At 34.8% G+C, this 255,178-nt stretch overlaps 5 protein-coding genes, 1 long non-coding RNA gene and 1 pseudogene across 15 annotated transcripts; 3 read left to right on the top strand and 4 right to left on the bottom strand.

The window, feature by feature from the left end:
* Positions 1 to 27,002: 27,002 nt before the first annotated feature.
* On the top strand, positions 27,003 to 27,371 carry LOC113004465 (annotated as a pseudogene).
* Positions 27,372 to 39,267: 11,896 nt separating this feature from the next.
* LOC105203446 (coiled-coil and C2 domain-containing protein 1-like) lies at positions 39,268 to 144,394 on the bottom strand. Of its 3 annotated transcripts, none has more exons than XM_026139868.2 (12): positions 144,168 to 144,394; positions 143,384 to 143,534; positions 126,452 to 126,564; positions 111,622 to 111,979; positions 97,183 to 97,548; positions 87,263 to 87,595; positions 79,269 to 79,630; positions 78,972 to 79,147; positions 78,222 to 78,488; positions 59,001 to 59,039; positions 58,534 to 58,624; positions 39,268 to 39,491 (listed from the first exon to the last, which is right to left on the bottom strand). In XM_026139868.2, the coding sequence occupies exons 1-12, from the start codon at positions 144,222 to 144,224 to the stop codon at positions 39,372 to 39,374; spliced, it is 2,433 nt and encodes an 810-aa protein (XP_025995653.1). In that variant the 5' UTR covers positions 144,225 to 144,394; the 3' UTR covers positions 39,268 to 39,371. The 3 variants fall into 3 exon arrangements, with proteins under 3 accessions (XP_025995653.1, XP_025995655.1, XP_025995654.1); XM_026139870.2 differs by having other exon boundaries at positions 144,146 to 144,393; XM_026139869.2 differs by lacking the exon at positions 59,001 to 59,039.
* Positions 144,395 to 146,719: 2,325 nt separating this feature from the next.
* LOC105201264 (V-type proton ATPase subunit d) lies at positions 146,720 to 157,100 on the top strand. Its single transcript, XM_011169218.3, has 6 exons — positions 146,720 to 146,967; positions 147,357 to 147,707; positions 149,933 to 150,090; positions 150,372 to 150,548; positions 155,848 to 155,925; positions 156,062 to 157,100. Exons 1-6 carry the CDS (start codon positions 146,847 to 146,849, stop codon positions 156,221 to 156,223), a joined length of 1,047 nt encoding a protein of 348 aa, XP_011167520.1. The 5' UTR covers positions 146,720 to 146,846; the 3' UTR covers positions 156,224 to 157,100.
* A 2,351-nt stretch (positions 157,101 to 159,451) lies between these two features.
* Positions 159,452 to 181,461, bottom strand: LOC105206596 (probable tRNA(His) guanylyltransferase). Its single transcript, XM_026139871.2, has 3 exons — positions 180,835 to 181,461; positions 167,103 to 167,347; positions 159,452 to 159,973 (listed from the first exon to the last, which is right to left on the bottom strand). Exons 1-3 carry the CDS (start codon positions 181,187 to 181,189, stop codon positions 159,602 to 159,604), a joined length of 972 nt encoding a protein of 323 aa, XP_025995656.1. The 5' UTR covers positions 181,190 to 181,461; the 3' UTR covers positions 159,452 to 159,601.
* Positions 181,462 to 186,561: 5,100 nt separating this feature from the next.
* Positions 186,562 to 239,965, top strand: LOC105205121 (DNA-directed RNA polymerase I subunit RPA1). Of its 8 annotated transcripts, none has more exons than XM_011174417.3 (6): positions 186,562 to 186,788; positions 190,780 to 190,987; positions 206,162 to 210,486; positions 215,491 to 215,646; positions 215,727 to 216,030; positions 230,164 to 230,461. In XM_011174417.3, the coding sequence occupies exons 2-6, from the start codon at positions 190,807 to 190,809 to the stop codon at positions 230,277 to 230,279; spliced, it is 5,082 nt and encodes a 1,693-aa protein (XP_011172719.1). In that variant the 5' UTR covers positions 186,562 to 186,788; positions 190,780 to 190,806; the 3' UTR covers positions 230,280 to 230,461. The 8 variants fall into 8 exon arrangements, with proteins under 8 accessions (XP_011172719.1, XP_039302188.1, XP_039302189.1 ...); XM_039446254.1 differs by having other exon boundaries at positions 186,756 to 186,779; XM_039446255.1 differs by lacking the exons at positions 186,562 to 186,788; positions 230,164 to 230,461 and adding exons at positions 186,795 to 186,984; positions 216,567 to 217,856.
* On the bottom strand, positions 221,139 to 222,999 carry LOC120357020. Its single transcript, XR_005574205.1, has 2 exons — positions 221,632 to 222,999; positions 221,139 to 221,270 (listed from the first exon to the last, which is right to left on the bottom strand). It is a non-coding gene; the product is annotated as an uncharacterized LOC120357020 (long non-coding RNA).
* On the bottom strand, positions 230,301 to 248,975 carry LOC105205120 (thioredoxin-2). Its single transcript, XM_026139873.2, has 4 exons — positions 248,753 to 248,975; positions 239,370 to 239,486; positions 231,090 to 231,203; positions 230,301 to 230,622 (listed from the first exon to the last, which is right to left on the bottom strand). The coding sequence occupies exons 1-4, from the start codon at positions 248,789 to 248,791 to the stop codon at positions 230,560 to 230,562; spliced, it is 333 nt and encodes a 110-aa protein (XP_025995658.1). The 5' UTR covers positions 248,792 to 248,975; the 3' UTR covers positions 230,301 to 230,559.
* Positions 248,976 to 255,178: the final 6,203 nt, after the last annotated feature.

The following is a 255,178-nucleotide window of genomic DNA, read 5'->3' as shown; positions in this document are numbered from 1 at the left end:
CCGGCATTCGACGGCCCTTGTCCTGGCCGTTCGTCCGCCTTGGCCTGTCCCTCGGCTGCGCCAATTGCGAGCCTCTTTTGCGTGGCGCATATCTGCCACCACGTCGAGTCTCGTCCTTCTCTCCGCCGTCGGTTTTCCGTGCGCCGGCCCTGGACGATCGCCTTCTCCTTGTCCTGCTGCTGCCCATCCTCCTCGCCGCTGCTGGTCCTTAGGCGACGTTTGTCGAGGTGCCCGCGGATACATGAAATAAGCCGCGAATAAATAAATGAAATCAATACGCGCCGCAGTCCCGCCGGAGATTTCGCTCTCTCGCTGAGTGCCCGACCCGGTCTTACGCGCCTCCTTGCGCTATGCTCAGGCGGAGGACGAAGTGGCGAGGCAGATAAAACTGCCACGTCACAACCCCCCCATGCCAAGCGGGACCGTGCCGGTCTAGATGCCCCTCTGCAGCCACGAGCTACCGAGGAAGGCGCCTCAGAGCGACCGAAATCTCCAGCATGTCGGCTGTGATATCATCAAAAAAAAACAGACGGCACAACACCAAAAAAAAGTCTTACCGATTCGCACAGAAACGAAAATCGTTAACCTACCCAAACGGTCCAGATGACCATACCAAACAACAAAAAAAAATCGTAACTGTTAGGACGCGGCCAGGGAGACATGGTCATCCCCTGGCTGTTCGCTCTTTCATCTCGCGGTCCCGCCGCTTCCGGTCCCGGACGATCGGCTCCAACGCGCTCCTAAGTCTAGCGTGCGCTTTCGCGTCGGCGACCGGATGGGATATGGGGAACGGAGACGGAGCAGGGCGCATTTACACCAAAACCAAAGACAGTAACGTATACCAAATAGGCGTTTATTAGTGGTTCCCTCACCAATCGACAGAAAAAGGAAACAAAAAAAACAACCGAAACAAAAAGAAATAACACCCTCTGGGGTACGGGCGGCCGATAGCCGTGGCAAGAGAATGGGAGGGGTCGGTCTGGCTTTCCCCCAAACACCAAAAGAAATAAACGATAAGTCCGGGGCTACGACATCCTACGGAGTCCCCCGCTTGGGCTCCCCCGGGGCCCCCCCACTATACCGGGGCGCTTCCTGCCCGTCGTGGCTCCCGTCCGGCCGTATCGGACCCTGGGCCAGCCACCCCTCGCGGCAGCGGGGACACTCGTTGACGCCGGTCCCCGGACGTCCGCACCGGAAGCAATATCGGCGGCCCCGCGGTCTCGGGCACCGCCACGCAAAATGGTCGAGGGCGTCGCAGTTCCAGCACCTCTCCCGGTCTGGACTCGGCGCCCTCCGATGCGCCTCGGCGTCCCTCAGTCCGGCGTCCGGACTCCGCGGCGTCGGGCGCGCAACCTCCCGCAGCCGCACAGGCGCACCTGCAGGCCGACGTTGCGCCGGTAAGGGTCGGTGCTGGTGCCGACGTCCCTCCGGCTCGGCCCCACTTGCAGGCCGATATCCCTGTGGCGTGGGTCCACCTGCAGTCCCACGTCGCGCTGCTGGGGCTCGACCTGGACCCCGATATCGCGTGGTGGCAGCAGTTGCCGCACCACGATACCACACGGCGTCGGACGCCGCCTGCGCTCCTCCACATAACGGGCCAGGTCCTCCCAAAATCCCGGGTGATGGCGGGAGATCCATTCGAACAGCTGGGCCCACCGCCACTCGAAGTCCGCGTCCGCCTGCGCGTCCATCCTCCTAGGCATCCAAAGGCTCATGGTATGGCTTGAGGTCTTTCACGTGGACCTTGCCAACTATCCCACCCGTTAGATCAGCCAACTCGTAGACCACTGGTGAGAGAATTCTTCGAACAATGAACGGGCCATGGAACTTCTTGGCCAGCTTCGCTGAGAAGTGTTGTGCGGCGGCCGATAACACGTGGTACCTCTTGAGTACCTGTTCGCCTATATTAAATGTGACTTCACGCCTGTGCCGATTATAATACTTAGATTGCCGCTCTTGCGCGGCTTCCAAGTTTTCCGCGACCCACTCCCGTAACGCGCCCATCTTCCCCATATGTTCGCGCCACTCGACGGGGTTCGCTTCCTCTATCTCGACACCGACGTCGTCCTGTTCGCGATGCAAGCCGACCGGTAGCGGTTCTCGGCCGTAATTAAGAAAGGCGGGAGTAGCTTGTAGAGACGTATGGTGTGCGGAATTGTACGCGAATCGAAACTCATGAATGTGGACGTCCCACTCGCGGTGATCTCGCTCTACAAAAGCGGTGATCATGGTTTTCAAAATGCGGTTCACCCGTTCGACTGGGTTCGCCTGCGGGTGATAAGGCGGCACTGTCGTATGATAGATCCCATACTGTTCCGACATCGCGCGCAAATCCCGATTTATGAACTCTGTCCCGTTGTCAGTTAGTAATACGCGCTGCGCGCCCCAACGAAATATCACCATCTCCTCGATCGCCTCTCTAATCCGTCGACCGGTAGCCTTACGAAGTGGGCAGCACTCTATCCACTTCGTAAATAAATCCTGCATTACGAGTAAGTATGCGTGACCGGACTTACTCGTCGGCAACGGTCCCATAATGTCCGCGGCAACCACCGTCCACGGCGACTCTATCACGCGCTGCCCCATCAATCCGGCCGGTACGTCTTGTTCAACCTTGACCCTCTGACATACGCCGCAATGTTTAACGTAATTTGCGATATCCCTTAGCATGCGCGGCCAATGGTACCGTGTCGCGATACGCTGGTACGTTTTTTCTACCCCCAAGTGACCGGCATGCGGTGGATCGTGATTTTCCCGAATGACGGCGCGGCGCGATTCCCGAGGCAACACACGCTTCCATCTATCTCGATCTTCCACGACCTCCGACATCGAGCGCGCTTTTCTAAAGTACATCTCGCCGTTAAATATTCGCCATTCTGGGTAACGTCGCGGGTGACGTGCTATCTCCTCGACCTTCGAGTTGTACCACGCGTCATTCGTCACGACCGCAGCGCAAAAATCCGTTTCTTCGTCTTCGTATAATCTCGAAAGTGCATCCGGCACGTGGTGCATCGCACCCTTTCTATGTTCGATCACGTAATCATATTCGAGGAGCTCGAGTGCCCACCGCGCTAGACGACCAGTCGGGTTTTTTAAATTGTGTAGCCACCGGAGGCTACTATGGTCCGTTATAATTGTAAACCGATATCCTTCTAGATAGGGACGAAACTTTTTGACAGCCCACACGATAGCCAGACATTCCAATTCCGTGGTGGAATATTTTCTTTCCGCGTCCGATAACGCGCGGCTTGCGTAGGCAATTACATGTTCCGCGTCCCCGTTTTTCTGCGCCAATACCGCGCCTAATCCTACTGAACTTGCATCTGTTTGCAGCAAAAATGGTAAATCGAAATCCGGACACGATAGCGTGGGTGGGGTGGTCAAACAGAATTTAATTGACTCAAAAGCTTGCTTTTGAGTCTCCCCCCACACCCAAGAGCGATTCTTCTTCAAAAGACTCGTAAGCGGTTCCATCCGCGTCGCGCATTGCGGTATAAATCGCCTATACCAGGACGCCATTCCGATGAAACGACGCAATTGTTTAACGTTTCGCGGCGGAGGATACTGAACGATAGCGGCGGTCTTATCTGGATCGACCGTTAACCCTTCGCTTTGCACGAGAAAGCCCAGGTACTTTACTTGAGATCGACAGAATTTACTTTTCTCCGGGTTAATCGTGAGCCCCGCGTCTCTAATACGCGCAAATACTTTGCCCAACCACGTAAGATGTTCTTCAAAAGTCCGCGTCACGACAACGATATCGTCGAGATACGCAAAGGCGTGCGGTTCCATCTCCGGACCTATTAAACGATCTAAAAGCCTCTGAAACGTTGCGGGCGCTCCCGTTAGGCCATACGGCATCCGCGTAAATTGAAAAAGTCCCTTACCCGGTACCGTAAACGCGGTGTACTCTTTACTATCGTTCTCTAACGGAATCTGTAAGTAAGCTTGGCTAAGGTCGATGGTCGAAATGTAACCGGCCGGTCGAAGTTTATCCAAAATTGCGTTCATATATGGTAAGGGGTACGCGTCTTTCTTCGATACTTCGTTTAACCGGCGAAAATCTAAACAAAAGCGGTACGTGTTGTTCGGTTTCTTAATCATGACGATGGGCGTCGACCATGCGCTATTCGAGGGCTCGATAATACCGGACTCAAGCATCGAATCGACCTCCGCATAGATCGCTTCTTGTACCCTAGGCGACACGGGATAATAACGCTGTTTAATGGGCGCGTGCCCGCCGACATCTATACGGTGTTCCGTCAGCGACGTCGCTCCGAGTTTCGCGGGCACCCCCGGTATCTCCGACGCCAAAAATTCCGATAACCGCGCGCTCTCCCCGACCGATAGCTCTTTCAGGCCGCCTGGCTGCGCCGTATCGGCGCGGACGGTTGGCGTCTCCCCCTCGCTTGAAGAGGGTCCAACGATATCGGTCGCTTCTTCAGGCGCCGAATCTCGCGAGCTCCCCTCTCGATCGGTGGGGTCCCCTTTCGTCCCCCGTTCCGGCACAGAGTCTCCGCGCGCGAGCGCGGCCGAGAGCGAACTCGTGGTTTCAATTTCCAGGGGATATTGTCGCGTGATATCATCCGCGAATCCCCACGTACCTCCCGCAAAATTAACCACGATACCGAAAGCTGTCAAAAAATCCATACCTAATATACACGGTAACGCTAACGTTCGCAACGCGTACGCGCTCAAAGTGCGCGTGCGATTCTCAATCTCCAGGGGCACTTCTACCTCCCCCCTCACCCGCGTCGTCTGACTGGTCGCAGTCGTCACGCGGCGGTCCCTAGCCCGACGAAACCGATATCCCAAAGATTGCACTAACTCAATAGCGGCCGGACCTAAAAACGTACGACTCGACCCGGAATCCAATAGAGCGCGAATCTCATTACCCGATATTTTGACACGAACAAAGGAGAGGCATGATTCCCTCGCCCCGAACGAATTACAAACGAAATCGGCGCGTACCGGTATCACTACATTATTGGGGGATGCATTGCCAGGAGTCGCGTTTCCCCCCTTCTCCGACTCCCTTAGGCGTTTCCCGCACAGTCTGGGCACGTACGCAACGTCACTCCCGCCTTGCCGCACCGATAGCAATGAGTGCGCGGAGCGGATTTACAGTCACGCGCAAAGTGGCCCGTCTGATCGCAATTCCAGCATTTGCCGGGATTGCTACGGTGCACACTTGTAGACAGGGTGGCGGTCGAAGGACCCGCCACGGCGGTGGTCGACGGCGCGGTTGTCGCAGCGTCGCTGCGAGCCTTCGCCTTTTTCCCCCTCCCCGCGCGCGGCGCTCCCTCATTCTCACCTAAACCCGATATCTCTAATGCCGCGAGAGTGTCATTCAATGTTCCGCCGCGTCCCCCCTCCTTTGAAGGACGATAGGCTAGATCGGGAAATAATGATCGCTCCGGCGGCGGAGGTGCTCGATAACTTAAGGCTGCCCGACAACAACTTTCCGCTCGCGCCGCCAATAACTCGAGAGAATCTAAATCGGTGACCGAATCGCGCGGCACCATGGTCTGCAAGCGCGGCAACATGTGGCGGTGTGCGTAACCGATTTTCTCTTCCTCACCCCACGGGGGTGAGAGACGGTCGAAAAGCGCATTTAGACACGTTAAGTAGTCCACGACTGTTTCGCGCTCGCCCTGGGTACGCCGCATAATTTCATCCCGCAAGGCGAACTGGAAGTCGGGATCCCCGAATCGCGCACGCCACGCCGCCTTGAACGTAACCCACGTCGTTAACTTCGTGCGCTTAGCACGGAACCAGTGAAGCGCGACACCCGATAGAAAGAACGGTAGGCATCGCAAGATGTCGGTATCCTCGACCGGTATCAACTCGCGACCCTCCTCAATTCGCAACAGAAAAGTTTCCGCGTCTTCCCCTCGCGCGCCGGAAAACTTTAGATTCCAACGCCGCATGATGTTGTAAGCGGCGGCCGCGTCACTCGATCCCGGTGGTCGACGTCCCCCGCCTCCCCCGGACGCGTGAACGCTCGCCAGCGGCCTCATCGCGGCCTCGAAGGGACTGTCTGGTCGCGGTACCCCCTCCTCGGGGAGATTCAAATGCCCGTAATCCGGTAACCCTTGCGCGCCGTCCGCACCACCGAACGATTCGCCTACCCGCGTCGTCCGCATGTGGCGCAATAATCTTAACGCGAGCGCGGATTGAGAACCCTCGATTGAGAGCCCCTGCTCTTCCAGCGCGGCAATTAATTGTTCGAGGGTGGCGGTAAAAACCCACTCGTCGTCGTACTTAGTTAGTCGAACTCATGTTCGAGCGATGTTGTCCCCCCCCGCACGACCGACTGTTTTCCACACGCGCAATTGTACGACGATATCTCACGAAAACGATAACGAAAGCCGACGCGAAAATAAGCGGTCACTCAAAGCGTATTCTAAAATTCCAAAATATTTGCGACACTCGAACGCGCAAACACGGCACGACACTTCGACAGCACGCCCTCCCCCTAAATTCCTCGGCGTGTTTACCTCGACGCCAAGCACTATAATCGGCACTGAGCAGCAAATTCCACCGTCGCGAAATAATATTCGCAAATATTCACCGATCAAACAAGACGGACTGCTTATGGTCTTGCTTGCCGATATCAAGTCACAAAATCGCAAATAATAATGTCAATCGCGAATTCTCAAAATCGCAACTCACAGCTTGAGAAGCAACATTCACACGCAAGAATCAAGACGATACCAAAAGCGAACAAAAATTAATTACAAAAGACGGTTAATATGGTCTCGAGAAATTTTGATATTATTCGTCAATGGTTAGCGGTGTCAAACAATTGAAAGCTGAAATTGGCTTGCAATAGGTTATCAAAATTCCAGCGAGAACCGGAAAGCAAAAAAAAACTCAGGCAGGACGCACACAACACTTACTCAGGAAAAACAAAAAAATTTACTCACACTCAACATAGAATCTCTCGCCGGCCCGAAATTCCTCCGATAACACGCAGAAAAAAAACGTTTAGTTGCTACGCTCGTGTCTCCCGAAGACCGTAGAAAGAAATTTGTACTGGCGCGCCCCACGTTGGGCGCCAAATTTTGTCACGCACTTTTCGGACGCCGGAGAGCAACGGCGAAGTGCGCGATCAAACAAGGTAGCGGAGACGCTACACAAAGCGCGCGCGAGAGCGACGAGAATACCGACAGCTAGATTCCAACCAGATCGCGAAATTGGGCGCCAGACGCGATTACGCCGGTCGCGTCGCCGGGTTCACTTTTCCACGCTAAACGCCAATTCGTATCACGCGATAACTCGTTATACAAAAGCGGAATCGTCGCTCGCACGCGGCCAGCTAGCTCCTCTAACCGGTAGAGGGGCGGGGTAGCGGAGACAGGGACGAAGCGGCTCTCTTACTGGAGAAGACGGGTAGGCGAGAAATTAAGCACGATCAGGCCGATATAACAGAGAGAAATAACATGTATTGTAGCATAGGACGGAGACAGAGTAGAATCAAACGCAACGAAATCATCAGTCGACGCAAGCAAAGAACGGAAAAGATAAAGAGAGTTACCGAAAACGAATAAGCGGAACGCGAAAAGGTTCTTAAATACTACAATGCTCACGCTAGCGGCGCGAACCACGACGGTTGGTCCCGCGCGGAACGAGACAGCCAATCACGCGCGCTCGGAACAGCGCGGCGAGAACATACTCGGCGAACTTTCGCTAACGGACCGCAATTAATTCAAACGCAATGCGATCCAAGATACCCGGTGACGGCAATGCCGTCGTCGCGGTCACAATGCACAATTCTCGCGAAGACGCGCGACACGACAACGCACCGATAACGCGGACGGTCGTGTGATCACGGCCGTAACACGACTCGCGCACGTGCGCGAGGGCTTTGCGGCTTCCCGGGAAGCCGGTCGTCCGCGTGCTTCTACGGCGGGACAGCCAACGTACACGCGGCAGCCGACAGCTGGGTGCCTCTACAAGGTCTCACGCTTGAGGTGGAGAGCCGACCAAACACCAAGAAGCAAGGTGCGTTCAATCGCCACGCGGCGGACGCACTCGCACACGAACCTAATGGCTCCACCTCAGAACGCGAGCCGGTCGACACCGACAGCTCGTGGCTTTACACGAAGGTTAGAGGGTCACCTCGACTTCCGCACGGTCCTCCTTCGGGTCCTCGGGTGTCCTCAACTCGCTCGCCAAGGCCGGGCACTCCTTCCGATAGCGGACAGGCCGATAGCTGACCGATATCTCGCACTCGCTCGCTCGTTTCCACACACGCTCAGTTCGCCGGGTCGCACGCAAAAGCCAAGAGGATCGCGCTCGATGCGCGATCGATGAGCGCTACCCCTCCTACAGGGTGCGCGATATCCTTGCGCCTAGCGGCGCGGCCTATCAGCGGCCGCCCTTATCTAGCCGTGACGTCACGGCAGCGCAGTGTCGGGTCTCCGCAGGTGTCGTGCGGTCCCCGTCGGCATCCGACATCCTCGTCGTTCTCGTCGTCCCTGCGGACGACATCCGCAGAATTTTCCCAGCGACTCTTCGCCGCTACACTCCTTGATGGACAGCCGGCATTCGACGGCCCTTGTCCTGGCCGTTCGTCCGCCTTGGCCTGTCCCTCGGCTACGCCAATTGCGAGCCTCTTTTGCGTGGCGCATATCTGCCACCACGTCGAGTCTCGTCCTTCTCTCCGCCGTCGGTTTTCCGTGCGCCGGCCCTGGACGATCGCCTTCTCCTTGTCCTGCTGCTGCCCATCCTCCTCGCCGCTGCTGGTCCTTAGGCGACGTTTGTCGAGGTGCCCGCGGATACATGAAATAAGCCGCGAATAAATAAATGAAATCAATACGCGCCGCAGTCCCGCCGGAGATTTCGCTCTCTCGCTGAGTGCCCGACCCGGTCTTACGCGCCTCCTTGCGCTATGCTCAGGCGGAGGACGAAGTGGCGAGGCAGATAAAACTGCCACGTCACAATATATATATATATATATATATATATATATATATATATATATATATGTTACGTATTTTTCTGACGCCGAAGAGCAACGGCGAAATACGCAACCAAACAAAGGAGTTACTCGCGAAACACGCGCGGGAGCAACGAACGAACCGAGAAACACCGAATGTTCACACCGAGTCACGAAATTGGGCGCCAGACGCGATTATATCGGTCACGCCGGGTACATTCTCTAACGCCAAACGCGGAGTTACCCCACGCGATAATTCGTCAGGCCGAAACGCGAAATCGTCGCTCGCACGCGGCCAGCTAGCTCCTCTAACCGGTAGAGGAACGGAGTAGCGGAGACGGGGACGAAGCGGCTCTCTTACGGAAGGAGACGGGTAGGCGAAAAATTGAGTAAAATCAGGCCGATATAACAAGCAGACTATAATATATTGTGATGGAAAACAGGAATGACATACAGCCAAAAATTAAGCAAACGCAAAAAAAAGGGAGACAAAAAAAAGAACACAGCAACCGAAATAGATAGGCGGTTGACGGAAACATAGACGGAATGCTAGAATCAATTTAACGCTTGCAACAATTGCGCTCAACGCAAGAACGGTGGTCGGTCGCACGCGGAACACGACAGCCAATCACGCGCGCCCTGAACAGCGCGGCAAGAGCCGAAAGCCGAGCCTTCGCTAGGCGAACCACGCAATTCCGAGACAAAAGCACGCACAGTACAAAGATTCGCGCCGGCGACAACGCAGTCGCCGGAACCGCACTACAAAATTAATACAACACGCGCGCTACAACAACGCACCGATAGTTCGGGCGGCCGTGCGATCACGGCCGTAACACGACTCGCGCACGTGCGCGAGGGCTTTGCGGCTTCCCAGGAGCCGGTCGTTCGCGAGCTTCTACGGCGGGACGGCTCAAACACGCGCGACAGCCGACAGCCTCGACGAGGTCTCGGGCTTGAGGTGGAGAGCCAGCCAAACACCAAAAAGCAAGGCGCGTTCAATCGCCACGCGGCGGACGCACTCGCACACTAACCTAATGGCTCCACCTCAGAGCGCGAGCCAGTCGACACCGGCAGCTCGTGGCCTTACACAGCAGTTAGACGGGTCACCTCGACTCCAGCACAGTCCTCCTCCGGGTCTCTAGGGTCCTCGTGGATTCTCCACACGCTCCGACGAAGCTCGCCAAGGCCAGGCACTCTCTCCGATAGCGGACACGCCGATAGCCACGGTTCGCCTTCCGGCACACGCACGCAGTCGAACGGGTCGCACGCAAAAACCGAGAGGATCGCGCTCGATGCGCGATCGATGAGCGCTACCCCTCTCACAGGGTGCGCGATATCCTTGGGCCTAGCGGCCCGCCTATCAGCGGGCGCCCTTATCTAGCCGTGACGTCATGGCAGCGCAGGGTCGGGTCTCCGCAGGTGTTGTGTGGTCCCCGTCGGCATCCGACATCCTTGTCGCTCTCGTCGTCCCCGCGGACGACAGCAGCCGAATTTTCCGGCAACGATTCTTCGCCGCTGCCTCCTCGATGGACAGCCGGCATTCGACGGCCCTCGTCCTGGCCGTTCGTCCGCCCCAGCCTGTCCCTCAGCTGAGCCACTTGCGAGCCTCTTTTGCGTGGCGCTTATCTGTCGCCACGTCTTGTCTCGTCCTCCTCTCCGTCGGCGGTCTCCGGTGCGCCGGCCCTGGACGATCGCCTTCTCTCTTTTCTTGTCGCTGTCCATCTCCCTCGCCGCTGCCAGTCCTCAGGCGACGTTTGCCGAGGTGCCCGCGGTTACATGAAATAAGCCACGAATGAGTGAATAAAATAATACGCTACGCAGTCCCGCCGGAGATTTAGTTCTCTCGCTGAGTGCCCGACCCGGTCATACGCGCCTCCTTGCGCTACGCTTAGGCGGAGGACGAAGTGGCGAGGCAGATAAAACTGCCACGTCACAATATATATGTGTGTGTATATATATATATATATATATATATATATATATATATATAGGGTATCCCAGAAAGCTCGCATCCCATTTTAAAAGCGGATTCTTTGGAAAATTCTAAGAAAAAATCCTAATACGAAAATATCGAGGGTATAATGGTTTTCAAATTATTCGCGATTAAAATTTACGAATCACTGAGCTGACATTGCGTGCGCTCAGGCATGATGACATGACAAAGATACCACAAGGATACCTCTTGACATTGAGGTTATCATATAAATACGCAATGACATTTATATTAAGAAATTACTACTATAGAAAACATATTTGTACAATACATATACACAATTAATGTTTTCGACAAAATATCAATTTAATAACAAGATGTTACGATAGCCGTTGGGTCAGCTGTCAAAATAAGTTCATTACCATGTTCCTATGATAAGAACTTTTATGGTAACATACAATTAATGAAAAATGGATCTAAAAGATGTAATATTAAATGTGCCAATTATAAATGCATTAAAAAATGCTGAAATAGCAGAATAACGAAGGTGAATATTCCAAATTAGGAATGGTTCTTTTGAATTGCCTAATAATCAATTTATTACGTTGTTTCGTTTGAGTAAAGCCGCAGTAAGTTACGTATCAATCTTGTTGTACCTCCTCAAACAAGGATCTCTGCAATTGATTCAACAACTAAAGTATTTATTTTAAAATTCATAGCATAGTATTGTTACGTTCAAGCTCCACGATTCTTTTCCTTCACTCATATTGTCGGTAGAAAGTCTCGGGATGGCTCGATGCGTTTGGTACAAAACTCGTGTAGGCTCTCGCACTAAATTCGCAACTGAAAGCCTACAACGGGTACCGTCCAGCAAACGCAGCAAAAAGTGGGATATGAGAAGCTGTCATATCAGATGCCAGGGTAAAGTAAACACTTCTCATTCGCACACGCTCGCGACTTTGAAGATCGACGCGTTGCCGGCGAGTGTCGGCACAAGGTCTTGGAATTCGCAAAAGCCCTATGCAAAAACTTCGCACCGGCTAGCGAAGGAAGTGAGGCCTCAATGTGACAGGTAGTCACGCAGACTGTCATATTGAATCAAACACTTCTCACTCGCAGAATCATAAATTTGGCGATCGACATGCTCCATCCGAGAATTAGTCTTGCCCCCAAGACCACATATATGGAAGTCGTGACCCAAATATCCTACTCCCATCCCTTGATGACACCGACACCTTTTGACCAATCAAAATGTGATTAGATAAACTGAAAAGATCCTGATTGGACTTCGCCGAGCTGATGGGAGATCAAAAAGTTTTGATTCACCCACGCCTTTTGATATAAAAAGGGCTGCACAGAGCCCGGAGCATGACTTGCTGCTCATTTTTTCTAAGTGTCAGTTTTGGTACACCACCTAGTGGTCGTGGTCACCTTACGAGAATTTTGGCGAATATCAAAAGGCCAAGTCCGATCATCTGTGCCTATCTGGTACCAATAAGACCATCTCCTAAGACCGACTCAATCGAAAAGTAAATGACCAAATTATCTAAGCGGCATTCAAGCCCATCCCCCCTTCTCTCTTTCTTATCTTATGTGATTTAATTAACTACCCTCCTCTTTCTTTTCCCCTTTAACCCTTTTCGGGTCTGATCGAGCTTTGGTGTCGATCCGACTCAAGGGATTCCACTTCCCTTCCCCTTTTTTTAACAACTTGATCACATTCATTATTTAATCCAATTAAAACTCGTTTCCCCTCCCTCACTCACGGGTAGTTACATGAAAATTTTTATCTATTTATTTCTTAAGTAGAGAGAGAAAGAGAGAAACAGTAGCTTTGTCTTAGAACGTCGTCAAAATTAAACCGCGTTAATTATAGTGAAAGGTCAGCGAGGTCCACATAAACACGAATCTCCGATCGCCGCAAAGCGTCAACGCAATCACCGGAACACGCGAATTCGCAGCCAACCTGTCTATCGGCTCCGACTAATTACAAATTCAGCTTCTTCTCCCTCTCCCTCTCTTTGTCCTTCCGAACCTTCACCTGTACAATCTACTTCTCCTCCCTCTCTCTCTCTCTCCTTCTTACTCCCCTGTATCCCACCTTCGTTTGAGTCCTGTACCATCTCCTGGATCATTTGGTTCAGGCAAAATCCCCTATTTCGACTCCCTTGAAGGGCCTTTTAAGCGCTGTCAACAACCGAATCCTTCCCCCACCAATTTTCCTCTCACACCTTTCCCTGTCGATTTCTTTTATCGGAATCCCGATTCCCTGATCCCGAAGACCGCCGGACGATCCCTACTCCCCTCCCCTAGATTTTCCTTCCGAAGCGCCTTCATTTCCTTCCGCTACTCCCGAAGAAGCGGATAATTTTGTGAATAATCTCGATCTTCAAATACTCGTCGAAATAGCCAAGATATTTGAGTCGTTTGAACTTGAACCATGGCTATCTTATACCACACACTCACACATACACTCAAACACGTAATTTTTATAAAGTTTAGTTAATGAACAAATTTCAATATAATCAAGTAGAATTTAAGTTTTTATTATTAAATGTTTCTTTATATGTAAATGTCTAATTTACCGTTAAACTTTATTCAATCACCCATAGCTATTAGGATAGAAATGTTAAATTTTTACTAACCGATTTATATTACTTCATAAGCATTGTAATTAATTTGTTTTTATTTTCTTACTATACTACAATAAAATGTAATTCTTATCTTTAATCATTCTACTTAATTTACTTTAACTACCTCCGATCCCTCGCTCTTAAAAGGGGATAGCACTAGGTCCAATCCCGTGTAAAAGCGATTCGATTCGCTTACACAAAATAAGGACCAGACGAACGTACGAATTCGACTAAGCGTCATAGAGTCACACTGTGACACTGACTTTTAAATCAAGCTCACTTGCTACGTTCGACTCGACGCACACGCCCTATAACATGTGTGCTCGAGACCAACGGTTCGTTCCGTCCTACACCAAGCCTCTCCATAGTCTCTCGTAATATAAATTAACGTTGAGACTTACTCGAGGACTCAGGACGTAACAGTATATTTAATATACAGGGTGCGAGAAAAGTTCCGGGACGGCGAAATATCTCGAAAACTAAGCATTTTAGGAAAAAGTGTTTCAGACAAAAGTTGTAGGGTTTAAAAAGATCTATTTACTGATCTTATCACTTTGACCTTGGATGGCGTCGCCAAGGTCAGATCGAAATTACATTAACTTGTTTAAATGGAACACCTAACTTTTTATTGCATATTCTTGTAGCTTATCTCGAGACCTTTCCAAAACATTACAAGAAAGTTTATTTTCGTTGAGTACTTTCCGAGTTGTGAGGCTTGAAAGCTACAGTGTACTGTAGTGTGGGTCCAGCCAGTTAAGGCAAGAGTGGCGTTTGGGTCCGGCCAGTTAAGGCAAGTGTGGCGTGTGTCCGGCCAGTTAAGGCAAGTGTGGCGTGTGTCCGGCCAGTTAAGACAAGTGTGGCGTGTGTCCGGCCAGTTAAGGCAAGAGTGGCTGGACCCACACTACAGTACACTGTAGCTTTCAAGCCTCACAACTCGGAAAGTACTCAACGAAAATAAACTTTCTTGTAATGTTTTGGAAAGGTCTCGAGATAAGCTACAAGAATATGCAATAAAAAGTTAGGTGTTCCATTTAAAAAAGTTAATGTAATTTCGATCTGACCTTGGCGACGCCATCCAAGGTCAAACTGATAAGATCAGTAAATAGATCTTTTTAAACCCTACAACTTTTGTCTGAAACACTTTTTCCTAAAATGCTTAGTTTTCGAGATATTTCGCCGTCCCGGAACTTTTCTCGTACCCTGTATATAAATATAAATAACAAATAAACAGCTATTTTTATACAGGTTATGACAGCATTGAGATTTTTCGCGAGTGGTTCCTATCAAATGGGTATAAGAAAAAAATATTTATATGGCTGTCAGTCAATCCACAGTTTCCCGTTGCATTCATAAAGTAATAAATGCAATATCAAGACAAGAAATTATAAGCCAATGAATCAAATTTCCTTCTACTTTTGCAAAATGGAATGAACTGCAAACACAGTAAGAATACAATTTTTCTATAGCATGTAAATAAATATAAAATCTTCTATATAATTGTTTGTAAATTTCTATATAATTGTTTGTAAACTTTTATATACACTATATATAAATATTACATTAATATTTTTTTTATTTCAGATTCTATAGATTTTATTTTTCTAGCACAATAGAATGTATCAATTGCACCCATATTGCTATTTTTCCTCCAACAGGTAATAATAATCCTGAACGTATATATGTAAACAGGAAGAACTATCACTCAATTAATACTCAACTAGTAATAATAAAATTATAATACTTATTATATGTATTTAGATCCGTATTCAGCGCTTATAAAGGTATTAGTTATGTTTTTCTCATTCTATCGTTATTCGTTATCTGTAAAAAAAGAATACAATGATAAAAAAACTCTAATAACTTTATACAACTTTCTTATAAATACGTGCCTTAATATATATTTAATAAAACTACTTCAGTTTTTTAAATCTTATAAATGTACAGTTATACATTGCATTTTATTACAGACCTGTGATTGGCGTCTAAAAATTGTGAGTATAAACGCGCGTTACCCTGGTAATACTCACGGTTCATATATTTGGAATAATTTAAATATCAAACATGCGATAGTCCATCTGTATAGACGATATCCAAACAGTAATTACCACTTATTAGGTGAGTATCTTACACAATTTAGTACATAGTATAAAGTATAAGAAAAATTAGATTCTGCAAAAAAACTGTAATTTAAAAAAATTACTATCTTCTAATTTAATATAAATAATGTTTTCTAAAATTAACTTTTATTTAACTTAAATTAATTTATGCAATAAAATTGAGTCTCAACGTAACTTTTTTACCTAATTAGATTTTCATTCATGTAATTCATAATGTAACTAAATTAATTTTACAAGTCATTGACTTCAATTTAATTTAATTAAAAAAGAATATTAATTTATCCATCTTTGCATGTTGCAAGGCTATGATTATAGTCTACTTAATGCTACAAACGCTTTCAAGTATTTCTTGATCAATTTGTACCAATAAGCCACAGCCTATATTGCAAATGTACAAATAAAAATATTACAAATTATAGGTGATTTATAGGTGATATAAGATATGCCTTAAGGCCATGGATGATAACTCCCATAACAGATGCAGCAAAAGATAGTCCAGAATCAACATATAATAAGAAACAAATGAGATGCCGTATGTTAAAAGAGCAATGCAATAGAGTATTCAAAAAACGTTTTAAATGTTTATTAACCCTTAAACACACCAATCCTGTAAAATATGGAAACACATTTTCGGGTCTGGGAGACTTTTTCAACTTTGAGAAGCTATAACTTTGATTACAATCTATATTTTTCTACAATTTTTTTTTTTGTTTTTAATGAAAGTTCAGAATCTCAGAAGTGTGACTGCACAATCAGCATTGCCAAAAAATAATTTATTGTGAAGTTATAAAAAAAAATCCATTAAGCAAAAATGAGAAATTGGTCAAAAATCCACTATTTCTTCAAAAAAATCATATCTTTGCAACAAAAAACTTTTAAGAACTTTCAAATACGGCGTTTTAAAGCTAAAGAGTCATACTTTTAAAATAAAATTTGGTAAAGTCATTCCTTTTAAAAAGTATAATTATGTAACATAAAGAATATGAGGTATTTTTGGGCATCTAAAAATCCACTTTTAAAAAAAAATCATATCTTTGCAACAAAAAACTTTTAAAGACTTTACAATACGGCGGTTTAAAGCTAAAGCTCATACTTTCAAAAAAAAATTATATTATTGTCATTTCTATTAAAAAATGTACTTATACAAGGCAAATATGAGGTATTTTTGATTAACTCAAGGTGTCTAAAATTGAAAATTGATGTGTTTGATAATATATTTCGAACCCTATGCAGAAATCCTTTTTTTCACGGCACTATATTATTTTAACTACAGACAGAGTAACATACGCGTACGGATCTGTTTGAATGTGTTTTGTCCAATTTTTTTACATAAGATTACTCACAAAAAAGTTTCATTTACACACTATATAGGTCTTATTGAGCCTAACAAAATTTTGCTGCCGTGCTGTCCAAATTCTAGCTGATGGTTGATCAAAAAAGTTGATCAACCATATCATTCAAAAGAGGAGATTTCAAACTTTTTTTAAATTCTGATCCAAACCTTCTATCTCATTCCACCTTCACACAGCAAGCGTTCGAAACTTCACATGGGGTCTCTCAGACCTACTTATGTGTTTAAGGGTTAAAGCATAGAGTACATTATTCTCCACCAATAGCAGCGAAAATTATAAATACATGTGCAGCATTGCACAATATATGTATCAGCGAAAATGTGCCAATGCCATTGGACTTAAATGTTGTAGATGAAGATTTTGATTTAGGAATAAATATTAATAGAAATAATATTGAAAATGGAGAAAATAATCCTGAAAGGAATATTCAAAGAATCAATCCTGATTTAGCAACTGGTAGAAGAAAACAGCGACAGATGATAAGAAATTATTTTCTTGAATAATAATTTTAAAAAACTCATGTTTCAATATATTTCTATATATATTCTATGTTTATATTTTATATAAATTTATTTAAAATTCAGTATTGTTACGTGACAATATATTCACTACACTTAAGTCCAGTTGCATGTTGTTTTAACTTTAAACGACTTAAACATGTATTTATCTTCGGCTTAAATATTATATATATAATATTTAATAATTATATTTTGTATAACAATAATATTAACAGAACGATAGGACCAAAATAAAAAATTGTTTCCAAACATTTATTTTTATAATATGATATAATAAAAGTTACATAACATACAACACATTTGCAGACTAATATTTTATTTCAAATAACAGTTTTCTTGCACTTCAATATTGTAACATAAAAATAAAATATTTTTATATTACAATATTTGATACATATTATAAAAAAATTTGTCTAGATTCTAGCAATGCATATAGTTCTCTTCAATCATTAATTTAATCATTAATTAAACTAATTAATCTTGTTACATTCACTTTAATACGCAATATCACAGTCTATCATATTTTTGTAACAATTGTTGAACCACATATTAATAATACATGTGTTTAACTAAAATATATTTAATTTAATTGATATTACGTTAGTGAGTTTTGCTTTCATAGTAATGTAACGAACATGGAGTAGGAGAATAGGAGACCAAACTCGATAGCGCGCGCGAAGCAAAAGTGTTCCTGATTTATGTACCTTATTGGGAGGAAGTACGCTAAACGGAATAACTTCTTACCAATGGTCGCCATCTTTAAAAACCTCTCACACATGCAAAATGTGATGAATCACGATCACGCATACATCGCATACACGAGATCATATACGAGATGCCAGTTGTTACTCCGATTTTGAAAGAAAATGTTGGAAAATATCATTTTTATTGCAACATTTTTAACAACAAAGTAATATTAATTGAAAACTAATCGTAAATTGTGTACATTGTGTTACAAGCTGAGTCCAATAATCGGAAATGGAAAATAGAAGTTGCGTCAAACAAGCGACAGAGAAGTTATATTATGAAAAAGTACATAATAATTATAAAATAGTATATTTGATTAGTAATTAATACGAAAACTTACATTTTAGGGATATAATGGAAAGAAATTTCACGGAAATATATATCATGCATCAGATGAAATCTTTTTCTTATGCTAAAATCACTTTCAACTTTTGTAAAACCAAAGAATTTGTCGTTTCCAGTCAAAAATCCCCAATCCGAAGAAGGCAGTTCCACTAAATTCAAGTTCTGTTGCAAATATTTAAATTTAATCCCAGATAGCACAAAATATTTATAAAATATTTACTAAATATTTATAATATTTATTTTAATATTTTATAAACATTTATCAAAACATTTAATAAATGTTTTTATGGCCGTAGATTGGACTGATCATAAATATTTATCATAAATATTTTAAAAATATTTATGATTTATGATAATTATTTGAAAATGTTCAAAATATCCGCATAAATATTATATTACACCACATAATCCCAATGAGTAAAACAATATTTCTATATTTTCAAAAACAATTTTCGCAAAAAAATTCCATTCTTAGGAATTTTTTTCGGAAATTCCAAAGCGGTCACCCATCCAAATAGCGACTAATATTTTAGAAAATATTTTAACAATATTTTTGATAAAGATCTTTATAATCTTTTTCCGTCATATATATAAAATATGTATAAAATATTTCTATAATATTTATAAAAAATATTTATGATATATATTTATTAATATTTATCATAAATATTGTGTGCTATCTGGGATTAAATTTAAATATTTGCAACAGAACTTGAATTTAGTGGAACTACCTTCTTCGGATTGGGGATTTTTGACTGGAAACGACAAATTCTTTGGTTTTACAAAAGTTGAAAGTGATTTTAGCATAAGAAAAAGAATTGCTGTCTTTCCAAATTTACATATTAATATTTATATCAATAATGAGATTAGGCCCTTTTCAAGATATATTAAAATATTGAGTATTAATAATTTAAATAAAATTTTGAAAACATTAGATACTGTTTAATTTATACACTTTTTAACTGTATATATATATTTATGGTATATATATTTATACTCCTTGTAATTGTATATATATTTTAAAGATGAAATAAGTGTGCATCCAAGGAAATTAAGGAAATTAAGGATTTTACATCGATAATTAAATTTGATAAATAAAATGGAAACGACCGAGTTATTAAAGAAAACCAATAATCAATTTCGATTTTTGAAGACTATTTGTTTATTTACTCTGATATCAAATAGTTTAATATAAGGTCTGAGATTTATATTTCAATTTGTATCAAAGTAACTTTAAGTCTTTATAATTACTTAAAGCTGTACGATAAAAGTTTATTTGATATATCTATTCAACTTTTTTGAAATGATTGTACATTTTCATTATAAGAGAATATAAACTTATTGTTAATGATTCATTAAATATCCGTTTCTATGTTTATTTCCTTTTTATTTATCACCATCATATACATTAACAGATGCATAAATTAACATAAACTTATGTAACAACATAAACTTGAGTAACAACATAAACTTAAAAAACATAGAACATTTTCACAAATTATTATTCCATGTCACTTACAGTAAAAGCTGTAAAAAGACATTTTTTGCCGAAATACCACTTTTTCTACCTTTTGTGGTACATCCTCGAATCCAACACGCCGTTTCTACGTTTGGTTTACAAATAAATAAATATTTCAATATTCGGGTAGAAACACTGAACTTTATGAAAATACATGAAAAGTCAAGTTAGGGTAACTATTACAAATAGCGCTCATCCGTAAGAAGTTATTCTTTTCAGTGACCATCCTCCCAATAGGGAACACGAAACGAGAACGTAATTGGAGTGCTGAGTTTAGCCTCCTATTCTCCTACTCCATGGTAACGAACCACCTTCCGACCTTCCCCCCCCCCTCTCCTCCCCCGGATCGTCTAATCGTCCGAACCGTCCGGCCAAACATCCGCCGGACGGCAAAAATCGGCGCATAGCGCCTAGTAATATTACCAGAGATCGAGCGAGTGAGCGCTGACGCGCCCTTCGCATCTGTGCGCACGCGCTCTCGTTCTGTCGCCGTCCGCAGCCATGCTACGCGCGCGTGGCCCGAATCGAGAGACCCGAGATCAGGGTGGGCCGAGTCTTATGGACGAATTTGGTATAGTATTTTGGCGCCATCTAAAGATTGACACCCCAAAAATTGGAACTACGTAACCAAAATTCCAATATGGCCGCTATGTTTCTCGCAGGCATTCGCAGGACTAACCGTAACCTGACTACGACGTTCTCTGAGTGCTCTGAGTGTCTTTGAGTATATTTTATTGATCTTAATCTAGATCTAAATCTTAATCTGTCCAGGAGATTGAGGGATACCCACAGAAATTTCAAAGAAAAAGTGAGCCCTTTTTTCTATTCTGCATCTAATTAACACGTTTATTTAGAAAAAATTTGTCGTACGACATGTATAATAGCACTCTTATATACGTAGTTTAGAAAAAAAAATAATTATAGCATCAGCCATTAATATTTAAAAATTAATGATTTTAAATTCCGTTGAAGACGTACAATCAGTATAGCATTTTCTAATAATAATCAACAATAAAATTAAGAATACAGAAGCGCAATTAATCATGACATATAAACACGCATAGGTAACGGCGGTCAAATTCCATTGGTTGGGAAAACAGGACCAAACAAGACAGTTTAAAATGACTAGGACGTGTTGCGTTCCAAATTGTAAATCCGGCAAACAAGCGCCGCGTCACAAATTTCCAAAAGCTCCAATGAAGTGCCATCAATGGATACAAAGCCTAAAATTGGATTTTTTGGAAAATGTGTGTGCACAGGATTTGAATAAATACAGGGTTTGTCATAAACATTATAAATGTTGTTTACACTATCGTGTATTAAAGGATTCGGTAATTCCTGATCTTTATCCGGAAAGTAATATTGAAAGTAATGCTGTTCATGGAATAAATCTTGATGATCAACAACCATTGCAAAATATTTTTGAAGAAAATAAAATCTCGCAATCTAATACATCCCCTATAGAAAAACAAGTGCAGCATCACACAGAATTACTTAAAAAAGTAACGGAAGATGTTGAAAAAGTAACGGAAGTGCAACATCAAAGTCAACAATTGCAAAATGAATTATATACTATTACAAATGAACATGAAAACCGAATACAAAAGTTAGAAGAACAACTAAGAACACCTAAAAGAAATATTTTCCGAAGTAGACCTAACTTGCAGGAAATAACTCGCAAAAACAATCTGAGTCCCATTGCAAGAAAATTCTATGACAAGACTGTATTGTTGAAACGAAAAAATCTACGTCTAAAACGTCTTATTAATTGCCAAAATAAACGGAAAAATAAAAAAATTGACAATACATTAATACAAAATCAATGTTCAAATGTCCAACGGCAGTTTACTAGTATGCTACAAAGAAACAGTAATATTCCTCCGAAGGTACCTATTTTAAAAAGAACTTATTGATTTTATTGCAAGTTTTAATATACAGTCATGTGTGTGCAAAAGTATTAAGCATCTTATTTATTTCTTAATTTTCAAGTGATATATCTTTTAAATCTTAAATTATTTTACATTGCGATAGGCTGTTAAAAATAAAGCTGTATATACTTTTAAGTAGTTATAAATATTGACTACTTCAAAATATATACAGTTTTATTTTTGCCTGCCTCTATCACAATTTAAAATAACTAGAAATTTATAAGGTGCGTAATCGTCACTTATGTAAGACGTCTTATTTTAATAATAATGTAAAATTAGGTAGCATACTATTTACATAGGAAAACCGGCAATATTTCGCTAAAAAAAAACTATTTTTCAGAAAGAAAAACGGGAATTTTTCTGTTTTTTCTAGCGACTTAAATAAAACGGTTTTTTAAAAGTATTAATTTCTGCTAGTAACACTTAGTACGGCTCATGAGCCCGATTATTATTTATACATTCTATTCTATTCGATCTCATAAATACTTAATTTGCAGAACTACAATGTTTTGTGCATTTCATCATTTTTGTTCTAAAAAGTTGTTTTATTGTTTTGCGGTGCTTTTGTAGGCAAGAAGATATACAATTACAGAGAAAATGTTTTGCATTGATATATGTAAAAGATCGCCCTCCTGTTACAAATATCTTTACAATCACTTGTCCTGTCCAGCAATAAGCACGATAAAATCAGAATTAAGTAGTATGCCGTTAAACGCTGGATGTACCCGGATCGTAATAAAGTTTTTAAAATATACTTGTAAAAATATTGAAGACGACAGCGAAAAATACGTAGCGCTTTTATGGGACGAGATGTCACTACAACCTGCCTTATTACATAATAAAATTGAGAATAAAATCATCGGATTCGAGGATTTGGGGATGCGCAGAACGCGAAAAATGGCTGATCATGCTATCACATTTTATCTGAGATGTTTGAAAACAGGACAAAAAATGCCATTGGGCTATGGTTTTTGCGAGTGCCACAAAAACATCTCAATTAGTATGCTGCATTAAGCAATGGCTAGCTAATTTAATCATATCTGGATTTATTCCTGTTGCTACAGTATGTGATCAGGGTGCCGCAAATATTGCTGCAATAAAGTCATTGATTGCAGATAGCAATATCATTCGTGCAAAAAAGAATTTGCCTCCAAGTAAGTGTAATAATTATCCGAATATTATTTGTACTGTAATAGTATAATAAATTCAGGAAAATTTTGCAATAATAAGTTGTCGGATAATGTACAATTTCATTCATATTTTTTCAGAAATAAATAAAATAATACGTTTTTATCATTATTTATGATTTTATCATTTAAAATTAAAAGATGTAATTAAAAAATGTTGAATATTATGTAACAATTAGTAATAGTAAATATAAAAAATCTTTCAGAAAATACTTTTTTTATCAAAGGAAAAGAAATTGTACCCATCTATGATTACGTACACTTACTCAAAGCAACAAGAAATAATCTTTTGACCAAAGATTTGGATACTAATGTTAAGAATACATGTTCAGAAACAAAACACGCTTCTTGGGAAGACATCAAGACTGCATTTGAGATTGATAAAAACACTACCTTAAAATATCACCAGCTGCGAAAGATTACAGAGAAGCATATACAGCCTAGATTAATTCCTAAAATGAGAGTGAAATATGCTTCACAAGTTTTTTCAGCAACATTGGCAATTTTTTTGACATTATATTACTTTTAAGTAATGGTAAGGATAGCGATCATGTAACTTTTTCTTTAGGATGTAAAGGTAAAAAGTGAAAAATTGTGCCATTAACTTCAATGGCGAAAGATTTCATTTGTCACCTTTCCGCGCTAGGGAAAAAATTACATAATCACCACTTAACTGTTCAAGTAAAGATTCGACCATCCCGCGGTGCAAAGAACAGAAAATACAACATACCAAAATATTTTTTGGATTTTATCATTTTTATTTATTATTATAGGGGTTGTTGAAATTCAAAAAGGTACAATGAAATTGTCGTCGTCTGCAATTGCAACAAGTGAAATTTTGCATTTCTTTAATGATTTATTTGATTCGTTCAACGGAATCAAAGGACAGGTTTAGCAAAATCCATGTAAATAGTCATGTCCACTTTTTCCAAGAAGCTATTCAGAAATTAATCAAAATGCGGTTTGTTGAAAAAGAGTCTAAAAAAATTATAAAGAAGAATGCTCCAAAATGTTTAACAAATTGGGTATGGACCATCAGAGGTACCATACAAATATGGGACATTTAACAAAAAAAATAATTTTCAATCTTTGAATTTAAAATATTTAAATCAAGATGCTGTGGAAAATTTCTTCAGTCAAATAAGAAGCAATGGTTCAAACAAAAATCCCAGTCGTTCTCAATTTGAAGGAGCCTTTAAATCTTTACTTATATCAAATTTAACATCGAAACATTCCGTTGGAGCAAATTGTCAAAACGACGAGGGAACCTCGTTTGCTCTGTCCCAATTTTGGAATCACAATAAAAATGACTCGAATGAAATAAATTCAGAGGAAGAAGGAAGTGAACATGCGGAGGCTGCTAAACCACCAACAACAAGAACTGAGATCATATTAAGTGGAACAAAAATTATTAATTATGTACGCAATAGCAAAACAGTTGTTGAGTGCAAAGAATGCATTCAAATTTTAGAACATTCGGAAACATTGCAATTTGTACAAGGTGTCTCTGAATTTTTAGAAAAAATTATTATAAATATATGTCACGAGTCAAAAATTGCTCAAAAATTAATACAGATTTTGGAAGAAAAGTGTCCACCAATTCTTTCTAAATGCACACACGCAGAAACAATACTTTGCCATGTATTAGGAGTACAAATTGAAAACCGCCATTTTCCAGTAGATGGCGCCAGCGGTAAATGCTGGCGCCAAACGTTAGATCAAAAATTTTAAATATAAGGTTGGGCATCTGGCAACAATTCCTTATCATTGCAGTTGTGAATTTTTATCGGCGTTATATATTTTTTTGTGATCGAAAATGTCGAAATTTGTGCCCAATAAGCGTCATTTGCGGGAAGTTTTGCTTTTTGTCTTCAATTCGAAAAAATCTGCGGCTGAGGCGCGTCGAATGATTGTAAAAACTTATGGTGAGGCTTCCATTAGTGAAAGAACGTGTCGAGAATGGCTCCAACGCTTCAAAAGTGGTGATTTCGGCGTAGAAGATAAGGAGCGTCCCGGACAGGTGAAAAAGTTTGAAGACGCACAATTGGAAACATTACTGAATGAAGATTCATCTCAAACGCAACAGGAGCTTGCAGATTCATTGGGCGTGACTCAACAAGCTATTTCACATCGTTTGAAAACCATGGGAATGATCCAAAAGCATGGACACTGGATGCCATACGAATTAAAACCGAGAGACGTCGAACGACGTTTTTTCGCGTGCGAACAGCTGCTCCAACGGCAAAAACGGAAGGGTTTTCTGCATCGTATTGTAACCGGCGATGAAAAGTGGATCCATTATGATAATCCAAAGCGAAAAAAATCGTGGGGCTACCGCGGCCATGCATCAACATCGACGGCCAAGCCAAACATCCATGGCTCGAAGCTCATGCTGTGTATTTGGTGGGACCAGCTCGGCGTGATTTATTATGAGCTGTTGCAACCGGGTGAAACCATCACAGGAGCTCGCTACCGAACACAACTAATACGTTTGAGCCGAGCATTGCAGGAAAAACGGCTACAATACGAGCAAAGACACGAAAAAGTGATATTGCTGCACGACAACGCTCGGCCACATGTTGCTCAGGTCGTTAAAACCTATCTGGAAACATTGAAATGGGACGTCTTACCTCATCCGCCGTATTCTCCTGACATCGCCCCTTTAGATTACCACTTGTTCCGATCAATGGCGCATGGCCTGGCTGAGCAGCACTTCCATTATTACGAAGAGGCCAAAAACTGGGTCGATTCGTGGATCGCCGCAAAAGACGAGCAGTTTTTTCGACGCGGGATTCGTATGCTGCCCGAAAGGTGGGAGAAAGTATAGTGGCCAGCGATGGACAATACTTTCAAGAATAAGTATGTAACCATTTTTCAACAATCAATCCTCAAATTTTGACAAAAAACGGCGGTTTTCAATTTGTACTCCTAATAATTGCCCAGGATTTCTTAAAAGCTTTCTGTACACTAATAAATGGAATTTTATTCCGCAAAATTGACATTGAATCGGACAATTATGTATATCACTTAGCAAAAAGAATGTCGCAAAAATACTCAAAAAAAGAAAGCGAAAGAAAATTTGTTTAATATAACAATATGTATTATCGTGACAAACTCTTATTAACGATGGAGAAATGTAAATTTAAATTGTATTTTGACTCATGTAAAATGTATGCACGACTGATGAAAGACACGTAAGTCCGAAACGTTCTACTAATAACTCCAAGAGGAGAATAAATATTTATATTTTTTTGACAACTGTATTTGCTTGTCTTCCCGCCTTTAGAAATTTAAATATATATTGATTCAACCAGGTAATTTATCAAATTTTATGTTACATTTATTGATAATGGCTGCGTTCAACACAAAAAGCAGCTGTTGTAAAATTCTGTAATATGATTGGTTTGTGTATTTAGATCCGGCAAAAAACCTAACCAATTGTATCAAAGAATTTTACAACAGTTACAATGTTAATTTGCTGCTGAACGCAACCAATGTTTATTGACAATATTATTTAAAATTGTTTTTCTTTTTCAGATACATGTTACTTTTGTAAAAACTTTCAAAGCTTATACATAGTTTTTATCGTTTTATCTTTTATCTTTTTTTTATATTGCAAAATGGTTTTGAATATGCCAGTACTCTAAAGACGCTTTACTCAGGATACGCCCTAGCATGGCAAGTATGTATTAAACTTAAAAATGATATTACAGTGAAGAAAACAGCTATTAAATAAAATTACTTATAGCGTTGCAGAATGTGGAAGGTGTGATATTGCATATTCCTATGCTCGGCCATGTAGTTGGCCCAAGTATGATGAAATCGATTAGGGAGGCTGTAAGCAAGTTGCTAAAACTCGTGAATAGCAACGACATAGTGTTGCTTCTGGATTCGCGTGAGACGAGGGCAAGATGGTTGACACGACCCTGTTGTGCGCCGCAACGAATAAAATAGCTATCAATGCCGCTTTAGGTTATGATTTGTATACGGTACAACGATACGGGACGCACGATACTCTTTCCGATTCCGTTTCGCCGAATTTGACAGTGCAGAATCCTGCAGGGCACGATCTCCGATGTTACTTTTGCAACAATGTAACGTAAAATATGTACCCCTATGTAATGTGAGTACATATTTTATTTTAACATCTCATTCTCGAAAAGATTTATAACAAAAATCAACTTGCAAGTTAATTTTTTTAAAAAATAGGTTTCAGTCTTGTAATCGCAATTTGTATTTTAATTTTAATCGCAAAGTGATACAACACTCGATCAACAATGCACTGTAATGCCCATTTCCACCAATGAGATTAACTTTGATCTCAGTTTAACTTACTCCGTATCTTTTTCCATTTATTAGAACTAAAGACAGATAAAGAATAAGTTAAACTGAGATTAATGTCAATCTGCATAGGTGGAAATAGGCATAAGTCGACTGGGTTTGTCGCAAATTGCCACGGGTTTGGCAGTCGAATTACTCGTTGCAGCAACGCAACATTCTCAAGGGTAAGCTGAATTCAAATATAAGCTGGAAATATAAAAGATTAGGGATAATATAATTTTAATAACATTTAATTTATTTTTACCTACATATCTATTGTAAAATCTGGTTTAATGTAATATTCTTATTTTCAGTATTTCAGCTACAGCAATTATAAGTAACGATAGAGACATTTGTCGAGAGGATGTCGATAATCCGTTAATAGGATTATTAGGTGGTGTACCGCATAGGATATGGGGCTCGCTTTGAAGCCACGAAATAAAACTGACTGTCACGCATACATTCCCATTTTGTACAACTTGCTCAACGCCTTTGATCGACAGCGCGATTTTGCTTTTGTGCTCGACGCTTGCAATACGCCAAATTCTAAAGAAAGTATCAAGACTCGAAGAAGTATTGAAAAAACCTGATCTGGATAAGATATGTAATAAGGTATAAAAGCAAGGAAGTGCATTAGCATCTAAAGTACTTTTTAAATCATTTCTAAATGTTCCTTTATATTTTTGTATAATATTTAAATTTATTTATAGTCTGCTGTGGCGCTTCAAGCGATACGTGATTTATATTCAGGAGTCACTACAGTCATACTTGATAATCTTGTAGCTGAAACTGCAGTTACAATGGCAACTAATCATCTTGACTCTGCTACATTAGATGCAAGAATGGATGTGTGTAACCTACACAAGGAAACCAAGAAGAGTTTCAGTGGTACAGCATTTTGCATTTAATTATTTAAGTCGGTTTCTATGTCATAAAATTATTAGATTATTAAAGTTTAATTAACATTAGATTTGGAATTAGAATTTAATATATTCTTGTACTTTACTGAGGTCATGCATGATTTATATTATGCCAAAAATTCTATCAAATCATACTTCTGTAATCAGCGAACATTATTATAATATTATTAAGAATAACGCGGAGAGACTAGATTCTGTTATAATATACGATCGAGACTTTGGTTATAATTATATTCATTTTAAAACGCTCGAAATAAGCTATCTGCTAAAAATTAATGGCAAGATGGTTGGGAGGCCTCAACATATGTTAATGAGAGTAGCTATTGGTATTCACGAAAACGACAAAGCTATAGAAACGTACAATTATTTATCTGAACGATATTTTAAGCATGCTCTACCAACACTATTTAACACTTGTACTACATTTGATATAAATAAAATATAAGAAATAATTAAAATGGTGTACTTTTATTTAAAAAATTATTCTTAAGAATATTAAAAATTAATAAAGATCGGAACCATTTAGCTATATTTAGCAAAGACAAAAACCAGAAAAGGTATCGACAGAATGCCGTTTTTATCGACAGATTGCTATTTAGTTCAGAATTTTGGGGTTGTCAATCTTTAGATGGCGTTCAAAACACTGTACAATTTTTTCACACGGGAGTCGACTCAGCCTGCCCGAGATCGAGTGGCGGGGATGCTGCCTCCGGACCATGGTGGAAGTAACATGGTGTGTGCAGTTTGCAAGCATCTCTCTCTAATTCTTTGCCCTCTCGCTTGTTTTCTGACCGTTCAGACCCCAGGTGTACCAATCTTATTTAACTCCACAAAGTTGTTACAACTGAATATAGTTGTCTTCGTTGCACGCATATCATGTTGTATTCTCTCGGTCTTTTTTTATCGCATACGTGAATATCGTACGAGAGCCTCGAACAGAAGGAAGAGTGTGATTTGCATGTAAGTAATATTTTTTAATATTTTACAATAATTGAAGAAGTTTGTTCATATATTAACATAAATTAAACTGGAAAGGCTTCAAATAAAATTACATAAAATGCAATAAAATGACTCTTTGAAGGTCTCTTTCAATATATAAAAAGAAAAAACAAATACAAAAATTTAATTTTAAAGAATTCTCAGTTAATTATCTACCAAATTAGTTCGATCCGCCATAAGGCCGCGAACTGCACTATATATAGTGCTTTTCCTAGATCGCTCCGTTTGAAAAGTCGCGATTTTTTTACTCAATCCGCATAAAATGCCGCGAGTAATGTATAAAATTCTTAAGATCGTTCCGCTTGAAAAGCCGCGATCGTTTTACTCGATCTGCACAAAATGCCGCGAGTAAATGTAAAATTGATATTTTACAAACTTTGATTAATTTTTGTGGAAGTTTGACTTGTATAGGTTGCTCATCTACCACGAAAGTCGATGCAGTCTTGTTGAGATAATAACACTCTAAAGGAAGCAGGATCAGTCTTTCTTTAAAAATTTTCGCAAATCATTGACTAAGTCACCAAAAGTTGGTCTATGTTTATTTTTTGTTGCAAAAATTATGTTTTTGTTGCGGAAATAATTTTTTCATTTTTTTATTTTTTCTCCTTTCATCATTTTTTAAGTATTGCTTCTTATTTATTTTACAATGCACCGACGCACCATCTTCACTAAATTTCACATAAAATCTCTCGAATTACGTACGTCTTTCGAAATCACGCGTCCTACAAACGGTACAAACTGCAATTCTTTCAGAGAAAAGGACACAACGAACATATAGCAGAGTGGGACAAAGATGCAATCATAACAGTTGTAGTAACCTGATATTATCAAACATTTAATTTTTCGAAGTTGGTACACCTGGGGTCTGAGCGGTATCCGAAGCGAAAAAGGGGCGTGGTTTGCGGATTTTGCACACACCATGTAATACTTCCACCATGCTCCGGACCGTTCCGCCAAAACACGCCGCACATCCCCTCACGTCAATCCTCGGGTATATAAGGCGGCACACGCCGGCCGAAAACGGCTTTGTCCGCTTCTGGCCGGTCCGCCGTACAGAAGCCACCCAGGTTGAGGAAGAGATCGAGCGCCTCGGTTTCTGTCAAGACACTTGACTCTCAACCGCTCCCGATACCGTTCCAAATCCACTTCCTTACTCGCCGCAACGGGCTCAAGCAAACTTGGGTCCAGTCAAGACACTTGACGCAGGGCAATCCTTCCAGCATCCCGAATCCGGCGCTACCACGCGTAAGGAACTACAGTGCTGCGTGTCTCCACCAAGCGCACTTGACGTGAGGTAGTGCCACCTGGCGATTGCAGCAAGCGGTATTAACCGCCTCGCGATGGGCCGCGCGAAACCGAGAACAAACCCACGGATCCGTGTACGCGTCGCGCCCCGGCATACCGCACCACGGGCCGCGCCTCGCACACTTTTTCACGGCCAGCAATAACAAAGCCGCCCGAGTTTCAAGAAAAGAGCTCGACGCCGTTCTGAGAAACGCGTCTCGTGATACAGGTGGTTGTGTGGATATACTTGTAAATAGATTTCCGTATTTAGTCCACAATTATAATGTCACGTCCATCCGCGCGCTGAGATTTACTATTATAAGATCCGCTTTAATTCTCGTCCGGTTTCATTTTCTGTGTTATCGCAATTACGTTACCGACGCTATTCCGCACTATTATACTTGTGTTCATTTCACTACGATAATTACTGCATCTAATAAATACTCTTCTCTTTTGTAAACACCAAAACAAAGTCTAATTCCTTTGGCGACCCTTCGCGCCCTCGTTTCCGTGCCGATCACCACCCGTGCGCGAAGTGTGGTCGTTACAGTAATTTAAAAAAAAAGTTACTAAAAAAGCATCAAATACAACAACATACATACAGTGTACTATGTTTCGCTCGTGTATTCATAAACTTAAGTGTGAAAAACAGGCCAATGACGAGCAGTAATTTTAGTTGTTAAAAATTAAATTACATATATTTTCTCAATTAACATTCAAAATAAATAACGCGGGACTAGTTTCTGCCTTACTAAGGCCTTCTTCAGCCGCTAAATACAAAATATTCTGATGTTGACAAATTAATTACATATTAATTCAAATATTACATGAGTTAACTAAATGTTCTAACTTTCGGAGTCAAAGTTTATACATAAAACCGCCTTTCACGTCCTGTGTTGTTATCTTGTGTTATTACTGCGTATTTGGTTCCATTCTTCGTGGAGATCTTTATTTATTGTATCTAGCTGTCATCGTGTGTGTCTATATCAAATTAGAACATCTTCAAAATATTTTATTTAATATAAAGAACAATGCTTGCAATTTTCAAATGCATATTTATTATGTATGTTGGGAACATGTTTAATATACATAATATGTTAGATATTACGAATCATCCCAAATATGTCCTGCGGATGTCCTACAAACGTCATATTGCAGTTATGATAAATCAGGATATCTTTCGGACGTCCTTGGAACGTCCTATGGACGAGATACTGGGACATTACAAGGACTTTTGTGGACATGTATCAGACGTCCGGGGACGTCCATGTGTTGTGTGGGAAATGATGTCCGTAAGTGCATTCGATGCTGAGATATAAATTATGCATGTATTTTTCAGCCCGATTTATGTCATAAAAAAATTCAGATACGTTGTTGTCGTCGTCGTCGTCACCGATGTTTTTTGTAGTGAAAAAATAAAATTTTGACAATATAATTAACAATGTTTTACTGTAATAACATATTTTATATATATTTTTATAAGTACATAGATACACTTATTAGATCTGGTTTGCGTCCTTTGCGGTGCTCGTCCTGCCGTCCAATCACTGTCGAACATTGAATGATCGGAATAATAGAGCGCTCGCCGTGCTCGCGTTGTCTTATAGTGTTGTCGCTTTTCAACCACATACACCTAAGGACTTTGATTCTGTCCATGGGGAAATTTTCTAAACTGAGAAGTCACCACTTTCTACATACTCGCCGTTCATGATTAATGAAACCACTAGAGCTTATTGGTCGTTACGTTAATCATGAACTGTAAGTGTGTAGAAAGATAGCGATTTTTCAGTTTAGAAAATTTCCCCATGGACAGAATCAACCCAAGCAGAACAATAAGTCAAAATGACATCAAAGTGATTCACAATTGTGTCAAAACGACATCAAAATGAATTGTAATTGATTGAAAAGTGACTTTTAATGATCATTGTGCAGTCACTTTGACATCATTTTGATGTCGTGATGACTCCCTGTTTTGTTTGGGAAAGTCCTTGGGTATACTGACTGATTTGATCTGTAGATTATGAATGCCTTTTTTTATAGAAAAACATGTGTACGTGGTTGGTACGCATAGCCGTTGTATATTCATAATAATCATCATAATTTGTTCGAGATGACGGTGATTCGCGCACATGCGCTTATAACGCATGGCAGCGCTCTTCCCGCTCACGCGGAGGACCGCTGCTCGCAAACGGGAAAGCTATGTGCTGTTGCCAAGTGGCAAAATCAATATTCGGCAAATAATAACAGCGAGCCTTCTCGAGAGATCTACAAAAATCAACAACCATCATCTATTTACCGAATTCCTGCTTGGATCTTTCGAGAAGGATCGTTGTCTATATAAGGCACAAATATCAAGCGCACTCCGTAGCCGTTTTGCGAGATAATTTGGAGCTTACGAATAATCGACGCGTACTCGGACTTATATTAGAATACATCTCTCAGGACTAAGATTTCGGCATACGTCTCTCGGATTAAGATTTTGACTATCGATCACGACGTTGTAGATTCGCGCTATTTGAACTTAAAGGAGTGTAGTAAATTATAATAACTTTATTCTATAATTATTAATCGCTTTATTCGTGTAGTCGTCCTTTTAGTTTTCCCGCCTCTCCTTATCACCGCCTCTCACTCACTTTGCTCCACTCTCGCGCACCATTAACTAGTCCTTCGAGCCGGATCCTCTTGTTGCCGGTGCCGGTGTTCGAGTGAGTGCAGTGACGGTGACGTGGTACGAGAATCCTGCAAGTAGTGCCCATCAGTAAGGAACAGTAAAAATGAGTCATCTGTGGGAGAATCCCGTGCAGGCACAGCACGACTTGTTCAGGCTACTTTTGCGATCTTACGAAAATATGAAAAAGACAGGAGAAGCGAATATAACGTTCAGGCTATTGGAAGCCCACCTCCAGATGTTGGAAGGTTATTAAAGTAAATTCGTGAAACGTCATGAGCAGTTGCTCATAGAGTACGGAGACGATCTCGAAGAGCACGAATATGTGACGAAGGACTTGATGCTCAAGGCCGATATTTTGTACTACATACAAAAGGGCAAATATCTGGACGACATACGAGCAATAATTGGTCCGGGCAATGCGGCAGTCGCCGCGTCCGCTACTGCCGTCGCAGCAGCTGCTCCCGCCGTCGCAGTCGCGACTTCCGTCGCTACAAAGTTACCTCGCATCTCCATACCTCAGTTTTCTGGACGGTATGAAGACTTGCCAGCCTTTCGCGACCTCTTCACTTCTCTTGTGGTGCGTAACCCATCCACCACGTCGGTGGAGAAGCTGCACTACTTGAAGACAAGCCTAAAAGGGGAAGCAGAACAAGTGACTCGATAACTACCGACAACGGACGCTAACTTTGAACGTACCTGGTGTGCCTTGGTCGATCACTATGAGAACAGGAGACTCCTGATGCGGTCCTACATCTTCAGGCTGTTGTCACTGACAAAGATAAAAGGTGAGTCTGTTGCCGAGTTACGCAAAATTTATCACTACGTGCAGACTACCTTTGGAGGGGAATGATCGACCCTTAGCGCGGAGTGACGATCTTTGCGTATAATTAATTACTGAACTTCTCGACACAGTATCGCAGGGCGAGTGGAAGACGCAACTCAACCGGACGACGGAACCACCATCTCTCGATGAATTGCTCGTTTTCGTTAGTCAACGGATGCGTACACACGAGTCACTTGCACGCGCAAAAAACGAGGCTAGCACGTCCAAGGCTAGCTCGAGTTCTGCCCGATCGAAGGCCGCGTTGCAAGTCCGTAAGCAGGAAAGTCAGCAAGGCCGCTGCTTTCTCTGTAATACCCAGATAGCCAAATGATTGCAAATTGTCGGCAACTTGCCACAAATATCGTTCATAAGTTGTCAGCAAAACAACAGAAGGGGGTATCCTCTTTTCAGTATGTTTTTGTCAGTAACAATTTTCAAAATATAATAATAGCAAGTTTCCAACAATCTATTGGCAATAGACTTTAAACTCAGTTTTCAGCAACTTGCTGGCTACTGGCGCGCAACACGTCAGGAATCCTTAAAATCTAATGGGTAGGAAACAAGTGTTGCTGTTAGGTTGCCCTCAGATTGCAGACAATGCAAGAAACTTGTAGAAAATCCGTCGGCAATCTGATGACAACAATTTTCAGCAATTTGTGAACAACTGACGTGCAACATATTGTGTTTTTAAATTGCCATCATGTTATAAACAACAGGTAAAAAGATTTTTAATCCTTTTCATATCTCTTCTATAAATACCATATAGATCTTGTTACAAAATCTGTGTCATATCAAGACTTATGTTCAACAGATAGAGCAGATCGGTGAGCGCTTAATGAGTTAAGAGCAAAACTATGTTCCAAAACTCATCAAAAAGTGTTGCAACCTTTTACCTCATGACTGTATACACGCACACCGACGGAATCGGTATCCCTCCGCGTGCGACACGCGGCTTCTACACATATACGCGAAGCGCCCACATACATACGTACTAGTCTTCCCCTTCCATGCTATTAGTGTGGCTGATAAAAGTCGAAAATGCATTGCTGACACTGGGCCATTTTGAATTTTCACTAGTTTTATGAAACACACAACGATAAATGATGTACATTCATAATAAGAGTAAAAAAATAGATTAGGCGATGCATGCGCAAGTATGCTTCGCTTCAGTTGGTCGCTTAGGTACTGGCGTTTACGTGCACTTCTCTCACTCAATAATAATGCACATCATTGTCAACTAAATGCTGAAAACTTTTCAGCAATTATTATTATAGTAGAGTTGCTATTCGGTTGCCGACATGTTGCTCACAACTTATGAATAAAAGTAATACTCGCATGTTTCTGTTAACTTTATATTACCATTCGGTTGCTGACACATTGCTCACAACTCATGAATGATAATCGTTGTTCACATATTGCTATCAGATTGCTATAAACATTGGTTGCAACAATTATTCTACCGTTGTTTGACAATAAAACTCAGCATATTAATACTGAATTAACAAAAACATTTTTGTTTCATTAAATTATAGGCAACATAATAGCAATTGACGAGCAACTTAATTTCTGCAATTATTTGATTTAGATTGAGTATTCACATTTGGCTATCTGGGTAGTGAACATTACGTGCAACAATGCGAGAAGTATTTCGAGAAGTCGGTGGTGGAGCGCAAGTAGTACGTGGAGGCAAATAATTTGTGCGTGAACTGCCTCGGAAAGCATAAGTTATCAAAATGCCCGTCGCAAAAACGTGCTTGTCGTGCAATGATCATCACCCCTCTGCATGACGCCTTCGTTGCCGTCGCGGCGATCACGGTGCACGCCACGACACCGAAACCGACGGCCACGCTGATAATGATCGCGCGCGTCCGCATAACCGACCCTCACGGCGTCGATCACTTTGCGCGAGCTCTGATCGATCCTGGGGCGAAGTCCTCGCTGGTGATGGAGTCGCTGGCGCAGCGACTCCGGTTGCCCCGTTCACATACTTCCGTAGCGGTGTTTGGAATCGGTGGAGTTCAGGCGAGTGTTGCACGCGGGCAGGTTGACTTGTACATCTCGCCTCGCCAGAAGGGCTCCCCAATTGTCGTATCGGCAATGATCTTTCCTCGCTTGCCGCTCTACGAGAGCGATATGCGGGCAAACGTTTCCGGTTGGCCTCATCTCGAGGGCCTAACGCTCACGGATCCGGACTTCCTGAAGGGGGACCCAGTGGACATCCTCTTGAGCGCAAACGTATACGCCGCCATCCTTCAGACCGGGTTGCGGAGAGGCGGATCTGGTCAGCCTGCGGCGCAGCGGACATCATTGGGCTGGCTTCTTGTGGGGCCCGTCGGCGCGACGAAGACTCCTTCGTGTGCCCTAGCCTTGCAGTGTCGTGTTGAGGACGACCTCACTTCTTTGGTGAGCGGGTTCTGGTAGCAGGAGGAACTGCCTGTGGAACCAGCGCCTCTCACCCCGTCCGACAAGGAGTGTGAAGACCTGTTCCGTCGCTCGCACCGCCGACAAGACAATGGGCGCTACGTCGTGCGCTTCCCAGTGGTTAACCCGCTCTTTGACTTGATTACTATGAAGCGCGCTGCCTTGCGCGCTCTTACAAGGATGGAGAAGAGGTTCAGTCGAGATGACCGACTGCGCGAGCTGTACTTCGACTTCATGCGGACGTACGAGGAACTCGGACGCCGCAACGGGAACCCGAGTGAACTATTTACCTCATCATAGTGTACTGCGTGAAGCCAGCTCAACCACTAAGCTGCGCGTATTCAAAGGCTCCACGATGGTTTCCTCTGGAGATTCGCTAAATCGGAGCCTTCTCGTGGGCCCGAATCTGTTGCCTCCGCTCGCCGACGTCCTACTACGCTGGCGATTGCATCGCTACGTCCTGGCCACAGGTAGAGAAGATATATCGCCAAATTCTGGTCCACCCAAAAGACCAGGACCTCCAGCGCATCCTTTAGCGGTATAGCATCCGGGATGAAGAGGCGGAGTTCCGCCTGAACACCGTGACATACGGTTTAGCGTGCGCGCTGTTCCTGGCCATGCGCACTCTCCTCCAGCTGGCCGACAATGAAACGGACAACTATCCGCTGGCTGCTCGTGCTTTGCGCGAAGACGTCTACATGGACAATGTCTTGACAGGCGTCTCGAGCCTGGAAGAGGCGCTCGAGCTACGACGACAGTTGACTGATATGTGCATGGCGGGTGGCTTTCCCCTGCGCAAGTGGTCAGCTAACGAGACGAGAGTCTTGCAGGACATTCCGACGGAAAACCACATGCAGCAGGCGCTGCGAGACTGGGGACCGCACGAGACGCACGGGACCTTGGGCTTGCGGTGGCATCCCGCCATTGACGCATTTTCATTCGCCATCCCGGCGATCTCTTTGACCGAGGTAACGAAGAGGTCGATACTATCCTTCACAGCCCGACTGTTTGATCCTCTAGATTGGCTGGCGCCGGCTGTGATGCGAGCCAAGATCGCCTTTCAGTCGATTTGGCTGATGAGTCTCGGCTGGAATGAGCCCCTCGACGATGCGGAGAGACGATTGTGGCGCGAGTACGAGGCTGAGCTTCCCCGTCTACAGAGTGTGCAAGTTCCGCGACGACTGGACGTCTGTTTGTCGAGCGGCAACGCGGAGTTCCATGACTTTGCCGACGCCTCTGAACGCGCTTATACCGCTGTCATCTACTTGCGGACTCCGGTGCTTCCTGGAGAACCTGCCTTAAATAATTTATCTATAATTTATAGATATTCGCGACACAATTAAATAATCCATTGTAAATGCGTTTTAATCTCCGATCGCTGTAAAAATTATCGCAACGGGAAAAATGTCTACTTCAACTGTGCTCTTTTCATTAGTAAAATATTAAATATTTTATTTGTGCTTACCTTCATTACAATACCTATCGTCACAAACACTCCGTTGTTGACTATATCTTTTCGCTTATTTATTATTATCTGTGAATAAGGAAAACAGCTTACAAAGTATATTTTCTTATTGACAAATAACAATTTTATTTTTTCAAAATAATACTTATCTGACTAAAGGCTTCCATCCGCTTTCTTTTAATTAAATTTAGAGTAAAAATTTAGTAAGCCTGACTTTATTATCAAATATTCCTTTGAAATATTTCGGAGAAGTGACCGATCAAAACTGAGATTACAGAGGCTAACTGTCAAAACACTACTAACACTACGATACATTCGTGATCGTTGACGCAGCGTCTGGTCATGAACGTAAAAATAACTAAGAAAAAAACGTGGCGCCTAAAATCGAACCCCAGTCATTAATGCAACGCACTGTACGTGTACAAATTTCGCTTAGCGCACGTAAATGCAAACAGAGCAGTAAATGTATGCAACAGTAGTTGATAGGTCTTTTCGCAGATGGCAAAATAATCGAAAAATAAAGACAAATCTATGCGTTGGACAAAGAGCGATAGCCTAGTCTCCCTCAAAAAATAATCTGCAGTGCCAGCATCGAGAAAGTTCTTCGGTTACTGTAGCATCTTCTTAAAAGTTTTTTGTTACAAAGATATGATTTTTTAAAAGAAAAGTGTATTTTTGAACATTTTTCATTTTTGTTTAATAACTTTTCCTTTATATCATTACAATAAATCATTTTTCGGCAATGTTGATTATGCAGTCATATTTCTGAGATTCTGAACTTTCACTTAAAAAAAAGAATGCTGAAACATATTGATTGGAACCAAAGTTATAACCTCTCAAAAGTGTCTTTCAGACAAGAAAATGTGTTTACGTATTTTACAGGATCGGTTTAAGGATTAATTGGTGTGAAAGAACATTTTCTTTTACAAAATGGTCAAAGTTTTTATCCGTTTATATTGTTAAATATAAATTAAGTACAAGTTGTATATAATTCATCTATTATAATTTGATACGAATCATAACAAGGATATTATATTTTTAAAATTTGCATCACTATCTTTATGTGGATATATATATATATGTCTATACATTAGTTTTTATCTTTATTTACGAGTATGTATAAAGCTAGAAATATATTATATATAATACTAAAAAATAATATTTTATTTTCGACGTGTTTACAAGAATTCATAATATAACCGACAGCAGAGTATAAATTTTCGCTGTAATTTGATAAATCGAGAATTATTGATCAATAATCAGCCATTTGTCCGTGATACTTTCAATTTGCTTAAAAAGTATTGGATTCCTGAGACGGACTTTCACCTCCAATTTCCCTCCAATTGCCTTTCTGCCATCCATAAGCTGAAATACATGTCATGATAAGTTCTTTCAATTTTATTTTTGTTTATACACACAAAAAAATTAAATGATCATTTCAAAAACAACGTAAGTCAATTTGTCGATATTGAGATATTAAAGGATTCAAAATCAGAGGAGGTAGATACACAATTTCCTTCAATAATCACATTATTAAGCATTATTTTTCTACAAAACTGACACTCGTGAAAAAACACCATAAATCAATAATTATATTGTTTCTTATATTATATTCTGCACTCGTCAACAAAAAATAGGGAACACTTTCCAGACACCAAAAATTAGGCTATTTTTAAATGGCTGTAGCTCGGCGAAAAATCATCACAAGTAAAAAATAAAAAAAGCATTTTGAAGCTTGAAGTTTCAACTTTAACGCTGAATCGACTGATTTTTAAAGTTCTTTTAACTTTTTTGTCTTATGCAGTAAAAAAAGCACACCTTGTTTTGTTCCTTACAATTTCGTATATTTGACACTTTGCAGCTAGACAAAAGAATTTTTTTCGAACAATTCAAACAAAGCTTTATAAACTACAATATTTTGCCTACAGAATACTTTTTTTTAAATTTCTCTACGTTTTTTTTTTACCAAGTTACGCAACTTTGAAGCTAAACCTGCATTTTTTTACAAATGATATCCGTATTCCGTGAAAAATCATCGTAAAAAAAATGAAAAAAGCATTTTAAAGTTGTAGTTTATGAAGCTTTGTTTGAATTGTTTGAAAAAAATTCTTTTGTCAAGCTGCAAAATGTTAAACGTACGAAATTTTAAGGAACAAAACAAGGTGTGCTTTCTTTACTGTATAAGACAAGGAAGTTAAAAGAACTTTAAAAATCTGTCGATTCAGCGTTAAGATTGAAACTTCAAGCTTCAAAATGCTTTTTCTCATTTTTTATTAATGATGATTTTTCGCCGAGCTACAGCCGTTTGAAAATAGCCTAATTCTCGTGAAAGTGTTCCCTATTTTTTGTTGACCAGTGTATAAGAACACATTAAATAATAAATCAATAACAGGTTAAATACGAAGTGATGAAAATGTCAAACATAAGGTTAGCAGATGTTAGAGCGATTATTCTGCTAAATAATAATTTTTAATTTTTACAATTTTCAACTTATTTGAACTGCGTGCCGTATATTCATCGAAAACTTAAAACTGTCATAATGCCGGAATATGTGATATTATTTGTTAAATTTCAGCTCCCACATTTTATTTCATACGCTAATTCAGCTTTTATATTTAAGTCACGCGGTTCTTTTCTTATGTAGCGAGACTAACATTTGTAATCGGGAATGCCCGTATGGCGGCGCTTGCTGTATGCAACCAAACGCGGCTGGCATGTCTCTCGCTCTCTCCCCGCCTGGATCGCCATCGCTAGAGACGTGCGCTATGTTTTCTCTCGTCATCGTCATTGTAAAGATCGTCGTGTTATCAATAAATCCATAAGGTCAACACATCACAAGGAAGGATTCATTCACCTCGACGGCCGAGGCCGCCAAGGGGGGTGCGTCTCCCGCGGGCGGGGTCCCAGTAGATGGGCCCCCGGCTGCGGGGGATGCTCGGCTGCCGGGGTCCACCTCGGACTCTTCGGAGTCCGGGGAGGAGCCCCCGCCGCCCAAATCGCGCGCGGTCGAGGAGGCCGGCGCGCTCGACGGAGCTAGCGTGTCGAGTCACGCTTCCGGGGATAACCTCCCCGTGGCCCGGGTGGTTCTGTCCCCCCTCCCCCCCCAACTCCCGCAGAGGGAGCGGAGGGGGAGTAAGGCCACGAGGGAGGCGAGGCCCAAGGGAGGCGCGCCCAGTGCGCCCTCCCCGGGGCCGCCCGTCCTCGGCAAGGGGAAGCGGCGTTAAGTGCCGTTCCTCGGGTGCCCGTCCCTAGCTGCCCCTAGCGCTCGGGGGATGCGACGGGATGGGGCCCAGGCCGATGGGGCCCGACACTAGGCGGGATGTTCTCTCCCCTGGTGTCCGGCCCGGCCACGCGAGCGCCGTGGACGGGAGGTGGTGGGGCGGGCGGCGGCGACCGCTCGTCCCTGGGCGTGGAGCTCGCACCGGCGATATGTCGGGAGCGGCCCCATGGCCCTAAATGGGCGCGGGGGTGCGTGATGCCTCGCTCCGCATCCCCGGGGTCGGGCTAGGCCCTACTGGCTGACGTATCTCGGCTGGGCCAGCAAAGCCCGACTCCCAACCCGACAAACTGGCGCGTCGGGGAGCTTCATGCTCCGATCCCCAGTGGAGGGACGTTGGCGTATGTCTACAAACCCGGTCCCTCCACGCAACGGGGCGAGATGGGCTCGGTGGGTTTTTAGTGGGTAGGCGGGCCGGGCCTCGCCAACTTTCTGCCGCGCAAGCGGTCTGTGCCGGCGAGGGGTACCGCGTCCCGAGTCCCACACTCCCGTGGTCTAGCCAACCCGGGGTACTATGAGTATTTTCCCCCCGTAAAAAAAAAAAAAAAAAAAAGGATTCATTCACCACCACTGAAATTCTCAATATTAATGCTTCAAAAATATTTATAAAATCTCCCCTTCGCGGGAAAAACTATAAATAATTTCTATTTAATAGAAAACTTCGAACAATATACATAAAAACACAATATAAATTGTGGGTTAGCTTATGGTATTAGAAGGTTCCACAAATAAATGAACGTTATATGTTCACGTGTTCTTTAATAGAATAGCTCTTTGTTACAGATGTGTTTTGTGTAAGTGTGATCTTTCTCTTTGGTAGTGGCTTAGGCGGCGCCCGAAGGCGTCTAAAAAAGTCGGTCAGTTGCCGAATAAATTGCGTATTAATTTATCCTTCTTCCTCTTCTTTTTCTCTCGCTTTTCTGCGGGGAGAGATCGCCCTGGCGTGGTAGGACGCGGAGAACGCGGCGATGAAGCGACCGGGACGACGACGTCGCTTCTGGGCCTCGGCGGAGTGCTCGTGGCAGGCGTAGGGGACGTCTGGATACCGCTGGACGTAGTCGAAGCGGGTGGAGACGTTTGTGTCCCTTGATTCCTCGTCACGGTGCACCGGCGTCGGGGATCGTCTTGCCGTGGTAGCTCTACTCCCACTAGCTTCCAGGGAAAGAACGCTACGCCTTGGTCGGGTATAGGAGCACCCTGGCACCCGTCAAGACAGATGCACCCCGGACAGTCCGGGTGCGGGTAAGGACCGGGACGGTCCCGTCGAAGACGTCGACGAGGCAGTTTGGCGTGCCACGAAGCTCTTCGACCAAAAAACTGAAAGCCCTGGAGGGAGCGCACCTCGTGTTACACCGAGAGAGAAGGCCCGTGCAGGAGCGCACCTCGGGTTATACCAAGGGAGAGGGCCCGGAAAGGAGCGCACCTCTGGGTACACCAAGAGAGAGGGCCCGTGCAGGAGCGCACCTCGGGTTATACCAAGGGAGAGGGCCCGGAAAGGAGCGCACCTCTGGGTACACCAAGAAGGAGGGCCCGTAAAGGAGCGCACCTCAGGTGACGATTCTCGAGATCGAAGGGCCCAAAAGGAGCTCAGCCTCGATCGGAGGATGCGTGCTTGACGGGTCGCGTATTATATGCGCTCGGTGGATGCATTTGACTCCCGAGAAAGCGGCCGCCTAGCGGCGGCGCCTGAACTAGCGCCGGCGCTCACGCCCACGCTGGCGCCCGCGGCTTGCCTGCGCGCTCGCGCGCGCGCGTATGTTGGTGGCGGATTTTGGTTCGCCACATAAATAAAATGCCTTATCGATCATAATTAAATCTTACAATTAATGCTATATTTATTGTATGATTTTATATACCTTTTCAAATTCACGAAACTGCACTTCAAATAAACTTTTGGTCTTAAAGCACAGTTTTGACAAGAGAAATTCGTCAGCAATGAATCACCGATTTTTAAAAAATTTTATGAGTGTGTAGTATTCACTCAAACCTTTACTGTAGTAAAGCTGTAAAATGCAGAAATTAGACATTCTCGAGGAAATGATGGTTAAATATTGCCAGCACCTATAGTACCGTTATAGAAGAACGATTATCGAGTCAGCGGCGTAGCGGGCAGCGTTAAGACGTTGATTGCTATGCTCGGAGTTTCAAGTTCGTTCCCCGCGGATAAGACCTGTTTTCATTTAAATTTTATTTTTTAAATTGTTACATATAATTTTTGAACCGTTTTTAATTATTTAATATAAAAAAATGTTATTTTTTTTTAATCAAGAAATGTAAAAATGCTCATTATTAAGGCGGCATATATACTTAGAAAGATCAAAAAAATTGATTTTTTTTATTATTACATATTTATAATGTGTAATATTTCGAAAATGTCTAGTAAAAATTTCACGTCAAAATTCCAAAAAATAACAAAGTTATAGCTGTGATAGTACTTTGGCGCGCCGCTGAGATAGTGTGATTGGACCACGGCCTATCCCTTCGGTTTCGTGTCCAATACCTCAGTAAAGATGCATTATTGGAGCGCTGTGTTGATGGCTATACTCAGAACAGCAATAAAAGTTTAAACAATATAATTTGGAAAATACCCGGGAAAAAAGAATTATATCTGTCGAGATATGATTATATTTGGTTTATCAGATCTGGCCAGATATGCAAATTGTCTCTATCTGACCAGATCTGAAAGATCTAGCCAGATACAATCAGATATAACCAGATATAATTATTTACAGAATTCAGATCTACTAACAAGGGGAGCACCAGAGATTGTCCCCTCCGATTTCGTTGAACTTTATATATGTTATAAACCTATCCTTCTACTAATTCATCCTAAAGTAATAAGATCCGCCTCTCAAGCATTCGCGAGAAAAACGCGTTTAAAGATTTACGTGTGCGTAATGTACCGTGTAGTAAAAACAGATTGACATCTAAGCAGCGTAGCCTAGTCGGTAAGGCGCCTGACTACAATGCTGCATATTACTGGTTCGAATCTTACTTTTTTCATTTTTTTTTTTTTTAATTTCCTTGCAACGTACTATTGTGTGTGGTGTATGTTTTTAAATATTTAGCCTATAAAATAACTGTTTTAATTATACAATTAATTATATTTCAGAAATTATAAAATTCATCTATTTATTAATGTTTTTAAGGTTTTGTGAGTATTAGTTAGCAGATTTTCTGCTACTAATAAACTCTTGCAATAAATAAGAGCGTTTGTTAGGTTATTTTTCATTACTTCATTTTCATTCGGCGGAGATTCCGGGCTTGAAATATTTTCTTCTGCACTGGAACTTGTTGGTTCTTGCATTTTTATAAATGATATATTCGCACTGCAATTTACACACGGTATACTCTGAACGCTAGCTACTGCTCGAATGAACCCAACGGTCTCAAAACCGTTTAAACGACCTTATAGTGTTACAAAGAAAACAAGTTCTCAGGTAGCGTGCGTATAACTACACAGATATCCTTGCCAAAAGGAACCGCCTGTGTAGCCGAAATTCGTTGCGATAAGAAGAAAAATCGTGGCAAAAATAATTTGAAATTTGTTTAATTGAATAGAAAATAAATTTCAACATATAATTAATAATATTTTATTAACACATTCTAAAATTATATAATAAAATCATATTATTTTTTATTCACAAAACCTTAAAAACATTAATAAATAGATGAATTTTATAATTTCTGAAATATAATTAATTGTATAATTAAAACAGTTATTTTATAGGCTAAATATTTAAAAACACCACACACAATAGTACGTTGCAAGGAAATTAAAAAAAAAAATGAAAAAAGTAAGATTCGAACCAGTAATATGCAGCATTGTAGTCAGGCGCCTTACCGACTAGGCTACGCTGCTTAGGTGTCAATCTGTTCTTACTACACGGTACATTACGCACACATAAATCTTTAAACACGTTTTTCTCGCGAATGCTTGAGAGGCGGGTCCTATTACTTTAGGATGAATTAGTGGGAGGATAGGTTTATAACATATATAAAGTTCAACGAAATCGGAGAGGACAATGTCTGGTGCTCCCCTTGTAAGATCTAATTAAAAACAAAGGAATAAATTATGAAGGAATGTTATAAGGAATTCCTGCCAAAAATGTTCAATTAAAACCAATTTAAAAAAAAAGTAATCCAAATCAATCGAGATTTCTGCACCAAAAATACGGTATTAAACTCGATTAAAAATAAGATCGAAACCCAGATAGATTTATTAAGACAGAATACATTAATGTAAACGTAATAAATGTTTAGTTTAAAATAAAGATATTTCTTGTATCCTTTTCGTTAAAAAAGATTAAAAAAAAGATTATATTTGAATTAAACATTTAATTTATGTACAAAATTAAATAATAATACAAATTGTTATTTACATGTAAAAATATAAAATTTTATGTAGAACAGCGCTCCACACACACACGTCACGTTTAGAAAAGAATAAGAGCGAGTATTCGCGTCTCGAGGTTACAAACAGCTCCTAAAAGTTTCACTGAAGTATGAGCTGCGGAGTCGGCCGCGGTGGCGCTTAGATATAACGCCTGTGGCCGCACTCGACTCACAAGAAGATTCCTCGCGACGTGGCCACCTAGCGGTAGCGCCAGCACTCTTTTGTTAAATTCATTTCAATCCAAAATTACAGGATTTCATAAATTATTAGGTTGTTCAGAAAGTAATTCCCTTTTTTTTTGAAAATGAAAGACGATTTTTTTATAGTGAATAAATATTTTATTAAATTATATATTGTCCATTCTAGTCCAATACCTTTTGCCATCTCTCTGGCAGTAGCATGATTCAACGCTCATAAAATTTTTGTTCTTTGCTGGCAAAAAACTGATCCAGATGATTTTTTACTTTCTCATTCAAAGTCAAGGTTTTACCATCTAAAAAATTTTGTAGAGACCGGAACAAATAATAATCAGAAGGTGCCAGATCTAGAGAATATGGTGACAGTATATCCCATCCAAGCTGTAAAAGCTTTTGACGAGTTACCAAACTTGTATGAGGTCTCGCATTATCTTGATGGAACACTACACCTTTTCTATTAATCAATTCTGGCCTTTTCTGTTTAAGTGAATCATTGACTTTGTCCAGCTGATGACAGTACACTTCAGAATTGATCATTGTGTTGTCCGGTAGAAGCTCAAAAAAAAAACGATTTCTTTGAAATCTCATCAAACAGATAGCATCACCTTTTTGATAAATATCGGCTTTCAAAGTGCTTTGAGCCGGTTCATCTTTTCTACTTCATGATCTCTTTCGTTTAACATTGTTGTAAACAACTCATTTCTCGTCCCCAGTAATGATGCGCTTCAAAAATGGATCATTTTTTTACGTTTGAGAAGCAAATCACAAACGTCAACGTGACGGCACAGATTTCTTTCCGTAAGAACATGAAAAACCCATATGTCAAACTTTGAGATTAAACTTAGGCGTTTCAAATGATCATGAACGGTTGAATTCGATAAACCTAACCTCTCAGCAATCTCATGAGTTGTTATTTGCATCAATTAATGCCTTTATTGTGTTTTTATCAGCTTTAACTGGCCTTCCAGAACGTGGTGCATCTTCAATATCAAAATTGCCGGATCAAAATTTTGCAAACCAGTTTTGGCACTGGTGTCCTGTCAATACATCTTTTTCATACACGGATAATTTTTTCTTGCTTAAACAACATTTTTACCTTTTCAATAGTAAAAAAGTAAAATATGCCTAAAATGCTGCTTTTTATTTTCCATATTTGATAGGGCACCAAACAAAAACTACTGCGTGGAATCAATCGAACTTTTTCACAAGCAAGCCTTGCTATATCAACTGTCAAAATATATAATGATTATGCGGCTTAAGTGTGAAGTTGCCCTCTGTTAAGAAAAAACAACTTACTTTCCAAACAACCCAATACAATTAAATCGAATTTTAATGCGATGTGACACGCTGAGACGCTGACAATTCTTGTGTGCCATTTTTAAATAGAGATATTTTGGTGACAACACTATAAATCACGTTAACAAATTTGTAAAATGTACAAAAGCTATGCTTTTTTGGCAATTAATAAACAACCATCAAAAAAAAGTTTTCACACAATTTTACAAATTAGTTAAAACCCTGATAACCAAATGACCGTAATCAGATGACATTTTGCTGTCACTTATTCCGCATTCAATTTCATTAAACTAGAACCAAGGTGTTTCCACAAACTATCCATTGTTCTGACGTCATTAAAGTCTTCATTTAAATTCAGCAAATTGCCAGCAAATTGTTATCATGCGTGCACTACATTCAACTAATGTGTTTGATATCAAAATGTCAGCAAGTCATCAACATACGTGATATCTACACATAAAGCTTTGTTGTCGGCAATTTGATTACTACCCTAGTAGTAATTTTCTGCAAAACTGCAGTAAATCTTGCAGCAGATTCTTGAAAGATTCTGCCAACCAGACGATCTGCTTCCTCATTATACTCAATTCTTCTGAAAGATTCTGCAGTCAAATTCTTGCAAGAAATTTGTATATATCTGCTGCAATATTTGCAAAATTCTTTCAGCGGAATATTAATATAATATCAAGATACTTCCCTGCCAAAAATGTGCAATTAAAACCGATTTAAAAAAATGTAATCCGGAATCGATCGGGATTTCTGTACCAAAAATATAAAATTTTATGTGGAACAGTGTTTCATACACACGTCATGTTTTAAAAAAAATAAGAGCGAGTTTTCGTCTCGATGTTACAACATGTAGCTCCTAAAAGCTCACTGAAGTATGAACCATGGTATGAATTGAGGAGTCGGTCGCGGTGGCGCCTACATATAACGCCTGTGGCCGCACTTGACTCACGAGAAATTCCCCGCGGCGTGGCTGCCTAGTGGTGGCGCCAGCACTTGCTTGTTCGCGTCTTGTGTGGGGTTTTGCACACAGCGGGACCGAATATTGTCATGTCACCAAATTGTCGATAATAAGCTGCAATTTAGAATCTTTAACAATATTCACCAAATATTCTACTTCTTGTAAACTTTTAATATCATACGTGCCATCATTTTGTTGACATATTGCTGTCATTATGACATATACGAATGCAAGCTCATGACAAGCCGACAGTTTGCTATCAACATGATATGTTATTATTAATAAACGTTTGCTCTTAACATTTCATTAACTGATGTTATGTTTTTGCTCTCCTGTTGCTGACTCAGTTTCACATTAAATGCTGTAGCCAACAAATTGCCTGCAAATTCACAACAATACATGCAATGCATTAATTTGCCCGATGTGCTGAATTTAGCTTGGTTATCTGGGAATGATTTACAATATTATGTTATCAATATAGCTTTTTATTTAAAAATGGCACGCAAGAATTCTCAGCGTATCATTTCTCGCTACTAATATCAGAATTCCTAAACTTCAGATCTATTTATAATATTTCGAGATATGCATATCTGACCATGGTCAGATGTAAAGTATTTTGGGTCGCATTTGTTTAATATAATTATATCTAAAGATCTGACAATATCTATGATTGATTTTCAGTGATACTGCAGTCATCTGGACTGTTTCGCTAAAATCAAATGATAGATATTGTCAGATCTGAACAGATATATCAAATCTGGGTTATTCCCGAAAATATAGAATCACAGATATTATCAGATCTGAACAGATATGTCACATCTGGGATATTCCAAAAAAATTGAATCGCAGATATTATCAGATCTGAAAAGATATGATCCGATTGAAACCATTAAAGAGTATAATATATGCCACATATGGTTATATATTGACATATATGATTGATCTGCGTAGGTATGAAAAGTCATATCTGACAAGGAAAGTGCGTGAAGTATTAATTGCGAATGGATATAAATTATATATTATTAGAAAAGTGTTACCGAGTAGAGTTTAGCTATGCAATATTTCGCTTGAATGACGCCTCTAGAGCGCGCTGTGCGCAATAGAAGTTAAAGTTATATAGCATTTTATACAAGTCCGACAACGTTAAAATATCTCAAAAATGTCAATTATAGCGAAAAATATGTAAAAAACAAAGTAGAACTTAAAAAGTTTGCCTAATGATAACAAAAGTTGACTTTGGATGAAGTTTCCAAATTCATATAAAGATCAAGTTGCCAGGTAAAAGTGCATAACAGGGGAGCAGCCTCTGACGACCTTGACCTTGACATATGTTATCAAGGAGAAGGTCCTGGTCAACTTTTCTTTATAAATTAATCGACGCTCTCGTACAGTTTTCGAGATATACTTGGTGAAAGAAAAAAAACAGTTTTTCTTAATTATTTCAGAAAATATTTATTTTACAAAAAAATGTATTAGATAAAAAATGAAGCTTACAAAAAACTCTACAAATAAGGTTCTATACATATTTTATCTAACTTCAATACTTTAGTCGTAAGAAAATTGTTTTAAAATAAGTTTTTCTTTAGTAAAATTTTGAAAAAGCTACAGCAGCTAAAAATTAAATAAACGCGCAATTTTCCTATGTATTTTTGGCTCCTGAAAACAAATTTCTTATTTAAATTTGGCGATCGGCCATATTTCAATCGTCATCTTGAAAATACTAAAAAAATTACATACACACACACACACACACACACGCGCGCGCGCGCGCAATGAGGGAAGGGATAAGGGAGTCGGTCTACAGCACCCACCCCGTCGGTAAGGGACCTCGCTTTACAACCTATCTCCGATTACTTTTACGAACGTTACCATTATTATTATCATTTTTTTCTTTTTCTTTTTCTTCTCTTTTGCTTTTAAAATGATATAAACACGATTTATGTTTTATTAAATAGAGCATTAAACATAGTAATTTTTGTAAAATGCGCGGATGAAAAGCGATTTGGAGTCAAAAAATACCGCAGAAGTGACGAGCCATGGAATTCGCCTCCACGTGCAGGCGTGAACACACATGCACATGCTAATGCCGACAAATACTTGTTAAATTTGAGGATTTATAATTCAAAAAGTTCTCATCGAAAAAATGTTTGCAACCAGTGTTTTAAAAACGTTTCAACATTAGTAAAAATAATCTGCAAAGAAATAGAGAGATTAATTTAAAAAATTCAACTGGATCCTTATATGAATTTGGAAACTTCATACAAAATCACCTTTTGTTATCATTAAGCAAACTTTTTAAGCTCTACTTTGTTTCTTACATATTTTTAGCTATAATTGATCATTTTCGAGATATTTTAACGTTTTCGGACTTTTATAAGACGCTATATAACTTTAACTTCTATTGCGCACAGCGCCTTCTAGAGGCGCCATTCAAGCGAAATATTGCACAACTAAGCTCTACTCGGTAAGACCTTTCTAACAATGTATAATTTGTACCCATTCGCGATTAACACTTCGCGCACTTCCCTTGTGAGTATATCTAATCCAAAATGTAATTTGATCTGCTGAGATATAATTTGATCCGGTCAGATCTAATTTTTTTTCCCGGGTAGCCTCAAAAACAGCGGTGCTACTACAATATAAATTGCTACTTGCATATTCAACGGTATAACTTCAATATTATATATTAGTTAATTAAATTTTCTATGCTCGTATTGTAAACATATTAAATAAATTTAAGGCCGAGAAACGAGCAATAACGGTTGTCACATATAAAATATTTATTCCGTTACAAAGTCAGTGGGACGTCGTTTCGGACTTACTTGTCCTTCTTCAGCCGTGTACAAGTTATTTACATGATTTCGGATCGATACAAATTAGATTCCTCCGTATTGAGTGTATGTCCGGATGTTACAATCTGTCCGTCATTTTTACAATGTTAACATGATGCAGATGTTCCGTAACGCTAAGTCACTGGTGAGACGACGTTTCGTAAATGCGTGTCTCTGTGTGCAAATTTTAGTGTCAACCAGTACCATGATAATAACTTGGTCAGACTACAAAGGTAAAAATAAATAATGATAATTTAGACACAAGTAAGTCCGAAACGTCCCATTGACTTTGTAACGGAATAAATATTTTATATGTGACAACCGTTATTGCTCGTTTCTCGGCCTTAAATTTATTTAATATTAAATATTAGCATTATGGGCATTTCTCTCGGACCAATATACTGCGCGCGAAGATGATCGCCGTATAGCGCACGCCGAGGTACGCATGCAAGAACAAATAAAAGAAGCGCGAATACGTCGTCGACAACCAAATTTAGACGATATGTACATCGCATCTATTGCAGAGAACTTGTATTATGGGCCTGGAATTGACGACTCTGTGTAAGTTAAAAAAATTTTATGTTTTATTAATAAAACTATACGAGGTGTGTTCAAAAAGTATCGCGAATTTTGTGTTTTTTCAAAAATCATTTATTTATTCATGAATATCTATTTTGTCCCCTTCAAAGTAATCCCCATGAGATATTATACACTTGTGCCAACGGTTTTTCCAATCTTCGAAGCACTTCAAAAAATCATTTTTTTTTATCTTGTTCAGCTCCTCCTTCGATGCCGTCTTTATCTCGTCAAGCGTAGCGTAACGTCGTCCTTTCATGGGCCTCTTCAGTTTAGGGAACAAGAAAAAGTCACAGGGGGCCAGATCTGGGGAATACGGTGGCTGCGGCATCATTAGTGTGTTGTTTTTGGCCAAAAAGTCGCGCACAAGCAACGATGTGTGAGCAGGGGCGTTATCGTGGTGCAAAAGCCAATTTTTGTTCTTCCACAAATCCGGGCGTTTCTGGCGGATTGCTTCGCGCAAATTGCGCATAACTTGCAGGTAATATTCCTTATTGACCGTTCTACCCTGTGGCAAGAACTCATGATGCACCACGCCCCTGCAATCGAAGAAAACTGTCAGCAAAACTTTCACATTCGACCGAACTTGGCGCGCTTTTTTCGGTCTTGGTTCGTGCGGCAGCTTCCATTGAGATGATTGAGCTTTGGTTTCCACGTCATAACCATAAACCCACGATTCGTCACCAGTTATGACCCTCTGGAGCAAATTTGGGTCGTCGCGGACAGAGTCCAACATCTCATTAGCAATGTTCATGCGATGCTGTTTTTGGTCGCAATTGAGCAATTTTGGTACGAATTTCGCGGCGACCCGTCTCATGCCCAAATCATTGATAAAAATCGAATGGCACGAGCCAATCGATATGTTTAGGTCCTCAGCAACTTCTCTAACGGTGATTCGACGATTGGCCAATACCATTTTCTCCACTTCATTAATTTTTTCGTCTGTTGTTGAAGTGCTCGGGCGTCCGGCACGCTCTTCGTCGTTCACATCTTCTCGGCCTTCTGAGAACATTTTGTACCACCGATAAACGTTGCTTCGGTCCAAGGTAGCTTCTCCGTATGCCACAGTCAACATTCGGAATGCATCCGCGCACTTAATTTCGTTTTTCACACAAAATTTGATACAGGTTCTTTGATCCATTTTTTTGAATAGGTAAAAATCGAAGACGATCCAAAACACGTGCAAGCAAAGCAGCTGTCAACAATTAAGTGAACATTCAAAATGGCCGAGCTTGTCGGCATAAGTGAGAGACATGAGTACCAACATAACGCCACAAAAAGATCGAAATTCGAATATACGTAACCCGCGAAAATTCAAAATTCGCGATACTTTTTGAACACACCTCGTATATTGAAACGCGTTTTTTTCGAATTCAAACACGTTTTTCTCGAAACGACATTTTTCAAACTGGTACCAGAAACATCTCGACAACCACTCAACCAATTTGCTTGAAATTTATAGTGGCTATTCTACACATAATTATCTATCGCGTAAGGGTTCCTTTTTAGACCTCATAAATTTTTGGGGGAGAGGGAGCAAGAAAACGAATAAATTTTGTCTTAAAAATCGCAACGTTAAATTTAAAAGCCTGCCTTATTGTCAAAAATTGATATTTTTGAAATCGGCTACAATACGCCAAAGATATATTTTATTATATATATTATATATTTTAACATTCCATAAACATTTTTTTGTTTTAGTTGATTTTTGGCGAAAGTATATCTGGTACCGTTTTGGGAGATTTTTTCAAGGCTGCCTCTTTACAACATTATATCTCCGACATTTTGCGCAATTTTTTAATAAAAAAAATTATGAAGTTTCATCGCAATGTATATTTTTAACTAAAAAAAATCCCAATTCGGTAACTCCAACAGTTTCCAAAAAAAAAATTCCAAGAAATTACATTTTTTGGCCTCCTAGGTGTATATGTCCCCTTAATTAAATGAAAATTTCTCATAAATGCAAAAATATATTTGCAATAAAATTTTACAATTTATAGAAACGCTTATTTTGACGTTGTTGAAACAACAGTCATTGTAAATTTTTATTGCAAATATATTTTTCTGGTTATAAGAAATTTTAGTTTAATTAATAATAGAAGAGCATTTTAAATTCCTTGATATAAAAAAATAATATTTTATATTAAATAATTAAAAACGGGTTTAAAAATTATATACAACAATTTAAAAATATAAGATTTAAATGAAATAAAGTTTTATCTGTGGAAATCAAACATGGGACCCCGATAAGCGTAGCAGTCAACGTCCTAACGCCGCACATTACGCCGCTGACTCGACAATCGTTATTCTGTAACGGAACTATAGGAGCCGGAAATATTTAATTATCATTTTTTCGAGAATACCTAATTTCTGCAACTTACGGTTTTACTACAGTAAAGGGTTGAGTGAATACTACACACCCATAAAATTTTATTAAAATCGGTGACCCATTGCTGGCGTGTTTCCCTTGTAAGTTGAACAAGAAATAATAATATCACGTTAATAAATTAAAAGCCAATTTAGTAATAAATGATACTAACAAACATTTAAAAGATGTAAGAATCCCTTCCCCCTAAAAAACTGTGAAGAATTTATTACGAAAAATAATATCTCACAAGGAAACACAGGGAAGTGTCCGCCTCAGATTAAAACGAGTTTTTAATATGTTGTAGTACAGATAAAAATAAGGGACACGTATTTTTTTATACGTGCCCATACGCACTTTAAGGGGGTGAAACACCCCTTTGAAGAAAATCGGTTTTTTTTCTTTCGAAGCGTATGCCGTCGAAACTATAAGAGATAGAAAAAAATGTTTCCAATGAGAGTTGAATGGCTCGAAGAGTAATTTATAACAGCGTGAAAAAAAAATTTTTTTTAATTTTTTTTAATACTTTGCCCCACCACTTACCTATTTTTTTTCAAAATTTTTATTTTTTTTATAAGCAAAATAAAGCTTATTTTATTACGAATTCAACGGTATATGATAAAGTTACGATACAACATTCCCATTTTCCAAAAATAATTAAAAACCTCTCTATACGCACGGTACGCGCACCCGTCCGCGCGTTCGTGCGCTACGGAAGTGACTCCCTCCGATTTCGACGTGCCTTTAATATGTTGTACAGATTAAAATAAGGGACGTATTTTTTACACGTGTCCTAATACACTTCTAAGGGTGAAACTCCTTTGAAGAAAATCGGGTTTTTTCTTTCGAAGCGTGTACCGTCAAAACTATAAGAGATAAAGAAAAATGTTCTCTATGAAAGTTGAATGCATGTTTTTCTCGCATAAGATGACAAAAACATTTCGAGGACAGTCTGTGTCTAACATGAAAACGCAGACATTGAGAAAAACATTTACTACAAAATAAAACGACACTACACTAAAGAATAACAACAATTACGGTGTTGTAAGACATTAATTTCTTGTTTAGAAAATAATATATAATTAATATAAGTTAAACATTTATTTACTAGTCTACATGATTTGACTAGAATATTTGTTCTTTTCAACATTTTATAAATAAGGAGACTTGGACAAAAAATTATTACTCACACATTCCATACCTTCACTATCTAACGCCAGCTCATCAACTAACAACAAGAGAAGTAACATAAAACTAATTAAAAAATTAGTTAGAAATTTCATCTTTTATACTGCATTTATACAATTCAATTAAAGATGTCTGTTAAGTTAGCGCCCTCACCACAAAAAATCGAAACGCCATCTATGCCAAAATTAAGTGCATTTTATGTGCTAATTATGTACCCAATTTGAAATTTTTGTGCTCAAGCAGTTTAGCAGGAAAATGAGATTGAAGGTGGGGGTGCCAGCTTAACGTTAAGCCAGCACCCACTCATATAAATAATTAATAAAATAAAAAAATAAATACACTAGAATTAAGTGCTTTTTATGTGCTTTTCAACGATATATAAATAAATGTTCGTACTCAATCTCTTCGACCAGAAAATCGTCCAGAAAGTACAAATACACATTAATGAAACAAGAGTAAAGTACCAGAAAGAAAGCAATTCTGAAATTGATTATAGACTTAAAATATTCTCCTATTTATGTGCTTTCGAAATATGCAAGGATTTTTGTGCTTCAACCCCTTGATCGAAAAACCGACCCTGAAGTGAGCACCCCACCGTTCAGCTACGAGAGTAAACTACCAGAAAGAAAGCAATTCTGAAATTGATTGTAGGCTTAAAATATTCTCCTATTTATGTGCTTTCGAAATATGCAAGACAGGATTTTTGTGCTCAATTTCAGAATTGCTTTCTTTCTGGTACTTTACTCTTGTTCCATCGAGTGTTCCATTAATGTGTATTTGTACATTCTGGACGATTTTCTGGTCAAAGAGATTGAGTACGAACATTTATTTATATATCGTTGAAAAGCACATAAAAAGCACTTAATTGTAGTGTATTTATTTTTTTATTTTATTAATTATTTATATGAGTGGGCGCTGGCTTAACGTTAAGCTGGCACCTCCACTTTCAATCTCATTTTCCTGCTAAACTGCTCAAGCACAAAAATTTCAAATTGGGTACATAATTAGCACATAAAAAGCACTTAATTTTGGCATAGGTAACGTTTCGATTTTTTGTGGTGGGGGTGCTAACTTAACAGACATCAATTAAAGTGTTTATTAAATTCCATTAGTGTAGAAATATGCATAACCACGCAACTGGTGCGTGCACTTTGGGTCATTTCCTATCTTGAAATAGAATGTTTACGTCTCGGCAGTATTGACATGTATAGATTCAAGAGTTACGTATGTAAGGAAATGACCCAAAGTGCACGCGCCAGTAGCGTGGTTATGCATATTTCTACACTAATCGAATTTAATAAACACATTAATTGAATTGCATAAATGCAGTGTAAAAGATGAAATTTCTAACTATTTTTTTAATTAGTTTTATGTTACTTCTCTTGTTATTAGTTGATGAGCTGGCGTTAGATAGTGAAGGTATGGAATGTGTGAGTAATAATTTTTTGTCCAAGTCTCCTTATTTATAAAATGTTGAAGAGAACAAATATTCTAGTCAAATCAGTAGACTAGTAAATAAATGTTTAACTTATATTAATTACATATTATTTTCTAAACAAGAAATTAATGTCTTACAACACCGTAATTGTTGTTATTCTTTAGTGTAGTGTCGTTTTATTTTGTAGTAAATGTTTTCCTCAATGTCTGCGTTTTCATGTTAGACACAGACTGTCCTCGAAATGTTTTTGTCATCTTATGCGAGAAAAACATGCATTCAACTTTCATAGAGAACATTTTTCTTTATCTCTTATAGTTTCGACGATACACGCTTCGAAAGAAAAAACCCGATTTTCTTCAAAGGGGTGTTTCACCCTTAGAAGTGTATTAGGACACGTGTAAAAAATACGTGTCCCTTATTTTAATCTGTACAACATATTAAAGGCACGTCAAAATTGGAGGGAGTCACTTCCGTAGCGCACGAACGCGCGGACGGGTGCGCGTACCGTGCGTATAGAGGTTTTTAATTATTTTTGGAAAATGGGAATGTTGTATCGTAACTTTATCATATACCGTTGAATTCGTAATAAAATAAGCTTTATTTTGCTTATAAAAAAAATAAAAATTTTGAAAAAAAATAGGTAAGTGGTGGGGGAAAGTATTTAAAAAAATTTTTTTTTTATTTTTTTTCCGCTGTTATAAATTACTCTTCGAGCCATTCAACTTTCATTTGAAACATTTTTTTCTATCTCTTATAGTTTCGACGGCATACGCTTCGAAAGAAAAAAACCGATTTTCTTCAAAGGAGTGTTTCACCCCCTTAAAGTGTGTATGGGCACGTATAAAAAAATACGTGTCCCTTATTTTTATCTGTACTACAACATATTAAAAACTCGTTTTAATCTGAGGCGGACACTTCCCTGTGTTTCCTTGTTAGCCAAAAGTCGAACTTAAGACCTCCCGATTTTTCCGGGACGGGTGTTTTAGTAATTCGATCACTGAGGTATATAACGATATTGCTTGCAACAACCAATTTTAAGACCGAATATTTATTCGGCGTGCAGTTTTGTGAACTTGAAAAGATATATAATATCACACATTAAATATCAGAACTAATTGTAAGATCTAGTTTTAATTAATAAGGCATTTCGTTTATAATGTATAAATTTATTGCAATAAAATAACACCTCTGCCAGAATTCAAACCTGGATCTCTCAACAATTCCATAAAGGTATATATCTTGGGATGTCGAATTGGTAGGATGCCCTGGTTATCGCAATAAAATTATTTACAATTTTTCCGGGAAGAAAGATTTTATAAACGCTTCTGAAGCATTAATATTATATATTCCGACTTCATGACTTTGTTTCAAGTCCGACAAATGTGCAAGATACAGTTCGAATAAGTAGGAGATTGTAAAAATTAAAAATTATTATTCAACACTAAGAACTGCTATGACTGATAAAGGTCTGCTAGCCTTATGTTTGACAATAATGAATCAGTTTAATATACTGGAATTCAATATTATTCAGTTTTTTTTATGAATTGCGTGTTTTTCAACAATATAATTAAATATTTTTCTTATGATATAATCTATTATTTTTAAAAAATGCACAGAAAAATCTATTGTTACCTTTATAAAATTTCCTAACTTTATAAAAAACAAAATTAATATACTTCTTAGAAGTAGATTTTAAAAGTAATACATTCCACTCACTTGATGTATAATAAATTATTTTTTTTATATTTTTAATTGTTTTAACACTGCAATTATAAATAGATGCAGACGGTTTTCTAAATTCTTCAAAAATAAGATCTTTCTACTTATGTCGTTTTCTAAATAATCGGTTCAAATATGAAAAAATCAATCATATAATTACTGGAAAGGAATCATGTAGAATGCATTGAGACTCTAGAGGTTGTAACTTGATCATTACTGTACCAAGCAGGCTGTCACTTCGAAAGAAACCTCTGTAACATAAAAAAAAATATAAATATATAAAAACACATTATCAAAAGTATTGTTTTGTTTAGAAACTAAAGCATGAAGTATACGTTGTTACAAATTGTTCGCGTGTAACCACTAAATTTATAATATGCGTCATCTAGTATGACAAATAATAAATAAATATATGTATACATGTATATGTACACGCAAGCACGCATGCACGCACGTATGCAAAATCTCTATCAGTACTGTAATAATATTCACAATATTTTTCTATAAACCTTTTTCTTACAGAAAAATAAAAGATAGTATATGTATGACGTCAAAATATGCATTATATTTAAAAGCATCAAAATCTTTCTGTGCATGTAACTTCATAGAAATGTAGGAATATCATACCTGGGATGAGTGCAACACAGGATGGGATTCAGCGAGCATCTGCAAACAACGTTCTACTTTTCGAATATAACATTTTCATTACACAGGTTTTTAATATTTTATCACATGAAAACGTATACTGCATTGGACAAAAGTTTAGAAACGCTTACGATTTTTTCACATCAAAAAGTTTAAGTATATCAGTAAAAAAACATCGTAAAGAAAAAATGCATTTTGAAGAAAAACAATACAACTTTAAACTTTCAATTTATCTACAATATTTAAAATGCATTTCATTATTGTAATATTAAAATAATATCTTCATAATATAAAACAAGATGAAAACGAACAAAAATATTAATGTTGTAAGGTACTTGAGCCGAATAAGGCCCAGTACTAAATAAGGCCCACTTTTAAATTTACCATTTAAAAACCCGCTTCATGTTTGAAATATATGCTTAAAAGATATGTCATAAGAAGTAGATAAAAACTGAATAGGAAATACCAGTGGCAACACGTTTATTCAGTGCAACGAAAGCTTGTAACAAAGTGGGTAAATTAGTTGTTTTTATAAAAATGTGTTGTAAATTTAATAAATATACATTATTTTATGGTTTATTACAACATATTATAATATTATTCAATTTTCTAATTATAGAAAAAAACAAATATGTATATCAATTTTTTGGAATAAATATACCTTTCATAAATAATGTATTAATAAATAAGGCCCACTTGTACATTTATTGTTATAGCCATTGTCATTTATTTATTACGTATGTGACTAGCAACAGAGAATAACGATTTTCAATGATACTAACTTTCCATAAGCTTCCATAACTTTGCACTAAAATAGCCAAAGTTTCTTAAAGTTAAAGTATTAATTATAGACAAAATTAAAAATAATTGTGATGTTTTACTAGTAAAATAGATTTTAAAGGATTTCGTATGTGATTAATAATCATTTTAACACTGAGTTGAAAAATAATATTTAATTCCTTTGTTATTTTCAATTTATTTTTAGTTCAAGCCTTATTAAAAGCACAAGAATTTAATAAGGCCCAATGTCAGAGTTTAAAAACATTTTTTTTCGTTTACTTAAAAATGTTTTATATAAAAAATAATTTTATTTTGGCGAGTGGTTGAAATAAACATTTTATTCTCATTTAGTTGATTTCAATATCTTTGTAAATTAAATTTATAAAAAATAAAATAAATTAGGTGAGCCTTAGTCGGCTCGGATACCTTATAACTCTCGCGATAATATTAAACTTTATATATAGTATAAAACTTTATTTTTAATAAAATGCTTTTAACTCTGAAACTAAAAAATTTGCGAAAAAAAAAGAGAAACAGTATTAATTATAACATGCATAATTTGCATAAACTTTTCAAAACTTAAAAAAATTTTTTTAATACCTCATTTTCCATAAAATGCAATAAAATCTCAAACATTTCCAAATTTATGAACTAAACGAGTGCAAATAATTGAAAGTTTTGATTAGTTCAAAAATTTCGAATCGATCATGTATTTGACTGTTTCACTTATATTTCCCACGAGAATAATCTTGTATCAATGCGTACCAATTCTTATGATTGTTTGCCAATTTTCAAAACTTTTCTATTGTTTCTTAATCTTATAAATTACAATATTAAAAAATTTATGTACCAACAGACACGTTATCTTCATAAATTTTCCTAAAAAAATTTCTATGAATAAGAATGAATTTTAGTGCCAAACAATACGCAACTCGCAAATGAAACAATGCGCAATACAATTGAATTTTTGTAGAATTTTATAAAAATACGTAAAAATTCGCTCATAAAAAAACCTTTGCTAATTTTAGGACACTCTGTATACATATACAGGGTGTTCATTAATAGTTATACCCACTGCCATGCAATTTATATAATAGTCCTTATAAGTGCAGTCGTAAATAAGTCATCTCTTATGGTAAAACGTGGGGACAACCATTAACGAACACCCTGTATATATATACATATACACACTAGGGTGGTCCAATCAAACCGACTATTTTTTTCTTTATGTGCTTTACCGGAAATTGAAAGTATATGTTGCAAAAGTAAATTTTGTTTTTTGTTCAGATATTTAAAAAATGTTTTAGAGGTCGCTGTAATCGTTTAAACATGAAAATCGACATAACATATTTTAATTTTTTTAAATCATATTGAAGCATATCTTGTTGAACTGATCAATGAGATATTGTTGCCAAGAATCAAATATATAAGCTTAAATTTTTGTAGCCAAAAATATTGACAGTAAGTCATTTATTTAATCCTTCAAAACTCGAGTTTTCATGAAAATGTACATTTAAAGGCTTAAAAAATCTATTTTGACCAATCGCAATCGAAAATCGTTTGTGGTATCAGTTTCCTTATTTAATAGAGTATATATTATGATATACAGAAACTTTAACATTTATTGATAGATAGCGCTGCTGTCATAAAATGCTTAAAAAATGCGATTTTTCTTAAACCTGGCCTTCATATCAACACCAGATTTAATTTTCGTGACAAATTTTCGTTAAAGAAAAATATTTTCATATAAAATATACTTTTATAAAAAATATATTTTATAAAAATATTTTATAAAAATATTTTTAAAAATTTTTATAGAAATATTTTTTTATAAAAACTGTTATAAAATATATTTTTCATAAAAGTATATTTTATATAAAAACATTTTTCTTTAACAAAAATTTGTTAAAAAAATTAAATCTGGTGTTGGTATAAGGGCCAAGCTTAAGAAAAATCACAATTTTTAAGCATTTTGTGACTGTTGCGCTATCTGTCAATAAATGTTAAAGTTTCCTGTATATCATAATATATTCTCCATTAAACAAGAAAACCGATATCACAAACAATTTTCAACTGCAATTAGTCAACATAGATTTTTTAAACCTTTAAATGTTCATTTTTATAAAAATGAGCAGAAGATTTGAAAAATTAAATAAATGATTTTCTGTCAGTATTTTTGGCTACAAAAATTCAAGCTTATATATTTGATTCCTGGCAAAAATATCTCAATAATCAACTCAATAAGATATGCCTCAGTGTGATTTAAAAAAATTAAAATATTATGTTACGTCAATTTTCGTGTTTAAACGACTACAGCGACCTCTAAAACATTTTTTTTTAAATCTGAACAAAAAACAAAATTTACTTTTGCAACATATACTTTCGATTTCCGGTAAAGCATATGAAGAAAAAAAAATAGTATTTTTAGACCACCCTAATATACACATATATAAAAATTGTAACTAAAAAAAACCATGAAGAGTATACCACGAGATATAGAAAGAATTCAAAAGTCCCAAGTCATTTGTGATCTAAGCTTTCTGTTCATAGTTATGCGATATTAACGTTTGCGAATCAACGCCCGTCTATAGACAGAAAGCAGGATCGGGAGAGTAGTGGCTACTCTTTGTTCCTACTTTTCGTCTATAGACGAGCGCTGATTTGCAAATTTTAATATGACAACAAACAGAAAGCTCAGACCAAAAAATGACTCGCGACTTTTCGACTTCTTGTCCTGTAGTATATTCCATATATGTTTTTTTTATTACACTATGTATACTCCATACGTTTTTTTAATTACAGTTTGGATGCTATCCAGTTACGCGACACTGTGAAACCCCCAGATAGCAAGTTTCCCGCATGTTATTATCAATTTGAAAAATTTGCGTTGTTAAATTGTCATCTTTTTTTTTGAGGAAAACGGCTTCCAATTCTGCGTAAGATATTGCCAGCAACGCTTGCCGCATATGCAACTTTATAACAAGTTACTGAAAATTTTATATTAATAAGTTCTGTACGCTATTGGTCTTCAGTTGCTTGGGAAACAGTTTCCTTCCTATTGTTTTTAGGTTATCAAGTACAAAAGGATTAACATCTTCATTATAGCAATGTAATTGCAACCAAAGGGAAATTTGTAGTAGTAAATATTTCTCTTTATGTGCCAGGAATGCATTGTTATCTGGGCCAATGAATTATTTTATCCTTGTTTATTATTGACAAACAACAAAGATAAAATAATTCATTGTGTTACAGTGTCGCCTGTGTACGTAGCTGAAAAGCACCCTGTGCGTGTGTGTGCGTGCGTGCGTGTAGGTGTGTGCGTGCGTGTAGGTGTGTGCGTGCGTGTAGGTGTGTGCGTGCGTGTAGGTGTGTGCGTGCGTGTAGGTGTGTGTGTGCGTGTAGGTGTGCGTGTGTGCGTGCGTGCGTGTGTGTGTTGTGTGTGTGTGTGTGTGTGTGTGTGTGTGTGTGTGTGTGTGTGTGTGTGTGTGTGTGTGTGTAGGTGTGTGCGTGTGCGTGTGTGTATGTGATGTAATGTATAGTCATGGAGAATAGTGAAAAGATTAGGTATAAATACAGATAGATATGAGTAGCATGGGTAGATAATGGTGTGGATGGATAAGTGTTTAAGAACTGATTGTAAACCAAGTCTCCTTCTCGGTTATTATATGTGAAATAATTAGTAAAATAATAAATTGATTATTAGTATTTCTAAAATATTACAAAGATATCATCATAATATTAAAATGTCCGCTAAAATAATTCTCAATATAATGCCATCACAATTGTATAAATGTTGTTACTGTAATATTTGTGTAATATTGTGTAAAAGTTATCAGGTTAGTTAGAAAGTCTTTTCATATTTTAAGTAGTTGACACGTCTGCATTCAAAGCAATCTACAAGAGGGCAGGAAAAACGCAATTGTTTTTAATTCATCTAACCTCGCCACACAAACTGTTGCAAACGGAGAGCGCCTGTAAAAACTATTGTGAATTTGTAATAAAATCGCAAAGTTGAATTTTTAAAGCAGCAAATTGGACCATTTTGTTGTACAAATTTAAAAGAAGCACGACAGCGTCTCATACCCATCAAAATTTGTGTAAAGCTTTCAAACAAGATGTAATTACCGTCAATTCATGCCAATTTTGGTTTGAAAAATTTTGAATTAATCCCCTATAACCATTTTTACAACTGCAAAAGTTGGTAACCAATTTTGGTCCACATACGGTCCGCATACATTGGTATTTCCGGTACTATTAGCAGATTTGTACTAAATATACTACAACCTTGTTAGCAATATGACAAATTGGCGGTGAAAAACAAGCAAATCTGTTTGACGACAAATTTATAACAAATATTAAACAAATTTGTTGTTGCAAAAATGTTAACAATTGTCACGCAAGAATGCAACATTATCCCTTTGTCAAAATATACGACAGATTGAAAATTGATAGCAGACAGATCTGTTGTATGTATGATTGACAAATTGATGGCAGATAATAAGCAAGCTTGCTATTACAAAAATGTCAGCATTTATCACAAAAGAATGCAACACTAGTTGAGTTCTGTAAAGCGCATATGCGTATGATGTAATCCTTGTTGATCACCAAAAGTTAAACAGGGATAAAATGTTACATTACGGACATCATTCTCTCTCCCTCTCTCTCCCTCCTTCTCTCCCCGGAATTCGGCCATTATTTTTTTATCAAAACAATTATGCAATGAATTCGTTTATAACAATTATAACAATTAAGAAAGCGTCATATATGTTTCTTTAGTCATTTTTCCCGGTCGATTGATGCAATCAGTTTTCCTCTACAGTTATTTTTAACAATTTGTTTATAACAATTGCAAAATTGATTTTTGTAACGTGTTCTTTACGTCAATAATGTTTTACTATGCTTTGATACTACCTCTAGTTGTTATTTTTTGACTGATCTGACCATGAGCAAGAAAAGGTTTTAATTATTTATATAGTTTATATTAGGGTCAGTCAAATGAAAAACGAGACAGACTGTATAAGCGTGGCGCGGACGTTGATAACCCCTTTCTGTGTGTTTATGGACGTGACCTCTATTGGGAATTAGGGAAGAACGGCGCGAATATTCACCGCTGTGTCATTTGTTTGTTAGACGTGTTCGAAGTGAGGTCAACGCGTCGTGTGTTAAACATCACTATGAAGGGAAAGAACAACAAAGTGTAGTGCGGTTTTTGACTGCAGAAGGGATGTCAGGAAGTGTAATTCAAGCCCAAATGTCTGCTGAGTATGACGAACACAGTATGTCACGTGCGCATATGTTTGTATGGAATAAACAAATTCGAGAAAATCACAGAAAAAGGTTACTAACGTCCGCACCATGTTCATTATACAGTCTATCTCGTTTACATTTGACTGACCCTAATATTAAAAATATCTAAGGCTAAATAATCATAGGGTTAGTAATAGTGTTCGCGCGATATTCAAGACGCAAGTTTCTTTCAGTTCAATTCAGCTTTACTTCAAATATAACTTTTTATTAACGATATCACAAGTGCACGATTTGTTCAGTGTTAGCGTGTTAGATTAGGTTATTGTTCCGAAATCTTAGGTTTGAATCCCGCCGGCGCCGACATGCGTTTTCAAAAATTTATAAAATAATGCGTAATTGTAAAAAGTGAATTAAAATGTTATATGTAAAATAGTAAATACAGATTAAGCTATAAAAATAATAAAATCTGTTAAAAAATAAATTTTTTTGTTATTCTCGGAAACATCAGATTTGATCTGTATTTGATGTCATTCTGTCAGCACGTTTGAAAACAGATTTGGTTTGCATTTGGCATCATTTTATCAACGCATTTGCTAACAGATTTGGTCTGTGTTTGATGCCATTTTGTCATCATATTGTTATCAAATTTGTTCTGGTATTGGTTTCAATTTGACTTCAGATATGTTCGTCAGATTTGATTTACATTGGACATCGTAATACGGATACAGTAGGATACGGTTTTAGTACAAAATTCTGCTGGAATTTGGTGCCAATTTGATATCCTTTTTGCGTACAAAATGTTTGCTGGGATGTCCTTAACTTGTAGGATAAGCCTAGCTCTGGTCTTCGACAAAGAGCGAATCAAAGTCAAAAAAACCCGGGTATTACAACTCGCGAATTCGAGACAAACTTCGGAGCAGCTCACGGAACTATCGTCAACAGCTTCCATTAACTTGGCTTTGTGTCAAAAGTAAACAAGTAGCTCAATGCCGCATGCATTGAGCGACAGAAACAAGCTTCTCTAAGTGACTCTAAGGGTCACATCTCTAAGTGTGTTTCGTTACTCAACCGATATCGTAACAAACCATTTTTTGATCGATTGATTACATACGGCAAAAAGTAAACCTTCTATAATAATATAGTACAGAAACAAAATCGATATAAGCCAAAAAATTCAACTCAAAGGACTTCAAAATAAAACATTTACGGGTAAGAGATTATATTAAGTATGAGGTATTGTCTACTATGAGCTCCTATCAAGAAACCAAACAATCAATACATTTAATGTCAACGGTTGAAAAGATTTCACACAAAATTCAAAGAGCTCCAGTCCCAACTTGTCGACCGTAAAGGTACCAACTGCCACTAAGATAACGCTCCCATGTGAACGCACCCACATTGAGAAAAATCGAAGAGATTAATTAGAGACTATTCGAACATACGCCATACTCTCCTAACCTAACCTAATTTAATCTCACGCCATCCGACTATCATCTTTTCAGACGCCCGGTAAAATTTTTTTAATGGGAAAAAATTCAATTCGGCGGACAAAATTCAAAGAAAATTGAAGCATTTCTTTAATTCCAGGACTAGTGTCTTCTTCAAGAACAAAATTTTTAAGTTCGGAGATCGAAAGCAGGAGGCGTCATTAAACAAAGCGGAAATTATTAAAATAAAAGCGCTTTTCGTGGAAAAACATTTTTTTTCCTTTTTACATAAAATTGTTAAGAGAAGTCTGAGATAGCTTTAGCAAATTAGATAAGCAAAAGAAAACACAGAATTGCGAGAGAGAACAAAAGCACTGTATTTATTAAATACGTTTGCAAGTGTACAAAAGCGTAATGAGATGCGATAAATAGAGGAACTTTCACACTGATCGAAATCAAGCGATTGTCTGCCCGCCAAATAGCGATAGACTGCCGCGCTCCGGAATGCGAGCAGCGAGAATCCACGATTTTAGCGGCCGGCAGCGGCGCGCGGAACCTGCTGATTGGCTCCGTTCGAAGCAGATCACACGAACATGAGCATATTTGCGCGTGATGTTTTCGTAAAGCAACGCGGCAGGCAGGAATGCTCCGAGTCAATACAGGGTGTTTCAGACCACCCGTACACCCCTTTTCTCTTCGCAGGATTAGGACCAATCAAAAATATGTTCAGACGAAAGTTGTAGGGTTTCAAAAGATCTATTCAATGATCTTATCAGTTTGACCTTGGATGGCGTCACGAAGGTCATATCGAAATCACATTAAGTTTTTTAAATGGAACACCCTATTTTTGATTCCAGAATCTAATAGCTGGTGTCAAGACTTTTCCAAAACACTATAAGAATGTTTATTTTCGTTGACTACTTTCCGAGTTGTGCGGCTTGAAAGTTACACTACCGCCAGCATCAGCATTACTCAAGATGTACCATGTGGTGGTTACTTAGTCGGATTTAATCTTGTGTGTGGGTGTGTGTATACGTGCATGCGTATGTGTATGGGGGAGGAAAAGGGGAGTCAAAGTTTTATGTACTCTGCTTTTGTTTATTAACTGGATTGATTATGTTTGATGATCAATCATGTCCAGATTGACTGTATGCATTTTCCCGTGCTTAGCATTATCCAGAATGAACGACGTGGACGTGACGAGAATTTCATCCCATTGGGGTGCTTGATTCACGTGAGTCCCCTTGCCTCTCACGTTCGGGAATGAATGAGTGTATGTTTTGTTAAGCGACTAAATGTTCAAAGTGAGCACCATTCTCTGCGATGCAAGCATCAACTCTATTTTGAAAATCATTGGTTGCTCGAAGAATTTCCTCGGCACGTAAGGATCGAATTGCTTCACTTATTCTACGAATCATATTATCCCTCGTAGTCGGACGTTCATGATAGTCCAAGTTTTTTATCCTTCCCCAGAAATAATAATCAAGGACGGTGAGATCTGGTGATCGGGGTGGATAATTGATTGGACCGTATTTGCCTATCCACTTGTCGGGGAACATAGTATTTGCCGCATCGTTGCCGCACGAGCAACTCTCGATGTATGAGACGGACATGCATCTTGTTGGAACCACATGTTCAGGCGCAATTGCAGAGGAATATTTTCTAGTAAGGCAGGAAGATCTGTCATTATCAAGGCGGAATATCTATCACCGTTTAGATTTTCGTCAAAGAAAACAGGACCTATGATTTGACTTCCAATAATTCCACACCAAACATTGACTTTCCAAATGGTTTGATGATCTACTTCTCTCAACCAGTGAGGATTATTTTGTGCCCAATAACGAGAGTTCCAAGTATTAACAGATCCATCACTTTTAAGTGTACATTCGTCAGAAAATAAAATTTTCAAGTGGAAATCAAGTGGTTGCTGTCTTATAAAGTTGCAAAATACAAGTCTCTGTCTAATATCGTTATAATTCAACGCTTGATGAACAGACATTCTGTAAGGGTGAAATTTGTTATTTTTTAGAATGCGCCAAACACTGATTTTACTAACACCAGAATCTTGTTCTCGTCGTCTTAAAGAATCATAAGGGTTCAATTCTGTCGATGCAAGAATTTCCACTGTTCTTTCATCCATAATCGGACGACGAATTTGTGTACCTTGTTATGTTGAGGCTGAACGACACCTTTAATTTTGATTCGTTTAGCCAAACGTGAAAAAACATTTCGCGAGTGAGGAGTCCGATCAGGATAACGTTCCCGCTACAATCTTTCCGCTGCAATGAATGTACCTCGACACTCACCTAAAATTAGCAGCATATCATATGCTTCTTTATTGGAATAGGACATGGCTAAATAAACCTAGACTAATAAAGAAGGTCGGATTTTTGTTGCGCGATTGATACTGATATGACGGTTATTGAAGACGTAGGTGACAAATTTGAGAGAGTTATTGTCACTCGTGTTGAGTTGAGTCACAATAGCGTTGTGGTGAATACATCTCTACTACATCCTATGCAAATAACAATATGTATAAAATCACGAGTTAGACATCGTTATGCAGAAAGCCGCGCTCGTTATTGCTCGTGTGCTACCGTTAAAGTAATAATGTAATTACATAATATTATGACATACATATGTATGTGACTATCTACGGTCGCGACAGCTAACTTTCACGATTTTTCATGATCTGTTTTTGTTGGCCCGGCTCGCGTGTTTACTTTCTTTGTGTCGGCTGCATGGCTTTCTGCGTAACGCGTGATTTTATATTGTTATTTACATGGTGTTGGCGGTAGTGTAACTTTCAAGCCGCACAACTCGGAAAGTAGTCAACGAAAATAAACTTTCTTGTAGTGTTTTGGAAAGGTCTTGACACCAGCTATTAGATTCTGGAATTAAAAATAGGGTGTTTCATTTAAAAAACTTAATGTGATTTCGATCTGACCTTGGCGACGCCATCCAAGGTCAAACTGATAAGATCATTGAATAGATCTTTTGAAACCCTACAACTTTCGTCTGAACATATTTTTGATTGGTCCTAATCCTGCGAAGAGAAAAGGGGTGTACGAGTGGTCTGAAACACCCTGTATATTCTAAATAATAATGCATGCTAAAATAGATAAAATTCCGAATTTGCTCTGAAAATACAAAAAGACTTTCTGATCAACCTAATAAAATTTTTTATATTACAAATATATTACAGTTGTGTTATTATTATATATAATTTATTTACTTTTATTTTGAAAACCAATTTTTCTTGGGACTCACCTTCAAAAAGCATCATTTTATCATCTCAATAGAACATAGCTGAGAAATCTTTTAATGTTGCATCTTTTACTCTATTTTGTGCAATTTTTTATTTACGAGAAATAAAACGCCGCTATATTCATCTGTGGCGGAGCCATGTATTATGCCATATTGTAATATTTGTATGATATTGCAATATTTCAAAATCATATATCTTAACTAGAAAGATATTCGACCGATACATGTAACATACAAATCTAAACAAGAAGGCCTTCCAGGTCGTAGCTGGATCTTGATGCTTTATATATATTCGTGTAATTTTATATACTTTCTCAGATTCGACATGGACTAACGCGCCGATATACTTACGTCATAACACAGTTATAATCGAATAAGAGTCAGTAATATCACATTTTATTAAATTAAAATTAATTTAATAATACACAATGCCACTAGCATCTAAATATTAAAATTTTCAGGGGGAAAGGGAGTTAATATTTAGATGCTATTGGCATCGTGTATTATTAAATTAATTTTAATTTAATAAAATGTGATATTACTGACCCTTATTCGATTATAACTGTGTTATGATCAAAAGTAACGGCGCGCAGTCTATGTCCACTCTGAGAAAGTATATAAAATCACACAAATATATATAAAGCATTAAGATCCAGCTACGATCGTGGAAGGCCTTCTTGTTTAGATTTGTATCATATATCTTATTATTATATAATATAATATAAATATTGTAAAAATACTACATTATGATATATTGCATTGTAATTTCTCAATACTACAATTACAATATTACATCATAATAAATCGTAAGGTAATATTTCTCTAAATTTGTATAATATATTATTATATAATTTATAATATTACTGCAGTATTATATTATAATATTACTGACATATTACATGCTATGTGGATATTCTATATTTTTAATAAAAATAAATTTTAGCAACATAACAATTATCAAGATTTACATCTATTTATCAATCCATAAATCCGAAAAGATAATTCTTAATATATTTTACCAATACATACTATTGAACATGCGTGATGGCACATGCAAAAATCAATTAATTTTAACATATAGCAAGAAAAGATTTGTATCAGATTGTTACATCCACAAAATAACGGGATTATAAAAAAATAATCGTATTTTTATATTAAATAAAATTTTGAAAAAATGCATATAATTTCCTGCTTCTGACGTCATAATTTTATACAATTTGCAATAAAAAAATATCAAGTTTATTAACAACAAATAAAACAAGATAAAAAAATGTAGTAACATTAAAGTTCTTTTACTTTGCCACACAGTTTTTAAAAAATTTTTTTTAATTTTTGAAAGATATAATATTAATATAATATTAATAATTTTTAAAAATTATTTTTTATCCTTAATTCATTATTATTTAAAAATTGATTTTCTACAATTTAAAAAATATGAATAATTTATTAATAATAAAAGAGGGTGTTAAAAGTGTTAATTTTGACAAAGCACTCCTCAATAGACCTTAAAAAATCATTGTTTGGGTTCTTAAATGACAAGAAAAAATAGTCATTTGTTCCAGAAGTGATAAAAACTTTGCAAAAATGGCTTAAATAAAGAAAAAATTAACGTTAATTAAAAACCTGCCTATACGAATATCATATCTATTTTGTAGTGTATGAGATACCGCCACCAAAGGGATGCATGGGGCTAAGCTGGGGTGCGTTCAGAATGAACGTCCGGGTGCACCCAGATGTCGTTTTATCTTTGTTGTTTACCGAATGTGAAAAACAAAGCTAGAATGATATCTGAGTCCACCTAGACGTTCATTCTGAACGCAGCTCTAAAAAAATACCACACCATCATTATATATGCAATAGAATGCATCCGCAAAAATCATCTTTATATTAGAGCGAATTTTCCTGGTGTCTCTACACTAAAAATACATGTTATTGAGAACTATCGATTTTTATTGATATTATAATCTCATACATATAGTATATACACAATAGTACTGTATTTCAAATTTTGGCCCATCTGCCAATTCAATTCCCACTTTTATTATTTTGGGAAAAAATAGTTATCATGTCTAAACATTGCTCTGAATGTGCACGATTGCTTGAAAAAAGACCACACACTGAATATCGTGAAAGTAATGATATAGTTACATATATTAATGTTACTTAAGGCTCCTGACTCCTCAGCCGAGAACTCCGCGTTGACGGTAGCGACATTTCGTCGCGGACAAAATTAGAACTAATACACGTGAAACGTGACAGATTGACGATGAAATGTTATCGTGCATGTCATTTTGTTATTATGTGTTTCATTGTGAAAACATGACTTGTCTCGTATTTATTCAAATTCGTAAAATGGACCGCGAATAAAGTTTCTTTGAATTTTATACATAAAAGTACATTTTTCACTCCTTTTAATAGCTATCCGTGTGTTTTCCTGTCTGAATAGACGTCACTTTACGTGCTTTTTACGACTATTTACTGATTGCTAGACGAAAAAAGGATAGTCGTGACCGTATTTAGAAGTGTTTTAAAGCCATTTGATTAGTCTGTTTTATCCAAATTGGCATTATTTAGAAATGGCACGTCGGACAAAATTATGTGCCCATGTGTTTTCCTGTTTCAATTGCTTCACTTTACATGCTTTTTACAACTATTTACTGATTGTTAGGCGGAAAAAGGATAGTCGTGACCGATATTTAGAAGTGTTTTAAAGTCATCTGCTTAGTTTGTTTTATCCAAATTGGCTTTATTTACAAATGGCATGTCGGACAAAATTACGTGTCATTTCACGCAATTTCTCGCTTCTGACGTCACGACTTCAATATGGCCGCGGCGAGTACTCAGGAGCCTTAAAAAAATACAAGCCAAATACATCTAGCGCTCAAATCTAGCGCTCAATTTTACTAATAACGAAGATAATTTAAATATAACTGTTCCATCTGTAAGAACCAATCTGTCTCATAAGAAATGCATGTTAAATTACAACTAACATTTGTATCACATATAACTTCCCTGGAAAAGGTTTCGGATAGGATTTTAATACAAACTTTTCCAAACTTTAACAAACAGTTGCGAACAAAATCTGTGTCCGTTTTAAACCGAGATCATCCGAATCAAATTTGTAACTCTTTTCAATCCGTTCATCAACTTCAAATTCTATTGAATCCGTAATACATTAAAAAATCAATTTCAATCTGTACATCCTTCACCATTTTAATTCGAATGAATCCAAAGCAGTCATTCACTCCTTCTTAATCATTAAGTCCAATCCGAATGAATCTGAGGCTTATTCTAATAATCTCTTTCAATCCTCAATCTATGAGTCCAATCCAAACAAATCCGAACAAGGTTTTCAATCCTTCTTAATAAATGCGGTTTTTTGAGATTCAATCCAAATAAGCCAAAATAAACTTTCAAAACTTTTTCAATCCGTGCATCTAATCCGAATGATTCAGAAACTCATCCGGAAAAACGTTCAGCCTTCTCAATCCATAAATTCAATCTAAACAAATTCGAAGCTAGTCCAGACAAAGTTTTCAATCCTTCTTAATCCGTGCAGTGTCTCGAGGTTCAATTAAAACAAATCCGACAACAATCCGAAACAAGCTTTCTAACTTTTTCAATCCGTGCTTTCAATCCAAATAATTCCAGAATATATATGATTTTATATACAGGGTGTCAGAAAAAAAGGGTCACATATTTTGATAGCAAGTAGTATTGATCAAAACAAAAAGAAAAGGTCTAATTAACATGGGTCCTAAAACTAATATCTTCAAAGATACAAGCTATTTTATTATTTGAGCTCTTTGTCATTTTCTTATTAGTCGTGTCATCTTTAAAATGTCTCCTGATATTTACATTTGCAATAGATACTACAAGTCAAACGACATTGCGTAGGCCTTAACGAATGTGAGCAGCTCTAGTAAACAAAAGAGTGTTTACTACTGTTGCTATACGAGAGTTCGTCAATACGAGATTAATCGTCTCAGTCAGCATTAAAATTTTTTGTTTTTTGTAAAAAAAGGAGTTTTTATTTTGTTATCATATGTACATACATTTAGTTTCTTTATTTCAGTTTTTTTTATAGAAGATTAATGATTACATTTTATATTAAAATAAAAATTATTTTTTTATCTCTTTTTGTTTATTTTTTATTTTTTAAAGCACCTAGAAAAAAGATATCCCCATTGTACTCCACTCTTCCCTACTCTTTTGTTCATTACATTCTAAAGATGACCCGACTAATAAGAAAATGACAAAAAGCTCGAATAACAAAATAGCTTGTATCTTTGAAGATATTAGTTTTAGGACCCATGTTAATTAGATCTTTTCTTTTTGTTTTGATCAATACTACTTGCTATCAAAATATGTGACCCTTTTTTTCTGACACCCTGAATATTGATATAAATGATATGCTTTAATTATACATGTTTTATCGATAACATATATTGACCTGATTTATCAGTTATGTATAGATATAAGCATAAAATGTTCACAGGTCTTCACAAGGGATCAGTTCGCGGCGATCATAGAACTGAAACAACGTTCACCGAAGTCACGACTTGGATGGGTGATCGCTTAGAAATTTTTCAAAAATGCTTAAATTAGGTTCCTAAAAAAAAATTCCTTTTTTGGGGAATTTTTTTCGTTGCAAAAGTTTTTTAAAATGTTGCAAAAATATTGTTTTGTTTATTAGGATTATGTAATAATATAATATTCTTATCAGGCATCCAGTTTAGATCGGATTTAATCGAACTGGAATCTTTCCGCCGACTTCAATTGACGACAGATTTAATGGGATGCTATTCCTATTTTTCATGGATTCACTTGGTATAACTTGGTATACTGACTCATTCGAGAACAGATTTAGGACTAAAATGAATCCAGACAAATTAAAATTTTCCTATCCAAATCTTTCGTAAACTTTCACCAGGGTTGGTGTTTGCTGGAATCAGATCTTGATCATCTTATTACGGAAGAGATAATTTCTTTTTCAAATAAAGGAAATATCTTATCTCAATTGATTTGCAAAAAAAATCTGAATGTTTGAAAATCAACATTCAAACGTATTCAGGTCTCTAAAATGAATTATTTCCTTGAACTTAATGATTCTCAGCTTTGTCTGTATATTTGTGGCACTTATCAAATTAAAATGGCGAAAGGTTATTACGCTGATCACATTAATGAGGTAGGTGATTTTAAATTTATACTCACGAAAGAATCTGTAAATATGGATTATGCGAAGTATTCAACATCAGTAGATTCCAAAATAACATTTTATTTAAAGCTCGATTGCGTTCTAGACAATCAAATTCTGTTAAATAATTTGTATATTTGTTTGTTGATAAAACAAAAGACGGAATTGATGCTACTTGGGCATACTTGTGAATGCAAGGTAAGTCAACGAATTGTTGGATATTGTTCTCACGTTGCAACACCTGTGCAGTTTTTTAGTAAAGCTTGATTTTAAAAGAACATCTCAATGCCTGCTCAATTCCCCGACTACTTTAATAAAGAATCATTATCATCAAATTCTGAAAGTGCAGACAAAGTATGAATTATTTTCATATTATACATTTGCACACACATGCATATATATAACATAGAGGGTTTGGAGTCATAAGATACCACAGAAGTAACAAACTGTGGATTCCAGATCTCTGCAAAGAGATCTGGACTGGTGGATTATACCTCCACGGGATGCTTCTTGCATAGTGCTAAAAGTAGTCCGCGATCTTTACATGCAATATGTACTTACAATTTTAGCTAAAATCATCAATTTCCAATTATTAACTATACATATAGTTATTTCAGACTTGAGGCTTTCGTGGCCATTGATTTCGTTAACTGAGAGGGTTTTTGGATGGATGCCACGTGCGTGTTGGGCACTTTGCCGACGTTTCGCAAACATTGCATCATCAGGGCTGAGAGCTCCGATACTGAGCTCCCTTCGGTTGTGGTGGTTTTTATGTGTCCCCGTTACGCCTGGTGGGGGTTGGGGGGGGGGGTTGATTTGATCAGCCAATCAGAGCGTTTTGATTGACCGGCCGGTCAATTAAAAAACCACTTCAAAAACTCACTGGTCTCAATGGATCTCACATCAAGAATTTTATTGATTTTGTGAACAAAATTGCAAAGATCAAAACAAAACCCAATGACATCCTGGTGAGTCTTGATGTGGTTTCATTGTTCACAAATGTCCCGATCCAGGATACGTTGGACATTATCAAAAAGTCCGACAAACTTCCGGCCTACCACTTCCCACTAATAAAACATTGCCTAACCTCGACCTACTTCCAGTTTCAAGGAGAGTTCTTTAAACAAACCTCTGCAGCAGCAATAAGATCCCCTGTTTCACCCATTATCGCGAACATTTTCATGGAACATTTCAAAGACAAAATTCTGAAGAACGCACCCCTAAAACCTTCCGATACGTAGATGACACATTTGTTATATGGAGCCACGACAAAAAAACACTCTCACCCTTCCTCGCTTTTCTCAAAGCCCAACCCCAAACATTAAGTTCACAATGGAGGTAAAACAGAGGAACCAAATTCCCTTCCTAGACGTGTTGGTTCAAAGAAACGGAGATGGTACCTTAGGCCATCGGGTTTACCAAACACACTCGCCGATATGTTCACGCAACCTCCCATCAGCATCCGTCACAAAAGAATTCAGTTATCAGTTCATTGGTATACAGAGCCCTCACAGTTTCTGAACCAACGTTCCTGGATAAGGAGTTACAACATCTTAATCAGACCTTGACTAAGGTACAACAGCAAAAACATTAATCAAATAACCAAGAGATTGAAGAACAAGATCTCCAGTCCCAACGACACCAAAACTCTGGATGAAGAAAGAGAAAGGAAAATGACGGCTGTCCTTCCGTATCTTGAAGGTACAACAGAGCGCATAGGCAGAATTTTGAGTAAGCATAACATCAGAGTAATCTTCAAACCCCAGAAGAAAATTGCTCAATTACTCCCTAACCCCAAGAAGGGGTTAGGGAGTAAGACCCATCAAAGACCAAGCCTGGAAACACCAGGTGTGTACAAGATACCTTGCGTCTGCGGAAAAGTGTACATAGAAGAAACCGGGAGAAAGATCAGTACACGGATCAAGGAACACCAGAGGTGTGCCAAATACAGCCACTTTTCGTAATCAGCCTTGGCGGAACATTGGATGAAGACTGGACATGCTGTGCAGTATGATAGTCTACCATGTTGACCCCGTCACAAGGCTACTTCACCAGAAAATATCGGGAAGGTCTGGAAATCTTAAAACATTCTAACAACCTCAACCGCGACAAAGGCCTTCAAGTAAATCCTATTTGGCATACCGTTCTTCCGGGTTTTTTAATTGACTGACCGGTCAATCAAAACGCTCTTATTGGCTGACCAAATCAACCCCCCCAACCCCTACCGGAGGCAACAGGGACATATAAAGACCACCATAACCAAAGGGAGCTCAGTATCGGAGCTCTCAGCCCTTATGATGCAAGCTGCAATGTTTGTGAAACGTCGGCAAAGTGCCCAACACGCACGTGGCATCCATCCGAAAACCCTCTCGGTTAACCATATAGTTATTGTCATTTTTTAATATATTTAAGCCATTCTAGCAATGTTTCCAACACTTCTAAGACAAATAACTATTTTTCTTGTCATTTGTGAATTTTTCAATGGTTTCTTAACAATGATTTTTTAAGGTCTATTGAGGAGTGCTTTAGGGGTCAAAATTGACACTTTTTTTAACACCCTTCTTTATTTATCATATCTGTACCGTTTTAACACCCTTCTGTATTTATCATATCTGAATTACTTGATAACTTTGTTTTTTCTATTTTTTCGGACTCAAAAAATACAAAAAAAAATAAAATGAAAATAAATTTTTTCAAAAAAAAAAATCTTTTATTTGAGCTTATTAAACCAATTAAAAAATTCTACTTTCAATGGTAGCCACATATGTTCTAATTAAAATGATAATTTCAATTCAGTGGAAGATCCGGAATTTTGGTTAGAAATGAACTGTGCATGCAATAAGGTCAAATCTATTATTATTTACATTTTCTATTTAAAAAATAAAACTATTATTATTTAAAAATGAAATTAGTATTATTTATATCTTCTATTTGAAAAATGGAAAATCAATTTTCAAACAATAATAAATAAATAACAAAGATAATTTTAAAAAAATATTTACTTTCCCAAATACATTCGTAAAATTCTTTAAAAACGTGGCAAAAGAAAAAAAACTTAAAATACCAGACTAGTAATAAATTGTAACATTAATCATGCATTATAAAATAAATACCTCCATATTTATGTTAACGCACTCAAAAATTAAAATAATCATATAAACATTTACTAAATAATCACAAAAATTTATCAACCATATAATTGTAAGTCTCTAATAATATTTCTCTCTTCCGAGTTACAATTTGAATTTACTTAAAGATTAATATTAAATATTATCATTAAATTACCCTTTTGCCCAAATTTCACATTTCAATGCATGTCGTTTGAATGCCCTCTGACACTGTCTGGACGTACGATTGATAATGCCATTCAGCAAGAACAAAGCTTGGTATTCGGGATTGGCAGAATCTTTTATCGTCACCGTTCTATCTGTGGGATGGTTATCCGATGGAAATGGAAATTCATATATTACATATGTGTCCGCTTCCCGAGAATAATTGATTCCTCTAATTATAGAAATTTCTACATCGCCATCGTTTAAATCTGTACAACTTCTGAAAAAAAAATTTCCTTCTTTAATCTTTGTAACATAAACAAAAAATTAAAAATTGTAAAATAATTTGATAGGAAAGCAGTAAGATTGAATAATTTATATATATATATATATATATATATATATATATATTATCTCCATTATAACAAAAAATACACAATTATTTAGTTCCTCGTTTTTAAAATTGTTTTAAATTCACATTTCAAAATTAAATCAATTGTGTTATTATAAGTTTTTTCATTATTTGATAAATATATATACAAAATACCATAAAAAAAGTTTTAGTCAAATTCAACAAAAATTACAATTACAATCGATAATATTGCCAATGGAAATTTCCACCGGCTGAGCACGAGGTCTAACTTAACTCAGAAAATACGATACAGCATTGAGTTGTCATGAATCGTAAATGTACTAGAGAGAGAAGTAGAAACCTAGTAGAAACCAACTCAACTTGAGTTATCGTAAACCAATGTATACTAACTGTACTATTTGATGAGTTTTCGATTCATAATGATGTTGTGGTGGTGGTAGTGAGTCACGTTTTCTAACTCTCAGCATATCCAAATCTCGCGTGTAGCTCAATGCAAGTCGTTCCCATTTATTGTATCCAGGAACATCTCCCAGTGCTTTTGAATGATCTCGTGTAGACAAACACCACTGTAAAATCATTTGCAAACGTTATATTAATAAATTGAATAATTAATAATATAATATCATATTTCTATAACACAACAGAACAACAAATAAGTTTTCCTTTTGCGCAACTTTATTTGATTACCTTAATTTGCTTAATTAATTGGGTTTCAAGATTTTTATAAATTTGATCGTCTGTTCCGTTTAAACCTTCTAGGAAATCTTCAGAAGACACCAGTACAAAATTTTCATCCTTTTGCGATGTACTAAGTTCTACTTTTTCAAGAGGCGATAATGGAATAGAAGTCATATCGACAGGCAAACCACATTTGCTAGCTTCAATTAAAGGCTGTATCCCCTTCGCCTGTCTTAGATAATCACGTGCTACATCCATGTCCCCATCTTTCTTTGCATTCAGAGCGGCTTGCTTCAACTCGCGTTGCCGTAGCTGCAATTGCATCATTTGTTTTTCTGCGCGTGATGTAAGCCTCTGATTTTGTTTCTGTCCTAATAAAAAAATGCAACACGAAAAAAATTCAATGTAAAATATAGGTTTTATATTTTAATGAAACAGAGCAATAAGTAATTTAAAAAGAAAAACATAAATTTACACAAGAACAATATATAAAATTGATTTAATTTCAAGACGACGTCTTATCTGGGCAGTATAAACTTTGTTCTAGGTAAATAATTGTAAGGATGTAATCGTTGTCGATTAATCGAGATTAATCGAGATATTAATATGTCATTAATAAGAAGTTTGAAACTAATGATGCTAGCTCCGTATTCATGCGTTTATCAATTTAATTTATCGTTGCCTGGATCTATATAAACAGATTCCGCTATAAGGCACGAAAGCATACACGCGATTTAATTTACTGAACGTTCTTTTTTTTGTAAAACAGTTTATTCAAGTTGTAATAAACATTTGTATTAAACACAAACGAAGCTGTAATTAGTAGTAAAACTTATCTATAATAAATTTAAACAATTATTGTTTTATAAGATTTTAAAATCTGTTCTATATATTTCTTTAATGTAATGCATTTTTTATAACATTTACATAAATCAATTCTTACTATTCAATACAAAAATATAAAGATATATTAAACTTGGTTAGATGGCAAGTGAAAATGTGTCCGGAAAGAACTGAATGCGTTTGTTGCGATAATAGGAAAATAAATTAAAAGCTGTGTAAGGAAAAATTAGATAGGTGAGGTGATATAGAAATAGGAAAAGTGTGAATGTATAAGGGCGTTAAGAGATAAGGTAGATAATGTTCATAAAGTAAAAGAAAAAAACAAACTTAATAGCGCGCAAGTAGAAAAAGTAGCTGACTTGATTTTAATATGTCTTTTAATTAAGAGAATTTACTAAAGGAAATAGTTTCTCATAAGTGGAAGCATGTTCATTTGTAAACCAGTAGATCTGTTCGTATTGCTTGCACTTTTTACAATCACAAGGAAAATCTCAGAAGTGTACATCGAGTTTTTCGATGCCAATTTTTTTTATTCTTGAGACAAAAAAAATATACGTTTCGCAGCGTTTATCAACATGTGGCTTTGTTTTCAAATTTATAAATTTTTTAAAAATTAGATGATGGCCTCAACGATTCGGGTTCACATTCAACGGCAATCTTTCTTTATCCTTAATAGATGTGTGTTCAGTTAGGTTTGGTATTTCTTTCAAATAATGACATTATAATACGTGAATTTTGTAATAATGCATATAAAACAGCAATGTATCAGACTTCCGCTTCTAATAGTTTTGTTGTGCCCCGGTGATGGCTCCGGGGGACGTCGATAGGTATATCGGGATCTTTTCGGCGCCTTAGGAGTTAGGACTCGTAGGAAGGGCCGCTCGGTGGTTGAAGATAAAACACTTGCTTGTTCCAACGTTAAAATAATGTATTTTCTTCAGTATTGCCCTCGTTACACTTGTAGTATGATTATATATGTCGCTCGTTTGCTTCTTCTCGGACGGCCCGGTATATATAGGTCGGCTGTTATCTCCGGATTGTGTTACAAGCTCGACGTGTAAGTCACGCACGGCGAGTAACACACCGGACAGCTGTTTGTCAAACTCTTCCGTCGCTTTCCGATTTTGTCGCGATATTTATACGGAAATTCGTCGTTTGGTTCGGCCAATCGTGTTCCTTGCGGCATGCAGCTCCCACGCTTAGCCGAAATCCGAATACTGGAAAGCGACTCAGCATTAGCTGGCGCGGCGCGATGGTGTTGCGGGCCGGAAGCCCGACAGACCATCAGCGTCTTTCGATATTTCTAGCGTATGCGGAATTCGAGTCCGCTACGCGTATGCATAGCAATAGGAATCTTAATTTCCTGTTGCTATGCGTGTAATTTCGTAGTTGTACAGGGTACAACAGTTTTAAACTAAAAAATTTTTGTGAGAAAAAGTGAAGAGTGATAGACTGAGTGAAGATGAAGAAGTGTGCGAACGAGAGAGTGGAAAATGAAGCACAGGGAAGATATAGAAGTGTAAGGCAGAAAGAATTAGGACTGAAAAAGGAGGAAAAGAGACGGGAAAAGGTTTAAAATTGAGGTTAGAAAACGAGGCAGAATGGAAACTAACTGACTGACTGACTGACTTAGCTTTATTACTATTCTAAGGACCTGTCCTCTAAGAATATATACAATAGAGAAATAACAAGATGTGAAAAATTTACAAAGAAACTTAACTTAAAATATATAACAGAACAGAACAGTGTATAAAATAATAGAAACAAAAAGAAAACAAGAAAAAAGTAGTGCAAACTTTTAACTATAACGTAATTAATAAACTTGAATAAAATATAAAACATAAAACAAAACAAAACTATATGTAATAATTAAAGAAAAATAAAATAAAAAAATAGTGCAAAAATTATAACCGTGGCATAATTGAGAAAAAAAGACAAAAATATACCAATTTAAAAAAAAACGTAATTACAGTAATCGCTACTTTGCAATAATCATTCGATCACTTAATTAAATTGTATATGAGGTTGACCCGCCACTCTCCTCCACAGATGACCAAAGAAAAGACGCCTAAATAGTTTTAGCAAATTCGCTTCCTTAACATGAGGTGGAAGAAAATTCCACCACAAGCAGCTGGTGTGAATGAATGAGTGCTGAAATGTGGAGATGCGGCAAAATGAAATAGCGAAGTCCATGGGAAAGGAGGTAAAGCAAAGGTGAGAAAGGGAACGGAGAAAGGGTTGGAATATACTGGCGAGAAAAACAGGAGAGTCTGAGTGGATGATGGTGTAAACTAGAGTGCAGATCAAAAATTTTCTCCGGTCATCGGCGGTCAGCCATCCGAAACGTTCGTAGAACGGGGACACATGCTCATCCCTACAAAGTTCAAATATGAAACAAACGCATGCGTTCATAAGGCGCTTAAGTTTTAGTTTTTGTTGACCAGTAAAATCCGTTAGCACGGCGGAGAGAGAGAGAGAGAGAGAGAGAGAGAGAGAGAGAGGAGAGGGGAGAGAAAGAGAATAACAAAAATAGTAACCGTGAAATAGATAATACATAGCGGCGAGTGAAAAGTAGTAGCGCGGAAAGTAGACACAGAGTAGTATAAAGATGATAAATTTGGCAAGGAAAACAGGGAGAGAAAGGTATGGTAGTGTAGGATAATGTAAAGAGAAAATAATAAAGAAATCGAGAAAGAAAAAAATAATAAATCTCAACAAAAGAGAGAATATTGATTCAGAGAATAGAGGAGGTAAAATGAGCGATATTTAACTGAAGTATGGAAAAAGATGAACAGATATGAAGATTGGACATATACAAGAAAGAAGAATCTAATATTGATTGTATCATGGGAAAAAGTAACAAGAAAAAAGGTTTAAAAAATGATAATAGAAGATTGTGTGGATTCAGACCACACTAATGATGTGGATAAGAGCGGAAAAAGTAAAGAGGGGGAAAAAAGAGGAGCAAGAAGATAGATTTGCTTTAGGGAGAGCAGAGAGGAATTTAAAGAAGCGCTGGGAAACTACAAATGAAAAATGATGAGATGAGACAGATGTAGAAAGAAACAAAAGAACAGATAAAAAAAATACTAGAAGGAGATAATAAGACAAAGAGGTAAGAAGTAAAAAAAGAACTAGTAGGATGAAGTATGTAAACTAGTAGAATGAAGTATGTAAAAAAAGAACTAGTAGGATGAAGTATGTAAAAAAAGAACTAGTAGGATGAAGTATGTAAAAGAGAAAAATAGAAGGACTTTGAAGAAGTGGAGAGGAAGAGAAAAGAAAGCGGACAAACGTATAGAAAAAAAAGATTATTATATAAGAAATTGTTGGAAAGTAAAAAAAAAGGAAAATGAGAAATGGAAAAGGCTGCAAAATTTAAAACGGAAAGACAGATGTAAAAGGTAGTGGAAAAGCAGAGGAAGAAAAGAAAAAGAGTGAATGAGGGAATTAAAGCTGAGAAATAAAATAATTATTTTGTAAACTTATTGGGCGGAGTGAGTGCAACACCTTAGGTGGTAAAAGAGGAAGAAAAAAAATCAAGAAAAGAGACTAATAAGAAATAAGAATAGAAAAGCATTTTTAAATTCCTTGATTTTTTAAAAATAACATTTTATATTAAATAATTAAAAACGGTTTAAAAATTATACATATATAACAATTTTTTAAATATAAGATTTAAATAAAAAATCTCATCCGCGGGGATCAAACCTGCGATTCTACGCTAGTCGCTAGTCGGCGTCCTAACGCCCTACGCTACGTCGCTAAGTTGACAATTGTTCTTCTGTAACATTTATAAATGCCGGAAATATTTAATCGTCATTTTCTCAAGAATATCTAATTTTCGCTACAAACCACTTTACTACAGTAAAGGTCTGAGTGAATACTACACGCCCATAAAATTTTATTAAAATCGATGACCCACATGTCGCGGACTCCCCTTATAAGATGGGAAAAAGTACAGGAAATATTAAAAGAATAAAGGTGATAGAGATAGATGAACTACTGGCTGAAGTCTGGAAGTATAGAGAGTAGAGGATTGGAAAATGGGTATGGAAGATATATAACAGAAATAAGAAGAAATAGATTGAAGACTGGAATAAAGAGATCATTATCTCGCAAATATGTCAATTATAAAGAAGTGAGAGAGAGAAAGAGAGAGAGAGAGAGAGAGAGAAATCATTATTTAGAAAAAGGGAGAAAGTTCCAGTGGAGGACTATAGGCAAATTTTGTTGATATCAACGTTATACAAAATGTATGCGTCGGTGCAAAAGATTAAAGGAAAAGATGAAGAAAAAAAAGATCAATTCCACAAACAGAGTTTAGACAAAGTCTGGGGATATTATAATAGAATATAATATTTATGGGATAATATATCAAAAATTATTTAATAGACAAATTTGTAAGGCAAAAGGAAAAATAATAGGACTTTGGAGCCGTGCTTAATTCTGTAGATAAAGGGATATTAGTAAAGGCACTGAAAAAGAAAGAGGTAAGAGTTAGTACAATGTAAAAAGGTGTTGAAACAAAAAATAGAATAAGAGTAGAGGAAAATGCTAGTGAATGTTTCCAGATGGGAAGGGGAGTAAAGCAGAGACGTTCTTGAGCCCGTGCAAAATAAGAAGGTATCATGGCGGCGAGCGTGCAACATGCGTTTTAACGTGCTGCGTCTTTGGTGCGTGTACTAGTGTTATGAGAGACGCTTCTTCTTATTCGTTCTGCCAATAAATATTGGACACCCAACACAATAACCTTGTGACATTAATTATCCTACAAATTACAATCTCCTAACTGTGGATTTAGAAGAATTGAGGAAAGATGGGTCAGGCTAAAAAAAAACAATTTATTCGTATGCAGACGATATGGTGCTATTGGCAGAGAAGAAAGATGGAATAAGAAGTATTTTGGCAAGACTGAAAAGATGTTTAAACAGAAAAGAATTGGAATTGAATTTAACAAGACAAATGTTATAAAATTTAGAAAGAAAGAAGAAAAGAACCTAAAGAATAAAAAAAAATAATTGAGGATGTGAAAAAATATTCGTACTTGAGATACATAATACAAATTAATGGCAAATAGCTCGCGTAAAGAAAAAAGTAAAGAGAGGGACGGCAGATAAGAAAAGTATGGAAAATAAAGAAAAAAAGGTTTAAAAAGAATTGGAGGAAGTTCTCAACGTTACTTTAATCAATAGTAGGATAATGGATGGAAATATGGGAATGGAAAAAGAAACAGCAGAAAAATTACAGGAGAGGTACTTATTGTTAGTAATACTTAATGTTCAATACTTGAGTGTTCGAGGAGTGGCATACACCGGGATATAAAAGAAAGAATTGTAAACGGGGAAACTTAAGAAACGGGCAGAAAGGAGAAGGCCATAGACTTCGAAAAAAAGGCGGAGGAGAGAGAGACTGATTTGACAACGTGTTGGGAGGAAATAAAAACAAGAAGAGAAATGAGGAAAAAGTTTAGCAAAATAGAAAAAAAAAGAGAATGTTTTTTTTTAAGATAAGGGATTGAAATGGATAAAAGTAGAGGAAAAAGATGTGGAACTAAAAAATTTGATGAAGGAAGAAAGAAACGCAAAAGAAAGATGGGATGGAATAAAAGAGTATAGATACAACAGATATAAATAGATAAAAAGCAAAGAATACTGGGATATTTGAAGATGGAATCAGGAGAAAACAGATGAGAAAGAATGGCAAGATTGGAGAATAATGAGCAAATATTGGTTGGATAAGGAGCAAACAAGATGCAGGATGTGTAGCAATGGTTGAAGAACATAGAAACATATTTAAGAGGAATGTATTAGCTAAAAGAAGGGAATGGAATGAAAGAAAGTGATATAAATTGTTTTAGAGAAAAATAAAAGAAAAAGTGCAGTTAAAGAAGTTAAAAGGATGTGCTATACTAACGGAAATTACCGACACATTACAGTGTTCATTAATTTTCGAATTGACTACAGATCACAAAATCCTTTTGCAGACTAAAAGTACGCACCAAAACAAAGTCCGGGCTGATAAATTTTACAAAAAAATCAAACAAAAAGTTAAAAATTTATTTATTTTCAGCTCGTGGATCTGTCAAGCATGGTTAACTTTTGTCATTTACTAACGTTCTGTAGCTCGTATATATGAAATGAGACCAGCCCGGACTTCAGAAAACTCTAACAAACAACACTGACTATGTGTCATTTGAGTTAAAAACCTAACAAAAAAGTTTAATACCTAAACAGCTGTATGTGTACAAATTTCGCTTAGCGCACGTAAACAGAGCAGTGACTGTGTCCAATAGTAGTTGATAGGACTTTTCGCAGATGACAAAATAATCGAAAAACAAAGAAAGATCTATGCGTTGGACAAAGAGCGATAGCCTGGTCTCCCTCGAAAAATAATCTGCAGTGCCGACGTCAAGGAAGTTCTTCGGTTATTTAGCATCCACTTAAGAAGATTGGAAGCAGAGAGAAGACAGTGTGTAAAAAAGAATGTGTGCATGGAAGATGGTGAGAACAAAGGAGAGAGAGAGAGAGAGAGAGAGAGAGAGAATCTGTCTCGCAAAGAGAACTGGAAGCGAACGTTCTAGTGGATTAGCTGATTTGGACGGATAGCGGTGTATGTATGCGTGCATGTGCGTGTGCGTTTGCGTGCGTGCGTGCGTGCGTGCGTGCGTGCGTGCGCGTGTGTTGCGTGCATGCGTGTGTGTACGTACGCACTCGCACCCCCACCAACCACCCACACACATTCACACACACATACATTCGCATGCACACACGCACACAGACAAACAGAAGAGGTGTAAATCCAACCAGACAACGCGGTACATCTCCACGTGGTACATCTTAATGACGCGGTATGCTAATGCCAATGATACCGTAACTTCCAAGCATCATAATTTGAATAGTACTTTTTAAAAAAGAAGAGGTTACTTTTTGTTCAAAGTTACTTTAAGCATAAAAAATATTTAATTATAAAATAAAATTGTTGAGTAAAAAATAATTGCATTTTTAGTTCCCCGAATTTTGGACAATTTTAAGCTTTATATTTGAGTTCAGCAGACCGAAAAACATAAAGAGACCGATTTCATGCAATCAGCTCACAGGCAAATTTTGGCCCTAAACTGCTATCGTTCTTTATATAATTTTGATTTTACTATTCTTTACCTGTACTGGGAGAAACGGGTAGTTTCGGTTGCGCAGATTTTTGTACGGCAGTATTTTCAGATAGCTCGGATGTAGGATGCGCAGTGGTATCAGTATTTTGCGAAGTTGATAATGGTGGAAAACCAGGCGGAATGGGAAGTTCGTTTAAAGGTACATCCTTCCCTTGCGCATACAACTTAATAGCATCCTCAAATTGTTTGCAAATTCTACCATATCTCCGTGCTTTAGATGTGTTACCCTCATTTTCAGCAGCTATTTTTGTTCTCCTGTATACCTCAAGACGCTCCTTAAGAGCACCTTCAATGTTCTCGGGGCCACACTTTGCTGGATCGTCTATTAACATTGTAATTCATATTCATGTTATTATCGTAATTAATCAAAGGTTAATAACGAACAAATGCAATTAATATGCATCTTTAATATGTATATATTTCCTTTATTTACGAATATATCTATCTCTTTTAATTATTCTATCAATCAAAGTCGCTAAATACGTTTAAACGTTTCGACTTCCACAGAGTTTTCTTCAGTAAATAACATTATATGTTTTACGGAACAAAGAACCACCGGCTTGAAGGACCACTTTTATATTGTTACAAAAACCATTTGCTCTTCTGAAAGAGCTAATTTCTCTGAAAATAGCGACTGGAGCGGATATATTATAAAGTACTTGAGCCAAATAAAGCCCAGTACTAAATAAGGCCCATTTTTGAATTTACCATTTAAAAACCCGCTTTGTTTAAAATATATGTTTAAAAGATATGTCATAAAAAGTAGATAAAGACTGAATAAGAAATTAATATCAGTGGCAACACGTTTATTCAGTGCAACGAAAGCTTGTAACAAAGTGGATAAATCAGTCGTTTTTATAAAAATGTGTTGTAAATTTAATAAGTATACATTATTTTATAGTTTATTACAACATATTATAATATTATTCAACTTTCTAACTATAGAAAAAAACAAATACATCACTTTTTGGAATAAATATACTTTTTTATAAATAATGTATTAATAAATAAGGCCCACTTGTACATTTATTGTTATAGCCATTGTCATTTGTTTATTATATATGTGGCTTGCAACAGAGAATAACGATTTTCAATGATGCTAACTTTCCATAAGCTAAATTTGCACTAAAATAGCCATAATTTCTTAAAGTTAAAATATTAATTATAGACAAAATTAAAAATAATTGTAATGTTTTATTAGTAAAATAGATCTTAAAAAATTTCGTATTTGATTAATAATCATTTTAACAGTGAGTTGAAAAATAATATTTAATTCCTTTGTTATTTTCAATTTATTTTTAATTCAGGCCTTATGAAAAGCACAAGAATATAATAAGGCCCAATGTCAGAGTTTAAAAACATTTCTTTTTCGTTTACTTAAAAATGTTTTATATAGAAAATAATTTTATTTTGGCGAGTGGTTAAAATAAACATTTTATTCTCATTTAGTTTATTTCAATATCTTTGTAAATAAAATTTATAAAAAATAAAATAAGTTAGTGGGCCTTATTCGGCTCGGGTACCCTATAAGAAATTCGAACTTAAAATGTTCGTGCACTCAATAACTTTATTATTGTGTCGTTTCTCGCTCGACGACTGACGAATTGTAAGACGCAACTGACATCCAAATAGATCGCCGAAACATTTGACAGGTTTGTCACATATGTATAATATTAAATTCCGCTATATATGTGTGAGCCAATAATGGGTTATAATTCGTAGAGAAGCTCAAATAAGGCAATGTTTAGGGTATTGTATACGTTCGCACACATATTTACATGTACGCGCTCGATACGAGAAGTGAGCAATATTCTCGAATAAGTAAAAATAACAGTTAAAATTGAGAATATTCTCACCGAAACTAATAAACAAGAGAGAACGCTAAAACTACTAAATTTACACTGTTTACACATTTAGACTGATTTGTCTCAACTGTTTTTTCTTTCACTGTTTAATAATACCTAATATTAAGACATTTAAAAAACTAGAATAAAAATAATAGTAAGGTGCGGAATTCGGTTCCGCATCAGCATTTGCAATTTTAACACAAATTACATGAAATTAATATGCTCTCAAAGATGTAAATTTTTCAAAATATTTACAAGTCGTTAACCTTAGCGTCAACAAAGTATGCCTCGTACATTACACACATTATATTCTTTACCACAGTCGTCTATCAAATTTCTTCAAATAGAACTATTTCTATCAAATTTCTATCAAATTTCTTTAAGAGACTATTTCTCCAAGTACAAAAAGACTATTACCAATTTTTATAAAGTATATACTTTTACATTCATACTCAATGTACTGCTCAAGATATTCGGCACTTGCAGAATAAGAACGCCTCATTTTTACATTCATATTCATCTTCTCACCTCATTATTCTTTTCACCTCATTATCTTTACCTCATTATTACATTCATTTTCTACTTTAGATTGGTGAGATACTGATTATGAATGAATGAAGGATGTTCTGCTTGATGGATGGAACTGTGTAACTCGACAGTTGACGTTATAAAAACTTGATTTTATTACCATAATTGTGTGTAATAATACTAATTTATTGTTATTATTTTTTATCTGACACAGTTATGTGACACACATATCATATATTGTTTGCGAAAATTAATATACTTATAAATTATTTGTTAAAATTTTTTATTAAAGAAAGATTTAACATTTATTTAATGAGTAATAACACTAGTTTAAAGCCAAAAATTATTTTAAATCAAATTATTTTTTATAGATCTTTTGGTTCTAAAAACAATACCACAAATCAAATTTCACCAATTTTTTTTGTAGATAAGGTTAACGTTTATCTGAAAATTTTAATCAGATGCCCTGAATGTATTATTCATCTCCTATAAAATGTAAAGGATGCAATTTTTTATTTGAAATCTTATTTTTTAGCTATACTATGATTGAAGCTGGAAACTACTTTTGAAGTAGTATTGCACACACAATCGGCAGCTCAGCCGTGAAGCGGCAAAAGCATGAAAATGATTTTATCATTATTTGTCCTCCTTTTTTAAATCATACAATTTTTGTCAGAAACATTTTTTTCGAAAATGCATTTGCTTGGAAAAATTTGAAATGGGCAATTAAAATCTCATGTTCAAATATGCATTTAGTATAATCTAAAAGGATAAATTATACTGTGTACATGTGTATGAATAGCCCTAAACTACGAATATTATAAGTATACATTATAACAATTATAACTTTATAAGGGAAATGTTACTATTTCAACAAAACTTTATATTTACGTCCTTTATATTATAGTTAAAAAGTAACATACTAAAATCAAAAGAAATACATTTTATAAAAAAAAAATATGTTCATAACTTCTGATCAGAATTTCAAAATAATGTTGATCTTTTTTTACAAAAAATTTCAAATATTTAAAAAAAAACCATTTTTATCATTATTAAACCTAAATTATTTCATAAACCTAACGTGTTGGTGAAAATTGGCTTGTAGCATTGTTTTCAGCATTCAAAAATCTATTATAACACTTTGCTCAAAATAACTAAGATATATATTTTTTTTTAATTGTAAATTATTGTTGCACTTAAAAAAACTCATTAAAAATAATTTTCAAATAAAAGTAAATTTGATATTAAAAATTGTTCAGGAATAAGTATTCATAAACATAATATCATCAAACTCATCGATATTCTCGAAAGATACCCATTCAAATTTCAAACAATGTTTAAAAATATAATACGTCTAACGCTCCGTGTCCTCCGGATAGTGGTGGCTATAACTGGCCGCAGGGTATAAAACCCTGCGTATGGCTAGGAAAGCCGCTGCCGCGGATCAGCTCCCTAAGCCAAGCTATAAGCAATCGTGGCGACGGCTGCATGACACAAAGGGGGTAGTGTCTCGAACAATGCCTCTGGGGCACCAGGCGACACCCCAGAGTAAGTAGCCTTACCCACGCATCCGGGGCTCTGTGTGGGCAAACCGTTATTTCCTTAGAGACTCGTGGGACCTCATATGAAACTGAATAAACTCAAAGATGTTGTAGAGGAGATGGAGAACTCGCAGTGCGGGACCTCCAATGCGGAGGCGACGAAAGGGCGAGCAGAGCTCATCCAGGCTCTGGAAGCGCTACCGCCTCTGTCTCCGGCGCTGAGACGGCAGCGGAAATCGTGAACGGGGTTCACCTGGGCTTTGGAAGCGTTACCACCGCTGCCGTTTCGGCGAAAAGCTCTGTGTCAAGAGGAACCGTTCTGCTGTGGAGAAAAAGCCAAACGAGAACGAGAGAGGTCTCAATGTGAAACCTCCTCTAGTATCGTGGCCTCCCTGTAGTAATATCGAGAGAGAAGGAGAGGCACACCGGCAGCAAACGTCGGAAGGGCTCCATGGACACCCCCTCCCCCCTCCCCCATCGGCGGAAGGACCCGCCAAGAAGCATAGGACTCAGCAGGTTGAGACCTATGCGGAGGCGGCGGACCCTTTAACAAGGGTCATCATCCCCAAAGGTTATTCCGAGGAGGAAATTGCTGAGCGGCTAGCTCTTTTGAAGCTGGCCGTCAGCAGGGAAATCAGGATCCAGGAGGGTCCCATTCCCTGTTTCCGACGCACCTTCCTCAGGGAAGGGGCAACGGTAGTCTTAGACAAAAATAAAAAGTCCCTAAGCTGGCTCAGTGAGCAGATGGGGAATATCTCTCCCTGAGAGAATGCCAAACTCAAGGTGGTAGGCCCAGAGATGCTTCAAAGGCAGCACAGGGCCGTGGTCTGGGTCCCGGGAGCTCACGATAAACCGGCCGCAGTCCTCAAGCGGCTTAAGTTTTATCAAAATTTTTGGAAAATTCTGCAATTTTCAGGAAACGGATTTACAAATTTTGAGTGGACACCTGTCAAGTCAAGAGTTAGAATATAATAAAAGAACAACGATTATAAAAAGTCTTCGTGCTAGAAGAATTATGACAATCTTTGGATATCCAAGATCGATATATGACATAATGATAAAGTACGCGGCCTCAGAGGCGTCCAAACTCCTTCATCCGTTAATAATTCACGTCAGAGAGAAGTCAACAAAGAAATCATCCAAAAAGTTCAAGATTTAATTACCAAAGATCCGGGAATCTCGCTTCAAAAATTGGCTGCCGTCTTGGGGTAAACAAATATATCGCCCGCTGAATCACCGAAGATTATCTGAGATATAATATGTCCGTCAGATTCTTTCCAAGATTGTTAAGATGAAAAGATTAGACCGCTGCAACTTGCTTGTGTGCTCATTAAAAAACAAAGATGCTGGTCGCATCAGATTCTTCTCTGATAAAAAAATCTTCACCGTGAATGTCAAAATAAATCGAAGGAACAACCGTTGGCTCGCCTACAATCCCGAAGACATCTCCGTAAATAGGACCAAATTTTCGGCTAGTGTTCACGTCATAAACATCGTCTCAAGTAAGAGCGACATCATGCATTTCTTTCAGATAAAACAATCATAAAAAAAGAATATTTGAAAGTTCTGTAGACAGTGATAAAACCGTAAATGAAAGCTGTGGCATCTAGAAGGCCGTACATCTTCCAACAAAACAGTCCACCCGCTTGTACCAGCCATATATTTAATCCAAAATGTGCCCTCAGACAACGTTGACGTGTTTTGGTCAAAAGACTTCTAACCTCTTAATAATCCCAACCTAAATCCTCTCGACTACTACGTGTAGAGCGTAATCGAAAGACAAACTAACAAGTTCAGACACCCTAACGTCGCTTCTCTCTGGGCAGCTCAAAGCAGTAGTCAAGACACAGAGTGGTTATATTGAATAAGAAGTTTCAAGAAAGATCTTATAAGAGGATGTTAAAGATGTCCTTTTCTACCAATTAAAAACAATTTTAGCGCACGCCGTTTTTCTAATTGCATTTACAGATTTAAAAATCCTCCTCAATTGAAATATAGGCGTTAATGCGCCTCATAGTAATCGACTTTATGCCTATTCGCCTAGCCTTCCCCTCGTGTGAGATCACGTACCATTTTTGTTCAAAAAAAAAAGAATCTATAATACCAACGTCGTGTAAGTTTGACTGTCACTTTAGCATCTCTTTAAGTGAGACATAAAAGCATATTTGTGTATATTCCATATTATCTACAGTATTTCATATTATCTACAGTTAATAAGTTTTTTCATAAAAATTTTTGTCCGGATTTAAACGACGCACACTGTAATTGGTGCCTAGTTTGCAAAAAGGCTAAAAAATGTACATAAATTTATAGAAAATATTATTAGGCGTAAATTAAACTAAAAATATCCTTATTTATTTACCATGTTAAGTCACATATCAATCCGTTTTCATTCATAGTTATTAATTTAAATAACTAATTTCATAAATAACATCTTCACTGTACAAAATAAGAAAAACGAACTTAAGAACCATGCTGGATGTTGTGCGCCAAAACAAAAACTAATGACCAAAATAAAAGTAAATGTTTCGACTTTTAATGAACAGTTTTCATCAGTACAGATCTTAGAATCTATAAGAAACAATTAAATTGTACGCCTTATTGCAAACTTAACAAATCGAAATAGCTAATAATTTAAATCTTACCGAGTATGAATCTGCAACATCTGCTTACAAAAACGTACAAAGCCTACATATGTTATATCAAAAGCGCCAGTATAAATGGTAATCTCAAGGAACGTGAACAGAAACATCGTTTTCGAAACATAAATCTAGTAAAACAAAACAAAATGCAATATGAAAACAATATGTAAAAAATATAAAATAAAACTATCAATAAATTAAATTAATTATATTTAAAGTCAAGATGTAAAAATAATAAATAAGAAACAAAAAATAATAAAATATAATAAAATTAAAAACTATACAAGTTGTAAAATTGTAAAAAAAATTAGGTAGTTTAAAAAAAAATTGTAAGAAAATAATACAGTGGATCATACCTGTAAGTTCCAAAAACTTTATCTTAGACAATACTGGTACGAATGTCACATCACAGAGTGTTTTGAAACAATAAGAAACAAACAAAAAAAAATTGTCAGAACGATAAGAGTGAAACGATAGGAAAGAATAGGACGTTAACCCTTAAACACACCAATCCTGTAAAATGCGTAAACGCATTTTCGGGACTGGAAAACTTTTTCAACTTTGAGAACTTTGGTTCCAATCAACATTTTTAAGCAATCTTTTTTTTTCACATGAAAGTTCAGAATCTCAGAAATGTAGCTGCATTATCGGCATTACCGAAAAATGATTTATTATTAAGTTATAAAAGAAAAACCATTAAGCAAAAATTAGAAATTGTTCAAAAATTCACTTTTTCTTTAAAAAATCATATCTCCGCAACAAAAAAACTTTTAAGGACTTTCAAATATGGCATTTTAAAGTTAAAGAGTCATACTTTTAAAAAAAATTATGGTATTGTCATTCCTTTTAAAAAGTATAATTATATAACAAGAATATGATGTATTTTTGAGTGTCTATAAATTCACTTTTTTTTTAATCATATTTTTGCAACAAAAAACTTTTAAAAACTTTAAAATACGGCGTTTTAAAGCTAAAGTCATACTTTCAAAAAAAAAAAAATTATGTCACTACCATTTCTATTAAAAAAATACACTTACGTAACAAGGCGAATATATAGTATTTTTAATAAACTCAAGATGTCTAAAATTGAAAATTGATGTGTTTTATAATATATTTCGAACCCTACGCAGAAGTCTTCTTTTTAACGGCATTATAGTATTTTAATTTTAGACAGAGTAACATATGCAAACGAACCTGTTTGAACGTGTTTTGTCCAGTTCTTTTACATAAAATTACTCACAAAAAAGTTTCACTCACACACTATATGAGTCGCATTGACCCTAACAAAACTTTGCTGCCGTGCCGTTCAAATTTTAGTTGACCAAAAAAATTGATCAACTATATCAATCGAAAGAGATTTCAAACTTTTTTTTACGTCCTGTTCCGAACCTCCTATCTCATTCCGTCTTTACACAGCAAGCGTTCGAAACTTCATATGGGATCTCTCAGACCCACTTATGTGTTTAAGGGTTAAGGAAAAGAAATACGTTCGAGAATAGGAAAATACGCATCAGGAAGAAGTTTAGAATCACTTTGTTTGAGTCGATTTTGTTGTTTTTTGATATGTACAATAACATCTCAAATATCGATCTTTTTACAAAAGATGGTTTTTTATCTAAAATTTTTTCTACGTTCTCCCAAACAAAAATCGTATTATCCGCGATACAATGTAATAACAAGAGAGCTATTTTCTAATATCCGTTTTATGTTCAGTGACTCTCGTTTTTAACTGACGTTTTGTCTGTCTCACATAAGAAGACTCACAGCCTCTACAATTAATTTTGTAAATTATGTTGTTGCATGATAGTCGATTAATATGGTCTTTTCCCGTAGTTATAAATTTAGTAAGTTTATAGGAAATTGTAGAAGCTACATTACAGTCATACTTATTAGGGAACGACAAAAATTTCTCAGATACCAAATTGATGTAAGGAATCGTGAAGTACCTTGTCAACTCTTTACTCTCTCCGTCGATGTCATTTTTATAAAAAAGATATTTTGATCTTAATTGAATCATGGAAAAAATAAAGTTTAATGGATAGTTATTTTCAAGTAAAATGTTGTAATAAAAGTAGTTCAAGTAAAAGCAAGTGTAAAATTTATTTGGCGATATTACGGATGTGATAATAAAATTATTCTGTCGATCATATCAAAAACAAACCCCTTTTATGACTCACTAAAAGATGCGAAAAAAAATTGAGATATTTTCCCGAAAAGATGAGTTTACGATACTGATCAAAAATAATCACATTATTACATTTTAACAATAAAACATCAAGAAAATTAATTTTATCCCCCCCCCCTTCTCCATCCCCTCCATCCCTTCTCTTCCCCCTCTCCCCCTCTTCCTCTCTCCCTCACCCCCACCCTCCAATCGAAAGTGTAAAGAATACAAGATAATAAGTTTCAGGAGCCACTAATATATCATCTACATATCTATAATAAAATAATAGATAAAACAGAAGGTTTTTTTAACGCAACAGACTCCAAATCTTGCATAATTAAAGCTGTTAAAATAGAAGACATCGAAAATCCCACCAGTAGACCAAAGATCTGTTTATAGACAATATTATTAAATTTAAAAAAAAATGAAATCTAATATTAAATTTAATGCTTTGGAAAATTCATTGAGAAGAATAAAAGTCTTTTGAAATTAAATCTCATTTCGCCATGATGCTTTCCACCCCTACGTCTTTTGGAACATTTGTAAAAAAAGACACGACGTCCAGCGACGCTAAGGCGTGATTCGATTCCAAGTTAAAACCATTAAGCTTGTTAACCAAATAGTAGCTACTTTTTTATAAAACTAGAAGTTTCCGGTGTGCTATTGTAGATAATTTGTTGTAAAAAAATAAGCTAAGATGTAAAGGACTATTAATTAAAGATATTATTAATCTGACAAAGTTATTTTCTGATTGTGTATCTTTGGTAAACCGTAGGCTCTTGATAAAATACCATAAATTTTTAAATTTCTCTGTATGCCTATTGTCCAATATAATTATCCTTCTTCCAATTAGAGAGAACAGAGCGCGCTTCCTTGGTTAGTTTCACAATAGAATCTTTTTGCACACGTGTGTAAGTAGATAAGATATGTTAATTAAAAATCGAAACGTTTACTTTTATTTTGGTCATTAGTTTTTGTTTTGGCGCACAATATTCAGCACGGCTTTTAAGCTCGTTTTTCCTATTTTGAATTGTTATTCACAAGAGTCCTAACTTTTCATATTTGTTTTAATCTTTACTATATTTTTTTCGTTACAAAAACTAATAGAGTAATATTTACATGTTATATTAATAAATCTATGGCAATTTTTTTAAAGTCTCGAAATCTATTCAAATTCTACATTTTACCTGTAGAAGTTTGCTGCTGAATTTCATTCTCTGTTTTCGCAGTCAATGTTGCACCAGTTGGAGAAGGTAGAATTGGAATAGGTGGCATATCTGATAAATCGAGTTTTTCACCTGCGACAATTGCAGCAATAACTATATCAAATTGTTTTACAGTTTTTACATATTCTAACGCCTGCTCTTTGTTGCCCGCTCTCTTCCAAGCGACTGCCGCAATTTTATATTTTTCCTGTCGTTCTTTTAATTTATCCAGAGCTTCTTGATCGAGTGTAACATTTGCCGCTAGTTCAGGAGAATTATTACCATCATTTGAGACGTTTGGTGTTGCATCTCCTTCAGTAATTTCCACGAGTGACGGTGTCTTGTCTTCTGTAACAAAGACAAAATAATATTCATGAAATAACTTTAATAACACAAAAGATTTCAGTTAACTTACAGAGACATTTCAATGTCTCAATTGTGTATCACCACATTTGTACTGCAATATCTCTAAGAACATTTTTTTTTTAACATTGTTTTTGAAATATTTCTGCATTCATATTAATTGAAAAATTACATTTGAAATCTTTCTACAATGTAGTATTTTACAGCATTATAAATACAAAGTTTCTAAAACTTTTCAACTCATAATAACTGCGCGTCCATATCTTATTACCATGAAATAACCTGAAAGACAGTGTATAATCTTAAATAAATATTTGGCTGCGTTCGGTTTTGCAAATCAAAGACATTCTGATACATTGCGAATGTTTCAGAATATTTTCGAATTTTTTCATGTTAAAAATCGATTGCCCCTGTCGCCAATTGGCTAATTTAATATAAAATGTTCTAATTAGTAAATCCAATAAAATAACTCCAAACAATGATCACTATAAATAACTGTGCAACATAGTCAAGCAAACATTTTCTGAAAATCACATCTCAAAATTAATTTCGATGTTTAAATTGATCGAAGAACGCGTGATTCAATCTCATTCTGCTAGCTCACATCTCATAGCGTGTTTGATTTGCACGTTCGAGCTGATTCGACCTGACACCGATCGATAGTTTGTTTTTTTAGCTGTACTTTTTGTGCAGTTTAAACCGTTGTTTAATCACTTGTTTAATTTGTGTGTAAACTATTAATTTTATAATAGCAAATATTGTATTAAGAATTCTTTAAAAAAAACTTAGTAATTTCCTAAATAAAAATCTATAATCAGTTTTAGTAATAAAATCATTATTTTATAAAAATGTTTTATTTATAAAATATAAATGCTATTCGACTTACAATCATTTCGATTGTACGACCTTGAAACCTAACTCCATCGTAGAGAGATACTTGCATAAATTTTTTTTAGTTTAAAATTTATTAAACTAATTGAAATAAATTAAAATTTTTAAATTAAAATAGAGAAGAAAATCATGAGATAAGTGTAAGATCGGGAGCTACTATAATATCCCGTATAATTTGCGTTGACTTCTAAGAACAACCTTTAAAATTATTTTGTTACAATCTATTTAGACAATGTAGGATGATTACTAGTCATAATGTATCGTCTACAATAGAGCAAATGTCTACAATGTAAGCCTTAAGTTGTAAAAAATTGGCCAAACAATCAATTATACTTCTATAAATCTAATATGATTGCTAATTTCTTACGTTCAAGGGGATACTGTTTCACTGACATAACATGATTTTTCCCAGCACACTATTTCTCTAATTGTGTTTACAGATTTAAAATTGTTTTTCTACAATTACTCAAAATAAACAAAAAATCATTATGACATCAAAATGACATAATTTCAAAATTATTAAAAATCACTTTTTAATCAATAACGATTTATTTTTATATAATTTTAACGTTATTGTAATTTAATGTTTTATTCTTGGTATACCACGTGAAGATTTATAACTCGGAAAGTAAAACTTATAATGTTTCAAAACACTTACAATAAAGCATTTTTTTTATTTCTCGCTGCTTTCTTTAAAGCAAATAAATTTAATCTAAACCAATATTTTTGTAAGATGTATATTTCTCAAGATATTATAATGTTTTAAATTAAATGACTCACTCTTTTTCTTACATTTCAATAACATTGTAAATAAAACCAAAAAGACTGCCGCAACCTCACCGAAACATTTCAGAAAAATTTTTTATATTTCAGAAACATTTCTTGTAAACTAAAACATTTAAATGTTGCTGCAACTTTGAAGAGATGTCTCAAAAATATTACATAAAGTAATTGTTACAGTTTCAATGTTTCTATATCGCTATGTTTCCATATTTCGTTATATCTCTGCAAAATTGCAGAAATATTTCTGTACTATCAGAGAAAAGTTAATGTCATTTAACGTCTAGAAAAGAGGAATAATAGTACATTTATTCAGGTACAGTTAAGTTTCCTTAACTTTGACCCTATGGGACGATAAGAGTGGAATGCCAAAGTTATAGAACACCCTCACCACAGCACGAGTCTACCAATCACTGTGTACTTGCGCGAGCAAAGTAAGGGTATTCTATAAAAAGAAGAGATATGCTATTAGTGTTTGCAAAAGTGTGTGTAAAGGAATGCAAAGATTATAAAGGGCCAAAGTTAAGAAGGTTCTACTATATATCTATTGAATTGCAAGAAATCTTCAACGTCCAGTTTAATGTTATTAATACACCATCCATTGGCTCTTTAGTCTATTATAGAAAAAAAATACTATCGTAATTTACACAAATCAATAAATATTTTTATAAAGTTACATTTTAACCTCCGGGAGTTGAATCACCTATCGGTTTTATACGTCTCCAGATGACGGATAAAATGTCCGGAAAAGCCCGAGTTTCTCCGGGGATAAAATCCTGTGTGGGATTAGGAACTCTTCAGATAGTGACAGCTATAGCTAGTCTCCCAGGTATAAAACCCTGCGTGGGACTGAGAAGGTTACCGCCGTGGACCAGTTCCCTCAGCCAAGCTGTAAGTAGGGATGTTCGATTCCGATTTGATTCTTTACAAGATCAATTTTTTTTATTAAAAAATCGATTTTTTAAATCGGATTTCTGGTATTCGATTTTTTTGCAAATCAATTATTTACCCTAAGAATCAAAAAACCAATTCTTATTTTTAAAAATTATTTTTTTTTCTTTACCTATTGCCTTTAAAGCGCCGTCTACAATAAAGACTAAAATTGAAATTACGATATTATGATATTCTGAACGCGGCCATGCTGTTATTTCTGAATTCAGTGTACATTAAAGATTAGTAATTATAAAAACATTATGTAATTTTATATTATAAACAAAACATAAAAATACATAAAAAGAACATATGTAAACAAAAAATGATATGAAAGCAACCCATAATTCTTAACATTTTTTTATTTTTTCAAAAACTTAATGCTTAATTACATAATTACCTGTTTTACTTATTGGTTAAAATTTTAAAAATAAAAATTTTAAAACAAATAATAGTTAATTTAAAATTAATAAAACGTTAATAATTAATTAAATATTAATGTACATTTTAATTATATATATAAATTTTTACGACTTTTTAAATCGATTCTAGCAAGATCGATTCTTTGATTCAAATTTTTTTGCAGAATCGATTTTTATGATTCGATGCAGAATCGATTTAGAAATCGATTTTTATAAGAGAATCAAACATCCCTAGCAATCGTGACAACAACTGCATGGCACTGAGGAGATGTTTCCTTGAACGATGCCTCCGGGCAACACCCCAGAGTAAGTAGTCTTACCCACACATGCGGGGCTCTGCGTGGGCAGACTTATATTTCCTTAGCTGCTCGTGGGACCAATATGGAAAACCAATTAGACGTAGCAGAAAAGATGGAGGGGTCGCGGTGCGAAACCTCCGGCGCGAGGGCAGCGGCGGGGATTGTGGACAGGGTTCATTCGGACTCGGGAGGCGCTGCCGTTTCAACGGAAAGCTCTGTGGAGCGGGGCGGGCTTTCCTATTAGGAAGAACCGCTCTGATGCGGAGAAAGAAAGAACGGGAACGGAAGAAGTCTCAATGTGGGACCACGTCCGGTACCGCGGCCCCCATGACTCTCGTCAAGGTGGTTTTCACCCGGATTATTAACTTGCACCACAGCAAAAGAGCCTGGGCAGTTCTGTCAAGAAAACAAACTGGGGTGCACACAACCGTTTCACTGATACAAAAACTTTGGCCGAGATCGTATTAATGGCTTGGCGGTATACGGGAGAACGTTTAAGTCTCCGACAGCCGTAAGGCCCAGAGTCTGCGTGTTAGTAAAAGGCATGGACGCTCGACTAATATACTGCATTTATGTTCTAGAGATGTAGTAGCTATCGAGCTGGACGCGTCAGGGGGTAAGAGAAAGGTGGTGTGCTCTGCATACTTTCCTCACGATAAAGAGGGCTCGCCACCACCGGAACCGGTGACCATACTGGTGGAGTACTGCCAGCGGTAAAGCGGCTTCCCCTGATAAAGGGGAGCAATGCTAATTCGCACCACACAGTCTGGGAAAATACGAATACCAATATCAAAGGTGAGAAGCTGTTGAAATTTCTGTCGTCAAATAACCTAGAGATTCTCAACAAAGATAACAAGTCCACCCTTTGCATAGCGGTGAGGAGAAAAGTTCTCAATCTTACTATCTGTTCTAGGTGGATATCGAAGAATGTGGTCAAATGGAAGGTCTCGAACAAACCCTCATTATCTGGGGGTCAATTGCGTATTCTAAAACCTAGTAAAAATGGTAAAAGTGAGCTATCACTCGAATGGCTACTTTTCACCATAATGGAAATGCGACATTTCTCACGTGACATTACTCGGCAAGTATTTTGATGTCGAGTTCAATCAAACTGTGTCGAATTTGGTCGAGTTTGCGGAGTCTTGTATCGTTTCAGAATGGAGTACCTTTTACTTTTTATCGAGCAAGAGGAAAATCCAAATTAGAAAAAGAATTAGAAAAAGAAATTTAAATTTATTAAGAAAGAGACTGAGAGATACTCGGGATCCATTCGATATTCTAGATAATACATTGTAAAATTGTATAAAGTATATAAATAAATTAATAATTATATAAGTATATAAATAATAAATAACAATAAATAAATAATAAGATATAAATAATATAAGTATATATTATAAATAAATTATGCAATATTTACGCATCGTTTTTTTAAATTTCTATCTTACTCGGGACACGCGTCGTCAATCGTCAACAGGGACTTTGAGATTATTGGAGATTATTTAAGGAGGCGACGCACCGTTTTTTAAAGGTTATGTGAAGTATTCTACCATTGCTCGCACTCGCATTTGTGATTTTCACTCACGTGAGCATAGGGATATCGCATTTTCACTATGCTCATAGCCAATCGCGCGTATTTTTTCATGTGAGATGAAAATACGAGAAATGAGAAAAGTCGACAAAGATACACAATCGACCCCCAGATCACAAACAGATTACCTTCAGGCTGGCATGGGCCAGAGAAGAGGTGGCAAAGTTCAGAGACCCCAAAAAGACCGACTAAGATTCATATCGGGAAGACGTAGATAGCAGTCTCAAGAGCTTGCCCAAGAGATATGAAATGGAGAAAAAATTGGAGCTCTGCATGGATCATCTGCAGAGAGCTCTGGTGGAGTTATAAGAAGAACTGCCCGGAGAGAACGGTTAAGAACTCCAAAGGCAACTCCTGGTGAAGTCACAAGCTGTAGTAGCTCAGAAATGCGGCTCGGAGGGCCTGGAATAGAGCCAGGAAGACGGGCGGCAGTCGGACTAAGAATTTCATAAGGGCTCGGAAAGACTACAGGCATTCTGTAGTAAGGGCAAAGAAAAGAAGCTAGAGAAAATTCTGCGAGTCGGTGAAGGGCATGCTCAAAATCGCAAGACTATGCAGGTTTCTAGCCAGAAACCCGGACGCTGTCCTGGACTCCATTAGTCTCCCTGAATGGTGACCGGAGAGCGGTGTTTGGTGCACCTGCTGGAGACCAGCTTTCTGGGTTTTCATAGAGAGCACGGAGAGCTGTTTGCCTACAAAGCGCCAAGCTGGCGCAAGGCTCGTAAAGCAGATTGGGGACTAACGGTTGGTATTATCAAACCTGAAAAAATGAAATGGGCGATAAATACCTTCAAACCCTTCAAGTCGGCGGGACTAGATCAGATCTTTCCAGCTCTTCTTCAAAAGAAACTGGGACTGGTCGTGGGACCTCTGACGGCTTTGACAAAGACATTGAGGACATGCTTGGCTTTAAGCTATACGCCCAGCGCACGAAAACTAGCAAGAGTGATGTTCATCTCAAAAGCGGAAAGAACAAGCTACTCATCCGCTAAAGACTTCAGTAAGTCTGACCTTGTTTCTCCTGAAAACTGTGGAAAAATTGGTCGATGCGTATGGGAAGGATGTTATTCTTCAACGGTATCCCTTGCATCACGCGCAACATGCATACAGCATGAGCTACTCCACGGAGATTGCTCTTCATGCGACAGTGCCGTATATTGAGAGGCAGTTGGAGAGGAGCGGCTATGCGATAGGCACCTTCTTATATAGAGGTTACTTTCAACAACACCCCGCACAAAGTGGTGTGTAAAGAAACGTTGCGCAGATGTGTACCGGAGAAACTCGTTCAGTGGATCCAGGGCATGCTTGGGCAACGGATCGTGATTTCCATGGGAACAGCAAAAGTTAGCGAATGGGTGGAGAGGAGTTGCCTCCAGGGTGGGGTGCTCTCTCCACTATTATGGTGCCTGGTGGTGGATGGGCTGCTCAAGAGGCTTAGTGAAAAGGGCTTTGTTGTGCAAGGCTACGCTGACGACGTGGCTCTGGTGCGAGGAACCTTTCTTAGGCCGCTTTTGGAGCTTATGCAAAGTGCACTTACGATAGAGCGGTGGTGCAAAGGGACCGGTTTGTCAGTAAATCTGCGGAAAACAGGGCTCGTCTTCACACACAGATACAAAGTGGACACTATAGAAGGGCCCATTTTTAAGGGAACAAAACTAGTTCCAGCTGAGTTAGTGAAATATCTAGGAGTGATCCTGATAAAAAGCTGTCTTGGAGAGACCACCTCGACAATCACTGTAAGAGCCTGTGCTCTTACTTCTAAATGTGCAGGAAAATCTTAGGCCAGACGTAAGGCTTGAAACCAAAAAAGGTCTATTGAGTCTACACTGCAATACTTCGATTTAGGCTCACATACGCAGTAGTTGTGTGATGGCCTTGTATAGAGAGCGCAAAAGAGGACGGCCATGGTAGCGCTGAAGCATGTCAGGGCTCTGATTTTAAGAGAGGCTCTGGATGCAATGCAAACCACGGCAGCAATGAGCATTTTGCTAGAGATTAAACCGCTTCACCACGTGGTGATGAGGGCGACGGTGACCGCTGCACATCGACTAGCCTGTGAATTAAAGTAAAGGGAGGAGACCAAACACACTAACAAGGAAACGTTCGGAAGTTTCCGCTTCAGATTAAAACGAGCTTTTAATATGTTGTAGTACAAATAAAAATAAGGGACACGTATTTTTTTATACGTGCCCAATCTCACTTTTAGGGCATAAAACACCTCTTTGAAGAAAATCGGTTTTCTTTTAAAGCGTATATCGTCGAAACTTCAAAAGATAAAAAAAAATGTTCTAAATAAAAGTTGAATGGCTCGAAAAGTACTTTATTAACAAAAATATTTTTTTGTTTTTTGTATACTTTCCTCCACCACTTACCTATTTTTTCAAAATTTTTATTTCTCTTTATAAGCAAAATAAAATTTATTTTATTACAGATTCAATGGTATATGACAAAGTTATACGATGTTTCCATTTTCCAAAAATAATTAAGAACCACTCTATAACGCATGGTACGCGCACCCGTACGTGCACTATGAAAGTGTCCCCCTTCAATTTTGACAAGCGTTCCATACGTTGTAGTACAGATCAAAATAAAAAACTCGTATTTTTTTATACGTACCCAATCTCACTTTTAAGGCGTAAAACACCCCTTTGAAGAAAATCGATTTTTTTCTTTCGAAGCGTGTATCGTCAAAACTATAAAAGATAAAAAAAATGTTCTAATTCAAAATTAAATGGCTCAAAGAATACTTTATAACAATAACAAAAAAATTTTCTAATTTTTTTTTATACTTTTTCCACCACTTACTTATTTTTTCCAAAATTTTTATTTCTTTTATAAAATAAAGCTTTTACAAAATAAAGCTTATTTTATTACGAATTCAATGGTATATAACAAAGTTATGTTGCAACATTTCTATTTTTCAAAAATAATTAAAAACTACTCCATAACGTACGGTACGCCTACCCATTCGTGCGTTCAATATTACTTCACAATAAAACGGATTTGTCTTATATGGCGTTGACTACGCAAAAGAGTATTGAAGACAAATCAATACAATACAATAAATGTTGAAATAAGTTTTATAATAATAATAATAATAATAATAATAATAATAATAATAGTAATAATAAAATAATGACTTTTTAAACCAATAAAATTAGTTAAATTTTTTTGATAATATGTCACAGTATGTGCGGAAAACAAATTATGAATAAGGAAGTTATTATTTATTTATAACTTGTTTTAGTTGCAAATATTTCTCTTGATTATTTCAAAATAAAATGACACCACACTAAAGAACAACAACAATTACAATATTGTAAGACATTAATTTTGTGTGTACAAAATAATAAATATAATTAATATAAGTTAAACATTTATTTAATGGTTTACATGATTCGACTAGAACATTTGTCCTCTTCAGCATTTTACAGATAAGAAGATTTAATTTACAAAAAAAATATTACTCACACATTCCATACCTTTACTATCTAATGCCAGCTCATCAACTAACAACAAGAAAACTAAAATAAAACTAATTTAAAAATTAGTTAGAACTTTCACCTTTTACACTACATTTATATGGTTCCATTTATGTGTTTATTACATACAAAATTTAATTAGTATAGAAATATGCATAACAACGCCACTTGATGTGTGCACTTTGGATCATTTCTTATCTTGAAATTTAATTTTTACGTCTCGGCATTATTGACCTTAATATATATACAAGTGTTACATAATTGTTTTTCTCGATGTGTGCAATTTTATGATATTTACGCAAACTGTTTTCAAAATGCTTTCATCTTTTATTACAAAAAAAAAATACAAGCAAAACATGATACGTAAAGTATCGAGCGCACGTACTATTAGAGACTAAACTTAATTCCTGCCACTCGTTACTAGAAGATGCTGGCTCCAACGCTGGCGAGTTTCGACAATAAAGTCATTTATCTTTTGTAGTTTAGACATCGCTGAAAATGATTCAATTCTCATAGATTAGACTTCTTGACGCCAAAGACATTTTTCAATCAACTGAAAACGAATCGAAAATGATAAGCTGTTTTTCCGACATGTGCTTCTTCACTACTTCGACCTCAAGAAAACCGCAGATAAAGCGCATCGCTTATTATCCGAAGTGTATAGTGATGAAACTCCATCGGAAAGAACATATAAAGTTTAGTTTGAACGCTTCCAAAACGGTGATTTTGATGTGAGAGACAAAGAACGTCCAGGACAGCTAAAAAAATTTGAAGATGTCGAGCTGCAAGAATTGCTCGATGAGAATCCAGCCGAAACGCTTTTAGAGTTGTCGGAACAGTTAAATGTTACTCCAATGGCCGTCTCAAAACGCTTGCATGCCATGGGAAAAATTTATAAAGGGAAATGGCTAACACATGAGTTGTTAAAAAATGCCATTTTGAATCATTAGACTATTGCAATTTCTTTGCTTGCCAGGCAAAGAAAAAAGTTTTTTGTGGCGCATCGTGACTGGCAATAAAAAATGGATTTATTTTAATAATCCCAAGAAGAAAAAATTATGGGTGAACTACGGCCAACCATCTATTTTAACGCCGAAAAAGAATATTCACGGGGATAAGACCTTGCTGTGCGTTTAATGGGACCAAAAAGGTACTATATTACAAACTCTTGGGTCTAAATAAAACCGTCACAGCTGATCGCTACCAACAGCAATTATACCGATTAAGTGGCGTATTGATGCAAAAAAGATCATCCGTAGTCAACAATCAATGCAAAGTCATTTTGTTGCATGATAACGCTCGACCGCATGTCGCAAAAAGCGTGAAGGTACTTCCAGAGATATCATCTCTTCCGATCGATGCAACACGCACTTACGGACACACACTTCTCCAGTTACAACAAAGTCCAAAAATGGGTGGATGAATGGTTTGCCTCGAAAGATACCGCGTTCTACCGTCGTGGGATTGCCCTGTTGCCGGAGAGATGGGAAAAAGTAGTAGAAAATGAAAATAATTACTTTCATTAAGATATTCATTCATCTTCCCTTCGAAAGAAATCGATTTTATAGACAAAAAAACGGCAGAAATTAAGTATAACACCTAATATATGCTTCTAGAGAAGTTTTTGTTAAAATTGTTCATTTTAGTTGTATTTCTCAAACCGCTATTTAGTCTGTTCATTTATGTAGATAACTTATGCAGCGCCATTATACGGGTATGCGTGCGCATCAAGATACTGAAGTACGTGACTAACTCGCCTTCTTTTCTCACTTCGGTTCCGTCCCCTTATCGTTACGTATATTGTCTTGATCAATCTTGCGCGTATATCACATTGATTGTTAATTTATCTAGCAAATGAGCATATTGTATATTTGTGTCAAAAGTGATAAAAACCCTATAATACTCTGCTTATGCGTGTACTGTTCGCGTATTTTTTTGTGTTGCAATAAACATACAGTTACAACAGTTTTCAATTATTTTTGGAAAATGAAAATGTCGCATCATAACTTTGTCATATGCCACAGAATAAAATAAGCTTTATTTTGCTTATAAAAAGAAATAAAAATTTTGAAAAAAATAGGTAAGTAATGGGAAAAAATGTCAAAAAAGATAAAAACAATTTTTTTTAAATCATTGTTATAAAATATTCTTAGAGCCATTTAACTTTCAATTAGAACATTCTACTCTATCTCTTATAGTTTCGACGATACACGCTTTGAAAAAAAAAAAACCAATTTTTTCAAAGGAGTGTTTTACCCCCTAAAAGTAAGGTTGGACATGTATAAAAAAATACGTGTTGGACATGTATAAAAAATTCCTTATTTTGATCTGTTCTACAACGTATTAAACGCTCGTCAAAATCAAAGGAAAACACTTCATAGTACACGGACATAGTACACGAACGGGTGCGCGTACCATGCGTTAAGGGGCGGTTTTTAATTATTTTTGGAAAATAGAAAGTCGCATCATAACTTTGTCATATATCGTTGAATTTGTAATAAAATAAGCTTTATTTTGCTTATAAAGAGAAATAAAAATTTTGAAAAAAAATAGGTAAGTAGTGGAAAAACTATAAAAAAAATTTTTTTCACTGTTATAAAGTACCCTTCGAGCCATTCAACTTTCGTTTAGAACATTTTTCTCTATCTCTTATGGTTTCGACAATATATGTTTCAAAAAAAAACCAATTTTCTTCAAAGAGATGTTTCATTCCTTAAAAGTAAGATTGGGCACGTATAAAAAAATATGTCCCTTATTTTTATCTGTACTACAACATATTAAAAGCTCGTTTTAATCTGAGGCGGACACTTCCGAACGTTTCCTTGTAAGTTCCTCAGTGGCATTCTGACTAACTATCTTCTGAATGAGACACGACAGGATGCCATCAGTTCGGACCTTGGATAGGCGCTTTAAAGTGCCTATCACAGAGCTCGAGGACTGGAAGGAATCCGAGGCACTGGATCGGGCCTGGAACAAGGACATCTGGTTTACAAACAACCACAAAACGGACACGAGCTCCGGTGCGGGTATCGCTTGTCGTCAGGGAAAAGTGATGAAAAGCCTGCCTCTGGATGGGTACGCCACGGTATTCCAAACAAAAATTGTGGCGATTCTGAGATGTGCCCAACTGGCCCTGGAGGAGAAATGGACAAGAAGGCGCGTCAGAATATGCTCAGATAGTTAAGCTGCTATTAAGACACTTGAGGCTTCAATCTGCACCTCGCGTCTGGTCTAGGACTGCAGAGATGCACTGGAGAGACTGGCGAAGGACAAAAAAGTTATCCTGACCTGGGTCCCTGGTCACTCGGGAATCGAGGGCAACAAGAAGGCTGATGGACCGCATCGAAGATGGAGGTGTTTGGGCTGGAACCGGCGTTGAGAGTCCCCTTCTGTCTGGGCATGAGGAGGATTCGGGCTTGATTACGGAGCGAGCACCTCAAGTTCTGGAGAAATGAAATGAAAATCAAATCTCGGCACGCTGGGGCTTTGCTAAAGGAAACACCTAGCGAGGACCGGTCAGAGACATAAGATCCTTGAATAGGAGGCACGCCAGACTAGCAGTGCAAATACTGACGAGGCCCTCATTTACCACATGCATAAGCTGGCTGATTTGATACGGTCGAGTGTAAGGCATGTAAGGAGGAGGAGACAAGTCTCCATATTCTTTGTAACTGCCCGGCCTATGCTGAGCTAAGGCTAAAACTGCTAGGTTTGGCATTTCTCAAGCCAGGGCAGATAAGCGGGCTACCGATGAGGGACTTGAGTCTCTTTTGGAAAAAATCAGGGCTCCCGTAGATGACGAACGACTAGAAAAAAACACAATAGACCGTAGTCTACGTACCACAGGCGGATCTTCAGCTGTGAGGACTGCCCCCTCAATTTCATTATTATTATATTATTATTACATTTTAACCCTTAAACACTTAAGTGAGTCTGAGAGACCCCATATAAAGTTTAGAACGCTTGCTGTGTGAAGACGGAATGAGATAGGAGGTTCGGACCAGGACGTAAAAAAAATTTTAAAATCTCTTTCGATTGATATGGTAGATCAACTTTTTTGGTCAACTAGAATTCGAAAGGTACGGCAGCAAAGTTTTGTTAAGTCAATGCAACCTATATAGCGTGTGAATGAAACTTTTTTGTGAGTAGTCTTACGTAAAAAAAAACTGGATAAAACACTGGATCAAACAGGTCCGTTCGCGTATGTTACTCTGTCTAAAGTTAAAATAGTGCCGTAAAAAAGAGGACTTCTGAGTAGGGGCCAAAATATATTATGAAACACATCAATTTTCAATTTTAGACACCTTGAATTTATCAAAAATACCTCATATTTGCCTTTTTACGTAAGTATATTTTTTAATAGAAATTGCAGTAACAATTTTTTTTAAAGCATGACTCTTTAGCTTTAAACGCTGTTGTAAAGTTTTTAATAGTTTTTTATTGTAAAAATAGGAATTTTTTTTTTAAAGTGAATTTTTAGACACCCAAAAATACCTCATATTCTGCTTGTTATACAGGGTAATTATTAATGATTGAAACAACTATTTACCATAAGAGGTAACTTACTGACTTTATTCCTTTATATAAATTACATGGAGTGCAGTCGGTAGTCATCTCTTATGGTAAATAATTGTTACAACCATTGATAATCACCCTATATAATTATACCTTTAAAAGAAATGACAATAACATAATTGTTTTAAAAGTATGACTCTTTAGTTTTAAAACACCGTATTTGAAAGTCCTTAAAAGTTTTTTGTTGCGAAGATATGATTTTTTAAAGGAAAAATGGATTTTTGAAGAGTTCCTAATTTTTGCTTCAGTTTTTCTTGTATAACTTAACAATAAATCATTTTTCGGCAATGTCGATAATGCAGTCACATTTCTGATATTCTAAACTTTTATGTAAACAAAAGATTGTTGAAAAATGTTGATTGAAACCAAAGTTATAACTTCTCAAAGTTGAAAAAGTCTCCCAGACCCAAAAATGTGTTTACGTATTTTACGGGATCGGTGTTTAAGGGTTAAGGCTCCTTGTCTACTCGCCACGGTCATATTGAAGTCATAACGTCATAATCATACATAAAGTTTCCGCCGTGGCATTTATAAATAAAAAGAATTTAGATAAAACAGAATAACAAAATCGCTTTAAAACACTTGTAAAAATAAACCTTGACTATTCTTTTTTCGCCTAACAATCAGTAAATAATTGCAAAAAGCACTTAAAGTAAAGCCTATTCAAACAGGAAAACACGGATAGCTATTAAAAGAAGTGAAAAATATGCTTTTACGTATAAAATTCAAAAAAACTTTACTTGCGGTCCATTTTTACGAATTTGGTAAATACAAGACAAGTCACATTTTCACAATAAAACACATAATAACGAAAATTTTGCCGTGACATGCACGACAAAATTTCATCAATAAACCTGTCACGTTCCACGCCTATTGGTTCTAATTTTGTTTGCAATAACACGTTGCGTCAATGCAGAGTTCTCGGTTAAGATGACAAAAGCCTTAATTGTAATACTTTCCTCTTAAAAAAATTCTTAAAAATTAAGCCCTTTTCAGATCCAACAAAGTAGAATATAAGATAGATTACAAATAATTTCGACAAATTCATAGATTAAAAATATTCACCAGACAACACGCATATATATTACCTATATTTTTGACGATGGATTCGGTAGCTGAAGAGGGCAAAGCTGGAGGAATGTCAGCCTCGTTTACACTGCCACCTGATTGTACGGAAACCAACATTCCCTTTAGTACTTTTAGACCTCTGTTATACCTCCTGGCTTTACCAGTCTCATTTTTCTCTTTCGCCTTTTTCTCAGCTGTCTCGTAAATTTGTAGCCTCTCCTGCAATAATTTGATTACTTCTTGTGTGGAATCATTTTGTTCTTTAATTTCAATAGATTCAGGTTCATCAGGCTCTACTTGTTCTTCCTCTTCTACCAATTCTGACATTTCTGCCGTTTGTGTTACAATTTCATTTCCTGCAAGCATCCGCAGCTCTTTCTAAAATAAAAAGTTTTAATATAATCAAAGTATAATCAAACTTTATATATTATACAATAAACAGAATCAAACTTTATGTTTGTGTAATTACACAAGTAACTAAGGAAGCAGTCAAATACGGTAAAGATTAGATTTTTATGTTTTGTTAATAATATTGTTCTATATACAAGTTAATTCAAAACAACATGTGTCCCTGTAAAGACGTGTTCTTGAGTAAATTCTGAGACGATTTTTCCTATACGAAAATTTTGTCCGACGCATACTTTTTGAATTATAAGAGAATAAAGTTAGCAAATTACGGGCCGTGTAAACATAGAAGACAAAGGCGGCGCAACTCACTGTCCGACGCGGAAGCTTATGTGGGTATTCGAGTGATGTTATAATTTTAATATCTATATATATATGGACATATTTTATATATAATCATATATAATTGTATATAAATATATATGATAATTATATATTATCATATACAATAAATAATGACAAAATATACATATATACAGGGTGAGTCATTTTAATCTATGAACCCGAATATCTTTCAAATAACGGTATTTACAAAAAAATGATTTAGATAAAAGTTGACCAGGACAGAGGGGGTCATTCAATTGTACCATTGGTTTTGACCTTGAGGTCAATTTTGAAGGTTATTTCAAGGTCACGATGGTTTTTTTTAATGGGACACCCTATTTTTGACTGCGGATTTCGAAAGAGAGGAAAATTTTACATCAAACTTGTCTTGTGAAAAAATTGTTTTTGCGACCTTGGAAAGGTAAAAAATGAAGGTAAAATGCCTGAAAAACGATCTGGTGTACTTTTTCTGAAAAGACGTGGTTTTCTGGGTAACACAAATGTGCATAATGCTTAAACATTACTACTTGCAACTTTCGGCCGGATTCTTCGACGCACGCCTATTGCTCCTCTCCCACCGCTCGCGCCTTAGCAACGGCGCCGCCGAACGGCGTAACGCACGGTCCTGAGACGATCGCGCTCTTTAGTTACGCCGTCCGGCGGCGCCGTTGCTAAGGCGCGAGCGGTGGGAGGGGAGCAATAGGCGTGCGTCGAAGAATCCGGCCGAAAGTTGCAAGTAGCTGACAGCACTGCGATACCTAATGCTAATAATCAACGATTGAAAAAAACTAAACAATTACGTTTGATTTAAGATTTATAATTATTGTTATAATAGAGTTTTATTCCTTTTCTTTCTTACTCACTTCTGCATAATTGAAAAATTTACTATTTAAAGTTGCTTAAATTTAAAAATTCCAAACATACATACAGGGTATGTAGGTAATTACATTCACAAGTTACCTTTCCAGAATAGCTGATTATGGTCCTAATGAGATTGTTGATATTATATTAGTTTTAGGGGAGTGTCATAGCAATTACAATGCAGCATTAAGGTTTTATGCTCAACGTTTTCCTGAAAGGCGACATCCAACTGATATGACAATACGTAGTTTAGTCCAAAGAGCTCGCAATGGACATCTTGTTCGTCAACGTCAACATCATGAATATGAGGAAAATGATACGCGAGCTGTAACTATACTTCACCTTAATCCTCATGTTAGTACTCGCCAGATTGAAAGGGAAATAGGTATACCACAAAGAACTGTTGTTAGAATTTTAAGAGCTCTAAATTATCACCCTTTCCACATCACTCTTACGCAGGCTTTACAGCCTAATCATCATCTGATGCGTATTGCTTTTTGCCAGTGGGCTTTACAAATGTTACACAATGATCCTAATTTTTTTAGGTATGTGCTTTTCTTAGATGAGGCTAAATTTTATAGTGACGGACGACATAATAGACACAACTGCCATTATTGGTTAGATGTTAATCCCCACTGGTATAGGCCAATAGATCATCAAAATCGATGGAGTATTATGGTGTGGTGCGGCATTGTAAATGGTTATTTGATTAGACCTTATTTTTTTGAAGAGAACGTTGATAGACACAGTTACTTATCGTTGCTAAGAGATCACTTACCAGGCTTATTAGAAGATGTTGACTTAGCAACAAGAGCAAGAATGTGGCTTCAACAAGATGGTGCTGCACCGCATCATGCACTCATTGTACGTGCCTTTTTAAATGCCAGTTACAATGACAGATGGATTGGACGAAGGGGTCTAGTTGAATGGCCTCCTTGCTCACCAGATTTGACGTCGCCTGATTTCTTTTTATGGGGATATTTGAAAAATGTTGTTTTTGCTGAATGACCAACCACAAGAGATGATTTTATGGACCGCATTCGTAGAGCTTGTGCAGCCATTCCTAGAGCTACCCTGCTTAGAACTGTGGATAGTTTTCAAAACAGATTGCAGTTATGCCTCGAAGCCGGAGATAATTTTGAACAATTACTCCGTGGGTAATTCATTTAAATTACAGTGTCAGTGAGAGGCGAGGGAACTCATGATAATCAAGCACCCCGACGTGAGAGGCAAGGGGACTCACGATAATCAAGCACCCTGACGTGAGAGGCAAGGGGACTCACGATAATCAAGCACCCCGACGTGAGAGGTAAGGGGACTCACGATAATCAAGCACCCCGACGTGAGAGGCAAGGGGACTCACGATAATCAAGCAACCTAAAGGAAACTTACTACGTCCACGTCGTTGTTTCCGGGTAACGCTAAAAGTAAGATGAAAGTGCTTTTGACCTTGATATGACCTTGATATGACCTTCAAAAGGTCAGGTCAAAAAACTAAAAAATCCCTATGCTCATGTAAAAAGTGCCATTGTTTAAGAGGCTATTGTCAAGAAACAGGTTCTGCGGTCAAAAATAGGGTTTACTAATCAAAAAATGCGTTATGAGCCTCAAACAACCTTGAAAATTGACCTCAAGGTCAAGCTAGTCAAAGTGATTAACACTTTTACAATTCATTGACTTTGTTTAAGCATTATGTACATTTGTGTTACCCAGAAAACCATTTCAGAAAAAGTACACCAAATCGTTTTTCAGGCATTTCACCTTCATTTTTGACCTTTCCAAGGTTGCAAAAACAATTTTTTCATAAGACAAGTTTGATGTAAAATTTTCCGCTCTTTCGAAATCCGCAGTCAAAAATAGGGTGTCCCGTTTAAAAAAACCATCGTGACCTTGAAATAACCTTCAAAATTGACCTCAAGGTCAAAACCAATGGTACAATTGAATGACCCCCTCTGTCCTGGTCAACTTTTATCTAAACCATTTTTTTGTAGATACCGTTATTTGGAAGACATTCGCGTCCATAGATTAAAATGACTCACCCTGTATAATATATAATAATATATAAAAAATTATTTCCTGGAGTTCATTTCATGTTTTAAAATATAAGAAAATTACAACGTTTGTAAATTGTAACGTTTAATTATAATATCAACAAATGGAAATGAGTGTATTTTCAAATCAAATAAACATTTAAAATAATTAAAATAAAATAAAACAAAACCAAAAAGTGCTACTTATAATCCTACATAATAGAAACGTATAAAGATCGAAAAACACAAGAAATATTCTGAAAATAAAGTCATGGAAGTCAATTAAAGACGTAAAAAACAGTTGAATTGTCGAAAGGTAAGAACATTACATGTAACTTATTTTTTCAACAGAAAAATAAATAAATGTAAGAAATAAAACGACGAGAAAGTACGCATCATGCCGACAATTTTCAATTTTTTAAATTATGTACTACCCTTACAATTGTTTTGAAAATTAAATATGTTATACTAGATAAGTTGAAGGTGTTATACTAGATAAGTTGAAGGTCTTTTTAGTAAAAAATGGTGATAGTATCTCAAGTATATCCAATAAAAAAAATTTTTTTTAGCTTTGAATTTTTTTCAACCAGTTTTTTTTTCGAAAAAAAATTCATAATTTTTTTCTAACACTGCATCATTAATTTCTATAACATATTTTTTTTCGTCAAAATCGGTTCAGCCATTAAAGAGAAATTTCATTTTTTTTATTTTCAGTTTTATCCCCATAACTCTCATAAAAATTTTTTTTCAGATATAATCTATTGGGAAATTTAGTTTTACACATAACTACCAACTTATGGTAAAAATCTCGACAAGATTGGTACGGGGGCAGCATACATATACTTATCCTGTTATGCCTTTTATGTTCTAAGATAAAAAAATGTAAAAAAGCTATTGTTAAAACTTTGTTTTATTCAGAAAAGGATATACAGTATTATAAAAAAATGTTACATAGAATAAAAGAATACAAACACACAAGAGAAAATTTTATTGCTTTAGCATTTTCGGAAAAAGTCAGAGATTATTTCGTGTAATTACATCTGTTGAATATTAAATTGTGTATTTTGGTATATAGAACGCAAATATAAAAGAAAAAATCGTTTGGACGACAATTCAATATTTGGTGTTTCGAATAGCCCCGACGTCAACTGTGTATTATTACGTATAATCTACAAAATAAACATCTACAAAATAAACAGTAAAAAGTAAATACGAAATGTTTCAAATACATTCAACTAGACACAATACATTCAAAGTTTTCAAAAAGAATCTTATATATCTTACTTAAGTTTCGAAAAAATACTGACTATCATAAATTACTTTAACTGTTGCAAAACACATTTTTTAATGCTACAACTTCACTATGACGCCGCGCCGTTGCCAACAAAACTTTTTTAGCAGCATTGTTACATTAGGGCGAATTTACAGTATTTAAAATAAATTTTTAACATGTACCCATAAAAATATACTTCTACTTTTCAAATTGCCCCGTTTTTCAAATGGGGCTATTCAAAAGACGAGGCAATTTGAAAAATAGAACCAGCGCTGGTCTCCCCTATTATGAATACATTTTCAATTTTTATAAACTGCACGCCGAATACAGTTGGTCTGAAAAGGATGCTGAAATGGTATCCGAACTCACTCGACGTCGGACGTCGGACGTCGGACGTCGGATTACAGATTCTTTTTCAAGCGAGAGTCGAGCGGCACGTGCATAGTTACGCGCGATGCAAAGAATAAAGGAAACAGTAAATTTTTTATTCTAAAGGGCTATCCTTATCGCGACCTGTTAGATAACAAGTCACATTGATTTTCATTACTAAAAATTGCCAGAAACTTTTCAAGAAAAAAATTGCACTTGACTAAATGACAGTTTGATGCATCCATTTCGGGAGTTGTACAGGGAAGTTTTAAGACAAAAAGATTTATTAACGTTCTTTTACAATTTAGATTAAATAATTATTAAAAGCGCCATAGATTGCGTAATCTTGTCAAAAATTACACAAAAGTAATCACAAAAATTCATAAATATTTCGTAACTAAAGTTTCCAACATACAATCAGCAAACTCGAACTTTAATATTCCAAATGAGAGAAGTCAACATATTAAATAAAACTAAAATCTTCTAAAAGCTCCTTTAAGACAAATTAAATAATAGACGCATCCACTATTCAAAAGACTAAACTTGATTGAATATCTAGTCTAATTTTCAGTAATTATTGAGTTAGCAAAAATTCCGTATATCACATAGCTACAATATGTAATCTCGACTAAAGCTTATCCAAGTGTTGGCAAATTAAAAACAGTTATAATTATAATGTCATATCTAAACTATTTTCAAAAAAACACGCTTATAATAATTTTTTAAAAAATAAACATTTTACTTCTTTAAATAAAAGCACAATTTTTCAGCCCATTTTCCATTACAAATATGCAATTTTCCGTTACAATAAAGTTGTATTCAGAAAATTTATGATTAAGCTTTCAATTAAACAAGTAGTATATAACAAGATTAGTTTTTTACGTAACATAACAAGATTAGTTTACGCATTTGAAAGATGTTTGCTCAAACAACCTTGAAGCTTATGTATAATATGCATACTATACTATAATATATACTTACTAAACATGCTATTATACATAGCTTCAAGCAACCTTGAACCTATGTATAATAGCATGTTTAGTAAGTATAATAGTTTCATGAACAAATGCAAGGAATTAAGCATGCATATATGTATATAAGGTCAAGGAGTGCCTCAATTGCAATGGTTTTTGTTATTTGCCGCATCATGCGGTACTCAAAGACATAAGTACCATTATACAATTACGAATGATTTTCGACGCTTTGTGTAAAATAAACGCAAAAAAAAAAATCTTTGAACGACACATTATCCATTAGGTCAACAATTCAACAAGATTTGCTTTCCAACTTTAAGAAAATTCTGTACCTTTTCTTTACAATAACAGCAAATATTATAATACAAAATTGTATAAGCAAGCCTTGTCGTCTAACAATAAAAATTGTTTTAACGTATTTTTTGATGAAATAATTCTCAGTTTAAAATGTTTTGAACTCGCAACCGTAACTTATAATATTGCATCCGCATCATTTTTAGCAAGGTCTTTGAAAAAATTTTTTGAGGAGAAATACGTGAGTCTTTAACGACTTGCAAACACTCCAGATTGTCGGATATAATTACATCGAAGTAACATAATTATACACTCAGCAATATATTTTAAAAAATATTGGTTAAGAATGAAATTTATAGTATTAATATTTTCTACTTAACACTGGTGAGTAAATGAGAAATGTTCTGTACTGTAGATAAAGCTATGCATTGGTGATTGACGTTATAGAACATATATTCCGTTACGGTTTACATTTTTACATGTTATTTTCAAAAATTTAAAAGATATTAAGCATTCCATTGATGATTTCTTTATGAGATATAATCTTTTTTACAAAGTTCTTATACAGAGTGTTTTAGAAATAGTTGGCCAAACTTTAAGAGCATATTCCACTCATTGTAAGAATGAAAAAAAGTTATATAAACATGGGTTTGAAAATGCTTCCTTTCCAAGTTATAAACATTTTTTTATGGACTTTACAGAAATTGTTGGAAATAATTTCCTTCCGAAATTTTCTTTTTGGAACGATTTTTTTTTACCTACACTTAATAATAACAACTACAGACAATTTTTGGAAACGCAACTCCCTATATTATTAGAAGACATTCCACCACAGATACGCAATCAAATTTGGTTTATGCATGATGGAGCTCTAGCACATTTCAACCGCATTGCTCGAGAGTTCCTGAATAATAATTACATCAATACATAAATTGGTAAAGGAGGACCCATTGGTTGGCTTGCACGTTTTCCCGATTTAAACCCTTTAAATTTTTACTTATGGGGGCATCTTAAGACTCTCATGTATGATACTTCTGTTGCTACTGTAGAAGTACTTTGAAATTGTATTATTGCTGTGTGAAAAAATACGAAATACTCCGAGAATTTTTGAACGTTTTCGACAATCCATGCGACGTCAATGCGAAGCATGCATTGATGCGAAAGGAAATTATTTCCAGCAATTTCTGTAAAATCAAAAAATGTTTATAACTTGGAAAGGAAACATTTTCAAACCCATGTTTATATGACTTTTTTTTATCCTTACAATGAGTGGAATATGCTCTTAAAGTTTGGCCAACTATTTCTGAAACACCCTGTATAACACTATTTTCGAAAATTGATATATTGGTCATTGAAAAAGTATCCGTGGTTTTTTGTCACTAGATGGTGTTGATGGTCATATATCGGGCAACACTAATCCAATTGTATCAAACAAACGCGCGTCTAAAAGATGACATTTTAGGTTATAAATGATGTCAAAGATCGACCTCGCTCTGGTCGACCAGTCACTGAAAGTCAATGAAATTTTGCAACTGGTCGAGCAAGACCGGCATGTAAGCTGTCAGGACATAGCCAATGCACTAAAAATCAATCATGTGATAGTTTGAAATCATTTGAAAAAAAAACTGGCTACGCAAAGAAACTCGATGTTTAGGTACATGAATTAACGCAAAGAAATTTGATTGACCAAATTTCCATCAGCAAAACACTACTAAAACGCAACGAAATCAATTCATTTCTGAAGCAAATCATTACAGACGATGAAAAATGAGTAAAATACAAAAATATCGTTCGTAAAAGATCATGGGGTAAGCGTGGCAAACCATCACAAATGACTTCAAAGCTTGATTTAACGACAAATAAGGTGATGCTGTGTGTATGGTGGGATTCATTGGAAGGAAGTCGTCCATTATCACATGGCCTAACGATTAATTCAGAGCTCTACTGTTCACAACTGGGTAGATTGCAGGAAGCGATTAAGGAAAAACGACAAGAATTGATCAACAAAAAAGGTGTTGTCTTCCATCATGACAACGCCAGACTACACACATATGTGATGACGCACCAAAAATTGAGGGAGCTTGGTTGGGAAGTTTTGATGCATCCACCGTATAGCCCGGACCTAGCACCGTCTGACTATCATTTATTTCGATCTTTGCAGAACTCTCTTGATGAAAAAACATTGGCCGACAAAAGAGTTGCTAAAAATCTTGAAAAAATTTTTCGCCGATAAATCACAGAAGTTCTACACGGATAGAATTATAAAATTACCGAAAAAATGGCAAAAAGTTATAGATAATAATGGCCAATATATACTTGATTACAATTGATTTTCAATAAAAAAAATTTCATTCAAAAATTGAACAAAAAACCGCGGTTACTTTTTAAATGACCCAATATTTATAAATCAATTCATTTTTATTAAAAATATATTCAATATTTATTTCTCATTTAATAATAATAATTCTTTGATATTTGAAATACAAAATTAAAAATATATTTAAATGAGGAAAGACTTTAAAGACGTAAATCAAAACATAAATCAATGCCATGAGAACCAACACTAGATGTTTGTTTATATAATTAATACATACATATATTGACAAGCAATTATTAGTACAATAGATATTTCGATCCTCATATTTGGATCATCTTCAGTATAATATCATTAGGATCGACTTAATATTTAAGTATTGCTCAGATCTTGTCTATTCCAAATGCAATACCTGAAGTAGTCAAATATGTGTAGCGCAAGTACAAACGCTTACAAGGAGTAGGCAAGAACTGTAAAATGCCAAATAAGATGAGTCAAAGATAGCTCATTCGAAAGGGGGGAACAAGTATATTAACAGTGTAAAAGGGTTAGCGTGAATGAGCCTTATTTTTTAAGAAAATCGCAATTAAAGTTTAACATTGGCACGTTTGTACATTAAGTACTAAAATCTTAAACCACCATCCAAGATAGCGTCGTGGCTGAGAAGGCTAGATGCTAGCGTTACTAATTTCCCTCCGCGGCGGACCGGATTCGAATCTCCGAAACACCCTTTTTTTTTAAATCTTTTGCTATTATATTTTACAATTACATTATTTTTATTATTTTTTGAATTAATTAATAATGTAATTACATATAATAATAAAATTTGTATTAATTAAAAATTAATACAAATATTTTATAAATTATTTATTATAATAAAATTATTTGCAAGAGGCTTTAACAAACAGATCTATTTAAAAAAAAAAATAATACACTTTAAGAGTTTCTACAATATTATAAGTTATAAGACCATAATAAATTAGTTATGAGTAAATGATACACTTTAAAAAACATCTAATTTGTTGAACATGTTTCATGCTACACAGAGCTTTCATCAGTAAACTTATTAAAAACTAGTACATTTCAATAAATTATTAAATAACTATATTAATATATCTAACATTTTTCATGTTGATATCTCGAGTATCACCGCGAATTACAAAAATCCTAATTGACAAGCCTTTAATCCAAATTTTGAGATAAACACGCAAATAAACGTATGAAAGTAAATCAGTAAATACATAAAATATAAATAATAAATAAATAAATAATAAAACATAAATAATTAATAAATATAATAATATCCATGTGCATAAGTTAAAACAATTGAAATATTAAATTAACAAGTTAAAATTACTATGACTGTCTTGTGATTAAAATTATTTATACATTATTAAAATTATTTGTTATAAAACTTTACCACATTGCTATAGAATATTGTGGGTGAAAATTGAGATAAAACATTTAAAACATAAATAAGGCTGACAGATCGAAATTCCTTTATACGGTATAATTTGTAAACACGTCGGCTTATTTTTGTCATCTCGGAAAATTTCATTGTATGTAAATATACATATATATAAATATCTTTAACCGCGTCCAGATTAATTTAAAAAATAAAAAAAATGTAATCGTAAAATATAATAGCAAAAGATTTAAAAAAAAAAATGATGCTTCAAAGATTCGAATCTGGTCCGCCGTGAAGGGAAATTAGTAACGTCTAGTAGCATCTAGCCTTCTCAGCCACGACGCTATCTTAGATGGTGGTTTAAGATTCTAGTACTTAACGTACAAACGTCCCAATGTTAAACTTTAATTGCAATTTTCTTAAAAAGTAAGGCCCATTCAGGCTAACCCTTTTACACTGTTAATATACTTCCCCCCTTTCGAATAAGCTATGACTCATCTCATTTGGCATTTTACAGTTCTTGCCTACTCCTTTTGTTAGTACGTCCAGAGCTGAAAATGATGCCGTAAAATTGTGTGGACATATAAGTTTTTGGTGCGATACGGTCGTTGAATTAAAAATATATGTTTTCAGATACTATATTGTCTAAATTTATATTAACTCTCAGCTGACACAATGGGTGTCGTACATCCGAGCTGTTTACAAAAATGCTTGGTTAAAGAACATATGACGTAAAGCTGTAAGTTACACCTTTACCTTCATATGCATTGTCATGGAAAATTCACCGTTCCACCATCAACAACAGTTTCAACAGTATACAAATGCAATGACGGCTTAATCCGGTCTCTATTTGTCACGACTATCTTCGTCATAATTATGCGAGAGCAATAACAGCACAATCCGACTTTATCTGTAGCATTCTTATATTAAAATTTTAAATTTCCTCTTCAAGTTTGCATGTAATTTTGTCATATGTTTGGCTGATGAAGGCTCAGTATATCCAAAACGTATCAATTGTTAATTTTAAAATAATCTAATTAAAGTTATTTCGCTACATCTATTATTTAGCTATAATAGATTTAACACGTTTTTCTATATTATTGTATTTCACAACAATACGAGCGTTTTCCAAGTTTATTACTATTTAATGAGATTAATATGGTCTTATAACGTCAAACATCAATACGGAGTTCAATATTGAACATTCTTCATTCATCATTCTCATTAGTGTAAAGTGGAAAACAAATTCTTATACATTGTCAGCTATCGATGACCAACTCCACAACACACATCCCTCATTCATTCATCATCATCATCAATATACAAGATATAAGAAATAAATAATATGTATCCTGGAATATATTAATAAACAAATGTAAATATAAATTTTTACTATTCAGCAATGTATTAATAATGTAAGAAATTTACAAATAAGTTTTTTAATTTATTCAATTAATTAATCGTATTATACGCAAATACTGCTTTGCGAAGCAAAGTAGTATTTGTCTGTAATGCACTTCATCAATCAATGAATTAAAAAATTGCCATATTTAAAAATATTCACGAATAGCGAAGTAATAGTAAAAAAAATCCATTTTGCATATATCTTTGTATACCACAACATGTGGCTCATTTCAGTTTTCAGTAATTTATAGCAAAGTAAATTATGAAACGATGGAAATGGTAGTAGTCATTTTTTTACGTCACATGTTAATCTGTATATGATTAATTCTTTCTAAGTAAAATCATGTTTTTATCAAAAAGATATACACGTTGTTTAACACTACAAAATGCGTCAGTACAAAATTACCTTTTCAAAAGAAGATAAAAAAAAGCGCTAACTGTGCGTGCCTCAAAATCCAAGTGGTACTATCTTTGTATTTACATTAAAAAATATTCCTATTCCAACCCAAGTGATACAAATTAATTAGGCAATAAGATTTTTAAATAAAAATACAAAAATAGTAGAAAAATTATTAAAGGTACAATCAACAGCAAAAAAGCTGCAACACTTTTGTTGCAAGCCGTACCTTCAATTTTTCTACAAAATTCAAATAAAACTATTTTTGTATTTTCATTAAAAAATCTTATTCTAATTTAACCCAAAGTAATATGTACTTTAAAAAAATAATGATACCTTAAAATTATGTAATCTAATTTAACGTAAGTAATATGTATTCTTTTATGTATGAAATCTTATTTAAATCGCGATAATTAAAGAATATTTTATTATTTAAAATAACTGTCGTACTTTTTTTTAACAAATAAAATCAAAGTGGTAGTATCTTTGTATTTCTATTCAAGAATCTTATTCCAACCCAAGTGGTGACACTTTTTATTTTTGTTTAAAACAAAACCCAAGTGAGTCTATCTTTCTAACTAAAAAATCTTTCTGTTCTAACTTAAGTAGAAATAGTTAATTTAAAAAATATAACTAAAATATAAATATAATAATATAATCAATAAAATATAACATTTAATCTCAAATAATTAAAGAAAAAATAATACAAAATAAAAAAATTTGATTGAAATAAAAAAATTTTAATGTACAAAAACTTGACGCTGCTAAACATCTAACAAAATGACGCAAGTTGCAAAACACTGAATCAAATAAGCCATAGTTCATTCAAAAGAGAGAGGGGGGTGAGGGGGGAGGGTATAAAAAGTGTCAGAGCGTTTGAGTACTTAAGCCTTTGTTTCAGAGAAATTTGTATGTAAAGTTTAACATTCGCCGCGCGATACGTTAAGTACTATTGCGCGGTAGGTTAAAACGTGAAGCGCGGTGGTGGAGACTAAAGCCCGTGTCACACGATGTATTGCGGAAGCGGATCGGATTGGGATTGCGGATCGCGAATTAGAATGCAGCAAATAGAGAGTTATCTATTCTACAATTCGCAATCCGAATCTGAAGCTGCCTCGCTTTGATTGGCTGCATTCTAATTCGCGATTCGCAATCACAATCCGATCCGCATCCGCAATACGTAGTGGGATACGAGCTAAGGCGCGCGCCTTCTATTTTGTCCTAGGCGGCCGCATAAAGAAAGGAGTTCGAAACCTCGCAGTGCCAATTTTTTTTTTTAATAATAGCTACATTTATCAATTATAATTAATTTGTATTATTCTAGCAAGATATTAAATAAATAAATAAATGTTTATTGTTCCCCTTGAGGTTACAATCTTTTATAAACGTAACAAAAACCAAATACTTAACCTATTCTTAATTGCTACCTTATACCTAACTTAACCCTAAATCGCTCGCTCCGCACACATCACACACGCCCGGGACCTCCGCTTCCGTCGCAATTCTGATTTTCCGTTGCATTCTTTCTTTTCCCCCTTATATACAAACATTTTGCCCCATTCTAAGCAGCCTAGGCATATCTCCCGTAATGGTTTGACCAGGTTTTAACAGCTCATAGTGGATCACACCTTTCTGATCCTACCAAATACAGAGCATTACCTTGGCACCATAAATATTCGGTTCGGCGTTGATGTTCCTGGTTAGTCGAGCTTTACATACAATTTTTTGCGTTTCGGGTTGTTGTAGCAAATCCATTTTTCGTCCCCGGTAATGATTTGATGCAGAAAAGACCTATTTTTGTACCGTTCAAGCAACATTTCGGACATGCAAAATCGTCGTCCAATATCTCTTAGTTTCAATTCGTATAAGAGCCAATTTCCTTGCTTTTGGATGTATTCCACGGCTTTGAGTCGTTTCGAAATAGCTTGTTGAGTAACTTTCAATGTTTTTGCGAGCTCTTGTATTTGACACGAATCTTGATCGGGTAATGTTTCCAATTCTTCATTTTCAAACTTTTTTGGTTGACCCAAACGCTCTTTGTCTTCTACACTAAAATCACCACTTTTAAATCGTCAAAACAATCTCTACAAAATTTATCCGATGGTACAGATTCACCATACACTTCCACAAGCATTTGATACGCTTCAGCTGTACTTTTTTTCTAATTAAAACAGAAAAATCAAAATTTCCCGTAAATGATGTTTATTTGGAACAAAATTCGACATTTTCAACGCAGTCAAAATTAAACTTGTTGTGCAAAACCCAAAGGCTTGTAAACAATATTTGATTGACAGATGTTGACACTTTACGATACAGCAAAAATCAACTGTCACCATCAACCGTTTACAGCACCTAGAGCCAACTTTTGAAAACGGATCAAACTAAGTTGTACACCCAATACATACCACTCAAGTTAAGATTAAAATAAGATTTTTCAATGCAAATATGACGATAGTATTATTTGGGTTTTGTAGAAAAATTAAAAGTACTACCACTTGGGTTGGAATAGGAACATTTTTCATTGAGCATACAAAGATAGTACTACTTCGATTTACCACTTCGGGTTTTGTAGAAATGTAAAGTAACTATAAAAATAATTATTAATTTAGTTACTAATTACTAAAAAAAATATAATAGAGTTAGTTATTTAAAAAAAGTAACTCTAAAGTAACAAGTTATTCCCCACCGCTTAATTCATGTAAAATTAATTAAATTTAAGGAACATTAAAAACTATTTAATCTTATTGATAAACTTTTAAAACTTTTTAATTAGTTACTAGCAAATTCTGTAACATACCAATAACGCTGGATCATCATCTTCTTCAGATAACTCCTCATCAGAATTTGTATCTTTCATGCAATTAGCTACCATTTCATCCAAATTTGCGTCAGTGGCGGTTTTACGCGCAGCTATAACATTTACATAATATTTATATAAATAGTATAGCCATACAATATTTATATAACTTACAAATAATAATTGACAATCTTGATTAAAAATATTCGAATTAACTCTTGTCTTTGGATCATCAAAGATGCAATAATGTCAAATGTACTAAAGTATTGGAAGTTTATTTTTTGCTTTTTCTGAAACGATTTTGTCGTATGTTTCATTTTCCAACAAAATGCAAAAATACACAAAAACATTACTAAACCATGGTTTAATTAGCACAGAACCGAGATTGGTGATCTTCGAATTGTAATCCAATGGAAAACGTTGGGCTTTATTAGTACGGCTCATCTATGTTAGCGACAAATGCCGAAAACTGCGCTCGTAAATGAATGGCAAATAATTGGCCAAGAAACTCTTAATAAATTAATGAAATCTATGAAAAATAAAATATTTGAATTATTTAATAAAAAAATCATTCTCAAATTAACTATTAGTTATGTTTTGTATCTTTGATATTTATTAATAAACGCTTTCTAAAGTGATTTTATAATTTTGTCATGGCAAAACCAAACATTTTGTCTACCTATCGTATTTACATTTCTTTTTAAACTTTGTGTATAGTAATTTTTAGGGACACTAAATAATGTTTATATTATTGATTTAGTGAAGTTTTTTAATGTATGTGTTACAAAACTCTCAAAATCGGAAGAGATTTTATAATTTTTTATCACGGAGTTTATTGCAAAAGATAAACTCGTTATTTAATTTTAATCCTAAATAAATGTTTTTACACCTTTTTATTAACACGTGTATCCATCGTGTTTGATGCCATTTTCCTTGTTTTAAAGTATTAAAAATTGGAAAAAAGATTCATAAAACATCTATCAATATTATAGTTGAAGATTTCATTTACAATAAAAGCTGAAAAACGAGCAGGTCAAAAAAATAAACAAATAAAATGGATAACCAATTAATACATATTTATTATGGTAAAAGTGACATAAATGTAAATATAGTATAAAAAAAAAATTTAATATTATCACAAATCACTTTGACTACTGAACTTCAAATAAGCATTAATAAAAATTACAATCTACGTCCGCGTTTCATACTACACCGAATTTTCATCAACAATATTTTTTAAAAATAACAATTTTAAATAACATTTCTAAAATAACAGTATTCTTTTATTAACAATTTAAATCATAATTTTGTGAGATTTTTAATTTTTTAAATGACATTTAACTTTGCTAATTACCAAAATTTAAAAATGCCAAGACTCCTCCTTAATGTAAATAAAAAACTTATATAGAAAAAAAATTAAATACATAAATAAATACAATAATAATAAATTGCATGACATGTCAATTAACAAAATTAAAAAAATTAATATAATAAATAAATAAAAAATACTGAATAAAATTGAAGTCTTATAAATAAAATATGACTGGAAAATAATTATCTCAAATAACTACAAATAATTCCTCTTTGCGAGAGTAAGTAGAAGTTAAAAAGTAGATATTGGTTATCATTGAAATAAAATAATAAACTTCCAATCGTGATCAAACATTATATTTCTAAAATATAAAATATCAAAAAATAAAAATATTTTTGTTATTAATCTAGAAAAATTTAAATATAAAGAAATTTATATCAATATATTAAAACAAAATCAGAAAATGTTAGATACGCATGTCAATTCTTAATACAGACTGGATTTTTTACTCTTACTTGTAAGACTTATAAAGAATATCTGATAAACATTCAAATATGTAAGACAGACTGACAGAGACAAATAATAAACATAAACAAAGGAACTGTATATAATAAAATTGTTTGTTTGTGTATAATAAATGTGTTTTTGCAAGATCAGTAAGTATATCAAAATAAGAACTGTCAAACAAGTCAATGTCTTTATTTTGATTAATAGCATTATTTTGTTCTTTGATGTATATTATCTCAAAAATAATTTTTAATTTTTTTTTTTTTTTTGAAAATTTGATTTCAAGCAAAGAATACTTATCACGCAAAAATAACACAAAATAAAATTTTTCATATTCGTACTTTTAAAATATTTATAAAACTTCATTGCACTTTTAGGAGCATTCATCTTATGAGCTTCAATGCACTTTTGAGAGAAATGTATTTATCTTATCATCTATTTCTAAAATCTGTCAGTCATAATTTACAACTTCTTTATTTTGAAATCTGTTATTTCATTTAATAGCCTTTTTTTCTCAAATTTCTCCTTTTCTTTTTCCCTATCAAACTGCATTTGATTCTTTAATGCTTTAGAATATTCTTAATAAGAATTCTGCGCTATCGTTCTTTTATTAATTTCCATAAAAAGGTAAAAACAAGCAAAACAAAACAAGCAAATAAAATATATAACCTGTATTTAATAAAATTGCACGTATTTATTAAAATTTATAAAAGTAACATAAATGTAACCAATATGGAAAGAGTTTAATATTATTACAAATCACTGTAAGTACTGAATTTCAAATAAGCATTAATAAAAATCACAATTCTCGACGGAATGTGTTTTATACTACACAACTTTCATCAACAATATTTTTTTAATGACACTTTTAAAGAACATTTCTGAAATAACAATGTTTTTTTTAATTAACAATTTAGACCCTAATTTTGTGACGTATTTAATTTTAAAAGTGATATCTCAATTATGTTTGCAAAATACCGAAATTCAAGAATCCAAAATGTAGATAACATACGTATGGAGTATGTAAAAAAAAAATAATTTAATACACAAAAAATAAATTAATAAATACAATAATAATAAATTGCATAATATGTCAATAAAATTTTAAAAAATATATAAAATAAATAAATACATAAATGCAAAATACTATAACACAAATTTTAATGATAAAATATGATTGAAAGACAGATATCTCAACATATTTATCGTTTCTTACAGAAAATAAGTAGAAATCAAAAGGTAGATATTCATCGTCACTCAGATAAAACAGTTAACTTCCCATCAGAGAAAAACATTATATTTGTGAGTATGTTAAACCAAGATTTTAAAAATGCTAGATACACATATTAACCTTGGATCCAAATTTTTCGCACTTACTTGCAAGACTTACAGAGAGTATCTCTTCTTATTAATTTCAACTCTATCTAAACCTACATCTGCAGCTTGGAGCATTATACACTCGTCTTTGTGCAATAACACTGACCAACACACATTTTGGTGCCGCCATTTTGAAAGTTGATTCTAAAGGATTTTGAGTCGCTGAAAACAAACCTGAAATTCGTTTTCCCATCAGCTCTTGTTTGTTAAATAACCATTAAATAATCTTTTTTAAAAATTTGTATACCTTGTAATTTTTAGTGTTAGAAAAAAAATAATACCGGAGTTTACAATATGGCATTTTTACTCAGGAAGCCACCCACAATATTAATATTATTTTTATGATACCAAAAAAATATTAGTATACAAGCCACAGAACAAAAACTTGAATAATATCGTAAAAAATATAGCAAAAATAGCAAATTTTTTGAATAAAAAAACTTACTCGGTCAAGTAAAATCTTAAAAAATATTTGACTGTTTCGACTTATAGCTGTATATTTCTAGTTTAAATCTTTTTTCAAAAATTAATTTTCAACCATTTGTTAAAAAGTTATTGAACTTAAAACATGTTGCATACCGTTGTGCACGGGTCTTTCCACATCAATCGAGTCGCTCTGCTGTCAAAATTGGTTAAGGGTAAAATGACTGGATTAATTTTTAAAATTAAAGTAAAAATATGTATTTTTGAAGGTACTGTATCCCATTTCAAAATTCAAAATGACGGATAAGAAAGCTAATAAAATGTAGTTAAATTTTCGTAAAAAGCAGTAATATGGGGTTTTTGAGATCATAACATAAAAACTGAACATAAAAACATAAATATGTAAAACTTGTTTGGTTATTAAAACATTTTTTATTAAAGCATTTTTGCAATAATTTTATAATCTAATATTATATTCAAATTTAGTAATCTCAAAAACCCCATATTACCTCTTTTTACAAAAATTTAACTACATTTTATCAGTTTTCTCATCCGCCATTTTGAATTTTGAAATAAGATACAAAACGTTCAAAAATATATATTTTTACTTTAATTTTAAAAGTTAATCCAGTTATTTTACCCTTAACCACCTTTGACGACAGAGTGATCCGATTAACGTGGCAAGACCTGTGCACAGCGGTATGCAGCATGCCGCTTTAAATTCAATAACTTTTAACAAATGGTCGAAAATTAATTTTTCAAAAAAAGATTTAAACTAAAAATATACAGCTATAAGCTTAAACAATCAAATATTTTTTAAGATTTTTTGACTTAGTAAATTAGTTTTTTTAGTGAAAATTTTATTGTTTTTGCTATATTTTTCACGATATTATTCAAGTTTTTACTTTGTGGCTTGTATATTAATATCTTTTTAGTGTAATAAAAATAATATTAGTATTATGAGAGACTTCCTTAGTAAAAATGCCATATTGTGAACCCCGATATTATTTTTTTTATAACACTAAAAAATTATAAGGTATACAAATTTTTAAAAAAAATTATTTAACAGTTATTTAAAAAACATGAGCTGATGGGTAAAAACGGATTTCAGATTCGTTTTCAGCAACCAAAAATCCTTTAGAATAAATCTTCAAAATAGCGGCACCAAACAAAAAGTTTAAAATTTGTTGACCTGTGTAATTGATCAACTGTTTTAATTTTATATTTCAATCTATTTATTAAAAACCCTCTCTCAAGAAATATTTTTCCGTGACTAAGAATCTTTATGAAGAAAATATTGATTAGAAGCAGAGTTATCATTAACCCTTAAATTGTAATGCCTGTCTTACAAACCGTTAATAAAATTTTATTTGTCAATAACTTTCTTGACATGCACAAATAATGCTCTAAAGCCGGTATTCATAGTCCGTTTTTATATTTAAGATCGTCTTAAGTATCATTTTAAGACACTATCAACCAATCAGAAAGCCGTATCAGCATCTTAAGACATTACTTAAAAAAATCTTGAAATAAAAATCGACTATGAATACCAGCCTAAATTTATCCTTCATATACCATCTGTCCCCCCCAAACACTACAGTGGTCCCATTATTATTCGCTGGAAAAGTGTAATGCGAAAAGGTTGAAAAATTTATAGCGATTCTGCACCGGGGTGTATCATTTATGTTACTTTTTCGCAGTATTAGGCATTATGTATTTCTTCATCTACATTTTAGTTATACATTTCAATTCTTATTTACTAATGTAATGTTATATTTTAATGTTAAAAAAATTTTCATAGTTTAACTTTCTTAAAATTTTTTTAGTTTTAAAATTTTTCAAATGGAAATAATTTTTTAAAAATAAGATTTTTTTGAACTTTGACCCTAAATAACTCCCAAACGAGATCATTAACCTCTGCTTTGTAGTAAAAATTTTTTTATGCTATATCAAATAATATACGATATGAAGAGTTCCATTTAAAATATTTGAGATAGAATACTGCAACAGAAGTATTCTATCTCAAATATTTCCCCCTTAAGGGAGACAATCTTTACAACCCTCTTAAAAACAAGTCTCTCGAAATGATCATGTCGATTAATCATTTCGTAGTTTTTCATAATTTTGAACTGTTTTTGAAATATAGCGGATAAAGTTCTACAAACATTAGAGACACCTTGTATATAAGATTTTTTTTGTTAATCCTCACATTAAAACATTTTTTCCACCTTCCTTATTACAAGTATTCAAAATAAATGAAAATATACATTTTTCATTATAAGAAACTTATAAAAATAACAAAAACATAATAGCAAATTGTCAGATCCCTGTTTATCAATAGTGTGATTTTTCGAGCATTACAGTTTAAGAATTAAAAACAACTTTCAAAAAATAATCTTTAACAGTTCATTGAAGCCTTTTTCAATAAACTGTTAAAAAAGTATAAGTAAAAGAACCAAAGAATTTATTTTTGGAGAACTGTTTTTCAATTGTATCAAATTGTTTACCAGATAACCAATTATTTTCGAGAAATAATTTTAGGGTTAAATCTAATCACTTTAAACAGAAAGTAGAAAACTTTACTAAGAAAGTAGAATCATAAAAACTTATCACTTACGTAACAAGTACTTAAGAGATTTTATTAAAAATTTTAAGCATTTTAAATTGTATTGACTTACATTCATTTCTAACTTTAAAAATTAGTAACTCTAAACAGTTTTATTACTTTACGCAGCTTAACATAAATTGAATAATCTAATTTAATTTGTTTAGCAGAAAGATTATTATTATCATTAAGATCAATTTTTTCAATATCTTTTATTCTGTTTTTTTATTCTCGAAAACTTCACTTTTGATGAATATTGCTATTAGATCTTTCATTACACCTGTTCAAAAAGAATACAAAAAAGGAGCCATTAGTTTATCTGTTCAGAATTTAATCAAGAATAATTCCAAAATATTAGGAATATAATAAAAAAAGAGACCAATTTAGGTTATATCAATTTATCATTGATAATATCAAGAATTATTTTGTAAGTGAGGTTATTTATATCTATCTTTTTTACCTTTTTTCAGATCTATGTATTTTTTCAAGTTATCAATATCAATGCATCAATTAGTTACTTGTTTGTTATTTAGCTATCTAATAGCATAAAACTTCAAAAGTAATATTATTGATTCCAAATAAAAGGTATAATTTGCTCTCCAAGAAGGAAGATTTTTTTTAAATAAATTATCTAGAACTCATAAAAATTCAACAATAATCTATTCAGATGCTTCACAACCCACTTCACAGCTAATATTCATAACATAGAATCCACATGAACTCATAGACATCAAAATAGGATTATTTGGATTATTAGATTGTCAAAACAAAAAGAAAAACGTAATCTTAAATAAATTTTAAATTTACATCAGGCTCATTCATGGACTTGTAGAATTTGCTTTAAATTGAAAGGTTTCAGTTTACTCTTAGTATACTCTAAGTTTACTCTAAGTGCACGTAAAAGATTTTCTGCTGTTGAAAGCCAAGAAAAGCTAAATCAAAATATCTTAGACTTTGTTTGATGTTTTATTTCAGTAGCCAACTATAATATACATTTGTTTGAATTCTGAGATCTTGTTCAAACTTTCATCAAAAAAAGTGACAAAGTATTCATTTACAATATCTTTCAACAAAATATCATAAAATAGAGTACCGGACTTGGTTAGAGGGCGCATGAGTGAATGGACGGAGAAGCGTGAGCGTGTGATTTAGCATAGATTAATTAGAAGAATAAGAGTGAGGGGGAAGGTAGGGGAGTGAGTACGTGGAGAGGTGAATAGAAGGAGGAAGGGAAATTGGAGGGAGAGTGGAGAAGTATAGTTTAGAGGAGATACAGCGAATTGTAGGAAGGCTCAGAGTTGAGGTTATGGCATCGGGAAAGGCGGGAGCTGAAAATGAGGCCGGTAAGGTAGGAAGTAAGGACTTAAGACAGAGAAAGTTAGTGACGGAGGATAACGCAAGCGGTAAGAAGGTTACTTTTAAGATGACGAGGGCAGAGGAGGCGAAGAGCGATTGGAAAGAATTTAAAGGAGTATGGCTAAGAGAAGTTATCTAAATTAGATAAGAGAATTAGAGGAAGAGGTGAAGAAATTACGTGAGTCGGTGGAAAGAGCTAGAGTTAGAGAAAGGGAATGGGAAGAAAGGTTTAAGAGTATGAAGGAAAGATTAGATAGCGTAGAGAGACAGACGGCAAATATAAAGGAGTCGATGAATGAGAGGGAGTTGAACGGTTCGAGAAGCGGGGAAGCAGAGGAGGGAAGTTCTAAGAGCGGAGGAAGCTGGAGGACGCGGGGAAGCGAATGTAGTAGGCTAAGCGAAAGAGAGGTTAGTAAAGTAAGGAAATGGGTAACAGAGAAGGAGAGAGAGGAAAAGCGGAATAACTTCGTAATTAAAGGTTTAGGAGATAAGATAAAGGAGGTGGAGGGGAACAAGGTAACATGGGTGGAAAAGTTTATAAAGAAAGAACTAGGAATAGAGTGTAAGATAAAGATGTGTAGAATTAACAAGGCAGTAGTAATAGCAAAGGTAGAGGGGGAGGATAAAAAGTGGGAAATTATGGCAAATAAGAGTAAGTTAAGAGGAGGAAAGATATATATAGAAAATAATTTATCGTGGGAAGAGAGAAAGATACAGGAGAGAATACATAAATTAGTGGGAGCAAGGGGAAAAAGGAGTGGGAAAAAGGAGCAAAGAGGGAAGGGGGTGGAGGTGAAGGTAGAAACGGGGAGAGTCAAAATAGGAAATACTTGGAGAAGTTGGGGTGAGATAGAGGAAGAGATAGATAAAGATAGGAGGGTAGCGAGAGAGGAAGGGGGGAAGGAATGGGAGAGGGAAAATAGTACAAATTTCGAGTAAGCCAAGAAGGGGAAGGGGGGAAAGCAGAGAGGAATAAAAGGGAAATCAAAAGATTTATGTTTTGGAACATAGCAGGAATATGGAGGCAAGATATGGAATTTTGGAAATTTGTAGGGGACATGGAGTATGTCTGTCTAATTGAAACTTGGGTAGAAGAAAAGGGGTGGGAGAAAATTAAGGGAAAGTTACCGACGACGCGCAGGTGAATATGTAGTTTAGATTACGCAAAAAAGGTAAAAAAGAAAGGTAGAGCAATGGGGGGATTTATTGTAGGGATAAGGAAAGACTGAAAAAAAGATAAATTAAATTTAAAATGGGAGGAGGAGGATGGGGTGATTGTAATAAAAATCAAGAGGGAGGAAGGTGAGAAAGATTATATAATAGTAGCAGTTTATGTCACAAGAAATTGGGAGACGATAAGAAGGATAATAGAAAAAGTGGTAGAAGAGACTAAAGAGGTAATGACGAGTAATGACGAAGAAGGATGGAATGTCGTAAGGAAAAGTAAAGATAAGGTAATTAACAGCAGGGGCAGAGAACTAGTAGATTTAGTGGGGGAAATAGGTGGGCATATTATGAATGGGACAATGATAGGAGATAGGGAAGGCGAATACACTTATATAGGAGAAAAGGGCAGCTCTACGATTGATTATGTAATTGCGAACGATTATTGTATGGAAATTGTAAATAGTTTTAAGGTTGTAGTGCGGCCGGACTCGGATCACATGCCTCTGGTGTTGGAAATAGAAGACAGAGGAAAAGAGATGTATGAAGGAGGAGAAGAGAGGAGAAAAGAAGAGGAATGGAGCTACAGATGGAAGGAGGAGGACATAGTTTTATATAAGGAAAGGACAGAAGAAGACGTAGAGGAGATAAATGAAAGCACAATAAAAGAAAAATGGAAGGCATTAAAAGATTTGGTAAAAAATGCAATGATAAGAGTAAGAAAAAGAAGAAGAAAGAGGAAACTAGGATACAAGGAATGGTGGGATAGGAGCTGCACGAGGAAGAAAAGGACAGTTCACAGACTATACCAAGGCTGGAGATTAGGGAAGTCGAGTAGAGAAAGATTCTTGGAAGAGAGAAGGAGATTTAAGGGGCATACGGAGAAGAGGAAGAAGAAATGGAAGGAGAGAGAAGAAAAGGAGCTCAAGAAATTGAAAAATGAGGCTGAAGTGTAGAAGGTGATCAATAAGAAGAGAGGGAAGAGCAACTGGATGGAAAACACGACAAGTAAGGACAGCTGAAAGGAGCATTTCAAAGAACTGCTCGGAGGAGAAGAAGTAGAAGAAGAGAGGAAAAGCGAGGTGAGGAAGTTTGAGGAGATGGAACAAGCAGAACAGGGACTGAAGATAGAGGAGATAGAGAGAGCAGTAAAGAGATTGAAGAAAGGAAAGGCAGCAGGGTTCGACGGAATTCCAATGGAGGCGTGGAAATATGGAGGAGGAAAAGTGAAGAGAAGGTTAGCGAATTTGCTGACGTGTATATGGAAAGGCAGCGGAATTCCGGAGGACTGAAAGAAAAGTGTCATAGCAACGATATATAAGAAAGGAGACACTGAGAAAATGGAGAATTATAGAGGGATATCGTTGCTATGTACGGCGTATAAGATTTACGCGGAAGTTCTGAGGAAAAGACTGGAGGAGGAGATTGAGCGTGGGACTTTAGTGCCCGAGAGCCAAGGTGGCTTTAGGAAGGGTAGAAGGACCACGGACAATATTTTTGTTCTCAGTCACCTGATCCAGAGAGAGAAAAAAGCAGGGGAAAAAGGGAAAAAGGTGTATGCCTTTTTCGCCGATCTGAGCTCGGCTTTTGACAATGTGAACAGAAAGAAACTATGGGAAACTTTGGAGAAGAAAAACATCAATGAAGGACTAATAGAGAGGTTGAAGGAAATTTATAGAGACACAAGAGCAACAATTAGGACGAAGGAAGGATTATCGGAAGAGTTCAAGACAAAGAAAGGTGTAAGGCAGGGGTGTGTTTTGAGTCCGACGCTTTTTAATTTGTATATTGCGGATTTGGATGAATGGTTCGAGAAAAGAGGAATAGGGGGACTGAAGCTAGGGAAAGATAGAGTATGGATGTTGGCGTATGCGGACGATTTAGTATTACTAGCAAAAAATAGGGAGGCTATGGGTGATGGGAACTTTAGGAGGGTTTTTAAAAGAGAGGAATTTAAAGCTGAATACAGATAAATCGAAAATGATGGTGTTCAATAAAGATGGAAGGGAAAAGAAAAGGAAATGGGAATGGGGAAAGAAAGAAATCGAAGAGGTGCAAACATTCAAATATCTTGGTTTCAATTTTAATAGGAGAGGAGATTATGATTATCATATAAAGGAATTAAGGAGAAAAGGAAGATTGGCAGCTAATATGGTATGGGGATTAGGAGAAAGGATCTGTAGGGAGAATTTCATAAGGAGACGGATGTTGTTTAAGTATTTGGTAGAGAATGTAATATCCTATGGGGTGGAATTATGGGGGTGGGAGGAAAGAAAGGAATTAGAGAAGATTTCACTAGATTATATAAGATGGATGTTCAAAATAGATTTCTGTACACCAAAATATTTGATTACGCAAGAATTAGGGTTGGACAAGCGAAAAGTAGAATGGGGTATTAGAGCGAGAAGATATGAAGAAAAGATTGAAGAGATGGGAGAGGAGAGATGGGTAAAAGTGTGCTGGTTGGAAAAAAAGAAGGATGGATGGAAAAATTTATATGGAAGAAAAAGGGAAAAATATTATAATAGAAATGGCTAGGGGGTTGTAGCGATAGATGGTATGCCAGGGATAGAGAGGGATTTAATTAAGGAACTAAGGGAAAGAGAGAGGGATGTACAACGACAGGAGGAGCGTAGAATTAGAGAGGCTAAATATAAAAATATAATAAGAGATATAAAATATCCATGGATAGGAGCAGGACACCTTGTTACTTGGAGGAAAGCGAAGTGAGAAAAAGGAAAAACGGGGAAGGAATAAGAGCGTTGATGAGATTGAGATGTGGGAATATGGAGGTAGAGAATAAATATTGGTTAAAAGAGGAAGAAAGAAACTGCGTATTCTGCGAGATGGGGAAAGATAGTTTAGCGTATTTTACGGGAAAATGCGAAATAACAAAAGACTGGTTTAAGGAGTTAGGAGAAAGTGTAGAGGAAAGGATAAGTAAGTTAGAAAACGATAGTTTAGATGAAAGGAAAAAGAAGGTGTTAATTAAATTCTGGAAAAGGAAAAGTATAAAAGTAGAAAGGCAGAAGAGGAAAGGAAGAAGTAAGGGGAGGGGTGTCGATAGGGTATATTGGATGGGGGCTATGTTTGTGACATGTTCTATGTATTTATGTAATTGTTATGTTATGTATTTGTTATCTATTAGTTAGTTCAATATGTATTCTATGCTACCTGTTATTTTATTTTTGTGTACAGTATTCGAATAGAGAGGCGCGTATATATATAAGAGAATTTATATAAAGTAGACACATGCGCATAAAGAGACTCAATGTCTCTAGAAAAATATGGTGGAAGAAATGAATGAAGTAGGGTAGAGAGAGAGTAGGGAAAGTGTGGAAGGATGAATGGAATTAAGGATTTTCTGTAAACCAAGTCCCGCTTCTTGGCAAAAGCTGAATGGTACAATAAATACACATTTATATATATATATATATAAATATATATATATATATATATATATACAGGGTGCGAGAAAAGTTCCGGGACGGCGAAATATCTCGAAAACTAAGCATTTTAGGAAAAAGTGTTTCAGACAAAAGTTGTAGGGTTTAAAAAAATCTATTTACTGATCTTATCAGTTTGACCTTGGATGGCGTCGCCAAGGTCAGATCGAAATTACATTAACTTTTTTAAATGGAACACCTAACTTTTTATTGCATATTCTTGTAGCTTATCTCGAGACCTTTCCAAAACATTACAAGAAAGTTTATTTTCGTTGAGTACTTTCCGAGTTGTGAGGTTTGAAAGCTACAGTGTACTGTAGTGTGGGTCCAGCCACTCTTGCCGTAACTGGCCGGACACACGCCACACTTGCCTTAACTGGCCGGACACACGCCACACTTGCCTTAACTGGCCGGACCCACACGCCACTCTTGCCTTAACTGGCTGGACCCACACTACAGTACACTGTAGCTTTCAAGCCTCACAACTCGGAAAGTACTCAACGAAAATAAACTTTCTTGTAATGTTTTGGAAAGGTCTCGAGATAAGCTACAAGAATATGCAATAAAAAGTTAGGTGTTCCATTTAAAAAAGTTAATGTAATTTCGATCTGACCTTGGCGACGCCATCCAAGGTCAAACTGATAAGATCAGTAAATAGATCTTTTTAAACCCTACAACTTTTGTCTGAAACACTTTTTCCTAAAATGCTTAGTTTTCGAGATATTTCGCCGTCCCGGAACTTTTCTCGCACCCTGTATATAAAATAGAGTACCAAACCATAAACAATAATGCAATTTTGAATCAGCTCTGTGACGTGACATCCTATTCGGCTGTCCGTCACAGGAATCGTAAGATCCGGCCGGGGAGCGCATGCTGCGGCTCTACGTCGTCTCGGAGACGAATGTGTCGGCGCGTGCGCTTATAATTTTGCGTTTTTGTTTTGTGTGCGTGTGTTCGTCCGTCAACTTTAGCGGCGTTTTGCGGATCGGCGGCTAACAGATACCAATTTTGTATCGACGAAGACCCGGCAAGAAGACTGCCAGAAAGAAGCCGGAATCTTACGGATCATGCGCAGGATCGCAGTAGCGCGCACAACAGGTGATCTTTCTTCATTTAATTACGTTATCTCTTACCGTCGTGCCTGTACGTAACAGTAAGACCGCCGAATATTGCAGGACGCAAGGAGGGAAGGTCAGACGTAGTGGACGTCGACACTCCACGCAGATCATCGCGTAAGAGACCCCGAACGAGAAACTGCGAAAAAATGTTCCTGACTTGGTCCCGAGCGCGGAGGCACCGGACACCGAAGAGTCCAGAGAGATGGCCGTCCGGCCTCGGAAAAACCACGGGAAGAGTCGCGAGCTGCCCGAAGATACCGACTTACCTCGAATTGCGCGCCGCAGCGCGACAGCCTGATTAAAGGGTCGCGAAAACCGCGTAATAAGGCGGAATCAATAGCGGGGCGCGACGAGCCCCCGTGCATGGGGCAAGAGATTCTGCGTGCCGCCTGCCGAATTGCCTCGCGCTATCGATCACTTCGCTGTGGATCGTCGTGAGTGCCGTCACGAGCCGCTCACGTTTCCAGGACGATCCTTTTTCGAGCCCAGCTTCGTGGTGAGACGAACGAGACTTTGTAAAGCCACCGATTTCGCCGATCAGATGAGTCGCGTGCGTGATAATTGCAATTAAAGTTCAAGTTCGCTGTAAGATCTTCCTCCGGAACTGGAACACGCGTGCCGTCCGCGTGATCGGTCGTCGCGCGCCTCATCCGATCAAGTCGCGTCTTAATTTTCTTCGGTTCCGTTTATTGAGAGTGTTGCCGACACCACAGCCAAGTCGCGTTAATTGTATAAGATTCTTATGTGTCGTCTGTAGTAGCGTTTGTATGTATTTCTGTTTGGCGATCGCGTATTTCCGATCGCGTATCTCGCACCAAATCGCCATATAATTTTGCGTGAAATGAGAGTGCGTGTGTAGAGTTTCGAGTGTACGCAGCGTGTTTTGTCCGCCGCTCATTAGAATGGAATCTTGACTCTCGCCGTTCGGTGAGCTCGTACCGAAGACCGCGTTGTATTTTCCGACCGCGCCCGGGTCGCGAGACATCGTCGCAGAACTTTGTGAGTTAGTGTTAGATCTCGGTAGAAATACATTGTTAATTTTTCTATTAAATTGGTGTGTTCTCTTTAAACTCCCCCGCTATCCTCTACCATCCCGCCCACAGCAAACCACCCCCTCTGCCAATCCCGTGGTTACCGGTTAAAAGAGCCCGTTATTGCCCGTGACGAAGTCGAGTATTTTCGCATTTTATCCTACATGAAGTTGGAGATCGGTAACGTCTTAATCTAAGAGTGGCACGCTCGCTCGTGCCTGGCGCCCAATAGTACAGTCTAATTTCGCACATTTGAGTGGCCTTGCAAACAGCTTTGCTATCTAACTATCGTCACGAGCAATTAACGTAGATGCACCACGCTTGTGAGTGCGGACGTAGCTCATAAAAATTTGTCTGTTAAGTTAGCAACCCCATCATAAAAAATCGAAACGGCATCTATGCCAAAATTAAGTGCTTTTTATGTGCTAATTATGTACCCTATTTGTTTTTGTGCTCGAGCGGTTTAGCAGAAAATTAAAAATGAAGGTGGGGGTGCCAGCTTAACGTTAAGCCAGCACCCACTCATATAAATAATTAATAAAATAAAAAAATAAATACACTAAAATTAAGTGCTTTTTATGTACTTTCCAACAATATATAAATAAATGTTCATACTCAACCTATTCGACCAGAAAATCGTCCCGAAAATACAAATACACATTCGCGGTACAAGAGTAAAGTATCAGAAAAAAAGCAATTCTGAAATTGATTATAGGTCCAAGTTATTCTTCTATTTATGTGCTTTCGAAATATGCAAGAGGGAATTTTTATGCTCATCCCCATCAACTAAAAAACCGCCCCTGAAGTGAGCACCTACGTTCGCGGTACAAGAGTAAAGTGCCAGAAAGAAAGCAATTAAAAAATTGATTATAGGCTCAAAATATTTTCCTATTTGTGCTTTCGAAATATCTACATCAAGATTTTTGTGCTCAACCCCTTGATCAAAAAACCGACCCTGAAGTGTTAACCCCACTGTTCTGGTACAAGAGTAAAGTACCAGAAAGAAAGCAATTATGAAATTCATTATAAGACCAAGTTATTCTGCTACTTATGTGCTTTCGAAATATCCACATCGAGATTTTTGTGCTCTACTCTTTGATCAAAAAACCTAAAGTGATCACCCCACCTTTTCTGTACAAGAATAAAGTACCAGAAAGAAAGAAATTATGAAATTCATTATAAGCCCAAGTTACTCTTCTATTTATGTGCTTTCAAAATATCCACATCAAGATTTTTGTGCTTAGTCCCTTGATTAAAAAACCAACCCTAAAGTGATCACCCCATCTTTTCTGTACAAGAGTAAAGTACCAGTAAAAACGCACATGTTAAATTGATCATAGGCCCAAGATATTCTTATAATTATGTATAACATACATAGGAGAATAATTTGGGCCTATAATCAATTTCATAATTGCTTTCTTTCTGGTACTTTACTCTTGTACCAGAACAGTGGGGTGCTCACTTCATGGTCGGTTTTTCGATCAAGAGGTTGCGCACAAAAATCTCGACGTGAATTTCGAAAGCACATAAATAGGAAAATATTTTGAGCCTATAATCAATTTTTTAATTGCTTTCTTTCTGGCACTTTACTCTTGTACCGCGAACGTAAGTGCTCACTTCAGGGCGGTTTTTTAGTCGATTGGAATGAGCACAAAAATTCCCTCTTGCATATTTCGAAAGCATATAAATAAGAGAATAACTTCGACCTATAATCAATTTCAGAATTGCTTTCTTTCTGGTACTTTACTCTTGTACCGCGAATGTGTATTTGTACTTTCGGGACGATTTTCTGGCCGAATAGGTTGAGTACAAACATTTATTTATGTATCGTTGGAAAGCATATAAAAAGCATTTGATTCTAGTGTATTTATTTTTTTATTTTATTAATTATTTATATGAGTGGGTTGCTGGCTTAACGTTAAGCTGGCACCCCCACCTTCAATTTTAATTTCCTGCTAAACCACTCGAGCACAAAAATTTCAAATAAGGTACATAATTAGCACATAAAAAGCACTTAATTTTGGCATAGGTCATTTTAATTTTTTATGGTGGAGGTGCTGACTTAACAGACATAAAATATATTGCTATGGAACTATCTAAAAGTGTATTTGAAAACATTTTTAAGAGTGGCCATACATTCAGATGAATCTAATAAATCATGAAAAGTGGCAAAATTATTTGTTATTTAGCCATTTAAATTCTATTATTGGGCAAGTTCAAGTCCTTAAAGTAATTAAATTAGGTTAATACATTTTTTAATTCCCTAATTTTTTCAGAATTTTCATAATTGCCAAAACCATTTTTTAATTCCATAACTTTTCCCTGATTTTCATAATTTCTATAACTACTAAGAATCTTGTAAAAATCTATACAACATAACAATACTAAACTATCATTTAAGAGTTACAAAACAGATCTACCAAATATTTGTTGTAAGACCTATCTTCACTAAACCTTTCTTTCTTGTTTTAATCATTGGCTCTCAAAATATGTAACGCTTTTTTGTACATCTTGTATAGTATAAACTAATTCTTATTCTATAAATGTACAATGTTCTATTACATAAAATATATAATTTGTAAACCCAACTTACCACTGTGTTTGCTCTTGTAACCTATATCATTACCAGCCACCAAAGCAGCTAATTCAGCTTCTAAAGTTTCATCATTGTCATCATTATCATCATCCTTCATATTATCATCAGTATTGCCAATATTTATATCAGGTACTTCAAAAATGCCATACTACATAAAACATTACAAATGAAATAGGAAAAAATAATCGATTATTAAATATATCCAATATAACAATTCAAATTATAAGATAGAAACATAAAGTAGAAATTGCACTTAGGCGCTACATACCATAAAGAAATATTAGATATTAAGGTTATGTTTTAAAATATCCTTTCCAAAGAAAATTTTACTTGAAATATATAATACATGTAACATATATTGTATTATATCAAGTAAAATCTTCCTCAGTGAGAATATTTTGGAATATAACTTATGAATAGAAATTAAAATTTTAGAATCAGTTTTCCCACTGAATTTAAACGTAACATACAATGAATAAAAATATGTAAGACAAATGTTCCATACAAAATACAACTGACTTATTCTTTATCTATGGTGTTCATTGAGAAAACTGATTCTAAAATTATAATTCCTATTCATAATATCTAATATTCCTCTATTGTGCGCCTTATGTACTTCTAATAATTAAAACTATATTTAGTTTAAAGGAAATTTAAATTTAATTTTAAATTTAAATCCAAAATACAATGTAAAGCTATCAAATTTAAAAAAATTGTTAAGAATTGAGGAATATTCTTGTAGAGTACATGCATATTTACCAAAAAGAACAAAGTGATGTACCTGTTCTAAATTACCAGCTGATTTAGGCTGTCTCGATTCTTTTTTCTTGCCAAACATTTTGATTCGTCAATTGAATGATACAAATAATTAGAAGAACTATTGGCGAAAAATCAAAATACTTTGCTACGATTTACCACAATTTACTACGTACTTTTATATGCACAGTTCATGTGTGATATCGCGCACCGACGTAAGATATAACATCGTAACTCATCGTAACTGATCGTAACATTCAGTTTCTTTTGGTCTGTTTACATGGCATCATTAAAGTTAGTTTACAATAGTTGTTACCGTCAAAGCTCTTTGTTACCGTAAGAAATTCTCCAATTATAACCAATTATTCGTCTGTAAATAGACTATGATTGGCAAATTTCTTACAGTTACAGCTATTATAAACTAACTTTAAGAAATTGACCAATCATAGTTAATATATATAAAAATAATCAACTATGATTTGTCAATTTTTTATAAGCTTTCTACAATAAGCAATTGATTTACAATAACCGTTACAGACTTTCTACAGTAAGCTATAAAGTCAGTATAATAAGTCATAAGCCATAAGGATTGATCAATCACAATCGCATATTCTCTTCACATTTGACTGTGATTGGTCAATTTTTGTGGCTTATGACTTATGATACCGCCTAATAGCTTATTGTAGAAAGCTTATAAGAAATTCACCAATCATAGTTGATTATTCTTCTATAAATCAATTATGATTGGACAATTTTTTACGGTTACAGCTATTATAAACCAACTTTAAGTCTTAAGGATTGATCATATGCTCTTCATATTCAACTGTAATAAGCTTTCTACAATAAGCTATTAGTTGGTATCATAAATCATAAGACGTAAAAATTGACCAATCACAGTCAAATATGAAGAGAATATTTGACTAATACCGACTAATAGCTTGTAGAAAGCCTATAAGTCCCGGTCTACAATAAATGTAATAAACCTTAAGCCGTAAGAAATTGACCAATTATAATTGAATATGAGGAGAATAATCAACCATCGTAGATCAATTTCTTACGGCTTAAGGGCTTCGCACATGAAATGCATAACATAACATAAGCACAACATAAAAACGATGGATCAATGAGCAACCAGCATAAAGTCGCCATATTGATTTACATAAGATTCCCATTGGTCCAGAGGCCTTATGCTACACTTATGCTCTGTTATGCATTTCATGTGCGTGGCCCTTTAAAAGTTGGTTTATGCAGGCCGTAATTGCTAACTTATGTCGGAATCTGTAAGAAATTGAGTAATTATAATCAATTTATAGAAGAATAATTGACTATGATTGGTCAATTTCTTACAAATTCCGGCATAATTTAGCGGTTATGGCCTGCATAAACCAAACATAAAGGGCCTTGCACATAAAATGCATAATAAAGCATAAGCTTAGCATAAGGCCTCTGGACCAATGGGAATCTTATGTAAATCAATATGGTGACTTTATGCTGGTGCTTATTGGTCTATCAGTCTTATGTTGTGTTTATGTTATGTTATGCATTTCAAGTGCGAGACTATTAAGCCTGTTCTACAATAGCATAAACACAAGACCGTAAGGTTGTAAGGCGTGGTTTTAAGAGCTCGTAAGCAAATGAAAAATTTTCATTTCTTACGTTACAACCTTACGCTCTTGTATTTACTGCTATTGTAGAACAGGCATTAATTGTTACTTTAATCATAGGCTTAGGGCTACTTTCACCAACGCCGATTAACTTAATCACTGATTAGTCTATCGGAATGGACCAATCGCATTTGTCGTTTTTACTTAACGACAAATACGATTGGTCAATTCCGATAGACTAATCAGCGATTAAGTTAATCGGCGTTGGTGAAAGTGGCCCTTAGTTTACACCGAGTCGTCCAGAGGCCTTATGCTACGCTTATGCCGCGTTAAGGCTATAACACACACCTTCCATAACCGTAACCATAAGACGTACCGTAAAAATTATCCAATCACAGTCGAGAATTAAGAAATAAGAATCTGAATTCTCGACTGTGATTGGATAATTCTTACGGTACGTCTTATGGTTACGGTTATGGAAAGTGTGTGTTATAGCCTTAAGCCTGTTCTACAATAGCAGTAAACACAAGACCGTAAGGTCGTAACGTAAGAAATGAAAATTTTTCATTTGCTTACGAGCTCTTAAAACCATGCCTTACAACCTTACGGTCTTGTGTTTATGCTATTGTAGAACAGGCTTTAAGCTATTAGTCATAAGTCATATCCATAAAAATTGACTAATCACAATCAAATGTGAAGAGAATATTTGACTGTGATTGATCAATTCTTATGTCTTATGACTTATGATACCGACTAATAGTATTGTAAAAAGCATATAATTGATCGATTCTTACAGCTTACGACTTATGACACCGACTAATAACTTATTATAAAAAGATTTTATAAGTCAACTATTCTGCTTAGACCTTAAGATTTTTAATATAAGAATTAACTTTGAATACTGTCCTAATTGACATTGCATTTAAAAATCGCGCTCGTTTCCAGAATCGAATACGTATCGATAACAAATAGCACGTGAGCTCGCGGCAAACTTCGGCTAGCTCGGTCATATGATTTTGTGGAAAAGGGCGAGCCTCAAGTCTGACGTTTGACACATCAATCTCTCGCGTCTACACATTTGGGGAAATTTCGGTCGCGACATGAAGGGGTGCATATTCAACATCGACGGTGGTTATCTGGAAGGTTTATGTCGCGGTTTTAAATGTGGCATATTGCAGCAAAGTGATTATTTGAACCTAGTCCAATGCGAAACGCTCGAAGGCAAGTGTATTCGATTCATCTAATCATTCAATAATCGTAATTTTTCTATATTAAATGTATATTTAATTTAAAAAAAAAGATATTTTATGTGTTTGTAATATTATTAGTATTTTTTTCTATTTTTTTATAAAAATATTTAGATTCAAGAGAAAACTGAAATTTTTATTTGCCTCTAAAAATTCAGCTCATATAACAAAAAATCTAAAATAGGGTCATAAGATGTTTTAAATATGTCTCAAAGGCAGTTTTATACAAAAATCTTTAAAACTTCTGAAAGTATGACCTAATTTTAGACTTTGTGTTGTATGGGTAAGTTTGATTTTGTTACTCTTTACAAATTGCAAAGTTACTTTTTTCTTGCCTAAACTAATCAACAATTATCTGTTTAGATTTAAAGCTACATTTGGCTGGTACAGACTATGGCAGCTTCCTGGCCAATGAACCATCTCCACTTTCTGTTAGTGTGATCGATGACAAACTAAGGGAAAAACTGGTCGTGGAGTTTCAACATATGCGCAATCATTCTGTTGAGCCTTTGTCTCAGTTTCTGGATTTCATCACTTACAGTTATATGATTGACAATATTATTTTGTTAATTACTGGTACTTTGCATCAACGACCTATTTCAGAATTGATTCCCAAGTGCCATCCGCTTGGTAGCTTTGAACAGATGGAGGCGATTCATGTCGCTGCCACGCCTGCTGAGTTATATAATGCTGTATTGGTAGATACACCTTTAGGTATGACTTATTGGAATTGAAGGATTCCTACAAAAATCAAACAAGTCCAAAACATTAAATTTTCAAGATTAAAGTATTATTTTTAAATTTATTTAATTATGTGATTACAGTAATTTTTCTCAGAACACAACACAGTTCAACAAAAAAAAAAAAAAAATGATTTTTTGAGTACTGGGATGAAACTAGTTATTTCCTATTAATATTTTATATTATCTTTTTAGATGCTGAATATGAATCTGAATTTCTAAATTGATTCATTATATTGCAATTTTAAGAAATTTACAAACTGCAAAGCTATTTTCACATTTTCTTATTATAACTAATTGTACTGGAGAAATTTTATTGTAATCAAAATTAAATAAGCTGTTAAGTCTTTTAATATTCAAAAGAAACTTTATATTAGCTATGGGTAATAAAATATTCATTGTTAAATATGAAGTATATATGTAAAATATACTTATAATTTGCTAAAAATTTAAATATGATTTAACTTTCATTAGCTATTAATTTCATCATTTTATACTTGTTAATTTTAATATTAGATTCATATTTTGTTTCATAAAAGACTTCTATATATAAATTTTTGCAAATATTAAAGCATTTTTGAATTTAACATTCGTTATATTGAATCCATCTTAAATTTATCAATTTTGACAGCGGATTTGTATTCAGCAACCTAAAGAAGCCTTAAATTTAAATTTTGTGCACAATGAAGAGGAATATTAAACATTAAGAATAAGGATTAAAATTTTAGAATCAATTTCTTCAGTGAATATTGAATATAATGTGTAATAGATATGAATAAGATATAACATCAATGTGTTATACATAACTTATTATTTATAGTGTTTATTGAAGAAAATGACTCTTATTTTTTAATTCCTATTCCTAATATTTGATATTCCTTCATTGTGCGCAAGTTCTCAAAAAATATAGTTGAAAGCTATTTATTAAATCAATGACCTAATTCACAGCGCAACAAACCCTTTATTTAAATTTGAATATCTTATTAATTATACCAAACATAAAAAAATTCCTTTTTAAATTCCAATATCATACTTAATTTTGATTGCAATAATATTTCTTCAGTACGTCATATTATAGTTATAATATGACTAAAGTATGAGAAAATAATTCTTTTATACAACTTGAACTGCAAATTTCTGAAAATTGTGATAGAACAATTTAGAAACTAGATTTGTATTCAGCGTTAAAAAAAACTATAGAGCAATGATTAATCTCGTTCTAGTGTTTTCTTTAAGCTGTAGACTTCTCTTAATGTTTTAAGGACTTCATTAAAAAAAAATTTAGATTTAGTTCTTGCGAAAATGTTATATTTACTATTTATTATTTTATACTATTTTACATTTACTTTTTTTAAATAACATTAATAGTAATTATAAAGATAAAAAAGGAAATATTTCAAGTGTACATTTTTTAACTTTTTATTTACAAAATTTTACAAATCACTGTTACTACAAAAACATCGTTTATATTTCTTTTCCCTTTATTTTTCTCTGATGATTTCATGCGATTTAATATTATTACAATAGTTCTTACTTATGAATTTAATCAATTATATTAAATCGCTTGGTGAGCAAGCCTAACTGGTTTGTTGGTTAAAATTTGCTCATAAAATCACACACACACACACCACATACACAAGAAAAGAATGTTAAAAAATATTGATTGAAACTAAATATTATAGCTTCTCTACATTGTAAAAATCTCTCAGACCGGAAAATGTATTTATGTATTTTACGCGATCGATGTGTTTAAGGGTTAAATATGTTAAAAAGATATTTTTAAAAAATTGCAAGCACAAGTTTGGACTGCGTCTTCACTGTCTATGGTATTACCAAGTTTCGCGCTTATCGATTATGCTAAATAATATTACTTGGTAAAGCGTCTTGGTAAAGATCTTTCTTTAAATCTTGTAACCTTATGAAAATCTTGAATTTTTAAACATTAAAAAAAATACTATTTACAAAGCGTATTAGACGAAACGTGCGGACACGGATCAATTTATTTTCAATGTGGATTCACCATGTAAAAGGAGAATAAAATCGATGACATCGTGAATATGTTATCCCTTTGTAACAGTAACAATAACATTAACGTGTTACTTTTTTTAAAAAAACGTTCCCGAATATATTACATCACTCATATTACATATAACTTATAATACAGTTACTTTCTTTAATCATACGACGATTATCTTGTAGCACCTTTCTTTGTGGATTGCATTTCCGAGCAAGACTTGGACGAGATGAATATCGAAATAATAAGAAATACACTTTACAAGGCTTATCTGGAAGCATTTTATAAATTTTGCAAAGATCTTGGTGGCACAACTGCAGATACCATGTGTGAAATACTTGCTGTAAGATTTTGTTCCGTTAAAATAATGAGAACATTGTATTAGGATCAGTCAAATGAAAACAAGACAGATTGTATAACGAACATGGCATGAATGTTGGTACTTCGAGCACGTTTAACAAACAAATGATACAGCGGTGAACATTCGCGCCGTTCTCCCCTAATTTCCAATAGAGAACACGTCCATAAACACACCGAAAAGAGTAACCAACGTCCGCGCAATGCTCGTTATACAGTCTGTCTCATTTTCATTTGACTGGCCCTAATCATTTTTTATGTTTATAGTTTGAAGCAGATAGAAGAGCGATCATTATAACCATCAACTCATTTGGTACTGAGTTGGGTAAAGATGATCGTGCGAAATTATATCCACGCTGCGGTCGTTTGAATCCAGATGGACTGGCAGCTTTAGCGAGAGCCGATGATTATGAACAAGTGAAGGCTGTAGCGGAATATTACGCCGTGAGTGAACTTTTAAATACGTAGTTATATTAAAGCTATGCTTAATTATAACGATGTATAAATTGTTCGACTCAAATCGAATCAAATCAGTTAACAAATTTTAATATTATAATTTTATTAATTTAAATTCTGTACAATTTAAAAGGATTTTAACTTAGAAAAATTCCGCTATTCCAAAAAATAGCAGCTTTGATAGCAGCGTCGTTACATTAGGACGCTTATACATTACTTAAAATTAATTTTTAACATGCACCCATACAAAAAATTTCCGTTGTTTCGAATAATCTGGTGTTCCAAATAGTCTCAGTCTCCCCTATATTAAAATAGGAATCATCTTGTTTGATCACGTTGCGATTGACCACAACCATTTACAGCGATCGATGGCTCGAGTTTTTCTACTATTCAAGCACTATGAGTGGCTGGTGGTCATCGCAACGTGGTGAAAAGACTTCCATTCATTAAAATATATATAATAGGGGAGACTGGGGCTATTCGTTAGACCTTTTTTTCTTCTGTGTCTCCTGAATCCTATATTCATTAAAAAAGAAAAAAACATGAGACGGTTTGAAAGGTTGAACCTTCCTCTTCACAATGCCGTTATAGATAGAACACGGAAGTGTACTTGCTTTGAAGTACATATAAAAATGTTGACCAATGCCAAAAATTACGAATAGCTCCAAGCCCAGGATAATTCGTAACTAGTCTGGGAATATCCTGAAATTTGTGTTTCAAGTTGAAAGACTGTAAAAAAGCTGTTGTTAAGACTTTTTTATTTAAAAAAAGATATAGGTATACAAAAAACAAATGCAAACATACACGTTTGCATGTCTTTTTATACCATCGGTGTGACAGATTTCCTAACCTCACAAGTGTCAATCTTTAACGCTTTATAACTTTTTACCTGCTTAAGAGCGACGATTTTATATTCATATTCTATATACTAAAATACACAATATTATCAAGTTTGAACTAAATCAATAAAGAACTTTACCTCAATACTTAACTCTGCGTAGCGCAGACATTCGTAACACAGTTAAAGAGTTAGGGTTATCCAACTTAGATTAGGCGCTGCAATCAGTTCTAACGAATCGCCTCGGTGCTCGGTATTACAAATAGCCCCAACATCAACCGCATTATTGTGTATGATCGACAAAAATAGGCATTACACAGCAAAAAGTAAACACGAAATATTTCAAATACATTCAATTGGACACGATACATTCAAAATTTTTAAAAAACATTATCTTATTTAAATTTCGAAGAAATGTTGACTATCAGAAATTACTTCGACTGTCGCAAAACATATTTTTCACTACTAGGACTTCAAGCTGTTATTAACAAAACTTTGTTAGCAACATCGTTACATTAGGACGTGTTTACAGTGTTTAAAATAAATTTTTAATGTACCCATAAAAAAATATTTCCAATTATCGAATTACCCCATCTAACAATTTGCCTCGGTCTCCCCTATATATAATTATTCATATTTTATATATAGTTTTATGTAGTTTTATGTAGTATATATAATTACTTATTTTATATATAAATATATACAAACATTTTTTCCAGATTCAAATGATTCTACTTTGATATCTATGAGTTCATATTATAGTTTATATTACAGATTTTATATTATAAATAACAGCTTTAAAATGAGTTGTAGAAGAACTGATGAGTGGAAATTATTGAATTTTCAAGAGCTATATATAATTTATTTAAAAAATCTTTCTTCTTGCTGAGCAGTTTAGTTCATCCTGAGTTGCGCAAAGTAAAATATAAGTTAATATTTGCTTAAATTGTTGGGAAAATCTTCTGTTAAGCACACATCTAAAGCGATTTTTGTGATCCTATTTTCTTAGGTCTTCTAGTTTCTGTTTAGAACAATAAGATTTAGCCCTAAAGCTATTTTTCGAAAATAATTATATGATAAGGGATGCGATATACTGTTGACTACTGAAAGATAAGCTTCGGGGAAAAGATCTGTGTCACTTTATCGGTTAAGCCTGTATTTTTGTCTGTTTATATGAATCGTCTCAGATATTAATCCTTTTTTTGTATGAGGGTTCGTTGTCCAGAATTTCGATTTTATTCCATTTAAACTCATGATTTGTACTTAATCTATGATCAGAAATAACTGATGGTGATCCGCACTTTTTATTAATATCTGAGATGTGTTCTTTGATTCTAGTTTTTAATTGTCTTTTTGTTTGGCCCACATAAGTGACCTCGCAATCACACGGCAATTTATTTTGTACCTCACTTCTACACATCAGTTCTAAATTATTTTTTTCCGTCGCTGTGAAGTCCTTAAATGATAAATTAAAAAAGCTAAAAAAGAATTTAGATTCTTCGTGATCGGAATGGTGCTTTCAGAAATCATTTTAATGTACTGGACAGTGAAATAGAATCTTTCCTTTCGTTGTAGAATCACTATTTACATAAAAATTGTTACCAAATTCGTCTAAATTCAAATTATAAAAGTTATAAGAGAGGTATTATATTCTTTTGCTAATAGTCAAAAAAGTAAAAATTCAAAGTTATTGTCTAATAAAACAGTAATTACTTCATGGAAATTCTTTTCATAGAATTGAGGATGTGATAATTTTGTGATTCTGTCAACTAATCCTATAATATCATCTCTCTTATGACAAAGAGGATGGCTCAAATTAAAGTTTAGATATTTACCTGACCATACAGGTTTTTTATATAGGACAAATATAATATAGCCGTTATCAATAATTAAAGTCACGTCTAAGAAATTGATGCGATGATATTGTCCTCAATTTCTAGTAATTTCAAGTAAATTGTAAACGAAAGGATGTAAACGTGAAAGGAGTTGAAAGGTTTTTAATGAAATCTAAAGCGTCTATAGACCCGCCATCAAAATATCGTATATCTAAAATAAAAAGGAATAGGAAAAGACATTTTTTTCTATCGCAACAATTTCAAAATCTATTATCAGAGAAAGAGGAGAGCCCATCGAAGTGCTGAAAATCTGTTTGTAAAATTTCTTGTTAAATGAAAAAAAAAGTGGAATTTAGAACTAAATTAATAGTTCCCATAACTCTCTCTCTCTCTCTCTCTCTCTCTCTCTCTCTCTCTCTATTCCTCTCTTTCTCTCTCTTTGAATTAAAGTGTTGTCGCTTATGAGTTCCCATCGTTTTTCTATGCTGTAAATTGTTATTCTAACGGAACATTTCTGAATGACGAAACCATAATTATAATTGATAAATTTCATACTTACATCCAGCTTTTGTATATTTTTTGCTCTATTGTTTATTGATTTTGAATCTCATTAAGCCTCTACTGCTATTGTTATAATTTTAAATACATATTTAACTTATCGACTTTATTTGTTAATAACTTCGTAACGAAATGCGAGCGACGACTAAAATCTCTTAGAGATCAATGGAAAACTTCTTAGAAAGCGAAACAAAATGGAAATAGAATTGCTCTGGTTGGCTGTCCTCCCACACTTTCTTTCTGTTACTGTTCTATTTCGCGATTCTTTCTCCATCGAGATGCATCCTTACTCATACACAACTTGAGATTCTTCAACTTTGATTTTCTCAAAAACGTTTGAGTGTTGCATTTTCTCTTTTTGCGTACTAAAAATTCATACTAAAATTTATTCACACAAACAATATTATTAAAATTCACAAACAATATTATTAAAATTAGAGATCAAGCCATAAGATTTTGTCTTGATTCTAAGAGGTTCGAATATGAAACATGTATATTGCCAATCTTATAAAATCATATTAGGTATACAACTTGATTCGGTTCATTTTTTTTGCTTGAAAAACGCATTTATTTGAACGATAAAATGAATTAATACCTTATTCAAAGTATTGTCCATCGCTAACCACTACTTTTTTCTATCTTTCTGGCAATTTATGGATTTCGTCGCGGAAGAAGCGTTTATCTTTTGACGCCAAGAATGAATCGAGCTAATTTTTGATACTCTGTTCTGAAGTAAAGTGTATTCCAGTCAAAGCGTTCTGCATCGATCGAAACAAATGGTAGTCGGAAGGGGCAAGGTCTGGGCTATAAGGCGGATGAGCCAGAACTTTCCATCCGCTATTTTCCAAATAGTTTTTAACTGGAACAGCAACATGAGGCCGAGCGTTGTCATGGTGAAAGATTATGGACTCGTGTCTGGTCGCATATTCTGGACGTTTTTCGACTATAGCTCGCTTTAAATGGATCAATTGTTGCCTGTAAAAGTCTCCCGTGATGGTTTAACCAGGTTTTAGCAGCTCATAGTAGATCACACCCTTCTGATCCCACCAAATACAGAGCATTACTTTGACACCTTGGCTTATTCGGCTTCGGCGTTGATGTTCCCGGTTGGTTGGGCTTTACATACGATTTTTTACGTTTCGGGTTGTCGTAGTTAATCCATTTTTCGTCCCCGGTAATGATTCGATGCAGAAAAGACTTTTTTGTACCGTTCAAGCAACATTTCGGACATTGCAAAATCGTCGTCCGATATCTCTCTTCAATTCATATGGGATCCAATTTCCTTGTTTTTGGATGTATCCCGCGGTTTTGAGTCGTTTCGAAATAGCTTGTTGAGTAACTTTCAATGCTTTTGCGAGCTCTTCTTGCGTTTGACATAAATCTTGATCGAGTAATGTTTCTAATTCTTCATCTTCGAACTTTTTCAGTTGACCCGAACGCTCTTTGTCTTCAACACTAAAATCACCACTTTTAAATTGTCGAAACCATTCTCTGCAAGATTTATCCGATGGTGCAGGTTCACCATACACTTCCACAAGCATTCGATGCGCTTCAGCTGCACTTTTCTTCCAACTGAAACAGAAAACTTCCCGCAAATGATGCTTATTTGGAACAAAACTTGACATTTTCAACGCAGTAAAAATTAAACTTGTTGTGCAAAACTCAAAAGCTTAAACAATATTCGGTTGACAGATGTTGACACTTCACGATACAGCAAAAATCAGCGGTCGCCGTCATTTATAGCACCCAGAGCCATCTTTTAAAAACGGACCGAATTAAGTTATACATCCAATATTTAAAACGACTTTATATCATGCACTTAATCGTGTTGATAATTAATAAAAAGTTATGTTTTAGCAATTTGAATCGATTTGGTGTCAAAAAGATCTTAATTCACATATTCTTACAATTAGTTAATTATGCAATTGCATAACATTAGTATTTTTTAAGCTTTTTTATTTTATCTAAGTAAAATAAAATAAACTTCCTAGTACCTCATGTTTTCTACTACCTGATATATTTCTAATACATTCATAATGTATCAATATTTAAACAGGAATATAGCGCTTTATTTGAAGGAGCAGGTAACAATCCTGGTGATAAGACCTTGGAAGACAAGTTCTTTGAGCACGAGGCAAGTACATATTTGTTATGATATAAAAAAAGAAATAATTGTAGCATGCAAATATTAATCATATTACGTATTATATTAATTATTTGTATATTATTTATATTATTAAAAAAAGATTTAAATTTTTTAATATACACAGGTCCGTTTAAACGTTCATGCATTCCTTCAACAATTTCATTTTGGAGTGTTCTATAGCTACTTGAAATTGAAGGAGCAAGAGTGCCGCAATATCGTATGGATCGCGGAATGCGTTGCTCAAAAACATCGTGCTAAAATAGATAATTATATCCCCATATTTTAAACTATGTAATTACATTGAACTGATATTGATCATTTATACAGGGTGTCTGATAATTAATGATAAATCTCGCATGTAGGTAGAATGGATCAAACTAAGTCGAACAGTCCTATACCACTTTGCGATCCTTGCAATAGTTAACGAGTTATAAATTAATAAAAATTCCGAATTAGTCCTGCCCATCGCCAAATTCAAGCGTGCGATCGAGATTGCCAAGCGCGCTGGGCGGGGTGTTTACTGCTTGCTGCAGGGAGCGGCAATGGCTACGCAAAAACTACGCGTAACGCGAGGCCCCCCGCTCTGGAGCAAGCAGTACACATCTCGCCCTGCACGCTTGGCAATCTCGATCGCACGCTTGGATTTGGCGGTGGAATTGGCGGGTCTAATTCGAAATTTTTATTAATTTATAACTCGTTAAACTGTTGCGAGGCTCGCAAAGTGGTACAGGACTTTTCGACTCAGTTTGGTCCATTCTACCTGCATGCGAGAGATTTATCATTAATTGTCAGACACCCTGTATTTACTTTTCCAATAGTCTAATTTTCTTTTGCGTAATGTAAAATTACACGGTAATAGTACCAGAAAAGCGCTTAGACATTTGTGTAGTAATATTACAAAAAAATTTATTTTAAAAAACTAAATGTTGTATGTATCTATCGAAGAATATTGACATATGTATGTGTTAAAAATTATAATTTAAAATCATTACGCGAGTTCAAATGAAATAGCAAAATTATATATGTACATAATGTATCTTACTGTAATCTTCAATGTAAATCATTTTCATATATTATTGTAATTCACATATTATATTTCATATATTATTAACACAAAGCTGTATTACAAAATAATAAAAATATATTGCATTCCATACAATTAATAATATAATCAATTATTCTGTAACTTTATATACGGTGGTATGTATCGTCATAATTTTCCGTCTTTAACCCTTAAACACGTAAGTGGGTCTGAAAGGCCCCATATGAAGTTTCGAACGCTTTCTATGTGAAGATGGAATGAGATAAGAGGTTCGGACCAAGACACACAAAAAAAAGTTTGAAATCTCTTTTGATTGATCAACTTTTTTGGTCAACTAGAATTCGAACGGCACGGCAGCAAAGTTTTGTTAGGATCAATGCAACCCATATAATGTGTAAGTGAAACTTTTTGTATTTTACATAAAAAAAAAGCTGGACAAAATACGTTCGAACAGGTTGGTACGCGGATGTTACTCGCATATCCTCTGTCTAAAGTTGGAATACTATAAAATGCTGTAGAAAAGGGAGTTTTTCCGAAATATATCATGAAACACATCAATTTTCAATTGTAGACACGATTTAATCAAAAATACCTCATATTCGCCTTATTACATAAGTACATTTTTTAATATTAGGAGTATAAATAAGTTTCCGCCGTTTCACAAAAAATGGCGCCACTAATATGTTATGATTGAAACTGTCTGTTGTAAAACGTTATATCGTAAGGTTGGACATCTGGCAACAACATAACCTTAAAATATTAGCGATTTTGTATCAGCATCATATATCTTTTTTCGTGCGAAAATGTCAAGTTTTGAGCCGAATAAGCGTCATTTGCGGGAGCTTTTGATTTACTTCTTTAATTTGAAAAAATCTGCAGCCGAGGCGCATCGATTGTTTGTAGAAGCATATGGTGAGGCTGCCTTAAGTGAGAGAAATTGCCGTGAGTGGTTTCACAAGTTTAAGAACGGTGAATTTGACGTCGAAGACAAAGAACGTAGCGGAAGGCCGAAAGTGTACGAAGACGCGGAATTGGAAACATTATTAGATGAAGATTCGTGCCAAACGCAAGAAGCACTTGCACTTACATTAGGAGTGACTCAACCAGCAATTTCACATCGCTTAAAATCATTAGGAATGATTCAAAAACAAAAAAAATGGGTTCCATATGAACTGAAGCCGAGAAACGTTGAACGCCGATTTTTCACATGTGAAATGCTGCTTGCCAGGCATAAATAAAAGGGATTTTTGCATCGTATAGTCACTGGTGATGAAAAATGGATTCACTACAATAACCCAAAGAAGAAGAAATCATGGGGACCACCTGGCCATGCTTCAACATCGACAGCCAAGCCGAACATTCATGGAAAAAAGCTCATGTTGTGTATTTGGTGGGATCAGCTTGGTGTCGTGTATTATGAGTTGCTCAAACCGAATGAAACCATTACTGGGGCTCTCTATCGAACACAATTGATGAGATTGAGCCGAGTGCTCAAGGAAAAACGTGCCCACTACTGCTCTAGACACGACAAAGTTATTCTTCTGCATGATAATGCTCGTCCACATGTTGCGGCGCCGGTCAAAACCTACCTGGAAACACTCAATTGGGAAGTTTTACCCCACCCGCCGTATTCACCAGACATTGCTCCTTCTGATTACTACCTGTTTCGATCGATGGCGCATGGCCTGTCTGAGCAACACTTCACATCATATGAAGATACAAAAAATTGGGTCAATTTGTGGATAGCTTCAAAAGATGAAGCATTCTTCCGACGCGGTATCCGTATGCTGCCAGAAAGATGGAAAAAAGTAGTGGCTAGCGATGGACAATACTTCGAATAAAACATTAGGTACCGTTCTTTCACAAATAAATGACCAATTTTTGATAAAAAACGGCCGAAACTTATTTATACTCCTAATAGAAATGACAATATTTTTTTCAAGTATGAATCTTTAGCTTTAAAACGCCATATTGTAAAATCTTTAAAAGTTTTTTGTTGCAAAGATGATTTTTTTAAAAAAAGTTGATTTTTAGATGCCCAAAAATACCTCATATTCTTCATGTTACATAATTATACTTTTTAAAGGGAATGACTTTGCCAAATTTTATTTTGAAAATGTAACTCTTTAGCTTTAAAACGCCATATTTGAAAGTCTTTAAAAGTTTTTTGTTGCGAAGATATGATTTTTTGATGGAAAAGTGGATTTTTGACCAATTTTTCATTTTTGCTTAATGGTTTTTCCTTTATAACTTCACAATAAATTATTTTTTGGCAATGCCGATTGTGCAATTACACTCCTGAGATTCTGAACTTTCATTGAAAAAAAAATTATAAAAAAATATTGATTGTAATCAAAGTTATAGCTTTTCAAAGTTGAAAAAGTCTCTCAGACCTGAAAATGTGTTTCCGTATTTTAGAGGATCGGTGTGTTTAAGGGTTAATATTGTTCATGATGACTTTTCTTGGAAAAATTGCAGATCACATCTCTTTTATCATAAAATGTACAGTTTCAACTTTATTATACAAAAATAAAACAAAATACAAACTTATATCCTACAAATACGTTCACTTTCACTGCATTCGATCTCTATTAGTCTCTGTTTCTATTAGGATATGCTTTGTCACTGACTAAATTCATTGGTTACTTGTGAAGGTGAGAGAACATTGTTTCCAGATTTAATCGTAGGTAAAGGAGAAACGGGCATGAGTATCGTATTCTTAACGTTATTCGTTGAATTTGATGGTTGATAAGTTGCTAAGCTTTTTAAACCAATTACTTCGGGATTTTCTTTCCAAAAACGATCGCCGATAATATCATCTTCCAGAGGAACTACGACGGATTTCAATCTCCCTCCACTGTCAGGTACCAACTTTCGGATGAGCGTCGTACCCTTCCGGAATAGCAATGGTTCGTTATTATAGTTTATACCAAATTCTTGGAAAAGCAATTCGTTCTTGTGCGACGCCAGAGTGCCTCTAAGTTTTTCTTCCGCCTGTAAAATATCCATAAATACAAATATTAAAATCAGTACTAGTGAAAAATTTAATAGAAATAAAAATAAATATACTAGACATATTTAATAGTTATCTATAAAAAGCAGAGGATATTCGTAAATAATGGCATAAACATCGTAAAATGGTACTACTTTATTTCCCAAAAACTAAATATCGTCTACTGTATGATAGAAAGTTAAAGAAATAAAAAAAAATAAATAAAAAATCTATAGTTCATACATTTATAGGGTAAAACTTCGAATGAATTGCCTCACCCTCGATGACCTTGATCTTTACATACGAGGTGTGTTCAAAAAATACCGGGAATTTTCGTTTTTTGAAAAAAATATTTATTTATTCGTCTACATTAATGTTGTCGCCTTCAAAATAGTCACCATTAGATATTATGCACTTATGCCAGCGCTTCTTCTAATCCCCGAAACATTTCTCAAACTCGATCTTTGGGATAGCCTTTAGCTCTTTCAGCGATGCACTTTTAATGTCATCTATGCTTGTAAAACGATGGTCCTTTAAGATTCTCTTTATTTTTGGAAATAGGAAAGTCACACGGAGCCATGTCTGGCGAATATGGAGGCTGGGGCATCATTACAGTATTGTTTTTGGCCAAAAATTCACAAACAAGCAATGAAGTGTGAGCAGGTGCATTATCGTGGTGCAAAAGCCATGAATTGTTTTTCCATAAATTCGGGCGTTTTTTTCGGATCGCTTCACGTAAATGGCGTTGAACTTGTAGGTAGTACTCCTTATTGATCGTTTGACCTCGTGGCAAGAATTCATGATGCACTATGCCATTAAAATCGAAGAACACAGTGAGCATAACCTTCACGTTCGACCGCACTTGTCGAGCCTTTTTCGGTCTTGGCGAGCCAGAATGTCTCCACTGGGACGATTGAACCTTAGCTTCGACGTCATATCCGTAAACCCATGTTTCGTCACCTGTTATAACACGTTTCAGTATTTGTGCATCGTCGTTGACTTCATTTAATAACTCCTGAGCAACTTCCATTCGCCGCTATTTTTGTTCAAAATTCAACAACTTTGGAACAAATTTTGCTGCCACGCGCTTCATACCCAAAACATTCGAAAAAATGTCATGGCATGAGCCAATTGATATGCCAACATCATCAACGACTTCTCCGATTGTGATTCGGCGATTATTCATAACCATTTCTTTCACTTTTTCGACGTTTTCATCGGTTCTTGATGTGGGGCGTCCTTGGCATTCGTCATCTTCAACGTCTTCACGGCCATCTTGGAAACGATTATACCACTCGTAAACTCTTGTTTTACTCATAGCAGACTCACCATAGGCCTTTGTTAACATTTCACACACTTTGTTACATTTTATGTTATTTTTTACGCAAAATTTGATACAAATTCTTTGATCCATTTTTTTTCAGAAACGAAAATCGCCGAGCTCATAAAAACACGTGTAACCTTAGCGGCTGCCACAAAGTAAACAATGAATACAGCTCAACATTTCAGCATACTTCTGGGGCATGTATACCAACATAAACAAAAAAAAAATTTGACTGTCGGACTCTCCAAACCCGCGAAATTTAAAAATTCCCGTTACTTTTTGAACACACCTCGTATGTTATAAAGACATGAATACTGAACAACTTTTTCTTATAAATTAATCGGCAGTCTCGTACAGTTTTCGAAATATACTTGGATAAAAAAAACCATTCTTTTGATTATTTCAGAAAATATTCATTTTACAAAAAAAGGGTTAAACAAAAATGAAGCTTGTAATAAGCTCTTATTTAAAAGGTGGTTCTTATTAAAAAAAGGTTATATACATATTTTACCTAGCTTTAATACTTCAGTTGTTATAGTAGAAAAACTGTTTTAAAATATTTTTTTTAATTTTTAGTAGTTTTGCGTAAAATGTAGATGCTTAAACGGGAGAGGGGCTCCGCTCCTCCTCTCCGACTTACCTAACCCAACCCAATCCAATCCTAAATTTTTTGTGACCACAAAAAAATATTTACGAATAAAGTTTTATAACTGCTTTAATACTTTTTATACATTACAGATTACATTTAATTAATATATACATTATTTAGTGAATATATACAATATCGACCGCTTGGAAAATTTCTTATGTGACAAAAATGTACATATACGTAGTGAAATAATATGTTCGAGATGTCAACATTTACTAAAAATAAACAATGTTGCTGAGATTCATATATTTTACTGCAAAAATGTACATTATAAAATAAAAAATCGCAAACGTCAAAGAGTTTTACATTACAAGTTACATTTAATTAATTATTTAGTGGATATATTACTACTCATAATTTGAGCCTGATGACGCACCCCCTCCCGCACCCACCCCGTCATTAGTGGGCTAACCTCGACTGAGACGGGGTGGGTTGGGTTAGGAAAAATACGGGGAGAGGGTGCGGGGGGGGCGAAGCCCCTCCCCCGCTCAAGCATCTACTTTTTACACAAAACTATTGAAAATTTAAAAAAAAACTTATTTTAAGTTTTTTTTTAAAGACACAAACTCTAGTCTGCGTGTCACAGGCATAGAGATATTATCTATAGAGTAGAGGAGCCGTAAACAGATCTGTAAGTGGAAATGTCCCCGTTAGAAGGAGAGAGAAGATAGGAGCTATATTCTTGTCTTTGTTGTACTAGCGCCATTAAGAGAGAGATAGACTAAAGCTCCCGTTTTCTGTCTTTTTCTATCAACGGGTCACTTTTGAGGCTGGCTTCTCATCTCTATATGTAATATCTCTATGGTCACAGGCGGATTTTCAGCTGCGAGGACAACCACTTCAGTTTCATTAAAACAGTTTTTCTACTATAACAACTAAAATATTGAAGTTAAGTAAAATATGTACATGACCTTTTTTTATAGAGCTTATTACAAGCTTCATTTTTTGTTTGACATATTTTTTGTAAAATGAATATTTTCTAAAATACTTAAGAAAAACTGCTTTTTCTTTCTCCAAGTATATCTCGAAAGCTGTACGAGACCGCCGATTAATTTATAAAGAAAAGTTGTTCAGTATTTATGCCTCTATAACATATGTAAAGGTCAAGATCATCGAGGAGACAGCTCATCCGAAGTTTTACCACTCATTTTTCTATATAAAAGTCTGCTAAAACCGAATTTTTAATAAACAAGAATAAAATTTTCACGATATTTTCTTACAAATTATACAGGATGTCTTGCAATCACCAAGTAATATTTTGGATGTAAATTGGAGCAAAAAATCTTAATGCAAAAATGTCAGGGTTATGGTAGTTTATGAATTATAACCGATCAAAGATAACCAGTAATGTCGCGTAGAATTCGCGCGCTCAGGCCGTAGTTGGATAGCAACTGATTTCACATAATATTGATTTTTATTACACATCTGATTCCTAAGAACGTTACTAATTATTACTGTACTATTATTATTATTATTATTATTATTATTATTAAGTATTCTCAAAATTCTCTTTAATCGAATTGGCCTTTTTTATTTATTAATTTGTGTTGTCCACAATCGGCCAAATTCAATTTACTACTACTATTTATAAAGTTTATTTAATTATTTGTTTTCCTTTTCAAGTATATTCTTTCCAAATTTTCAAGTCGTGAAAGAAGTACAATTTTATAATTCAGTATAACATCAAGATTGTAATAAAAATTGATATTGTTTTATAAATGTGAATGATTTAATCTTATTTCCTATTTTCTATTAATGATTAATTGTAATTATACGATTTTACGCTTTTTAAGTCGTGAAAAATACAAAAATAATAATAAATTATTTTTTATAATTACTTTTTATATTGAAAACGTAAAAATCTTTGTTTCGCAATTGTAAAACTATAAAATTTAATAATTATAACAGTAATAATTAGTAACATTTTTAGAAATCAAATGTGTAGTAAAAAGCAATATTATGTGAAATCAGTGACAAATGATAAACTGATGAACGTGCTGCCCAACTACAAGCCTGAGCGCGCGAATTCTACGCGACATTACTGGTTATCTTTGATTTAATTCAAAAACTACTATAGCCTCGACATTTTTGTATCAAGATTTTTTGTTCCACTTTACATCCAGAATACGATGTTAAAATATTGCTCGGTGATTGCAAGCCATCTTGTATAATTTGAATAATAATGATTATATTATTGATATTAGATCATTGTGCATATTTATATCTTTTTAAAACTCCTTTGTTTATATTTTTATTTCATATTTTTCTATTAGTACGATTTTAAAACAAAATTGCTGTGCAGCGTAAATCGGTATTTCTCCATGAAAACAGATAACAGATCGCGCCGTGTTTGAATTGCCTCAACTTGATGACCAAAATGAAAGTTTGTCTGTTAAAAATAGTCATTGTTAAAAATAACTTAAATAATATAATCAAGGACATCAAGATATGATGGCTGAATTGACGAAATTGAAAAAGAAAAAATATATATATATTAAACTTTTGACTGTATACGTAAATCAGCACGACATTGAAGATCAAGGATCCTGATTAATCGGTCAAGAACTCCGCATTGACACTAGCGACGTAGTATCGTGGTAGAAATTGAAACTAATAAATGTGAAGACTAGTTAACGACGAAATTTTGTCTTGCATACCATTTCGTTATTATCTTCATTGTGAAAAAGTGACTTAATCATCTCGTACTTATCAAATTCGCAAAAATAAACTATAAGTAATCTTTGAATTTTATACGCATAAGCACATTTTTTACTCCTTTCAACAACTGTTCATCTGTTTTCTTGCCTAAATAAGCTTCACTTCACGTGCCTCTTATTGATTGTTAGGCAGAAAAAGGAGAGCTCCTGTCCATTTTTACAAGAACTTTAAAGCGAGCTCATTCTGTTTCATCCAATTTTTCTTTATTTACAAATGACATGCAAGAAAAGCTCTAGCCAAATAAGAAGGATCAAAATCCTCCTTTAATGGATTTGTTTGATATTAACCTGCATTTTTTTTCATTAAAAAAAACAAGTTTCCTAAATTTTCAAGTCGCGGGCTCCTTTCTATTGTCCGTAACCTTGAAAAAATAGTTTGATTCCCAAATGTGATTTTTTTTATCTTATATTTTTAATTGTTATATATAATTTTTAAACCGTTTTTAATTATTTAATATAAAATGTTATTTTAAAAAATGAGGGAATTTAAAAATGCTTTATTATTAATTAAATTAAAATTTCTCATGAACACAAAAAAATATATTTGCAATAAAAATTTACAGTAATTGTTTTAAAAACGTTAAAATAAATATTTCTATAAATCATTATACCTACAACGGTCTCCGAGTAAAACAGTTTTATTATTGTTTTTTTTTGTCTAGACCTTATGTTAGCTTGTATACGAAACTCTTTGCTTAAAATTGTAAAATCGTAAATTTTTATTGTAAATATATTTTTTATTCTTATTTTTTAAGTCTTTTATTCTTGTGTTACATATTTTTTGTGTTCATGATAAATTTTAATTTAATTAATAAAAAAAAAGTATTTTTAAGTTCCTTTATTTTTTAAAAATAACTTTATATTAAATAATTAAAAACGATTTAAAGATTATATATAACAATTAAAAAATATAAGATAAAAAAATCGCATCCGCGGAGATCGAACCTAGGATTCCAAACATACCAATCGACGTCCTAATAACCTACCTACGCCACAGCGCTTACTTGAGAATTGTTCTTTTGTAACGGTACTTATAGATGCTAAAAATATTTAATTATCATTTTCTCGTAAATGCCTAAGTTTTGCAACGAACGGCTTTAATAAAGGTGTGAGTGAATACTACACACCCATAAAATTTTATTAAAATCTGCGAGATCATTGTCGGGTCCCCCCCTTGTTAGCAGTGTTATATAACATACTCATTATGTAACATTTACATTGTTGAGTGGAAAATTATAATTAATATTTACATAATTTTGCATTTACTTGGAATGCTTTTAATGCTCAGTGCATAAAAACATTTTCTTTTTAGTGGATAATATCTAGCTTTAAAAATACCAAACATTTATAGTTTAAAACAAATCCACCTCTTAAAACAAGAGGGTTTATTTATTTACTACCTGCAATCTCATTTTGAAATAATTTTTCAACAATTTTAAAAATTATTCGACCTATAGTACAAAATCAATATTACAAAAAGAGAATATGCCATAAAAGAGGATGTGATTCATTTTCAAAAATACAAACAAGAAACGGGCTTAAGAGCTGTGCTAGGTAATATATGCAAAGGTTAATGAACGAAAACAATTGAATATAACAAACTTTTCGACCTGTAATTATCATTTTTCTTCGGTACAAATGAATTTCAAGATCTGACTCGTGAGTTGGGTTTTAGACAAGTCCGATTTATGTGTAATACTCCTATACTGCTAACGCAGCCTCTTTTCAGAAGTGGGATTGTAAATAAAAAGTGAAGGAGAAAATCGACTTCTCACTTCCATAAATTGCGTTTTTCAAGCCATTTCAAACGCAATGTAATGGCATGACACGTGTCAAGAAATACTCAAATTTTTTTCAAATTAAAAATATTGTCAAGATTAATGAGAGTCAGCGCTGTTATTGGTGCGCACAAGAAAGTTTATTCTATATGTCAATTACAAATGATAAAGGAGATGGCATCTCCTCTATCATACACGGTGGAAAAGCTACACCATGGCTTGTGCAAATCGTGAGTGACTCAGCTGAATACCGAAATAACGATGGCCGGACAATTATTATATTAGTCGAATCTTGTATTATGTTGAGAATGACTCTAAAGAGAGTCGAAACGTTCATTGTTTGTAATTGACATATAGAATAAACTTTCTTGTGCGCACCGATAACAGCGCTGACTCTCATTAGCTTTGACAATATTTTTCGTTTTAAATCTCGAGAGTCTCTTTAAATTGTAATTTGCATTTTTTCAAATTATTTCGAAAAAATGTTCCAGTTCGTTCAAAAACTCAAACATTTTTCTAAATATGTTATAAAATTTATGTAAAAATTTTGAATATTTTTGAAACATGAAAAATTCTGTGAAAAATTTTCATCAGTATAATAACCCCAACCTCTTACGTTTGAAATGTTTTATATATTTTTTTAAATCTTATTATTATGTTTACCTGAGTCGGAGTTAAATTTCTTTTCAAAATAAGATTCCAAAAACAAGTATTATACAGGTTATTAATATGCACGTCAGCCTGTCGCCAAGCTAGATAATCCCTTAAATTCTTGTCTGTTGGATACAATATAACACGAGCATCGAATGAAGGTGGATAAAGTAATTCCTTGCCTCTGAAGAAGTGTGGCCAGTGATAAACATACGCCGAGGCGAATAGTGAATTTACGTTAGACATTAATTTTGACGCTGAAACAAACGTAAAAACATTAAATATGAAATAAATTCTCACAGATTTACAGTTATTCAACAATTGATCACATAAATTTTCAATTACAGTTACTACTAACGTTTGTACAATGTTTGCATATTTTAGAAAGAAAAGTATCAAATCGATCTAGTCAATTTTAAACAAATTACAGAATTTATTTAAGAAAGATCTCCAGCTTCACAAAGTGTCTTTTAATAAAGAAACTGTTGGCATTGCCATCTTTAAAATAAATAATAAATAATATTTAAATAATAAAAACAATAATTTATTTTAAAATATTTTGTTACATGAGAACTGTACAAAATTGACACACAAATTTTGTGACAAAAAATATCCGCGTTTATATCTACTTAAACTGAAACACATGTGACAAGTCTAATTTTTTGCTAGTCCATTTGAAGACAAAATTGGAGGATTGAAAGTTATCGCGCGCGTAGGTCTACTATATTGTTGACTTTTTTTATTTTGTTGATTGAACAGAATAACTTATAATATATGTAAAACACGGATAATCTTTGTAGTCTGTACTATCACTTTACTCTTGTACTTGTTCACATCGGAGATGGCTTTTCGTTCAAAGAGCATAAAAATTTAATTGTATGTATTTCGAAAGCACATAAATAGAGGAAAGTTTTGGGACCAACTGGTATTTGCTTTTTTATTGGCACTTTATTCTTGTATCGGAAAGGTGGATGCGTACTTCGATTTTTTAATCGAAAGGATTGAGTACAAACATTTGTTTGTATATATTTAAAAAGCATATGAAAAACATTTAATTTTAGTGTATTAATTTTTGGAATTTAGAAATAATTATAATAAGTGGGTGCTGACTTAACGTTAAGTTAGCACCCTCACTTTCAATCATAATTTTCTGCTAAACCGCTCGAGCACAAAAATTGAAAACACGGTATGTAATTAGCACATGAAAAGCACTTACTTTTAGCATAGGTGCTGTTCCGATTTTTTGTGATGAAGTGAGGGTGCTTAACAGACATAAATGTGTGGTAACTTGTACAAAGGCAGCCCTCGATCAACGGGTAACCGATTATAATAAAATTTTAAGAGTTCGTATTATACACTCACACATTTACAGTAAAACCGTATGTTGTGATATTTAGGCACTCTCAAGAAAATGATGATTAATCCTTAAGGCGATGCTAGACTGCCAGTAAAACTCACTCAACGTCGGTACTGCAGATTGTTGTAGATTTTTTTTCGACGGACTGCGGATCGCGCTTGAGGTGAAGAGTAAGGGGAATAGGCTAGCGCTCTTTATCAAACGCACTCATCTGTTATTGTTCTTTTGGCTTTAGTGTCTTTAATGCAAGATCTCTGAACTACCACGAACACAATTTCTGCTCTTCACACCAATACATGTGAAAATTATATAAACAATTTTCAAACATTTATATCTCTTATACTAAAGCTTCTAGAATCATTTTGCGAGCACCGTTCTTTCATTTAATTCACATCGCTAGCTACTTATTTCATACACACAATGTCTAAAACGTTTATATAGGGCACATCCCATACAGCACAGAAATATTCCAGCAATGTGTTGCAGAAATCTTTCTTTGCAAGATTGCAATATTGCAGGACCGTTGCTGCAATGTTGCAGCAACTATAAAATGTCCACCCTGTGAAATATTGCAAAGCAACATTGCAGCAATAATACAATATGATATAAAAAATTTATTTATAAACATTTACTTTAATGTTGTCAAAAACAGTTTTCTTAATGTTAAATAAAATAGAAATGTTACTTAAATTTAAAAAAATGGGAATCTTTCTCAAGAATTTTTTTTCGGAAATTTTTAAGCGACCACTCATCCAAGTCGTAATCTCACCAAACGTGCTTGATCTGTGAGACTACTGCAAACTGACGCCTGGTGATGAACTGTGAACACTTTATGTTAACATGTTACATAACGTATATTGAGTCAATATATGTTATTGAAAAGATGAAATATATAATTAAAAAATATTATTTATATAAACATATATAAAATTATAGTTTTTTTACGATTACGACTTGAATGAGTAACCGCTTGAAAATTTCCGGAAAAAATTCTTGAGATTCCTGATTTTTTTTACTTTAAAAACATTTTTATTTTATTTAATGTTAAGAAAACGCTTTTTTACAATATTAAAATAAATATTTATAAATAAATATTTTTTATTTATTTCGTAAAAAAAGTTGTTAAGTCAGCGAAAGCAACGCATCGCAAGCAGACTTAGAAAATTTTGTAACCAAGATGAACACTTTTAAAATGTCTTGGTAAATGTAAACGTATTTAGTAATTGCGACAAAAGACGCATGAAACATTATATTTGCGAAGTAATAGCGCACTTCCCGATTGATATCCAAATCCGAATATCCTATGAACGTTCAAAAATTGGCCATTAATAGACATCCAAAATTGGATATACGATAAACGTCTATTTCATGTCCACGGATGTGCGGACGTAAAATGAACTTAAAAGGGATGTCCATAGTATGTCCTGTGCTATCTCTGAGATGATTATATATAAAATCAGGAATATGATTGACCTACCTAACCAATAACATATATGATCATACATAGTTACAAATAATATATAATATTAATAATTATATATAATTGAATTTAAATTCATATATATTTGTATAAAAATCATATATGATTATATATAACTTAATATTTAAAACCAACTATTATATATGATCATACAGGGTTGGGCAGAGGAACCTGACACATTTTAATAACCACTTGCGCGGCCGCTATTAATCGGAAAAGGTTGAAACTCCGGGAGAATAAACTAGACACTTGAAGGTTTTTTTTGTTTATTTACCAAAAATTATATCGGCTAAATGATGGCCGTTACAAGCAATACAATTTTCGAGGCGTTTTTCGAAATTATCATACACTTTTTTCAACATCGCTGGCTTTATTTCTGCAATTTCTCTCCGAATATTGACTCTCAGCTAGTCCAAGGTTCGAGGTTTGTTAGCGTAGACACGTTGCTTCAAATAGCCCCACAAAAAGAAGTCGCACACTGAGAGATCGGGCGAACGTGGTGGCCATGTTCGCCCGATTTTTCAATGATTGCCCGATTTTTCAATGATTGCCCGATTTTTCAATGATTCGCCCGATGATTTCAATTCCTGGGTTATGAGAATTTTGTAGGGATGAAAATTCATCGCTTTCAACATTCTGCTAAACGACGAGACATTCCGAGAGCTTGAGCATGTTTACCGGCAGAACGGCGTGGACTTCGTTGCAAAGAGGTGCGAACGCGTGTCTCATTTTCAGGGGTTCTTACCGTTCTTGGTTGCCCTGGAGGCTTTTGTTTCGTGGCTGTGGCTGTTTGTCGGAAGTTTTTGACCCACAGATTCACAGAATTACGAGAGGGAACCGGATCTCGTGGACGAAGAGAATATTCAATACGAAAATCGCGAATTGCTTGAACGTAGGACTGAGTTATAAAAAAACGCTCGCAAACGAACGCGCGTTGTTGCGGCGGCCACTTCTCCATACTGGAACTGTACTGATATGTAAACATAAACCTTCAACCATCTATTTTTCGCTCCCGGAGTTACAGCGCCCTCTTTTCACTTGGAGGGGAATAACGATTTTTTAAAATGTGTCAGGTTTTTCTGCCCAACCCTGTATAAGGTTGAATATAGAGTCATATATTTACTTATATGGACAAATATTACTTCATATCAGATTAGAATACATTATCTGAGAATAACAAATTTGTAGAAACTTTTTAGTACCTCTTTTATTTTTTTCAAAATTTTTAACATCTTTGGTTTAACAATTTTTTGAAATATTGCTGCAACATTATTAACAAGGGGAGAATCAGGTGAGTCACCCTGGGATTTTGATCCCAACTTTTTTAGTTACTCTGGAGACGAAAAAAAAGTTTACGTCTCTCGGCGTTTGATCGAATAGGCCTTAGTTTCGAAATAATAAATTTGTGAAAATTGACCATACCGCGGCGCGCCATATGAACCTTCCCGGTAAATGTTTTCCCAACCAGTGCAGTCGGCTCCGTGCTTTAGGTGCTTGCTTCACAATCGTAAGATCTGGGTTCGCTCCCGGATGTGTGCAATATTTTTTTTTTTCTTTAATAAGTGTATTTATCTTGATGATATTGATCTTGTATGCAAATTTTTAAAATAGAAAATTTAATTTAATATCACTTTCTAAACATTAATTTAAATTTAATTTAAATTCAAGTAATAATATTTGAAATAATAAATAGGTAATAATAATAATAATAATATATAAGTTATTTGAAATGGATAACATATAAAAGCAACGTATCTAAATTTTCAAATTGTTTAATTTAAAATTTAATTGGAAATAATATTAACAGTATTTTAAAATTCTAGTTTTAAAACAATTAATCGTAGAATACCAGTGTTAAATTTAAACAATTTGAAAATTTAGATACGTTGCCTTTATGTTATCCATTTTAAATAACTTATATATTATTATTATTGCTATACTACCTATTTATTATTTCAAATATTATTACTTGAATTCAAATATCCTTCAAATTAAATTTAAATTAATGTTTAGAAAGTGATATTAAATTAAACTTTTTATTTTAGAAATTTGCATACTATATCAATATTATCAAGATACACTTATTAAAAAAAAAAATAAAAAAAAATATTGCACACATCCGGGAGCGAACCCGGATCTTACGATTGTGAAGCAAGCACCTAACGCATGGAGCCGACTACACTGTTTGGTGAGAAGACTCATATGGTGCGCCGCGGTATGGCTAATTTTCACAAATTTATTATTCCGAAACTAAGGCCTATTCGATCAAACGCCGGGAGACATAAACTTTTTTTTTCGTCTCCAGGATAACTAAAAAAATTGGTATCAAAATCCCAGGGTGACTCACCTAATCCTCCCCTTGTAAGTTATATTGCATATCTATATTTTAACAATGTTTCTACAATACTGCATTGCAATATGCAATGTCGCAATACTGCTGCAAGTTTTTGTGCTGTATGAGATGTTGTCACAAGTCGGCTACAAAAGTTATAATTAAATTATAACTTTTTAATCAACTATTATTTTTCATATTAAGTTATAGCTAGTGGGGTATGTTTTTGTCACAACTTTAATTGTGTAAAAGGATTTTGAGATCTGTAAAACCAGTTAAAAAATATGGGTGTCTGAAAATAGCACGTATAGAGACCGATCCAACCTTAAGGCGATGCTGAACTGACGATGGAACTCACTCGACGTCGGTACTACAGATTGCTGCAGATTTTTTTTCGGACTGAGGGCCACTTGCACCAACGCCGATTAACTTAATCGCTGATTAGTCTATCGGAATTGACCAATCGTATTTGTCGTTAAGTAAAAACGACAAATGCGATTGGTCAATTCCGATAGATTAATCAGCGATTAAGTTAATCGACGTTGGTGAAAGTGGCCCTGAAGGTTGCGCGTGAGGAGAAGAGTAAGGGAAAGTAGGTAAATTGTACGCATCTAAGGAAAATTTATCGCGGTGAAGTGATTTTTGAAGTTGAAATCGATACGAGTACAGAAATAGAAACTTTTAACATTTTTCTATCATTATGTATTGTCATATTGAACAATTTTTTATTTGGTAATACTGTATTTAGCAAAAAAGGCAAGCGGATAAACGAAAAAATTTCTCGCGCCTTGGGTAATTGTACGCGCTGTCCACTGCGGACTTGATATGATAAAAAAGCAGATTACTCAAAAACTATTTAATTACATTTAATAAACAATAGCTCAAAAACGCACGAAATAACGTACTTTTGTTAGGTATAACAAGATCAAATAAATAAATTAAAAATACGGACTTATTGCCTTATTTTCTGAATGCCGAAATCGCAACAAAAACCATAATTTTACTTTTTCTTATTTTTTCAATTAACTACATTTTTAAATGATATAATCTATGGTTATATATTAAAAAACTACCTTCAGCCTACAAATATCGCCGTGATATAATCTCTATTAAGCGGAAAAGTACCAAACCAGAAAACGTACAATTACCCAATGCGTACAATAACCCTACTTTCCCCAAAGGGAAATAGGGCGGATCCCGATAGCACACGGGACCGATAGCACACCACCTACCACAGCGATTGATGCCTAGAGTTTTTCCGTTGGTTAGATAAGTCAAGATGATTGGTTGGTAGCAGGGTTGACATGGTTTAAACCACGATTTAAATCAGTTTAAATCGCGTGGTTTTTTTAAATTAAAACCATGGTTTCCCATTATTTTGGTTTTTTAAATTGCATTTTTAAATATATAAAACTTTCTGGAGAAGTTCTGCGCCCAAAATGAGTGAAATGTATGAAGTCCTCATTTCTATAATAATAATAATTTTAAATTTAATGAAGAAACTTTTTTATTACATAAAAAATATTTATAAAAACACAATTACAAAACATTTTATATTATTCATGTATTACGTAGTATATTAATACATAAATATTATATTAATTACATAAAAATTACATAGTTTTCGTAATTAATAAGTAATTAATAAGTATTTAGTAATTTATATAGAAAAATAAGCTTACTAGTTTTTACAGTCTTCTTCAATCTCTTTTTTTTTTATATAAGTCACCCACAACTAAGAGTAAAAAAACATCTTAATATTATACAATAAAAACTGATATACAAACTTTTGATTTGTAATTAAAATTTACAAATAATAAATTTTTATTAGTTCCTACTATTTAATGGTTGAATCTATTTTATTTAGCAATTTAAAATAATGTACAATATCGTTCCATTCCATTTCATTTCAATATCAAAAAAATGAAAAATAAAATAAATCATTAAAAAAACAGACAAATGCAGAGATCTCTTACAGTCCAAATGAAAATATACATATATATTTTTAGAATATTGTTAATTGTGCGTGTGTGTGCGTGCGTGCGTGCGTGCGTGCGTGCGTGCGTGCGTGCGTGCGTGCGTGCGTGCGTGCGTGCGTGCGTGCGTGCGTGCGTGCGTGCGTGCGTGCGTGCGTGCGTGCGTGCGTGCGTGCGTGCGTGCGTGCGTGCGTGCGTGCGTGTGTGTGTAGCAAAAACATTTGTTTATGTTTTAAAATTTTTATATAAATATTAAAAATTTTATATAAATATTAAAACAGCTTTAATATTAAATATTAAATGTGCTAAATATTATATTGTATATTCTAATTATAAATATTAAAATTTCACTAACTTATAAAACAAGTTTTAAATTAAAAAAAAACCCCCAAAACCAGGTTTAAACCAAAAAAATCTGGTTTAAACCAAAACACCTGGTTTTTTGGTTTTTTTTTTTAAACCAGGTTTTTACCCAACACTGGTTGGTAGGTAGGCTATCGCACCATGCGCTATCAAATCCCGTGCGATCTCTGAACTACCATGAACACAATTTCTGCTCTTCGCACCAATACGCGTGAAAATTATATAAACAATTTTCATACATTTATATCTTTTATACTAACAAGCTTCTAGTATCATTTTGAAAGCGCCTTATTGTTCTTTGATTTAGCTTGCAGACATCGGCGCTTTGACACCAAGCGTTCTGGTGGCAGTTCTGGATAGTGCTCTAAGAGTTCTACAAAAAATTGTCATAGCCGAAGACGATCCGATCAATGATTACGGAATTAATTGACATAAAAATCTTGCTATTTCTTACTTTTGATGGTAATTTTTTAAATAATTATATAGATTTAATAATTTTTATTTATCAGGAATTATAGATCTCATCAAAAGGAAGCAAATGCGCTATTCAGAACTTTTCGGATTTGATATTATTTTTTTAACAACTTTTTTATTTAAAAAATTTTAAAAAAGTTGTTTCTTATATGAGAAAATCTCGTCAAAACACATCAAATGAGCTATTTAGAACTATAGTTGTCGGATAAAGTTAGCACCTCGTTTTTTAAATATTATTTTAATAGTGTTAATCGCCAGAACTCTTTTTATAAATTTAAGAATACTACTACACTCTTCAAAAAAAAGGGTAGAACTCTAATTTGATATGGGGATCAAAGCTATCAATATTTGCACTGACTCAAAGAGTACTTTAGACGCACTGGAATCCTGCATTGAGAATAAATATAAATCACACATTAAAATGTTGAACTCGACTATTCAAGATTTGTATTTCTTCATTCTAGCATGCCAAAAGAGGGAATTATTTTTTTACATGGTGCCCCGCGCATAAGGGCGTAACAGGGAATGAAAGGGCTGTCGTGTTGGCTAAGGAGGGATCACTGAATGGTACGTTACTGAATAACAGGATCTCGTTTACAGAGTGCATGAGCTGCCTAATAAATAACTATAGATCTATAGATACAGAACATTTTGCGGTCACCTATGATAATTCTGGTAAATATTATTTTCGCTATTTTAGCGACATTAATTTTAAACAACTCTTGAAATACAGACTAGACAGGGTGTCCCTTGGTAGGCTGATTAAAATAATTTCTAATTCATGCTTCTCTGAGGAGATACTGCACAGAATTGATAGGGCTGAATTCCCTTCATGCCCCTGTGGATTTGAGAATCAAGATGTTAACCATATTTTCTGGGCTTGCCTCTTAATAATAACAGAAAGCAATAAGATGATATGGGACCTTAAAAGCTTGGCACTTCAGCTTCCTCTTTCTGTGGAGTACGTTCTTAGTAACCTAAATTTCAGGATTACCAGAGTTGAACAAAGATTTTTATTAATAATCTCAAAAAATCATAACATTTCGCTTTAGGACTTGTTTATAAAATCTTAACAGGATTGGAGAAAGAAGAATACGATACACGAAGAAAAAAAAAATTTATATATCCTTATTGAGCCTTGAATTAAAACTTAGTTAATTTATGCCGAGATTTGTGCTTCCGGGAGTCCTCTCTGTTCCCAGATTGTCGAGAAAAAGGGGGACGAGACACGAATCGAGAAATCAGAAACACTAGAGAACTTATCATTGGGATCCCTGGCCAGGATCCAACAAAGAAAGAAGAGAATTATTGGTATTTAGACTCCTCTGCAGTCTGATATTCAGGGCCTCCTAAAAAAGAAGAAGAAGAACTCTAATCAGAACTCTCGAGAACTAATGTTGGGGTGCTAACTTCACACTGCCGAACGTTGATTGGTGAAAAATAAGTGGTGGGGGTAAATAACTTGCTATTTACTCATTTTTCACTAATTAGCACTTGGGGGTCGATTGAGCAAATTCACTAGGTGTTGACCAATGAAATTATAAATACTCTAGTAAATTTGTTCACTTTTGTCATTTTCACTCTAGTTTCATGATACACAATCGACTCCCTGATGTCACACCGCCGATATTTGCATGAGGATCCAGGCTTAATTCACACCTCGCTAGCTACTTATTTCATACACACAATGTCTAAAACTTTTATATGGGCGCATGTCACAAATCGGCTGCAGAAGCAGATAATTAAACTGTAATTTTTAAATCTACTTTTGTTTTTCATATGAAATTATAGCTAGCAAAGTATTTGTAACAACTTTAATTGTGTAAAAAAATTTTGCGATCTGTAAAGCCAATTAAAAGATATTCGTGTATAAAAATAAGCACGTATAAAAACCGGTCCAGCATCGCCTTAAACACCCCGATCCCATAAAACACGTAAACACATTTTCGAGTTTGAGAAACTTTTTCAATTTTGAGACGCTATAACTTTGGTTTCAATCAACATTTTTCAACGATCTTTCTTCACATGAATCTCAGTTCAGAATCTCAGAAATGTGATTACATAATCGACATTCCTAAAAAATGATTTATTGCGAAGTTATAAAAGAAAAACGATTAGGCAAAAATGAAAAATTGTTCAAAAATCCACTTTCCCTTTAAAAAATTATATCTTTGTAACAAAAAACTTTTAAGGACTTTAAAATACGTTTTAAAGCTAAAGAGTCATACTTTTGAAAAAATTATGGTAGTCATTCTTTTTAAAAAGTATATTTACGAGGTGTGATCAAAAAGTAAGGTGACTTTTTGAATTTCGCGCGCTCTGTACACTCTAATTTCAAAATTTTTTTTGTGTTGGTACACTCGTCACGATCATATGTTCACAGTTTTGACTATATAGCATGTGTTGTTTTTATGTGAGAGGCATAAAGGTTAAACTCGTGTTTACGTGCTCGGCGATTTTTTGCTGTTGAAAATAATGGAGCACAGAATTTGTATTAATTTTTGTGTAAAAAATGGTATTAAGTGTTCAAAAACTCTTGAAATGTTGACAGTGGCGTACGGTGAGTCAACTTTGAGCAAAAAAAAATGTTTATAAATGGTATAAGTTATTCCAAGAGGGCCGAGGAAATGTTAACGATGAACCTCGCTCTGGAGGCCTCAGCACGTCAAAAACCGACGAAAATGTTCAGGAAGTGAAAGAAATTGTGTTGAAAAATCGTCGAATCACGATTAGAGAAATAGCTGATGATCTTAACATATCGTTTGGCTCATGCCAATCAATTTTAACGGATGTTTTGGGTATGACACGTGTGTCAGCGAAATTCGTCGTTACTAGTGAGTACTTTTTTGACCAAAAACAATACTATCATCATGCCTCAGCCACCGTATTCACCAGACTTAGCCCCCTGCGACTTTTTCCTCTTCCCAAAATTGAAAAGGCCTATGAAAGGACGAAGATTTGCGACGATTGAGGAGATTAAGGCTGCATCGCTGGAGGAGCTCAAGGCAATACCCAAAAGTGCATTTCAAAAATGTTTTGACGAAAAAGCGCTGGCACAAATGCATTGTATCAAAGGGGGATTATTTTGAAGGGGATAACATAATTTTGGATGAATAAATGAATATTTTTTTATAAAAATGAAAAGTCACCTTACTTTTTGATCACACCTCGTATATAAACAAAGAGAATATGAGGTATTTTTGGGTGTCTAAAAATCCACTTAAAAAAAATCCTATCTTTGCAATAAAAAACTTTTAAAGATTTTATAATACAACATTTTAAAGCTAAAGTCATGCTTAAAAAAAAAAATTATGTTACTGCAATTTTTATTACAAAATATACTTACGTAACAAGACAAATATGAGGTATTTTTGATAAATTAAAGGTGTGTTCACTCACACACTATATAGGTCGCACTGACCCTAACAAAACTTTGTTGCCGTGCCGTTCGAATTCTAGTTGACCAAAAAAGTTGATCAACTATATCAATCGAAAGAGGAGATTTCAAACTTTTTTTACGTCATGGTCCGAACCTCTTATCTCATTCCATCTTCACACAGCAAATGTTCGAAACTTCATATGGGGTCTCTTAGACCCACTTATGTGTTTAAGGGTTAAAACTAAAGAGTTATACATTCAAAAAAATTAGCATTGTCATTCTTTTTAAAAAGTATAATTATGTAACGAGAATGAAATATTTTTGAGTGTCTAAAAATCTTACCCCTCGTTTTTTTAATCATATGTTTGCAACAAAAAACTTTTTAAGGATTTTACAATACCGTGTTTTGAAGCTAGTCATTATTTCAAAAAAATTGTCATTGTCATGGACGGGATATCGGAGCGCACGGTGCGATAGCTCACCAACCAATCATCTTGACTTATCTAACCCAACCAACGAAAAAAATCTAGGCATCAGCCGCTGTGAGTGGTGGTGTGCTATCGGTCCTGTGTGCTATCCGCCCCATTGTCATACCTATTGTATTAAAAAAATTATACTTTTGTAACAAGGCAAAGAGGTATTTTTGATTATTTCAAGTTGTCTAAAATTGAAAATTGATGCGTTTCGTGATATATTTCGGAGCGCAGAAGCCTCCTACCTTGCGCAAGTTGTCTAAAATTGAAAATTGATGCGTTTCGTGATATATTTCGGAGCGCAGAAGCCCCCTTTTTCACAGTGCTATATAATATTCTAACTTTAGACAAAGTATATGCAAGTAACATGCGAATGAACATGTTCGAATTTGTTCGTTTTTTAATATAAAATTACACACAGTGGTAATCCCACAGACTCCAATAAAACTTTGCTGCCATGCCGTTTGAATTCTAGTTGACTAATAAAGTTAATCAATCATATCAACTGAAAGAGAAGATTTCTAACTTTTGTTGTGTATTTTTTGTCATGTTTGCTGTATGTCCAAAAGCAAAGTTGACATTAATAAAACATTATGTATAACAATAATTTTTGTAATCCGTGTTTTACATACATTATAGCCTATTCTGCTCAACCAACAAAATAAAAAAGGTCAACAATATAGTGGACCTACTACGCGCGCGCTAACTTTCAATTTTCCAATTTTTTTATGGGCTAGCGAAAAATTAGATCTGTCACATATATTTCAATTTAAGCAGACTTAGATGCGGATATTTTATTTCACAAAATTTATGTATCAACTTTGTATAGTTCCCTCATTAGTGATATATTTGCAAAATTACATTTGGAAAGAAATTGTTCAATAATTAAAAAAAAATAGTTTTAGCTGTGTTATGTGTAAAATATTTAGAAATAAAATTAATCCAAATAAATGTTTACAAAAATGCACAATTATTCCTAAATTATAATGTAGAAATATTACTGTATGAAATATTTTACATTCAGTATAACATTTTTCATCAAACTGTATTTAGAATAACTGTAAAATATTTATATCTCACATTTAAATTTATCTAATTTTTGCCAAATGTTATTTAGAGATTTTTGACAAAACTGTTGCATTTTAACGTATCATCTTAGCACAATTATTCAAAATCTTTATCAATTCACAATGCTATTATTGTACAATATTTGTACAATGTCTGGAGTATTTAATGTACTGCTACTCTATAATCCATTACTATAGTTATTTTCATTTCATAATCCAATTATACAAAACACATAATTAATATAATTGTATCAATCTGTTGCTGTAATGTTAACATAATCTAAACATAAAATACCCAAAAAACAAGTATAATAACATGAAAATGATATAAATTGTGAATCATGATTAACTAAAAAATTACTTATTATAATCATTTTGATGTCATAATGACTTTTTATTCTGCTTTTGGATGTTTTCAAATTAACTGCATGTAATATACTTTAGAAATAATTTCTGTTGTAAAATTTTGTATCTCATAAAATCCTTTTGGAACTATTATATATAAAATGTAAAAGGTTGAAACCTTTCTGAAAACTTTCTGCAACAATCAATGCTGTATAGGAAGAATGATGTAAAAAAAAACAGTCATTAACTTGTGGTGTCTCTCATGTAAATAACAATTTTCTAATATCTAAAAAAGGAATATTTAATGTTGATGTGATTATTGAAGAAAACTGTACATCTGTCTTTCCTGATCCTGAATCCCTTAATATCTCAATTTGGACAAAAATTGACTTGTGTTGTTCCCCAAATGATTGATTCAACTATGTGCAATTAAAACAAATTCTATCATTTTAGATTTTAGGTCAAATTTCACACTGTCGAGGCACACGATAAGTATACCTCTGCGCTTGTAAAGTTGTGTATCTTTCCGGAAGATGAAGGAATACTCGTCGCTCTGGCCGAAACCCAGTATAATCTCTTTAAAGTCTTCCATAACAGTGATAGCGGCTTGATTCATCAGCTTGAGCGCGGCCACGTCGTTCGGCTTGACAAATTGATGTACGTCGCAGAATTTCGAAAAATTCCTACCATCTATCCTAACTACAATCCAGCAGTTCGGGAGACAATTGTCATCCCGCTCAAACTCCTTCACGTACTCAAACTTGCTCTTGGCCATCGTTGTCAGATATAAATATCGCCGCGAGACCAAATATTGTTTGGCCCGGCTGACAAACCTCGTGAGAACGCTTTTCATCCGAATGTGCTTCGTCAGATACGCGATACTGCTGTTAGAACACGCCACTGGAGATAGTTGTCAAAAAGATGTAAATTAATTGTCCAATCGTATCCATCACTTCCGGAGCTATGGGCGATCGATGTATGCGAAAAATCTGCGAAATAAAGATGACTTTTGACTATCTGCGAGTATAAATACTGTCACGTGTGTCAAGTAGAGTCATATGTGTATGTAACAGAGAACCCCTAGGAGAGAAAGGCTGTGTTCCGATATTAACTGCCAGTACTGAAAATGTATAGTATATGTGACATGAACTATAAATTTTCAGTACTGCCAGTAAAAACGGAACACAGCCAAAATTGCCAACTGGGGTCACATGACCGATTCTGTGATTGGCTGGCGGAATTTGCAAATTTTGCATAGCGACGTCAACGCATTGGCCTAGATTACACCGAGCACTTGATACGCGTACTAACTCGTAACTTTCTATTAATTTATGTTACTGTCGACAATGCGTGTATACATAATACATATATTTAATTATCTTAATTCATATTGTACCAACTTAATATACTATTTTTTAAATTTATTGCCGAAATTAAGATAATTTAATAGAAAATTACTAATTAGCACGCATATCAAGTGCTCGGTAAACAAGGTCATTGACAAGCTTCGTCGCACGAACTTAAAGAACCTCGCACATGAAATGCATAACAGAGAATAAACATAGCATAAGGCCTCTGGACCAATGAGAATCTTATGTAAATTAATATGGCGACTTTTGCTGGATGTTCATTGGTCCATCGGTCTTATGTTGTGCTTATGTTATGTATTTTATGTGCAAGGCCCTAAAGAGCCTCGCAAAAAAGCGATTTTTGGCGATCGTCTGGTATATGTACACCCATGGAATTTGATTCTGTCCATGGAGAAATTTTCTAAACTGAGAAGTCACCACTTTCTACATACTTGCAGTTTATGATTAATGTAACGACTAGAGCTTATTGGTCGTTACGTTAATCATAAACTGTAAATATGTAGAAAGATAGCGACTTCTTAGTTTAGAAAATTTCCCCATGGACAGAATCAAATTCCATGGGTGTACAGTCATGTTCATTATAGTTGCGACACTTTTTCTTTGATGGTTTTTGGAATGTAGCCTTGCTCATCGAGCGGCAAACGTAATTGGTTGGATCCATAAGTAAGAACCAATCATGTTCTCAGCTCTCGTTATAGTTGCGCGTTCAGAAACGCTTGGAAGAAAAAGTGTCGCAACTATAATGAACACGACTGTACAGTCGTGAGCTAAAAGGTTGCAACACATTTTCTTCGATGGTTTTTGGAATGTAGATTTGCTTATCGATCGGCAAACGTAATTGGTTGGATCCATAGGTAAGATCCAATTATGTTCGCCGTTCAAACAAGTCTACATTCCAAAAACCATCGAAGAAAATGTGTTGCAACCTTTTAGCTTACGACTGTACACCCAGCGACTTTGAATCTGTCCATGGGGAAATTTTCTAAACTGAGAAGTCGCTATCTTTCTACATACTTACAGTTCATGATTAACATAACGACCAACAAGCTCTAGTCGTTTCATTAACCATGAACTGCGAGTATGTAGAAAGTGATGACTTCTGAGTTTGGAAAATTTCCCCATGGACAGAATCAAAGTCCTTGGGTGTACACCCATGGAATTTGATTCTGTCCATGGGAAAATTTTCCAAACTAAGAAGTCGCTATCTTTCTACATACTTACAGTTTCTGATTAACGTAACAACCAATAAAGAGCCTCGCACATGAAATACATAACATAACATAAGCACAACATAAGACCGATGCATCAATGAGCATCCAACATAAAGTCGCCATATTGATTTACATAACATTTTTATTGGTCCATCGGTCTTATGTTGTGCTTATGTTATGTTATGCATTTCATGTGCGAGGCCCTTTAAAATCTAGTCGTTACATTAATCATAAACTGCGAGTATGTAGAAAGTGGTGACTTCTCAATTTATAGCGTTTTCGATTGGGATGCACTGGCTGCACTCAATGTCAGGCGCGTGTTCGATTGGCAGTGCCAATGCGCACTTGGCTAGTGTCAAGTTTGTTTAAACGCACGACACTCGCATAGTGCGCACTCAGTGCGCACTAATAGCGTTTTCGATAGGGAAAAAGTTAGTGCGCACCAGTGCGCACTCAGTTCACGCCAACACTGAACAAGTTCCATGAGTTGCACTGAATAGTGCAAATACAAAAGAACACACCCAAATTTTCAGTGCAAGTGTCACTTGAGTTAATTATAATAGATCACGCAAAAAAGAAAAAAAGTAACCTCGAAAAAGTAATCTCGTGCTCAGTAAGTAATGATTTTTACTATATGTAATTAAATAGTATATAATCATTTAAAAAATGCTATTATATTACATCAAGTAATTAATTATATTTTAAAAAAGGTATAAAATTGATGTACTTGTATAAAAGATATAACACTTACGGTGTCGTTATCCATTTTTTTTACACATGCTACATAATTTACAGTTTTTGGAATCATTCTTCTAGTTCGGAAGATTGCAATTATTTCTTCTTCCTCGCTTGAACTAGAAGAAGATTCCAAAAATGTCTCCAAAATATTAAAAAGATCCAAATCCGGATTGCTCATTTTTTCAAATTTGAAACTTCGTTATTGCTTACAATAATGCACTGATGCTTGCATGCATCCAGTGCACTGAACTGGCACGGTCAAAATAGGCCTGTTCGTGTTGCTGCCCTTTTTGAATTAATTTCTTTGTCGTCTCTCTCTTTCTTACGATCGAATATATATTTATCTCATCTCAAGTGCAAAAATTTTTAGAGATTTCAAGCAACTCGAACAGACCTAATATCTCGTGCCACTTATGCCTCGTGCCCACAGGACGCGGCAAGGCTTGCCGCGTGGCAGAAGTTGGCTGAGGAATATTTCGATAGCCAGTCAACGTCTCGTTCGCCTGGATGTAATTTCCGCCTCGCGGCAAAAGTTGGATCGAGTTCAACTTCATGATTGGCTACCATGCCAACTTCCGCCGCGCGGCAAGCCTTGCCGCGTCCTGTGGGCACGAGGCATTAGTGCGCACTGAGTGCGCACTATGCGAGAGTCGTGCGTTCAAACGAACACGTGACACTAGCCAAGTGCGCATTGGCACTGCCAATCGAACACGCGCCTGACACTGAGCGGTCAGTGCATCCCAATCGAAAACGCTATAATAGTGGCACGAGATATTAGGCTTGTTTTCTATTCCTGCACTAGACTGCACTGGAACGTTTCTTCTTGCTTTCACTAACTTTCAAATATATATCTATTTCATTTTAAGTGCACACTAATTCAGGGAGTTTAGGAATAGAAAACAAACGGATTGTAAGCAATAAAGAAAGAAGTTTCAAATTTGAAAAAATAAGCAATCCGGATTTGGATTTTTTTAATATTTTGGAGACATTTTTGGAATCTTCTTCTAGTTCAAGCAAGAAAGAAAAAATAATTGCAATCTTCCAAACTAGAAGAATGATTCCAAAAACTGTAAATTATGTAGCATGTGTGAAAAAAATGGATGACACCGTAAGTGTTATATCTTTTATACAAGTACATCGATTTTATACCTTTTTTAAAATATAATTAATTACTTGATGTAATATAATAGCATTTTTTTAATGATTATATACTATTTAATTACATATAGTAAAAATCATTACTTAAGCCTGCCGCAGACGATACATTTTTTCTTACTGGATTTCTAACTGGATTTTCTTACTTGCTACCGTACGGGCAATGGTACTGGCAGTGCTACTGGCCGTGACTTCACACGGTGCGAGTTTTTGTACGGGCTGAGCAACTGAAATTTGTTTCATAGAAGCGGCACGCTTAAATATGGATGAGATAGATGAGAAGGATGAAATTATTGCAACAATTGTACACCCAAGGACTTTGATTCTGTCCATGGGGAAATTTTCTAAACTAAGAAGTCACCACTTTCTACATACTCGCAGTTCATGATTAATGAAACGACTAGAGCTTATTGGTCGTTACGTTAATCATGAACTGTAAGTATGTAGAAATATAGCGACTTCTCAGTTTGAAAAATTTTCCCATGGACAGAATCAAAGTCCTTGGGTGTACATTGTCGTAAAATTGCTATTGCATTATTTTTAATTATTGAAAAATTGCAACAACGAAATAAATATCGCCGACGTTTATGGAGTCGACAGTAAATACATTCTTTAATGCCTCACTTTTAATGTGTTTATTATGGTAATTTGGTTTGTTTATCGCATATAAACATGGTTCCTATTAGTAGGCTTCTATTAAACATAAAATACTTTCTTTGGACTATTTTGAAGTCTTTTCATTTCTGCACGATATCATGTTTGCGAAGTGAATTCACGTTTGAACTTTGACAACACTTCGACAGTATAACCTGGTATAACCTATAAGACTGCGTCCTGATTGGCTTTCACAATAAACCAGTACAGAATCACGTAAGAAAAATAAGACATGATCTATTACGAAAATCCAGTACGCGAGCCACTCAGTAGCGTAGCCCGTAAGCTACCCATTTCCAGTACGGGAGCACGTAAGACTGCCAGTATAGGAGCACGTAAGCAATTTCGTAAGAAAAAACGTATCGTCTGCGGCAGGCTTTACTGAGCACTGAGATTACTTTTTCAAGGTTACTTTTTTTTTTTCGCGTGATCTATTATAATTAACTCAAGTGACACTTGCACTGAAAATTTGGGCGTGTTCTTTTGCATTTGCACTATTCAGTGCAACTCTTGGAACTTGTCCAGTGTTGGCGTGAACTGTGTGCGCACTGGTGCGCACTAACTTTTTCCCAATCGAAAACGCTATAAAAGGTTGCAACACATTTTCTTTGATGTCATCAATCGGGGAACGTAATTGGTTGGATCCACAAGTAAGAACCAATTACGTTTGCCGTTCGATGAGAAAGTCTACATTCCAAAAACCATCGAAAAAAATGTGTTGCAACCTTTTAGCTCACTACTAGAGTCCTGTATAAAGAGAGAAGCGACATTGATGTCCGAAGCTCTGATTGGTAATCTGATTGATACTTGATTGGCTAAGCGAGCAGCCATATTGTGACCACTGCTATTTGCAGAATGATACGAATGGTGTTTGATGACGTTGGCATTCCCAAAATGGCGGTGGAGTACTCAATTGGATATTGAAGGTTGTAGTGGGGGTTCGATGTCGCTTCTCTCTTTATATGGGACTCTACTCACTACTGTATGGCTCAATGCACACAGGACGCGTCAACGCGTTACGCATGGCGAATAGCCAATCATTCTTTTGCTTTCTTATTTTTTGTCATAAAAACGAAAAAATGATTGGCTATTCGCCACGCGTAACGCGTTGACTCGTCCTGTGTGCATTGAGCCTATGTATATACAGTCATGAGCTTAAAAGGTGCACACATTTTCTTCGATGGTTTTTGGAATGTAGACTTGCTCATCGAACGGCGAACGTAATTGGTTCTTACCTGTGAATCCAACCAATTAAGCATCGAACCATCTAACCATCACTGTATGTATGTACATACATACAGAAGGCTTAATGCCGGTATGTAACGTAGGTATATACATACATACAACACAATAAACACGAGGTATACACGTGCACTATAGTGAATTCGGAATTGGAGTTAATTCAAATCAATTTTCAATCTTGATTTGTTTTTAGTTTTTTAAAATTCTATTCTGTAAAAGTCTTCTGTAGATTTCTGTAGATTATTTACTATACACTTAGTGAAGTGTGACAAGATTAGGTTAGAAAAATTTTTAATATTACGTGTACACAAATAATTTTTCTGCATGCTCAATTAATAGCTGTTTTCCAACAGATGCATAGATGATACAATAAACTGTGTCTAACATGAGGTATTGCAATTTTGACATAGTATTACACTGCTGAATACTGTAAAAAGCTAAGTAAGAGTGTGTAAATATGTCAATTTTCAAAGATATTTTATATTTAACAAAGAGTAATGTTTATTTGATATAAATTTTTATTTATAATCTAATTGTAATTTGTATAGAGGAATATTTTGGTTTAGTTATTAATGAAATTAAGTCCAAAGTCAGTATTCATAGTCAATTCTTATTTCGAGACTGTCTTAAATAATGTCTTAAGAAGCTAATACAATTATCTGGTCGATGACATTTTAAAATAGCACTTGAGATGATTTTAAATAAAAATCAACTATGAATACCAACCTATAATTTTGTATTCCAACAAAAGCCTTACATAGTAATACACAGGCAGAATTCTGCAAAGCACATGATGCACATGATATATTATTTTATCCTTGTTTAATATTTGGTAACGAATAACAATGAAATAATACATTATATATGTGCATTGTTTGTTTTATGAAACTTGTAACATCAGTGTATCCTAGCTGGAAAACAACCAATATAACTTTTCAGGTTCTAAATAATTGGCAATGTGAATATGTTAACATTGTGCATCTTATTCCATATATTATAATCTGTATGTTAGTGTACTTATTTGTGATAATGGGGTAAAATTGGTATATATACATCTATCAAAAACTTAATTTATCAAGTATTATTTATTATGTTTAAGGAAAATAAATTATACCAATGAAAACTTCATACTCTCTACTACTATAAAAAAATTTTAAATATAAAATATTTTTTTTTATTTGAAAAAAAATTTTTTTTAATTCTTGCATTTTTGTCATGGTGGGATTTACGACTACTTGTATGTAAAATATACAGCATATTGATAATTTTACAAATATTATTTACAAATATAATGTAAAATAACATAATGACTTATAAAATGTGTTTACAAAGTTTATTAGGGAATAAGAACGATAAATATATATAAAAGTAATAATAATTCTATGAGAAATTCAATATTGAAGAAATTAACATGTGCAGATTAATAGAGTGCAAATAGATGCATATTATGGTCTAGTTTACACCAAATACTTGATACACGTAATATTTAGTAACTTTCCATTAAATTATCTTAATTTTGATAATAAATTTAATGAATAGTATATTAAACTGATACAATATGAATCAAGATAATTAAATGTAGGTATCATGTACATTTACATGCATTGTCAAAATTAAGACAATTTAATAGAAAATTACTAATTAGTACACATGTCAAGTGTTTGGTGTAAACTAGGTCTATGTTTTCAACACAGGGGCAAGTGCTGCTTCCCAGTCACACAAAGTCTGTATTACAACATAAATACAGTCCGTAAAAATATATATCTTAAACAGGAGGGATATATAAGACATCAAACTAAACAAACAGTACAAGAGTTATGCACTTGCATCTAGCTTGTATTCCATCTCTTACTATCCCTCTACATTTCATGAAATAATTATTAAGACTTACATTCCCTGTAATAATCATTTTATGTACATTGTAATACACAATTACACTACTTACTACATGGAGAAATTGATTCAACTTGCAATATTTTTGTTAATATTAACAATAAAGAACTGGAATCACAATACCAATATAGCATAAAAGCACATAAAAGAGTAGTTGCAAGCAAACTACCTTTACTCTTATTTTTTCTGACTTCTGCGGCGTAAATCCTAGCGCGGCATAAATACTGACTTTACCTTATTCTTATTTGGCATCTAATGAATGATAAAGATACAATAACAAAAAAGCATGCTAATATCTTTATATGTGCATTCTGAACCTGAAACCTATGTCTCTATAATAAAATTTTTTTGTAGTAGATTTTAGTATGATCCAGTGTGACCTAATGCAAGCGACAAAATTGATTATGTTTATTATAATATTTATTATTTTAAATCAAGAGATAAACGATCAATTAGCGAGCAACAATAAGATGCTCATTTGCATAAATTGTTCGAGATCCATTTAAATTAAATACAAATATGTTTCACCTTAATTTAACTCTTTTCTTAATACTGACAAGGAAAGGCATGGAAGTGTCCTCCGATTTTAACGAGCTTTTAATATGTTGTAAAATAGTTAAAAATAAGGGACACATATTTTTATACGTGCCCAATCTCACCTTTAAGGGGTAAAACACCTCTGAAGAAAATCGGTTTTCTTCTTTCGAAGCGTATATCGTCGAAACCCTTTAGTCGAAACTATAGGAAATAGAAAAAAATGTTCTAATTGAAAGTTAAATAGCTTGAAGAGTACTTTATAACGTTGATAAAAATTTTCTAATTGAAAGTTGAATGGCTTGAAGAAGAATACTTTATAACGGTGATAAAATGTTTTTTTTTTTTTAATACGAGGCTTCTACAGGAGGCTTCTACAAGAGGAAGCATTACAATCTTTGGATTTTTATAAGCACAAAGATTCACGCACAAATTCCATCCAAATACCTAAAAGCTAGACTTACAAAGTACAGGCGAAAATTAATTAAACTATTAATTGATGGAACACATAATTTTTGTTTATTTATTAACTTATATATATTGATTATAAAAATATTGCGCATATTGTAAAGTTTGCATTTAACCATAAAATTTTATTGAAATATTAGTTTATAAATAAATCATTTATGTTATTCTCGATCTTTGCAAAATATTCACAAAATGACATTTGATTACTTATTATAAACACTGAAGAGAGTTTTTAGTCGAAACATATTTGCATTTAATTTAAATTAATCAAATAATTTATACAAATGAACATCTTATTGTTCCTCATTAATTGATTATTTATCTCTTGATTTATATTTTATAAGTTTTTTGTGTTTTGTTATTTATTATTTTATTATTTATAAATAATTTGTTTTAATTTAATATATTGCATGTTAATTTAAATTTTATTTATGCAAAGAAAGCACGTTTTTCGCGACATTCTGGGATAATTGGTAACATGGCCGTTAATAGGCACTCTTTGGGGTGGGGGATATTGCCGTCCGTGGCAAAATCAATATTCTCGTATGGTTCGCATGCGCACTTTTGTCAAGAAACTGTGAACGTTTCGTGGCGCATGCGCTGAGCGTAGGGTCGAATGCATGGGCGAAGGTAGTATACTGATCTCTCATAACCGGGACAGGCAGTGACAAGAAAACGCCACTCGCTTGTTCTTCCTCGAATGCCGCAAAAAACGTACTTTTTTTGCATAAAATACCATATGCAACATGGGGCCAACCGCATTCTCGACTTTGGACGTTGTTTTCTTGGCTGCTCAGTAGAGAACAGCAAAGTTCGGCCCCATGTTGCATAATGTACTATTTATTTCTAGTCAAAATATGTAATAACACTAATAACTTACCAAAATTAATCACTCAAGAGGTTTTACCTAAATTCAAATTTACTAAAATTGAAAAAGAACGAAATAGCACTTATATGTTTATATTAATTATTATTTGTTTATATTAACATTTCATAAAGTCTGTTATTATACTATGTATTATTTTTATTATTCCTAAAACAGATTATAATAATTCATTTCATACTCTTTTTGCTAATAAATCTAACCAATTTTTTGCTATTCTTTTCTGTGTGTGGCATGCGTGCGTGCATGCGTATATGTATGTGATTATTACATTATTATCCAATATTTTTTATAGATTTATGATAACTAAAGGAATATCAAGATGATGAGTAAATACCATAGGCCACGTTTAACACCCAAACATCAGGATTCCCAACATTTACTGTTTTCAGTCTTCACGGCGAATGATATAAGGAACTTAAGTGTAACGAAAATCAGAACACCATTATGTTATAACATTCTTGGACATCCATTAAAGGGTGGATTATACGACCCATCTTTAGGTAAAATTCTTATTTTATTTTATTTTTATGAAAGATATTTTATTCATACAATTAGTAGATATATTTCCTTGTTTGAAACGATATTTCTTATGTATGTATAATTTTTCTCAAAATTTTATAAGCAATCCTAACTATTGTTTATTTAAGGGGATTAGCTAGTCAAAAATAAAACTTTTTATGAGTCAATTGCAAAAACATGAAAGCACACTCAGATTAATTTTTTTTACACAATGTTTATTGCTAGCATATAGATAGACAAAAATTGATATTAAATATGCATGCGTGCATGCATGCGTACAGGATGTCCCGTAACGCATCATAAATATTTCAGGGAGCGAAAGAGGATAAAATTTGGAACTAAAAGTTTCTTTGCCAATTTTGGCTCAGATCATTATTTACTGAGTTATTAATGGTTAAAGTTGATCAATCAGATTGCGCTCAGCCAGAGAACTCAGAAGCGTAGCATGCCGTGGAGCTCTTCGCACTTACTCTAAACATTCTCAATTAAAATTTTATTCTAATTCTTTGTATTAATAAATAAATAAGTTAATGAATGGATAGATAAATAATCAAATAAATAGGTAAATGAGTAAGAATAAATTACAATTAGAAATTTTTGATTATTTTTTATTCTTATTTATCATTTATTTATTTTTTTATTTAATTTAATTATTTAATTTATTTGTTCATTCAGAATAAATTACAATTCTAAATTTATCCAATTTTTAATTATGTTTGATTCTTATTTATTATTTATTTGTTTAATTCAATTATTTAACCCATTTGTTCATTTAGTTACTTAATTTCCATGGCTAACCTTGTAGCGATGGGGAAAAATTAACTACGAGATTCTTAAAAAACTGACTTTAAATAAAAACGGATAGCTTCATCGATTTCTACGACAATAAAACAAAATAATCATGCATGATACATATCAAAACATTTTTTGAAAAAGTTGTTTAACAAATTATTTATTATACAATTTATTTTGATAATGTTTTTTTTTCCAATAATTTTTTATACCCATGACAAACATCTCGTAGTTAATTTTTCCCCATCGCTACGAGGTTAGCCATAGAAATTAAGTAACTGAATGAACAAATGTATTAAATAATTGAATTAAACAAATAAATAAATAATAAGTAAGAATCAGAAATAATTAAAAATTGAATAAATTTCTAATTGTAATTTATTCTTACCTATTTACCTATTTATTTGATTATTTATTTACCTATTGATTGATTGATTGATTGATTGATTGATTGATTGATTGATTGATTGATTGATTGATTGATTGATTGATTGATTGATTGGTTGGTTGGTTGGTTGGTTGATTGATTGATTGATTGATTGATTGATTGATTGATTGATTGATTGATTGATTGATTGATTGATTGATTGATTGATTGATTGATTGATTGATTGATTGATTGATTGGTTGGTTGGTTGATTGGTTGATTGGTTGGTTGGTTGGTTGGTTGGTTGGTTGATTGATTGATTGATTGATTGATTGATTGATTTTTTATTTATTTATTTATTTATTAATATGAAGAATTAGAATAAAGTTTTATGATAGTAAGAAAGCTTTTTTGGTCGCAGCTAGATCTTAGTGCTTATATTTATTCGTGTGATTTTATATATTTCTTCGAATTCAACCAGAATTAATTCCGGTCGTAACACAGCATGTCGAATAAGAATTAGTAATATCACTATTTATATTAAATTGATTAATTTAATATAATAATTGATGCTGATTTGCATCTATATACCCATTTCCCCCTGAAAAAATTGTGAGAAATTTATTGCGAAAAATATCATTGTGTTGTTACACTATCGGTCCAATAATACATTTGTAATTTGAATCACGCGCCTCAAATGCGTTGTCACTCATATACGAATATTGCGAGAAATATCACTGTGTCCCAGTGGTCGAGGTGGTAAGACACTGGGACCGGAGATTCCGGAGGTGCCAGGTTCGAACCCTGGGTGGAGTGTTATTTTTCGTAATAAATTTCTTACAGTTTTTTCAGGGGTGAGGGGGGAAATGGGTATGTAAATGCAAATCAGCATCAATTATTATATTAAATTAATCAATTTAATATAAATAGTGATATTACTAATTCTACTATTTGACATGATGTGTTACGACCGGAATTAATTCGGCGCACATTCTGGTTGAATTCGGAGAAGTATATAAAATCACACGAATAAATATAAGCACTAAGATCTAGCTGCGACCGAAGAAGGCTTTCTTACTATTATTGTGTTGTTACACTATCGGTCCAATAACACATTTGTAAAATAAAGTTTTAATTGGGAGAATGTTTACAGTAAGCGCGAGGAGCCCCACGACACGTTACGTTTCTGGGCGCTCCGGCTGAGCGCAATTTGATTGATCAACTTTAATCGTTAATAACTCGGTAATGATCTGAGAAAATTGGCAAAGGAACTTTTAGTTTAAAATTTCATCCTCTTTTGCTCCCTGAAACAGTTTCAAACCACTCGTATACCCTTTTTATCTTTGCAAGATTAGGTCCAATCAAAAATATATTCAGACAAAAGAGGTAAAGTTGCAAAAGATCTATTTATTGATCTTATCATTTTGACCTTGGATGGCGTCGCCAAGGTCGAAATCACATTAACTTTTTAAATAGGACACCCTATTTTTGATTCCTGAATCTAATATAACTAGTGTAAAGAGCTTTCCAAAACCCTATAAGAAAGTTTATTTTTGTTGAGTACTTTCCGAGTTGTGAGGCTTGAAAGCTACAGTGTACTGTGACTTTCGAGCGTTATAACTCGAAAAGTACTTAACGAAAATAAACTTATAATGTTTTGAAAAGTTCTCAAAATTGACTACAAGAAAATGCAATAAAACAGTGCTTGTTACGAAATGCATATTTTAAGCCGATTTCTAAATATTCCGATTCCACAAAACATAATAACAAAATGACATGCAAAATAAAATGTCATCAACACATTATATTTTATACCTATTAGTTTTAATTTTTTCCGCGATACTATGTCGCCACTGTCAATGCGGATTTCTGAATTGAGAAATCAGGAGTCTTAATATTCTTAGATATGAAATTATTCTATTTTGCGGTACACGATTTTTTCTCGGCTGTGGCTACGTTCGCACTGATTTTCTCTCGAGATGAATAAGATTAGCTAGTGTCTTAACGTTTACCGAATTATGGTACAAATAGTATACAGTTTTAAACAAAAAAATCGTAATATAACAATGACATGACATATTGCAGTATCTCTACACTTCCCCTATCGCCTTATCAAAATATGCCTTTTAATGAACTGGAAGAATCCGGTTTTCTTGTATAGAGATCGTGCACGGACGTAGCTCGCTGGTAATTCCAGGACACGAGGGTTAAGAGAGAACTAGACGGCGGTTTGAACGTATAATATGTGTACAGTTTATTTAACAAAAGGATTACAGCACAAGTGAGTCGCGATATTTACAATAACGTATTTACAAGGCGGCGTGTGCGCGCCATCGGAAATTTGACGTCGTCGGCCGTATAATCTGCCGGTGATGATTGCGTCGGTTGGTGCACGGCTTTATTTGTTATTTCGGCGGGTGAGTTACGGTGATACACCTGACTCTGCATGTGTCGCTTTGTGAGCGCGGTTGCCGATACTCATACGGCCGGTGCGAATGTTCGCGAGCGCTTTGTTTAGCTTGAGCGTCCCTTTAAATTTGACGGATCCGCAGCGCGTCGTGATTTGCAGGTGGGATACAACGGCTATGTCGAGTACGCTCGACGGAGGCAAAGACGCTTTATCCCGTTTTTCTTTAGCTGTTGCGACGGGATCGAATCGGTGTGACGATGCCGGTTGAGCACGAACGCTTGCCAGAGCCCAAGCTCGCTTGAGTCCAGCTTCGGCGAGGCGAGACGGGTGTAAGAGCGGTAGCCGTCGAGACAGAGGCCAAGACGCTTGACCCCAGGACTACCTTGGAAGACTTTGGAAACTTAGCGGAGTAGCTGCCTGAAAAGTCGGCGGAGAAAAAGCCCAGCATCTCGCTGCTCCGGCTCTTTTGTACCCGCATCTCGAGACGTCGGGGATGCTCGGTGGCGGTTTGGTTTGTTTCGGCGTCATCATCCCCGCCGCTCGAGATCGGGCGTTCGGAGAGCGAATGAACACGCCGATAGCGCGTGCCGGTTTGCATCGGTTCGCGTGCGCGGCGAGATCTTTGGCACGTGTGGAGTGTCTTATGGACGCGCAGCGCCTCTTCCTACGCCCGGATGTTTGGCCGGGCGTTTTGGCGGACGGTGATTGGTCTGAGGGGGCGGTTTGTTACAGAATGAATGCAATTTAAGTGCTTATCCTTCACCAAAGATTTCGTTAAAATATCTGTTACTGTTTTCTTTCTCAATCATGAGTTATTAACGCTTTTTAATGTTTCTGCTTCCCTTTTGTTATCTGTGTTTGACAATAACTTTATAAACTCTATTATTATTTATATCAGTATAAAGTTATTACCTTTTCAAAAAAAAGGTAAAAAAAGGCGCCAAGTATATGTGTGTACCCCTTAATTCTTTATTTTTTTCTACAAAACCCAAATGGTACTATCTTTGTATCTTCATTGAAAATTTTTTCTATTTTAACCCATGTGGTACTCTTTTTAATTTCTATACAAAACCTAAGTGGTACTATCTTTGTATTATCATTGAAAAATCTTTTTATTCCAACTTAAGGGTTATTTACTTAAAAATAAATATCTTAAATTTAATCCAACTTAAATGTATTTTTCAAAAAAATGTATGAAATTTTAAAATTGCGCCAATTATAAAGAGAATATATTGCTCTTTGAAATAACTGCTGTACTATTTTTAACAAATAAAATTCAATGTTAACATTATTATAATCTTCAAAATGTGTACTTTTTCCGAGTAGCATGAAGTGACTTTACTTATAATTTTATTAGAAAAATTTGGTAGAAGTTATTTTTAAACAAAACAATTGTAGACAAATTTACGATTTGGAAGCTGGAAATAATCATTTAATGCGACTTTTAAAGATTTAAATTTTATAAACGCTATAAATTTGTAACGTTGAAGATGGCTAGAAGTCAGTTGAAAAATACGGATTAAAAGGAATGAGGAAATGTACATGGATATATATACTGTGACAATGTACCCCCGAAAAATGCATCGCCCCGGCAAACACCATCCGGAAAAAGCCGCCGGGCTATAACCGGAGACACCGCGGTTGTCCATTTTTAAACGTACATATTAGAAATGCCGCCTGGAGAAAATTACCGCTAGAAGAGACACGCCGAGCCATCGCACGCCCTGAGTCGGCGCGCACGCACACTTGGAAGACACGCGGTTTTCTCTATTCCGGCAACCCCGCCGTCAAGCGCCGAAAATAACGGAGGCGAGCGGAATTGCCGGTTATAAATAGGGCCGTTTCTCGAAGAAACATCGACTCCGTCACCAGCCAGCACATCTTTCCGATCCGCTGCGCCAGTGACATTCTGCTCCCTAGTCGAACAATACGTTCGAAGAGTACTTGGCCGCGGCGAGAGGGTACTCCGCCTCCGACGACCATCCTATCTCATCGTCTGTCCGCCCGAGAACGAGATTTCGACAGCGACCAAGTGTCTTGATCAGGATTCCCGACTCTCGGAGGAACAGTTTCCTCGCAAAACTTTACGGCACTATCACCGCCGAGATCGCCGTGTTCGAGGTTCCGGGTCAAGGTACTTGACAGGGTGCTGCGTTTTCAACCCGGCCGACAATGATCCCGTCGCAACGATCCCTTCCGCCATCGCACACGAAGAAATCGCTCCACCAGCGAAACTCGCGAACTTGGGCTAGCCCGCGAACCGTGCGGTAGGCCACATCCACCATATTACGCGCGTAAGATCCTTGCGCGTAACAGACCGCGCCCGCAATCCACATTTGAAGTTGCGCTATGCGCGCTGCGCTTGTAAATAGCCACCTGTACCAATACATTGTACAGAATTACCGTCCGACCAGTTATACTGCGATATTAGCGTAATTGTAATTGTCGCCAAAGCATATCTTTACGTGCTTTATTGTACCCGTTTAAACCCGTTTCAAATACATGTTTTTATATTAGATGTACGCGCGCTTAGTATTTTCACCGTTACCGACCGCCTTTCCTTCTCTCACCACCATTTCCGCGGCCTCGAGCCGAGAAACCAACGAGCTGATCCGCGCGCGGAAAGTCGGTAAATTATAATACTAAATCATTAAAGGTATCAGTACACATAATTATCGCAGATTTGACTCTTAATTGCCCTGAGCACAAGATTAATTGTTTGTAATCATTAAGAGTTCTAAAAGAAATCTTAATTTTGAATCTTTTTAATACGAATCAAATTTAATTGAATTCGAATCAAATTTTCTCGAATTTACATTACATGTTAATTTAAATGTAGTAAAATTTTTTGCTGACATTGCTGATCCTTTTTAATAAAAGATAAAATTAATTACAAAATTTCGGAAAATAATTACAAAAAATGATGTGCTAACAAGGAAATAAGGCTAAGTACTTATCGGACTGCCCTCGTATTATTGACGCACTAACTACCGCGTTTAACTCGCATTTCATACGTTTTATTCTCTAATTTTGATATAAATTATAATGTTACTGTTGAAGTATAAATCCCTGCGTACAATAGAGGAATATTACATATTAGGAATAATAATAATAATAATAATAATAATGAAACTGAGAGAGCGATCTTTACAGCTGAAGATTTATCTGTGGCACGCTACAGTCCGTTGTGCTTCCCTCTAGTCGTCCGCCACCTACGGGAGCCCTGATTCTCTCCAAAAGAGACTTAGGTCTCTTATCGACAGCCCGCTTATCTGCCCTGGTTCGAGAAATGCCGAGTCTAGCAGCTTTAGCTTTAGCCCAGCGTAGGCCAGTTAGTCACAAAGAATATAAAGATTGTCTGCTTCTTCTCACATGCCCTACACTCGACCGTATCAGATCGGCCCAGCTTGTGCATGTGATAATTGAGGGCCCCATGCCCAGTTAGTATTTGCACTGCTAGCCTGACATCCCTCCTATTTAAGGACCTTGTGTCTCTGGCCAGGTTCTCAGGTTAGGTGTTTTCCTCAGCAAAGCGCCAGCCTGCTGACATTTGGTCCTTATCTCATTTCTTCAGAACTTGAGGTGCTCGCCTCTGTAACCAGGCCCGAATCCTCCTCCTGCCTAGACAGAAGGAGATCCCTAACGCTGGTCTCGGCCCAAACACCTCCATCTTTGATGCGCTTTTGGCGAGCCGATCAGCTTCCTCGTTGCCTTCGATCCCCGAGTGTTCAGGGACTCAGGTCAGAATAATTTCTTTATCCTTCGCCAGCCTCTCCAGTGCATTTCTACAGTCCCAGACCAGCCGCGAGGTGCAAATCGAACCTTCAAGTGTCTTAATAGCAGTTTGACTATCCGAGCATATTCTGACGCGCTTTGTCCCTCTCCCATTCAGGGTCAGGTGAGTACATCTTAGAATCGCCACGATCTCCGTTTAGAATACCGTGGCGTACCCATCCAGAGGCAGGCTTACCGCCATTTCCTCCTGACGATAAGCGATATCTGCACCGTAGCTCGTGTCCATTTTGGAGCCATCTGTAAACCAGATGTCCCCATCCCAGACCCGATCCAGTGTCTTGGATCCCTTCCAGTCCTTGAGCCCTGTGATATTAAAGCGCTTATCCAAGGCCCGAACTATTGGCATTCTGTTCTGCCTTATTCTGAAGATAGAGTCAGTCAGAATGCTACTGGGGAACCTAGTGTATCTAGTCCCCTCTTTCCACTTCAATTTACAGGATAGTCGATGTAGAGTGGTTGTCGCCGCCCCCACTACCACCTGGTGAAGCGGTTCAATTCCGAGCAAAATGTAGGTAAGCCCGGGTTGAAGTATTATAGTGCAGGTCCAATAGACCATCTTGGGCTTTAAACCCCACGTCTGACCAAAGATCCTCTAGAAGTAAAAGCACAGGCTCTTACTGCGATTGTTGAGGTGTTCTCTCCAAGACAGCTTTTTATCCAGTATCACTCCTAGATATTTCACTGACTCAGCTGGAACTAGTCTCGTTTCTTCAAAAATGGATCTTTCTATAATGCCCACTTTGTATCTGCGTGTGAAGACAACGAGCCCTGTTTTCAGCGGATTCACTGACAAACCGGTCCCTCTGCACCACTGCTCTACCGTTCCCAGTGCACTCTGCACGAGCTTCAAAAGCGGCCCAAGAAAGGGTCCTCGCATCAGCAGAGCCATGTCGTCAGCGTAGCCCTGCACAACGAAGCCCCTTTCACTCAGCTTCTTGAGCAGCCCATCCATCACCAGGAACCATAATAGTGGAGAGGGACGGAATCTGATAGCGCACGGCGCGATAGCTCACCAACCAATCATCTTGACTTATTTAACCCAATCAACGGAAAAACTCTAGGCATCGGCCGCTGTGAGTAGTGGTGTGCTGTTGTTCTCGTGTGCTATCGGGATCTGCCCAGTGAAGAGAGCACTCCGCCCTAGGGATAACCCCTCTCCATGCATCCGCTAACTTTTGCTGTCTCCAGCGAAGTCACGATCCAAGCATGCCCTGGATCCACTCAACGAGTTTCTCCGGCACACCTCTGCGCAATGCTTCTTTACACACCACCTTGTGCGAGGTATTGTTGAAAGCACCCTTTATATCTAAGAAGGTGCCGTATAACTGCTCCTCTTCAACTGCCCTTCAATAAACGACACTGTCGCATGAAGACCAGTCTCCGTGGAGTAGCCCATGTGGTATGCATGTTGCACGTGATACAAGGGATGTCGTTGAAGAACAACGTCCCTTACATACGCATCGACCAATTTCTCCAGAGTCTTCAGAAGAAACAAGATCAGATTTATCGGTCTGAAGTCTTTAGCGAATGAGTAGCTTGTTCTTCCCGTTTTTGGGATGAACACTACTTTCGCTAGTTTCCGTGCGCTGGGCATATAGTCTAAAGCCAAGCATGCCCTCAATGTCCTTGTCAGAGGTCCCACGACTAGACCCAGCCCCTCTTGAAGAAGAGCCAGAAATATTAGGAATTGAAAATTAAAATTTTAGAATTGGTTTCCCCAATGAACACTATAGATAAATAATAAGTTATGTTGTATTTTGTACAACACATTTATGTCTTACGTTTTATACGTTATCCATTATGCGTTATGTTTAATATTCATTGAGAAAAATGATTTAACTCTGATTCCTAAGTCTAATATTCCTCTATTGTATGCAGGGTCTAATAGTATCATAATGCATTTTATTAAGAAAATACAATGAAGCAATTTCAAATTTTGTATGAAATTCTATAAAATTATGATACAAACTTACGAATTAACAAAAAAACGTGTTACGAAAACACCTGTTTCTACAGTGCTTGGGAAGTAAAACAAATATTATTTCTTATAGATTTTGAGACGAGGAATCTAATGATGATAGTTAAAATTACGTCATATGACAGGAAACGGAAAATATAAAAATTGCGTTTAAATCGCATGGCATCACAGTCATTCGATATAGGATGCTATGCTACATATATCGATACATAGTGTGATACATTGTGCTTTGACATTAAAATATTTTATAAAAATGCTATATTTAATACCGAAAATATCAGACTTAAAGAAAAGTTTTCATGCACGGCGCGTGGTGGTTCACTAGGTGGGAGAAGCCCTCTCTTGAACCCGTTCGTACAATACACGATTGTTGCGTCTGATATATTCGATGATAAATATAACATTTTTACGAGATATAAACGAAATTCTAATATAACCCGGAACTGTATCAATACATTTAACCCTTAAACATGTAAGTGGGTCTAAGAGACCCCCTGTTAGTATGAAGTTTTGAACGCTTGCTATGTGAAGACAGAATGAGATAGGAGGTTTGGAGAGAGACGTAAAAAAAGTTTAAAATCTCCTCTTTCAATTGATATAGTCGATCAACTTTTTTGGTCAACTAGAATTCGAACAGAACGGCAGCAAAGTTTTGTTAGGGTCAATGCGACCCATATAGTGTGTGAGTGAAACTTTTTTTGTGAGTATTTTACATAAAAAAACTGGACAAAATACGTTTGAACAGGTCGATTTGCAGATGTTACTCGCATATATTCTGTCTAAAGTTGGAATACTATAAAATTTTATAGAAAAAAGAGTTTTTCCGAAATATATCATGAAACACATCAATTTTCAATTTTAGACACGATTTAATCAAAAATTCCTTATATTCGCTTTGTTACATAAGTACATTTTTTTAATAGAAATGACAATAATATAATTTTTTTTTGAAAGTATGAATCTTTAGCTTTAAAACGCCGTATTATAAAGTTCTTTAAAGTTTTTTGTTGCAAAGATATGATTTTTTTTTTAAAGTGGATTTTTAGATGCCCAAAAATACCCCATATTCTCCATGTTACATAATTATACTTTTTAAAAGAAATGACTGCCAAATTTTATTTTGAAAGTGTGACTCTTTAGCTTTAAAACGCCGTATTTGAAAGTCCTTAAACGTTTATTGTTGCGAAGATATGATTTTTTGAAGGAAAAGTGGATTTTTGATCAATTTCTCATTTTTGCTTAATGGTTTTGCTTTTATAATTTCACAATAAATTATTTGTCGGCAATGCCGATTATGCAGTCACACTTCTAAGATTTTGAACTTTTGTTTAAAAAAAAAAAATCGTAGAAAAATATTGATTGTAATCAAAATTGTAGTTTCTCAAAGTTATAAAAGTCTCCCAGACCCAAAAATGTGTTTCCGTATTTTACAGGATCGGTGTGTTTAAGGGTTAAAATACGAGAATGACTATACCAGTCGAAAGCAGATCTTAAAGTTCATTAAATTTCTAGATGAATTTATCAACATTTACAAGATTCCCCAAACCGCGCCGCATATTTGCCAAACTTAAAAAGTGGATAATTTATTGATCAAATAAAAACTGTTTTTAACTCCTTATAGAATCATTTAGCTCGACTAGAACTAAACGATTGTAACTAGCAAAAAATTATTCCACGAGTTTGACTTGTGATGTTTACGTTTGGCCGATCTTCAATCTACGAGTCTGACTCGTGATGTTTACGTTTGGTACAAATCTTTGTTCCATGAGTCTGACTCACGATATTCATGTTTGGTACAAAATTTGTATCACGAGTCAGACTCGTCAAAGTACGGCAAGGGTTAACAAAATTATCTGCGTTAGGTAAGCTGTTGTGAATGACATCATGTAAAAATGTAGCTAGATTATGGAAAGGCTGCTAATGGAAAAAATAATATGTAATGGGTAACTCGGTTTATGGATTTTCGATAATCCTGATGTGCGTGGTAAAATCAAATTAGATACATTTCAATTAGTGTAAGATGTTATCGAGATAAAATTGTATTGCTTTCTCATCTTAACATTGTTTTTACATCTGCAATTAAATTATTGACCGAGTTCACCGGGTTTCGTTTTAAAGAAATGTTTGTACTTTCCTCAGACAATATTTGCTCCATCTTTTATAAATAATCATTTTTATTATGAGCTACTACTGTGTTGCCCTTGTCAACGTGTATAAAGAGTACTTTCGGAACATAGTTAATACCGCTAATAGATACTTTGTTATATTGACGACGGTTCAAATTCCAGGGCCGAAACGTCTATTATTATACATGTAATGTTTTCATGAAAAATACATTAATGTACACCCGAATACTTTGTGTTTAGCTCTTTATTGACATTTTGTACTCTACTTTTGATTTATTTAAATTAAGCGTATGAAATTACAATTTTTCAGATTATATTATTAGGAATATAAATAATTTTCCGCCGTTTTTCATAAAAAATTGGGCATTTATTGTGAAAGAACGGTACCTAATGTTTTATTCGAGTATTGTCTATCGCTAGCCACTACTTTTTCCCATCTTTCTGGCAGCATACGGATACCGCGTCGGAAGAATGCTTCATCTTTTGAAGCTATCCACAAATCGACCCAATTTTTTGTATCTTTATATGATGTGAAGTGTTGCTCAGACAGGCCATGCGCCATCGATCGAAACAGGTAATAATCAGACGGAGCAATGTCTGGTGAATACGGCGGGTGGGGTAAAACTTCCCAATTGAGTGTTTCCAGGTAGGTTTTGACCGGCGCCGCAACATGTGGACGAGCATTATCATGCAGACGAATAACTTTGTCGTATCTGGAGTAGTAGTGGGCACGTTTTTCCTCGAGTACTTGGCTCAATCTCATCAATTGTGTTCGGTAGAGAGCCCCAGTAATAGTTTCATTCGGTTTGAACAACTCATAATACACGACACCAAGCTGATCCCACCAAATACGCAACATGAACTTTTTTCCATGAATGTTCGGCTTGACTGTCGATGTTGAAGCATGGCCAGGTGGTCCCCATGATTTCTTCTTCTTTGGGTTATCGTAGTGAATCCATTTTTCATCACCAGTGACTATACGATGCAAAAAACCCTTTTGTTTATGCTTAGCAAGCAGCATTTCACATGTGAAAAATCGGCGTTCAACGTTTCTCGGCTTCACTTCATATGGAACCGAGTTTCCTTGTTTTTGAATCATTCCCAATGATTTGAAGCGATGTGAAATTGCTAGTTGAGTCACTCCTAATGTAAGTGCAAGTGCTTTTGCGTTTGGCATGAATCTTCATCTAATAATGTTTCCAATTCCGCGTCTTCGTACACTTTCGGCCTTCCGCTATGTTCTTTGTCTTCGACGTCAAATTCACCGTTCTTAAACTTGTGAAACCACTCACGGCAACTTCTCTCACTTAAGGCAGCCTCACCATATGCTTCTACAAGCAATCGATGCGCCTCGGCTGCAGATTTCTTCAAATTAAAGAAGTAAATCAAAAGCTCCCGCAAATGACGCTTATTCGGCTCAAAACTCGATATTTTCGCACGAAAAAAGATATACGAGGTGTGATCAAAAAGTAAGGTGACTTTTCATTTTTATAAAAAAATATTCATTTATTCATCCAAAATTATGTTATCCCCTTCAAAATAATCCCCCTCTGATACAATGCATTTGTGCCAGTGCTTTTTCCAGTCGTCAAAACATTTCTGAAATGCACTTTTGGGTATTGCCTTGAGCTCCTCCAGCGATGCAGCCTTAATCTCCTCAATCGTCGCAAATCTTTGTCCTTTCATAGGCCTTTTCAATTTTGGGAAGAGGAAAAAGTCGCAGGGGGCCAAGTCTGGTGAATACGGTGGCTGAGGCATGATGATAGTATTGTTTTTGGTCAAAAAAGTACTCACTAGTAACGACGTGTGCGCAGGTGCATTATCATGGTGCAGAATCCATGAATTTTCTTTCCACACTTCCGGACGTTTTTTTCTTATTGATTCACGCAAACGCCGCATAACCTCAAGGTAATACTCCTTGTTTACCGTACGACCTTGTGGTAGGAATTCTTGATGCACAACGCCATGGTAATCAAAGAAAACTGTGAGCAAAACCTTCACATTCGAACGAACTTGGCGTGCCTTTTTCGCTCTCCTGGGCTCTTCCACTGGGATGATTGGGTTTCGACGTCATAACCATATACCCATGTTTCGTCACCAGTTATAACTCTTTTGAGCAGATCAGGATCATCATTGATGTCGTTCAACATGTCTTGGGCGATGTTCATGCGACGCTGCTTCTGATCAAAATTAAGCAGTTTTGGAACGAATTTTGCTGACACACGTGTCATACCCAAAACATGCGTTAAAATTGATTGGCATGAGCCAAACGATATGTTAAGATCATCAGCTATTTCTCTAATCGTGATTCGACGATTTTTCAATACAATTTCTTTCACTTCCTGAACATTTTCGTCGGTTTTTGACGTGCTGGGGCGTCCAGAGCGAGGTTCATCGTTAACATTTTCTCGGCCCTCTTGAAATAACTTATACCATTTATAAACATTTTTTTGCTCAAAGTTGACTCACCGTACGCCACTGTCAACATTTCAAGAGTTTTTGAACACTTAATACCATTTTTTACACAAAAATTAATACAAACTCTCTGCTCCATTATTTTCAACAGCAAAAAATCGCCGAGCACGCAAACACGAGTCTAACCTTTATACCTCTCACATAAAAACAACACATGCTATATAATCAAAACTGTGAACATATGATCGTGACGAGTGTACCAACACACAAAAAAAAAAAAATTTTGAAATTAGAGTGTACAGAGCGCGCGAAATTCAAAAAGTCACCTTACTTTTTGATCACACCTCGTATGATGCTGATACAAAATCGCTAATATTGTAAGGTTATGTTGTTGCCAGATGTCCAACCTTACGATATAACGTTTTACAACAGACAATTTCAACCATAACATACTAGTGGCGCCATTTTTTGTGAAACGGCGGAAACTTATTTATACTCCTAATATAAAAACATAGCAATGTAAAAAATCTCATAAGGTATGTTATGTTCATAGGCAAACTAGGATTAACTAACGACGGATTCGTCACCTCAAAAACTACATATAAGAAATAATATTTATTTTATTTTCCCCGAGCACAACAAAAACTAAATTTTTTTTGTAACACTTTTTTTTACGACAATGATTGTTTATTGTGCACACAAATTTTTGAATAGTTTATAAGATTTAGATACAATAGAAATCAACAAACAATCAAGCATGAGAATTGATATGCGCTGTTAAGATTGGTCGCGCGAGAGAATATAATATATAAACGGAACAATTAAAATAGATGATCGATTCAAAATCGCTGATTTGAAATTCTCGAACTATTCAAATTTTTTAGATTTAAAAGCTAATTGAATTGAATTCAATGTGATTCGATTCGAATTTGATCTATTCACACATCTCTAATATCAAACTTGTTTTGATATGAGCAAGTGACACTTCGAAATGGAAACTTAATTAAAATTGTTTCTTATACATTTTATATTTTGCTATATTTTTTAAATAAAGTATATTGGTACTTAGGCGTATAAGATTTTCGTCTTATTTCTGCTCATAGACTATACTAATAAAGTATTTTGTATGAAGAAAGCTGAAATGTCTTCTTATACATATATGTAAATAATTAACATAAGTATGTGACATAAAAGTTATGTGTTTTACTTTCTGTATATTATTTAATTTAGTAATTTTAGTAATTTAATTTAGTAATTTTTATTTTACTATAGGTACAACGAGAAACAATTCAGAGATTTGCAGCACCTGTGGATACAACAGTTCTAAATGTCCAGGTCACTTTGGTCATGTAGAATTGCCAGTACCCGTTGTCAATCCATTATTTCACAAAGCATTGTCCATGCTACTGAAATTGTCATGTTTAAGTTGCTTTACGTTACAAGTACCGCCGTACATCAAATTACTGCTATCTGCAAAATTAAAGTTACTTTATCAAGGACACCTCAATGATCTCGACATCTTGGACCAAGAAGTAACATCCATAATATCGAGTACTCAAAAAGAGGAGGAACGAACAGAGTGCATTCGCAACGTAATCGATAATTACATGCAGAACTTTTTCAATAGAATCAGATACAGTCAAACCGAACTTCAGGATTACGAGAATCAAGCCAATGTAAAGAACATTATTATGCAATGGCACGTGTATGTCGAAAGTATGCTCAAGCAATACGTGAGAAACAACAAAGCTGGGATATGCGTAAACTGTCACGATGGTCTACCGAAGATTTCGACGCTACAGAATAAGATAATGATAAGCAATAAGAAGGTCGCATCCCCTAGAGCGACGCTTGCGCACAAATTGGAAACTGTAATGATCATGCCGGATCAATCTAAGGAATATCTACGGCGATTGTGGGAAAACGAAAGAGATTTTCTCAAAATAATTGTACCATGCTTAGAATTGGTAGACATCGAGTATCCTACTGATGTGTTTTTCTTTGAAGTAATACCCGTGTTACCACCGATCGTGCGTCCAGTAAATTTTCTTAATGGTCAAATGATCGAACATCCCCAGACCTACATTTACAAAAGCATCATACAAGATTGTCTAGTTTTGAGAAATATCATACAAACGATCCAGGATGGAGGTACCGATCATTTGCCTCAGGAAGGTCGATTAGTCTTTGAACAGATAAAAGGAATCACGCCAATCGAAAAGCTGCACAATGCTTGGCAGGCATTGCAGCATGACGTGAATCACTTAATGGATCGTGACATGAACAAAACTCCCGAATCCATCAATGGTCAAGGCTTAAAGCAAATTCTTGAAAAAAAGGAGGGTATCATTAGGATGCACATGATGGGTAAGAGGGTAAATTTTGCCGCGCGCTCGGTTATTACTCCTGATCCTGATTTGAATATTGACGAGATTGGCATTCCTGAAGCTTTTGCTTGCAAATTGACGTACCCTACAGCTATAACACCGTGGAATGTCGTTGAATTGAGACAATTGGTCTTGAATGGTCCCGATGTTCATCCTGGCGCGGTTATGGTAGAGAACGAAGATGGCTCAATACAAGCTATTAGTAGTCGCGATTCTACACAAAGAGAAGCTATCGCGAAGCGCCTCTTGACGACGAGTGACAGAACCAATGAGTCCTTTGCCGGCGTTAAAGTGGTTCACCGGCATCTTCAAAATGGTGATGTATTGCTGATAAATAGACAACCGACGTTGCACAAACCGAGTATAATGGCTCACAAGGCACGCGTTCTTAAGGGAGAGAAAACATTGCATCTTCATTATGCAAATTGTAAAGCATACAACGCAGACTTTGATGGCGATGAGCTCAATGCTCACTTTCCGCAAAATGAGCTGGCCAGAAGTGAAAGTTACAACATAGCTAATGTATCCAATCAGTATCTTGTGCCGAAAGACGGAACTCCATTGAGCGGCCTTATACAGGATTATATGGTATCTGGAGTGCGATTGACTACCAGAGGTAGATTCTTTTCGAAGACGCACTATACGCAATTGGTTTATATTGCGTTAACACAAGATAATATAATTCTTCTGCCGCCGGCTATCGTTAAACCGAAAATGCTGTGGTCGGGTAAACAAATCCTTTCGACAGTCATGATTAATATCATTCCTTCGCATAAGGCGCGAATTAATTTGATCTCCAGCACGAAGATTAGCGCCAAGGAATGGCAGACAGAGACGCCGCGACATTGGAAATGCGGAACGGAATTTAAAAATCTGACAACTATGTCGGAGACTGAAGTTATAATTCGACACGGGGAATTGTTGTGTGGAGTGCTCGATAAAATACACTACGGCGCAACACCCTATGGTCTTATTCATTGTATTTACGAATTGTACGGGGGAATATGTGCGAGCAAAATGCTGAGCGCATTTGGTAAGCTGTTTCGGATGTTTCTGCAATGCGATGGATTCACTCTCGGCGTTGAGGACATTCTGATAACTCGTAAGATCGACGAAAAACGCAAAGAGATCATTTCTAACTGTAGAAAAGTTGGGGAAACTATACAAAGGTCTATGGTAAAAGTATCCAATGACGCGCCTATGAACGAAATTCAAGCTAAAATGGAGGAATCTTACTGGAATAATTCGAAATTTCGCGCACAAGTTGATCACAAGTATAAGAGCGCTTTAGACGTTTACACCAACGACATTAACAAGGTGTGTCTTCTAACGGGTCTCCTCAAAAAGTTCCCTAACAACAATTTGCAGCTCATGGTACAATCTGGCGCGAAGGGATCCACGGTTAATACCATGCAGATATCGTGTCTGCTCGGCCAAAGTGAATTGGAAGGCAAGAGGCCTCCATTAATGATCAGTGGGAAAAGTTTGTCGAGTTTTCCGGCGTACGATCCAACACCCAGAGCTGGCGGCTTCATCGACGGTAGATTCATGACTGGCATTAGACCTCAGGAGTGTTTTTTCCATTGTATGGCGGGACGCGAGGGTCTCATTGACACAGCCGTGAAGACCAGTAGATCTGGTTATTTACAGAGGTGTTTAGTCAAGCATCTGGAAGGTCTGATTGTCAATTACGACGCGACAGTCAGAGACTACGATGGCAGCCTGATTCAGTTTTATTACGGAGAGGATGGTCTCGATATACCGGGCTCACGTTTTCTAAAAAAAGAACAAATGGAATTTCTAGTTGACAATAAAGATGCTATTATAGACACAAAATTATTGCAGTGCCTAAAAACTGATAATGAAGAAATTATGAAGACGATGAAAAAAATCAAGAAATGGGAAAGTAAAAATGGTTCCTCCTTGCGGAAGAGGAGAATCAACGAGTTTAGTAAATTTTCTATGGAGAATTTTGATCAGAGTAATAATGCGAAACGAAAAAGCATTGATAGTCATAGCGGAAGAAGCAAAGCCGCGATGTCACTTATGAAGAAGTGGATGAGGGCAACGACAGAAGTAAAAGAATCATTTCGCGTGCAGTGTGCCAAATGTCCCGATCCAGTAATGTCGAAGTACAGGCATGACGTTGAATTTGGTGTATTATCTGAACGGATAGAAGACTTAATAGACGGATACCTCTCCCGTTCATCGACAATTAAGAAATCCATTTTGAGAGATCTACTATCTATAAAAGTTATGAAGACAATTTGCCCACCTGGTGAGCCGGTTGGTCTATTAGCCGCCCAATCCATAGGCGAACCGTCCACTCAAATGACCTTGAATACCTTCCACTTCGCGGGACGTGGAGAGATGAACGTGACGTTGGGTATTCCGAGATTACGTGAAATCCTGATGATGGCATCAAGAAACATAAAAACTCCGAGTATGGAAATACCCTTTCAAAATAACTTGCAGAATCTTGAGAAGCAAGCAAAAAGGCTAAGATTAAGATTGAAAAAGTGCGTGTTAAGTGATGTGTTGAAAAACATCTCGATAAACAGGAGAATGGAAGAGAGCCCGCACAGAAGATTGGTACACACTATAACAATCAAATATCTTTCTCACAAATATTACAAGGAAGAGTTCTCCGTTCATCCGCGGGATGTGATTAGATGTACCGAGGAGATCTTTTTTAAAAATGTGTTCAGGGAGATTAAGAAGTTTGCCAAAGTGTCGAAAGTTTTAATGCATTTCGAAGGGGAGAAGAAACGGGTGAACGATGAAGACGCGGCGATAGATCAGATTGATCCTGACGAGGTGCCGGAGAACACCGGAAACAAGACGCGAATGGATTTGGGAGAGATGCACGAGTCATCCGACGAGGAGCAGGCTGCAGAAGACGCTGATGCGACGATGACAAAATCATTACTGCGTCATCGAGAGAATCAAGAATATGAGGATCCCGAAGATGAGGAAGAAATTGATGATATTGTGAATGATAAAGAGGAAGAGGCGGATGATGATAATAATGCAAATAGAATTTTCAAGAATGAGGGCGAGGAAGACGATGACGACAATATTAGCAAGTTGAGTAATAGAAAAAGTAACAAATTTACTAACAGGAAAGATTGGGTCTTACATACATATGACTATGCTATGGATTATGATTATGACGAGAGTAAATTGTCATGGTGTAAATTTACCTTTTGGGTAAGTATTTGAAAATCTTTGTCTACGATTTTTCTATTACTTTATAAATATATATGAAGAGTTTCTTACAAAACAAGTCCAGAAAGTTAAATTTTAAGGAAACAAAAGAAACTTCTCATTTTCCGTTTATTATGTAAATGTAGTAATTTTTCTTTGAAAACACGAGTATATGTAATAAGTATAGAAATAAAATTGTAAACTTTAATTAATATTTTGAGGAAAAATATTAAATTTGGTTTTTGCCGGAATTTTATAATTATCTATTTATCTTATATTTTACATTCAATTTTTTGATTTTAATAATAATAAAGGTAAAAAAGGAAATATTATTTAAAGTAGAAAGCAATTTTTTTCATTTTTATTTACAAAATTTTTCAAATTACTTTTAATAAAAACATTTTTTTATATTTCAATTCGTAAAAATAATAATTTTGTTTATACTATAATAAACATAAGAACAAAAAATTTTAGACTCTGATTTTGAAGGCTTATTTAAAAAGAAACATAAAAAAACTTCTAGAATTTATTTTTGCGGAAATTTTATATTTAATATTTATATTTATATTTCCCATTTTTAATTTATTCTTGCTGAAACAAAATTTCAAATAGCATTGTTTACTGCGGATAGCTTTCAGAAAGGTTTCAACTTTTTTCACATTTTTTAGATATGATAATATCCAATAATACAACAAGTTACAATAACATCAAAATGACATGAAATTGAATCGTGATTGATTGAAAAGTCTTATTATACTTTTATTAAAGTATAATATCATAAAGTATAAAATCAATTAAAGTACCATCTGAAATGTGCAGAAAATAACCTATAACCTATAACTTTAAGGCTCCTGGCTTCTCAGCCGAGAACTACGCGTTGACGGTAGCGGCAAAATTAAAACTAGTGGACGCGAAACGTAACAGATTGATGAGATGTCGTGCATGTCATTTTGTTATTATGTGTTTTATTGTGAAAATATAACTTGTTTCGTATTTACCAAATTCGAAAATGGACCGCAAGTAAAATTTCTTAGAATTTTTTACATAATAGCACATTTTTCACTCCTTTCAATAGCTATCCATGTGTTTTCCTGTTTGAATAGGCGTCATTTTATGTGCTTTTTACTGACTGCTAGGTGAAAAAGGGATAGTCTTGACCCATTTTTACAAGTGTTTTAAAGCTATTTGATTAGTCTGTTTTATTCAAATTGGCTTTATTTGGAAATGGCACGTCGGACAAAATTACGTATCATTTCACGCAATTTCACGCTTCTGACGTCATAACTTCAATAACCACGGTGAGAAATCAGGAGACTTAATATGACCACGGTGAGGAATCAGGAGACTTAAAGATTTTCGTAGATATGAAAAAGAGAATGTCACGCTGAGGCGAAATTAGAAACCCCCTAGAGGTGCAAAATTAAGAACTTTCTATTATAATAGCCGATTCTCTACAACACATGGCAAAACTAGATCATAACTTCAGAATCTCAAAATAGGAACAATAGAGGACAAGAGGGTATTATGGCTACTGTAGACATGACTTATCTTTGTTATTAGGTGACGAATTTTAACAATTGTTTATGGGATTCAATTAGTAGCACGCCGTTCTTTAGTGGCGCTAATGCGCCAATATACAATAGCTAACAATTGTTATATGGTACTTTTACTTTTTAGCACTTCTAAACTTTTTCAAGGTATATTTTAGAATTTAATTACACATACTTCCTTATTGTTTATAAACTTGAGTGTATTATCACACGACTGTATCTATACTCGAATATATTTTTTTTGTTATTTAACTTTTTATTCAGCTGTACACACTTTGAGTTATGCAAACTTAATAATAACATGAGATTTTATTAATATGGTTTTTTTAACGAAATTTTCATATCTAAATATTTCTTTTATAAATCGATTGTTACTCTAAAGGGCGATGTTCAGAAACATTAGAGATATCATTTTATATTTATTGTTTAATGTTAAGGGATAAAATGATATTTCTCATCATATCTTTAAAGTTTTTAAACACAGGAAAATTTTAGACGATGAAAAATTACAAATATATAATTTATTAACAAAATATTGTGTTTTTTTAAATTAAACCAATTTTTAAAAACTATTTTTGGACTAGCCATATTACCACCACTTTTTTTCTTGTACTCTTTATGCAATACGTCACATTTTTATAAATTATGTTCTAAGTAATAAATATTTTATTACTTTGAATTTAGAATCTGTTAACTTTGACGAATATAATTGTTCCAGTTTCAATATAAAATATTGATTAGAAACAAAGTTATTCAACAAAATAAAAATGAGTGTCATATAACCTTCTTTTTCTCTATACTACATGTAGGCACAAGTAGTAAAAACATATTCCTTAGACGCTGAAATTTGACTTGAAAAACTTACAAATATGTAATATACAATATTATAATGCATTATGTGCGAACTAACAACATTGTATAATTGAGAATTGAGTGAAATGAACAAATGTTCATAATACTGTTAGGTTGTTAGGTATCTATTGTCGTCTTTAGTAAATGTTCCCAACAAACTACAGCAATTAATAGCTGACATTGGCTGGTGAATGAAATTAAGTGCGGATATAAACTTCAGGTTCCTAACGCTATTGTAATGTATACTTTCATTAAATATTAATTTTATTGTAAATTTTACCTATCACGTTATAATTGTAAATGAATGAAATTAATGTATTTATATAATTTTATTATCTTAAAATTCTCGGAATTAATGGGATTACTACATACACTATTTATAGTTATTTATTTTGTAAATAATTATGTTACTTTATAAATATTTTAACTCGGACTAATTTATTTTAAAATGTTATTTCTTATCTGTGGCAGTTTTATGCACATAAAGCTTTTAAATGCACATAAATTTACGACACCAATTATGTTATACAAAAATCATATAATTGTATGATACTTTACTATTTTATTATTTTTCAAACATATTAATCATGCAAAACAAAACACTGCATTATAATCCAAAATTATTTAATTCTATCATTTTACAGATTATATTGTTATAGTAACAATTTAAGAATAAACTTAGTCGTGTATAATTAAAAATAAAATTCTTTACATGGGCTATTGAAGCTAGTTTTCACGGAAAATCACAGTACGTACATTTACTTACTTTGACGGAGCCATTTGATATATTTTGACGACTGCTTTCTGGTAATGTTTAGACACTTTCAATCAGTTGTATTTTATTACGGGCAAAAACAAACTATAGTTGCGTCATTAAGATCAGTGGCGTAATTCATTTTACTTCAAAGATTAATAGCCTCACCTGCTACTACAAGTATTACTATTACTATATGTATGTGAGGGTTATACATATTTTTTTAGTAATTTTTCCCATAGAATCGATTGATACAAGCACATTTCTCGTAGACCAATTTTTAATAATTTGTTTATAACAATTAGTTCCAAAATTAATTTTTGTAATGTGCTTTTTATGTCAATAATTTTTTTACACTCCAGCCCTCTTTTTAATTGTTATTTTTTAGCTAAACTTTTGCTAGTCTGAACTTTGATACTCTTTAATTAGTTAGATATCCCTTCAGTAAAGTAAGAGTTACATTAAATACATAAAGGTTTGAACTGAAAAATTTAATCAAGTTAACTACTTTTTTTTAATGGTCGAATTGGCTAAAATAATACAGCACCGAAATTTTTTAGAAATGCTTCATAAAATTTTCAACTCAAAAAATGAAACGTTTTAAAAACGTTGTGAAACATATCTGCATTATTTCTGAAATGTCTGTGGGATAGTAAAATATTTATGATTTTTGCACTTGAAATCTCGCAGAAAAATTGCTGAAAGATTAAAAAAAAAAATCTTGAAAAAGAATCTTTCTGAAATATTTCCAAAACGTTATTGAAAAAGCTGAAACTTTTCTGAAATATTGCTGATTGTAATCTTCTCAATATAATAATTTTAAATATTTATTTAAAGGATTAAGAATATTAAAAAGTTACAACGGAGATTATATATAGAATATAATTAGCGTTTTTATTTTACATTTTTATTTACTATTTGAATTTCAATTAATATAATAATTGTAAAAATGATTTGAAATTTAATAAAAAGAAAGCATTAGCCTTATATAAGCACACATTAATATTAAAATAATATTAAAAATATCGAATAATCTTGGAATACTATTTTAATATTTTAATTTTTCGGCCGAATAATATTCATAGAACATTATTTTTAATATTATTTAAATATTGTAAGAATATTGTATATTAATGTTATATGTCCGTTTAATATTTGTGGTATATTTTCAATATCCGTGGAATATTATGAAAATGTTGTACGAATATTATTGTGGCCAAAAATTAAATATGAATTATTATACATAAAATATTCGTAAACTTTATAATTATTACATTTAAAAATTATAATGTTCCCGAATTTAAAATATTGAAATACTAAAATATTAGATATTATTATTTACTTTTTCATATAATATTCACTTAAATGTTATCAGGAGTGGTTATGTAACCACTTTTTATTAATATTTCAAGCACATTATTTAATATAAAAATAATATCACGTGCTTGTAGGTAATTTTTGAGATATAAGGGCTTAAACTAATCAACCACAAATTTTTAGACAGTTACCTATCATATAGTCACTAACACTACCATACACACAGCTCATGGAGACGCAACTATCTAAACGTAGTTGTGTGATTAGCCAACTTTAAATTCTTGTACATTTGAAAAAGTATTATTTAAAATAAATATTTATAAATAACTTTAACTTTATTTTTTTTTATTTTATTACTATATTATAATATTATGATTCGCGAATTTTTTGACCTTATATATACATATAAACACGATACTGAAAATCTAATATAACTAGCATAAGTAACATGAATTATAGATTTTGTTACTGTTAAGATATATCAGAATACATTTATGTATATTACACAGTAAGTAACACATTAATTCCTTCCAGTTACCACTCAAAACTATCAGATTAGATTTACCAACAATAATTAAGAATGCCGCTAGCAAATCTGTTGTATGGGAAACACCATGCATCAAGAAAGCTTTTACATTTCAAAACAGCAAAGATGAAACGATTCTCAAAACGGATGGTTTAAATATAATGGTAAATGAATACAAACAACATATATTTATATAGAATATACATATTTCTGTACTTTTCTAATTATATTTTTTTTATTACAGGAAATGTTCAAATATGATAATATTCTTGATTTAAATAGATTATATTCTAATGACATTTATAATATTTCTCAAACATATGGAATTGAAGCCGCAAATAGGGTCATTGTGAGAGAAATCAGGGACGTTTTTAAAATGTATGGCATCACCGTTGACTCTAGGCATCTGTCCTTGATCGCAGATTATATGACCTTTGATGGCACGTTCAAACCACTCAGTCGAAAAGGAATGGAGAATTCCGCTTCCCCGTTGCAACAAATAAGTTTTGAAAGCTCACTAGGTTTTTTGAAAACAGCGACGTTGCAAGGTAAGCTATACATTAGACATAAAAATTGTTGGACAATTTAGGGGAGAGTAAATCGGACCTAGCTGCAGATTTTATTCTCTCTAAAGCACAAATAAAGTCCGATCGTAAAACTGAAGGTGCCATTGAAAAAATCATTTAAATTCCTTCCATTTTTGCTTCAGACCATTTTGACGTATCTCTCATCTGTGTTGAACTATAACGGAAAATGTAAAAACGTTTTTACTGATCCGATTTGGAATTACTGGTTTCCAAATCAGACCACTCACTTCTTAGTCCAAATCGGACACTCCCATTTTTATCAACTTTTAAATAGAATTTCAAAATATTATAATGTATTTTTTAGTATTGAATAAAAACGAGCAATTTGACAGTAAAAAATAAAAATTTTATTAAAAAAATACAAATTAGTAACAGTTTATATAATTAGATGTTTCCCGGTCATGTTATGATAATTATATAATTAGAGTTAAAATCAATAAAATTCAATTATTTCGAGTCTGATGACTCATAATATTTTGCTAATTTAACATTTCTAGGACCAAATTTGATCGACCGATTACCAGTGTTACGATCAGGTTGCAATTCCGACGTAAAAGCCCGATTTGGACATGAGACCTTTCGAACTTTGGAACAATTTTAAATAATGATTTACAATTTTTTATTTTTTTTTATTTTTGCACGATAGCTGAAAATACATATTCGCATCTATTCTGTGAATATTATGACAGAGAACTATCAAACTGCTTTCACATGTTTGGTATCTTATAAGGACCTTACATTATAAATGGCACGGAAATCTGCTTAACCGTATTCATTTAAATTAAAAAGGTTCGATTTAAAACACGGTCTGATTTACCCCATTCTCCCTCCCCTTTTTTATAGTTGGGAAATGCATCCTCTTGTCTCTTCTAATATTTTTAAACTAAAGTTAAAGTTAATAGCTAATCAAATTTAGGTAAATACGTACAAAAGGGGAGCAGTCTCTGAAGACCTTGCTCTTGACATATGTTATTAAGGAGATTGTCCTAAGTTACTTGCAAAAGGTAATGCTCATTCTTCATTAAAAAATTATTAGCAACAAATGTTGGTAATTATTTACTATAGCGGACCCAGCTTCATTTACTTGAAAAGTCTATTGTGTGGAAAGTAAACGCTTGAGTGGGAGACAGGCTCCGCCCTTCTCCCGCATCCCCTACTTTACATATCTAACTTAACCCAACTTCAAATTTTGCTTTGTGATCACACATATATGATCACAAAACATGTAACCATATATGTGTGATAACATAGCAAAATTTGGGGTTGGGTTAAGAATGTCAGGGAAAGGCAGAGTCCCGGCATCCCCCGCCTAAGCATTTATTATAAGCGTGGAAAATCTAAATTGGAAAGTATGCGTAGCTGTTCATATTATCAACAGCATATTTACATTGTCAACTTTATTTGTTAATAACTGTAATATGTATATGTCATGATCATCGGAGGTCTCCTATTCGATATATTTGCCACTATCTATTACATACAAGATGTTATTTAACAAAAATAATAAAATGACAAATTTCATATTTTATAAATAAACATTTGTTAATAATTTTTTAATGAAGATTACTTAAAACTTTTTGCAAGTTACTCAGGATCATCTTGATAACATGTCAAGGTCAAAATAATCAGAGACTGCTCTCCTTTTGTACATATTTACCAAAATTTATTCATATTGCATGAACGAAAAACTAGTTTAGTTAAAAATTGGATTAAAATTAAATTAAAGCTCCTGACTCCTCAGCCGAGAACTCCGCGTTGACGGTAGCGACATTCCGTCGCGGACAAAAATAGAACTAATACACGTGGAACGTGACAGATTGACGATGAGATGTTATCGTGCATGTCATTTTGTTATTATGTGTTTCATTGTGAAAATATAACTTGTCTCATATTTATCAAATTCGTAAAAATGGACCACGAGTAAAGTTTCTTTGAATTTTATACATAAAAGTACATTTTTCATTCTTTTTAATAGCTATCTGTGTGTTTTTTGTCTGAATAGGTGTCACTTTACGTGCTTTTTACGACTATTTACTGACTGCTAGGCGAAAAAGGGATAATCATGACCGATATTTAGAAGTATTTTAAAGCCATCTGCTTAGTCTGTTTTATCGAAATTGGTTTTATTTACGAATGGCATGTTTGACAATATTACGTGTCATTTCACGCAATTTCTCGCTTCTGACGTCACGACTTCAATATGGCGACGAGTACTCAGGAGCCTTAAGTTAAATTAAAAATTAATTTTGAACAATATATTAAATTAAAATGTCATAGTTAAATTAGATTATTTTAAATAACAAAACAATTACAATAAATCATCAAATAAATGTTATGTTTTACATAAAAATTAAGTTTATAAAATATTTTTTCTTATAGAAGAGTAAAGAAAATGGTAAAATGGGAGCGGTTTACTTGCACATCGTTTATTTGCCCACCACCACTCACAGCGGCCCATACCTAGAGATTTTCCACTGGTCAAGCGTGTGAGTGGTCTGTGGGCAAGTAAAATACACCTGTAGAATACTATTTTGTTTTCTTAAAATAACTTTAAGTATTAATACATTTTTATGAACATCTGTTTGTTAACTATAAAGTTCTACTAATCATTCTATAGATAGAAATATAATCGTATATATAAGATGAACGTAATTTACAATTGACTGAAGAGGGATAAAAAGATATGTTTATGAAATAAAACAGGGATCGTGTCATACTAACAACTAATATCATAAAAGGCACTTTTAATTATTAAAATCGTAAATTAAAGATTTTTCGTAAATCTTATATGTTAATAAGTGCTACGAAACAAGATTTTATAAACATTTTATAAAATAATATTTGAAAACAATTGTGTGTGTATACAGGGTGTACCAAAACTGACGACAAATATTTTAATGACAGATTTTTTGGAAAATTTTAAGACGAAAATTCTAATATCAAAATGAGGCTATAATAATTTTCAAATGGGAAAAAATTAAAAATCACGAATGACTGATAAAAGAAGTTCGGCAAGTGTAAAATTCAAAAAAATCTGAAACTTTGTATAAGTTTAGAATAGATGGACCTAATTACGAAACAATTTCTTTTAGCGGCTGATACTTGGTTTTAGGGGGTAAACCCCCTTTGAAGAAAATCGGTTTTCTTTCTTTCGAAACGTATATCATCGGAACTATAAGAAATAGAGAAAAATGTTCCAAATGAAAGTTGAATGGCTTGAAGAGTACTAACAGTAAAAAAAATTTTTTTCAAATTTTTTTATACTTTTTCCTATCACTTACCTATTTTTTTCAAAATTTTTATTTCTTTTTATAAGAAAATAAAGCTTATTTTATTAGAAATTCAACGGTATATGATAAAGTTATGATTTCTATTTTCCAAAAGACATTTCTATTTTCCAAAAATAATTGAAAACCACTCCATAACATATGGTACGCGCACCCGTCCGTGTACTATGGAAATGTCCTCCTTCGATTTTGACGAGCGTTTAACACGTTGTAGTATAATAACAGATTAAAATAAGGGGCACGTATTTTTTTATACATATCTAATTTCACTTTTAGGGAGTGTGACACCCCTTTAAAGAAAATTGGATTTTTTTCGAAGGGTATATCGTCGAAACTATAAGAGATAGAAAAAAATATTCTAATTCAAAGTTAATGGCTTGAGGAGTACTTTATAAAAATGATAAAAAAATTTTTTTTAACGAGTAACGCCATTGTAGACGGCTCAAATAAAGCGTTTTTTGCTATTTTTTTTGCATTGAAGGAAAAGTTGTAACCGTATTTCCGCCCCCCCCCCCCTCCTTCTCAGGACCGTCTACCGCTCCGTACTATCTGGCCTACTATTTGCCGGACAGCAAAGAATTGGCGCGTAGCGTCAATAATACTTCCAAATCTACGCGTAGCGCGCGAAAGCGCATCTGCGCATCGAGAAATTCTCCGCACGCACGCGCCGTACACGCGACCAAAGTGGCGGCCGCTACCGATCTTGAGTGGCGGGGATGCCATCTCCGCCGAGATACCAACCGTTCCCCGACCATCCCCTCCTCTCGAGATGTGAGTATGTAAGCGTCGCCGTTACTGAAAAGATCGCTTCTTTCCGTCCGCAAGAAAGTCTTTTCCGTGCTATTTCCGAAGTCAAGCGAACTTGGCTTCTGTCGAGTGATCTCCATGAGTAGCTCCTGATATCGCCGATTCTCGAACTCAAGCGAACTTGGGCTCGGATCAAGAGATCTTTATCATCGGCAGAACATCCATTTTCCATCCACCGGCAACTATTCACGATCAGGGGTACGGAATTCCGTGCCTCTACCAAGAGCTCTTGGCGTGAGTAGTTGCCATCCGCGGCAACAACATCGGTGTTAACCGCTTCACGCCGCGAACGGGAAGTTCCGGTCTACAATAGATGTAGTAAGCCTTAAGTCTTAAAAATTTAACCAATCATAGTTGAATATGAGGATAATATCGATTATGGTTGGTCAATTTCTTACGGCTTAAGGGTTACAACATTAATTGTAGACCGGGACAAAAACCCCAGGTACAGCTGTGTCACGCGAAAACGACTCCGCCATGCCTGCGCGCACGCCGCCGCGATCACAAAGCTCGGCGAGCCGGGTAGCCCGCGGCGCAATAGCCCGCGCGCTTGTAAACAGGGATTCCGAGTTCGGAGAAATTCGTCTCGAAATCATCTATTCGTGTATATATAGTCGCGATATTTCCATCTCGTCTGTCCGCGCTTATTTTTTTTTCTCCATCCTGTTTGTCCGAGCGTTACCGGGTAAACTTCCGCTATCTGTTCCGTCCGTCCGCGCGTCATTTTCATTTCATTCGTCCGAGCGTTACATTTATAAACAAATCTGTTTTGTCTGTCCGAGCATCAGTGGCTTCGCCACATCTATAAATATATTTTCATGCTTTCAACTGTTATTTTACCTAACATCAATTCGCGCGTCTAGTTCTCTTAGCGACCTCCCCCACGTCCTCGTCCTCCGGCTAACCACCGCCCATACACGGAAGGTAAGGCCATTACAAAGTAAGAAGATAATAATATTCAAGAATGTTATTAAATATGTTTTTAAGTGTTCAATAAATTTTTTTATTAAAAAATATTACAAAATGGCGACGCTAGAGACATTTTCATGAGACGTGTTCAGTATAAAGTAGTCTGCGGCACGCAATAGAACTATCGTAGATATTTACCTGGAACAAAAAAAAATTTTTTTCTTAATCTACATGAGTATAGCTAGAGAAACACGGAATTTAAAAAATATTTATTTTTGAATAATTGGCAAGCATTTAAAAAAAAATTCAATTTTTGACGAAAAAAATGGGCAATTATTTGTCAATAAAAAATGTTTTAATCAACTTATTGAAAATTCCGTATATGTTTCTCTTCGAAATGTTATTTTAAAGAAATGGTTAAAATTTTGAGTAGAAAGAATGAAAGTTGGAGTTATGCTGCGTGCCGTTTTAAAAAACCATGTTTTGAGAAGAACGTGTTTAGAGTTTAGAGACGTGTTTTGGACATGAAAAAATGAAAAATACGATTGAAAGTTTTTACCATTAGTCTGCTATTCCAGGATCGTAAAATCCCTTTTTCACTCAAATATTCCTCCTGATTTTGTTTCCGCGTTCATTTTATACCGGTGCGTGCCTTCTTTGCCGCATCTGTTATAGATTGCTCGGCATGCTTGATCCTTGTCGCATTGGCTTCAAGGCAAAAATTATATGTTTGGTAACCGATATCCATCTCCAAAACTTGCATAATTCGTAAAATGTTAGTCAAACCATTATTAGAGGTGCATACAGCAATATCAGTTGCTACACACAATACTTTTTTTGCCACTTGAGTAAGATTTAAAATCGAAAGTTTCAATGCTGCTGTAGCCAAGCTTCATACAGCAGCATTGAAACTTTCGTTGTTATTTTGAGTGTAGCTTCTCAAGCAACTCATCACGGCTCAGCTCCTCGTAAGTAGGTTTGACGGCTTGAAAAATTTCTTTTGGTAATGGCGGCTTATGATGGAAAGTACCTGAGAAATTCGCTGCTTGTGCCTTTTTCCAATCACACCAAGACTCTGAGCACTTCTCGTGTTGCGGATTTTTATGACAACTCTTAAGCCACGAATAAATGATTTTAAATTAGCACTGCCCATAAAAACCAAGTTTTCAACCCAAGAAATGATGTGCTCGCAACACATGAAATGTCCTTTTGTAGATGTACTGACGCTATACTAACGTACTTTTGTACATACTTTTGACATCTGTTGGTGTATTAAAGTACTTAGAAATCAGAAGATAAGTCATTAGGCTGTACTCTTCAAGCAAGTATTGATGTGACGTAGATAGTCGTTTTGGAGCAGTCCGACACGCTTAAGAGCGCAAAATTTCAAAAAAAAAAATTTGTAACAGACACAAGACTTTTTAACTCATTCTAGAAGGTTCAAAGCATTTTTTAAAGCAATAAAAAAAATCGATTTTATTTATTTTACAGTGGCGTTACCCCTTAAATTTTGTTATACTTTTTCTCACCACTTACCTGTTTTTTTTTTAATTTTTAGTTCTTTTTATAAGCAAAATGAAACTTATTTTATTACAAATTCTATGATGTATGGATAAAGTTCTGTTCCGACATTTTCCAAAAATAATTAAAAACGTCTATACACGCTGGTACACGCACCACTCTGTGCGCTACGTAAGTATCCCTCTGCGATTTTGATGAGCCTTTAATATGTTGTAATACAGATCAAAATAAGGGATACATGTATTTTGTTGTATGTGCCCAATCTCAATTTTAGGGAATGTAACATCCTTTTGAAGAAAAATAGTTTTTTTCATTTGAAGCATATGTCAAAAATTTAAGAGATAGAAAAAAATGTTTTAATTGAAAGATTTTTGCTTATAAAAAAATAAAAATGAAAAAAAAACAGGTAAGTGGTGAAGAAAAGTATTTAAAAAAATTTTTTTTAATGTTTTTATTTTTGTTATAAGTACTCCTCAAGACATTTAATTTTTAATTAAAACATTTTCTTCTATCTCCTATAGTTTCGACAAAGAAAAAAACCAATTTTTTTCAAAGGGGTGTTTGACCCCCTAAAAGTGTTTGACCCTAAAAGTGAGATTCGGCACGTATAAAAAAAATACGTCTCTTATTTTGATCTGTACTACAACGTATTAAACGCTCATCAAAATCGAAACGGGACATTTTCATAATACACGGGTGCGCGTACCATGCGTTATGGAGTGGTTTTTAATTAGAGTACTTGAGCCGAATAAGGCCCAGTACTAAATAAGGCCCACTTTTAAATTTACCATTTAAAAACCCGCTTTATGTTTGAAATATATGCTTGAAAGATATGTCATAGGAAGTAGATAAAGAAGGAATAGGAAATTAATACCGGTGGCAACACGTTTATTCAGTGCAACGAAAGCTTGTAATAAAGTGGGTAAATCAGTCGTTTTTATAAAAATGTGTTGTAAATTTAATAAGTATACATTATTTTATAGTTTATTACAACATATTGTTACGCCCGGTATAGGCATGAATAAAGTTGTAAATATCTTCTGTTAATGAGTGATAGAATTCGTGTTGTTGTTTTGTCTCGCTTTTGGTTGTAAGGCTTTCTGAGATTAAAAGCGAACATTTTTATAAAGTTTGTTTCGTTATTTTATGCGTGAGTGAGAACGTGGTTCCGCGAGTGTTCAGAGAAACCGACTGTTACGTGAACGTAACATTTTGGGGGCTCGTCCGGGATAGGACGAGCAAGACGAGTTTTTTTTTCTTCTAAACGACTTTCGAATTATTGCTTTCGTGCATACTCCGAGGAAAGGGATGTGCACGCGCTCTTCAGGAGCAACCTTACGATCTCCGGAAGTCGACGAACGACCGAGCGTGCGTTCTACGGGAGATTTCGTCGAGAGGACGACGGAAGATATCGTCAAGCGTATGACGGAGAATGCTGAGACTCCGGACTCCGCGGAGTTGTTGCGAGCTGCGTTGGAGGAGCTTCGCACAATGAAGAAGGAGCGTCTTCGGTTTCAGTAGCGTGAGGATGAACTTAACGAACGACTACGACAAATACAAGACCAGTCGTTTACCAATTTAAATTGTGCTTTTGGGAATAATATCGGTTTTAAATTAAAGCCGGATATTTACGATGGGAATTCTTCATTGCACGAATTTCTTTTACTCGCTCAAGTTAATAATTGGACTGAAACCGTTAAAGCAGCAGTTTTAGCTTCATTTACGCGACAGTTACGTGAATGTAACAATATTATATTATTCAACTTTCTAACTATAGGAAAAAACAAATATGTATTTAATAATAGTAACAAAGGCGGCGAATACGAGTCAAGCGCGGTAGACGGTGCGCAAAAGTAAATAATCTGTAAAGATTTCAGATATACATAATTTATTATTAAACGTTTCGGCTCATTCTTCGAGCCATCTTCAGTAATAATTCGAAGGCGCAGCTGAGGTTGAGGTGAAGGGCTTCCTCATCCGGAAGATGTAACGCTTCCGGATGAGGAAGCCCTTCACCTCAACCTCAGCTGCGCCTTCGAATTATTACTGAAGATGGCTCGAAGAATGAGCCGAAACGTTTAATAATAAATTATGTATATCTGAAATCTTTACAGATTATTTACTTTTGCGCACCGTCTACCGCGCTTGACTCGTATTCGCCGCCTTTGTTACTATTATTACCTATTTCACGAGTCTTATTCCTTTAACTACAAATATGTATATCAATTTTTTGGAATAAATACTTTTTTTATAAATAATTATTAATAAATAAGACCCACTTGTACATTTATTGTTATAGTCATTGTCATTTGTTTATTATATATGTGGCTTGCAACAGAGAATAACGATTTTCAATGACACTAACTTTTCATAAGCTAAAATTGCACAAAAATAGCCAGAATTTTTTAAAGTTAAAATATTAATTATAGACAAAATTAAAAATAATTTTGATGTTTTACTAGTAAAATGGATCTTAAAGGATTTCGTATTTGTGATTAATAATCATTTTAACAATGAGTTGGAAAATAATATTTGATTCCTTTGTTATTTTCAATTTATTTTTAATTCGGGCCTTATTAAAAGCATAAGAATTTAATAAGACCCAATACCAGAGTTTAAAAACATTTCTTTTTTGTTTACTTAAAAATGTTTTATATAAAAGATAATTTTATTTTGACGAGTGGTTGAAATAAACATTTTATTCTTATTTAGTTTATTTCAATATCTTTGTAAATAGAATTTATAAAAAATAAAATAAGTTAGGTGGGCCTTATTCGGCTCGGGTAACTTATTTTTGGAAAATGGAAATGTCACATCATAACTTTGTCATATACCATTGAATTCGTAATAAAATAAGCTTTAGTTTGCTTATAAAAAGAAATAAAAATTTTGAAAAAAAATAGGTAAGTGGTAGGAAAGTGTAAAAAAAATAAAAAAAATTATCACTATTATAAAGTATTCTTCAAGCCACTTAACTTTCAAACAGAACATTTTTCTCTGTCTCTTATAGTTTCGACGATACACGCTTCGAAAGAAAAAAATCCAATTTTCTTTAAACGGGTATCACACTCCCTAAAAGTGAAATTGGGTACGTATAAAAATATACGTGTCCTTTATTTTGATCTGTACTACAACGTGTTAAACGCTCGTCAAAATCGAAGGGGGACATTTCCATAGTGCACGGACCGGTGCGCGTACCATGCGTTATGGAATGGTTTTCAATTCTTTTTGGAAAATAGAAATGTCGCATCATAACTTTGTTATACACCGTTGAATTTAATAAAATAAGTTTTATTTTGCTTATAACAAATAAAAATTTTGAAAAAAGTAAGTAAGTGATGAGGGAAAGTATAAAAAAACTTAATAAATTTTTTTTCACTGTTATAAAGTACTCTTCAAGTCATTCAACTTTCATTTAGAACATTTTTCTCTATCTCTTATAGTTCCGATGATATACGTTTCGAAAGGAAAATTTTTGATTTTCTTCAAAGGGGTTTTACCCCCTAAAACCGAATATCAGCCGCTAAAAAAAATTGTTTCGTGATTAGGTCTACTCTAAACTTATATAAAGTTTCAGATCTTTTTTTTATTTTACGCGTGCCGAACTTCCCTTGTGAGCTAGAATTTCATGCGCTCAGAGATGGCAACGTGCTCTCCTAGTCAAATGCCTTTAATAATTGTTAATTTGTTGGGAACTTGTTGCTCTTTGCGTTATGTGGAACGCGTGTTCTCTTTAATGTGTTACCTCTTGCGTGGTAAATAACAGCGCAAATGCGTTACTTGTGCGGTAAATAAACTATACAAGGTACGAACTTCCTAAATTCTTTCGAGTAAGAAATACACAATACGGAAACTTAAAAATTATGCCCATTAACTCATAAACACACAAGTGGGTCATAGAGATCCTATATAAAGTTTTGTGATATATATATGTGTATATATATATATGTATATATATGTATATATATATATATATATATATATATATATATATATACACATATATATACACGTGTGTGTTTGTGTGCGCGTGTGTGTGTGTATATAGGAGAGACCGGGGCAAATCGTTAGACGGGGTAATTCGATAATTGGAAATATCTTTTTATGGGTATATATTAAAAATTTACTTTAAACACTGTAAACACGTCCTAATGTAACGATGTTGTTAACAAAGATTTGTTGGTAACGGCGTCATATTGAAGTCGTAGTAGTGAAAAATGTGTTTTGCGACTGTCGAAGTAATTTCTGATAATCGGCATTTCTTCGAAATTTAAATAAGATAATAAGGTTTTTTTGAAAACTTTGAATGTATCGTGTCCAGTTGAACGTATTTGAAACATTTCGTGTTTACTTTTTGCTGTGTGATGTCTATTTTTGTCGATCATACGCAATAATGCGCACAGTTGATGTTGGGGCTCTTCGTAATACCAAGCACCGGGGCGATTCGTTAATGCTGATTGCAGCGCCTAACCTAAGTTGGGTAACCCTAGAGTCTCTAGAAGTAGAAAGTCTGGATATCTGGGGGTTCCACGTGATTGGATGCACGTGATTGTGCACCTAAAATGGCAGCACCAATACGGATCCCTGTTTAATCCTCTTTAGCCAATGCGATAACAGCATACAACACGTTCAAGTGCACATAATGATAAACATACACACACATAAAGCTCACGTACATACACTGGCATATTCATCACCAACATTTTAGGGGCAGATGTCCAGACTCTCTACTTCTAGGGACTCTAGGTAACCCTAACCCTTCCACTGTGTTACGAACTCTGCGCTACGCAGAGTTAAACATTGAGGTAAAGTTCTTCATTGATTTTGTTCAAACATGATAATATTGTGTCTTTTAGTACATAGAACATGAATATGAATATAAAATCGTCGCTCTTACGCAGGTAAAAATTATAAAGCGTTAAAGATTGACACTTGTGAGGTTAGGAAATCTGTCACACCAATGGCATAAAAGAACATGCAAACGTGTATGTTTGGATTTGTTTTTTGTATACCTACATCCTTTTTTAAATAAAAGAAAGTCTTAACAACAGTTTTTTTACAGACTTTCAACTTAAAATATAAATTTCGGAATATTCCCAGACTAGTTACGAATTACCCCGGGCTTGGGGTTATTTTTAATTCTTGACATTGGTCGACATTTTTATATGTACTTAAAGCAAGTACATTTGCATATTCTATTTATATCGGCATTGTGAAGGGGAAGGTTCAGCCTTTCAAACCAGCTTTTTTTTTTTTTTTTTTTTAAATATAGGACTCAGGAGACACAAAAGAAAAAAAGGTCTAACGATTTGCCTCGGTCTCCCCTATATATTAATGGTTTTAATGGTTGTTCTATTTTATGATAAAAGATGTGTTAAAGACTGCAATTTTAAAATTCAGTCTGTATGTAAGTGTACGTATACACCCAAGGACTTTGATTCTGTCCATGGGAAACTTTTCTAAACTGAGATGTCACCACTTTCTACATACTCGCAATTCATGATTAATGAAACGACTAGAGCTTATTGGTTGTTACGTTAATTATGAAGTGTAAGCATATAGAAAGATAGCGACTTCTCAGTTTGGAAAATTTCCCCATGGACAGAATCAAAGTCCTTGGGTGTACACATAATCAGAGTAAATATTACAGTTGCTGTCGGTAAGTCGTCTCGTATGGTAAAACATTGGGACAACCATTAAAATTTATTCTGTATACAGGGTGATTCAGAATAATCCGTTGTCTTTCAAAGGACGTATTCCTGGTCGAATTCTAAGACGATTTTTCTTTTGCCAAAAATTTGTCAAACGCTCAAATTTTGAAATATCAGCCGATTAAGTTAGCGTATTACGGGTCGAATACAGATGGTACGCAGGGGCGGCGCACTCACCGTTACATGCGGGTGTGTCGTGAGGTGCCTGCTGCGCTCAGCTGATACAACACACAAGTCTTTCTCCCCTCTCACTCTCTCTGTTACATCACAATGCTAGCTTTAACTTAAAAATGTAATTAATTTTCTTCTTAATTTTAATAAGAGAAGTGCCAGGAAATTCTTTGTACAGTCGAAAAATCGAACAAAGAATTGCACGAAATCTACAAAAGTATTTACATCTCGAGTTTTTAGAAACAGTAGTACTTTTTTTGTCACAGAGAGAGAGAAATGGGGGGGGGGGGAGAGAGAGAGCCTGCATCACGATGGACGGTGGTCACTTTGAGCACTTGTTATGAAAAAAATTCTTCGAAGAGAATTAATCTGCCCTTTTCAGGGCAACCAAATAATTTATTTCGAGGAACAATCTTTTGGTTTTAACAAATTATTACACTGAGAAAAAAATTTATTTGAATACTTGCAATGACACAATTTATTAAATGTAAATAAATACATGTATTTATTCAGTAAAAAAATGATAGTTAAATTACATTAGTGATTCTTGTATTAAAGAAATATTTAATTACATTTAATAAATTATGTCATTGCAAGTATTCAAACAAATATTTATTAAAATTCAATAACTTTTTCTCATTGTAAAATCTCTTGATATAAAAAAATAATTTTAATAAAATAAATAGAAAAATATTTTTCAATAAATTTTATTATTAAAAACAATATTAATCACTACTTTACTTTTAAATTGCCGCGTTCTAACTTCTGTTTGACCAATCACGCATTCATATTCGATCATAACGTAACCCATAAAATCAGTTGGCTCTTTCCTGTTGTCGAGTAAACACGTGTTGTCTGTTTGTCGCGCGTAAACACGAGTTTTATCGAGCTACACATTTTCGCACGCCGAATGACTAATAATTATTTGCAATGGTGCACTTCGTTACTCGAAGTGATCGTTAATTAGTTACTCAAGTTTTATCGATCAAGTGAATGAATTGTGTATTATGATACTAAAGTGATAATTTACGAGAGAATCAAGGAAACTTTGGTCTGTCTCATCGTGGAGACAACTAATTGATCGCTATACAGAATAATACGTAAGTAAATACATGTCCAAACTTGTTCATGCAAGCACGCGCGCTCGCGTGCGCGCTTGCTCTCTTTCTCTCTCCCCCTCCCCCCTCTCTCTGTGACAAAAAAAAGTACTACTGTTTCTAAAAACTCGAGATGTAAATACTTTTGTAGATTTCGTGCAATTCTTTGTTCAATTCTTCTGTACAAAGAATTTCCTGGCACTTCTCTTATTAAAATCATTAAAATTAAGAAGGAAATTAATTGCATTTTTAAGTTAAAGCTAGCATTGTAATGTGACAGAGTGAGAGGGGAGAAAGACTTGTGTGTTGTATCAGCTGAGCGCAGCAGGCACCTCACGACACACCCGCGCGTAACAGTGAATGTGCCGCACCTGCGTACCATCTGTATTCGTCCCGTGATACGCTGATTTAATCGGTTGATATGTCAAAATCTAAGCGTCAGACAAATTTTTGGCAAAAGAAAAATCGTCTTAGAATTCGACCAGGAATACGTCCCTTGAAAGACAACGGGTTATTCTGAATCACCCTATATATACATATGTCCCTCTATTGTATATTTTTTCTGTATCATTTTTCTTTTGTTATTTATAGGGAAAAAGGATGATATATTGTCACCTTCGAGCAGATTGATGTTAGGACAACCGTGCAAATCTGGAACTGGAGCATTTTCTATTTTACCATCATTATACAATATGGAAAAACAATAAAATTCCAAAATATCAATATTATTTTGTTTAATAATCATATATTTGTAAGTTTATCGTACATTGCAAAGCAAAATGTATAGAAATAATTTTTCCATTATTAAATGTAATTGCTTCAATCTGTTTCAATAAGTGTGTAATGCATGCCGTATAATGTAAATAATATAAATTCTTTTCTATTTAAATAGCCATTCTATGTTATTTGTGTAAAATAGTAATTATAGCTAATCCAGTATCCTTTTACAGTTTTTAAGTATATATTTAAACGTTCGTGACAATTTATTTATTTATGTTTTTGAATAGTATTTTTAAGTTTTTCGATGTTAGCGCCGGAAAAGGTCTCCAACTGAAAGTATAAGAAATTTTATTTCATTATCATCTGTTCATTTTTTTCGCAATATTTAACGCAAGAATTCTAAATACAGTTTTGGCTAAAAATGTTAGATATGTGTATTTTTCATTTATTTGAAATTCTTTTTGTATACAGGGTATACAAAGGTCGATAATTATAGCGAATATCCCAAAATAATATAAAAGTTTTTCTTTTGACCACTTACACGTCTCCAATGCGGGTCGTACCCAATTTCTAGTACACTGTATATTGTTTTTTGTCTATATTGTCTTCTATTTTTTATTGGCATACATAAATTTAAAGGGTTCTTGTAACAAAGAATAAGTTACATTTTAATTTCTTAGTTTAAATCCCTGATTAAAAATATTTAAACAAAATAAAATTTTTAATGTAGTATCTGTATGTATACTTTTAGCCAAGGCTATATTTAGATGGCCATTTCATTTGAATTTAATACGTACCACTTTGCCTTCCTTTATAAAAACAAATGTAGGCATACTGGATATCTCATATTCAGCACTAATATCGTCACACTCGTCCACATCGACTTTAAGGAAAACAACATCCTGCATTTCCTGTACAAAGATATTCGTATTTTAAAATTTAATATGTTAAAAAACTTAAGAATTTAAGGAGGTCATTTAAGGAGGAGTTTCACTTTTTTCACATAATATAAAGACCGCGAACGTGAAATTTTATAAGTGTATTTAAGATTATAATAAATATATAAACATTTCTAATTTTTTTCACATTTTTTGACTACACAATTTTCTTTAAGTAAATTTCTGAAATGGCATTGAATTTTATAGGAAGGAAAATTTTAAAAAACTATTCATATAAAAAAATAAAGTTTATAAAAATCATTTTGGAATTAAAAACCTAAAATTTTATCATTTTTTTCATGAGAGTATAAAATATTCATGAATCATATAATTGAAGCTGTAACTTATTACAACTTGTAAATGGCTATAAATAATTCTTGCTCAATTATTTCCACTACAATATTTATCAATACCATTAAGATTCTCGAGTACTCGTCCCCATATTGAAGTCGTGATATCATAAGTGAAAAATAACATGTAAGTTTGATCCATAGCATTTATAAATAAAGAGAATTTGGATAAAACGAAATAAGATCGCTTTAAAACATTTGTAAAAATAGGGCTCGACTATACTTTCCTCCTGTAACAGTCAGTGAATAGTCATAAGACTCGTGAAGTGAAGTCTGTTCAAACAGGAAAACATACGGTTAGGCTCAAATTTCTTGCGTGCTATTTGTAAATGAAGAAAATTTGGATAAAATAATGAGATTTGCATTTTAAAACATTTGTAAAAATGGGTCTCAACTTTCTTTTTTTTAACAGTCAGTAAATAGTCAGTAAACAGTACGTGAAGTCATGATATAAACACAAGAGTATGCTCATTACATGTCAGACCATTGCGCATCTCCAAGACGTCATAGATACGTCATACGACGACTGCTATTCAATTTGTTTTAATTTGTTTTTGATCATAATGTTCGCATTTCACACACTAATACAGACCATATTGCAATTTACATAAGCATACATATAACAAATTCTATCGTATTATATAGAATATATTATATACCATATATACTGCAGCATATTTTATAATTAAACATCAGAGTAACAATTTTATCAGAAAAATGCTTTTAACAATGACTATGTAAAATTGCTGCTTTAAATTTACCGCTCAGTGTGACGTAGCTTTGGAGCAGTTCCTCATTGGTCGCTTTTTACAAGATGCGCAAGAGCATACCCTTGTATTTATATCATGCGTGAAATGAAGCCTGTTCAAGCAGAAAAACGCACGGACAGCTATTGAAAAGAGTAAAAAATGTTTTACATATAAAATTCAAAGATAATTTTACTTACGACCCACTTACAAATTTGATAAATACAAGTCAATTTTCACACATAATAACGAAATGATGACATGCAAGACAAAAGTTCATCAATAGGATCATGCCTATTGATACTAATTTTTTCCGCGATACTATGCAACCACCGTCAACGCGGAGTTCTTGGCCGACTACTCAGGAGCCTTAAGAAAATATTTGTAAATAACAAATCATCGTTTCCACCAGCTTAAATTTTATTTATTATTTAGACAATTCTTAAGTTTAGTTCCCTCATCACTAATTTCGATGAAATTGTAGATTCATGTGATGCGTTTTTGCACAAAACAAAAGAATTCAGCAGAAGTGTCACTCTGCCTTGCGAACTGAGATATTCGTATCTGAAAAAGTCCAATCAAAAGTTAAATCGATAGTCGCATCTCTCGAAGTTTATTGTTGACGTTAATGCTGATTGGTTCTCCCGCTGTGCTTACTTCGTGTGCTACTGTCATTGCGGAAATTTTGAGAATTATATGTATCAAGGGCTAATGTGTGTATCGAGTAATTTGTAAATTATAAAGTGTGTATTGCGCGCGTAGCGCCCGCCTGTCATGCTAGTAATCCTTAAAATTGATGACTATTGAGGTTAAAGCCTGTTTTTCAATAGCATAAGCACAAGACCGTAAGATTGTAAGGCGTGGTTTTAAGAGAGGTCGTAAAGGTCCGTTTACAATGACGGTAGTAATATTGGATTAAGGAGTAACGTCGGAGTAAGCGAAATGGGTAAAGGCAATTTTCTATGATCTATTCTTACTCTCAGCTAATGACAGCTCAATAATAATACAAAAACTAGTGCGATTGACTCATTATAACCTTTATTACACGTCGTTATGAACACTCAGACATAAGAACTTCTTAATTTTATAGCCTAATGCTTACTCCTTAATCCACTAGTACCATTGTAGAATGACCTTAAGCGAATGAAAAATTTTCATTTCTTACGATACAACTTTGCGGTCTTGTATTTATTGCTATTGTAAAATAGGCTTAAGAAACATCAATCTGTCATATCGACGAAATGATGCGATGTAAGTATGTACAGTCGTGAGCTAAAAGGTTGCAATACATTTTCTTCGATTGTTTTTGGAATGTAGACTTGCTCATCGAACATCATTGGTTCTTACCTGTGGATCCAACCAATTAAGGTCCATCCAACCATCAAAGAAAATGACTTGCAACCTTTTAACTCACGACTGTACATAGTCATATGGACACATGTGCATCCTCTGTGAGCGCGCGCACACACACGCACGCACGCGCGCACGCACACCCACATGCAGAGAGAGAGAGAGAGGCATACAAAAAGTGCATGAATTTAAAAAACCAGGTGATACTCAATATTACAAGTACTGATGCTTGAAATTAGCACTTATAGTTATTTTCTGCTTTAAACAACTTTTCTGCTGTAAAGCAGAAAATTGTTTTTAAAGCAATATTCCTGTTTTAAAGCAGAGAATTATTAAAAAGTAAAACTCATACGCATAAGACCATACAACATGCGTATGTAGCCGAGACGTAAGCGTAATAGCATAGAGCCTGAGACCATTCATCAAAGAAGAATATGTATCGGATATGAATTTACATCGCAACATTTCGTCAATATGATAGATTTCCTAATCTAAATATTCGTCAACTTTAATAATTATCTCGGTTCGCAGGGTAGAGCGACACTTTTCTATCGGATTCTTTCGTTTCATTGCAAAAATGTGTTGAATAAGCCAATTTATAATCGAAATTGTAAGTAAGGGAGCTGAACTTGAGAATTATTTATTAAAGAATAAAACGTAGAAAATGCAAGTCAAACGCGGTAGTTGATGCGTCAATAATAATAGTACATGTATTTCGCTTTTAGTACATAAATATGCATACAAATATCGACTTTCCTTGAAGTCATTCTCAACTATTCAAAATTAACGTTGTATTAAGAGCTGTGTAGAGTAACCCAGATAGCAAAATGCCAGCAGCTTGCCAGCAAACTTGATCACAAATTAACAGCAGATTTCAAACTGTTGCTTCCTCATTAAGCATAGTTTCTAACGGCACAATGTCAACATAGAACGGCACAAATTTGTCAACATAGAACGACGATAAAAACGCAGCAATAATCGAACATTATCTGCTGCAACGTCGTGACAACAAATACATAGCAAATATCGAGCAGTCTGCAATATCAGGAACTGACAGCAGAAAGACAACAGAAATACAGTATTAAATATTGCCATGTTATAAAAGCAGAACCGCGGCAAAGATGCAGCACAATATGTCTCATTAAGTATTGAGAGCAAAAATCGAGCACGGCGTGCCGTCATGGCGTGACGGCAAAAACGCGGCAGATATGAAACGCGATCTGCTTCATCAGTTGTTGACGGCAAAACTGCTGCAAAAATCGAACACAGTGTGCCGTCACGACATGACAGCTAAAACGCGGCAGATATAGCCCTGCCGAAAATATGCGATTAAAACCGATTAAAAAAAAATAATCCGAATTGATCGGGATTTCTGCACCAAAAATACGGTATTAAGACCGATCGAAAATAAGATCAAAATCCAGTAGATTTATTAAAACAGAATACATTAATGTAAACGTAATAAATGTTTAGTTTACAAAAAAATATTTATTTCTTTTCATTAAAAAAAATTTAAAAAAGATTAAATTTGATTTAAATATTTAATTTATGTACAAAATAAAATAACAATACAAATTGTTATTTACATGTAAAAATATAAAATTTTATGTGGAACAGCGTTCCACACACACGTCACGTTTGAAAAGAATGAGCAAGAATTCGTCTCGAGGTTACAACAGCTCCTAAAAGTATTTCTCACTGAAGTATGAGCTGGGAATCGGCCGCGGTGGCGCCTAGATATAATGCATGTGGCCGCACTTGACTCAAGATCCCCGCGGCGTGGCCGCCTAGCGGTAGCGCTAGTACTCTATTGGTTAAATCCATTGGATTTATACTATTGGTTAAATCCATTTCAATCCGAAATTACAATTAATCAATTCGTGTTCTATATTTGCCACGTTTTAGCTATCATGTCGTGACGGCACTGTGCTTGATTTCTGCTGCGATTTTGCCGTCAATAGCTGATAAAGCAGATCGAGTTTCATACTTGCCGTGTTTTTGTCGTCACGCCATGACGGCACAACGTGATACATTTTTGGTGTCAGTACTTAATGAGACAGATCGAGCTGCATCTTTGCTACGTTTCTGTTGTTATAATGTGACAGCTATTATGATAATTTTTTAACTACATTTGTCTACTGATTGTAACGCTATTTGGTATGTGTAAGTTTTGCTTATTTTTGTCGTTTTATTGTGCCAACACACAATGCTTGATTTTTGTTTTTTATGTCAATAAGTTTTGCTACATTTTTTGCTGCATTTTTTTAAACATATGACGCAGTCTCGGCTCGAACTTTGCTGTTTTTCTGCTAACATTAACTGAAATCATGCCTGGCTGCTTACTTTTTGCCAGCATAATGTGTATCATAAATTTTCAATTCATGCTCCTATCAGGTTTGGCTATCTGGGTAATGATCGCGTTGACAGACAGGACAAAAAAACTTCTACTATTCAGCATGTTGTCTCCAACTTAAAAGTAAGAAATTGACAAGCCGTAACGTCGCTTCCACATGTTCAAAAATTGAAAATAGTGATCCATCAATGTTGACAACCAAGATGGACAAAACAAACGATCATGTCGTAATCTGTGTTGAACAGTGGTAATAAATCATCGGAAGTTATAAAATAAGATTATCAAAAAACTTACCAAATACAGCCAAAATCAAGGCCTTAAATTGACGTCAAATATGTAAGATAATAAATAACATCTTCAAATGTGAACGTCATTATAAGTCGGACATAAAACCAAATAAATATAATAAATAATAGCACAAAGATAATCGATGTTTCCTCGTCAATGGTACAAACACAAGTGAGAAAGAAGTCACAGCCGATATGTATACAAGAGGTCACAAAAGCATTAGAACTTGTCTAAGATCGCGGAATAGGCATGATCGAGAAATGTTCTGTATCTGTTCGTAAATTCAAGCGCTTTCTCTGAGATTTGATGTGTAACATTTCTGAAGTCGTTTGAAAATGTTCTTCTCAACATCAAGAACTCGTACATTGTCCCAATCAAAATCATGACCGCAATGCAACTTGTGATCCGTGATAACAGAATTAATTGTTGTTTCTGCGAATATGTTGACGGTGTTCAAAGATTCTCGTGTTTAATTGTCTCCCTCTCTGGCTCACACAGGAAGTATTGCAATCTTTACATGATATTTTGTAAACCACATTCTTTTTGGACGTAACTTGAAGGACGTAACTTGAACTTTATGAACCTTGATAAACATGCCGAGTTTGTTGAGGCTGTAGAATGCTAATCCAGAGTTAATATTATTTGTAATGCCCTTGAATTTATTAGATACTGATTCAATAAAAGGAATCGTGAACCAGTTTTTTGTATGTTCAAATTCAGAATCCTTGATAGTCTCTGTTTAGCATTACGATTGTGAATTTGATTTTTTAATCTTGTTTTTATAGTTTTAAAAATAAAATCTAACGGATAGTCATTATTCAATAAAATGTTTACTACTAACTCAAGATTCTTTTGGTGGAATTCAGGATGTGACAAGAAGAATGCTCTACCACCATGCCCATGATCACACCTCTCTTTTGTAAGAATGGGTGCTGAGACAAAAAATTCAGATATCTTTCTGAAAATGTAGGTTTATGGAACCAGTCAAATTTAATCTTATTATCACAAATTAAAATCGTAGTGTTTAAAAAATTAATTCTATTTTCGCCGATCTCAAAAGTAAACTTTAATCTCGAATGAATCGCGTTAAAGTTATTCATTAGCGTATCAATATACGGTAGTGGAACTGCTGTTACAATGTCGTCTACATATCAATAATAAAAGGCTAAAAGAAAATCAATCGTCTCAAGCATCTCCTTCTCCAAATCCTGCATAAATCGGCTATGATAGAAGACAGCAGTGAGCCCATCGAAGTCCCAAAATTTTGTTTATAAAATTGGTTGTCAAATTTAAAAAAGATCGAGTCAAGAACAAAACGAATAGCTTCAACAAACTCATCCCGAGGGATCTTACAATGTTGCGAGATGACGTTCCATCTCTTGTGAATACTATTAACAGCTAATTCCGCAGGAACGTTCGTAAACAATGACACCACGTCCAATGGTATCAATTGGAACTCGCTGTTAATTTGTACATTGTTTAAATTTTTCATCAGTTCGAAACTGTTGTCAATGTGCCCACGAGCTGGTGGAATACTGGTTGAAAGTTTCTTATGTAAAAAAGTTGCTAACTCGTATAACGGACTATCGATTGACGAGACAATGATCCTGAAGGGGCAATTCGCTTTATGAACTTTCGGGAGACCGTAGGCTCTAGGTAGTAAACCATCACTACAAAAAATTCCTTTCTAATTAGAATCTGAAATATAATTCAGACTTTTTCATTTTGATAACAACGCTCTAAGCTTACTCGTCAAATTCTTTGAAGGATCTTTTTTGATCTTAGTATAGGTCTCATTATCCGACATCTCATTTAATTTGTTCGTATAATCATCTTTATTCAAGGCAATCGTGATATTACCTTTATCAGCTTTCGTAATTATCAAATTTAAATTGTCTGTTAAAAAACTTTTTGTGATCTTGACTAAATCTGAAAATTGTGATTGATTCCTACGAGAGAAGAAAGATAAAAGATTATTGAGTAACGGAATGGAGTGGTTTCTGACTGCCAATTGTACTGGACACGGAAATTTTCTTATATTCCGTTCAATATTTTTAATAAATTCAAATATAACAACTTTTTTGTTATTAATTGGTAAGGAGAAATTCTCACTAAGTTGCAACAAACATCGTATATTCGTAGGTATAACCGTATATGACAAGTTCAAAAACCATTTCAAAAACCATCAACAAATTTGAATTATAAGGATATTGGAAAGTCGTGTTATTATTACTCCAGTAATATTTGATCTCATTGATGTGGTTATTATGGATTTTTTGTTGTTTGTAGAGTAACCAATTTATTTTCTTGTCAAGTCTGTGTTGTTCTTCAGCAAAAGAGAAGTATAAAACTTCTTTCTTGTTTAAAGAAAAAAGCGTTGCAAATATTAATTAGAACATAACCCGAGATGCAGCGGGTAAGACGGAAAATTCGAATTCTTGAAAAATATAATTTTTTATGAGTGTCATTTAGTTCAAGTTTCAAAATCCTTTTGACGAATAAACTTTTTACATGATTGAATCTCGAAAAGAAACAATGATGGTGCTACTCTAAGTTCAGATTTTGTATGCGAGATAAATGTGTTGGTATAATGTTAAGTATACAGCAATTAATAAATCTGATCCACAGTTGGCATTATTTTCAATTTTTGAACATGTGGAAGTGACGTTATGGCTTGTCAATTTCTTACTTTTAAGTCAGAAACAACATGCTAAATAGTAGAAGTTTTTTTTTTCTTGTCTATCAATGCGATCACTACTCTACACAGCTCTTAATACAACGTTAATTTTGAATCGTTGAGAATGACTTCAAAGGAAGTCAAAACACGTCCGATATTTGTATGCATATTTATGTACTAAAAGCGAAATATATATACTATTATTATTGACGCACCAACTACCGCATTTAAATCGCATTTCCTACGTTTTATTCTCTAATTTTAAAAATCTTATTTGTTATAAAATTTACATAAAGAAAAAATCACGTGATTGTCTTAAACTTTTTTTTTTAAGCTGGAAGATCTTTTTAATAAAAAATTATTGTGATACAAAACCTTTGACAATTCTTCAATCAGTGGTCCAATCATCTTGCACGGCCCACACCATACAGCAAAGAAGTCGATGACGACCAAGTTATTGCCTGCGTCTTTAAGTTTACTCTTCAAGTCATCCTACAAAAAATTAAAAATGAAATCGATTTTTATCAAACGAGTGTTTATTGATTGATGAATAAAAAGTACAGATAAATTTTATTGGAGGAACGTGCATTGTTTAATATAAGATCACAAAGTTAAATGTGAGATTGAAATAGCTAAAAAGATAAGTTCAAAAATAGATAAGTTATTAGTTACTTAAGGATGCTTTATCTTACAACACCAGTTAAAAGTTATCAAAATTTAAAAACTGCAGGTTTCATAGATTCATTTTTTTCCTAATCAACAATACAAAATTTTTCATGATATCCAAATTTTGGTCATGAAATCAGCTACAAAAAAATATAACTTATCACAGTTTAAACAGCATAAATGATTAAAAATTTGTTTGTGTCGCATGCTCCAACATACTCCTATTCACTCTAATACACTCCAATACCGTTTGCCGTACTTGTATCAGAACACGCTGAAATAAATAAAAGTATGTTGTAACCAAATGGTACCCCCTTATGTCCCTTTGAATCCTACAACTCTTGTTTAAAACGTTTTCCTCTAAAACATTTTTCTAAAAAGGTATTTCAAGGAGTTTTTTTAAATGGGACAACCTTTATACATATAATCATGTAGAGACCTTTAAAAATTTTTTCTTGAAATAATACACAATAACTTTCACTAATTCAAATATCGCTATTATAATAATACAAAATCAAATTACAAGAACTGAATGGCCGAGTAAATGACTTTCAATAAAAAGTAAAATTATGAATATAAAAATAAAATATTATATAAAGGAGGGTATGACAAAAAGGTCCGTTTTTATTTCGTTTATGATGAAAGCGACGAGGTAATCACTCAGAAAATAAATATACACTGGACTCCGGACTTCATCGGACTTTCGTCGGAATTCAATGGAATTCATTACGATTGCTAAAAAAATCTCTTAAAAAAAGGTCATCAAAAATCTCATTTTAATAACTGATTGACTGATTCCAACCAAAAATTCGTTATAAACGCCGAAATTTCATGGTATAATACGTCGAATTCATCAAATTATACCGGATTTCATCGGACTAAGCCGGACTTTGAAGGATTCAGCGGACTTCTAGCGAGTTATACACTAGAATTCAAGAGTGGTTACCCCCTCAGGGGTGAAAGTAAAATAAACATTATTTATAGTTTTTCAGGCGAGGAATTCGATGGTGCTAGTTACAATTACGTCATGTGATAGAAACACATAAAAAAATTGCGTTTAAATTGAGAAAATGTGTATCATTTCTCAGTCATTTAATAGAACTTTACGCTACATGTATCAATGATATACACTGTGTTTTAAAAATACAGAATATTTTATAAAGATGATTTATTTAATAGTGAAAATATCAGACATAATGACACTTGCACAAACATGGTCGAGTTGGTTTCCCCTACCCAGCATTCGCGATCCATAGTATGTTTACATATTTCTTAGGTGAAAATACTGGCTATTCCTGACTTCAATTATAACATATTGATTTAATAATTTTTATTCTTTATTATGTATGTAAATTTCAGAATTATTAATTTTTATTTATTAAACATAAACGTAATATTTTATAGAATTAGAGTGTAAAGCGTGATCATATACGCGTTTTAATGAAAAGATAGACTATGTTCTTTATTTAAATTAATTTGATATTTACAAAAATCAATTTTTGCTGTTTTTTCCCATCTTTGGTTACTTGAAATATGTAAACATACTACGGATCTCGAGCACTAACCACTAGAGAAGTCAAACGCGTTCGTGCAAGCGCTTGCGTCTGATATTAAATATAGCATCTTTATAAAATATTGTGTTTAACAAATATTTTTAATGTTAAAACAATATATTATGTAATGCTATATATTATCGATACATGTAGCATTCTATTCTACGACTGAAAACAAAATGCTACGCGTTTTCCTGATTAAAACGTGATTTTTTGTTTTTCCATCACATGATAATTTTAACTAGCACCATCAGGTTTCTCGCCTCAAAAACTATAAGAACGTTTGTTTTACTTTCCCCAAAGTAAAAACAGGCTTTTTCGTCACACCCTTTTTTTTCTTGGTCACAATATAAAATAAATCCATTTCCGTTTTCTGAGTATATACATAAGTTCTCACGAAGCAAATTATCTTATAGTTTACACTGAGCACTTGATACGCGTACTAACTAGTAATTTTCTATTAAATTATCTTAATTTCGGCAATGAATTTAAAGAATAGGGTATTAAGCTGATACAATATGAATCAAGATAATTAAATATATCTATCATGTAAACACGTATTGTCGAAAGTAAGATAATTTAATAGAAAGTTATTAGTTAATATGCGTATCAAGTGCTCGATGTAAACTAGGCCACATGAATAGGGTCTAGAAGTTCGGAAACGATCCTAGACTACGCACGGAGAACCACTGCGTGCGAGTGAGTCCGCTGTGGTCGAGTGCTCGCTGAAGTAAGGCAGCGACATTTCTCGAGGAGACTCGATGCTCGCCGACTGAATTCGATCTAATCTAATATGATCTCGACTCGCACGCAACCTGCAGAATATAAACGAGCTAAGAGTAATTTTTGTAGTAATTCTCAATCTGGAGAATTTCAGTTTCTAGCTCCACAATTGTTAACTACACAAAGGCATTAATGACAAAAAAAAAATTAACAGGCCTCCTCAAGAAATATCGCTGCCTTACTTCAGCAGGCACCTGATTCACTCGCACGCAGCGGTTTTCTGTGTGTAGCCCGGGATTATGTCTGAAATTCCGATCCCTACGCATAATTTTAATAAGTTTTACAGAAAACAATTAAAAGTCATTCTTGATTGTAGCAATTGATGTAATTTTTAATAAATATATTCGCTATTTAGCTAAACAAATTAACAATATGTATAATTATAAGGTAAAATTGTTAAAAAATTAATACGAGATATTTTACATTTTAGTCTGGCATATTTCAACATAAAATATAAAATGTGTCGTAAAATATTCAGTTTTTGAAAATTGTATCTTGCTTAGTAAATCCCCAATAAGTCCAGTAAATCACCTTAGTGTTTGTCCTGCAAAATCCTTTGTTTTTAATTTTTTTTACGTACTGAGTAACTGCAGTTTAAAAACGTGCAAAAATTTACTGAAAAAAAGACATGATATTTTTAAGTAGTTTATTATGTTAATTTCAATCAAATTGCAAAAATTAAATAATAAATAAAAACGTTTAATAAAAATACTGAATAGGGAAAAGTAAGATAAATCGGACCTAGTTGCAGTTTTTGCTCTCTGTAAGACACAAATAAAATACGATCGTAACTGGAGGTGCCGTTGAAAAAATAATTTAATTTCTTTCATTTTTGCTTCAGAACGTTTTGACGTATCTCTCATCTGTGTTGAACTATAACGAAAAATGTAAAAACGCTTTTTTCGGTCCGATTTGGAACTACTGATTCTAAATCGGACCACCCCCTCCCCCCTGGTCCAAATCGGACGTTTCTATTTTTATCAATTTTGAAATAGAATTTTAAGATTTTAATGTAGTTTTTTTAGCATAGAATAAAAACAAATAATTTGGTAGTAAAAAATAAAAATTTTATTTAAAAAAAACTAGTGATAGTTTATATAGTTAGACGCATGGTAGAAAAAAACAAAGGTATGCTCTTGCACATCGTAAGATGGCTAACCAATAAGAACTGTATTTTGCTCACGCTAAGTTAAGTCACATTAAGCTGCAAATTGAATTGTTCTAATAATGGGCATTTTCCAACAAGCGACACAATTGATACAGCATAACAGTAAATCATTTTATTCTTGTTGTTCATTAATAAACAAAGATAAAGTTCACTGTGCTGCACTGTGTCTTTCCGTGTACAAAACGCCCAATATTAATTTAATAACATTAATAAATTTTGCACAATCTGATATTAATTCCATATTAACCCTTAAACACACCAATCTTGTAAAATACGGAAATACATTTTTGGGTCTGGGAGACTTTTTCAACTTTGAGAAGCTATATCTTTGATTACAATCAATATTTTTCTACGATTTTTTTTTTAAATGAAAGTTCAAAATCTCAGGAGTGTGACTGCACAATCGGCATTGCCGAAAAATAAATTTATTGTGAAGTTATAAAAGAAAAACCATTAAGCAAAAATGAGAAATTGGTCAAAAATCCACTTTTCCTTCAAAAAATCATATTTTCGCAACAAAAAACATTTAAATACGACTTTCAAATACGGCGTTTTAAAGCTAAAGAATCACACTTTCAAAATAAAATTTGGCAAAGTCATTTCTTTTAAAAAGTATAATTATGTAACATGGAGAATATGAGGTATTTTTGGGCATCTAAAAATCTACTTTTTAAAAAAAAATTATATCTTTGCAACAAAAAACTTTGAAGAACTTTACGATACGGCGTTTTCAAGCTAAAGATTCATACTTTCAAAAAAAATTATATCATTGTCATTTCTTTTACAAAATGTACTTATGTAACAAGGCGAATATAAGAAATTTTTGATTAAATCGTGTTTAAAATTGAAAATTGATGTGTTTCATGAAATATTTCGGATAAACTCTTTTTTTCTACAACATTTTACAGTATTCCAACTTTAGATAGAGTATATGCGAGTAACATCTGTAAATCGACCTGTTCGAACGTATTTGGTCCAGTTTTTTTATGTAAAATATTCACAAAAAGTTTCACTCACACACTATATGGCTCGCATTGACCCTAACAAAACTTTGCTGCCGTGCCGTTCGAATTCTAGTTGACCAAAGAAGTTGATCAACTATATCAATTGAAAGAGATTTCAAACTTTTTTTACGTCTTGGTCCAAACCTCCTATCTCATTCCGTCTTCACATAACAAGCGTTCAAAACTTCATATAGGGTCTCTCAGACCCACTTACGTGTTTAAGGGTTAAAATACTAGTATAAAATTCAATAAATAATAAAAGCTAACATTTATTTTTAACATTTTTGAAATAGCATCCCGGATATCACCACAAATTACACAGAAATGAGATCCAAATATGAGATAAACACGCAAACAAATGTATAAAAATAAATATATAAATAAATAATAAAAATAAATAATAAATAATGATCTTTATGTCAGTGTTAAAAAGAATCAAACAAAATAAGAGATGCGTGTTTTAGCTTTCCTGTACGAATCGGTGCAACCTTTTACTGCACAATACATTTTTTTCCGAAAATGTATTTAAATTAAATATCGATGCTTTCCCACAATTACTCCACAACTGGTTATTCGTACCTGCTCCTTGATTTTCCGACAATAACAATGTCATATGTATCACGCTTTCGATAGTGGACAGCCACATGTTATTGACTTATACAGTCGAAGCGTTCGTTCAATTTCCGCACGAATGTGACGTTAGGTTAGGTTGATACATCACGTGATTCGCAGAGAGATCTTAATGCTCGGACCCCGGGAAGAGCATACTCTTGTCTTTCTATCATAGTTAGACGTTTCCAGTTATGTTATGATGTTATTATACAGATTATCAGAACATATTCACTTATGCTCTCGTGGGTTGATAGAGCAAGTAAAACTGACAAGAAAAGTCCTTTATCATATTTTAAAATTCGCAATAGTTACCTAGATAAAAATTAATATAATCGGCAAATAAGCACATACTTTTTCACCGCATACGGGGATCGCCTTTCGGTCGACAAATCATAGGCAACCGCGATAGGCGGCGCAGAGAGGCGTATAAGACAGCCATTGCTACTTCTCTCTTCTCACCGCGCCGCCTGCCGCGGCTGCCAATGATTTGGCGACCGACAGGCGGTCTCTGCGTGCGGTGGGTAGGAAAGTATGTACTCATTTGTCGACTATATTAATTTTTATCTTGGTAACTATTACAAATTTTGAAAAATGGTAAAGGACTTTTCTTTTCAGTTTTACTTGCTCTATCAACTCACGAGAGCATAAGGGAATATTTTTTGACACCCTGTATAGAGTTGAAATCAATAAAATTCAATTATTTAGAATCTGATGACTCATAATATTTTACTAATTTAACATTTCTAGGTCCAAATTTGGTTGGCCAAGCAACAGTGCTACGATTAGGTTGCAATTCCGATTTAAAAGTTCGATTTGAACATGAGTCCTTTCAAACTTTGGAACAAATTCTACAATAAACCGCAAAAGTGATTATAAAATAATTGATGTTTTTGAATTCTATATTCTTTAACTATCTTAAATAAATTATCTTTCAAATTTTTAACACCTTTTAAATATTGATTTACAAGAATTTTCTTTTTTAAAAAAAATTTTTGCACGATGGCTGAAAATACATATTCGCGTCTATTATGTCAATGTTGACAGAGAACTGTCAAACTACTGTCACGTCACATATTCGGTGTCTTATAAGGACTTTATATTATAAATGAAACGCAAACCTGCTTAACTGTATTCATTTAAATTAAAAAGGTCCGATTTGGAACATAATCCGATTTATCCCACTCTCCCCTATATATCTTATATAAAATTTTTATTATAACTTTATTTTTTACAATCCTTTTAATATAATAAATTTAAATATCATTTCTGAAGTAGTTTAAATTTATTAAGAAATACAGTTAAAGTATTTCAGATTATTTACATTTTTTTATATTCAGACAATTAGTTAAACATTTAAGAAAAGTTTTTCAGCCATTTCACAACTTTTTAGTAATATTTGATAAGATAGTAAATTTTTTTCAGTAATCTTAATTTTTTTATAAAATTTCAAGTGCAAAAATTACAAACATTTTACTATTTCGGAGTTGCCTCAGAAATGCAAACATATTTCGCAATTTTTATATAATATTTTATTTTTTAATTAACATATTTTTAAAATATTTTTGAATATTTTCAGTGCTATATGGACAATGTTTTTCCATTTGAAATTAATGATGTTAGATATTTCATATAAGTTACATTAGGTGTACTATAGAAACTCTAGAATGCTAACACTTCAAGCAAAAAGACATTAATATGATCACATATATACATTACTTAGTTTATGTATGGATGTATACAAGGTGTTCGCGAACTAGGGGACTTACCGCTTTGAGAACATAGATGAAAAGGGATAAAAAAGTCTTATACTATTTTGCGATATTCGCTGTAATTACCGAGTTATAAAATAAAACGTCACCGTACATTGGCTCAGACGTTCGGTAATTACAGCAAATATCGCAAAATAGTATAAGACTTTTTTGTCCCTTTTCATCTTCTCTATGTTCTTCTAGCGAACACCATGTATATGCAATGTTCTTTATTATCTATATAAAATTATTTAAATAAAAAGTTTTATTTTTTATCTAGATTCGAATACGGACTACCTTCATCTTTGTCTTAGACAAAATAAGTGTTAGTATCAAATTATTTGTTAATGTATTATAGCGAACTTGATATGCGTAATCTAATACAGACATTAGAAAAATGATTTAAACACATTTTTAATTGTATGATATATAATTTATCCAGATTTAAATAAAATTAGATACACAAAATCTATTATATAAAAATTTGTTTAAAACAAGCAGATAACTTTTGTCACAACCCTACAATTCTCCCTCAAGTTAAATCAATTTTCAATAGTATGTAGTGGAAAAAAGGATTTTTTTGTAATGTGGACCAAAATCAGAATTTGTGATTTGACACAGTCAGTGATTAAGCAGCAACATCGAAGCATAATTTTTACATATTTGGAATTTAAATCTAAAAAAACTATTTTCTCCTATTTTTTATCAGGTTGTGAATTTCAAGATTACTGGAATTTACTTGAATTATTTATATACTATAGGTATTGTTTGCATTATGACTATAAATTTTCTTCATGTAGACCAGGGCTATATAATTCGCATTATTTCTAATGAAACTTGAATTCTATGATTCATAAAGTGCTGTTTATTACACTGTACAAGTGGCACGTTAAACAGTTTACATGGTTTGCATTATATAATGTAAATTATGTGTATTTTATATATGTAAATATCCAATCTTGTTTTTTTATTAATATATCAAACAAATTTTCTTCAAATATAAAACATTGTAATCATTATCAATGACAGTGAAATAACCCTTTAATTATAGGCATAGATATATGTATAACACAGAAATCATTTGTTAAATAACTTATTTGAAAAACTTTGGTTTTTAGGAAATAGATTTAGAAATAAAAATGTGAATATATTGTATTTTATATCCTAAATTATTTTGCTCTTAATAGGGATTATTTCAAAATTATCTAGCTAAAACAATATATAATCTTATCTAAATTAAATTGTAAATCTTTTATCCAGATAAATTAAAAATTAATCTTTATCTTATCTCAGATACATTTACATATATGTGGTTTATCTTAGTTTTATCTAAATAATTTTAAGCTGTTAGCCAACATCCGCACATTACAACACAAAATATATATGTATGTGTATAAATATATATATATATATATATATATATATATATATGGATCCGATATACACGATGTGGATCAAAGAATAGGTGTCGTGTTGATAGTATATTGTATTCAATTATTCAGTAAAAAAAACATGTGGCGCACAATTACACACTATTCCTTCCGATGATTCAAGTCCTCATGATTAAACGATGACGCAATTAAAATCGTTTACGATTGACGTAATGTTCAACGAATCATCTATCTCCACGATCGGTACACTTAATGGAATCGTTTCTCACTGGAATTTGCGCTTTCGATTTATATCTAAGACCATCTGTAATAACGCAACGCAAAATCGATTGTTTTCAAGGTCGGCTTCAGGATCGAAGACTAAAGTAGTTTTCGCGAAAAAGTATAGTAGGATTCACGCGGGAAAGTTGAAACAGTGTTGCCAGACTTATACATATCTATCGATTGTAGTCGTGTCACGTGGTTAATCCACGAGAGATTAATCTGCTTTTTTTTCTTTCTTGCGATGAGGAAATAACGAAACAGTGTCGCATATTGTTTCCCCGTTGCTGTTAGAATTATTGACTTGTAAACCTAATTTTATTTTAGATAAAAATCGATATAATTGCACATATTTTGTCGGGCTACTACATGTACGCATCATTATACATTCAAGTTAGTATTATGCTCCTCTAATTTGACAACATTGCGGCAGGTCGGAACTGTTGCGCGCGTGCGTATACATTCAAGGTTACCTTATTTCACATATCTATACAAGCACATTAAGGATATATACTCTGTTCATGCAAATGAGTAACCGGTTAAATTTATCTTTTCCTATTATTAGTACTTACAGAATTCTGAATAAGAGTAACTTCTCCTTCGTGACCCATTGTTGAAATATCAGTGGCCGACTTCCGTTTAGCACACAGCGAAAAAGCGCTATCAACAATAACCCTATGGTAACTCGACAACAACTTGGCGACTGGCAGCGAGAAGCGAGACTGGTAGCCGCCAGCCGGCAGGAGAGGAGCGACGCAGTGTGACGATGCATTGTGTTTGCTTCAGTGTTGGTATCAGTGTTGCTAGCTGGGACATGTTTTTCTGCGCATGTCGGGCAAACCAGTTATTTCTAGCAGGGTTAAATAATAAATATTTATAATGAATATAATGAAAAGTTAATGTATTATAAAACACATTCTTAAAAAACCGATATTTTTATATTCTTCTTCTCTAATAAATTTATAAAGCAAAAAATAAATATCATACAAGGTAACTTATTTTAGCGACGATTCGGTATCGTTACTGTCGTTGCGCAGCTTTCCTACTATACATAATATTTGCGCAACGACGCTGTAACGATACGAAATTGTCCCTAAAGAGTTACAGATAGGCCTACAGAATTGATAAAATCGACGTCAATTTAACGTCAAAAATACTAAAATTAATATCATCATTTCTGATTAAGAATAAGTAAATCATTTTTTTGAAATCGGTTTTATAAGATTGTATAAACGTCACTTCATTTCTTTTTTAATGAAAACATTTTATATATAAATATGACTTTTTTAATTATTCTGTTGTTTCATAAGTGTTAAGATAAAATAACCAAAAAAGAAAAAAACAATAGTTTACAAAATATTTTATATTTTATCATGTCATATTTCAACATAAAATAATTCGTAAACTATTAATATATTTTTTATTATATCTTAATACTTTTATGCAGGAAAATATTAGTAAAATAAATCAATTGGTGATATAAAGATACATAGTTATTATAGTATAGTTATTTTTAAAAAGTTGTGCAATTTACAATATGCATTTATATATTTTTTAAAACATTAGCAAAAAACAATTATTTAATAACTTTACCTTAATACTTTTATATAGAATAATTAAAATAATTAGAAAAATCATATTATGTTTAAAAAGAAGCATATAATTCCATTTAAAAAAGCGATCTTTATTTTTAAAAAGGAATGAAAAGACGTGAAAATTGATTTTATATTATTTGTATCTCTTCAAATCATATAACTTTTGTTTGAAAGATTCTTCTAAAATAAATTGCTTTTTTAAATATATGTATAGCATTTTAATATTAGCATATATTTTTTTAAATAGAATATCCTGTATAAAAATGTAAAAACATAATTAACATTTTTCTAAACATTTTATAATTCCTAAAAAATTTTCTATCTATAATATAATAAAATAAAACCCAACTTTAACCGAGATTAATAAAATATAATATGAAACAAAAAACGTCAAATTTTTATTTGAAACACCTTGAGTTAATTATAAAACCTCATATTCTCCTTGTTACATAATTATACTTTTTAAAAAGAATGACGATCAATGACATAACTTTTTTTGAAAGTATAGCTGTGTAAAACAGACGGGATCCGATAGCGCACGGTGCGATAGCCCACCAATCAATCATCTTGACTTATCTAACCCAACCAACGGAAAAACTCTAGGCCGCTGTAAGTAATGGTGTGCTGTCCGGTCCTATGTACTATTGGGATCCGCCCGTGTAAAACGCCGTATTGTAAGATCTTAATTAATTTTTTGATTCAAGGATATGATTAATTTAAAAAAAAATAGTTATTTAAAAAATTTTTTGCTTAATGATTTTATTTTATAGGGGTGATTCTCAGTTGCGCACAGACCCGATCGGACACCACCAATCACTCAATCTAATTTAAGCCTGAATTCTTATGCACCAGCGCGTGTTTTTATTGGCTTACTACTTTCCGCTTTTCCATCAAGGTGTAAATTTCCCCTTAGCCTGAATTTTTATGCAGACATCGGCGCTTTGACACCAAGCGTTGATTGGTGAAAAATGGGTGGTGGGGGTAAATAGCACTAGTTTTATTAATTTTTCACCGTTGCATCATTGAGCATCCAACATAAAGTCGCCATATTGATTTACATAAGATTCCCATTGGTCCAGAGGCCTTATGTTACGCTTACGCTGTTATGCATTACATGAGGCCCTTTAAGGATCTCGCACGTGAAATGCATAACATAACATTAGCACAACATAAAATTGATAAACCAATAAGCATCTAGCATAAATTCGCCATATTGATTTACATATGATACTCATAGGCCGGTATTCATAGGCCTAGTTTACATCGTGCACTTGATACGCGTATTATATTCGTACCAAATTCGTATTAAATTTTTAGTACTCACAATGTAAACGATGCCGGATCAAATTGGTACGAACGTATCAAGCAAGAGTATCGTACCAAATGATACAAATGGCCTAGTTTACACCGAGTACTTGATGCGCGTACCAACTCGTAACTTTCTATTAAATTATCTTACTTTCGACGATGCGTGTATATATGATACATATATTTAATTATCTCAATTCATATTGTACCAGCTTAGTATATTCTTTAAATTTATTGCCGAAATTAAGATAATTTAATAGAAAATTACTAGTTAGTACGTGTATCAAGTACTCGTTGTAAACTAGGGCAATGACGATGTAAACACTGAAACGTATTTTGTAGCGCATTAGGCCTATTAAATATAACCTTAATTGACCGATCTTATAATAAGTAATCTTATTTGCTCTGAAACGATAACATATTAAAAAATGTGTAAGAAACGTTAGTACGTTTGATGTAAACGAGCCTGTATTAAAGCATTGGTGCGCACCAAACTTAATACGAGTACCAAAGTTTTAACGATGTAAACTAGGTCATAGTCGATTCTTATATTTAAGATCGTCTTAAGGCTGTGTTCCGTTTTTACTGTCAGTACTGAAAATTTATAGTTCACGTCACATATACTATACATTTTCAGTACTGGCAGTTAATATCGGAACACAACCCATGTATTACCTTAAGATGCCATCAACCAATCAGAGAGCCGTATTAGCATCTTAAGACGTTGCTTAAGACAATCTTGAAATAAGATTCGACTATGAATACCGGCCAATGATCCAGAGGCCTAAAGGGTCTTGCACATGAAATGCATAACATAAACACAACGTAAGACCGATGGACCAATGAACATCCACCATAAAGTCGCCATATTGATTTACATAAGATTCCCATTGGTTCAGAGGCCTTATGCTATGCTTATGCTCTGTTATGCATTTCATGTGCGAAGCTCTTTAACGACAACTAGGGATATCATTACGTGTCGTTGCCATGGTGGAAGTATTACATGGGTTGTGTTCCGATATTAACTGCCAGTACTGAAAATGTATAGTATATGTGACGTGAACTATAAATTTTCAGTACTGCCAGTAAAAACGGAACACAGCCATGGCTGCGTTCAGATTCCCCACCCGAGTGCACCCAGGCACCTAAAGAGCGTTCAGATTCCTTTAGAGTGCCCCTACCGGACATTAGGTGGGTCGTTCACTTTATCACTCTGTCTATCCCGAGAGAGTGGAAAAACCACATGGGTCCTTGAGCCGGGTGAAACGGGTGGGTGACGTAAAGGTGCGTTCCAAAATGTATCGCTATAAAAATTTCTATATATTTGTGATAAAGCTCGTATATTTAAAACAAATTTAAAATAAAAAAATAAATTTAATTTAAAATATTATAGTAAATAAAAATTAAAATGTATAAATATAATAAAGAAAAACGTTAATAACCAAGTAAAGTTTAAACGTTTTGTTTATTATTCAGTTTATGTAATTACAGATTAATAAATATTAATCTTTTATTCTATTAATGTAAGGTTTCTTGGTCTACAGTCTCACAAAATCGTTATATAAATATTTATATTTGGGATTAGTATGTTAAAGATTTTTAGTATTATTAAATATTTTCTGATACTAATAAAATATACTGTTTGTTTTCTGTTCCTGAACTCCCTGAATTAGTGTGCACTTAAAGTGAAATAGATATATATTTGAAAGTTAGTGAAAATAAGAAGGAACGTTCCAGTGCAGTCTAGTGCAGGAATAGAAAACAAGCCTATACATATAATAGATGATATGCGCAATATATATCTTCATCTAATTTGTTAAAATAAAAATTTATTTTCATTGTTTAGATTGATTCGTCCTATTCTACTAACATTTAATTTTCATCTACTTTAGTTATATTGATAAAAATATTCATAGTAAAATATTTATGTATTATCTTTATCGTTTATCTTAATTTATTATGTAATTTATTCTGAATCTGAGATATTTATGTTACTATTTCTCAGCGTTATTTGCTAAACACACCCAATGTTTGAGAGTGCGTTCAGATTCCATAAACCACTAGGGAGCTTTTCATTAGCTCCGCCCATTTACCCAGTCACCCAGAGATCACTCACCGGGTGGAGAATCTGAACGCAGCCCATGGTGTGTGCAAAATCCGCAAACCACACCCCTTTTTCGCTTCGGATACCGCTCAGACCCCAGGTGTACCAACTTCGAAAAATTAAATGTTTGATAATATCAGGTTACTACAACTGTATGATTGCATCTTTGTCGCACTCTGCTATATGTTCGTTGTGTCCTTTTCTCTGAAAGAATTGCAGTTTGTACCGTTTGTAGTACGCGTGATTTCGAGAGAAGTACGTAATTTGAGAGATTTTATGTGAAATTTAGTGAAGATGGTGCGTCGGTGCATCGTAAAATAAATAAGAAGCAATACTTAAAAAATGATGAAAGGAGAAAAAATAAAAAAATGAAAAAATTATTTCCGCAACAAAAACATAATTTTTGCAACAAAAAATAAACATAGACCAACTTTTGGTGACTTAAGCCTGCCGCAGACAATACGTTTTTTCTTACTGGATTTCTAATTGGATTTTCTTACTTGCTACCGTACGGGCAGTGCTACTGGCCGTAGCCACACACGGTGCGAGTTTTCGTACGGGCTAAGCAACTGAAATTTGTTTCATAGAAGCGGCACGCTTAAATATGGATGAGATAGATGAGATGGATGAAATTATTGCAACAGTTATACATTGTCGTAAAATTGCATTATTTTTAATTATTGAAAAATTGCGACAACGAAATAAATATCGCCGACGTTTATGGAGTCGACAGTCAATACATTCTTTAATGCCTCACTTTTACTGTGTTTATTATGGTAATTTGGTGTGTTTATCACATATAAACATGGCCTCTATTAAACATAAAATACTTTCTTTGGAATATTTTGAAGTCTTTTCATTTCTGCACGATGTTATGTTTGCGAAGTGAATTCACGTTTGAACTTTGACAACGCTTCGACAGTATAACCTGGTATAACCTATAAGACTGCGTCCTGATTGGCTTTCACAATAAACCAGTACAGAATCACATAAGAAAAATAGGACATGATCTATTACGAAAATCCAGTACGCGAGCCAGTAGCGTAGCCCGTAAGCTACCCATTTCCAGTACGGGAGCACGTAAGACTGCCAGTATAGGAGCACGTAAGCAATCTCGTAAGAAAAAACGTATCGTCTGCGGCAGGCTTTACTTTCGACAATGCGTGTATACATAATACGTATATTTAATTATCTTGATTCATATTATACTAACTTAATATACTATTTTTTACATTTATTTCCGAAATTAAGATAATTTAATAGAAAATTACTAGTTAAGACTGCCGCAGACGATACGTTTTTTCTTACGAGATTGCTTACGTGCTCCTATACTGGCAGTCTTACGTGCTCCCGTACTGGAAATGGGTAGCTTACGGGCTACGCTATTGGCTCGCGTACTGGATTTTCGTAATAGATCATGTCCTATTTTTCTTACGTGATTCTGTACTGGTTTATTGTGAAAGCCAATCAGGACGCAGTCTTATAGGTTATACTGGGTTATACCAGGTTATACTGTCGGGGTGTTTACGATAACTAATCGGATCTCGGATTGGATTGAACAATGGTACTCAACGTAAGTATAGAAAATTTCCCTAGGCTAATCGGATTGACGATTGCTGTCTCAAATGTAATCCGATTGATGACGAAAGCGTGGAGACCGAGAAGCATGCTTGAAAAGGGGGTGCGCACGATTGGACACCGCATGATTGGACACCACCACTCACAGCGGCCAATGCCTAGAGTTTTTCCGTTGGTTTGGATAGATAAGTCAAGATGATTGGTTGGTGTCCAATTGTGCTGTGTCCAAAAGAGTGTCACCCCTTGAAAAGTAAGTCTTTTTATTTTTTTAAATAATAACACAAAAAATCAAAGATTAAGTTACAAAGAATGATTTGAATTGAGATTTATTGTAATTTTTTTTGTCTAAACACTGGATTTCGTTTAAATTTCTGTTTGTAAAAATTAATTAATCTATTCTAAAGTTTGTGGTT

The sequence above is a fragment of the Solenopsis invicta genome, chromosome 2 (genome assembly GCF_016802725.1).
Source record: "Solenopsis invicta isolate M01_SB chromosome 2, UNIL_Sinv_3.0, whole genome shotgun sequence".
NCBI classification, from domain to species: Eukaryota; Metazoa; Arthropoda; class Insecta; order Hymenoptera; family Formicidae; genus Solenopsis; species Solenopsis invicta.
This window is presented reverse-complemented; position numbering and strand designations above follow the sequence as displayed.

Excerpts from the sequence above, each read along its gene's own strand:
- LOC105203446 (XM_026139868.2), bottom strand. The coding sequence starts at position 144,224 with ATGTTTGGCAAGAAAAAAGAATCGAGACAGCCTAAATCAGCTGGTAAT. Across the intron at positions 126,565-143,383 it reads TTACAAGAGCAAACACAGTG|CTGCGCGTAAAACCGCCACT; the intron begins GTAAGTTGGGTT and ends TAAATGTTATAG. Across the intron at positions 59,040-78,221 it reads TGTGAAATTTGGGCAAAAGG|ATGCTCGCTGAATCCCATCC; the intron begins GTAATTTAATGA and ends CGTTGTTTGCAG.
- LOC105201264 (XM_011169218.3), top strand. The coding sequence starts at position 146,847 with ATGAAGGGGTGCATATTCAACATCGACGGTGGTTATCTGGAAGGTTTA. Across the intron at positions 147,708-149,932 it reads ATTGGTAGATACACCTTTAG|CACCTTTCTTTGTGGATTGC; the intron begins GTATGACTTATT and ends ATTATCTTGTAG. Across the intron at positions 150,091-150,371 it reads CCATGTGTGAAATACTTGCT|TTTGAAGCAGATAGAAGAGC; the intron begins GTAAGATTTTGT and ends TTATGTTTATAG.
- LOC105206596 (XM_026139871.2), bottom strand. The coding sequence starts at position 181,189 with ATGAAAAGCGTTCTCACGAGGTTTGTCAGCCGGGCCAAACAATATTTG. Across the intron at positions 167,348-180,834 it reads ACAACTTTACAAGCGCAGAG|CGTCAAAATTAATGTCTAAC; the intron begins GTATACTTATCG and ends CGTTTGTTTCAG. Across the intron at positions 159,974-167,102 it reads GAAATTTAACTCCGACTCAG|GCGGAAGAAAAACTTAGAGG; the intron begins GTAAACATAATA and ends GATATTTTACAG.
- LOC105205121 (XM_011174417.3), top strand. The coding sequence starts at position 190,807 with ATGATGAGTAAATACCATAGGCCACGTTTAACACCCAAACATCAGGAT. Across the intron at positions 190,988-206,161 it reads ATTATACGACCCATCTTTAG|GTACAACGAGAAACAATTCA; the intron begins GTAAAATTCTTA and ends ATTTTACTATAG. Across the intron at positions 210,487-215,490 it reads GGTGTAAATTTACCTTTTGG|TTACCACTCAAAACTATCAG; the intron begins GTAAGTATTTGA and ends AATTCCTTCCAG.
- LOC105205120 (XM_026139873.2), bottom strand. The coding sequence starts at position 248,791 with ATGGGTCACGAAGGAGAAGTTACTCTTATTCAGAATTCT. Across the intron at positions 239,487-248,752 it reads TTACTCTTATTCAGAATTCT|GATGACTTGAAGAGTAAACT; the intron begins GTAAGTACTAAT and ends AATTTTTTGTAG. Across the intron at positions 230,623-231,089 it reads TTATAAAGGAAGGCAAAGTG|TTGGAGACCTTTTCCGGCGC; the intron begins GTACGTATTAAA and ends TTATACTTTCAG.